Source organism: Scomber japonicus, chromosome 11, assembly GCF_027409825.1.
Source record: "Scomber japonicus isolate fScoJap1 chromosome 11, fScoJap1.pri, whole genome shotgun sequence".
NCBI lineage: Eukaryota > Metazoa > Chordata > Actinopteri > Scombriformes > Scombridae > Scomber > Scomber japonicus.
The window spans coordinates 20,287,669-20,560,621 of NC_070588.1; the positions used below are offsets into that span (position 1 = coordinate 20,287,669).

General features: G+C 39.2%; 12 protein-coding genes across 20 annotated transcripts; 5 read left to right on the top strand and 7 right to left on the bottom strand.

Moving 5' to 3' along the window:
• Nucleotides 1-12,688: 12,688 nt before the first annotated feature.
• On the bottom strand, nucleotides 12,689-54,326 carry col4a1 (collagen, type IV, alpha 1). The gene is made up of 52 exons (XM_053329067.1): nucleotides 54,117-54,326; nucleotides 35,315-35,368; nucleotides 32,207-32,296; nucleotides 32,012-32,056; nucleotides 31,822-31,866; nucleotides 31,603-31,665; nucleotides 31,444-31,497; nucleotides 31,093-31,119; nucleotides 30,909-30,983; nucleotides 30,740-30,802; nucleotides 30,498-30,533; nucleotides 30,357-30,395; nucleotides 30,032-30,127; nucleotides 29,861-29,896; nucleotides 29,684-29,743; nucleotides 29,433-29,468; nucleotides 29,277-29,321; nucleotides 29,137-29,169; nucleotides 27,447-27,507; nucleotides 27,299-27,334; nucleotides 27,075-27,221; nucleotides 26,852-26,935; nucleotides 26,630-26,713; nucleotides 26,286-26,356; nucleotides 25,945-26,136; nucleotides 25,633-25,801; nucleotides 25,403-25,495; nucleotides 25,145-25,249; nucleotides 24,904-25,001; nucleotides 24,189-24,339; nucleotides 23,970-24,083; nucleotides 23,476-23,643; nucleotides 22,763-22,852; nucleotides 22,471-22,623; nucleotides 22,201-22,299; nucleotides 21,899-21,988; nucleotides 21,491-21,630; nucleotides 20,690-20,816; nucleotides 20,477-20,557; nucleotides 19,901-19,999; nucleotides 19,377-19,427; nucleotides 19,098-19,283; nucleotides 18,812-18,945; nucleotides 18,520-18,592; nucleotides 18,095-18,166; nucleotides 17,812-17,940; nucleotides 17,611-17,709; nucleotides 17,309-17,521; nucleotides 16,094-16,271; nucleotides 15,886-16,000; nucleotides 14,511-14,683; nucleotides 12,689-14,366 (listed from the first exon to the last, which is right to left on the bottom strand). The coding sequence occupies exons 1-52, from the start codon at nucleotides 54,186-54,188 to the stop codon at nucleotides 14,285-14,287; spliced, it is 4,926 nt and encodes a 1,641-aa protein (XP_053185042.1). The 5' UTR covers nucleotides 54,189-54,326; the 3' UTR covers nucleotides 12,689-14,284.
• A 649-nt stretch (nucleotides 54,327-54,975) lies between these two features.
• Nucleotides 54,976-111,433, top strand: col4a2 (collagen, type IV, alpha 2). Its single transcript, XM_053328264.1, has 45 exons — nucleotides 54,976-55,013; nucleotides 55,097-55,148; nucleotides 72,985-73,065; nucleotides 93,095-93,229; nucleotides 93,323-93,367; nucleotides 93,441-93,557; nucleotides 93,654-93,722; nucleotides 93,848-93,883; nucleotides 94,089-94,142; nucleotides 94,250-94,285; nucleotides 94,701-94,772; nucleotides 94,870-94,914; nucleotides 95,040-95,087; nucleotides 95,180-95,215; nucleotides 95,311-95,355; nucleotides 96,236-96,299; nucleotides 96,689-96,802; nucleotides 97,145-97,294; nucleotides 97,407-97,478; nucleotides 99,377-99,528; nucleotides 99,620-99,692; nucleotides 99,833-99,939; nucleotides 101,136-101,316; nucleotides 101,731-101,775; nucleotides 102,047-102,121; nucleotides 102,213-102,311; nucleotides 102,433-102,654; nucleotides 102,770-102,931; nucleotides 103,054-103,224; nucleotides 103,323-103,466; nucleotides 103,589-103,714; nucleotides 103,807-103,988; nucleotides 104,186-104,249; nucleotides 104,359-104,433; nucleotides 104,543-104,650; nucleotides 104,795-104,902; nucleotides 104,990-105,061; nucleotides 105,326-105,451; nucleotides 105,549-105,665; nucleotides 106,352-106,513; nucleotides 107,260-107,358; nucleotides 107,452-107,715; nucleotides 108,430-108,621; nucleotides 109,530-109,816; nucleotides 110,095-111,433. The coding sequence occupies exons 1-45, from the start codon at nucleotides 54,976-54,978 to the stop codon at nucleotides 110,347-110,349; spliced, it is 4,977 nt and encodes a 1,658-aa protein (XP_053184239.1). The 3' UTR covers nucleotides 110,350-111,433.
• Nucleotides 111,434-111,504: 71 nt separating this feature from the next.
• Nucleotides 111,505-117,278, bottom strand: rab20 (RAB20, member RAS oncogene family). Its single transcript, XM_053329062.1, has 2 exons — nucleotides 116,718-117,278; nucleotides 111,505-112,772 (listed from the first exon to the last, which is right to left on the bottom strand). The coding sequence occupies exons 1-2, from the start codon at nucleotides 116,905-116,907 to the stop codon at nucleotides 112,171-112,173; spliced, it is 792 nt and encodes a 263-aa protein (XP_053185037.1). The 5' UTR covers nucleotides 116,908-117,278; the 3' UTR covers nucleotides 111,505-112,170.
• Nucleotides 117,279-117,315: 37 nt separating this feature from the next.
• Nucleotides 117,316-126,679, top strand: naxd (NAD(P)HX dehydratase). Of its 4 annotated transcripts, none has more exons than XM_053329037.1 (11): nucleotides 117,414-117,434; nucleotides 119,687-119,867; nucleotides 121,971-122,121; nucleotides 122,229-122,274; nucleotides 122,366-122,454; nucleotides 124,071-124,179; nucleotides 124,702-124,752; nucleotides 124,866-124,970; nucleotides 125,084-125,204; nucleotides 125,704-125,827; nucleotides 126,109-126,679. In XM_053329037.1, exons 2-11 carry the CDS (start codon nucleotides 119,813-119,815, stop codon nucleotides 126,257-126,259), a joined length of 1,002 nt encoding a protein of 333 aa, XP_053185012.1. In that variant the 5' UTR covers nucleotides 117,414-117,434; nucleotides 119,687-119,812; the 3' UTR covers nucleotides 126,260-126,679. The 4 variants fall into 4 exon arrangements, with proteins under 4 accessions (XP_053185013.1, XP_053185012.1, XP_053185011.1 ...); XM_053329035.1 differs by lacking the exons at nucleotides 117,414-117,434; nucleotides 119,687-119,867 and adding exons at nucleotides 120,175-121,123; nucleotides 121,248-121,694; XM_053329038.1 differs by lacking the exon at nucleotides 119,687-119,867 and having other exon boundaries at nucleotides 117,316-117,434.
• Nucleotides 126,680-128,235: 1,556 nt separating this feature from the next.
• On the top strand, nucleotides 128,236-132,956 carry ing1 (inhibitor of growth family, member 1). Its single transcript, XM_053329061.1, has 4 exons — nucleotides 128,236-128,375; nucleotides 129,429-129,608; nucleotides 130,537-130,685; nucleotides 131,774-132,956. The coding sequence occupies exons 2-4, from the start codon at nucleotides 129,470-129,472 to the stop codon at nucleotides 132,413-132,415; spliced, it is 930 nt and encodes a 309-aa protein (XP_053185036.1). The 5' UTR covers nucleotides 128,236-128,375; nucleotides 129,429-129,469; the 3' UTR covers nucleotides 132,416-132,956.
• Nucleotides 132,957-133,727: 771 nt separating this feature from the next.
• On the bottom strand, nucleotides 133,728-137,622 carry ube2al (ubiquitin conjugating enzyme E2 A, like). Its single transcript, XM_053328335.1, has 6 exons — nucleotides 137,452-137,622; nucleotides 135,618-135,698; nucleotides 135,484-135,509; nucleotides 134,972-135,061; nucleotides 134,807-134,895; nucleotides 133,728-134,234 (listed from the first exon to the last, which is right to left on the bottom strand). Exons 1-6 carry the CDS (start codon nucleotides 137,493-137,495, stop codon nucleotides 134,106-134,108), a joined length of 459 nt encoding a protein of 152 aa, XP_053184310.1. The 5' UTR covers nucleotides 137,496-137,622; the 3' UTR covers nucleotides 133,728-134,105.
• Nucleotides 137,623-138,470: 848 nt separating this feature from the next.
• ankrd10b (ankyrin repeat domain 10b) lies at nucleotides 138,471-155,400 on the bottom strand. Of its 2 annotated transcripts, XM_053328606.1 has the most exons (6): nucleotides 155,165-155,400; nucleotides 153,858-154,010; nucleotides 152,743-152,834; nucleotides 142,518-142,783; nucleotides 141,452-141,556; nucleotides 138,471-139,001 (listed from the first exon to the last, which is right to left on the bottom strand). In XM_053328606.1, the coding sequence occupies exons 1-6, from the start codon at nucleotides 155,360-155,362 to the stop codon at nucleotides 138,775-138,777; spliced, it is 1,041 nt and encodes a 346-aa protein (XP_053184581.1). In that variant the 5' UTR covers nucleotides 155,363-155,400; the 3' UTR covers nucleotides 138,471-138,774. The 2 variants fall into 2 exon arrangements, with proteins under 2 accessions (XP_053184581.1, XP_053184582.1); XM_053328607.1 differs by lacking the exon at nucleotides 138,471-139,001 and having other exon boundaries at nucleotides 139,626-141,556.
• A 33,557-nt stretch (nucleotides 155,401-188,957) lies between these two features.
• On the top strand, nucleotides 188,958-199,521 carry sik1 (salt-inducible kinase 1). Its single transcript, XM_053328772.1, has 14 exons — nucleotides 188,958-189,180; nucleotides 189,614-189,803; nucleotides 189,938-190,054; nucleotides 193,010-193,073; nucleotides 193,195-193,356; nucleotides 193,833-193,957; nucleotides 194,066-194,189; nucleotides 194,299-194,519; nucleotides 194,986-195,135; nucleotides 195,232-195,342; nucleotides 195,501-195,726; nucleotides 195,820-196,074; nucleotides 196,200-196,389; nucleotides 196,485-199,521. The coding sequence occupies exons 2-14, from the start codon at nucleotides 189,651-189,653 to the stop codon at nucleotides 196,999-197,001; spliced, it is 2,415 nt and encodes an 804-aa protein (XP_053184747.1). The 5' UTR covers nucleotides 188,958-189,180; nucleotides 189,614-189,650; the 3' UTR covers nucleotides 197,002-199,521.
• Nucleotides 199,522-225,753: 26,232 nt separating this feature from the next.
• cbsb (cystathionine beta-synthase b) lies at nucleotides 225,754-233,780 on the bottom strand. The gene is made up of 14 exons (XM_053328265.1): nucleotides 233,425-233,780; nucleotides 232,522-232,628; nucleotides 229,863-229,997; nucleotides 229,665-229,744; nucleotides 229,368-229,572; nucleotides 229,190-229,281; nucleotides 228,866-228,988; nucleotides 228,665-228,749; nucleotides 228,435-228,540; nucleotides 227,824-227,901; nucleotides 227,602-227,736; nucleotides 226,907-227,015; nucleotides 226,704-226,788; nucleotides 225,754-225,896 (listed from the first exon to the last, which is right to left on the bottom strand). Exons 1-14 carry the CDS (start codon nucleotides 233,778-233,780, stop codon nucleotides 225,754-225,756), a joined length of 1,839 nt encoding a protein of 612 aa, XP_053184240.1.
• A 3,467-nt stretch (nucleotides 233,781-237,247) lies between these two features.
• u2af1 (U2 small nuclear RNA auxiliary factor 1) lies at nucleotides 237,248-243,764 on the bottom strand. Its single transcript, XM_053328510.1, has 8 exons — nucleotides 243,707-243,764; nucleotides 242,202-242,289; nucleotides 240,933-240,999; nucleotides 240,556-240,605; nucleotides 239,963-240,061; nucleotides 239,706-239,839; nucleotides 237,720-237,812; nucleotides 237,248-237,570 (listed from the first exon to the last, which is right to left on the bottom strand). Exons 1-8 carry the CDS (start codon nucleotides 243,748-243,750, stop codon nucleotides 237,447-237,449), a joined length of 699 nt encoding a protein of 232 aa, XP_053184485.1. The 5' UTR covers nucleotides 243,751-243,764; the 3' UTR covers nucleotides 237,248-237,446.
• A 2,754-nt stretch (nucleotides 243,765-246,518) lies between these two features.
• On the top strand, nucleotides 246,519-252,396 carry gabpa (GA binding protein transcription factor subunit alpha). Its single transcript, XM_053329229.1, has 10 exons — nucleotides 246,519-246,909; nucleotides 249,062-249,161; nucleotides 249,253-249,397; nucleotides 249,572-249,656; nucleotides 249,782-250,006; nucleotides 250,122-250,316; nucleotides 250,513-250,569; nucleotides 250,697-250,819; nucleotides 251,235-251,427; nucleotides 251,534-252,396. Exons 2-10 carry the CDS (start codon nucleotides 249,085-249,087, stop codon nucleotides 251,754-251,756), a joined length of 1,323 nt encoding a protein of 440 aa, XP_053185204.1. The 5' UTR covers nucleotides 246,519-246,909; nucleotides 249,062-249,084; the 3' UTR covers nucleotides 251,757-252,396.
• Nucleotides 252,397-253,994: 1,598 nt separating this feature from the next.
• LOC128368417 (amyloid-beta A4 protein-like) lies at nucleotides 253,995-265,670 on the bottom strand. 5 transcript variants are annotated; one of them, XM_053329220.1, is made up of 18 exons: nucleotides 265,551-265,670; nucleotides 262,784-262,951; nucleotides 262,528-262,657; nucleotides 262,311-262,423; nucleotides 261,638-261,828; nucleotides 261,317-261,552; nucleotides 260,948-261,115; nucleotides 258,847-258,980; nucleotides 258,559-258,633; nucleotides 257,976-258,125; nucleotides 257,549-257,680; nucleotides 257,291-257,390; nucleotides 257,064-257,131; nucleotides 255,993-256,131; nucleotides 255,721-255,774; nucleotides 254,936-255,027; nucleotides 254,679-254,825; nucleotides 253,995-254,555 (listed from the first exon to the last, which is right to left on the bottom strand). In XM_053329220.1, the coding sequence occupies exons 1-18, from the start codon at nucleotides 265,608-265,610 to the stop codon at nucleotides 254,454-254,456; spliced, it is 2,259 nt and encodes a 752-aa protein (XP_053185195.1). In that variant the 5' UTR covers nucleotides 265,611-265,670; the 3' UTR covers nucleotides 253,995-254,453. The 5 variants fall into 5 exon arrangements, with proteins under 5 accessions (XP_053185195.1, XP_053185194.1, XP_053185193.1 ...); XM_053329219.1 differs by having other exon boundaries at nucleotides 257,549-257,677; nucleotides 257,976-258,134; XM_053329218.1 differs by having other exon boundaries at nucleotides 257,976-258,134.
• Nucleotides 265,671-272,953: the final 7,283 nt, after the last annotated feature.

The following is a 272,953-nucleotide window of genomic DNA, read 5'->3' on the forward strand; positions in this document are numbered from 1 at the left end:
AGAAGGATGGTAAGCACTCTTGTGTTCATCTGACAGAAACACCACATCAGCAGCTTGTCACATTTTACACAACTTGGGGAAAGGTGCAGTTGAATTACTCACACACACTATTTCTAATCCATCATTGCAATTTAAATGTAAATTCAAATGTGATCAAAATGTATTATTTAGCTATATTACTTCTCTTTCAGTTTAATCTGCAGTACCAGTCAAAAGTTTGGACACACCCTCCCATTCCTTAGAACAAGAACATGTGTCCAAACTTTTGACTGGTACTGTATGATTTACTGTATCTTATTCGTCAGTACTGAGTGCTTCATTCTGAATTAAGGTAGAAGGCTGTTCCCTGGTGGTTTTTATTTTAAATGAATCCTTCATGTTTTGTAATGGTTTTAAATTATTATTAGTCAAGGTACATAAACTTGAAAGAACATAAATAATTTATTGAATTCCCTGTACATACACACACAACACCACCATAATCTCATTTATTTGAGGTGTAACATGCTACGAGCAGAGGAATGATATCTAATAAATTGGACGTTGATCAGGGTTGTAATAAAAGTCCATATGGAGACAGTGGAATATACATAAGCATGCACACAGTCACATACACACATATACGTATCCATGCATGCTCACGGGCTCTGCTAATGAAAGAATCAGTCATAATATCCCAGACATACTCATATAAATACATTCATTCAACACTCTAGAGAGTGGGTTCAAGCAAATCATTTGAAAAACGAGAACATTTGGTTTTATGTATTATCAGGAATATTTATATGAGCCCACCTTGTCTAGGTTGTGTGCAATTAAAGTGGAAGTGATAGGTAATATATATGATCACTAGCTGGTCTGGTTTTGCACACACATGTAATGGCTGTACCATCACATGAATATGTAATGAAGTCTACACTGAAATTAGGAAGATGGAGTTTTATATCGTTCTAACCTCTCCTTCTTCATCTTTCTCACTTTCAGTCACCCTCCCCCATCATCTGCTCCCCCCTCCCTGCGTCCATTGCAAGGCCTGCAGCTCTTAAATATTTAACAATTCAGAATGATCTGTGTCCATCCTCCTCTTTTACAGGGACATACTTTTGCTTTGACTCTCCACACTGAGAATCAAGCTGTTCTTGTATGTTACCTTCAAATAGAATCTGTAAGATCCATTCTTTTAACATGTTTAATATGGCAGCAGGTGGAGATAACAGGAAATCACATGTGTATTATACTATGGTATTGTGACAGGGTAAAATACTCTGTCTGCTTGCACATATATCAGTCAGAGGCTGACTGTGTGGGTTGGAGTGGTGGAGTAGTTTGGCAACCACAGGGGTGGGAGGATGTGAGGAGGTGTAGTAACTGCCAGAGAATACAGGAAACGTTCTCCTCAGGCACTGGACCCATCCAGTGGGACAGACTATGATTGCCTGTATCCTGTATCAACAATATGGGTACAAAGCATCTTCACACACTGAGCCATCATCAGCCGTAGCAAAAACAGTTTGGATAGAAATCTGTTCATCTTTCATTCCATAAAATCTGCAAATAAGGCCAGAATTAAAAAGGCAAAATTAGATAAATGCAATTATTTCTAGTAAATCAGAAATTTGCTTTGCTTTACTTTAGTTCAAGGCACCAAAATCTGAATGGTTCTAGCTACAGACACTGCAACATTGACATTAAAGTAGGAGTCTGGTGATATTCAAAATGTTCCCAATCCCAATGAAAAGACCAAAACAACTGTACCGAGACACCCGTGTATTCCCAGTCCAAATAAAACAATATGTACCATACAATTTTAAAACATATTATACATCCAGCAGTCCAGCCAATAGAAAGAGGCCGTAGAGAAGCATTAAGATCTTGATCATTTACTCAATAATGACTCCCTGGTTTAATTTAAAGGACTATAATTAATTGAGACAAAGCCTAATCGTACATACATTAAGGCAAATTCTAGGTTTCTAATGATTTTACTGGTGAATTAAGAGACAAACGCACTGAATAATGAAACCTCGTCTGAAGGTTTGGCTCATGGGGGCAGGGAGCCTGTGGGTCATAGCATTGAGGTTTTCCCCCTGTAGCTACTGCAATACTGAAAATGTCTGTCGCCATCGTGTGGGACGTCATTTACATACATTTACATACCAACATTTCACTCATTCCATTGTCTCTTCTGTGGGGTTCGGAGATGATAAGAGTAAAGACAGGTTAATGAATATTTCATAGGTGCAAACGATATGTTACTGTGCATGTATAGGCATATGGTTGTTTACATTCATATATATATGTGTGTGATGGAATGTATATTTACACATACAGTTTATAGTGCATGCATGTGAACAATATTAAAGTGAGTTCAATCTGCATTAATTCAACATAACATATATTGCATTAAATTCTAACTGAGAACAATCCAAACCTGTGGATATGGTAATAGGTGTGTGTGAAAGGCTGGAACCTCCAAAAGCATGGTATAGAGAAGAGAAATGTTCCCGATGCATGGTTACCCTTGTGTACAGAATAAATTATATATTGAAAGAATATACATGTGGAGGGTCGTTATATATACATTTGCATTCTAAGGCCTTTGGGATCTGAGAAATGGTGGTGTTGCAGGTTGAGGCCTCATGAGATGGGCCTTGACAGTGATAGTGTGTGGGAGGAGCTATGATATGCAAGAAATTGGGTGGTTGACGATCAGAGCTTTCATGTGTGACGGTACTGAAATAGAAGGCTTTACCTTCACCTTCTACAGTTTCACTCGTCTTTATCAGAAGCAATACCTTTTCTTTAGTTACACACTGTCAACTTTTAATAAATACAGACTAGACACAGCATGGGCCTGTCAGCATCAATTCATATCATTTGGAAACTTTCACTCACTGAAGGCTCACAGCTCATCGTCAGGCATTCCCTGCACAGGGTTAGCCCTATGTTCCCCCTGCCCTGTGTTCCCCTATTTCAAAGAAATGTTCCTCCCATTAAAATTAAGCCCTATGTTCCCACAGCCCTATGTTCCCCCATTTCAAAGAAATTTTCCTCCCATCAAAATTAGGCCTGTTTCCTCAGGCGTGCATTCCCACAGCACAGGTATGGCAATTCTCTAATGCACATCATGTGTTGTTTTTCATCTATGAAAATGCTTGAAAGTCAGGCAAAATTCTTTATTTTATTATTGAACTGGGGGAACACAGGGCTGTGGGGACTTAGACACACTCCCACATGCATCAGTAATAATAATACTGAGTGTTGCTTCATAAAATAATGTGATCCTTTAATTAAGGTTAAAGGGTCATACATCACAAGGAGGAGATTATGAAGATGTGCCAGACCTCTTAATTATTCCACAATGGACAATGCAGAAAATAAAATGAAACTGGTGACAGGTACTGTGCCCAGCAACAGAAACAGAGATGAGTAGAGACAGACTGATGGACAGAAATGAGCAAACATCGACCAGGAGGAGGAGACAGAAAATCTTTAGCACATCATGAGTCATTAGATAAATGTTTGTAACTTGTTGCTCAAAACAGCCTTCAAAATATTACCAGATCATGCGAGAATCAATCTTGACAGGCTTCAAGTTATGTGCTTGTTTACGTTCGGACCCATCAGTTTCACAAATCCAGCATCCTTGAAAGGTAAAACAGTGATGGACAGATGGTTCATCACGTGCCAAGTATTTTTTTAAAGCGCATGCACTTTTCCAAACAGTTTCCATGGACAACTTCTCAGATGGTTCTGTAAAAAAAAAACATCTGGCGCATTAGGTTTTATGCTTCCTGAACTCATTACATACTCCCAAGTGGCAACTACCACAGTTTTATGATAAAGTCAATGTGCCACCAAAGGCCACTAGATTCTGTCTCCCATTGAAAGAGCATCAGCTTCATTTTTACTAGTCATTATGGTCTTTTCTGCTAAATTCTGGCCCTCTTATTAAGGGCGTGGGAGGTCATTTTGGAAATTATTGCTCCATTACTATCAAGACTTAATATGAAGACTTATGGTAACTTTGATGTCTGCTGTGTGGATGCTGATTGCCAGCTGTGTTAGATAGTTTGCTGACTGTTCTCTGGCTCCAGGACTAGTACTGAGTCAGACCATTGGCCACCACTGAATTTGGCAGGTGTACACCGGTCAGTGTTTCCAGTAAGCTAACGTTCACTCTGAGGTAGAGACGCATGTTTCTGGAATGTGAAAGACAACGTCCCACATTTCTTATTTGGAATTTCTGCATTAAAACACCTCATATGTCCCGCCCTTATGGTTAGTACTTATGCTCACATCTTGTAAAGGTGACACATACTTTTGAAAGTATAACCAATAAAGCATAAAACCTATTTGCTGTATGAGGTACTTTTATAGTAAGCCTCCAAACAGTGTTATGTTATTTTTAGTCATCATACTGTTTTATAATAGTTGAGCTAACAAGCTCTACCCTCCATTACAAGAAGTATCCTTCTCTTTATTGCTGTATCTCATTCATTAATTCATTAAGGATGCTAACTTATTTTGAAGCAGCTTTTTAGTGAATTTCAGTTTTTTTAAAAAGTGGTGTGTTTATTATGCATGTTGAAAAATGAAGGGGGAAAAAGTCACCATAACCCGTAACTTGCTGCAGGAGTACAAACTGTGTCTTTCTTAGGAGCTGGGGTGTGTATGAGTGTGTGCATGTGTGAGAGTAAATGATAAGAGTGACTGGGTCAGCCAACGAATCAAATACTGGCAAACCATGTTGTTACCACTATGTTAGCTTACATAACTGTTTGTGTGCTGATAGAGGAGTCAGTGGTGGAGACTGTAAATATGGAAGTTTCCAGAGCGCAGTGAAAGGTCAAAGGCGTCCCTTATCTCCCATGAGGGGATCACGGCCTCTTTATAGCTTTCCCCTCATTGCCCATGACGATGGAAAAGACTCATGACACACAGATATAAAAGGTCAGAGACATTTACAGTATGCACACACAAACAGAAGGTAGCCAAGAAACGCAAAGTCTTTAGAGCTCTGTTACATCCTTCACACACGCTGTCGCCATCGGCCTCGTGTATGTGATTGCGTGTTTAATCTGGAGCCTCCCGAGACATTGAAGGACAGCCATGCTCCATAATACTGTTGAGCCAGCATGTGTCGCCATGGTGTAAGCACATTTTCTGATGTGCACAGACCACTGTTGAAAAACAGCTAACTCCCATGAGCCCCCCCACCCCCCACCCCGCCAACAACAACTGTGTGACAGCGTGTCTACGAACGTGTGTGAGCATGTACGTTTGTTTTTGTTGATGCAGGTGTTACTCTGGCCTTCACAAAGGCTAATGGAAGGACCCATTAACACCACAACAAGCCTAATAGTACTGTAAATACTTGGTCTGCTGGTGTGATGATAGCTTTGTTCAATAATTCAGCAGCTGCTAAGGAAATCAACAATTCAGCCTTCTAAAAGAGTAAACAACATTGCAGACAATGTCATCAGATATCCAGGAGCACTACTCATGTACAGTATACGTATGCATAGCTCCACTCAGAAGTTTAGTGCAACCTGTGATGCAGTGTACAATGTATATAAGTGACCCAAAAATGTTGTGATTTAACCCACATCTATTGTTGTTGTTTTTTTTTCTTTTTTTAAAGTCCTCACCGTCCACTTAGTTGTTGAGGATGCCTCGCTTTAGTAGATGTAGCTGGTTAGCCTCAGCATTCATCGCCCTTTCATCTACTGTAATTGGACTTCTTTTAGAGGGAGCACAATTGTTAATGGTACTTACGGCTGGTGATGACTTCACTCAGCATGTAAATGAAGCCGCCAAGTCAGTGAGAGGTTTCCCCCATACGGCTCGTAATATTAACTGAGGTAATTTAGCATAAAATATGGTAAAAGGTTATTTACTAAGGATGATATGCTGATATAAATTTGTCTGTTGTGTAAATTAGAATGTAAGTTATGGTGTAGTCTTTTAAACACAGCCAATTTATATTGCGCAGTGAGCCAAGACCTCTCCCCCCCTTTCAACCCTTTACACAAGTAAGTGACATGGTGATAAATGGCAGTGTCATGCATAATCAATTGTGCATTTCTTCTCAAGATATAGTTTAATAATCATTAGTTGGTAATTTGCATTATGATGTGACAAAACCATAAAAGGTGAGGAAAGTGTTGCCATCAGTTGGGTTCATCATGACAGAAATACTGTTCAGTCATGGATGAGATGTTCCAGTCCTCTGTGTTCACATTATCATGCAGATCATCTACAACTAATCGTGTTCTTTATTGACATGTCTAGCTAATTACAAGAAGTTAGTGTTCAACTGAAAATGTAATTTTAACTATGAGTCTTCACACCCTTCACTGCTAATGTTCACACAACACCCACAATCGTCTTCACACACTCAGAAAGAACAGTACCTAATCAATATTCCTCATTGGTGTGAAGATTGAGCTGCACAGTATGTACCTTTTTTCCTCTCTGGTTTACACTGGAAACATTAGGTGCATTTAAAAGAGAAAGATACATTAATCCAGACTGTGGTGCCTCTGAAAGACCCTTGTCAAAGAACTGATACTCCATACAGTTGAATGAGCTCATGAAACACCAGACAGCCACAAAAAAAATCCTACTATGTTTCCTCCACATATGATTCAGCTGTTTGATTTCTGCACGTGTAATTACAGCAGGCAAGATGTCAAAGCCCAGGTTGCAACTCCGGCTGTGAGATGTTATATGACAGTGTATTTCACAATCTTTTCATCCTCTTCCATCTGGCCTTCTTCAGGCGGTTTCTATGGTTCCTATTTTGTCTGACTTCCACACACCCATCCTTGGTTTCCAGTACCAGACAAAGACGGCTCCCGAATGCCAACCATCTGATGGTACTACTGGTCCAGAAGGGCCAGACAGACCCCCCCTGTGCTGACTGCCAGTCATTTTACCACCAAAGATGTCCTAAATGCTCCATGCTTTCCTGCTGCAGCTCATATTTTGAGATATATATATATATATCACTGAACTCCAGTAGCTCACTTAAGAAACATTATGACTATTCAATCAAGTGCAGTTCTTTGCTGTGATATTCTCTTTTTATTATTTCTTTATGTTAGAAATAAGTCATTTTTAGTGGGATCTTCTCCCTGTTGAGGTCTCATCAACAGATGACAAGTTGTGACAAAAAGAGAAGCCATGTAGGACAATGTATTTACTGATTGTTGGGGGGTTAATTGCCATTTCATATATAAAAACAATGCTGTTCGTAGATAGATTGATTACTTAATTAATCCCTGGAAAAATCACAAAAAATATGATTTACCTATAGATGAAACAGAGGGTAGCGAGAGTAACATGAAATGTTAGAGAAAGAAAAAGAAAAAGAGTGATAGAATTGAGATGAATAAAGAGAAAAGACAGATTGAGAGTTATACTGGAAAGCCTCCCACAAACTCACTCCTACTCTTCCTCTCATGCCCACGCACTCTCTGTTACTGTGACGTCCACTCTTCCTTTTTACTCCTCCGCTCTTCTGTGGAGGCGTTCTGCTCTCGTCTCATTCATACACTGCCACGCTATTTCCATATTTCTGAGTGGACACTGTGTATTGAGTTGAAATTTCAGCGGAGGAAGAAGAGGTGGCGGAGGAGTAGGAGGAAGCCCCATGTTTGGCTTCATCCGAGCACATCAGATTTCCGATCATGCTGAGATCGTGATCAGATCTCACATGAGAGCCAAACTCCACAGATGGAATTATGTCATCTGCTCACATAAGAAATTAAAGCAAAATCATGATACAGTCATATTCTCTAATTCTCTAGTCTTAGTTTAATTGTATTATTGTAACTTAACATTTCACTTTTTAGCATTAGTGCTGTGATAGACCTCTAACATACAAACAAGAACTAAGTCCCCCTCATAAGTCCCAAGTATGCAAACACCAGCCTATGTAGACACCTTACCCATTAATATGATGGAGCTATGCCAACCCAGAGTGCCCAACAGCCTCCACATCCGAATAATCATGCTGACAAACAAATGCTGTGCAGCACCACTCTGCTGATCTCACAACACTGTGTGATCCGGTACATCTGTCAATACTGGCCTTTTCATGGCAAGCTTATTTGTATAGCACATTTCAACAACAAGGCAATTCAAAGTGCTTTACATAAAACATAAAATGCATCAAGACAGGATATAAAAGCAACACATGACATGGGAATATATATATATAGTTAAATACAATTAAAAGTGTTACATTGGAAATGAAATTAAGCTAAAATAGAATAAAACAGGTAAAAAAGGTGAAAAAAGTTACAGTGAGAGTGACATCACACAGTTCCTAGTCTGATCAGGCATCGACCAAAGACAGATATAAAACCCAGAATAGTGAACTCTAAAACCAAGGCCGTGATTTTCAATTTCAAGTTCGGGGAGGACGTATTCAGGGAACTGCTATTACAATTTTAGCCTTCAACAGAGAGAGCAGTGTGTTCCTAATGGTATTTTATTTATGTGTTTAATACACTGCGTGTTCTACATGTAACCTCTTGGTATTTAATGTGACATCCTGAGCTGGACATTTGAATGGAAGGAAAGGCTATTTGGGCACTGGTGATTGATTTATATGATTAAATTCACAGTACAACAATACTAATGTGTGTTTCAAAAAAGCAAACCACTGTATTTTAATTTGAAAAAAACAATGCAAGGTCACAACAAAGACTAATCTAAGTTAGGGTTATGACTTCTTTTTTTTAAGTCAGTATCTGAGGAAACATAGGGCATGTCTACACCATCAAATATGGTGCGAAACATCAATGAACAGGGGCTCCTGGTGGATGACCATGAAGCTGCTCTGATGGCACTATTGGTGGTGTGACAGGCAGCAATCCCCAGCAGGTAACCCTTTACCTGTATTCTATCTAAAACTATACAGTAAGTTTGGGCACACTTTTTCAATCAAGTGAATGGGGAGCTGTGTCCAAACCTATGACTAGAACTGTATGTATAGTTTAAATGTTTAATAACAGAGTGATTGTGGTCAGGGTGAGGAGCTGCTGTGGACACTAATTAGCATAAATGGCTGCACCTGCGCCTGATGAGGACTGGGGGGACAGACTAGGAAGTGTTGAAAGGGAGAGAGTTAAGCATGGGCACTCCTGTCTGGGAAGCAGAGCTTGGTGCTGCAGTCTAGCAGTACACACATTGCTGGGGGCGGGTGCTGTATGTATATTGGTCAGGGCCGGTGAAGATTGCTGGATTGTAGAAGGATGAGGTCCTTCAGTGGGGCTAAGGCTAGATTAGCTAATGCAGGGAATTAGGAGTGTGACAGCCGCTTCTCAATATGGATAAGAGGCTCTCTTCTTGTATGTGGAGGAATACCGGTGCTGGTTTGGACAAGGGCCAGACCAGCCCTAGGGAGGGTCCCATGCCCCAGGAAAGTCACGTATTTGAAATGACTATTTTGTTTGTATTAGTGCTGATTATAGTACCTTGTTTGTTTATCAATTTCAATGTAGTAAGTTTAGCTACAGTGTTTGTGGCTTGTTTAAGGAAGTGGTTCTGCATTGCATTGCAAGTGTGTCAAATGGAAACTTTTTTTTACAATGCATACTATCAACTGGTCTGAGCACTTGATTTACTATAGACTAAGATATTTTAAATATGCTTACCTTCATGAATTGAACTCAGAATTCAACAGAATTGAACAAAACTGCCAGGTTCTCCAACGTCCAGCCACTTTGAGAGAGGGAGTGAAATTGACCTGTAATTCAAAATATGAATTGTTTATATGCTTTGCATGATGAAATAACGAAAGAGATAGGGCAATGATGGTAATGACAATACAGAAGCTGTGTAACTTACCACTTGAAGTGCTCTTGTTAGCTTGCTAGCTAATCTGGTCTGACCATGCCTCCAGGAATCTGAGTGTGTGATGAGTTTGTTGCCCTTGTTATCATAGACCAACTTGCACCATTATCATTCTTACTGGTAATAGATTTCTGTAACATCACATAATTCCCAGCATATGTCTGCCTGCCTAGAGGTGTTATCAGTAGGTAAAAGTAAACAGCTGTGGGTATGCGGGACCCTTAACGAAGTCCAAACATAACCAAGAATTTTGAAACTGATTTTGGAGTCCAATGGTTGCGTTTCATAAGATTGTTGCTGGGTTCCAGGCAATCTAAGGTCATTTACAGCACCTGCAATGAAAAAATACACATAAAAATACCCAATTAAACAAAACTAAAATCCGCTAAACTAAATATTTCCCTTTCTTACGGTTGTGTGTGCATATATCTATGGCTGTTTGGCCTGTATCCCCTCTGTTCGGTTTTTGTATTGCTGGCTATGTTACAAGCTAATCTTCATTTGGCAGGACTCAGGTCAAGGGCATGTGGTGGAGGTTGTGGCCTCCATGCTTGATCCACTTAAGAGAAAGGTCGGGGTCATACTAACCTCCTGATGCATTCCTGCACTGTATCATAAACACATTCTGAAAAACACCATATATTAAGTTACATTATTAGCTTGACATAAATCAGTGTACTCAGAATAGTCATCACAAACAGTAAGGGTATGTATTAAATTTATAATGAATTTGCTGTCAATCAATCAGCTTTATTTCCCCCTAAGCAACATCATGGATTGCAATAATGTTTTACCAATGTAAAACCTTGTGCTTCGAGGGTAATCGTTGCTCTTAAGTCGGGATTCAAGTTAGCCGTGTTAGCAAACAACCAAGAGGATTAAGACGCTTAAAGAGGTTACAGTTTTGAGCTCTAAAGCCTCTGAGCAAGGCTGAGTGCTGACCCTTACGATGTAGCAGTGATGTTGCTGGTTTGCTGGTGAATTCCAGTGATCTACTAATTGTTTTAAATCAACAGGTTTTGTCAGCCAGGATGTAAAATTCAGTGTTTCCTGTGACTTCTCTTAAAATGAGAAAGAGCACCTGGGGGAAAAAGACAAAATATGCTTCTTTTTGCTGTACAAACTCTTTCCAATGCAGTTATGGCTGCTTGAGGAAAACAAACAACAAGAAGAAACCCAACCACACTACTTTTAACTTTGATTTTGGATGGTTCATCCACAGCAGGGTGATGCTGAGTGGAGATGGTTCCTCCTTTCCTGACTCTCATCATTTTCCAACTTCTACACAGTTCATCCTGTCCTCAGGTGATTATATGGCAATGATAAACATGACAAAATTCACCAGAATAGTTTGGTCACTTTTGGTATCATGCCAGATATATTGAGCCAACTTTTCAGTGATGATCCATTGTGAGCATTGTTACTGATAATTTTTTATGTTATTAAATACTACAGTTTAAATGGCATTTATTTTAGTTTTCAGTGTAAGAATTAAATGTGACCTGCTTTTCCACCATTCAAATACATTTGCGTGGATGAATACACCATCTGTAGTAAATGTATTATGTCATGCAAATACATTGTATTAATATGAAGTTATAGATGAAAATGTATTGCTATCTATACTGTTTGACAGAAGCATTTTCCTCTTAAATATTAGAAAGCTAACAGAAAACAAGTGCTCATAAGACAGAACATACTGGAACTATAACTATAGTGTCCCACCAGACATTCACACTTCTGACTCTATTATTTATTGTACTAATGCACTTTGTAGTCACATTCATATTTATTCTTTATCTTTGCACTAAATGTTACTTGATTTATATTGTTTGATGTACTGTTGTTATGTTATATGTGCCTTGTAAGGTGTCCTTGAGTGCTTTGAAAGGTGCCTTTTAAATAAAATGAATTATTATTATTATTATTATTATTATTATTATTATAGTGTTACTATCTAATTTAAACTTGTAAGCAAACAAACTCTAAATCTCAGGTATTAATCTCAGTATATATTTAGCATATCTTTAATTTGCAATTTCCAATATAGATTGGGCTTTTAAAATAAAAATTCGGTACAACATATGTCACAGGTCACACTTTATAAAACCTGCTTGCCTGAAAATGTAGACACCTCAGCCATGTAGCAAATTATCTTGATTGTGGTCATTAGTCGATCATGCTTAGTTGTACCTGTCATTTGACCATTTGGCCTTAAGTGTGGCATGACCCTTCACTCTGACTCCCACCTTGCACTCACCAGGCAGTCAGAGGCCAAAGCCTTGTTAGACTTGTTTATGAAGATAGCGAGGGGTCAAGGCCTCTGTGTTTGTCCGTCTGGTGACAAGAGAGGAAACAAGGGATAGGATTCCGGTAATAGATGAAAGACGAGAGCTGAGATAAAAGGAGGGGTTATCTGGTTCTCTGCGGAGCGTATTGATCTGTGTGTGTTTTCATGGGGTGAACGGGTTTGTTGGCCACCATCCCAGCAGAAGTGCTGAGGTAGTGGCTGCATCGTACTGTGGAAGAGTTGGTGCAGAGGATGCACTTAAATAAGGGATCCAGATAGATTTGAGGTCAGCTTCTGATGGAATAATTGCCAATGGCAGTAAAAACAAAAAACCCTATGTTAACTTGTGAATCACCCTGCTGGAGAGCTTTTACAACATGAATCATCAGCAATTCATGTTCAAATTGTCCTGATGCTGCCCTCTTGTGGCCTATATCGAGTACAATATAAATCTTCATATCACATTTACAGAAACAGATAAAAGGAAAAATAACACTTATGATAAATTAATAGTAATATCACTATCAAATCACTTTATTGCAGAAATTATACAGTATGGGATCTGGAAAATGTGAAATGTCTGCTCTGTTTGTTAATCAGTTAACATTATCCAAACTCTACTCAAGTTTGTGTGAATACTGCTACTTGATGTACTTCATGGGGCACTTTATCAAGATCAAGCACAACATACTAACAGCAGCAAAAAAACAAAAACAACAACAAACAAACAAGTTACAGTCGGTGTCAAGTAATTGCTATAACTTTAACAGCAGAAAACTGTTCATCTTTTAATAACTGAACAAATGGCACAGGAACTATATTTGGGGTTTCCTGTATTGACACAACTGAAGTTCACTAAATACTGTGTATTGAGGAATAAAAGTAACAAAGACCTATTGTTCAGACCTCTTAAAGCCTCTCAATTTGCATAGACTCTTATAAAAACAGCCTTCCTCATCTGCTTGTGTATGACTTAGGATGTACAACAATAGCATGATGAAACTACAAAAATCCACTAATGGGAACAATCAAGTACATGAGCAGAAGAGCAAGAACATGTTATGTGTAAGTATATATACATGTGCATTTCTTTGGGATCAAAGATTAGAAAGATTTGGTTCACGTCACGTGATCCTTTAACACACGGTTGTTACACACAATGCTCTGTCTGAATAAGCGTATAGAAAAGGTAATTTTTTTTTTGGTCTGTTTCTTTTTGTGCATCTGTCTGGGATTATGTTCACAACAGGGTTGCGCAGCATTATATATGCTACCATCACACACACACACACACACCCACACACATACACACGTACACACCACGTCCAAACAGCTCAAATCCATTCATTTATGTACATTCACACAAACACACACCTGCCAATAATGTTTCAGTGCTGTTTTGCATGTTAATAAGAAGCTGATTGTCAGAAGTTGAAACACTGTTTGTAGATTTATGGAATCTCAGATACGCTCAAGTCCAACATATTCTCATAACTCTTATAAATAAAAATGGACTTAACACACAATGTCAATAATAACCTGAGGAGAGTATGTTGAACTATGTTAGAGAGGAATGCATTATATTTACAACAGTGTGGTTGTTATTTTTCGGTGTTGGCGATGTTATAGTGATTTAAAGTGTGTGTAACCAGTGGTAACTCCCATCCTTTACATAAGTATGTCTAAACAAGTTTAAAAGTGAAAATCTATAATACTAATATGTAGCTATATCTTTGAATGATGTGAAACTGGTAGGGAAGGGAAATTAAAAAAAAGAATAAGGCAGATAGGTAAGATTCAATAGCACCTGTCTTACACAAACAACCCTTTCAAAATGAACACTAGTTTACCAGTTAGGGGGCTGTACTCAGTGCAGTGGTAAACTGGGTGCCATTCCTTGGAGACATGTTGTGATCATGTGAGTTAAGTGTTCTGCATGGAGCAAAAGGCTGCTTGGTCTCTGTGTTGTGGTTTGTAAAGTTCTATCTCCGGCTTGTTCTGCAACCCACGCTTCTGTCCCTCTCTTCTCACACAAACAGGGAATTAGCACCATCCTTTGAAAACAGGAAGTAAAGCCAAGTCGCGGACATCAGCGCAGGTCAGGAAGGAGGACTCAGAGGTTGGGGTTTAAGTCCTCTTCATGCACACCTGACAACGGCTTATGTGTGTTCGGAGATTTCCTGCTTTTAGTGTTGTGGGGACAGGTTTCCTGGAGATACGTAGAGAAGAAAAACATCAGAGGTCTATTCTGTATTGCCAAGATTATTACATAGATGTGGTGAGAAAAAAACAATCAACAAAAATAGGGAGAATCAAGAAATACAACATCTGAGTTTGAGTATGTCTATCTTACGTAAACATCTCGCTGTCTTCAATTGTTGCGAGCCAGAAGCTGTAAGAGTTGGCGTAGTAGTTGCAGGTTCCACGACCGTGACACTCGATGAATGGAGCGCTGCGGAACTCCTCCAGGCAGGATCCAGGAGAGGCCAGAGCCTGCCCTGAGCCCTCAGCACCGGCACTGGTGTGCTACACAAACACACACACGTACATATCCAAATGAAGTCTAAAATATGCATGTGCAAAAAAGGTTACTATATAAGGGTTTTCTTTAATAGACACTATAAATCTATAGATGTATGTATATGTGAGCGTTTACATGTGTATTATCACAGTGGGTTAAAAGGTGCATGAAGGTCTTCATGTATGTATGTACTGTAGATAGGTTTGTTTATACATCAAAACTTGTAGATGCTTGAAAGATATATGTCAGTATATTATACAATGGTGGAAGAAGTATTCAGATGCTACTTAAGTAAAAGTACAAATATAGTGATGTAAAAATACTTAAGAGTAAAAGTGCAGCAAAGTGTACTTAAAGAATTAAAGTAAAAGTACTTGTTTCATCCCTCTGACTTATAAATTATATATATCATAATTCAATTATGAATACTGAAGCATCAATGTATAGCAGCATTTAACTAGAGGTGGAGCTAGTTTGCACTAGTTTATTTATAGCCTGGCTATATAATCATAGCCTGGCTCAGCAGCCAGTCTGTTAAATTTGACTCTATAATCAAATCTGAGAGTGCCAAGATTATTGGCCAACCTGTGGCACACTCCTTTCAAGTAGTTCACAATTAGAGCATGCTTAGACTTGCTAACAGTATCTCTTCTGACTTCTTTTTAAACAGAGAGTACCAAATTCTGCACTCAATTAATAGAGATAATAGATGATAATAATTAAATCAATAATTTAAAAATAATTTAAATGCGACAGGCTGAATAATTATTTTATACATCAGTCTATCCTATAACTAAACCAAAGTCAGTGTGCTGCTAACTGAGATCTTAATCCAGAGGCTATGATGTGAAATGTATGATTGTCATGACTGTTTGATAGTGTTTTGTACATCTATGAAAAGGATCGTGTGTAGTTGCATTGTTATTATATTTTATATGTTTTTGATGGCTGGTCAGGATGTGAGCTCAACTGAAACATTAAGCCTTGAACCTTGATAATGTCTATGGAAATAAAACCTTAGGAATTCTACTAGATCTTCTTCTGGACAAAAAAAAGTCTAAATGCAAGAAAAGTCTCCCAATATTTCAGTGGATCACCACAACATGGGGGCCAGCTGATTCCTGTCTGGTGTAATGAAGATCAAAATATATTCTCTACAGAGCAGACTCTGTTAACTTGCATTGAGACCCGACCCTGCTTGTCTTACCATGACAAATGAGTAGCCAATCCACAGAGAGTCCCAGCCGTGAGGACATGGTGGGATCATGATGGTCTGACTGTGAACTGCAATCACCATGGCTGGGGCCTCACACACAGCACATCTGTATGCACATACATATGTGAAGGATACAGTATGTGAGTGTCATAAACATCTGCAACAGAACAGCATGTATTGTATCGAAATTCTGTCATACCTGCTGATGAAGGGTTTGATGCTTTCACCAGTGATTGGTGCCATGGTCATGGGCATAGGCTCAGGGGAGGTGAGCCAGTAGGAGTAATCATTACGGGAGGCAAAGTTGCACACGTTGTTGATGTTACAGAACAGGAAGGGCATGGGGCTGAACTTCCTCAGACAACTCCCTGCCGTACCTACAACACAGAGCCATAAGACTTGTCATTTATTAGGGATGTCCCGATCCGATATTGATATCGGAAATCAGTCCGATATCAGCCAAAAAAGTGAATATCGGATTTTATCGGACTGAATCTAAAAACTCCGATATAAACGCTCCGATATAAGCTGTCCATTTACCGCTCCAGCACTTCTATAATAATAGGTGACTCTGGTTTGATCACACTCCAACACAGTAGGTAGCGGTAATGCCCCTTAATTAACGTTGGTGCCGGCCGCGGAAGAAGAGCGTCTCTGATCCAGCATGCACAGCCCACGTGATCACAACAACGACAACGTGTGTGCCTGCAGCAAGGTGTAGTGATGTCGGCTGTGTGGAAGTATTTTACTGTAAACTCGGACAAAGACGTTGCAGCTAAATGCAACATTTGTCAGGCGCAAGTGTCCCGTGGAGGGACAGAACCGGGAAGGTTCAATACAACCAACCTCATCGCACATTTGAAAAAACACCACAAAAAAGAACATGAGGATTTTCGCGTGAGCAGCAAGGCGAAGCAACAAGCCTCTGGCTCGCTTCAGTTGTGTTGGTAACCAGTGGTTATTTTGCACTTTAAATATAACATTTTGTTTTTATTGGATTTGTTGAGGTAATACTCTTTTATTTATGTTGAAGGTTAAAATTTATGTAACCAATTGGTTAATAATAAATGGGTCAGTTTTTCCTATACCTACTGTTGCTGACTATTGTTTTCTGTTATATCACTACAACATCAGTAACAGTAACAGTAACATCACTTTATCAAGCCTTTTCTAACATTCCACACAACAAAATAAGGAATAAATATATGTATGATTCGTGCCTATATCGTATCGTATTGATATCGGTATCGGCCAATACTCAAGGCTACAATATCGGTATCGTATCGGAAGTGAAAAAGTCATATCGGGACATCCCTATCATTTATCCTGCAAATCTTCACCTTTTCACACTCCTTCTCTTTTTCTCAGTCGCATTTCTTTCTTTCAGTCTTTCTTCAAATTATGTGTTTCTTACCAAGATCCTGTCCGTGAGAGCGTTCGTTGCCTTGAACATAGAGCAGGGAGTAGCCATCATATATGCGTGAGGTCCCATCAGGACAAGGTGGAATATCCACTGATTGGCTGTGACGGGTGACCAGGAAACCGTGCTCCATGGAGGAGGGGCCAGGCTGTCCCACTTGACCTGGAACACCATCAGGTCCAGGGGGGCCAGGGTGTCCTCTGGGGCCTAGAGGCATGGAGTTATTAATCATTCATGAAAGAAACAGTACAAGTGGGGACATATCTTACTCATGTCTGTTCTTTTGAAGCTCTCACCTTGTGGCCCAGGCAGGCCCTGTTCTCCTTTAGCTCCAGACTGACCGTGATGTCCAGGGAAGCCATCTTCACCTTTTGGCCCTTGAAGACCTGTCAAACCTGAAAACAATAAATGAAATAAATGATGTAACAGTTATCAAAATGGATATGTGGAGGAGGAAACTGTTTAATGATGGGGCACATTTTAAAGCAAAACATCACCTTGCAGTCCCTTCTGTCCAGGGAATCCAGATGGGCCCTGTGGTCCTGGTAAGCCTTGAGAGCCTGGGAACCCAATGTCTCCTTTGATGAAGGTGTGGGGGCCAGGGGGACCAGGGGGGCCATCAACACCTGAAATAAAGAGCAGAGTTTGTGAACATTAAGTGATAAGATTATCAGACAGCGTAAGCACTGACTGAATTATATACATATATAATATATTGATATCATGTTATATACTGTATGTAATGATTCTAGTATGGGAAATAATTGATCTCCTTTTTACCCTTTTCTCCTGGGAATCCTCTGTCTCCAAGTTCTCCTTTGAATCCTGAGTCTCCAGCATTACCCTTTATACCTAAAGATAGTATTCACAATAAGCTTTTTTGCCAGTAAAACAGTGTTTTCTCTCACATTTGCATAAACACATGCTGTCTGTCACACATTGTAAATAACTGGTTTAATAGCGCTTTCATCCAAAGTGCTTTGCAATGTTTCTGCTGCTCACTAAATCATTCACACACTGAAGGCAGCAAGCTACTACACAGGGTGCTGGTGCATCTATCAGGAGCAATTTGGGTTTCAGTATCTTGTTCTAGGACACTTAGACATGTGGACTGAAGGAGTCGGGGAACAAATCACATGAATGCACGCACACACTCACAGACACACTATATATTATACAGTTATTTCACACTGTATGTACTTTACCTGGGAAGCCAGGAACACCCTGCAGTCCCCTCTCTCCCTTCTGTCCATCAATACCTGGAAGGCCAGCTTGTCCCTGTAACACACATGCACAAATTAAAGGGCTAAACAAGCTTGAACTTAAAGCCCATTAACTAGTGATTCTCTAAAAATTTGCTCATGCTCAATTTACAGTTAGAAGAACAAGAAGAGTAAGAATTTCTTCTTTGGTGGTGTTTCTCTTTCATGCACATTAATGTATGACCTGTATAGTAAACTGTGAAAGTTAGTCATTGAAAACAGCTCTGTGACATACAGGAAATCCAGGAGTTCCAGGGTCACCCTTATGTCCTGTCTCTCCCTGGAAACCAGCGAGACCCTGATCTCCTTTGTCTCCCTTTAAGCCATCTCTGCCTGGCACACCAGAGGGTCCAGGTGCTCCTGTGGATCCTATATGATAAAGACAAGATGAAGATGATTTTTTGACTGTTGCATAAAAATGTATGCAGTATTTCTATTGAAAACACTTTTCATTTAAGAGAACTTCTCCATCTGTGGCAACAAGTCCTTGTACATGTCACGATATCATGTATGTGGCATACCTGCTTCTCCAGGTTGTCCTGTTTCTCCCCGTTCTCCTTTAGGGCCCTCTAGAGAGGCACCGGGGAACCCCCTGTCTCCTGTCTCACCCTGGACTCCCGGAAGTCCTTGATGTCCCTTGTCGCCTTTGATACCAGGGATACCTGGTTGACCTGGAGTACCAGGGAAACCGGGGCTACCTTTGTCACCTGGAGAGTGAAAGACAAGTCCACATGATGAAACTCTGTTTGTCACCAGGTATTAAGGGATTATATAAATCAGCGATGGGAGGTAGGTCACACCTTTGTCACCGAACACTCCAGGTGACCCAGGGAAACCTCGGCCAGGTAAACCTGCAGAGAAGGACAATTAAGAGGTACATTATAATCATAAAACATTTCTATAGTTGTGGAGTGGCAAGGTTTACTACAGGAATTTGACCAGCAAAATAATAATGCAGTATTAAAAAAATAATATTATCATCTTAAAATATGTCTGATACTGTTTACTGTGACATCCACATTGAACTGATTCCATTAAATTGAGTTTGTCATCCCTTCCTCTGAATTTGTTCACAATATCAAATATTTTCAAATAAATCATTTAAATGGTTTCAGGGGTTGAATTATCGTTACACTGTTATCTGAACTCTTGATTGACACTAAGCTTGCACCTTGCAGTATTTACCTTCTAAAAAGTAACACCTGAATATACATAAAAGTATTAAAATGTCTTCTTGTGCTGGAGTTGCCCTGTAGGAAATATCAGGCTGAGAGGCTCATTATACTGTAACAGCACATCAACAGATGTCAATTTTAGCACTAACCTGGGTCTCCTCTCTCTCCAGAGGATCCAGGGATGCCATCCACTCCAGGCTCTCCCTTCTCTCCAGTAGGACCTGGAGGTCCCTGCAAGCCACCTTCACCTGGGAGAGAAGACGTTTACACAGTTGGTATGCATTACAGTATGAACACTTTCACTTATTTCATTGTCGTGCAGCATGACTAAATAGGCATTTGTATGGGACAGGTGTCATTTCAGTTATGAGTCTTTATGTATCTGTCTGGGATAAGTACATGATTTGCTGAGCTGTCATTGATTTGGAGTTTTTCTCCTAATTTATCCACAGAAATGGCAGTGCCAATCAGCTGTATGCTATGATGCTTTATTTTATACTCACCATAGCTAAATTAAAAAGGTTACCAAAGTTTGCGAGAGATAGCAAGGTGCATAACTGCCATAAATGCCACTGATTAGTTTGGATTTTTTACAGACTAAACTGTTATATCAAACCTTCCCACAGGATTATAGCTAATAATTGGTGTATCAAAACTGAAATGTTGTACAGCAATTCATTGTGGAGATTGGTCTGACTAATGTATCAAAGTAGCCTGTTACTTACCAGCCTGACCATCTTGACCAGGTTCTCCTGGAGACCCAGGCAGCCCTGGGGTACCCTTCTCACCTGGTATACCTGGCTGACCTGTACAAAACACATGCACACACACCACAGTAAGAACACACATGGAATAACAACACCTATAATACCCATATATACCTAGTGCTCAGTGTTGTCGGAATAGGATGAATGTGATAACACAGATAGGAATCTGACCTTGATAGCCAATGATTCCTTGTTCTCCCTTAGTTCCTTGTCCTCCTGGCTTGCCAGGCATACCCATATGACCTTTCTGACCCTTATCTCCTGGTGTTCCTGGGAATCCTGGCTGGCCTGTCTGACCCTATGAGAGCAGAGGAATGGAGAGATGATAAGTACAAACAGGCATACATGGGTAGAATAGGTTGAAGGAAGCACAAAGGGAGTATGTCTCTGGTAACCTGCTGGTCATACATTTATAGATACTTCTTTCATTATGCGACAAATGTGACAACAACACTGAATAGACAATGATCAAGCAGTGACTTTCATAGCCGGAAATGGCATCCATCTCCCTTGTATCAAAGGCAGCAATTTATTTTCTTTAAATCTTAACATTTTCCATACAGTCTACCAATATTTTTTAGATATTTATAGTAGCTATCTGTGGTTTCAAACTCACAGTTACTTTTTTTATTTGTTTGTTTATTTAACAATACAAATTATTAAAGATACAAACCTACAGCATTATGCAGGTCAATTGAACTTTCTTACTGCAAACCCCTTGGAAATCATATTTCATTATCATATTTGACTTCTTTCCAAATGTTATCATGTACCATTTTTTATAAAAGAGTTTTTTCAAAGCAGTTTTATTTTTTGTGGTGATAATTTAACCAGGTGTTTCTTGGCCATCTATGCCTTGCAAGTGCTCCAGCTGCCAATTTTTAATGCACAGAAGATGACTTATAGAAGTCATTCCCTACAGTACATTCACTAAACTAGTGTTTATAACAGTTGTTATTGCTAGTGGATTACCTTTTCGCCTTGATGTCCCGGGAGACCGATACCTGCCTCACCAGGTAATCCTGTGTCTCCTTTCTCTCCATCCGTGCCTCTGAAGCCAGGATGTCCTGGTGTACCAAAATCACCTTTACTACCCTTTGGACCAACCGGACCTGCACAAACACACAGATAATCAAACATTATACATATATTTGTCGAGAGTTGAATTAAATACAGTGTTTACACAAATACACAAATTACATGTCTGTAAACTTTAGTTATTCCCTCACGTTTTTTCTTAAAGATTTATTTTGGGGGTTTTCGCCTTTATTTATATAGTAATTGGCAGAGAGGCCGACAAGAAACAGGGAGAGAGAGGGGGAATGACCTGCAGAATAGGTCCTTGGCCAGATTTGAATAGATTTGGACACTGCAACTCACCTGGTATTCCCATCTCTCCTACACTTCCCTTCTGTCCAGGTTGTCCAATACTGCCAGTCCTTCCAGGAAAACCGGGATCTCCTTTCTCACCTGAGTCACATCAATGAGAAATAACAATTAGAGTAATAATATTTATTTTCCCCCCATTTTCATTAGGCACAAGGCAAGTGCGTAGAATTACCAAAGAAGGAGTTATGTTAAATGAGTAAACTGAAATTGTAACCACATTAAGTCTACATGGTTTAACTATTCCTATAAAAAAATATTTAACATATTTTAGATCAGTCAGGCAGGCAGGTCACCTGGTTGTCCAGGTGAACCAGGCTCTCCGTCTTTGCCGGGCATTCCAGGATCTCCAGGTTGGCCTCGGTAGCCCTTTTCTCCAGTGACCCCAGGATCGCCTGATAGACAAGTGAAATTGAAAAAGAGAACACATATGGGCACTGAGGAATTTCATAAACTATAAGTCAATATGTAAAATCATCAATGGCCCTATTTGTAGTTCATCTCTATGTGATTATGATGGTAATCAAGTGCTTCTTTGAGTCAAAGACCAGCCTATTATTTCATACCATGATCTCCGATGTCTCCCTTTTCCCCCTTCATATGCTCCATGTCAACTTCAGTCATGTTCCCAGGAGGTCCCTGAAGACCGGTGTCACCCCTTTCTCCTTTAGATCCAGTCTCTCCAATAAACCCTCTTGATCCAGGAAGACCAGGGTCACCTGAGAAAGATGGTGAAAAAGGGAAATTGTAATTTCTGCTAATAAATAGGTTTTGTTTGCACTGTAAGACCAGTAACAGACAGGCTGAAGAAAAGTACCCTAACTTTTTTAATTATTTTAAGTATTTGGTCTTCCTCACCTCTAAGACCAGGAGATCCAGGTGTACCAGGGGGTCCGGGAAATCCTGGTACTCCAGGTGTCCCCATGACACCCATCTCACCTTTAGGACCTGGCAAACAAACACAAAAACTCATGATGAGCTTCTTTTCTTGACAAAGAGATTAAAAAGCTGGAAGAGTGAATTGCAGCGAAAGTGATATGTGTTTTGAAAAGAAAAAGAACAAACTGAAATACAGTCAATTTTCAAATAGTACCTCAACTGCAGGAAGGATGGAGTCATTTTTAAAAACAGGTTTATGTTTGATGATTAATTCAGGATAATGTATATTTCCACCAAATTATGATATCATGTCATAGTCACCACTCTGCTGCTGCGAGTGTCTCTTTTTAACAGACATACTATTCTTATTCACTTCCAAACATGTCTGTTTTGCAGTTCTCCCGTTTGGCGTTAAACTGTCAATGAAACTAAACACTCCTTCACAGGTATTTCACAATAAAAGCCTTCCAGCAGCTCAAAGGGTAAAATCCAACCCCCTGAAAAACTTTTTATGTGGAACATGTATAGGAAGTGTTGAGTTTCAGTGATAATAACTTAAAGGCAAAGCAGGTTTTATTTATTAAATGTACATCATAAATTCAAACAACTCCCACACAATCCCACATTTATTAAAGAAGTTGTTAGATTAAATGTTTTTCCTTGCAAATGTTGTTGTGATTTTGCAGTCTCACCTTGGTTTCCAATCAGTCCATCCCTGCCAGGTAAGCCTGGTGGCCCTGGCAGTCCTTTAGAACCTGGAGTTCCCGGGAACCCAGGGCCTCCCTTCTCTCCCTGAGGCCCTGGCATGTCCAGACCAGGAGGACCCGGGTAGCCCTTTTCTCCCTTTACACCATCCCTACCTGTACAACATACACAAATACAAATATGTTGTGTTTGATAGTCAAGGTGAAGGAAATTAAGAATATGCACAGACTAGGTCTTTTTTAACAGCAGACATTTTAACTTGTCAATGTCGGAACACCACAGCTGTCACTAATAGCATTAACAATACCCCAGTAGGTCATGACAGTGTGACAGTAAGCCAGTACAACAATACCAAGACCCTGAACTGAAGCATCTAACTGGAATTCTACTATGTATTTTAGGTATTATTCACACCTTTGACATATCAAAATGTCTTCTATACAAAAAAGGATCTATATTAGGATGCTGAGGTTGTGCTAACCGTATGGTCCCGGCTCTCCAGGTTGTCCTTGTGGTCCAGGAGAGCCAGGTGAACCTTTTCCTGGAGCACCTGGTGATCCAACCACTCCTGGAAGTCCTGGGGGTCCAATTTCACCTGAGGCCAAAGAAAAACAATCTTGTGCTTGGTACAAGCAGGTCTTTTAACTCATCGACTAAATTGAAGCAGGCTTCACACCAGACTTGTTATAACCTGCAGTACCTTTGATTCCCTGAGGTCCTGGTTTTCCTGTCAGGCCTTCCTGTCCAGGAACACCAGGTAGTCCAATGTTACCCTTCTCTCCCTGGAAGCCAGTAATTCCTTGGCGTCCCTGTTCACCTTTTGGGCCTGGCAGTCCTCGTCCTGGCTCACCCTGTAAGGGATAGATATGATTTACACGCCAACTCTGGCAGTAGTAATTTTACATGCCATTCAGATCCCACATTTATCATAAATATGTGATAGATGATATTGCAGTTGCTTTGTTGGATGTGAATTTTATTGTCTAAGAGAGCTGTTGAACTAATACACTTATTTGGTCCAATTTCCAAATGCATACTTGAATGTTGCCTCCCTTGTTCAGTCACATACATTTATAGATACTTCTTTCATTATGCGACAAATGTGACAACAACACTGAATAGACAATGATCAAGCAGTGACTTTCATAGCCGGAAATGGCATCCATCTCCCTTGTATCAAAGGCAGCAATTTATTTTCTTTAAATCTTAACATTTTCCATACAGTCTACCAATATTTTTTAGATATTTATAGTAGCTATCTGTGGTTTCAAACTCACAGTTACTTTTTTTTATTTGTTTGTTTATTTAACAATACAAATAGTAATTCAAGCAGTCACAGCATATGTATTATATATATGTATTATACAAGTAATTCATTATTATTAATGTGTATACACATGTAGAAGAATACATACTTTCTGTCCAGGTGAACCAGGTTTTCCAGTAAGGCCATCCTGTCCTGGTCTTCCTGGCTCTCCTGGAAATCCCTGAGTTCCTGGAATCCCACTGACTCCTGGAAACATGGCCCAAACATTTTCTCTGAGTTCTGTTTTGTTCTGGTCCTTTACATGTTTCTTTAAGAATCTTTATGTATCCACTAAATGTCTCTGATGTATCCATGAACAGAAGGAATGTGGTCAATTTTGAGTAATTTACCTTTGGGACCAGTTGGGCCTGGCAATCCAATTCCAGGGGGCCCGGTGTCACCTTTTTGTCCAGGGTAACCTGACACCCCGGGGTCTCCTGGATTGCCTCTGTCACCTGCAGCCACCAACATGCAAGTAAGCAAGACTACTTTTCAACAACCTTCACATATACATAATTAATAACATATAATCACCTCCTACATTGACTTTTTTTACAGTGGACTATGAATCAAAACAGACTACCACAGCTGAAGACGCTGTTTCCCACCTTGATGTCCAGGTCTGCCAGGTTCTCCTCGTGGTCCAGGTATACCCTGAGGTCCAGGTGTGCTCACAGTATGACCTGGCTCACCTTTTGCACCTGGTGGATGTAAAGTATAGGTTCTGAATGAATGAATGTACAGTGTGTAGCTGTTCTGTCAAGATAAAGGTCGATATGACTTCACTCATACTGTATGAGTCCCTTTTTTATAGTATTTGTGTAGATCTCAGACGTACCAGGTACTCCAGGTGTTCCAGGATTGCCTTGTCTCCCCGGATTGCCCTTCTCTCCGGGATCTCCCGGTTGTCCGAAGCCTGGCAAACCAGGGGGACCCCTCTCTCCATGGGTTCCAGTAAGACCAGGGTCCCCCTGTGGTCCACGCTCACCCTTGATGCCTTCTTTGGCCTGAAAGCAAGATAAGAATAATGAGGTGTCCAGTCTATTTAGTATTCTTTAAAGATTGATATTAAATTCAAAAGACTTAAAAAATATATTGCAATCCTAACTGCCATGCCACACAAACAATATGGACACACACACACACTTACAGGTTCTCCTTTAAGGCCAGGTATACCAGGATTGCCATCTCTCCCTGGTTGTCCATCCAGCCCCCGCTTCCCAGGTGAACCAGGAACACCAGGCAGACCTTTGTCCCCCTTCAGACCAGGAGCTATGAAAATGTCCCCTGGCTCACCAACAGCACCAGGGACTCCTATTAGCCCTTGACTGCCTTCAGTACCCTGTGCAAAGGGTAGGAAAGATGGTTCACATAGGTGAAGATAATGTCAATGACATATTCTTTCATTTGTCTCCTGCTCCATTTCCCTCAATCAAATGGGGAATTTATCCCAAATCTTGTTGTAATAGCCTCAGACATTATTCTACTTACAGGTCTTCCAGGATTTCCAGCTGGTCCAGATTGACCCTTTTCTCCTTTGCCACCAACTGCTCCAGGAGGTCCTGCCAGGGGGAAATGGGAATTGTACTCCTTCAATACTCATCACAGCAGGTATCAATACACGCAGGAAAAATAGGTGGAATAAGACAACAGCAGTGGTTACGTTTGGACGATAACTGTGAACACCTGAAACCAAAGTATTTAGAAAGCCCAAAAAATATTTGAATGCTCACATATTGAGAAGGTGAGCAGGTGGGTCTCTAGCAAAAAATACTTTTAGCTCACAGTCCTATGGTTTTGACTATTTTCACTTGACTGTAACTGAATTCACTTACCCCTCTCTCCTTTAGCGCCCTGGGGGCCAGGTAATCCGGTGGGGCCGGAACCTTCACACTGAAAACAGGTATCTCCTTGGTCACCTGATAAGGAGGTACAAAAACCCATTTAAAAATGTCCTGATTATGTAATACAGCAGCAATGAACATAAAACATAGAAACATAGAATTTTAATTAATCAATCACTCATAGTCATCAGCGTTAATTGTTGATAGTCTTACCTTTCTGTCCCAGTTCCCCTTGTAACCCAGGTGGTCCAGGTGGTCCAGGAGCTCCTTTCTCAATGTTACATTCATTGGGGTCAACTGTGTGGCCGTGTCACAGCACATACACACACACACATTAGGTTATTCAAGCATCTCTAGGTACGCACTCCTTGACTCCATGACCTATGACTCCATGATTTCATTGAATGGAATGATTGTATTTCAAGGTGAGGCATACCTGGCAGTCCTGGTGGTCCAGGGGCTCCAGTGAGCCCGGGTTGTCCTGGAGGTCCAGCTAGAGACTCTCCTTCTACACCCCTGTCTCCTTTCTCACCTATGTCTCCCTTCTGACCCCTCTCTCCACGAGGCCCTTCAATGAATTGGCCTGAAGCATAAGAAAGCCAACGTTAGTGTGTTATTTAGGTTAGCACCTTAATGTTGTGTTGTGTCAAAAAAATTTACCTGGAGGACCTGCCTCTCCCTGTGGACCAGGAAAACCTGTAGGTTAAGAACAAACCAAAAATTAAACAAAAACATGGCTATCACTGGATCGATGGAATTTATTAGTGAGCTTAAGAGCGTTTTTGAACGCATTATAGTATCCTTTTACCTTTTTCTCCTTGTAAACCTGGGAAACCTCTAGGGCCAGGGGGACCAGGGGCACCACTACCCTATAATTACATAAAGTACCACATTTACAAAGATGAAAAATACATTACCATTTAAAAAAATGTATGTTTAGGTGTATTAATTACACAGTTTGGTCACTATGTCAAATTAGCTTTACAGCCTGCCATTTTTCCTGAGGGCTTGCATTATCCCCTTAGCCACATGTATGTGTTTTGAAAGAGACAGGGGATAATCACATTTTGATTTATAGTTGGTGTAACCGAAAATCATCCCCCTAAGGCTTTCCTGAAGGCCAGAGCTATCTTGCTTGTAGTGTAGCTCATAACACATGCTGAAGTTATCTGCACTGTGTCTTAATTCAAGACTTCCTTGTCATGTTGTTTGTTTGGTATTCTTCCTGTTACATCTTAAAAATTATTGTTGGTTCATAAAGACTGTTTTGTGTACACATCAAGAAATTATTATCATTATTATTATTATCATTATTGTTAAATACTGCAATGCTTGTTCACTCCCTCCTGCACAGACCCTGCATTTACTTTATGGTTTGATAAAGGGGCTATAGCAATCTACAGTTTATACATAGAAATGTTCTATGTTCTTTTGTTTGCTTGTTTCAATTTATTTATTTATTTATTTTTTTTATTTTTTATTTTGTTTTCTCAATTTGCTCATGACCATTGTCTTCTTTATCTATACATTAACTTGTGACTATATGGGTGGGTGGATGGTATTATATAAATGTTTCTGATGATAATGCACTTTTGTATTCAGGAGATGGTTGGGTGAAATGAAGTCATACATATATCTTGTACACTTCTCTCAATTTATGTGGAAATACTTTGAAAACAAATAAAACATATTTACAAAAAAAGAAAGGAAGTAGTGCAATGCTAGATGCCACTAAATCCTACACGCACCTCACCCTTAATATGTTGTTAGCATCATGCTAAGCAAGAATTACTGTCCTGTGAGTTAGCCCACAGTGCATTTATTAAAGCTCTAAAAAGCAAATATATTTGGACACAGACGTATTTTTCTCTCATTTGTACATGAATATAACAATAACAACACACATGACTGTTTGTAGTTTTGTTTGTTTGAGAACAAGAAAGAAAGAGATACAAGCTGCCAATAGTTATTTCTACACACTCCCCTGAGCAGATTTTGAGTGATTTCTGTGATTGCTTTGACTAATACATTTATCATTTTTGTTAATAAACTATATTAGAAACAAAGTTTTATTCATAGCAGAGTATTGCTATGACATGTCTTAAAACATGTCTGGGAGGGATCATTAAAAATCCATGCAACTGATCTACTCTATTTTCTTTCAAATCTATTTCCCTACATGGTGAATTAAATAAAAACCTAAAATCCCTTAACTGTACATTAATTAAATTCACTAATATTTTACCTGAAAACTTCAGGTACAATATCAGGCTTCACTGAAGTGGTGTCATCTGATGTAACTTTTGTCAGGCTTGACTTGATTATATAACTGTAAAATCAGTGGAGTGCCCCTTTAACATGATCTCACGTTTTAACTAAATGAAATGTGGCGACATCTGCTGGTGTTTTTTTTTAATTCATCCTGTTTGTTGCTGATGGGAAGGAAAGGGAGATGGGTGGGAGAGAAAGAAAAACAGAGAAAGAGAGAGATTACTTACGTAGCCTGGTGGTCCTCTTTCTCCTTTTTCACCCTGAAACAAGACACAGAATTTAGTCTGTGTTATAATAACGCCTCCAAGAAAATGTAATCTGATATAATGGTATGTGCCAAATAAATTTTAAAAAGTGTATTATTTACCTGAGTACCGATGTATCCGGGATTGCCAGGAAAGCCTTTTTCTCCCTGTGTGAGAGTATTTTATTGCATTTTATTGTACTTTAAACATGTTTTAATGTAAAAGCAAACAACAGTTGGATAAGAGAGAAGGTAAATGATACATTAATTTATGGTTACCTTGGGTCCAGTCTCTCCCTCCTTTCCAGCTTTGCCCTTTAATTACAGACAAAAAGATCTCACTTTAATCATCACATAAATTGATTGTTAAGAGTCTTAAGCATATATAAACTTTAGTTACATGACAAAAAGTTTGTTTCCCATGTTAAATTTAATCTTCTGAGGCATTGGCTACTGACAACAACTAATGCTTAATACCTAAATTCTTCATGTATTATACCATCTCATAGACAGGCAATTTGGCCACTTACTATTTGTCCAGGTGGGCCTGGATCACCTTTGACACCATTGTGATAAGGGATGCAAAAGCCCTGAAAATGAACATGTGATATTCATATTTCAAAAGGTATAATGTTGAAGATAACATACAGCCTGTATGCACTGTAATGTAAAATATACACAACAATATTTGAAAGCAGAATACAAACTTTGTCTCCTTTCTCTCCTGGATATCCTGTGTCTCCCTTTAGAAATAAAAAATACAAACATGTTCAGAGAGAGAGAAATAACACACAATCTAAGTCATCTTGTGTTTGACAGTATCTATACATCACAATTCTCAAAATCTCTGTTCAGATTTTTGAAAACTAAGTGAGTACCTTTGGTCCAGGTATATAATTTGTGATAGGTGTTCCATCATGTGACTGAGCTGGAGGTCCAGGAGGGCCAGGTGGGCCACGAAATCCTTGGTCACCCTGCAGGGACACAACAATGATTGCAACAAACTGAAAATCTCTAGTCCCTTAAACTAAATAATCTCTTCAAAAGCCAAGTGGACTATCTGTGAAATGCATGCTGAAACACATATCATGAGAAAGATACTTTCCCATTTTTACCATGCTACCACCATGCTGTAGCAGAAATGTGTCTTTTCTAAAAAATAAAATAACATACAAAAAATGCATGAAGTACAAAACCTCTCACCTTATCTCCTTTCCCACCCACAAAGGCCAGCTTGTCACCCTGCGGGGAAGTAAAATAAAAAGTTTCTATGACATCTCAGCTGGGTGATCAAGTCCAAAGACGGACTTTAACTATAAAATCTTTATGCATGACTTGTTTTACCTTGTCTCCAGGAGGGCCTGGTTGACCAGGATCACCCTGCCAAACACAATATTGAATTAGTCAACCAAAATGATAATACCAATACTGTATCCAACTGATGAACAGCATCTGCCAGGTTATAAAGTCAAGTATCTATATTGTAATGTGTAATGTGTGCCCTTTCTGGTGTGGATTCCTTGTCTTATAAAGTGTATCACTAACACTGTAGGCTGAAACAGTCCATCTCTGTAGGAGTAACTCACTTTGGGTCCTTGATAGCCACGAGGTCCTGGGGGGCCGGTAGGTCCAGGATATCCATTTGATCCCTATGAGTGAAGGATGTGAAGTGTGTGGAAAGAACTTGGAATTATATGAAAACTCAGAATACATGACATGTGCTTTCATGCAAACACACACACACACAAAACATACAGGAAGTCCAGGTGTCCCCGGGAACCCTCTTTCTCCTTTCAAGGGAACAATCCCAATCACACCACCAGCTTCACCCTGCAGGATACAAACAACAAAAATAAGATCTCACTGGTAGATGCCTTATATGTGTCTTGTTTTACAAACATTTACATAGAATATATTAAAGCTTAAGCATAAAGCTGACCTTCAATCCAGGATGTCCTGGTATGCCCTGAGAAGAGAGGACAGTAGAAACAGATTTGTACATGTAACATATTCTAGCAGATATATATTTACATTTTCAAGATAGTGCTCTGTTAACATACTGCTGTGTCATTTGGAAATATTGCATTTCAATTGTTATAACTGTAATGTTTTAACTTCAGTTTTGTCCAGTTGGACAAATCCCAAAAACACTTGGCGGTCAGTTTAATAACAAGACAGCCTTTATTGTAATTTTTATGTTTTCAACAATGTTTTTACAGGACAACACTAATAACTAAAACATGTGGTGCTCAGTGAGGTGTAGGTTGTTGTGCAGGTTGCGGTTGCTCACAGGTGGTCCTTGAAGACCAGGAAAACCAGAAGTGCCATCCCTGCCTCTGTCTCCCTGAAACATACACGACACATTCAGAAGGCAAAACAGTTTGCAGGTTATAAAACAACAGAAAATATCAAGTGTGAAGGTGGTTTATCAGTTTTAGAAATTGCTTACTTTAGTTCCATTGCATCCTGGGATACCTGGCGCACCAGGTGGACCATCATTTCCATTGATGCCCTATGAGAGGAACAATTAGAGACAATTTGCAGTTACATAGTGACAAAGTGTCCCCCAGCTTCCTAACCATTCTGCCCTGTTTTAACCATTAAGTTTAACCAGTTAAACTCTCTATCATTTACTGGATTCCTGCAGGATGGGATCAAAGGAACTTACTGGTAGTCCTGGGTTTCCTGGAAAACCTGGCAGACCAGGAGGACCCTGCAAGATCACAAACACATCAATATTACTATGTCATGACAATACAACAATTAAGCAATAATTTGTGGGATTTGTGTAAGTCTGTCTTATCATTCCACACTGCTTATATCAGACCTTGTCATAATTTTGATGGTTAGCAACTTACCCGCACTCCTTTTATTCCAGGAGCCCCAGATTCACCAAAATCTCCCTAAAAAGAAATAAATGGCATGTATTCATTACATTTGGGACGGAGATTTGTTCACAATATCACATGTGTGGACTGGAGAACAAACACTAGGTAATCTTAAAAGTTATTGAAGGTTATTTATTTAAATGGTATGTGTGAAGTTGTACTGACCTTACTTCCCATTGCCCCTGGAGGCCCCTCAGGTCCCTGCATCCCTGGGAATCCCATATTGCCTTGAAGACCCGGAAATCCACGCTCACCCTGTGAAGCACAGGGGATCAGATTAATCATACAAGGACAAAAGAGTAGGGATAACTTTAACCATAAATGCTCAAAACAGGTAATTTTATGGTTTAATTAAACACATGAGGTTGACATCAAAAGTAAATTTCACAAGAAACAGAATAAGTACTGAATGACATTTTGACAGAGTTTCGCTGTATGTTATTGTGTACCTAACATTCAAACGGTCTTTGATGGATTTTGGATAAATGTTCAGAGAATGGGGCATCCTGCTGGTCTATGGTAGTGATTCCCAACCTAAGGGTCGAGAAACCTCAAAGACTTACCTAAGAAATGTGTTAACTTATAAATGTTACATTTTTTCCTTGTGAAATACAAAATAATGTTTTCCCTTGTCAAAACAGGTGATCACAAATGTATTTCCTATTAAAATAATAGGTTTGCTGCATTTTTGCTCAAAATAATCAGACTGAATTACCATTTTGTTTGACATCCTTCATTCATTGATTGTGATAATAATAATAATAATAATAATAATAATAATAATAATAATAATAATAATAATAATAATAATGATACATTTTATTTATAAAGCACTTTACATTTCCAAAGCAAAACTCAAACTGATAAGCAAAACTCAAATCTTATGTTTGAATCATTGAACAAATCTGAGATGCAATTAAGAGATCATGAACCAAGCTATTGTGATTCATGGTGCAGGGTCATATAAATGTAATGTTGTATTTATGCAATGTTTTTGCAAACAATAAAAAAACAGATATTGGTCCAAACAAAGTCTTTCTGGTACCAATCACAGTGACCAAAAAAACAAATTCAGATATATTGTTTTAAACTGTCTGCCACTAGATGGCAGCATTGATTCGTGAGGGAGAGTCAGGCCATAATCATCTTCACAACCCTGTGGGGATCATCCATGGATGAGACACTAATGTGTGAAATTAGGCAGTGAATAACTAAGTGCCATATTGAAATGATTATTTTTAGATTGATTTCTTGTGCCTGAACGCAAGATCAAATCAGTCACATCAGTCAGGGGAAACATTGTTGAACCATGGGAACCATCATCGGGTTCCCATGGCAACTCTTGTTGTGGAAGGCCAGGAAGTGATATCACTGGAAATAAAGCTCAAAGGAGATTTTGTGAGGGTGGTTTGGAGCCTTTCAGCACTATTCAAAACACATAAGTGCTTAGAAACCACAGTGGATTGGCACGGCTCCACTGAACACAGTCAGTACATCTGTTGTTGTCGGCAGAGCTGAATGTTTGGCTACTGTGGCTGTAAGAATGAACCATAAAAGGCCAGACTGCTGCTCTAAGAGGACAGATAACACTCTGGAGACGTGTGATGTAGCTGAGCCAATAATACACACATACACACAAGCAGCAGGAGCTGAAATGAAAAATAAATCCACATAGTTGCTTTAAAGCAGTGGTCCAAAACATTTTTTGCTTGTGACAAAATATAACAAAACAATGTTGACTTACTGATTGCATATACATTTTTAAAACATTTTTGTCTTTATTTTAATCTTCAAGTAAAGAGATACAATTTATTACAGTTAACAAGTCAACAAGAGAAAAGTCTGAAAAATGTAACATGATTTTGTGTGGCAGAAATATTTTAGTTCTGGTTCCTGTCTTCATCAATCAATCAATCAATCAATCAATCAATCAACCAATGACATTTATTTGGCATATAATCATATACGGTTAAATCACAAGGAAACAGTCTCTGCCTTGCCCTTCTCACCACTGTCTTAATATGCAGCACCTAGGTCAGACCCTCAGTGATGTGGACACCAGGGTACATGAAGCTGTCCACCCTCTCCACCGAGGACCTGTTGATATTAACAGGGGCGTAGTTCCCTCCCTGCTTCTTCCCAGAATCCAATATCAGCTCCTTAGTCTTGGTGACATTCAAGAGCAGGTTGTTGTCCTGACACCAGGACAGTGGTAGTAGGCCTTAAAGTAGGCCTTTTCATTGTTTTCTGTGATCAGGCCCACCACAGCTGTGTTGTCAGCAAACTTGATTATGTTGGAGTCAAAAGTGGCTACAAAGTCATGTGTATACAGGGGGTACAGCATAGATCTTCTGTAAGGTTTATCTTAAATCCTCTTGTGGGGGTTCTGACCACCATGTTGGGAACTGTTGTTTATCACTTCTTTTTTTGGCTGAGGGATCATACAATTAAACGTAGTGCAAGACTATGTATGTTAATTCTGCAGTAACAGAATATATGTGCTTGTTTCTGACTGAAAGAAGGAGGACACCCCACACATATAATCGTTATGTTTAACAGTTTTGTGATATTCAATTTCATGTATTATTGTCAACACATCACATTTTAAAAAACCAAAACCAACAGTTTCAAAGCTCAACTGTCTGTGTCACTTAACCCCAAGCCCATTAACTGGATTAAAGGTGAATCTGTTGGAAACTATTTTCATCTGCAAATTTTGTTTTAAGGTGGTTTGTTGACATCTAGAAACATATCCCCAGACATGTCCTTTAATGTTAACATCTTAACATTGCTACATTGCTATAGGCAGTTAATAGCAGCTTTTCATGTTTCAGGTCAGTGATTAACTCTTATGCTAAAGTGCTGAAAGCTCAAAGGCTCAGAGCCAGTTCATGGCTGGTGTCCGTGCTGCTTGCACATCTGTATCTGAGAGCTTTACTCAGTCTGATGTGAATAAAGCCCTCAGCCCAGCTGTGTGTCCGGACATGCTCTAATTCAAACTGATCTTTGTTCCCTTCTTGGTCTCTGCTCCATGACTGAGCCCCATCCACAGCATTTCTACCCAGGCCCAACTCCAGTCTATCCCACTGAGCTGACTCCATTAGTCTGAACATAGGAAGCATTGTCACAGCTACTACAGCTTGCTATTAATTTACAAATCCTGCACTTTGCAACAACAGCAAATTTACCAAAAGGTCTCATATCAAATGAATACAAAAACATATGAGGATTGAACATTAGTGAAACTGGCAAATGTTAAAACAGAAGTCCCACCTTTGCTCCTTTCACGCCACTGCAGTCGCATTTTCCACATGATGCTCCACAACCCTGAGGAAGAAGAGAAACATAAAAATAAATGATCCATCAATTAAATTGTAGGCTTTGTGTTTGACAAAAAAGAGAGAAAAAAAACATTGTAAACACGAAGTTTAAGACCAGCAGTACCTCCACTGACCTACAAAGTGTTTGCCAGCAGACACCTGCAGGGTCTTCTTTTTAATGACTCTCAGCAGGTGTCTGTTATACAGCTCTATCTCCTCTATCATGTCATTGAAGTGAATGAAGTCCATAACGTATGTTGCACAATCTCTTCATTCTTTTATAGCACACAAGTGTCCTGCTCCTGTGAGACGGACTATAGGTTCTCCACTAGCACGTTAAATCACCACAGTGGACAGCCAGACAGATTCCTACAATGTTTTCATGCAAGCCTGCTGATTTATTCCACAGATGAGCATTTATAAATCAGAAAAAGAGGTCACTACTGTTCTGCACTCTGTAGTATCTTAAACCTACATTGACTTTTTTGTCAATTGGGTACAATAGAAATATTCTGTAGACACATTATTATCACCTTTCAAAGTGATGTGGTGAAATGTATTCGCAAACATCTAACAACTTTTTGGTGCTGGGCAGGTAGTGTACAATGGATTTATTAGAGTATTTGAAAAAAAAGGAACTGCCAAGTTGATTGTTATTTATCTGAGCATCAACATTGCATTTTTATATAGTAATATAAAAATATAGATTATATAAGCTTAAAGTTTACTGATGATGCTTCTAATAAGGTAACCAATGTTTTAATTCCCATAATCAAATTACTTTTAAGCTACATCAAGCGACAGTTGATGAACTTTGTAGAATTGCATGCAGGCAGCAGGATATTAATGCAGCTGGCCTCAGCCCTCTCAATGCCCCCACCCCACCTCCGCCCTGCTTCCTCTCCTCTAGGATCTCTAGAGGCCAGAGCCTGGGAACTGGCCTACACTGCCTTGCTCTCTTCCATCGCTCTTCTTCTCCTTTTCCCTCAGTCATCCAGCTGTTGCTTGACTCACGTGCAAGGCGTCCAGCCAAAAGCCTGTCAGGGCTTTGGACATGCTCTGCAGGCTTGTGTAGAGAGTACACAGCTATAACCACAAGAATTTCTCTCTCTCTGTCTCTTGTTCTCACACACATGAGAAATAAATGGCTCCATTACCATCCACCGTGATCCATTCCCAACTTTCTAACTATGACATCTCATACATATGTCATTGTCAATTATAGATTTTCTTTAACTCAGTTTCCTGTCCAAGTCTTGCTTCAATTCCCTGTCTTCCATCTTACATGCCATCCTCTCAAACATACCTGATAACTGAATCAATATGTGGCTCTGAAGTTTTAGGAAACCATGGGAACCAGACTTCACTCACTTAAGCCCCAACTGCCCACACCCTGTCTCAATGCACTTGTTCTCCTATATGCACATGTGTGGCCTGCTACATCATGTCATTTCCCATTCCTGCACTCTCAAGCACCTCTAATTCACACCATCACAACTCTCCACCTCCTTAACTGTTTTTATTATTAATTTCTTAATTTCTGTCATGCCACAGGAAAACTTCAGGAACACCTGCTTCACATCAGATTAGTGTCATAAGACAAACAGAGGAAAAGGAATAATGACTGAGAAAATTAAGCACATGTGTGCTTCATTCTAAAAGAAAACTGCAGGCACACAGCAATAAGACTGGTGCCGGATGTCACAAAGGGAGTTAAGGTACATTAATGCAGTGAGGGAACCACTGAAGTAAACCACAGCTGGTCATGGTTGTGTTGCTTAATATTCCCTCATTCACCTGCAGCTCTCCGTCTGTCTCAGATTTGTCCTTTGTCTGCACTTGTCTTCTGTCCTCTTTAAGACAAAACTTAGCTGAGCAGACATTCCTGCACGCTGGAGAGCATGACAAGGGAACTCAAAGCGATGAGGACGTTGTGTGTTCTTGTGTGTGTGATGAAAAGCACCACCCTGTGATGTCTAATGCTGGATCTCCAAACAGAGCACAGTAATCTGCAGGTAGATCAAAGCAGAGTTTACTGTCTTTGATTTCTCCATTTTTTTTTTCTTTCTGCGTCCATTATGCATTGCCATAAACCCAAACACCAGATGGGAGCGATGGCACAAAGAACCAACTGACATCTGCACAAAAAGAGCATCTTGCTAATGACTCTTTCAGTCATATATAGTCTGATTACATATCTAGGTCTTGGTAAAGGGGATCTTAAGAGGACCTTATCAGACAAATCCTTGGGTATGGGATGATGAGGGATGTGAGTGTTTACCTATACCACAAGAAGGGCAACTAACTCTAACATAAATATATTTTTTATATGATGGAGGTGAAAGGTGGATGAAAACCTTACCAGTTCACATGTGGGCCAAAGCTGGAATATATAGACAGTGGTGCAATTTATTCAAGTACTGTGTGTAAGTATAGCTTTCGAGATACTTGTACTTTTCTCGGGTAAGAGAAAAAGTTAAAAACACTTGTTTCTCAGAGTCCTGAGTGATATCTTTAAATAGAATGTGTTGTCTGACCAACAGACCAAAACCTAAAGATATTTAGTTTATCACATATGAGAACAAAATAGATGAATTCTCACATCTAAGAGCCAGACACAACACCATTTTTGGCAATCTGAAAAGATTGCTGGGGAAATGACTCAAACTATTAGCAATAATCAGAATAGTTTCTGGTTAATTTCATGTATTTAAATATTGTATCATTGCTATTTTTACTAAGTTTTACCAGTTTTCAATCCAAATCTGCATACAGACTACCAGCACAGTACAGAGTGTGCACATGTTGAATATTGCTGGAGCCACAGACTGTGAGAAAATCAGGAGATGAAGATGACGTTAGTCTTCCCAAACAGTGTGATCTTCCACAGAGCAAACAGACTAAGCAGAAGCATGAGGCTCTTCAGTGTTGAGTGTCTACTGTGAATATACAGTGGCTGGTGAGTCACTGAGCACTTGTGGCTCTGTATCAGATCCAGTAAACCTGCCCCAGACAGACTCACGTGTCTCAGGACAAGTGTTTATGTCATTCCTAAGTCTGGACGGCAGGCCAGGATGTCTCTGAACTGTGAAAAATCAATATGACGTATTGATGATGTACTGTGGCTGAATGTTTACGTTCACGGGGCACTGCGCAAAACAGTGCCTTATCATAATTGCGTGTATATGACAATGTGTTTGTGATTGTTTAGTGAGGCTGGAGCTGGCTGAGAAACACAGGCCTCAAAGTTTGCTTTGACAGAATCTGAGATAGATTCACGAAATGCCAACAGAAAGGGGAGGAAGGGGTGGGCATAATGCTAAAGAGATTTGTAACATGGTACGCAGATACACATGTATGCAGAGTACAGGCCTTCATAATGTAGGAACATCAGAGATGCTGGCGGTTACATCAGTTCAAGACTTTTCCCGAAAGGCGTAATGTTTCAACAGCACTTGCTCGATATGTCTGACATAGTCAGATAGCGAATTCCAGTACAGAGATGAGCCCAGGAGAGAGGAAATGATGAGTAATGTTTACTTTTGAGATCACAGGCCTTGGCTAGCGAGAGATGCTGGTCTAAAAAGCTCAACATTAACATAAACACTCAATGCAAAGCGCTGTTGAGTGTAGGAACTGTTGCATAAGTAGATCCCGCTCAGGAGAGATACACCATGATGGCAAACACAGCCTGTTACCTGGTATTGTATATCTGAAATTCATTTTCACAGATTTCACCTAGTGAAAAGGAAAAAAAACAATACCCCGATTGACAAAACAATTTCACAACAGTCCATTTAGTAGCTGTTCTGTAAGTTTCAGTGGTATCAAATTATCTTCCTACGCAGACATAGTTTTCCCAGTTGTCATGGAAATGAGAGTGTTCAAATTTCTGTTTTATCTGAGCACTTTAAATACTTCTCGTACATGTTGGCATAAAAGTTGAGTTGAGATTGGAAGTCCGTACTTGAAGTTGGAAACAGGGGACAACTAAACAATCTTACCACAAGGTCCATTCGGTAACTGTTTCAATCAAACTTCATTCTTGACGTCATCTTACAGTAAAGGCATCTTAACTATTTTTTGTCAAACAATAGATGGAAATGGAAAGTAATTTACAGTATTTGCACAATTATGAGCTTTAGTCACAGCAACTGAATTTTCCCAAATCTACATAGAAGGTTGCTTTCTTTTCAGCCCTCAGGGTACAGTCATTCTGTTTGTCCTTCAGCTTTATGTGCCTCTATGACTCATTTCCTCTGTCTTTCTCACCAAAGTGGGGACTCAATTCCTCATGCTGACCTCCAAACATGGGTGATATACTTAAAAATGCATCCTAAAATGTCAAAAACTTTCATTTTGTGTGACACAATTACAATAATTTATTTATCTCAGCCTGCTGCATACATAATGAACATAATGAAGTGTTATGAATAGCTTAGATGCAGAACTGATTTCTCCCACATAGGGGCAGAAATGTTCCCACCGCTGGAGTTCTCCACATTGAACAGATGAATTTTAACTATGTCTGTCCTTTCAAGTTAAGAGGAACTGAACAATCACATAAACATCTGGTCAATGTCATCAACAGACCTTTCTTTGAAAGATACCACATTCCCAGCATATTCCTGCCATAACCCCCCACTTCTGCTAAAGTATCGCAGAAAAACCCTTGAGGATCCTGGAAGGGATGATCCATTGAAAAGCTGAAGTGTGGGACGACAGATGTGTAATTTCATATCCTTTCTTCTTCTTTACATGTACAGGTAATGTGTCTAAACAGTACACACACACACACACGCGCACACACACACACACACACACACACACACAGAACTGCTACTTTGGGATATCACTGTATGGATTTAAAATTATATGTATACACGCAAATTAAAACAGGATATAGCCAGTACCCAATTTACTCAAATGACCTATAGATATTCAGTTACATGTTCAGGAAACAAACAAGCTATCTTTCCTTTGATCTAATCTGATGCCATTTTCTGTTGCGGCTGACAACATTAACCAAAGTCATGCACAAAACTCGTAGTTGCTCTTATCTGGAAACAAGTGCTGGAGAAGTCTGTTGTTTCTGTAAGTGTTTTCAGAAAACAAAACACACTTTTTCCTAGCTCTGTGGTGTGAAAATCTAGGTAGTCACAGAAAATGGTTTGACTGGAGGAATCCCTCTTTGTTTATCTCCTCGGCTGATAGGGAGCAGAGAGGAGGCTTCCTTCCGTATTGATAGGGATTTTACTGAAGGGGGACTTGATAACTTTACCCATTCAGTTTCATTATTACTTTGCTTTCCAGACTTTTGTCAAGCTTGCACTCCTTCTCACACATCTATGCACCTATGTCCTTAGTGTAACTACCCATTGAGGGTATTTAACGCTTATGTGATGTAAAGAATGGGATGTCTTGCATGTCTATGTGCACATTGAAAGAGTGACTGATCCTTCCTCCTCTCTATACTAGCTGAGAGGAAACCCAGTCCCACTGTAACTTCAATAAAAGAAATATGAAATCCACAGTCTTCGATGCAAAGATTAATTGCAAAGTTTAGCTGAATATAAGTCACGAGTCTGTTAGCCAAATTTTAAGTATTTTTTATAGTCTTTTTAGTGAACAGTGGTCAATATTGTTTTAATGTACATATGGACATATTCTGAAGTGTCCATTGATACTCTGCCTCAGTTAGTTTTCATTCCTACCTGCTTCTTAATCAAAGTCAGTAGTGATTGTAGCGATCCAGAGTCTGGTATGAACTCCAAGACAGTAACAGTGTTGTTGATTAAAGATGATTACTCCAAGATAATATGTAACCTGTCTGTAACCCACAGCCTGGTGTGACAAAACAAGCTAAAGCTAAAGGGCACTTCAGTAGCTTTCAGCTGCTTGGATTTCTCATGTGGATCTGTTACAGCTCCTCTCTTCTCCACACACCCAAAACCAAAAGTTTTAGTCACAATCCCCCAGACTCAATTGTTTTGCTTCAGTGTAAACTGCTCTAAACTTTCTCATGGCCTCTCAACTATGTGTAAACCAGCTTCAGGAGATGTGAACGAGTCATAATATATTTCACTACATTTCCTTTGTTTTGGGCAATTTGCTGTTTAGGTTGATTTCAAATTGACTGATCTAATTGCTTGTAATAACAACAGAGGATATTTTCTCTTTTGTGGACTAAAATCACAAGTAGAGTTATGAAGCACATTTTTTCTTTCAGTGTGTTAAAATGAGGCGTGTAAGTTCCTGTGTCCCTTTACAGTCAATCTCAATTCCAACACAGTAAGTACTGTCAGTAACACATGTTTCAAGGCCGTTTATACAGTACCTTCATTATGAGCTATCAAGCAGGATACTACGGTGGCCGAGACCCGCCATAGCTGCAAATAAAAGTAACGCTGCAACGCTACATGTACTTTTTAATGTGTTATTTGGTCAGGCGATGTAGCCCCAGGTTTGAAGTTGAACTGGAGAATGCCGGTGTATTGTTAGCTTCGGCTAACACGGGGAGACCACTAACGAGAGTGGAAACAACTGACGGCTACATAGTTCCGGCAGCTTATTACTGTCGTTGTTGTTGTTGCTTGTACGTGTAGGTCAGGAAAAGACGTAAAAGGGACCGTATATGGTTTGTTATTTGTGTTATTACGTTACGTGTTGGACTAAATACATGGACATATTGAGGAAAGTATTTCGATGTTATGGAAACGGATTTCATATTTCACAAGAATGGATACTTGGCGAGCTGTACAGAAAGTCCTGAGTCATAAGATGATCGTTGTGGATAAAGGGAAGACTTTGAAGGTATGTAGAGATTATAGCTGTGAGCAACCAATATAATTCGTGAGTGGTCTTGAATGAATCAGGGCAACCTATGCTTTCTAACAATGTACGGCATGAATAAATATGTTTAAGGGTTGGTGTTTAAAAGATTCAGAAGGACTTGTGGCTACCTCCCAACCTACGACCCGTCCCGTAGGCGGAACAGCGTGTTTTAAGTGTCTGCAGTTCCGATCCTCATCCCCATGTTGGCTGAAACAGACAAGTCACCCTCAAACACTACCATTTTCACTTACTTTCTAGTTCGTTTTCCAATTCGTAGTCCTGTTGTTGTTGTTTCTTCTTCCGGTGTTTCGGCAAAAACAGTCCCCGGTAATCCACTTCCGTTGTGTCTTTTTTATATTTGCATCGTTTTTTTTATTATATGCTGCGGTGTTTTTTTTGTTTGCTGCGGTGTTTCTTTTATTTGCAGCGGCGTTTGTTTTTATTTGCAGCGTTTTTTTTGTTTGCTGCGGTGTTTCTTTTATTTGCAGCGGCGTTTGTTTTTATTTGCAGCGTTTTTTTTGTTTGCTGCGGTGTGTCTTTTTATTTGCAGCGTTTCTTTTATATGCAGCAGTGTTTCTTTTTATTTGCAGCAGCGTTTGTTTTTGTTTGCAGCGTTACTTTTATTTGCAGCTATGGCGGGTCTCGGCCACCGTAGGGATCCTACTCTGTTACAGACAATTTACTACAGTGCCATAGAATTGGTCTAAAATGCTTAACTCATGTAAGTCACTCCATAAAGATGTGCTTGTGGCCTTAAGTCACAGATCATGGCTTACATATGGAAACAATCAGGATAACTTTACTCCATAAATGTCAGAAGGATCTCACTTGGCAGCAAGGCTCATTAAGCAGCACTAAATGAGACAATAAAACACCACACTAAAAGACAGGGCGTACAGGGCTTTGTAAGCAGAGACACCTACACTAATGCTACTTATTAGCTGATTCTGAAGTCATGAAAACTGTAGGAATTAAGTGTCTCTGTGCTATTGACTCATTCTGGCCTCTCTGTGGTTGTGGGTATTGATTTGTTTTGTCTTTGTTGCCAATAAGAGCACAGGTGCTACTGGCTGCAACTATACTGTCCTACAACAGTCTTCAGCTATACACACTGAATTAGGAGAGAGTTCATTTCAAAACAGAAAAAGCCAAACAAAATAATAAAAACTGGTGGAGGAGGATGCATTTTTTCAGACAGACTGTGCTGGGTTGAACTGGGCCGTTCTGACATTCCTGGCCTTCTCTGGTACTGAGAGGCTGGGATGAGAGAATAGAAAGTGGAGGAGGGGAATTTTCTGTCTGACTGCCATACTTGGTCGAAAAGGCTCCTGGTGCAACTTGCTCTGTAAACAGTATGAGTGTATTTCTGTGTGAGGGTGAGCTGCGTGCGCACTGGCTGGAATGGTACTACGTGAAACAGCACTTTTTAATGCCAAGGGTTGATGTTGAGTTGAGCCAAACCATTTTTCATGTTAACTGCTCCTGTGAACTAGAACCTTTGAACATATTTCATGAAACCTCTTGTCTGCAGTATGAAAGCACAATTTCCCACTTGATTAATTTATTGGAGAAATTCAAACCCTATATTAGGCAACTGAAGTGGCTTTTTTATTGTAGCAAGTTAGTAAGATTAGGAATACCTCATTTACATGCACTGAACATTACTGAAGCAGCGTGCTAGCTTAACTTAGCACAAAGTCTGAAAACAGATAGAAAGAGCTATAGTTTGGCTCTGTTAAAAAAGAAAATCAACTATAGAACATCTCAAGCTGACTAATTAACACACTGCAGCTCATTTATTAAATACAGCAGGGTGGGGTGGTGCAAAGCCAGAATAGCTGTTTCCAGTGTTTGTGCTAACCTAACAAGCTGCATGCAGTAGATTCATTTTGTTAGCATGAAAGTATCAATCTTCTCATCTAACTCTATAGCAAATAAGTGTTTCCCAAAATGCCCATTAACAAATGCCCACTTGACAGCTCCAAATGCCTAAAGATAGAATTACAAATTAAATGTCAGATACACACAGTAGTAACGCAGAAATCAAAGGCCACGCTGAGTGTCCTATCGAGAGACATACATTCTGCAATAAAACAGGGCTATGTTTTCTGTTTCCTTTATTTAAGGAGTCCTGTAGCTCTTGTTCACTGAGACCAACTTGATGTAAAACATGTCCTGTTCTGGCTGCAGGCAGCACCTGTATACATCTACACACTGAAATAATTCAGGGCTTCTCTAACCAAAAGCAGATGCATCTGCAGAGAACTGATCTCTCTCTCTCTCTCTCTCTCTCTCTCTCTCTCTCTCTCACTCACACTCACACTCACACTCACACTCACACACACACATACACACACACATATCCAAAATAATAAATACCAGACTTGGTGCTAATCCCAGAAATCATAAAACTTGTGCAAACTTCATGGGATTAGATTTTAACATCACACTTACATAAATCTAGCCTAAATTTGTAAAGAAAAAAAAGCATTAAATGACTGAACGCACTCACACACAAAAGTTAATGAACATTCAGTTCATGCATGACCAAGCATGACCAAGTTAATGTTGCCTGTCATTAAGTTGCGGCTAGAGGACACGAGAACTGGGGTCTGAAAGTTACAAAAACTGTATCTCTACCAAAAACACATCGAGTATATCACCCATTTATCACAGTCAAGCATGTCTACACTTAACTTCAGCATCTCAACGAACACAGAGAGCTATAACATGAGCAGATGTCAAGAATAATGCTGCAATGAAGTCAATCATGTCCAGCTGTGGATCACACTGCAAAAACAGCTAATCTGCCGGGACTGCAGACACTGTTGAACATGTCAGTGGATGTACGATGTGAAGCAGGAATATTGTACAGTCCTCTTCAGCAGAGCACCACCAGACATGTCAACAGTCCACTGAGGAATTCTCACATGCAAAATTAACTCTGCAAATGGGAAAATTGTTTTAGAGAATTTCTCAGGCCTTGACAGCCCTGTAGTTGGCTGATCTTCAAGAGCTAGTGGGATAATTGCAGCTGCTGATTGCTCACTGTTCATGCTGAGAAAACGACTGAAAAGGGACAAAAAAAAAAAGATAATATGGGTGGCAAAGAGGCTGAATAACTACATCAGTCCAATAATACAACATCATTAGACATCATTACAGTGATTTAGTTGACATGACCAGCACCAAAAACAATAAGTCATCTTTCACTCAACTGCATTTAAGCCAGATCCATGCCACATTAATGCTTCTAACACATCCAATACAATATTACTGCCATAGATTACAGAGGTCTCTGACCTCTCCTAATCAGTTAGCCCATCTGCATCCCATCTTGACCAGTCACATGACCCCCAAAAGACTCATCCTGTTGACCCCTAACCTCTGATGAGGCCATTAGAGGAGATTTAGAGGTTCAAACAGAGCTTTCAATATACGGTTTATCTTGATAACTAGGCTCTTCTTCAGTGTGTGTGAAAGTAACCACATGTGGATGAAATGTTACTTTTTAACAAATTAAGCAAGACTCCTTACTCTTGACTCAAGACTACTTATCTCTTGGCCTTAGAGGGGACTTTCCGTCATTAAATACACGCACACACACATCCACGCACACACACACACACACACACACACATAAATACACTAGTGATCCACACAAGAACAGCTGATGGCACTCTTATCCTGTGTTGAGGATATAAGATGCAGTTAAGTCCTAAAATGCTGGAGATGCGGTGTCTAACTTTTGTACCGAAATCTGGCATGCTATCAGTGAAATGTATACTGCTGCACTTGTTTTTTTCTGCCATTGGGCTTCTTCCTTTCTCTCCAGTGCTCTTTTCACATGCCCACACACTGTTCTCATTCCTCAACAATCCCACAGGAACAGGACCAAGTACTGACACACACAAACATCAAATCATAAGCTCTCTACCTCTGAACTTCTTTCTTGTTTGCTTTCTCTGCTGCATCAGTTTGAGATGCCTGTTCTGCAGAAAAAAAAATATGAGGTCTAGTTTTTGCACTATTTCTCTGCTAATAAATCTGGTAGTGATAAAGATGAGCGATGTTCAGGGGGAGGTGGAAGGAGCAAGAACAGGTAGACAAAACAGCAACAACTTTGACTTTTGTTTTCTCTGAAAAAGAGCCAGTTCAGTTCATATGAGCTGCTGCTGAGCTCTGCCTGTGAATGTGCAGCACTGTGCCACAGGATATAGGGTTTAGGAAGCCATTCTTTCTCTAAGGAGGAAGGCCTCTTCCTTGCCTTTTATGCTCACAAAGACAAGAAGGGGTTGGGTCAGCCTCGCTTCTCTCAAGAGTGCTCTGGTATCTGGGAATAGCGTCAGCACGTGAGGACAAGGCATGACCTCTGTGACTTATGACCAACTAAATACCTCCAACCTGGAATATTCTCACGTAAGCTCCTTGACAACAAAAAAACAACAAATGATAAAGCAGAGAAATAATTAATTTAATTGCATTAGTTTTAAAGTTTAAAAACCGAAAATCTAAAAATAGTGTCTCTTTTACAAAACACATACACACACGTTATATGGAAGCATCTGGGATGTGAGTTAGTAATTTATATAAAGATGTTTCACCATCACTGTTATACAAACACAGTCAATCCACCACGGAGTATACATGGACAGGAAGTGTGTGCACACAAGTTCTATTTCAAATCCTTTTTAACCAAGCTCCTTCCAGCTGTGCATTCTGCACATATTTAGATGTTTTTCATTTCAAAATAGTAAATCCCCCTTTTAATTACCCTCATCCTCAGAAACACAGAAACTTTTATAAGATACATAATTGAGGCAACACGAAATGATTAAGGATTACTGTGAGAAAGAGGAAATTCCAAGGACCAGTGAATGAAAGCCTTCATCTCTGTCCTTTGCTTCCAACTCTGCAACAAACTTATAGATAATGGAGCCTTTTAGTCCCATTATCATACCATACTCTTCAGATGATAGCTATCTAATAGACAGAAGTACTCTCTATTGTTCTCTTGTTTCTATATCAGGCCTTATCTCCCACATCACCATTACATCAGTGCCGTTTCAACATATGGGGAGACTGTAACTTACAGATTATACCGCCCTGAAGTCTGAGCTTTGCTTGCAGAGAGATGCCGAACCCTGACAACAGATCTGCTCATGTATCAGCTAAAAATGTCTTAATCTGCTTCTAGACTCAGCTATGCATTGAAAGATTAGGATATCTCCTCTTTTTCCTGATGTGAACCCACGTCATGACCGGCTGAGCTTATTTCCTACTCAAAGTTATCTGATAAGCCTTTCTGGGACAATTTAGTAGAATAGCAGCTACATAAATGAACAGTTCTCATTGTCCGGCAAGTCGACAGGGTGCAACTGCCAGCAGCAACTTAAAAGAGCAACACAGGAGGAGATGAATAAAGCATCTGTTCTTCCAGGAAAGACGGTCAAGGCTCCAGGTGTGGATACACGAGTACCCTTGGTTCCTGTGAATTACAGTCAGCTCCGACTCACGTTCTGCTATTTCTATCAATCTCACTCAGTACAGTTTGTGCCTTAAAAGTCTAGTACTATGTAGTGCAACTCAGATAAGATGAGGGGAGTGTGCAGGAATATGTGAGTTACACAGTAAGAGAGGCAGTGTACAGACAGTTATAAATCAGATTATATCACATCAGATATCACTGCAATGTTAAGGTGACAGAAATAGAAATGCCTCCATTCATTTAATGCTCAGACTTATTGAAGGGCGCCACACACCGCATCTGGAGAGAGCTTTAATCAGTTCACTTTTAAAGGTTCAAATATGAAGCATGTGCCTTTTTTGATTGTAATATCATGGGGTCATGTGTCTTCACTGTCTACATTCAGTGTCCTTTTATTCATCCAAACCCTATATGCCAGAATCTCCCCACCAAAAACATAAACTGATCATTTCTTCCACCCCTTTCATTGCTTTCTCATCTGTACTGTCACAAATAAATTGATGAATGTGTGTGACAAAGGAAACTAATCTAATTAATTTGATTCAATCTGCGTAATGAGGCAAAATAATTAACAAAACACTGCTGATGCTAATAAAAAGTGACAGCGAGCCATTCCACCTACACAGATGGTTGTATCAAATTTTCACAATTTCCTATGACTTAATTGTTATGCTACATGGCGTGCAAAAGTTGTTGGAAACACCTTCAACTTCAATTCCAAAAGTTGTTTACATTTCTAAAAATGATGCACTGGGGTGTAACTTGCCATAGAGGAAATGAGAAGATCCACCTGACAGTAATATTCAACAACAACATCCATGAACAATTGTGTTTGTCATGGATGTGGTTTGCCAAAACCTAATTTGTTATATACAGTGATATTTTTATCACAAGCACCCTGTCTGATTAGTTGATATGATGTTAGTTCAGGAACACTCAGTGCTGCAATGAAGTATGAAAGATTAGCAATTAATTTGACCCAGCTCTGATTGGATCTTTATTTGATGTGGATCGGTTTTTACAAGAACAAACTTCCAATACCCTGTTAATACCCTGAGTTGTGCCTTGGGACACAAAAATAAGACAGACAAATATGAGAAAAAAGTCAAGGTTTTTATTGTAAAGGTTACTTGTTCTGCAAGGGAGGCAGGTTAAAGACTTCAAAAAGCAAAACTTATGCTCTTTTCCAATCGTTTCTAAATAAGAGATGCAGCTAAATCTGTCATGCAGCGTCAGAGGGAGGACAGACAAACTCTGTGATGTTTATCTAAGGCGATCCATCACTGCATATTTATTTATACTGACGGAACAGGAGAGACACTTTTGTGGAAAAAATAGAAAGTGCATGACCAATGTGCATTTTGATTGTAGCCATGGGGATGTTCTGTGTTTCCACACATGTACACACACAAGTACTGCAGGAGAAAGAAACAGTTTAAACTTCCAAAAGGAGCAACATTTCCAGGGAAACCACAAGAAAGAACTTTTTCAATGTATGAATTTTACATAGAATGAATAATCAGTGAGAAGTCTATACTTTAGGGTAAGTTCTGTTGCATTCAAGAACAACACTGTTGTCAGATAAGCCATCATGGAAATTAATTGAATAGCTGCTTGCATTATGAAGGCTTTAACATTCTCCTGTTGAGGGTGCTGAGTTGGGGGCTGAGTGCTCCACTTAAAGACAATGTAACCTCCACATTTCCAGTTCACTTTCCTTTTGTCACATTTGTGTTAAACACAGGAAAAAATGTCATAAAAAGCTTCTGAGGAGAATAACCCCCCCCCCCCCCCCCCCCCAATCTATATAATGTCACATTAATTCAAAAGCTTCCCTGCTTCATTACAGGGCATCAAAACGAAGCATTTAACGCCTCCCAGTGGCATCATCAAATCTAGTCAGGCAGGCAGACACACCAATTTGGATGCCACACAGTAAACTACACCAAGCAGAGACAATAGCCACAGACACTGGAATAACAAAGACAAAAAAGCTAGATGGGCGAAGTGGAACTTTCTCTTCCTAGCAAAAAAGTTTGTTGCTGCCATAATGCATGGAGATCTGCCACCAAACAGAAACACCACAAAACGTAATCAGAAAACTGTTGGCATGATCTAGAGCATCTGAGTGTCTGAGGCTCTGAAAGACACGCAGGGGTTGAAGGAGCAGATCGAAGAGCTAGAGGACTTGGATGACCAGAACGCTAGTATCATCTCCCCAGCCAAGGAGATAACTATTGCCTGTGGCAGTAGGCAAAGGTGGAGCGAAAAAAATAATACTATGAAAATCACAAAATGCTTGCAATTTCAAAGGTTGAAATCGAACACTCATTTTAAACAATCTTCAGGTCAGAATCTAAATCATTACACCCCTGTTCGAGACATTGCCCAGCCACACAAGGCATCATTTGTGGACAATGCAAACCAGTACCTCATCCAGATTGTCTTAGGCTCATGCACACAAGTCCATATACAGGCACACCCAATCCCAGAATTGCACAAACACAAAGAGAAACCACACACCTAAATGTTGTCTATGTTGTGTAGAAAGGTTGCAATAAAGAAAAACCCAACTAAACACTATGTTTCAGTCTTGCACCTGTCTATAAGCTGAGACAGAAGTTTCCCAGGCCAGAAACTGACACAGTGAACAGCTGAAGACAGAAACAGCCAAAACTTCACTCTTCACTACATACAGCAAAACAGAAAGTCATAAATCTAATGATCCCATGATCACTGTCTTCATTATCCTCCGTCAGTTGGTCAATTTGGCAGCCACGGGTAGAAGTTCAGGTCAAGGACCAGCGAGTGAGACTAAAAGATTTGCTATGGGGTATCACCATTGGCTCCAACTCACATTCCTCCTCTTCTGGGGGTTCATAACCTCATCACCTCCTCTCCTCCTCTAGCAGCCCTTCCACTCTGTCACTACATCATTCTCCACCTCTATGTCAGACAAACGTATCTATTACACCATCTCCATCCAAACCACAAATGACATTTATGACTCACCAATTTCACAGTTAAAGGACTAAATTGCACATTGGCCATAACAATACACCTCTGGGAAGTAACTGATCTCGAGGATAACAGTGAAGCTGATGTTGAGACAATTAATGAGCAGAAATTATTGGCGTGGGAGAAAAGACGTGTTTTATGTGGGAAAAGTGAAAAGCAGCTGTGACGAGTGAAATGCTTGGACTCAACGGAAATTTGAACAAGGCTTTAACCACTATTCAACCCACTCCTCACTTGGCGAAGAACGGGAACACACACAGAGAAATTTACACATACACACACATAGTAGCAGAAAGTGGGGCATACCTGCCACACTACTTGAGTATCAAGGTCAGAGAAGACTTATCTTTGCCACCCATGAACGCCTGTCAAAATACTGACACACAAACACAATCGCTACTCTTCCAAATGTAGGCATTTTTACAACACTGGGAACAGGGGTCAAGCAGGTTGTGCCTTCCCAGGGTACATTGCTTGGTTGGTGGCCAGGGGCAGTGACAGAGTCAGCTGTTGTCTCTGTGGGGGGTGCAGGTCTACAGGATCAGTTCCAGACCAAACAACAAGCACCCTTGTGAGCATTTTAGGTTAACAGATTCAAGATTCTTTGCTTTCAACAAACAATACACACATTCCTAAGGCTGCATGAGGATTAACATTTGTCAGCGCTGCTTCCCTCCAGTTAATTTGGAGTTGTGTTCATTCTCCTGTGATTCACCCTGTCCTGGAATATCACAACTGAGCAGGGAGTGGGAACCTGGCAGTTCAGAGGAGTTTGTCTTTCCCACTAGCTACCGCCTTTCCCAATGCTTCCATCACACATCCCACACACAAACTGTTACTCCAGAAATCTGCTAATCTGCCCATCCTCCTCCTCCTCCTTCTCTTTCTCCTCTAGGAATTACAAATGACTCATTCTGACCAGATTAAATGACCGCCAAGGGAGAAAAACTCTATTCTGTTAATACTATATAAACAAAGAGAAATTCACTCAGGAGAAAAAATGGGAGCAAAGGTCTACATAGATCTCAATATTAGCTTGTTGCTTCATCCTTCAATAGAGAATGAGGGATAAAGGGAAGATGATCTCACATTATTTATTCGTTATTGCCTTTATAAAGTCACCATGATCCAATCTAGCCTCAGCATTATGGCACTTGTATGTGCCTGCACACATTAGCATTTCAGTGTGAGTTGTTTATACTGTGTATTCACTCCTGGCCTCCGTTTAGCCCCGCTGATTGTGAAGGAGGCCAAACAGGAGGCTCTGATACCCAAAGTCACGTCCTGTGTTTGTGGACACAAAGGGATAAACTCACTGATGTGGACATCAGCCAATACACTTATTTCTTTCACCAGATTCAAATTTATGCCAGTGTGTGAACATAAAATTCTCATTAAAAACATGTGACTACATCTCAGGCATGTATCTGTGTCATTGTTCTGGATATAACTGATGAGGAAACCCCCTTTTCTGTTCACCGTACTGCAGTCTGGACACATGAAAGCCCCTCACAGGATTGCAAACTTCCTGTTACAGACCTCCCACATGTGTGGATGGGGAAATATGCAACTCCCGCCAATAAATCTAGAATGTTGTATTATTCCAGTTTCATTGGTGTCATCTGATCAGTGACAAGATGTTCAGCCAGACATACACCTCCTCTTGTGTCCTCTCCTGTCCTCTTGTTCTGTCCAGATCTACCTTATGTTTGTGCTCTTAAATCTAAGCAGACAATGCATAAAAGATAAAACAGCCCACCAACATCCCCTCACCTTGATTTATCCTACTTCTGTGTGAGAGATGTTTCTGCAGGAAACTTTACCCACGCTTTAAAATAAAGCACCAAATGTGATCATGTGACTTTAGTTATGTGTATTTGAACTAATTGTGTATCTCTGTTTGCCATTAAAGTAAATAATGGATAATCTACTTGAATGTGGAAGCTGGATCTGGAAAAATATATAAATATTACCTTCTTCTTTTGGGATACCACCTTGTCAAGCTGTTCCTCAGGTTGGCTCTATTTAAAATTTGGGATTCCGCTTTCTGTCAGACATTAAGGTCTAGTGACCAAAAGTTTGGCTTTATTAGTAAATATTTGCATTAGACCTGGGTTACCATTTCCATTATAGCTGTTCCCAAACAAATCTGACTAAATGAGTGACTTAAATTGTCATTTTGAGTGACAGATTCCCTTTGATGAAGCTTTTTTGAAATACAGAATATTTTGCATTTGTAATTTTATCATTGCAATGGTTGATTTTCACTGTCACGGTTGATAAGGTCTATTTTGGGTATTCCACTTTGCTAAGCAGCAACAGTTATAAGCAGTTTTCAAACCTACACCCACAAACAAAGACTATGTGACAAGCTTGAAAGCCCCTGAAAACACAGTTAAGCACATAGAGTTTTGTCACATTATTTCAAAAGTTAATGAACTTTCATATTTATTTTTCTAACGAAGTCTAACATCCTTTTGTAAATGTATAGAAAACGCGTCATTACTTTTATCCACATGAATGTCAAGGGCAGTTCTAACTTTAATTTGCTACCTGATTATGCCTGATAACATCTCATATTAATTTACTTGAAATGGGAATGTGCAATGTTGCATCTTCTATCCTTAAATCATCTACAGCATGCTGACATAGAAACAGGGACACACTAATGACTGCAAAACACAGAGCAGCTGTATTTCTTTCTGGCTCTGTGGGATCAGACAGCTGCCTATACAGTGCAGAAGATGTATCTTTATTCTATTAAGAAACATGCCTGAAAAATGTAGAAATGGTTATCTATACCATGCATACCATGCATTGCACATCTTTCTTATTCATTACCCCGCTATAACTCTCTCTCTCTCTCTCTCTCTCTCTCTCTCTCTCGCTCGTTCTCTCTCTCTCTCACACGCACGCACGCACGTCTGCCCCACCCTCTCCTCCTCTCCCTCTGCTCCTCTCCAGCAGAAGTGGAGGAGGCAGACTTGGGGTAAACTCAACTGAAAGAGTGCAGAGCAGCAGAGTCCGACCAGAAGTAAAATCAGTGAATCCTAATCCAAATAAAATTACCACAGACTAAATACAAACATCTGGGGGAAATAAAATGCGTGTCAGTTACTCTGAAGCAAATTCAATTTTAAGAAATGACTGTGGTAAGCTACTGACAGGGATTAACACACTAAATTAACCATGTGAGCACACTGAATTCATCAAAGAGAGGGCAGAATTGCTTGCAAGCAGATGGTACATGAATGCATGTACACATATATGAATTACATAAAGAAAATACTACTCGGCCACACTGATTGGAAGTTGCACACATTAACTGAATGAGACAGAGTTTATGTGATATTTTTGCACAAATATACCTGTAATCTCCCCAAAATGATATACTGTATATATATTGTCCACTTACCTCAGCTTTAGTCAGGTCAACGCTTAGTGAGAGAGCCGCCAGCAGTAACAGAGTACCTGTCGGTAGCAGCATCGTGGCGGCGCGCAGTGCAAACTGTGTGCGCAACGGTGCCGAGTGCCAGCAAAAAAACACCTGTTGACCACTTCTTGTCCTTTTTCGTCAGGTAATTCACGGTTTAGCTGCAGAGCACCGGCAGCACGTTTAGCTGCATCTTTGTCCGAGACGTTATGAGGTTCTGATCAATGCAAGTTGGTCTTGTTTCTTCTGCACCACACCCCCTCCCAAAACGACCACCCTCGCCCATGCAAACGGTTACAACCCAGCTCATACAAACACTTTGACTTTTCTCGGTAAGGAGAGGGACTACTCGGCACACTTTGGTGTTTTTGTGAGAATATTTGAGAAGGTTTTGGTGTTACAGATACCTGTTGTTAAACTTTTCATCTCGGGAACTCGCGCACCCCCCCGCCCCGTGGTACCTGTTTCCTTGTTTCCTTCATCCTGCCACTGTATGCAAGCAAGGTGACTGTAAGTAATGCACTTTATTAAATTGATAACAAGTTAATGACTTATATTGGTGAAAAATCTAACTTTGTAGTTGTTTTCTGAAAGTGGTCTCACGAGGACCAGCTGCAGGACAGCACCCTCTTTCTTTACAGCAAAAACAGTGAAAATAGGAATTTCGTGAATTGATTGAGACATCGGTGAGGCAGGTCAGCGATACAAACTCTTGAGTAGCCTGTGATATTCACTTTGGGGGTCTTGGTTTGGTTCAGGTCGGCCAGTCATGCACTAGAAGTGTCTCCACAAGTGAAACAGCGGCGTGGGACTAGAGTTTACGGTCTGCATGAGTGGGACCATGCAAGGACAACACAGCAGAGGAGTAAAGAATGTGAGGTGAGCAGAACAAGAGCGCAATTCACTGCAAAGCTTTAATAATGTGTTTGCTGGTTATTAACTGTTATTCTCATGAATTGCAGGCTGGTGCTTCTGTGCCTCTTCATTGCCATCCTCGCCTCAGGAGCGCACGCAGTAAGTTCTCTGTCCTACTTGTTTTTTTCTGTTTTTTGTTTTTGATTTGTTTTTTGCTTGTCAGTTTTCACTTGCAAAGTGCAGCCTCACAACTAAAAGTTATGAGAAGGAGCCTGCTAAAGTCTCCAGGCTCGGTTTGTCAAACAGACCTCAGTGTGCCAACAGTGGGAATGTCTGGCTCAGGGAGTTCCTCCTATAGGAGGGTTTTGGCTTTGCATGCTTGTAAATAGCAGCTAAACTGAAAACAGTTTGTCTAAATGGTTCATGTTGCAAGTTTAGTGGTTTAAATTAAGACACTCACTGCTTTTGCAAAGTCGATAAACAAAAACGTAATTTAGGGTGTAATTTTGGGCTATATCATGTTTCACTTGTCCATTGACCTGGCAGGGATTGAGGGTGGGGTTATAACCTCTGCAGGAATGATGACATGTTGTTGTACTTTATGGGTGCACACAGAATATTACAACTTTCCTTAATGAGATGTGAGCCATTACATTCCTACACCTAGTGACTTAAGTTATACCCACAAACATGTGTGGGTATAACTTAAGTCACTTTCAGGAACACACAACAGATTTAATACCAGTTGACTGGGGAGGGCTTATGGTTTTGGGGTCAAACATTTACCAGTTGGTAAAATGCTACTTTATGGGTCAGTAGTTAAGGTTAGGGTAAGGCAAGTGGTAGTTATGCATAGGGTCAGGTTGAGTCTCCAGGAAATGAAGCCAAGTAAATGTAAATATACCAAAAGTGACTTAAGTAAACCTATATGTATGTGTCAGTCATTCTGGATATCAGCCAGATCCTGATTTTTAAAGCACCAAAGACAATTTATTCTGAGAAAAAACAACACTTTCAAATCTGCTCTGTCCAATCTGTGTCATCACTTAATGATGATGGCATTAAAATAAATGCAGATTAGACTTGACCTGTCAGCAGACATGTGCCTTATTTATGATTTGGAGATTAAGAAAATTCTCCTTATGCAATACTTACACACTCTTATGTACATGAGTCCATGAGTTATTGGTTACTGTAATCTTTCTGTCTGTACTGGTCCTGAAGTGATTGCTTCCTACCACGACTCCAGTGTAAGAAATGGGGATCAAAATCTGTGTGAAATCGTATTCAAAAGATAGATAAGGAGAGATAAAACTTTGAAAAACACTGGTGTGGTAATTTATGTAAACTGCACAAGTTATTGCTTTGTTGTAAAGAATTCATGTGGGTTTTTATATGAATGACTGATTAAATAAATAACTAATAAGATCCTGCAAGCAGGGCTGCAGTATTGTTGTGTCCCTATATTCTCCCATGATTTATGGGCTACTGACATTCACGACAAGGAAAGCATCCCTGAAGCAGTTTCATGTCCTGTCAAAATGTCCCTGAGCATGATGCTGACCCTCTTTCTACACCTTTATTTTGAGTCCGTCTAGAGAAATGGATGCAGAGGAGCAGGAGCAGGAGTTTTTCAGAGCTGCTCCAGTTACAGTGAATTAGAGAAAGTATGATGGTGTTAACCCAATGATAGTCAGGAGGAATCTGAATGAGTCTATTTTTAAGATAACTACAGACATAATACACAAGTGGAGCAGCTCCACGTGTTTGCTGACATTACAGTCTACTGTTTCCATTTTGGAAAATTAATTTTTATTCACATAAATTATTAGTTTTTCTCACACACCTACATGCATAAACACCTTTACTTCCATTTGACCTTAATTTTACAGGTTATCATAGAAGTTAATGTTGAAGAGAGAATGCAGTTGTTTTATTGAAATGATCATGATGTTTAACTGGGCTGAAAAATAATGTATGAAATGGTGAGTAATAGTTTAATGACACATTATTCTTACCCACCCACTAAGCCCACCTTCCGTGGTGCTGTGTGTTTTGTGAGCGTGAGCGTGTGGCACATGAGTGTGTTTTGCTTTTCTGTGTGTTGAAGCTTGTTCAGATTTCAGATGTTCATTGGTTCTGTAAGGTATTTAATATCATACTCAGAGCTCTCAGATGAAGGGTTATTTTCACAGATTTTTATAAAAAGGCTCCGTTGTCTCTTGCTTTTATCAGATTTGGTAGGGGCTCAATTAAAAGCGTGTGACACAGCTCAGGTCCTCTGTGTATTGTGCAGCTTTTCTCCAAGGCCACAGTACTGAAACACAAGAGGCTAATTTTAGTTTGGCAACATCCATGTGCCCTTTGCAGGCAAGTTAACTGTCAAATGAAGAAACAGCTCACATTGATTATAACCTAAGTAGAAACAAAACAGTGTCAGTTTCAGGGGGAAACACAAAACCAGCATCTGACTTTTTGGGAAAATATATCTGTTTGTGCTCAATAGAGATGTTGTTGAAAGGTTATTCAAGAGTCAGTTTCAGTAGTTATGAGCTGTAGGTAATGAGGCCATTAAACGTTGTTTTAGCAACAAAAAGGATGAAGAAAACAGTTCTCATGTTTCCCATTAGAAACATCATTTCTCTAACTCTGTGCATTAGAAAACATGTTTCTGTTTTATATCAAACCCAAATCTGCCCCACAGGACCATTTCAGTTCTTTGAACCAGACCCCCATCTCTGTGTTGTACTGTTTCCCACCATCTGCCTCCACGTGACGATAAACATTTGGAATTCCCCTGGCTAGCAAAAATTAAGTGTCAAGATGCGTTGCATGTAAGATTTTTACGATGTTCACATTCCCCCTACATTGCGAACGAACAGGAAAACATGGTGTGTAATGTGACTCACTGTTTAATAAACAGTGAGTTGCAAGAGCCTCTGAAAGTAGGAGTCAAAACATGACAAATTATCACCTTTATAAACTTTATTTACTTCTCTAGCAGACACAGAGAAACTTTAGTATATCCTGTATTTGGAGTTGTGTTTCACCTGACAAATTACAGGTCCAATAATGACTCTCCTTTTATCCCATTTTTGGCCCCCACCAGCTTCTGAGGAAAATATCAGGGGGTTTTTTGTCTTGTTTTTTGCTGGGCTGGTATCAGTTGCCTTCTGTGGCTGGAAATGAGGTTGATGAGAGCACTAGCCATGAACCAACAATGAAGTTGTAAAACAAAACAAATTAGCTCAAAAACATTAAAAAGCCAAGGAGAGCTGAGAGGAACTGCAGATTTCATTAACTAATTATCACAACAAGTGACCCCTTTCACATTACACATAGCTATTTTTGGGCCCTGTTCATATAAAAAGAGTCTATATCCACACTAGCTGGCCCGTGACTTTGTGAAAATGGAACCCCTGGGCTCCAGAGAGCAAAAACAGGATTGTTTGCATGGCTGCTTGTGCGACCCCCTCCACAAATTCTCACAAACCCTGCACACAAATACCGTTTATCAGTGTCCGTTGGAGGAAGGAAGGCTCTTGAGGCAGTAATGTTAACAGGATGCTTCGTATAGGACCCTTTGAGATGCTTTGATTCTCATGTGTTTGAGAATATATTTCAAGATGTGTTCGAACACGATGGAATGAGGGGATGATGCTGGCAGCGGATGTGTGAGTTGTGGGAATTGGGTATGTGACCAGAGAAGAGAAGTTTTTTGGCTACAGATTCCTACAGTACCTGGAAACCCATCTGCAACATCTGCTTTAGCAATTATTTCTTTTTAGCTAAGTGGATGATTGTTACAAATGTTGTTTCTGCATGTGCCTTTTTGGCATCAGTGTTCCACTGTGACCATGCAAACTAAACCAGACTGAGTATGTTTTGAATATCCATAAGAGAATAAGAAAAAGACGCAAATGAAGAAAACATTAGTTACACCGCCGTGCCGTTTACTTGGGAAGCACTTGGTTTAGCGTAACCCTGCTTCTGAATGTGAATGAGCAATGTGTGTCGGGGTCAGCCAATGGAGACCAGACACGTCTGACCTCCCAAATGTGATTGTTTTATAGGGGAGGAAGGCGTGTGTCCAGGGCGAGGGGAAGATGTCTGCCTGTGATAAGAAGAAAAATGGCTAGTACATCCCCTGCCAAAAACTGGCTGTGATATAGAGAGTGCCGGGTTGTAACAATTAGGGGAAGAGCCCATTGTGCTGTACTGCAGGAAGCCATAGCCTCGGATGAAGCCCATGTGTGGGGCTTCCCTGTCACCGGTGTGTGCAAGCATGAACGTGTGTGTTGTGCACTGAAAGACAGATTTAAGAGAGGCAGCATGCAGTTTCCATTGAGGTGTTACCCTCACTTCAGAGACCGACCCCTCTGACCTTTCTGCATTTGTAATGCAACATTTTTTAAGATGGATGGCCATGAGTGCGTCTGCTCACATGTTAGTGGGTGTACAGTATGCGTGTCTTTTGTTTGCTTAAGAATTGTTTCCTCAGCAAAAGCATTCTTTTGTAAAACGTGACTTTGTGGTGATTATTTTATTAGTCCCTGCAGTTCAGCATTGTGACTGTGAGGAAAGGCCTGGTGAGCTTGGCTTTTTGCCCCCATTGGTGTCCAGGTTGCCTCATTAAACAAGCATTAGTGAACAATTATGAATACAGCTGTAGAGTATTGTAGAGAATGATAACAAGGTCAGTAAAGTCAATCCTACGTGAGATTAGTTTGTGAAATACCTGATGATATGTGAGCCAATTAACACTCTCACCTAGTTTTCATTCTCACACGTGCATAGAGTGTGTGGTGTGTTTATCTGTGGGCTTAGTGAGGTCCAATTTTATGGGAAACATCCTGAGTCCAGAACTGTGTGAGGAGAAAATAGATTACCCAGAGAAGCTCTCTAAACAGGAAAAGGAAGCGGGGTGGAGTTAAATGTGTCAGAGTTTCTTTACAGCCCTACTGGACCCCACATAGTTTGGCAACTCCAGAGAGTGTTTACTGACATGGATATCTACATTTTAAATTCAGCCCTGTTCACACTGTACATGCAGGAACATGAGAAAGAGAACGTAAACCACTTAATAACATTTAGTTAAACAAGATCAACTTGAAAATTATTTCAAGTATTATTTCAAGCTCCTTGAAGTATTTCAAAGAGCTTAATGACGTCTCAAAATCAAAAACACTCATGTATCAATATGCCACAAAATGAGGGACAGTAAATGACCTAGATTCTCACACACACACACACACACACACACACACACACACACATACACGCACACACACTCACTTACAGATACACCTCTGTATCTGTTTTGAGGCTCATTCTGGATACGTTTGAGGTTATTAACCCATATTCTAGCAGCTCCATACACACAGTCTATTGGATAAATGCATAGATTGCTTGCAAAGTATATACAGTCTATATTTGATCTCAAAGACATCTTGGTTGCCTGCTGATGAGTGTTTGACACCACCTGGGTGCTGGGTCCGTATGGGTTGTTCCCATTTCTGAGTGTATATCCATGTGTACCTGTGCGGTCCTTCATGAGACTTAAAAGCACTGAAGTGATCCTCTTCAAATGAAATTAAATCAATGCCAAATGCCAAATTATGATGTGAAAATCTGTACAGATAAAGAAAAAAACTTCCATGTGCAATGGAACAGGGAGATAGGAATACCAGTGATTTAACTCCATGGATAATCACAGTTCATGCTTCATTTTCATTCTCAGTCATGTGTGACAGAGTGCAGTCAAACATCACACACGTACCAGTATCCTGGTACAATATGTGTGTGTGGACACACACACACACTCTCTGACTGTCTTTTTCACAGAAATAGTACTTATAGGTGGTTTACGTCTATTTCAGAAAGTGTTATCTATACTATGTACTTCTGTCTTGGAGCTAGACATACATGCTAAATGATTTTATTGATGTCACCCATTCCTATACGTACCTACTGTATATACTTCTATCTAGGAAGTACTTCCCTTTAGTCATTAGTCATTTATGTATGCAGTCTTGTTTGATATTAGGTTTTTTGCAGGAAAAAAGATTATTTTCACCTCTCTGTAATCTCCCCATAACAATAAGTCAGTGGTTAGTGTAAATGTCATTTACTGCAGTAAAATCCAGCAGTTTAAACAGACTTTTATTGGACTTGGAATGAAGTTCAGAAGTAAATTAATTGTGGACATTTTCTCTGGAATATTCCTGTATACTGTATGTATATATATATATATATATATATACATATACATATATATATATATATATATATATATATATATATATATATATATATGTATATATGTATATATATATATATATCCGCCTGTGTCCTTTGCCCTTCTCCATCGCACAGTGATTAATGGACGGACACAGGGGTCTCATCAGGCTATGCTGAAAGAATTCCAAACCCTCTGTCCTCCCAGTCCTCCCAGGCTTCAGTCTCTCACTACAGATCCGTCCCTCACTTCCTTTTATAGCCTCATTCTGCCCCTGGTCTCTATCTCCCCTGTCTTCTGTCCCCTTGCTCTCTCTCTATTCATCTCTGAAAGGGACACTTGGCAGACGGTCTGTCCTCCCTCTCTCTCACTCTTTTTCTCTCAGTCTGTGTCCATCAGCTTTCAGCTCCCTCACCATTTATCCTTCCTCCCCCTCATGTCCTCCTCTTACACGTGCGCCTCTAGTCGTCTGTCTCTCCTCAGTAGAGGTACCTTTTCTCAATGAGCTCAGATGGAAAGATTGTTTCAGCTGTGTTTAGACAAAGAACATACATATTCCTTTCTCACAATTTGCTATGAGCTTTCTAGACTCTGTACAGGTTGGTTCAACAGGTGCCCACATAACGATTTCATTTCTGGCACTGTTTGTTTGAATTTGATTTCAGGAAGTTTCTGTGATACACTGATATGTAGACTGGAACTAGTCATATCCTGCAGGTGGTGTGAAGGCCCCTCCAAACTGTCCCGATGATGATATCTCATCAAGAGACCATTCACTGATCTCACTGCCGTGCCTTGTACAGTTCCTCCTCTAGACGAGAAGCATACACCATTCGTTTCCATTCCAGCTGTGGTCTAATTGATTAGACTGAATTATTTCGTGTCATGGGAAGAATGTTAACAAAGTTAAATACGGACTTTGTGATAACATGACCATGTCCAATTTCTCTCTCTCTCTTTCTCCCTCTCTCTCTCTCTCTTTCTCTCTCATCCTGTCTGCTGCTCTGTCTCTTCTCCTTTTTTGCTCTCCAACTCTGCCATGAAGAACAAAATAACTGGGTTCACATCAGTATCATGACTGACTGCCCATCTCTTACCTCAACCTACATAATCATTTGAGGTCAAACCTGAATTTTAACCTCAACTTTAACCCTCATCTGTGCTCATTTTCAAAGAAATTCCTAATATTAAGATGCCTTACTACTCATAAATAGAAATAAAATATTGACATTTGTATTCTCAGGCCTCTCATAGTGTTACTGAACAGATCCTCCCATCTGGATGTCATTGATCATCTGATTAGTGGGGGGGTGAGCAGCAGGACTATCAACATAACACAGTCTGACATGCAGGTCGGCCTGTGCGCACCAAGGTCCAGAACAGAAACAGGTCTAATCCCACCTCTATTTAGTTCATGGCCCTAGCAGGAAGTACTGATTAGAAGTGTGGGCCACTGGGAAATGGAGTTGAGTCTCTGTGTGACCTGAGGCCAGTTAAGGAGAGGGAAGGTCCAGCTGTGACAGGTCCAGGGCAGAAATCAGAGCTGTGTTTACACTGGAGCCTTGCCAGAGGAGCACAGAGGAGTTTCTGCTTGACCCTACTTCTTTCAGGTCCCTCTGCTCTAGTTCACGGTCTCCTTCAAAGTCATGTCCTGTTCTTTGCAGTGTGACCCTGTCCCTACAGTTCCCTTTCACTACTCCCCCAACATTATTTTAATTCTGCAACAAAATCATAAAATGCATTTAAAGAGCAGACGTCTGTAGGAGAGATCAATAAAGTAACTTAAAGTTTCACGTGCTGTTACTGATGGACTGTATATCAAATAAGGTCTGTTGGGTTCAACAGTTTTGGGGCAACAGCTGAAAATTCACATCTGGTGTGATCTTTTTCTTTGCAAATCCATTTCACAATATTTCGACTTGCTCAATGTAAGATTGACATTTCTGTCCTTCAGCCAGTCACTCTCATGTTGAGCCCTGAAGATTTTATAAGACAGGAAGATCTTTTTTGTGTTTAGTTTCCCATACTGCACTAATGTTCTACAAATGCATGTCAGAAAAAAGAGAAGATGATCACTGAACAAGCACCAAAAAATATGACAGCTGGTTTGAGAAAACTGTTTATTTCCATTGGGAAGAAGTCAAATTATTTAATATGTTTAAAAAAAAAGATTTTGGGACTCAAAAATAGTTGCACACTCAGTAACTTGGTGAGATTGTTTGTTTGTTTTTTGAGAGCCTCATCAAATACACCACTGACTGAGCTCTCATTTATCTTGCTGTCAAATAGGAAACCATAAGAGCAGTTGGGTTAATCAGTCTGATACATACAATATCAGTCAGACTCAGGAGTTCCTCAGTGGATGATTTTTGTCATTCTTTGTCAGCTCAGTAACTTTATCATCACATACACTTTGACTGTTTCCGTTTGATCATCCGTTTTTACAAAAGTGTTTGTCTGGGGGGTTTTATGGAGACTACAGTGCAGGACTCAAAATCTCCAACAGGACATTGGTGGGAGTGTGAAAGGAAATAGGATTGCTGTAAAGAAGCAATAGTGCAGACAAGTTGTTCTGTTTATCAAGCAAAAAGAATCAGAGAGCTTCATTATGGTCGGCCCGAGAATTATCCTTATCACCATAATGGAGGCCTTTGGGACATCTAGTGTTATATCAAGACATGCCTCAGTAAATAAAACACTCCGCCAACACAAACATGGTCATGTTTGATGTTTTGGTTTTTCCGGCTTCTATATGTTTGCCTTTCTGTTTTGTTTGAGTATGTTTGTTTAACAGTTGAAATCTGATTATATGATTCAATTCTCAGTCAGACTATTGCCGGAAGGCAAATCTGCACATGAAATATAAACTCGTTCTTGGTCTGACATGCTGCCCTACTTTTTAAGTCATTTTGGTTTAATTATTTTCTAAAAGTTGAAATTATAGTGGTCTGCCAGCCTAAGTACCAGCCAAGTGAATTGATTGCTGAAAAAGTATCAGTCCTGATGTATATCATGAGGGAAACATTTCCTACAGCCCACATGAGACACACAGCAGACAGCAACAATGAGCAGCATGATTTGGTCTCCAGCTCTGCTTTTCAACTCTTTGCAGTTTGTGTGTATGCTCACACACACACAGACATTTGTGGTTTTATGTTTATATCTTCCCACTCACATTCATGGGGGGCGGGGAGGGGGGCATTTAGACATGATTCTTTATTCTTTTTATCCAGAAAAACAAGAATGTCTTCCCCCATATTCCTGAGTCCTGCCTGACTCATTCAAGAATCAGACAAGCCTTCAACTACAGCATCAGAACAGTCCTTGGTGTCATTAGCCCAAAGTCAAGTGTCTTAAATACTTTATGGGTTTGGTCCTGTTTATTTGTATGTAAGGGCAAAGACCTGATGACATAAAATAACAAATGTGACATTTCTGTTTGGCAGCCTTAAAGACAGATTGGATAAAAGCAAGGACAAAGGTGTTGTTTTTTTTAAAACATGATGAGCACTCAAACCTGCCTAGTTTAGTCCCTGTTGAATTGGACTCATATCATTTTCCCTCTTTAGGCAATTTGTTTGGGAAGGTCTGAACACAGCCATCACTGTCAGGTTGCATACCAAAACAACCATTCAGGGACCCTTTAGAGGAGGTGGTCTCAGTCTGGTCTCAAATGAACTGTGGTGTGAATCATTTTTGGGAACGTGATCCAACTACAAGGCCTCCTCTGCAAGTTTGAGCTAATTGGCTCCTATGTCCAGGTGTGCTTCAATCAACAGCTACTAGCAGCTAGCTGGAAAGAGAATCGAGATTTGACTTGTACTAACAACACAGTACATTGCATGTGGCCAGAGGCCCTTCTTCCTGCACTTACCTTCTCCTTCCTGCCTCAGACACAACTGACCAATAAGCACAGAAAACGTTCTCACTTGGACTTATTTTTTTTCGGTGTGAAAATAAACTGAACCAAAGAAAATGCAGCAAGTTTACCAACTCATCCATTGATTCAGATCACAGCAAATTATCTAGATGTGTTTGCTTTAACTTCCCACTTTTTTATGGTGAGTCTAACAAAGAGATGGTTCTCAGCTGGCAAAGGGAGTATCGCACAATTGCAGCACAGATTCACTCCCACCCTGACATTGAGATATAGTGCAGATATGTATCAAGGCAAATCACGCAGCATGTATCCATCATAGATATGTCTCACACAAACAAAAACATTCTCAGAGCTTCTCGTTGAAAGTGGCCAGGTGTTTCAAATTCAATGATTTTTTTCTTTTTGGCATCTATATCATTAGTGTGAAGAAGGGCAGCTTTTGCCTTGGCAAACCAGTGATAAATGGTCTGACATGTGTGTGTGTACATAAATGTACACACGGTGAAAATACTCACAAAATATGGCTTTGAACTAAAGTTGTGTAACTTTGACTATGTTTACCAATGACATTCAACATTAGAACAGTAGGTATTATAAATGACAGATAATCCCAAATCACAAAAAGCATGATATGTCCCCCTTAATGTGTAAAATGGGTTTAAAACATTGTCATTTTTTTTCAAGGGGAGTCCATTTGCTTCCACATTAAGTTTTATTTATTTTTTTATTAAATAGGAGGGTTTTTTGTTCTGTTTTGTTTGTCCAAACACCTACCTCCTCATAGCATCATGTTAGCTTTCTATCCCTAATCCTTGTTCTAGGAGTGTGTTAATGTTAGATCAGTCAACATAGAAGCTCTGTGAGGGTTCTGTGGGGCTTCACTACCTGACCATAAGTTATGGAAGGGTATTGGTCAACCACCAAATAGTATAGTGGTCCAAATAGTGACATTCCTCTAGAAGAAGATCAAAGAGGAAAAGCTGAAGGTCAGATCCGTCACTGAGGATGGGCAACAACCCCTGACAAACAGCTCACAGATCAACCACCTACGGTCACAGGTTTTCTTGTAGTGGGATTTAGTTTCTGTTGACTTCCTGTAGCCTTGAGATTCTTCATTTTGATTATCACAGCAGCCGTATTTTACATCTTTCTGCTCAGTTTCCTTTATGTTGTCCTCCTCATTGGATGAGTTAAGGAAGGGTACCAACCCTGTCACCACCAATCGCAGATCAAACACTCATGCTGACCTGCGATACTCTGTGATCTCTGTTAATTTGATCCCACAAGCAGAGTGAGGGGGTCTCACACAAACACTGTTTATGCTTGGCTGTGTCGTTTCATGTGTGAAAACTGAGAAACCATCTCACAGAGGCAGTTTGTCATTTCCAGCACCTGAGGTTCAGAGCGATTGCCGTTACAGGATCTGTCCATGACATTGAGGTTGATTTGTGAATGCTTGGATGTTTAAACAACAGCAACAGAGACATGGTATCTTTAAAACAAAGAGAGCTTAACATTTTTTACTAGTGAAACGAGATCTGAACAGAAACTTAAGTTTTAAAGAGGATGTGGTTATTGTCTTTGAATCATGTGTCAAATTTCTGCTTTGGCCTGTGCACTGTTGATTCTCATTGGGGGGCATAAGACAGTTTCAGTTCTGTCTCAAAATCTGGCATTATTCCTCTACATCTGTATTTATAATTTCCTCTCAGTATGTTTTGTCTGCTGTTTTGCTCTTGTCATCATCCTGCCCTCACGCCTGAGATACAGTGCTGATTTTGGCTGTTAAACATTGTGAGGAATTGTCAGGAAGTGGATATGTCGGTGGTAAACCACCCTTATAAAATCATTATGAGTCACACTGACTACAAACAATCCACAACCATTAACCTCCATTGTGTCTGACTATATTGTGTGCTGGTGGTATAGTAAGAAAGAGTGAGCACTAGAGCTATAAAAATGAATCAATTCACAGGCAATCAACAGTTTTGTGGGCCAACATTCGCATGTTCAAGTTTATCAAACGTTAGAATTTACTGATAATAAATATTAATAAATTAATTAATTTAATTTGGGCTTTGGACTGTTCATCAATAAAACATGCAGTTTCAGAATATCCCTGGGAACTTATGATGCATTTCAGTATTTCTTTACATTTCATTGACGAAAAAATACATCAATTCCACAAATAGAGAAAAAAATGGAAAACTATTTCAACTGTTAAATTCATGAAAACTTGGTTTAGCTTGTATAAGGAATATGGAAACCAGTTGTCTATCTTTGCTATACACTACAGTCTGCGGTCACAAACTAGTATTGGCTTTACAACAAAAACAATAGCTATATACAGTATCTATCTAACGCAGTCACAGTCAGCAGACTAAAGATTGCAAAGTGGCATTGGCTATTTCAAGTGCCCAAGGTAAGGAAGTCCCATTCATTTTCTCCATAGACAATGCAAGGTGACACACATTGAGAGCACTTCCATGGTTCAAATTAACATGAAAGTCTTCTAGTCAAGGTCAAGTCATCAACAACTGTGTGAGAAAATCTCTTGTTCTTTTATAAAAAGTCAGAGGAATCCTTTGTACAAAAAAAAGGGGCGAGGGGGCGTCATGGTGCATATCACACTAGCTCGAAATTACGCCGAACCATCGCTTTAAGTTAATGCTGTTGAGAAAACTGAATATAAATTTGGGGCTGAATTTGTAACTATGATGCAGGGCTTTGTTCACAAGTGCAACAAAGAAGCATTTAAAGTTTTCAACACTCTCGACTTTTGATGCCTGGCCTCTTCTCCATAGCAATAGTGGGAGAGGCTCATGGGTATTGCAGTGCTTAAACCCATCCACCTTGTCAAAGTGAAACATGTGTTTTCCCCCTTTCGCAACTCTATTCTAAATTAGCAGGTTTCCTAGCAACCATACTTTTAACCACACTGTAACACAGCTGCCCTATTTTTGCTTTCTTCTGCTGCTATGCTAGTATGATTTTGTGAAAAAATTAAATTAATGACCAGAGCTCACAACATCTCTGTATTCACAAAGCCACATGAACTCTAGTGAAGAGGGAAAGCAATAGAAAAGAAAGACAGTGAGAAAGAGTGCTGTTGACCCAGCTGGATTTATTTAATTTACTATACAGAATATAAGTATATATTTAATATTTTGGACATTTGTAGTGAGCCATAAACAACAGGGAGGCAACAATAACAGCATTCCTCATTAAGGAAAACATTAATCTGACCACTATGGCCTGAAGATCTTAGGACCCAAACTCTAGTTCTTCTGCACACAAACATCTTCGCACTTGTTCAATTCAAAGAAGCATTGTCAAAGAGTGGTGGATGAAAAAACTAAAATATAACATGTGTCTCCCATATAGATTAGATGCCCCCACATGCACAAAAGGCCACTCACATATCAGTGACAGATATGTATCACACAAATATGGCCTCATTGGCTCTATTGTTACAAACTGCTCCAAGATATATTTACTCATTTTATCTCTTAATTATTGTTAACATTCCACAGCTCTGTTTATAGTAATAGCCTGATACACTCACTCCAGACACATGCAACTGAAAATGGAGGTTTTGAGAGTGTTTTGGCTCTTAGATGTTAGCTAAAAAAGGAACACAGCATGTGGTAGTTGGACTGGCTAGGGCTATTCTGTTTTATCTGCTCTGGAACATTTTATGTCTTCTTTGGCGATGGCAATTTTATTTATATAGCGCATTTAATGACAGTTAAGGATTAGGGCTCAATATGATTTACATTGAAAAACAAAACATAAAATATAGGTGTATATGAGAACAACAACATGAGCAATATGAATGGCACACACATGGCATGAGGCACACACCTAACATACATTAAACAATGAAACATACCACGCAGCAATTAAAAGCCCCAAAAACATCAACACAACACAAAACATTAACACACACCCCAAAATCCTACCACACAGCTGCAACCAACTGTGAAAAAAACAAGTACTGTCAATTAGGTACACACACACACACACATACTGACTTCTGAGTTGGAAATTTGTCCCCCAAAGTAGCCTATGACAGACATACACACACAGTAATTAACTTTAAGCCTGGGAAAATAAGAGCATTTACAGTTTGCTTCTGAATGTCGACACAGTTGTGATGGACCACAGGCCCTCAGGCAGCTTGTTCCAGAGAGCAGGTAGCACAGTAACTGAAGACAAAAAATGTACTGAGGTGCATTTATATTTGACTATTTTAGTGCTTTATATAATGAGCTTTATAGAAATGGATTTTAAATGTGATTCGGTATTGTACAGGAGTCAATGAAGTGATTTCAGTACCGCAGAAATATGTTCAAATTTTAATGTACGTGTAAGGACACTAGCTGCATTTTGAATGAGCTGGAGCCGTCTTACTGACTGTTTGGGAAATCCTGCAAATAGAGTTTCTCAGAGTCAGTTTGAGATATGAATGCTCTTAGTTTGTCTTTGGCTTTGTTGTATGTGTGTGGGCTAAGCAGTGTACACAAATGCACAAAAGAGGAGTGAATGGGTTTCTGGAAAGCGTGTTTACGTCTATGCACGTGATTGCAATTTTGAAGTTGAGCAGAGGACTACAGTGGATGCTCTAGACCACTAAAGACAATTCACAAGACATAAAAGATTATCAACACTGTGGAGACGTACTGTAAATGAGGAACCACAGCTCAGCAGTTTTACAGTCTTTGTTTCATGTCATGTACACTGTTGTCAGACATCTCTCATAACAAAGGCATGTGTTTTCATTCATACTCTTTAAACCTATTTGGAGAAAATATCAATGTTTCTTCATTTAAAGAGATGGCAGAATGACATCGTATGTATGTATGTATATGGTGAAAATATGCATCTCCAGCCTGTTTGCATGTCTCTTTGGGCCACAGATGAAATATTGAGTCTGGTATGGCATTCAGTTTTCCAATGTTGAGACTGGGGGCTGATCCCTTTTCACTACAGCTTTAGGTGTCAGATTTATGGTAGACAGACCTAACGTTGTGATGTTAGGTGGTCTAGATTCATCTGTCTCTTTCGTAGCATGGTGTAGTATGTTGGCAACTGTGGGGTCCTGTTCTTGATCTTGTCTAGCACACTGTAAAAAAGAACCTCTCTTACCTGTTTTCTTTTGTCTGATCATATATCCTGATGTTGCTTTAACATCTGTAGCTCAGTTCTCTTGGACCTGGACCAGATACATACAGTCTGCTTTGTCTTCACATCCCAAGTTTTCTTGAAAGCAGACTTGACCAACCCCAAAACTCATAGACATTCACTTTACTACCATAGAAGACTAAACAAACCAAGATGAACGGATTATCCAAATACTTGCTGATAACTTTTCTGTTGATTGACTATAATCAATTAATCAAGTTATCGTTGCAGCTAAAAATCTATAGTATTAATGCTCATAATCAGTAATTTCTTCAAAAACACATAAGATTCAGTGCTGTCAATCAACAAAATTTGCTTTTCCTATGTGGCGTAGCTCTGTCTGACTCCAATCTTACAGCTCTTGGTTTGTGAAATAAGTGAATGCAAAATTGACTGGAACTAAAAGATTATAATAATGTGTTGTTTTTTCCTTGTTCTGGACCAAATTGACCACATTACAAGTGTGAATTCCTCCTAAGAAAGACAGAAAATTCAAAATGATTGCAGTATTAGGCATTCTTATAAAAACATTCTCATAAAAATGTGAACTTTTCCAGTACCTTTTTTTCTTGATTTTCTCGTGGATTATTGTTGTACCAGCTTTGTTGCATTGATGCACTAATACACATCCAATGTGTTTCCCATGTGTACCGTACCACACTATGGAAAAGATGATTTTGACAAAGAGTGGGTTGTTGTGATGGTGGGTGGAGAAAACAGGATACTGTAGCACAATCCTTTGTCCTCTGCTGAAGCAGCCATCGGCTATTTTGAGCCCGTAAACTGTAAAGTTGGATTGATCGTGCATTGCTCCATGATGCGTGATTTCTTTTATGGGAGTTATTCCTTTGTGTGTCTGTAAGGAGATGACGTAGTCTATTGTCTGAGCTTTTGACTTCCACCTCAATGTGGAGAAAGGTCATGACGTGACTATGTTACATCCTTATTGGGATGACATGACCTTTTGTTTTAGTCTCCACTCTGGAAACTAAAAGACGTCTTCACCCTGCAGAGAATGCTTTGTTCGTGTACGCTCTCTTTCACATAATGATAAGAATAATTAATGATATAAGTAAAGAATGTTGTTTGTGTACAAGTAGTGAGCTATAATCCAAGGGAGTCTACCACCAAAGCGTATAGTCAAAATTAAGCTCATTACATGTTTCAACTAGGCTCTATCAAGCAGAGGTTTCAAAGGAATCCCTCCGTTCCACTGAGAGTTAACAAAGAAATGCAGCCTTGTGCATTCCATAAAGGAGGGGAAGAGGGTCTTTTTGTTGTGGAGATAAGGGATCATTAAAGGACGATGTCTCTATAGTAAAAGAAGGTCTTTGTGTGTCTGAGGAGGGTCTCAATGTGGTCTTTGTTAAGTTGGTGCTCTGGGATCTGCTTTCAAACTGAGGAGGGGGAATTATTCGGACTATTTATCAGCCACTTTGTCACCACTGTGGGCATAAAGTGGCAGCTTAGATTTTTTTAACAAGGGAGAGAGGAGAGTATTGACGCATTTGCTGCCTAAGCAGGCTATGGTATGGCTGTGTAGGTGGAGGACGCAGACAGGCACAGGACACAGGCATCATAGGATGAAACAGCTTCATGGAGCCACTGTGCATGTCTATAGTCAACATTTCACTTATTCATGCTAACTGAACTTACAGCGAAGGGCCTTTTTGCAAAACACAACATCTCTGTTGCGTGTCTCATGGCTAATCAGTCTCAGGCACCATGTGGAAATTTCAGTGGCACATTTTAAACTATCAAAAAGCTTTGTTTCCACTCATGCATTTCAATGGAAACAGCAATGAAGGGTCTAAGAAGTCAGTTATTAACCAGCAGATCTATTAAAAGAAACGCGTGGATCAGGGACACGTTTAAGGTGTGCTTTCTGGCTCTCAACATTTTGTGTTGTGCCTGCAGTTTAGTCAAGGCTTCAAATTATTTCCTTCTGCTTCTGATGAGTAAAAAATGTGGTCATGGCACAGGATTCAAATGAACTAGGTTCCACTTCGATTTTGCATGTGATTTTCATTTACAAGACTCCGTTCTGTCTTAACTAATGTCTCCAGCATTCTCAGCTAGCTAATGGTCTTGACACCTCTGACCTGTAGGTTGGGAAACCCTGTTTGTACGACTGCTTTCTTTGATCATGTCATGATCACAGTGACCCAACAGGCCGTGTTTGTGTTTGTGTCATATGTAGTACAGACTGGGCTGTGATGGTGGGTGGTTTTCTTGGTATGCAGACATTCAAAGACAAATTGTCCTGGTCAGTGGCCGGACCCAGTCTCTCCAATGAATGGGATCTTCATGCACACATGGCTATCCATTATGTCTGGATGTTCGTCATGAGTCATTCAAGCCACATCCAAATAATCCTTTATGCACACCAGACAAACATAGACAACACTGCAACAATCTTCCACACTCAGCCATAAACAACAAGTGTATTCTCAAACCACAGAATACACAAACACAGCCGGTCACACCTACAGTACACAAAGTTACCCCACACTGTGTTCCATTTAATGCATAAAGATGGAGACTGGAAACTCCACATGGACATGTATTACTGCTGTGTTTATGCTAACGAAGTGGACAGCAAAGTGTTTGTTTCCTGTATATTTTACATCTATAACCTGACTTCTGATGACCCATTCCTAATCTCCATGTTGTCTGTTGTTTCTGTTTTACAGGGTGGAAAGAAACACAGCGGACCATGTGGAGGAAGAGACTGCAGTGGAGGCTGTAAATGTTTCCCAGAGAAGGGTGCCAGAGTAAGTCCCATACTGTAACTACTGTTCTGTTATAAATACCCCTCTCTCTTTCTCGCCTTCTTTCTAAGCAGCTCTATCTGTTGTCTTTCATTCTGAAATGCCAAATAAGGCCATGATCGGATTGGATGCTTTCTAAATGACCCTGCAAATGTAATTTCAATAACTTGGTTGCTGAGAGTGCATATCCCTACTCCAAACTATCTCACGGTTTAGGCTTTTACATACCTCAATCTTTCTCACAATGTGGTAGTAGTATCTACTGTAGAAAACATCATTTGCAGAGCCTGGAGGGACCCTAATAACATCTTATAGATCCTAAATTCTCTCTCCTCAATCTTATTCTTTAAAGGACAAGGCTGGTGTTATTCTGTTTTTCTCCCCAACCACTAATGAAAGGATAAGTCTGTGAGACTTAGTGTCATTTAGTGGAACAGACCTGGCACTAATGGAATATGATATTCATAAGTATATTTTAATGAGTGTATAATCACCTGAAAATAAAAATTGTTGTTTTTGTTACCCTAGAATTAATCCTTTATGTCTACAAAGGGAGCGGGTCCTCTTCCACGGAGCCCGCCGTGTTGCACCACCATGTTTCTACAGTAGCCCAGAATGGACAAACTAAACACTGGTTCTAGGGAAAGCTTTTCATGTGTTTTGCTGCCACTGTAGGTTCTCCTACACGCTAGGAAAGGGAGGCAGAGGGGAGGGGTATTAAATGGGTTGCAATATATAGCCTCACCACTAGATTCTACTAAACCTTCCTTTAAAAGCCAAACCAAACCGGATATCAGCAGAAAAGTCAATATCGAGCATCCCTTCTAAGAACGATACATTTGTCATAGTCAGAAAGTATTGAGAAATGGTCTGGGTCTTTTATGGGATTTGTGAACAATGAGAAAAAATACAGAATAACGCCAGTCTTATCTTATAAACACAAGCCGTTCCTCCATTCTGGTATTATTTAGACCATGTGTTACCAGCATCATATCCGATCATGGCATCTTGTGGGAAATTAAAGTATCACAACAATGCATTTTAAAGGTGTTAGATGATCTGAATGTATGAGCCTGACATGAGCATTCAGCCATAGGACACTGTGCTGCTGAAACCCATTAGTGTGAAATACTTATCACATTTTCACAACAGTTTAAGTGATGAAATTCACACAAATTAACCACTGTCAAAGAAGAGGTCAGCATTAGAAGTGTCTGGAGTGTGGGAGACCCATTACAGAGAGAAATGAAAGATAAAAAGAAGAGCGAATTACCCGATGCTGGGTTGTGAAATCAGAGACAGACATAGACTAAACATATTTAGATAACAAGCTCAGAGTGAGTGAGTGGGGTTCTGCATGACTAAAGCCTGCTTTTTGCCCCAGACGCGTGTTGTTCAGATTATCAGATAGTTTTCTGATTGTTGGACAGACAGTTTTGTAACCTTTACAATCATACAACCAAACTCCACTTTGTTGAGTAGAAAAAAGTTTTATTTGTACTGTGAATCCTTTATTTTCAAGGATGAATCATTTTGAATGGGGACACAGAGAAGTGTTTTTTGAGTGGTCTCTTGGTTTACTCAGGCTTGAAGAGGAGCTGACATAAACACCTAAGCCTACCTGCTGCACCGAAGAAGTACAGAAAATCAATTGCTAACCATGCTAACTACTTAGTTGCTTCTCTTTGTCTCTGCTAGTTGGTGCTCATGTCACTGACAGAGCTTATTTCGAGTCTGTGCTCAGTGAACTGCGCTCCTTATACCTGTTAGAATGTCCACTTTATTTTTATTACATATATTTTTTCCAGTAATGAAAAGTCATCTCATTCCCTGTCCTTTCTGATTTAGTAAATGCATAAAATTCATCATTAGTTTATTCATCATTTCTGCTGTGAAAAAAATCACCATGACAACCTTTTACGAAGCAGCTGCACCGAAAATAAGGCATATACAGCATCGTATATCCATATCTTAAAGTTTTGCTTCCTTTTGTACATTTTAAAGACAATCTTTCTAAAGTGGTCCAACTACCTAGTTTCCTCTCTTATCTTTTAAGAGTGCTCATAGAAACTATAAATGTCTCAGGTCAGTTCTGTGATGTGTTGAACTCCAGGACTGAAATGGACTCCTGTAAGATTCCCTGCCAATCAATAAAATAGCTCCGTAGGGAGGCATTTTTAAAACAGAGTTGAGGACAGGATTGGTCCAGCAACTGTACTTTGACATGCACTGAGAATTTACCAGCTTTACAGTAGGTCTGACCTATGACCTACGTGCTCGCTGTGGATACAGGAAACCCCATAAGTATGCGGAGAGAGACAGAGGGAGGAAGTTCCACATTCCACATCTGAAGTATCCAAAAGTCTGATGAAAGGGTCAGCAGACCACCTTTCTCTTCCTCTCCCTCTCTCACTCTTTTTCGTGTCTGCGATATAAAAGAAAGTACTTTAATCATTCAGTGAAGAAGCGACAATGAGTTTTTCTGGTAACAAGTCTTTTATCCTTTATGCATCTAGTCTGCTGAAGCTGAAACATTTCTCGCACACACTGACTTTCACTATGAAACTTTTGTTGCTGTACAATAAGATTCTACTTTCCAAGTAGCCAGGCATAATACATTTTCCTTTGTTTTTTCCTGTCAGTTGTTGTCTCTGACTCATTGCATGCGTATTTAAGCTGTACATTTTCCAAGGCCTAAGTGTCTTGTACATAATTTGCTTCTCCCTCCATGCATGACACTACTGATGGACTTGTTTTTGAATACAATGGAAACCAAGATGGTTTCTCACAGATGTGTTCACCCCTCTGTCTCTTTAGCTTTACGTCTGTCTTTTTTCCTTCCAAATGTTTCCCTCGAGGAGACTCAACGGATCTTGCGCAGCTGTCTGGATTGGCTGGGACTTGACACAGCTGCAGTGATTAGGTGATGATAGTTGATGGCTACATGGTGGCTGTAGACAAATCAACATGATGCCATGGCTGCCCTGTGTGGTAGCAGGATTCTGTTACTGTAGCAGAATCATCATCACTGTGTCCAAGCTTTTTTACCGTTAATATTTCTTCTCATGCCCTACACTCCAACGTTTGGACTATCAGCTTCAAAAATGAGATCACCCTGGCAATATCACTGTAACCTATTAGTCATCAAGTCCGAGATAGATGAGCTTGGAGCAGAAATATTAAAGTAATGATGAGTAATGTTTTTCAAGGAAATGTTAGTATTTTTTTTACATTGTAATACAGTCTTTCATTACATTTTTTTTCTATTCTATATATTCATTCTATACAGTAGTTTCGTCTTTATCGTCCCACACATGAGGGATTTACAGAAAGTGATGCATGCATGTAATCCAATGTAATTTTGCCTTATTATTATCAGCCTCACTTTTACTTTACTTTTCACTGTCCAACAGCTGTATCAGAGCTGTATTAAGTTATTGCCAATGCAAACTGAATATTTACTATTGGTGCTAGTTCATATTAAACGCATTCAAATGGGTATTATAACTTTAAGGAACAAAGTGATTTTTTTTTATATTCAACATAAAAATATATTAGATGAGTAGTGCGGGAAGAAAAAGGAACTGGATTATGTTTCAGTGGACAGAGGGTCATGTGAGGTTCTTCATAAATTCATGCTAGACAAATCCGGAGAGAGATGAGAGACAGACAGCCAGAGCGTGAGAGGCTGAAAGAATGAAATAGATTGTTTGGTGGGGACTAAATATGTTACTTTCATGGATTTTTTGCATTGAGAGGAGAGCATAGATTCAACAAGCCAACTCTCCAGCATTACCACCCACTCACCCAGTAGAGTGCACACTGAAGGCGTGGAGAAAAATATCAAGCTGCCCTCAGCACTCTTCCAAAAGTCGTTGTTGTTCTTTCAGTTAAGTGAATTGCACTTCTGAGATTGGTTATAAAAAGGAACCTAAAAAGGAGTAACGAGAACATTAATTAGGTGTACAATGCATCTGAAATAGTTCACAAGACTGTACTTTATCATAGCTGAGCAAAATGAACACAGTTGTAATCACACAGCAGAGTTGGCACCTCTACAGAGAAACTAAAGTGTAGCCAAATAAAGAAATTGAGAATCCCAGGAGCTGTTTAGCGAGGCGGTGTTGGGAAACAAAACAGCCTGCTGTCTCGGAAGCATGAAAAACCAGGACAGCATTAGAAACTGAACACAAGGCACCCTGCGTTCTGACCAGAAAACATGTTAAGCAGATCAATGCTGTCTTTTGTGCTAGGAGTCTTTCCATTTCAGTTCTCAGAAATAAGGAGTGGCGCCGGGTTTTACACAAAAAAGACAGTAGCATCCAAGCATAGAAGCTATGGTGAGGAGAGAATGATGTGTGTGTGTGTGTGTGTCTGTGTGTGTGATAGAAAAATGTGAGATTTGGGCACCATTATAGACATCATGCAGACGGAGAAATGCTGTCCTCTCCACCATGGGAAAGGCTGCCACAGCTGATGTAGAACAGGAAATGACACATTTCTCAGGAAGCTAAGCACAATGACAGTCCACTGATCTTTTTTTAATATAGACGGTCTCTGTTTTTCTGGGAACAGTATCGTCCATGTGTTTGGTCAACTATGTGTTTTTTGCCTGTGACTATAAATGGCAGAGATTTCCTTGTTCCATGAAAACAAGTCCATACCTACAGTACATTCCAAATTCAGCGCCCACGAATGTCATGCACTTAACTTAGGGGGTGTGGATCAGGAGGTAGAGCAGTCGTTCTCCAATTGGAAGAACGACTGCTCAACCTCCCAGCTCCTCCAGCCAGTTCAATTCCCAGCTCCTCCAGCCCACATGACACTTAGCCCCAAATTGAATGAGAATAAATGGTTAACTTCCTTCTGATGTGCAGGTTGGCACCCTGCGTGGTAGCCCCTGCCATCAGTGTGTGAATGAGATGTACAGTAATGTAAAGCGCTTTGAGTGATCATAAAGACTAGAAAGGCACTATATAAGTACAGTCCATTTACCAACATCTGCTCAGGGACAGGGTAACAGCACACAGAGGAATGTTGTAGGTTAAAAAGGATCAAAAACCTTTCACAATATTTCTGTTTTCAGGTTTTGACTTTTTTTAAACTGTTTTAAAGCAAATCATACAACGCACATTCATTCATGGCATTCATGGCAAAGCAAGATTATTTTTCTTAGTCAACTCAAAGACGCACTTTTTCCAACAGTAGCAATATGAATTAGAAGCAGACACTTTGGCCTTATCTACAGTAACCCTCAGAAAACTCTTGAACTCTTCTGATTAGGGCTTCATATAGTAGCCTACCAGTGTCAGTGATGTTTAACTCTGATCTAATGTGATTGATCTTTTTTGATTGAAACATTTTGTCTGGCAGTAGAGGAGGAGAGATAACTGAGTGAGTGTATTTATTGTGACTGACAGCATACCTTTTTTAGATTGGGGTCCTGTTTCAGCCTCACCTATCAATATAAGACATGATGTGTACAGGCAGTTTTGTTTCAGCTGCACCTCATTCCAAACCTGCAATCAGGAGCCTCATCCATTCCTGTAGTCCGTCTCATCTGACCCTGACCTCGACAGGGCCTGTCAGGGAAGAACTATCAACTGTGGAGCAATGATGAAAAACTGGTGCACGTGATAGTGTGAGTGGAAGGGAGGGGAGGTCAGTACAAACCTGTTGCTATCACTAAAACTCTTGGGCAGGAGGATTATCTTTTCCTAAGATTGTTGGAAAGAGGAATTCAGTAGGGATCGCAGGCTGGCTTTTGTCCTGTGTGAAAATTAAAGCTGTAGGGCAGTAAGAAATGTCTGGGGAGATGCTAAGACAAACAGACTGTAACCAGCTGTTTCTGTGTGTTAATATAGCATGATGTCCCAGTTAAAAGATGGAAAGAAATAGTCTTGCTAGCTTTTGCTACGGGTGAAGGATTTGAAAGATACCTCAGCCACTGTGTGAAGCTGTAAAAATAATGGCGAAACATAGAAGTCATGCTAGAAGAAACACTAAGTCTTAACTACCTTGTTAAATCTCCACACATCACAAATTCCTCATGTGGGTTGTGTGGTTTCACCCCCTCTCCTAGACTCTGAAATATCTGTAAATGGAACTAACAGATCAACGGGAAAAGTATAATATGCACAAATAACTGAAATATGTTTGATCAAAGTCACAAAGTATACTTTCATCTACAACGAATACCTGAATGCAACAGTAATAATATTAACAATATATAAGATTTAAGAGGTCTGATCAGTAAAATTACAAATAACCAGAAACTGAATTTAAAAGGACAATTGATATTTGAGGGTCATTACATTTTTGTGTTCGACTAATGCTATTCAAATGTTATTTTGTGAGTTCTCACATCGATATTTAAACCTGAATGTTTTTTTTCTTTCGTGGGCCACCTAGGGGAAGCACAAGATAAACATAACATGACCAGATTATTGTCATATAAAGTTGTTCTAGTGAAGTGGGCTACATATCTAGTACATACAGCGCAACATCTGCATTGATTTGGAGTCATGTTTTGGGCCAACAGGCAAATATTCAGCCCCCTTTTAACTTTTGGTCTACAAGGTTCTTGGGCTGCCATTTAGGACTGGGCAGAGAGTGTGTTTTAGGTTTTTTTTAGTGCTCTTTTGCTTAAAACAACAAAATAAAGCTGATGAGAGCAGTGAGAGTGAACAAAACCAGTATAGTTAAAGCCATAAAACCAAATCATGAGCAGAAAGATACTAAAATACTTTGTAGAGCTGAGGGGAACTGCATGTTTATTCAGTGCATCACCACCAGCAATATTGATTGAAAAAGCAGAATATGTGTGTAGGTATGTGTGAGTTCCCTATCTTGATACCCTACAGAAAGGCAAGCCTCACTGTCACAGACAACAAATAAGAATGTTGAGACATACAGTGCAGCTCTCAGACACAAGCAGGCTCCCTATGACTTGGAAAATTGATATCACAAGATCACATCATATTTCTTCCATGACGTCTTCTGTCTCTACAATCAAAAGAAATTATTTTCCCTATCTCTTTTGGTCTTTTTTCAAGCACTGTCAAAGTCAAGTTTGACCCACTGTGCTGTACCCAGCTATGGTTCAGCTTTAAGAGCCTATAAAAGTGGTTCGCTCTCAAAGTTTAAGATGATGGGTGCTGTTTTGGAACAAAGGGACTATTGTTTGTGTGGACAAAGGAGCATCTCTTTTTAAAAGACATAAATGCCAACATTCACAAAAATAGGCACACGGATACAGTTATTGCTGAAGCTGAATATTGACCTTTTGCTAATGCCCTCCCAGCAGAAGAGCATGACCAATGATAGCCTAGCAACATGGGAGTTTAGAGGGTTGTGTCTTTTTATTTAGTTTTTCAAAACCAAAAACAACAGCAAAACTGCAAGGAATGATTTAAACAGTATATTTATCTACTCTAATCTAAGATGCAAATGACAAATGACTGGCAAACTAGCTCACTGTAGTAACTCACCCATTGTGGCCAAGAAGTATTTAATTTGTGGTGTTGATGTGTAGGCTACATTAGCATGTCCACTGTGAAGTATTTCCCCACTGTGTGAAAGCTGGACATGGATGCTCCTACAACTCAGTTCTGCTCTTCATTGTTTTTGGTAAAAATGTAAATTCAAACAATCTCAGCCAAATCCGTTATCCAAGATAGTGCCATGTTTGTCAATCGCATTAGTTCCCATCTTAGATTTTTTTTTTCATATTGACGGAAAAAAAAAACATTAAAATAAAAAACATACTTTTTAAAAATACAAACAATAAAGCTTAAATCTTTAATCCTTGAAACCTGCTTTGTGTTTCCCAGTATCTAAGCAAGTTAGCCAATACAATATAAACTAGTGAGAAAGCGGGGGGGGGGGGGGGGGGGGGGTTTGCCTTTTTAAAAATTCTGGGAAGGCAACTTGAGATGTTTTGAAACCATAGAGTTTAAGTTTGCTCAATCAGCAAGAAACAGCTGATAAAATCTGCCAGTGACTTTCAAAATCAACAGTTGCTGGTAAAAAAAAAAAGAAAAGCTATGTGAGAACATAAAGTTTGTAGCTACAGTAACTAAGGGGACAGGGCTTAACAAACAGTCAAATGATTGGGCAAATATGACTACATTTTGTATTCATATCTTAGAACGAACATTTGATGCTTTTATAATCATCATGCCAGAAGGACGAAAGATTAGTTAGACCTCGCCACTGACAGTACAGTCATTCAGTAGTCCACTATTGTGTGTATTTAGGCAGCAGATACTGGTCTTGATGTTATCATCAGCCAGAACACATGGTGTGAATGTAACCGAGGACAAATGAGGTGGATCAAGATTAGTAAAATAAGATATTCTGGTTTGCATTGTGGCTGAGAGATTGTTACCTCAGTGGACTCTGAACATAAGCAAGCTTCACCCCTAATCACTGAGAAATATGGCAATAAGCTCCTTTTATGTCCTGTAACAAACCTCTCCCTGTTTCTCTAATTGTTTCCTCTTTATTCTCTCATGTACACCTCCTGTTACCAGTTTAGTCCATCTCACTGAAAAGCACACACAAACAAACCCACTCAATCATATGTGTCCAGTTTGTAATAGATAGATATTCTGTTATAATAATAATCATAACAGGAATGTTGGGTAAATGAGGTGTTAACGCTCTTCATCCTCTGGGATGAATGTGTTTAATTTGCCGAAAGCAGTTAGGAAACGTTATGGTTGGCGAAGAGGGACCTTGGGGCTGTTGGAAAAATTTGATCAGGGTTGTGGGTCACCACAGCAACACCATGTGTTCCCCATCAGGCCTTGTTGTGAAACCTACATCAGGGGCCGGTTGCAGAGGAAATAATTAGATCTAAGTTTACTAATATTTATTTCCAGTATTTCCAGCATTTCTGAGAAAGACATGTTTTGGTGCAGGCTTTTTTTCTCAGGAGCAGGGATTGAGTCTCCATGTGCAACATGTACTGATCGCTCTGTAATTTTGGAAAATGTATGCAATATGTGACTAAAGTGATTGGTTTTGCAGTTTATCTTCCTCATGGCAAAAGGTCAGAGTCAAACATTGCCCCCACTCTAAATCATCTACATCTTTCAGAAATTAGGAAGATCACCTCAGTGCAATTTTACATCTGCAACTATGTGAAGTCTCAGTTGGTAATCCTATCCATCCACAGACCTATGTATCCAGGAATGTGTATTGCAGCTGGAGTGGCAGTGGGTGTTGAATCCCCATGTGGGAAAATCCAAAACTTTTCCAAGATGGCAAAATTGGACTGTGGATTGGGCCAGATGGATGGGTTGGAAGTTGCCAAAAGAGACCTTGAGGATTACATGGGTATCCCTGATGCTAATGTGACTGGCTGAGGTCCATATCAATCAGAGCCAAATCCACAGCTGGGTATTCCACTGTAAATCTAGTTTTTCCAGTCTTGGGTCTTCTTCTGTATTGTTGTATTTCTCACCCATTTGTAATGCAATATGTAAAAGCACCACATGAAGCTTTTTAGGAAAATTCAAAATAGCCAAAAGCCTAATATGACATTTTCAAATTAATTGTCCACAATAGTCAAGAAACACAAGGATATTCAATTTACAACTATGTGAAATAGAGAAAGGCAGCAAACCTTTACATTTGAGAGGCTGGAATCATCATTTGTTTGGTATGTTTGTTTAATAAATGAAGGCATTGAAACTATCATTACCATGTTTACCCATACTCTACCAGTGATCATGTTGTTTTAGTGCAAGATGTACCAACAGAAAAAAATGAGACAAAGAATTTAATTTTCTAAGACTTCCCATAGCTCCTGTGGTCTGTTAAACTGTAACACATCATATATAATTCAATATACATTCTTTTGTGCCCTTGGGTGCGATACACGACGTCAGAGTACATTTGTTGAGGAAATAGTTTTCCATGGTGGACTTTTATAAACAGACACGCTGTGCACTGTATGGGAGCTGTAATAGCATTATAATCACAGTGATAAATGTAACAGTGGGATTATAGAGGCAACACACCCATAATGGATCTCATTACACACAGACTCACACTCAGACTTATGCAGACACATAATACAGGCAGGTGGTTGATCTCGGAGGTGAGGGCAACACCTCATTTGAGTCTGTGCGCCACATCAAACTTTTTCTCACATTCACACACACACACACACATATACACACAAGCTGCAGCTGTGTCCTGTTTAGACACACATGTGCTTGGACCACAGACTTGAGACGTTTCATTCCTCTAACGTGAGGCAATGGCACAGGTGTCAGGCCCCAGAGACCTCTGGGATAGCTGGAGGTCCAAGCTGTTCTGCTCTCAGCCTGGGATCCCCCTCTTTTGCGTTGATCTGCAACACACACCCTTAACAAAGCAGCACGCATGCACACTCTCTCTCTGATACACACACACACACACACACACACACACACACACACAGTCAGCTTCAGTCCAACCTGTGGTCATTAGTAGTCCTCTCTGGTCTGGATGCTGTCAGATCTTTGGCACATAAGTGTGCACGTGTTTTGTGAAATTGACACGTGTGCATGCAAAAATGAGCTCAGTCTAAACACATTAATTCAAATGTAAACTGGACAAACCACTCTGTGTTGAGTGGTTGAAGAACAGGGCAACAGAAGAGGATAAATTAAGCGAGTCCCAATAAATGTATGTTGTTTGTCTGAATGTCATTTGTTTAAATCTCTCTCTATCAATCTGTTTGTGTATGAGAAACTTCATGTAGATGAGTGAGAGGAACTTCTGGCTTAGGTTTGTCTCCACAGTAACTAAGCATTTTATATGTGTCATGGAACACTGTTCATCAGATGCTGTTTTCAGGTTGCTGTTCCACCTGCAGCCTGTTCAGCATGGCCTTGTTTTTTTTTTATTGTATAATTTTATATCTGCTCTGATCCAACATGGTCATTTAGTATTTTCAGAGGTATGACTATTTTTTCCAGCAGCGGGGATTCGGAACACTGACCTCCCTGACTGCAGCCAGGAGATCTAAACACACTCTCATAGATATCTAAACATCATCTACAGCTGTTTATTTACTCTGCCTGAGTCCTCCCTGGGGCACGCAGTTGAGGGCCCTCCTCGTCCTCCTAATCAAGCCCCTCAAGCCTTCCCTTAACCTCTAATTCCTGAGTCCTGTTTCCCCCTGGGCATCATGTAGAAGGGATGCGTATCTTTAGGAAATGAGTCCAAGAGAAATGTGTCCAAGAAAAACATGTATGTTAGCTGGGTCGCAGAATGGTGGGACTGACTCCACTGTAGTGTCTGAACCCACATTTGTGGGAGTCAGAGAGAAAGGGCAGACGCTTAGTGTGCTCGAATCTGCCTTCATGGCCTATTCCGTTGTTTCCTTTCCTAGTTTCTTCTTTACCTCTCTTACTTGATACATATTTCTGATACAAATTCCTTGTCATATTCTCGGTTTCATGCACCTTCCCCATCATCACATGCTGTTAATACTCCTCAGCTCTCAGCAGGCATGTCACAGAGACACTCACCATGAGTTCACCAGTTTACATGAGTATGAGTGTTATGTGAATGTAAGTGCACTCATTGCCATCTGTAGTTGTTTCTGTGGAAGAAGGTAGCTGTGAGTGCCCAGGCCCACACCAATGACATCAGACACTGATCACACTGCATAGCTGCAGTCATTCTGTTTAGACTCTGGTGTTATTTCTGAGGAAATACAGTATACACAACCACTGGAAGGGCAAGTCATGGCATTAACTCTGTTTTCAACAAAGTCAATTTAGAGAAGTATAAATATCCAGTATCCATGCAAAGGAGGTGTTGAATCTCAGTTTATGTGTGAGTAGAAGTTTGGAAGATAGTGAATATATGCAGGCATCTGTGTCTGCATGTCCTCAGGACAGATGCTATTTCTTGTTAAGACCAGTCATGGACTAGATGTTTCTCTCCCAAAGCAAATATCTTCCACATGCTACAGCTTCAACACAACAAAACATCAAATAGAAGCCAGATCATGCTAATATAAGCTGGTACATTTCAATGAATATTAGGTTCACTTTTTTCCCCAAGTCAGTTTTTCTTGCTTTAATTATTCCTAGTCTTCAAACTGGCAATAAGATCCCTTCCTAATGTGCTTCGATTGTAAGTGACGCAGGATAAAATCTACACTCCCAAACATTTAGTGGTGTTAGTCAAATCAAAGCTTTAAAGTTGCAGCTCTTTAGTAATGAATTCACTCATCTGTCCAGAAGAAAGTGAAAATATCATATTAATATTTTAGTATTTTAACCCCATACCCTACATGTGATCATGTAGTTTTATTGTGTACATTTTTTAACAGAGAAACATAATTTGGGTCAAAATAACAGATCCTGAAGAAAAAATACAAAAAAGTACGAGTGTGATATGCAGTATCAGTCAAAAGTTTGAACAGAACTTTTGACTGGTATTGTAAAACATGGTAATTTCATACTAAAAAGACAGTAACTTTTCAGATTGCTGTGAATAATCATAATCTGGACTGTGGATGTTGTCCCTCATCTCTTCCATTAAAAGCACAGTTGGAAGGATTTTCCTCAGGACGAACAGGATGAATGATTACAGCAGGTATAAATAGTCATATCGGCCCCTGGATATTGTTTTAAGAGCTTACCTCTAAGACATGATAAATGTTTAGATTTTCCTGCCATTTATCAGAATTGCTTATCTCTGTTGACCCTTTTTTACCTACCAGTAGCTCTGCCCATTTCTTGTCTAAAATGACAAAATGTCCTGAATGTAGTTCTCATTTTTTCCGAGCAGACAGATGAATCAACAGGGGGAACTTCCGGCCAGTTGTTTATTGATTTATTTTATTCCACTCTGAGGTCAGAGGTTTGTGCAATGGGCTGTGTGTTCCCATCCCACTCTTAGTGGGTCATTCCCAAACCGTCTGCCTCAGGGGACAGTCTGGGCCCAGATGAAATTTATGGTGTCAGACGGGGGAACTTTTAATATCTCTGATTTAAGAATGAGAAATGCAAACACACCCACACACACGTGTGCGCGCGCACACACACACACACACACACACACACAAACACACACACAGGGGTTGGTTGCTCTATATTGTACAGTGTGAACAGGAATTTTCTCAGAGTTTTTCCGATATGGATCAGATGTCATGAAGGCACTAGCAGGGTTAAGTGCTGCAGTGAAGAGGACATGTAAATATGTCAGATAGAAATCCAACCACATTTACAAAAGTAAAAAATGTACACACTTTGAGACATTTGTTTGAGCATGACTATGGGAAAAAACGGAAATTAAAAAACAAGTCAAATATCCTGTATAATCCTAGATTTACAAAGTCTTAAATAGCAACTAAACCCAGGCTGGAAACCTGTGTTTCACTTATGGGTGTGGTCAGAAACAAAAGTTTAAGCTGCCATTAAGGAGCTCTTTGTATAGAGGGGGTTCACCCAAATTTAGAGAGAAACACATATTTTCTATAACTATAATGCTATCTGTCCGTGCCTGTAACTTTCCATTATATATAAATACATACATATGTGTGTGTGTGTGTGTGTGTGTGTGTGTGTGTGTGTGTGTGTGTGTGTGTGTGTGTGTGTGTGTGTGTGTGTGTGTGAATATATGAGTACATACACACATATATTATACATATATATTATATATTTGTGTGTGTGTATATGTATTTTTCTTCTTTTTTCTTTTTTTAATCCACTGGTCTCACAAGTTATTCTCCTCAAAATAGATACTCATTCAGAGAAACATGCACATTGAGATTTAGCTGTTGAACCCTATTAATTTTAGCCACTAACACAGCTGATGAAATTTCATTTACCTACATTGTGCTGCAGAAATCTCAGAAGGATTCAGGGCCTCTTCATCCTCCTAACCAAATATATCTCAAAAACTAGCAAATAGTGAAAAGATGAGGTGGTTAGTTTCTATTTGGTTGTTACTGTAGAGAGGACTGGTCTGTTTTTGGCTGACAGTTAGGGATAATGTGTGAAATTACCCTTCATTCACATCAGTGAAAGAGACAGAGAAACGTGAACCGCACCAGCAATCCTCGGCTAACACCTGATTTTCTGGTTCACAGGAATCCACACAGCCATGGTTGGTTCAGAGGTTTGGTTCAAATCACTTAACTGAGGGAGGCTGTTCAAAATCCTCCTCACACATTCCTACAGCTGTAAAACATGGAGCTGGGACATCTTGCTGTCAGCAAAATATATGATAAATGAATGAAGGGGTTAATCCCAGACTAAAATATTGCTATGGTAGATGCCTTTCTTAGACTCAGATCTTTCTTAGAAGAGCTAAGAAAGATCTGAGATTTGAGATCTTGTGTTCATCTGACACCACATCTTTCTTTCTGCCTTGTTGCAGAAAGAAAGATATTTTTTACCCTATCAGCATCCCATCCTCACACACCTCAGCCTCAGTCTTTGTGTGTGTGTGTGTGTGTGTGTGTGTGTGTGTGTGTGTGTGTGTGTGTGTGTGTGTGTGTGTGTGTGTGTGTGTGTGTGTGTGTGTGTGTGTGTGTGTAGTTGGTAGTATCTCCTCAAATGAGTTGAGAAGTGATCAGATAAAGCAGACACCAGTTGCTAGACTAGTGTGGGAAGGGCTGGTGTTTTATCGCTCTTTTACAATTGTTCTTTTTTGTCTGCTTCTTAACAATCTTTATTTCTTGCAGGTATTAAGTGTCACTCTTTGTTTTATTGCCATATATTTTTACTTTCTTTTATCCTGTTATTTAAACTCTCCTCCTCTTGTCAATCAGTTCCTCTCTTTTTAGCCAACTGCAACTGACTTTACCCCCTAGTGTCCTTATTTGGCTGGGACTTAAATGCATTTTATAAAAGGGAGTGACTACCATAATTTGAACCATGAAATACATTTGCACAAGCTGTTCAAAAATTGTATCTGTGTAACTCATTCTCATCATTGTAAAAAGAAAAAAGAAGTTTTCTTTTTTTTAAAAAAACATGCCTTCCTAATCACAACACCTCACACAGACTCACAGATCTGGAGCCTTCTACTGTATTATTTTAAACAATTAGTCATTGCTTTTAGTTCATAAACTTAGGTGAAATCACACACTTCCTTCCAAGAAGGAGGGGCTGAAAGACCTTATAGTATTAACTTAGTGTTGATATTTAATCTCTGCTACTTTTAACTACTCTGTACCTGCATGTCTGTTGTTTTACCTTTTACAAAATGACGGTCATGGAATACAAACTGAATTTTACTGCCTTGATGGCTGCAAGCAAAAGTTAAGCTTCTCTAGATAATTAGTCACTTGTGAGCTACTGTTTGCCTCATCCCCTCTCTGACCTCAGTAGATTTGAGTGCTGATTGATGGCTGGTCGTATCCCATTATTGAACTCACGAGACAAGGCTAAAGGTATGACGTGACCCATTTGTGACAGAAAAAAGAAAGGAGCACAGACTGCTACAGTTACAGAAAAAGCCGTAGGGCAACACATGTTTCCTGAGCTTCATAATCTATTAAAGTCATGACCAGCCTTCAAAGACAGAAACCCAGACTTAAACGGACACTTTTGTGTTTGTCCTTTTATAAATCTAAGATGTCTTTTTTAAGAGCACCTAGAATTTGACTACATAATGCTGCAGCAGGATGTTTTCTCTTTCTTATCTGCTATTTGTCATTCTGCATTTCTTCTTTCTATCCACCCGCTGCTGCATCACCACTCAAACTTTTTTAAAAATCTTTCAGTTGTTTAGTGATGAGAAGACAATTGTAATATGTCTTTTACTCAAGCTTTTTGGTCATCTTTTGAACTGTGGCTGGTTTTGGCTTGCATGTGGACTAACATGCGAGCCCCCAGCAGAGACCGGAAACTAAGTGAAAACAGGCATACAAAGGAAGGTACAAAAAAAAAGGAATGTGAGAGTGCTCAAGAGTTGGGGAGAGGAAGGGAGGAAATGTTGGGTGGAAGTAGTGTGAGCAGATAAGAATAGGAGTGTTAAAGTATGGAGGAAGTAAAGCTGTGGAGGAGCGGTGAATAGACAGTGTGGAGGACTGGAGAGACACTAAGCTCAAGAGAGGATGGAACAACACAGTAAGCTGTATGGAACATGTCTGGTTGATTTGATTCACTGCAGACATTCTCAAGCGTTCCAAATGGCCTCACTAAAACCAGCATTAAGCTTGCCTTCATTACTTTCTTCAGGCTGCATTGTGCTACTCCCCAGTCTCTGGTCAAGAGTTCTTAACTTTTGTGTGTCATTTTATTTGCAGGGTAATAAATCGTACAAATAAGGATAAGGGTGAACTTTTAAGGTCTGTCTCTCCTGGAAGGCCTTCATGGAGTTGCACTCAGTTGTGCACATTCAAATTAACAGACATTTTGTGTGAAGAATGAAAAAATAAAGCTTGATACTCACATCTGCACACCTGGCTTATTGCTGTGTGAAGTAGACCTGTGGGGGAAAGCTACAAAAATTGTGAGACACACACTTGGCTCTGTTAGATGATATGAGTACTTAGAAGAACTTTGAAGCGTACAAAGGTAGAGCAGACTTGCACCTTTTGGTGTACTAAAGCTTACCAGTGAGAGTACCTTATCAGGGTACAGTACAGGGGTATAGGTGTAGATTAAGGTACCATTTATTTCAGGTCAGTTTTTATATCCCCACCATTTGTTCCCTTGAGATGTACAATTATATACTTCAAAAAACATGTCACATTAAGTGATATTTCAAATATCAGTGATCTACCTTGATTTTCCCCTTCATTGAGGAGTGGGCAGAACTTTACCCCTCACTAACTTCCTACCCATAACACAATGTAGGCTACTTGCTGGTCCCTCACATTGTGGTGCCTTAACTGACTGTAGTTCCTTGTACCTAAGGTCATAAGGAGCAACTTTGTACTTTAATGTACATTTCTGAGGCCCTTAACTGCCGGTGAAAAAAGTTTTCACACTGTAGCCTACATTTATTTTTGAGTGTTTACGTTACGTCCAGCATCATAGCAGTTCACACAAATATGCACTTAGAAGCATCTCCCTGGTTATCACCTATGAAAGGAGACTGGCATTTATCAGCCCTGTGTTTACGGCATGTAGAAAGATATAGAACAGTGCACATAGTGTACCATGCAAGTGCTCTAGACAAGGATCTGTTATGCACTTAAGCGCACACATACATACACACACACGCACAGTCTATTTGAGACATAAGCCACTTTTGAATTACGACACACCATTCCAGCTCACCCCACTCCTCCCTTCTGTCACTGTATATTTTGCTTCTCCCTCTGTGTGAATTATAGCAAAATTATCACTTTGACAGAGCCATTTGTCTTCAGTGAATTAGTCAGCTTTATTATTCTGCTTTTTATGAGGATGATGATTTACAACTGTAAACTGTCTATGAGAGAAGTTCACCTTACTTCATGCCAGAGGGACTTTTTTTCACAATAACAATAGGGAACATGGGATTTAATGACAAAGAAAACAGGCTTCTTTCTACATATAAACTTTCATTCTCATGATGAACATTCTCATCTTCAATTACATCTATTATATTGTCAAAATTATGCAGATTTTGACTATGTTTTAGTATTCATTTATCCAAGAAATATATGTAGGAGAAATGAATCCTTCTGACATTAACTTCTCCTCTAGCTCCACCATGAGGTCAACATTTGTGGCTCAGAGTGAAATATCTTTACAAATACTGGATGAATTCTTGAAACCAAATGAAATAAAACATTTAATTGGGTCAGATATTCATGTTCTCTGACTTTTCCCCTGTGCCATCATCAAGTCAAATATGTAAATTTGTCTAATCAATTCTTCATTTTATTTATTTTAGCATGCTGATTTCTTCCTTTTATGGGGTGAATGCCTAATTAACGCAATCAAGCTGATTCCATGTAAAGAATCACGGCACACTGCCCAGTATTTGTGAGTTGTCAGTTGTCTGCTCTGTAGGCAATAGCTGAAGTGTTGAGACTGAAGACAAAACACACATCTCTTCTTTCAAAAATCCCCCCATAGACAAAGCTCTTGACTTCTACACACTCACACTTACACACAGGCTGCATTTACAAGTGCACAAACATCTCGCCATCAGTTATACGAGTTCATCCGTGGCCTTATCTCACACGATCTCCAGCTGATATGTCTGTAGTCTTGTTTGAATTGTTGTCTGACATTGTTTAGGCTCCCTGCAGTTTTATTAATTCCTTTGAGACCCTTGGTTCATCAACATCATATGGCCAGCCCCAGAGTATTTCTGACTAGGGAAAGCGTCACTGTGTTTATTGGCTCTCACAAAAACACTGTCATGCCCCTGAAACCTCAGAGGTCATCAGTTATTGAACCCCTGACCTCCCAGACCATACAAACTGACCCAGTTCTCATGGTATTGCCGACCTCACGTGTTTCTCAACCCTTTGCAAAGTGATTTCCTCATATGAATATGTTTCCATCCCACCAGTCCTTCTCTTCTCTTTCCAGTCCCTCTCAGACATGTGAATGCACTATTAATCACTTTTCTTGTTTGTGATTATTATTTTAAAAACAAAGTTGTCACAGAGGTATATTTTGGAAACCAGACACGTAACGTCTGCTAACTGCCAGACTCACATTTTCCTTCCTTCTTATCAGCCTGCCTGTCTTCTCTCTTTCACCACACTGGCTATCATAATCAAATTGTAATATTTAGCTTACAGATTAGGGAGCCGGCTGCAGTTTCAAATAGTCAGCCATCAAAATCCTTTTTAAACAGCCTTTTACTTTGACTTTGCAGCTATCTGTATGGTCTGTCTGTTATCTGCTCAGTGCTCTAGCTGGCAGGTCTTGAAATAACATTATATGCATGTGTGTGTTCAGGGGGTTCTTAGAGGGTCTCTCAGTTGCGTGTGAGATAAAGAGGTTTTACTGCTTATTACATGCTTTAAACCGTTTCCAGGCAGATTTTTCTAATACAAGAATATATTAAGCAACAAGCGTGCAAGGTTTATGGGGATTGGCAGAAATATTTGCAGAAATGGAGTAAGTTTAAATTAGTTTAAAATCCCATGAAAATTAAAATTATTGTGTTTTTGTTACTTTAGAATGAGCCTTTTATATGTATTTGGAAGTAGGTCATCTTCCTCAGAGGCAACGTTTGTACAGTAACCCAGAACAGACAAACCAAACACTGACTCTAGAGAGGACCTTTCACATTTTTCACAAGTTTTGCAACCACCCACCATTCTTTTTCATGCTGGGGGGGGGGGGGGGCATGGAGGAATGAAGGAGGGGTATTGAGTTGGTTGCAATCTACAACCTCACCACTGGATGTCACTAAAGATGATACACTTCATCTTAAAGTAACTTTCTTTTGAGCATAACTCATTGTTTCTGCATGGTTTCTCCTTAAACAAAAAAGAAGTAGAGGAATGTAAATGTAAATGCATGATGTTTTTTTTGTTGACGTGCTTCTTTGGCTTTCTAAGTCTAGCAGTTATGTTTTATTTTATTTACTTGTTCCTTTTTGACAGTGGACTTTGACAGTGGGTGTCGAGAGCTTGGCCTGATGGAGGAGAGGATTCACTAGTAATATAGGAGTGAATGACTCCCCCTTGTGATGAAAAGAGAAAACATATGAACACATTTCAAAGCAAAATGGAGTAAATATAGTTAAGAGAGTCAAATAGTCAGTCATTACATAAAGTCTAACATTATTTTTATTGTCTTGTCATGCATTGTGATGTGTTGTTGTGATACTTTGATTATTGTACCCATACCCTCCTATTTTCAAATCTCTCCTATAATTTTTCTATTCTCAACAGGTGAGTTAAATTTTTCTAGTGCATTACCTATCCTGTTACCCCCGATATCAATAATGTTAGCCTTTGGAACTCATAAAAATTTCATAAAAGTAACTGTGATACAGAGAAATGTATTATTCTTTGAAATGTGCTTCTTCTACCTTGTCTTCATCTTCTTCTATATGCTTGAATGGGCATTTATTAACTGTCTTTTTCTTTCTACTTTCACAATCTCAGGGTCACCCTGGGCCTCTTGGTCCTCAGGGATCCCAGGGCCCTCAAGGGAGACGAGGTGATCAAGGCATCCAAGGACACAAGGGCCAGAAGGGTGACCGTGGCAATAGTGGCATCATAGGTCTAAAAGGAAATGTGGTAAAGTATCCCTGTTTTTTAGTGTATAGTTGCTAAAAAATCCTCACAGTGACAGTTCTTTGTGTTTAATGTGGAATTATTGTTGCTCCACAGGGAATGACAGGCGTACCTGGGTTTTCTGGAAATGATGGCATTCCTGTAAGTCAGTAATAAGTAAGTAATGTTGATTCAATCTCTGCTTGCAGTGTATTCTGACTGTTTTGCTCTGCAGGGTCACCCAGGACAAGCTGGGTCCAGGGGGAGGCCAGGTGCAGATGGTTGTAATGGGACTCAGGGAGAGTCTGGGTTACCAGGACAAATTGGTTACAATGGCTCACCTGGTTTTCCTGTAAGTACAACTCTAAACCTGCCTTGATAGTGATTTGTCAAATGCAGAGTTTGATTTCCTGTTAGTGACTTCCTGTGTTTGTGTTTCCTCTCTCAGGGACAAGATGGCAGGAAGGGAGAGAAGGGAGACACCCTGGAGATGAGCGTGTTCATGGAGCGATTCAGGGTGAGACCTGGGGAGCAATAGTTCACATCAAATATGGTGTAGAGTTAAATTTAAAACTTAATATTGCTGCAGCAAAGTCATGTTGGTCTCATTAAATTAATTCATCTTTGAATATCTTTCCACAGGGAGATCCAGGCACACCAGGGGTCAATGGAATATTTGTAAGACATATTATTTAAATATTTGATACAGTATACTGATCATATTTATCAGATTGTGGTTATTACATGTAATATTCGTGATTATTATCATTATTTTGATGATGAAATACTAACTTCTCCATTTCCTTATACCAACAACTTATCTTAACCTTACTTTCCCTCAATTGCAATGTTTTTCTGTACTATCTTTCTTTGATTTTAACAGGGGCCTCAAGGAGACCGAGGATGGGAGGGTAACAGAGGCTTCATAGGACCAAAAGTAAGTGTGTATATTTGTGCATTTGTTCAGGTTTTATTTGAAATTCTTGAAGCCCAGTCATTATGATGCACAGTGCTTATTAGGATCCCATTTGTGTCCTCTTCTAGGGTCCCCCAGGGCCTCCAGGTCCCAAAGGACAAAAGGTAACTTAACAGCAATATAGTTGATGCAATATATAATTTAATTGTGGTGTGTGACTGTGTAAATACTATATAAGATGTTATCTTACACTGTGCTCAGCATGTGACCCATGGCAAATGGGAGTTTGAATTTATGAATGCAGCTTATAGTCTTGTGTTTTTCTGGACAGGGCACTATGACCCATTTGCTTAAGGGACTCAGAGGAGACAGAGTGAGTGACCTTGTTTATCAAATGCATCACTAATAGATATTAGTCAAGTCTGTTTTCTGTTTTTGTATGAAAAATCCAGATTTTATTTAAGTCACAAATCATATCCTTCATTTCCATTTGAGGTCTATATGTGTACTTTCCCACGCCATGATTTGTTTTTCTCTGGACTGGCTGACTTTTGTTGCACTTCCTACTTTTCACCACAGGGGGAAATCGGACCACCAGGGCCTCCAGGAAACTCTACTCATTCTCTCATTCTGGTCCCCTACGGACCCCCGGTCTGTACCTCAACAAAAATGTATTCATTAAACCTACTGTAATGAGATTAGTGTCAACATTACTGACATGTGTACCCCTCTACTTTCATTATTTTAGGGACCACAAGGAATGAAGGGTCTGAAAGGAGAATTAGGAGATCCGGTATGTGGTCACTCATGGTTGATCATACACATTTCCTCACATGTGTAAGCTCACATTAACACACATACACCACAAAATGCTATTTCGTCTGTTGATCTTTCTCCTTTTTTGTTGATTTATCTCAGGCTGACAACAAAGGAGAAAAAGGTGTTATGGGATTCCCTGGACCACGAGTGAGCACATGCACATTTCTACATATTTAGCTAAACTCTGTCCTCTATCGCTGATAAGTTAATTTTATGTACTGTATTGGATGCTCTTCTAGGGACCCTCTGGTGCAAATGGGAGGCATGGACCAAGGGTATGTTTGTGTGAAAGATGTCAGATTCTGCAACATCACTGTATTACCTAATGAAGTGTTATTTTAAAACGTAATCATCAAAAACTCTCTTTCAGGGGGATTCTGGTGAACAAGGTTCAATAGGTAGAGATGGTCCTAAGGTGAGAAAACAGCTGAGTGTGACCAATAATCATGAGTTATGTATGCAAACTTTTCCTAATTGACTGACATAAAATATGTTCACTCAAATCCACACTAAGCATGCCATAGATAATCACAAGTATACATATAAATCAAACAACAAAAAGTCACTTCATTGAGTTTCATCTCATTATGATTAAACAAACACTATAAATTCACTGTATTTATGTGTTGAAATTTTAGTGTAATGCTTTTTTCACCAGCTGAAAGGACAATGAAAAATAAAGTAGATCCCCAAATTTTCAAAAATGCCAAATGTGTGAAGCTGAATTTCGGGGAAATGTGTGTAAAATTATGCAGGACATACGGAATATTTCCATTTGATGTAAAGGTTGCAATATTTCACTCAGCATCATATAACGTCAATTGAGTGTTGGAACATGCAGTTACAGAATATATGTGTGATTCTGTTAAACTGTAAGGAAGAAGTTGTATTTGTTTTTGGTTATTTTTAAAGAATTTGAAGAAATTTAAGTGAATGAAGAGGTTAGGAGTTAAAAGTAAAAAGGCATTACAAACCAGTTCAAACCAATAAGACTTCATTTTAAATTCGACTGGAGATTCCACAGTTTCCAAAAAATACCATCATGTGTGGAATGTTGAATGTTCAATAAATGTGTACAAAATGAGCCACGGGACATCTGTAATATTTCCATTTGAAGCAATAAAAACCTCTCTGTGTACACACCATACAGCTTTAACAGGGTTTCATATAGTCAGTAATTCTGAGGACATGTTTCAGTTAACATGATTACTTTCCTCAGAAACTGGTCAGTGTAAGTAAGAAGTGAACCTGCAGCCACCAAATACTGTATTGCTGACATCTAATTTGTGTTTCAGGGAGTCAGAGGTGATGCAGGAGAGCTGATTACATCAGGATCCCTTTGGCCTGGGTCTCCAGATGGTGAGTTGATTAAAAGCAGGGAAACAGTCCAAAAATCAGAAACAAAACTAAAATGGTTTAATTCTAAGATGAAACCACTTTGCTTGAGAAATGGTAACATGTACAAAGTAGTAATCACTTGAAATGAAACTCCGCAGAGAAAAGTCTAATTACTCAAGTTCAACTTTAAAATCATAACATTCTGTTGTTATCTATTTCTATTAAGCAGTCAGAACAGTCAGAACTAACTTAAAAGCCTATACTTTATTACACTGGTACATGAGGATGAATTAAAGCAGTTGCAGAAAATATCTATAATGTCCAAGCAATAGCTGTCTGGAACAATATGAATTTACGTGTCGAACAGATGTTAATAATTGTGTCTTCTATCGGTGCTTTGTCTCAATAAGCTGGTCTTCCTGGCCTCCCTGGTGAGCTGGGTCCACAAGGAGAAAGGGGCCCAATAGGAGACCAAGGCTCCCCTGGACCCCCAGGACGTCCCGCCTCTCACACACAGCAACAAGGTCTGTAAACCGAAGCAAAAAAGTCAGTCACACATTTAAAAGGAGTGTAGGAGAAAGTGTTTTGAGTAAAGGCGGTGGATCAGAAAAGAGTAACAACCAAGTGCCACCAAGAGCTGGAGGGATTACAGACAGAGTGGGAGAGACACTGGTTTCTTTATACACAAACCATCAATAAGTGTTTACATGACCCGTGGCTTTACAAAGATAAATGTAAATTGCAATAGATCTACAGTAAAACATACAAGACAAAAATACAACATCTTTTCAAACCCTTCACATCTCTTTTTCCAAAATGACGTTTTAGCTAAATGCCAAACATTTTAATTTATTTTTGTGTGTCAGTATTTGATTTCATAGGGCCATTTGGTTTCAAGGGAGACGCGGGGGAGAAAGGCCAACAAGGGGAACCAGGACTCCCTGCTGTCACTGCAGGACCCCCAGGCATCGATGGGCGCCCAGGGTTCAGGGGCCCCCCAGGTCCCAAAGGAACATGTGAGTGAGAGAGTTGCTTTGACAATTTTAAACTAATGTTTTAATATTTTATCTACCTTTTTTTTCTTAAATGTCTCTTTTACATGTTGTATTTCAATCTGTGTGTCAATAGGGGAAGAGTTCTTCAAGGGGGCTCCAGGTGGGAGAGGAAGACCAGGCAATGCAGGCTTCAAAGGAATGAAAGGTATGTGTTTTTGCTAAAGAATAGTATATTATTTCTTAAATATATATTATTTTTTTATATATTATTTTTCTTAAAAAACATATGTCTTCTGGAGTATTTTCTCGTCACGTGTACTTGCACTTACCCCTTTCACACCAAAGCAGTTCCAGTGCTGGTGCTGGGCTGGTGCTGGTGTGAACCAGCTGAGAACCAGTTTGCTTTCCCACTGCTCAAGGTTCTTGCGGGGCCACGTAATGACGTACCAAGCCCTCATTAATGGAGCACAGATAACATGATTCACCATGACAACAGGAGAAACAAAGGGCTCAGTCCTCCTACTTCTCTCCAAAGGAGTTAGAAATATTAATAAATACATGCAGATGATGAGTATATATATATAAGAAAAAAGCAATACAGTAGCAGTAGCAAAAGAACATGAGCTGATGTGGCAGAAAATTACTGACAGTCAACAGTGAGTATTAATGAAAAAAAAGATAAATATTTTGTCTCGAGTGGTCGACTTATTCAACATTTCTGTGTATGTGTGTGTGCGTGGCACATTTAATATTCATGCAGACCGCAACAGGTACAAAACATAGGCCTACTTGGCAGCAACTGAATATGAAATATAAAAATATAACTCAAACAAGTAAGTATTCATTACAAGCTATTGTGGTGTTTAGCCTGCCCTAACTCATAAACAGCATTTAAATGCTACATTCAACATGTGATATATATTTCAGTAGTTCGTGGAATCTTCTAAGAAAAAAAGAAGCCATCCCAACACTGCCAGTATTTAATATTGTCTATTTGAAAGCAACACCTATGCCTTTATACATACAACACTACAAAAGTGTAAACGTTTCAGTGCAAGAGTCAAATTTAGTTTTATTTAAAAATATTTATGTTTGGGCACTTTCACCTTAATTTAACAGTAGCTAGTATAGAGAGAAAAAAGGTCCTCACTGGTATCGAACTAGCGATACTGTCACTATGAAGCATGCGCAGTAACCACTTGAATCAATCACCTTCAAATACTGCATCTGTGACAGCCCGACAGACGGTTCTGAACTGAGAGCATGTTCATGTGGTGTTGTACAGACGATACAAGGGCTGAGAATATTGTTCAGATAAATTATCGATTGTACAGAAAAATGGAAACACTCAAACAGAAAATCATCAGAGAATGATAAAACATTCCAGCAGGGTTCCATCACCCTCTGACGGAGATTTGTGCTTCGTATCAGTATTAACTGACTCTTTAAGAAAAGGACACACCATGTCTGACACCTCCTTCAGTCTGCGGGCTTCAACTAAAAAGGAGGAGAAACTCAGGGTTACTGTAGTTGAAGAAAACTTGCCAGCGAGCAGGTTAGGTTCACGGAGTATGTTGCCAGGGTAACATACTGAACTGGCTTTGTGAAACCGAAAAAACAGAATTTTCTTCATCTCAGGGTTAACTAACTCACCAACTTTAGTTTTCACTAAACCTGCTTTCTGAAACAGGCCCCAGGTTATGTTCACAGAGTCAGCTGCCATGGTGACTGACTCAGAGCTTCAGTTACCTCTCTTTCTGGAACGGATAACACTGAGTTTCCCTCATCTCAGGGTTAACTTACTCTGAGTTTTCCATATAACCCGCTTTCTGGAATACCCCCCTTATCTATTCACCACGCGGTCTTGTTTGTTGTGGTTGGTCTCAATAACCCCGCCCCCTGCCCATAACATAAGCGGTTCTTTCTTCTAGTACAGCAAAGAACTGGTGCTGCTCTGGAACCAGTTTTTCTGGCCCGGAGCCAGTTCTTTGTGTGAACAGGAAAACAGGTTCCAAATTAAGCACTGGCCCCGAACTAGCACTGGAACTGCTTTGGTGTGAAAGGGGTATATGTGGCTAATCTGTGGCTGGTGTGTGCATTTAGGTGATCATGGGGAATGTGCGTGCACTGTCGTGAACTCTCTACCTGGGCCACCTGGCCCTGCCGGTGAAAGTGGTGACGCTGGGATGACTGGAGAGTTTGGTCAAGAGGGTGATTCAGGAGATCCAGGTCCCCAAGGAACGGACGGGTTCCCTGTAAGAAAAATAAAGTTGCATAACATCTATATTCATTTTTTCCACTCTTTTCATTTTAAGCCCTTCTTAAACTTTTTCTAATGTCTTGCAGGGATTTCCTGGGCTCAGAGGTGTGCCAGGTCCAAAAGGCCAGAAAGGTGCCTTAAGTGTGGCCACACAGAAAGGTGCAGTGTACCTGTTAACTTATCTCGTTTCAGATCAGTACCAGGACTACAGGTGGGCCAGGAAACAAACACTAACTTCTGCTGTGTGTGTGCATGCTGTATGTATGTGTGTGGTTGTGTGGCACTTGTGATCTCCACAGGATATTCTGGAGACCAAGGGGTTCCTGGGCATGATGGTGAGTTCGGAGCACCGGGTGCCCCAGGCCTAGATGGCCAGTCCGGTTTCCCTGGCAACCGAGGTCTTCCAGTGAGTCCACCAATCCTCTCGATAAAAGCAGTTTGATGTTGTAAATTACCTGTCATGTTTGTGTTCATTTCAGTGACTAAGTAATTGAAATCAACAAAATTAGTGTTTAAATGTCTTTTCATTTTCCTGCAAAAATAAATTCTAATCCATGAAAACGTTTTTGTGCATTAGAGTTTCATCATAATATGATATTCTCTTCTATACTTTTCACACCTCTTATGACAATGACAAGTTCTACAGTTGGTTGAGTTTTTTGGTGTTTTTGCTTTGCGTTTTTGTTGTTGTTGTTTAAATATATTTATTGGTTTTACAGAAGTCCTGAAAGGCAAGCAAGATTTTTTTTTCTGGAGATCCAATTTCTAACTCTGATCAAAATTGTTCTCTCTCCTGTGATTATGACTCAGGAACAGGTGAGAAAAGGGTTTCTAAGTTCCTTAATTTTTTTCACCTGTGGAACAAGTAAAAAACAACTTTAAAAAAGTTTTGCCAGGATCTTTTTTTCCCCTCTTTTTTCATTTGTGAAAATAGATAAAAAAGGTGTGCGTCAGTTTTTTTTTTTAGGGGTTTGTTGTTGTAATACCCATTTGTGTCACAAGAGGGCACACGGGTACCACTACAACATGTTCTAAATAGGCCTGAAAGCATTAATGTTTTCTTTTTGGTAAGTTTTCATTTCTTTGTTAGCAAGTTTTTTTTACCTTCGTGTCATGTCTTTCTCTTGTCTAGAAATCAGTGCTAATCTGCCAATCTGACATTAGCCGTTAGCCTGCTAGCTATGGCACAATAAATTGTGCTAACACACAATATAATTAATTATATGTGCATTATGCTTAGAATGCATTGACAAATTAAAACTCACCAGGCGGAAACCATTAATGATTCCAGTCCTATTTAGAACTGCAATGCTTTTTACAGCAACAAACACAACATTTCACGTGCTAAAACTTTTTTTCACCTGTTCTCGAATCATAAACACAGGAGAGAAAATAATTTAGGACAGACTTTGTAATGGGATCTCTGGAGAAAAAAACATCTCACTTGCCTCCTGTAGATTTTCTTTCTTTTTTTTTATACAAATAAAAACAAAAAAGTAAAGAGTAAAAACAAAACAGAAAAAATGAACAGAAACATATATGATATATACAAATATGTAACAAGTGCTACAGTATAATGATTGTGCTGGTTCGTATCAACAGGGAGATCCTAGGGGAGAACATGGAGACAAAGGTTACCCAGGTCTGCCTGGTCGACCTGGTGCAGCTGGTCTGAGAGGAGAACCGGGTCCAGTCATTGGAGGTGTCAAAGGCCAGCCTGGTTTACCCGGTGATGATGGCCTTGCAGGCTATCATGGAATCCCAGGAAGACCTGGCAGCCAAGGTTAGATGAAGCCAACTGTGGCCTTCCCCACTTCTATCTCATCAATCTCAATATGGTGTTGCTTATTTCCCCTTCAACGCTTAATTTCTTTGCAGGAATTGTATCTATTTTCACTCTACTAAGTGTTTCATTTTACCTTACCTCTCATATTATACGCTCTTTTTGTAATTTATTGCAGAGCAGCAACATGGGAATGAACAAATAATGGCCTGTGATTAAAAAAGAAGAAAGCATGACAAACATATCTTGCCATTTTATTACTGTTCTTCCTTCGCCTCCTGTTTCTCCTTGTTGCAGGGGCTGCATCCCTCAAACCAGCTACAGCCGAGTTTGTTTGAGATAATGCTTGTGCTTTTGTATAACTCTTGTTCCGAATGCTTCTCTCTTTCATTCTCTCTCATTTGCAATTGAAAGGCGGCTGTAGTGGGACAGGAGATGGAGGACAGGTGGATGTAACAGGTAGCTGGTATAATAATGTTTTCACCTTATAGCTCCCTTTATAACAACTCTGTTGTGCTTTGCACTGGATTATTTAATTTGTGAGCATGATGATTTTTAATTGTTTGAGACTCGAGTGCTATTGAAATACCAGTTAAAGATAATGACATGTTCTGAAGAACAATCCACGCTGGGCAACAGATAAAATCACGACAATAGTAATTTCTACACAGTCAGTTCTACATACAACCATAATGCTTTCCTAATGGTTTTTCTGTCATTTTGTTCTCAGGTCCTTGCATTGCTATTCCAGGACCTCCTGGGCTGCCTGGACTTCCAGGACCAATTGGATCATCTGGTATCCAAGGTAATATATCAGGAAATAAGTACTGAATGTTGCCTGTCAGAAATTTCTTTGAGTGTTTTTGATGCCCTGTGTGTATTTCATGAACCAACAGGCCTTACAGGCCAAAAAGGACTGCAGGGTCCATCTGGAACACCAGGAGGGAAAGGAGAAACAGGACATCAAGGTCGTGGTGGCCATCCTGGACCACCAGGCAAGAAGTGACAAGAAAACACACATGATCATTCCCAAAACACCTATTGGGCAATAGAATCAATCACACCTAAATATTGTCTTTAGTTTCTTTCATTAACCACTGTGATTCTCCAATACAGGTTTTTCTGGCCCCCGTGGAACCTTTGGGGTTCCTGGCAGCAAAGGTTCAGTGGGAAACCCTGGTTTGCCTGGTATGCCTGGTCGGAACGGGGCAGAGGGTGATAAAGGTGTTCATGGAGAAATCTTTGGGGCATCACATGGACCCCCTGGTGACCCAGGACCGCCTGGACTTCAGGGGGATAAAGGAGAGATTGGAGTTCCAGGAGAGGCAGGCTATCAGGGTGAGCCATGTTTCCATACTAACATTAGTTATTTATCACTTTGTGTTTGCCTTGTTGTCTTAAATAAAGGATCCGTGAATTTGAATTAAATGTTCTTATTCCTCCTTTCCTTCAGGAATGATTGGCATGCCTGGTATGATCGGTTTCAAGGGTGAGTCCGGCCCTTTCGGTCTGCAGGGGGAGCAAGGGAGGCCTGGGCCGGCAGGGAAGTATGGCTTCCCTGGTGATCCTGGCACAGCAGGTCCACCTGGGCCACTTGGCGCCACAGGACAACCAGGTTAGACGAGCAAATACACTGATACACTGTCTGTGGGAGTACCTACACAAGCACACTTGTTTCCTGTGAGAAGTGTCCTTATTCATGCTTCTTCCTTCTTGAATGTCATTCCTGCTCATCAGGTTTCACTGGAGTAAGGGGATCTGATGGGGACCCAGGCGCACCAGGTCCAATAGGACTAAAAGGGGTCCCAGGGCTATATGGAAATGATGGTATTGTTGGCGAGGATGGGTCACCAGGTGACCCAGGACAGATTGGTCACCTTGGACACACAGGACTTACAGGAATTAAAGGTTTGTTTTGACTTCACTTTTATAATATACTGCCAACAAAATGTTGAGTATAATGAAACATATGTAATTGCTTCTGGTGGTCCCACTGTCTTTTTCAGGAACCACAGGGTCTCCCGGCATGTCAGGTTTTGAGGGGATCAGGGGTAATTCAGGGCTGAAGGGCTTCAGTGGCGTAAAAGGAGAAACTGGATTATCAGGAGAAAATGGCCTTACAGGAGTGAAAGGTCAAATTGGAGAGAAAGGTGATTCTTCTATAAAAAAAAAAATTCTGGGATCCCAGCAGTTCATTTGTCTGCTGTATTATGTTGAGACTGTCACATAAACCTTTTAACTTTTTTTACTTTTCCTCATAACTGTCTGCCAGGTGAGCGTGGATTAATGGGACCACCTGGGGAGAAGCCTCATATCCCTCTCTATATGCTTGTTGACATGAAGGGACTCAAGGGAGAACGTGGAAATTTTGGAAACCAAGGTTTCACTGGGCCAAGAGGTGTGCACCTGCAGTCTGATATTAGCCATCACTCTTTCCTTCTCACATCCTCCGTCCTCTAACTTCCTCATATCCCCTACTTTTTTCCACAGGTGCTAAGGGTTTACCAGGTGTACCAGGCCTTGAGGGAACTCATGGTCTTCCTGGAGACCCAAGCAATGAGAAAGGTTACCATGGGGATCCAGGTGCACAGGGCCTGCCAGGGATAAAAGGAATGCCTGGCCTAACTGGAAATCGAGGAATCATTGGCTTTGAAGGAATGGATGGTAATAAGGTGAGTTGAGCCATACTGGGAAAATTCAGTGATCTTCTATGCTAATTATCATGCCTTAAGTTTAGATTAATCCACATACTCTGCCATCATTTGTAAAATTATACTACTGTTCTTGTGTAACTACATGTACTTATTTCTATTGGAACATCATATACAGAAGAGATGAAATATGTTTAATATTTTTGTTAACTTTTTAGGGAATAAAAGGAAGTCCTGGTGCCTATGGTGCAACAGGAGATAAAGGAAGGAAGGGAGTCAAAGGTACAGCCTCAAACTTAAACTTCAGCCATATGTGGATCTAGAGGATAACTATAAAAGGATTGATATTGAAAATACTTTAAGTGTTAGTGAATTTGGCATATTATTACAGGTGACAAAGGTGTCCGAATAGACCTACCAGGATCTCCTGGACCGAGAGGAGAGCTTGGTTTGTCAGGAGAGCCAGGTACAAACTGTAACTCATACCATTTTGTTTCTTCTTCTCTGGTGTTGATCTGCGCCAAATTAGAGGTTCAAGCTTGGCTGATATGAAATGTTTGATTTTCCCTTTATAGGTGAGAAAGGATTATTTGGACATATTGGGGATAGGGGCCCCTCTGGTTTTGATGGTATTGAAGGGAAAAGGGGAGAGCCAGGTGATCCAGGCACATCAGGATACACAGGTAAAAGACTCTCATTCACTTTGATATTATAAACTTTCCAAATAAAGGATGTCACATTGTTTTACATGTCAGTGTATATGTTGTAGCAGAAATACATTGTATTTGCTCTAACTCTTGTACACAATCGTGTATATTTTTTTGCAGGTTCAGACGGGCAGAGAGGAACTCCTGGAAACCAAGGTCAAAAGGGTTTTCCTGGAACACCTGGAAAAGAGGGGCACCCAGGTTTTCCTGGATTCCGAGGAAGCAAAGGTAACTGAATCATCGTTCTCGTCAGATTACATAAATACAAATGTTATCCATCATATTCATCCATCTTTTACATGCAAATGTGTGCAGGTTTCCCTGGCCTGAAGGGTCTTTATGGATTACATGGACTAAAGGGACAAAAGGGTATCTCTGGAACTCCAGGTATTTTACCATATTTTAAGTGTTCACAAAAACAAAACAAAAAAATGGTTTCTCTGTACACCTATTACTATTAGAATATACCAAAAGTTTAGCATGTAGTGGACAAAGGTTTGGTGTGCCATCAAATTCAGTTGGAGTTAACTTTACAGACATTGCTTGCAATTACAGATTTCAGATATAGACAGATACTTATTGAAATCATGGCCTGGTATATCTGTCAGGTAAAAACCATAGGAGTTTAACGTCTTGTTGTATTTTCACCAGGTGCGGATACTGTTGGACCAGCTGGGCAGCCAGGAGCCAAAGGAGATAAGGGAGAAAGTGGTGATCCCAATAACCAGCAGGGTGTTCCAGGCACATTGGGTTTAAAGGGCTTCCAGGGACCTCAAGGTTAGCCACTGTTCTTCTGAATAAGGTCCCCACCATCTAAGAAACCCAATAGGCTAAAAGAATAAGATTAAGACCACCTATTGTTTTATTTGTTCAGGTAATCAGGGTCAACCTGGACCAGCTGGATTCCGTGGCCCTCAAGGACAAGATGGGACCCAAGACAAACCAGGACACGCTGGAGACATTGGATATACAGGACCTAAAGGATACCAAGGTGAGAGTGTGTTTTAAAAAAAACAGAAACTAATGTCAAAAGTGCTATATTCCTTTGTCTCTGTCGGTTATATTGTTGTTCCGGTAAAATAAGAAGTTTACCTGTTGGAGCTGTGCTGGTCGTCTATAGCTATTCATCAAACATCTCACTGTGGCTGTTTCTGCTTGAACTGTTCCTCCCTGCATTATTTTCTAACTAATCCAACCAATCCTGTTAACAAAGTTCTGTTTATTCAGTAAGGAACATGTTTCATTTCCTGTAAATTCCTCACAATAAAAGTCTCCTGCTTTTAATATGAAGCAGTAAAGCAGAAAATGTTGGATTTTCATTTGAGGTTACTTAACATGACTGATACAGCTGCCCCTCAGCAGGCTTCCACAAAGCAGGCCAATCAGAACAAAGTGGGCTCATTGTGTAAACAGACAAGAGCTAAATATGTTTGTTAAGAGACAGAGACTGAACAGAGGGGCTGTATAAATGGCCAGTGTAGGATAAATGAGGATTTTCCGAACTATGCATGCAATCATACTCTAGTGGGGTCAAAAAATTAAAATATAGAGCTGGAAATGAACATAATAGGACCTCTTGAAAGAAATTACCGAACTGTTGTTTGTTGTTGGTGAGTTGTTCACCTTACCTACCCAGATGCATTTATTAAATCTGTCCCTAAATTGTTTGTGTCCCAGGTTTCCCCGGACCCAGAGGTTTTCCTGGTAAAGATGGCCCCTTCGGAGAAAAGGGTATACCAGGTTTAAATGGGTTTCCGGGGCTCCCTGGTAAGAAAGGATTTGCAGGAGACCCAGGTGAATTTGGATACAGAGGACCTAATGGTGTCTCAGGGAAGAAAGGTATGTATTAAATATTAAGATTTCACCAGAAAAAGCCTGTACCAATGGTGTGGTCAAATTACCACTGTATGCCAAATACCATTACTGTAATAGTGGGTCTTAAGGTAAATTAAACTCCCGATGTTATGTCAGACCATTGATGTCAAACAGGATGGTCAACTATTTGAACAATACAAAATATGATGTTTTACTGTATAATTGGAACAAATAATACAAAAATATATTGTGATATAGTCTCTTGAGATACAATATCTGGCATCAGTATCCTAACAGCATTCTCTTATGGGACTCTATGTCACTTATTACTTATGGCCTTTTAACTCCGGAACTGTACTACTTTCAGTTTAATCTTTTGCCATTTTAAGTGTTGCGATAACTTGATTACAACAAAACTTATTAGGAACTTGCTTTGGTGAACTCAAAGTGCAGGACAAACAGGCCACGTTTACAATTCAAGAGTCAAATAACCTATAGCATATTAGAAAACATACAATGCCACAAGATATTGCAAAGAAAACCATTAGCTAAAAACAAAATGATCATTACATTGTGAGTTTATCTTTGTTTCCCTCTTCTACTGATTGTTTTCTACTGTAAAGCACTACAAATGTTTTTGGCATTCAACTTATTATGATTTCTTGACCTGTAAAATCTTATAAATGTGTCTGTCTTTAAGCCCATACAGCTTGATAATATGATCAACAACTACCATCTGTGCACAGTCTTAATGTACTTTTGTCTTACAGGAGTGAAAGGAGAGCAAGGACTAATGGGAATTCCTGGTATTATTGGTTTTAATGGAGAAAGGGGACCAGTCGGTCCAAAAGGAAACACTGGACCCCCCGGTAAATTATAAACTTGTAGTGTACTGAGAGCTCATTAGCGATTATGTATAGTATATGTGCTCCATCTATGGTCATGATCCATGTGTGCTGCAGGCTCCCGTGGGTTTCCAGGCAACCAGGGTCCTCCTTCACTACCCATCAAAATTCCAGGAGAGAGGGGTCCCGTGGGACCACAGGGTATCCAAGGACCAAGGGGGGTCAAAGGAGAAGCAGGGCCAACGGGACCCCCTGGGGACTCAGGCTTCATGGGACCCATTGGGCAGAAGGGCATGCCTGGGATTAGTGGCAGACCAGGAATACCTGGTTTCCGTGGAGAGGTTGGATTTAAGGGCCACCCTGGTCTGCAAGGCATGGAAGGTGCGTCTGACACTGTGGGGCAGTAAAGGATTAGGATTAAAGGATTTTAAAGTAGGTGGAGATTCAGGCGGGAAACCAGTCACCACAAGAGTTTTTATTGTTATTGTATGTGAAAGTTGGTTAAGCGCAGAGAACTGAAAATGATTAGCGGGGACCTGAGGACTGGAGAGTTTTGGATTGATTGATTGATAGAGATTTATTTTCGAACATGTGTAAAAAAAAATATATATATATAACAATTTGTACATACAAAAGAAAGAAAGAAAAAAAAAAAGAATCATATGAAGTGCTGATATATAACCAAACACTGCACATTGTTCGAAAAAGGAATGGGAAGAAGTGCAATACTTTTTTAGTTTCCCACCCCTTTTTAACTACTCTTCATTTTGTAACCACACAGATATCCCAACTACAATACAATACACCCACACAAACACACACTGCACACACACCTCCCAAACATCTACACAAATACATACTCACAAAAACAAACATACACCACATACATATCCCCGTAAATACAAATACAGACATACAGCTGGAGTTCCTCCAAGGTCTTTTTGTATTATTATTAATTATCTTAGCCGCTGTTACCAGGGTTTAAATACAGTTCTGAAAGCTTTTTGCCACATGCATGTACTGCTGTTTGTACAGTATGTGTGGATGTGTAATATAAATTAAACTAAAACACTCTTCTGAATTATTCTTCAATAGGTCACCGTGGAAAACCTGGTGTCACTGGGTTGCCTGGTATGCCTGGCCGCAGCGTCAGTGTGGGTTACTTGTTGGTTAAACACAGCCAATCAGAACAGACACCCATGTGCCCTGTTGGTATGTCTAAACTGTGGGATGGATACAGTATGCTGTACCTCGAGGGCCAGGAAAAGGCCCACAACCAGGATCTTGGTAAGTCAAGATGAATGCTTAAATTGTTTGTTACAGGGATTGGAAAATAATCAGTTAAGTATATGCCAGTGTGTTATTGTTATACAGCCTTAACAGGATGCCATCAGGAAAACATTCTCAGATTGAATGTCTCTGACATTGTGACCCAAGACGATGCAAAATTTCATTTGGGGGCATTCAGTTTCAGGACAATGTTGATTGATTGGCTTTAGAAAAGGACAGACTTGTTTTGCATGGAACGAACTGTCTTATGGTCATTTCTTGTGTACTGTGTGAATGCTGACAGTGTCTTCAATTGTGATAGACTTGTTTCTGCTGCTTGTTCTCAATCTAATTTAATTGTGCATGTCAGCACTAGCCTGTTTGTATCATTGACTTTTAATCAATTAAATCAGATTTGTCTGTAAATGAATCAAAGCTACATAAGGGGCAGAAAGAACAAGAACAACACAGTTTAATCTGAAGATTATGTTATAAATATTCCCAAAATACAAATACAGTTTACCTTTTACTCAAAATAATCAGACAAAACTTATTTAGTGCTGCTTTTAATGCAGTTGGTGAAATACAATTACACAGACTGATTTTCCAACAGCATCCTATTTCCAAAGCAGGAACTACTTTGTTGTGCTACAGGCAAGTTGAACAGATGTTCAGAAAAACATAGCTCACCTTTGACCATCTTTTAAAGAAAAATAAAAAACTGTTACCTTAAATGATTGTGTTTAAATATGTTTTAACATAATCCACCTTTCCATAATCCATACCTATGTTCTCATCTTCTAAAATTACTCTTGTATGCATTGTGTAAAATCATTTTGATTTGACTTAGTCTATGAAATGTACTATATTAATAAATATGCCTTGCCTTTTAAAAAAAGTTTTATCTGGTTGTTTGTCCCTTTTAGGTTTGGCAGGATCCTGCCTCCCACGGTTTAACACCATGCCCTTCCTCTACTGCAATCCTGGAGACATTTGTTACTATGCCAGCAGAAATGATAAGTCATACTGGTTGTCAACAACGGCTCCTCTTCCTATGATGCCTGTAGTAGAGGGAGACATCAAGCCATATATCAGCCGCTGCTCAGTATGTGAGGCGCCATCAGTTGCCATAGCAGTCCATAGCCAGGACATCACTATCCCACAGTGTCCTGTAGGTTGGCGCAGCCTGTGGATCGGCTACTCTTTCCTCATGGTGAGTTCAGATAGAAAATGTTTGTCTAACAAGATCAAAATGAAACTTGATAAATGCCCATGCCTCTTAACTCCCTAACACACAGTTTCTGTACTAAAACTGTGGTCTTGATTATTTCTTATTACACAAAGCTCCTCCAGAGCCACATATTCAAAATTCAAAATTACTTTATTTATGTTTTTAATTGTGGAGCTCTATGGCATGGAAGAAAAATACATAAAAACAGGAAAAAAAATGTTTGACTTCTAACCTGCCTCACTTTACCTTTGTCCCCATAGCATACTGCAGCAGGAAATGAAGGTGGGGGTCAGTCCTTGTCATCGCCTGGCTCCTGCCTGGAGGATTTCCGAACAACACCATTCATAGAGTGTAATGGGGCCAAAGGCACATGCCACTACTTTGCTAACAAGAACAGCTTCTGGTTAACCTCCGTAGATCAGTCATTCCATACTGATCCTACAGCAGAGACGCTCAAAGCAGGCCAGCTCCTGTCACGCATCAGCCGTTGCCAGGTCTGCATGAAGAACTTGTGAAAGACACTACAGTAACACTGACAAAAAGAAAGTTGTTCCATTGACAGTGGTCTAGTGTCATCTCTCTAATCATGTGCTAAACCAATCAGCAAAGGGGATCTGAAATACTGACATAGATCAATGTGAATGGGAAGCTTTTTTCCCCAAGCCACAGAGCTCAGACATGCAATGACTGTTTGCCGCCTTGAGTTTCGAGTGAAAAGAGCCCCACTGTAGATAAGACAGAAGCCCCATAATGAAGTCAGCAGGATTATGGGAAAACTAGTATTTTGTATGTTAAATGTGGATTGGTGCTTACTGTTAACTTATTACCTCAGCTACTATGACAGTTTAGAGACCGTACACTACAGCTGAACCAAAGATGCGCATGTGTATGCACTGCTTCAGTTTATTTACACATTGTCATTTATTAGGATGTACAGACCACCGTAAAGCCACTAACACTGCGTCTCAAGGAGGTAAAAGAATATGTCATTAGAGGTCTTGAACTATTGTTGGTTGATACTGTTTAAAGTACTATCCTGTTTTTATTCCATTGCTCTTACAGAACCTCTTTTTTTATAAAATGACATGTCTTTTCAAGTTGTTAATCTGTTTATGCATTTATCAATAACGGCAAATTTCTCTCTTCAGTTTTTTTTTTCAATTCTTCATACACCATATGTTCACACGATGCACTGATTCTTTGTATTTATATCCGCTGAATGAACTTGACCCCCTTCCCTTAAGAGTTTTAAATATATAAATATATATATATATCTTATCGAATAATGCCCACGTCACACTCATTTTCCTAAGTTACTAATGATTGAACCGCCACAATTTGCCAACCAGACAGATTGTAAACAGCTTGGATCAAAGGTCTGGCTGCAGCAAATCCTCCCTCCGGTCAGTGATCCTGGGTTAGATTAGAATATTTCATACAATTGAGAAAGTAGGCCAAAAGTAAACGCACTAGTTTGGAAATAAACAAACTGATTTTAAATTATACTGACATCATTTGTTTTCAATGTTATGTAATTACTATCATTTCCATAACGCGATCATGTCATTGAATTGTAAAGATTAAATGTTGTTTGTAATACTTCCTGTGTCATTTTATTCTCACAATCTTATCTTAATGTGACAGACCGCACCGACTGCAAAATAAAAATCTTTATTATGACAGCGTGTTTAAAAATTCAACAGGGGTGTTCACTATTTACACTCATTGAAAAGTCACAAATGTGCTGACAGAATATAAAAAGTATTAATGCTAATAATAGAGCATCAAAGTAGACAAAAATAAATGTGATTCAAGAACAATTTTACTATAATAAACACAGTGCAGTGTGCCACTCGAGTAACAATTAGTGCTGTAAAAATTAGTGATGTTCCAAAACATTAACAAATAGCAGTGTTTGACTTCTGATGTGTATTATTTGCCTACTGACTCATCTTTGGGATACTAGTGCAGTTTAGGTCATTGGAGTGGAAGCTTTCAAAGCATAGAGTGATAACAACACTTATTTCCCTTCCTTAGATTGAAACACTTAAAATGTCACGGGACACTACTATGCTTTTCAGTTTGATCATCCGTACATTGAAATACTTAAAATGTCACTGGACACTATGCTTTTCAGTTCGACCTTCACAGCATCAAGAACGTGTTTGTGTTAATTGCATGTGTGCGTTACTGGGAGGTCATTAATGCTATCCAGTCTCAGTCAAGGCAAAAAAGGTAGTACCATCACAGTATGTCATTTGGTGTTCAGAGCAACATGTTGATTGTCCTTTGTTAAAATAAGTCTCTGGTGGTGGCAGCTTCTCCACCCTCACATCCTAGCAGCAGGCAGATCTAGAACGCTTGCCGGTGGCCCCCCTGCACTCCTCCAGGTCTACTGTAGGAGACTCCTGGTTCTCATTTCTCTTCCTCAGGATAGAAGGCAGCACCAGATCAAACAGTGTCTCAAACAGAGTATTCACATTATACCCTGTCTTTGCACTTGTTTCAAAGCACATCTTCTCTGCGGGCAGGCTGTTCTTTTCATCCAGGCCTTTGTAGCGCAGTAATCTGCCATAAAAAGCTACTGCGTCCTCGTGAGTAACCTGTTGGTGAAGCATCAAGCCAGAGAGGGATGCAGGGGAGGCTGGGGGCGTGGGGCAAGCAGAAGGCACCTGTGGCTCTGTCTGGTCCTCCTCACAATCAGTCCGGTCCTCCGACACCACATCCGTCTCCTGAGGCAGCTGAGCTTTAGGGTCCGTGAGATCGGCCTTGTTGCCCACTACGGCGTAAATGCAGTCAAGGTTAGCGGTATCAGTCAGAGACAGGAAGCGCTCCTCCAGCTCAGCTAGGCTCTGCCAGTTGGTGACATCGTAAGTCAAGATGACAGCGGCTGCCCCTCGACAGTACATGGAGCCCAATCCATGGAACTGTTCGCGGCCTGTGGAGACAAGAAGGAGGTCAAGTGAGGCTCATTACCACACAGACTTAAAAACATCCACACTGTATGAGCAGCAGGGCAGAAGGATACAGAACAGAGAGAAAATGTGGCCGACAGTCAGCAGTTTGAAAACAGAAACAACCTTTGTTGCTGAAATATGCAAGATTCTTGAAAGGGCACATTGTGTAGTGTGTGAATATTTTTCCATTGAGGGCATCTCTTGGTCAATACTCAGTAGCTAGTTTATTAGGTACTGTACATCTAGCTAATGCGGTGTAATGCAATAAATCCTACTGTTTTAGATAGGTTTTACCTATTTTAGGTGTTGATTCACATTCACAGTTATTTTTGGAAAATTTTGTCCACCCATGTATGAATCATTGAGGATAGACTAAATATTAGAAGCTCCTCTTAATACAGCACAACCAACGATAGCCTCCAAAATTACCCTCAAGATAAATCAACACCTGTAAAAAGTGAACGAGGAATGTTTTTGGGGATTTTTTTTATGTAGTCTGTAAAATTTTTGGGAAAAAACATCTTCATTTCATCCGAGCATCAGTCCAAAACCAAAAAATGTACCTCCATATATATTATATGTTAAGTGCCTTGAATGACTTTTGTTGTAATTTGGCACTATATAAATAAAGATTGATTAATATGACAAAGAAATACAGCAAATCATCACATTTCAAAAGCAGGAACTAGTGAATGTTATGCGTATTGGCTTGAAATATGATGATGATGACAGACATGATAATCAGAAGTTGCCAATGCTGTCCATTCATTTTCTGTTGATCAACTAATTCATTATTGGCACATTTTTTCAGCTCTAATTGTAGCTAAGAATAAAATAATGATATAGATAGGAATGTATTGAGGATCTGAGTTGGAGGGTTTTTCTTTTTTTTTTTACACAGTAGAAGTTTAAGTGTGAGAAACAAGAAGCCTTCACTTACTCAGCCCTCATTCTGCTTATGGAAAGTACTACATCACGCAAGCTTGGAAATGACAAGTTAAATCACGGGGAGTCAAGTCTTCCTGTCATAGCTATGTCATATGACTAGTAAGAGGAACAGGGTAAGGGTAAGTTTAAATGTCTGCGTGGGGCTTTGAAACCAAACTGTCCAAACTGTAAAAGTGTGACATCAGTTGAAAAAATAAGCAGCAGACAGCCTGGTTTCACTGCGGTGAGCCAAACATCTGACAGATTTTAGAAGAACATTTCTAAACGGCCTCTCTTGGTCGCCTTCAAAATGACTCAGCGCTGACCCAGCGTTTCTCTACCACAGTGACTAAATCAAATGGACACAACGGCCTCCTGTCAAAGGTCATAGAAAAACGGAAAACACACAGGAAATGGCTTAGTGGTGACATGGCCGGCCTTTCCTTATCTCTGTGGCTCACCGACTCCACTGTGAATTGTGTATTTGCTGAAGAGGGTGTTCTGTAATTGATGTTTACCTCATACTGGAATGTGTTACCGTTATCAGCTTATTCATCAGCATTAACCCGACATAATACCTCACAGTGAACTTTTAGGCTCTTAAACAGCTTTGGGGTTAGTTAGAGACCAAAGAAGCAGAAGTTTGTACATGTATTGTATAATGACAAAAACCCCACTACTTCTTCTCTAACTATATTTTCTATTTCACTTTGACTGCTGAGGTGCAAATGATTGTTGCGACATGCAAATGAGAATTCAAATCCTTCAATTCAATTCAAATGATTTAAGATCTAACACGGTACAACTAAATACACATACTAGATGATTATGAATACACTGTTCTTCATCACTGACTACTTCACTCTCACTATCTATATTCTGCATTTTCAATCCATTCAACAAATAAAAAGTCCTAAGTCTCAATTTCTATAATGAAGGTGTTACCAGGTACAAAGCAGACAGACTGCTCTCCATGTAATTGCGACACTTTCATATACTGCTGACATGATTGGTGAATCATCAGTTTAGTTGGTCAGTAGTAAAATGGCAATATTTAGTTGCCAATTATTAAATTAATTTACAACTCTTTTGATAATTTATTAATATATATTTCCAAATTCTCTTTTTCCAGCTTCTCAGATGTGAAGAAGTTTTGGTTTATTTAGTCTTCTATGATCGTGTAAACTAAATATCTTTGGGTTATGGGCTGTTGGTAGGGACAAAACAAGACATGTGATGACATCATATGGACCAAACAACTAATTGATTCATTTAGAAAAAAATGGACAGATAAATCTATGATAAAAAAAATAATTGTTGGTTGCAGTCTTAGTCAACAGAACTAATCCAACTATAATCATTTAACTAACACACAGGTTCTCCCTCTGTCCAACATCATTATGTCAGTGCATTTGGTTTCTATACATCACTAGTCAATGGTAATTTGAGAGGCACATTCATCATTGTTTTTCATTCAACTTCAGATTAAACAATTGAAGTGGCTGAAAAAGTGTCTTGTGTTATTGCATTTGAAGATCAAATGACCCTCTCTGCTTAGTGATAAATATGATGTCATTTAGGCTACAGCACATAAACACAAGCTTATCAACTCATATGTATTTTTGGATTAACTATGTTATTTTAGAGGCTCTCCACTCAGAGACGAGTACTTGTTGCAATCATGATTTCTTTCCCACACATCAAGCACCGATTGTCATTTCTTATACCTCTTGTGTCAGACAGCTATTAACAGATTAAGAAAATAAGCTAATTGCTGTGTGTGTGCGTGTGTGTGTGTGTGTGTGTGTGTGTGTGTGTGTGTGTGTGTGTGTACTGCAGAACAACAATGGCAATTAGGTCAGATTAGTCAAATATTGAGCAATACAGCACAGGGTGTAGCACTGATTTTTTTCAGATGTGTGTTATTCAGCAAGCAGGACATATAAAGTAAAGTGCTGTATTATTATTTGCAGCATTATATATATTCTAATAAAACTATATTATGTCCATTGCTTGGTCCAGACCTTTAAATCCATCCACTCTACCAAGTCCAGTTGACTCATTAAGGGTAAAGAGTCTGATATTAGGCAATTCTATTCAGTTCATGAACAATAAGTGCAGAACTTTCAAATATTTGTTGAGCAATCAGGTGCCTGCATGGTGGGTGGTTTCCTGTCCTCATATGAACAAATCCATGACTAAATGACTCACACGGCTTCCAATCACGTCTCATCATGACCAAGTAGAATAAACTAATATTTTTATTATTTTTTCTATTATTTTTTATGTTTATAAATCAATACATTATTTTCTAATTAAGACTTTAATGCTTAACTCCGGATAATGTAAAAAGTAAATTGCAAATTTGAGTGACCAAAGTGACCAAAACTGAATGAGACAGTTCAGCCAGAAACTAAAAACTCAGTTATTGATTTTATACTGACATGAAGGCCAGAATGATAAATGAACTGTTCATTTTAGTAGACATATTATAGTTTTTAGTTTTTGGGTTTCATTTTTTAATCTTGTATTATGTATAAAATCATGTTTACAATCACAATTTAACTGTTAACCCTCCTTAGTGTTGAAGTGTTCTTTCAAGATTATTTTAAAAGGTACAATACTGTAGTAAGTGATTTTTAAAGGGAAATACAACTAAATTTCATATTTCATTTCAGATATTTTTTGGACTATCAGTTTATTTTTATCCTCTTTTCACCTGAGAAACTTTAAGTAACACTCTGCCTCAGCACTATATACTTCATCAGTGTTATGTGTGAGAATAACAGAATAGCATGAGGCATGTTTGCTGAGTGTCAGTGCTGCCAGCAGTACCCATAACACATGCAGCCTGCAGACTGAGCAGTCACATGCCAGTGATTGCCTCAGGTGGTGGAATCACGCGTTATCAGGTAAACACTGTTAGTAAAGTCACAGGAAGGAGACTTGATAAGGTTTTAAAATACATAGTAGAAGAAGTCTGTTGAAGGAGGTATTACCAGCAGTGTCCCATATTGAGATATTGTAAGGTCCCCACTGCTTGAGGAAAAACGCCCCTCCGACGGTGCTGATCGTGTCTTTGAACTTCTTCTCCGTGTACCTGTGGAGCAGCGACGTCTTCCCTACGTTCATGTCTCCCAGGAGAACTACCTTGACGTCGGGCTTCTTCATCTTCGACGGCTCGGGCATGATGCTGGTTCGTTTCCCACCAACGAGGGAGCTTTTTTTTTCTCTTTCTTTAATCCTTGAAAAAGAGACGCGGTCTAGCTGGTAAAACTCATTTTAGTCTACTGGTGAATTCCTGTTAAATGGGTCATTTTATGAACCAAAGTTGATCTGTGTCACAGCGGCCATATGCAGTGTTAGCTCACTCTCAAGTCTGATCTCAACTTCAAAAAGTAACTGAGGTGAAGCAGGAAGTAGGTGAGGAGCTAAAGAGCATTGACCAACCTCTTTACCCTGAGTTTAGCCTCTCAGGTTCATCCGCTGCCATTGCGCCGCCCCCGCTGGCATGTTGTTTTTCCTAGGATATCAAAGTCACGATACGACCTACTCTACTTCCGATTGGCTTATCCTTGTATTCTTACCCTTTTGACCAATCCCACTCCTCTTACCATAAACATGTCAAACCAAAGCTACGAGAACCAGCCAATCAGAGGCAGAGGAGGGCGGGCCATGACTTCGCCTTCCTAGATATGAGCACAAGATATGAGCATGTAAGTTATATTTCCATTTAATTTTAAAACAATTAAATGGACAAAAATGTTAAATTTTTAATCCAACTGTTTTTGATTTTTAGAAATTTCCTATTTCACATGAAATTAAATGGACTAATAATAGCTCATTCTAATTAAGCTTTATTACAATTATCTAGTCGAGCTGAAAAATAGAAGTAAACAATATTTGAAACATATAAAATGATTTACAAATGTTACTTAATTATTAGTCTGTACCCCTTGTTTGTTCGTTCGTTCATTCCTCCTATATATTATTTTATTGAATGTAAATATTATTATACATGTTATTAATATTAATATTAATATAGCCTTTTCTGACAATCCAAATATTTTGCTGCAATTTCACTTGCATATCCTACATCTGTATTTGTATTTTGTCTGCCAAGTTGTTGTTGTTGTTTTTTTTGTTAGTGTGTTTTTTCCACCCACGAGGCTAAACTCAGGGCAAAAGCATACTACACTAATGTGTACATGTTGTTGTTTTTTTCATTTTGGACTGTCCCTATCCGCTTGACTAAGTAGATGACAGATTCTTGTTGCTTTCCTTTGTCGAAAAAAACTTGCTAATGAACAAATGAGAAGTTTTAAAAAAGAGGGCTCCTCAAACTGTGGAAATCTTTAAAGCTAGCTAATTGTGCTTTTCCACTCGATACAGGTAATTATAAAACTAAAACAGAATTAAAACAGAATTCAGGCAATACAGTTTTAGTCTATGGTTTGTGAATGATTCAAATACTTGTTATTCTTTACAGTTGCGATCTGTGTGCAGCTTTGTAGGTTTTAAATCGCCCCTTTAGACATTTAAACCAGTTCCAGTTGGACCAACTCATGTGCTGTCTTCAGGTACTGTCGTAAATGTGGTACTCCTGTTTAAAAGGAGACAACAAATACATAAGCAATACATTTTATAAGTAGGCTAATTTGGCAATTATTTACATCATATGTATCATTATATTTATAATTGTATGAAGTAAGATTATACAATTACACATATAACGGATGTTATTAAAAGTAAGCTAGTATTTTTGTTCACATATTTAGTGTCATTTTTGGTTGTCTTGAAATGGCCAATGAAGTTCTTATTACAAGTTAGTGAATATGATTTAAGCCTGGCACATATCACTGTATCTGCAAGGCCTGACATTTGCATGCAGAGATATTCACATAGGAGTCTGGAAACATTTAACATAAGAATATGATAAGCTTTGTTCACTCAGATAACTGCCATAAGCAGAATAATGTCAGAACAGCAGAATATTCTGCTTACTAACAGAATTGAATGAATGATTGCATTGATGATATGATTAACTTATTCTCATACCTTCATTTCCAGGGGACAGTGTCACATTTGTCAAACTAATATAGGCCTACATAAGAAATAAATCTTTGAAATACATTGAAAAACCAAAAACCAAAGAAAATATATATGCTTACATTATTATTATAGTGCATGTATAATTATTAGTGGGACACTGATGGGGGACATCAGTGCTTTGATGTTGCAACCATGGTTGTATTAGATTACAACCCAATATATAGCAATCATAAGAAGAAGTGCAGCTTTAAGTTACTTTCACTCAGCAGCTGTGACAGATTTCAATTAAATTCAATGCAACTTTATTGGTATTACATTGCCTAGTCGAATGTGAAATAATACAACTAAAAAAATAATAAAACGGGTACAAAGGCTACATAAGTAAAGATCTCGTGGCATAAAGAAATGTGTAATATGTCATACCTGTTCAATCCAATACAACAGTTTATACATTTTCCGTTTTTGCTGACATTGTCAGAAAGGTGATAAGTGGTGGTGGCATACTGGGATGAATTATATTGACTGATTTCTTAATATTTTTTCCCCCCTCATGTATGTTAATGGTGTGAACAACATATTGAGAACACCATTTAATATAATGCACCCTAATACACCACCATCACCCACCATGACCTCAATAATAAACATAAAGTAGAATTATCCCCTTTCTAAAAGTGTCAATAAAAACTGAAAATGTATAAACTTCATAAATGTAGAATGTAAAGCAGAGCTGTTGTATTGGATGGAATTAGATTGCACAGATACATGTAATACAGAGGCCAATGAGTGTGTAAAATGATAACTTGAAAAACATAGATATTACATTAGAAATATAAATAGCTACAAATAAGAGTTATATAAACACTAACATTTAAAAATGTATTTAAAGATGTCCCCTCTGTATCTCTTTATATAGAGATCAACACAGGGAATGAACGCACCGCTGATTGATAGTCTCTACGGTGGTTGTGGGATGTCCGAGTGACACCTAAAGGCAGCACGAGCTGTTCTCTTCCTGAATCGCTATCTGACAGAGCGCCTCATGATCCGGATCACTTGTACACAGCTCACAGCGCTGAAACGCGGCCCCAGTTTAGGTAAGAAGGACTGATCACAACACTGCTGGAAAAACTTCATGTATCGGTGGCGACATGTCATGACATGAGTGACAACAACATGCCGCAACAGATACAGACGCTATCAGTTTGCTTTATCACAGTTGCGCTGTCCATTGTGGCCACGCTGGTCTGTGTGAACGAGAAAGGTAAAGTGACAGCTGCGTTATAATATTTGTTTTTATTACAAGCGCCCTGCTAGCTACAGCTAAGCTAATATCTAGTCGTGTAGTGGGAGCATTTGCACAGGTTTAAAGTACCGTTTTGTGTGTTTATATGTGGGTCTTTAGGACCCCGCAGACTCCTAGCATGGGCGGTGGAACAGGCGGAGAAAGGTGAAGTTACCCTCAAAGGACTGATCAGAGGTCAGTTTCAAATCCCCGATAAGTGTAAAGGTTGGGAAAAGAGCTGGGGATGGCTGATCTCCGGTCAGTTTATGTCGAACTGCTAAGCTACGCATTTTACCAACGACGTAAAGGATAAACATAGTCGGGGCCAGGATACAAAGAGTTGATCTGCATAAGCTATTGTAATGGTTCCTACGTTTAACTCTGTACTCATTGGCCCCAAAGTCCGAAACAGCCACTGGACGTTGTTTGGGATAGCGGCGCGGCTAGAAGCAAAGATCCACACCAGACGTCCGTCATAATCCGCAGTGTCAACATCTCCCTTCAACTCCCTGTCGTGGCGGTTACTGTGCAAGGACGCCTCGCCTGGATCAGACATGCAAGCAAACACAACGCGGGGCTTCTTGTGGTCGGACGTGGAGACGAGGACCTTGTTGAACATCTGGGGGGAGCAGGACATCCAGGTAGCGCTGGATGGAAACTTCCGAAACAGCTTCGTGTACCGCGACGTGTCCCGGAGACTGGGGGCGATGGGCTTTGAACGGACGCCGGAACAATGCAGGGTGCGGATCAAAAGCCTCAAGAGACAGTACTTGTTAGCGAAGGAGGGCAATCTGCGGAACAACGGACAGTATCACAAGATCTGTAAGTTTTACGACACCATGGAGAGGATTTTGAGCAACCGGCCCGCTCTTGACCCTCTGGAGTTAATGGACGGCGGCGCCGGAGGAGAGGAGGCCGTGGATGGCATGGAGGAGGATGGAGAGGATGGTCAAGACGCATACTCTGAGAGCACAGGGGAGTGTACTTTCCCTGCAGAGACTGAAGTGAAGTTGGAGTACCCAACTGTTCCCATCCCTATCCCGGTTAAAGTGACAGTGGGCAATAACAGTAAGTGCTCAATCCTAGTCCACATGCATTCATTCTTGTGTGTTGGATTTATATGGACCACGATTACTTGATTGTATTTGGTCAAAGATTCATTGCATAATATCTTAACCCCTGTCCACTTCAGGTACTCCAGTAAGACCACATAACAGCAGCCAGTCAGCCAGTAACTTGACAACCACGAGACCCAAGCGGCCCAGGAAGCGGCGCGCCAACTTCCCCATGGAGAAGCTGATGGAGCAGTTCCTGGAGCAGAGCGCCCAGGCGGAGGACAGCTTCTACCGGATGGAGGAGCAGCGATTGCAGGCGGAAGACCGTCGTAGAGAGGCCGAACACGCCAGGGAGCTGCACATGCTTCAGATGCTCGGTCAGATGTTCTCCAGCATCTCCTCCACCAGACCCAGCTCTGCAACCACCCCCACTACAACTGCTCCCCCCACCCGCGCTTCTGTGTTTTCCAGTGCCTCTCCATCATGCACACGTGGCCAGCCCGGTCATCTGAAGCGGCCTTCACCTCAGACAAACTGTTTCACCCAACAGAGTCAGCTATTGAACCCAGATCCCCAGGCATTAGGTATTAGTTTCGGTGTCATGCGAAGCCACGAGGTGGAATGTGTGAAGAGAAAATGGAAAATAGAGATGTATCAGAGCTTAGTGATCAAGCTGTCACTCAATTACTTGCATGTTACTGCGGATATCTCTGTTTTAGTTGTGTATTTGTTGTTTTGTTCCCAAATGTTTGTTTTCTTTGTGTGTATGTGTAAAAAGAGAAAAAAAGGAGAGATTAGAACCTGACTGAGGCCAAACAAGCACTCCACACTTTAATACTTCACTTTGTTTATTTCCTCAGTCTTTGAACGCTACAACAGCTTGGGGTCCACATCACACAGAGGCATGGAAGATGAACTCCTCTCACTGGTAAAGAGCACAGTCCCTCCACTGACATCTAAAAAGCATAAGGGACAAGATGGACGCATCGGGATCATTGGAGGATGCCAAGAGTACGTTTAGCAAAAAAACAGCTGCTGTTTTGGTTTCATTCCTTAATTTGATCTCTCCTGTGATTTGTCTCTAGCTCTAATTCTTTTTCATCTTTCACCCTTTAAAGCTATACTGGAGCTCCATACTTTGCTGCCATCTCTGCACTGAAAGCGGTAAGTTCTGACAGAATGATCATGTTCCTGCTATCTCTTTTGCTTTGGTTTCAGTGTTGATAGAGTGTGTTTTTTCTGTTCTTGTCTCCAGGGGGCTGATTTGTCTCATGTCTTCTGCACCAAAGATGCTGCAACTGTAATCAAATCTTACAGCCCTGAGCTCATAGTTCATCCTGTTCTGTAAGTACAGGTACAGTCTGCTTGCAACAATAATTAGCTGAATATGTTTCTGCTGTTTCATCACTGACAATAAGCAAATGTGTATTCTTATGTACTAACAAATATTATTTAGGACATTTAAACTTCTATATAACCACATATTTATGGTGATGTATTATTGATTCCTGCTTCACACATTCAGAATTCATTATGAGAGTTTAAACCTTCACAGTGCATCATGAAGTGTGATAACAACAGTCATAAGGCATTATAATTAGGATCACAGCACTGTTTAAGGTCAGAAATGACAATAGTATATAACTGGTCTACTCATGGTGCTTTATGCAGCCATAATGCATGGAGAGGGAGATTATGGCTTACCATGAAGCCTTTAAAACAGACATTTGTTATTATGAGATATGTGTTTATTGGTTTGTTTAAGTAAAATTCAATTAATTGTTCTGCTACTCATGGTTTTTAGATTTCTTACAATACAATACAAACATTCAAGATGTTAAATTGGCTGCATTGTGTTTGGTAGAGTGAAAAGGAGAGGTAAACAGAAAACTTCCACTTTGAATTTCTGTCAGACCTTCATCCCCTTCAGACATTTATCAAGACATATAAAAATACTCTGCTTTGATTCATTTGTATCTGATATGGGTTTTCCACAAAAAGTTAATTACATAATCAAAAATTCTTGAAGTTCTTAAAAAAAATCCACCCACTGCTTCTACCTCATAAAAAAATTGTCTCTATGAATATGCAAATCATTTTCATTGTAAAAGTGTAACTGCTGGGCAGTAGATGTCACTGAAAGGTTCATTCTCAGTGTTTGTGCACAGGAGGCCAGTCTCCATATCAGACTTGTGTAAATTGCTTACTGGACCAGCATTGACTCCTAACTAGTTGTCCTAAATCATTCTTGTATGTCAGCCACTTAAACTCAGGTGTATTCAATCACATAGAAACTCTCCTCTTTCAGTAGCTGAATGTTAAAATAGTATCCCAGTGTCACTCTGCAAAGCGAAGGCCAAACCTTCAAGTGCAGTAACAATGAGCAAAACACATTTTTAATTGCAGAGACTTTAACGTTTTGAATAAGGGTGTCAGAAACAACACAAATCCTGCACTGAAAAGAAATATGATTTTGATTTTCATTCATCTTAAATGTCTTGAGAAAGTGACTATATAGTTATAACCGCCTATGACTGTTGTGAAGGGCCATCATAATGCATTATAAATACTCACAGTCATAGAAACACACACAAAAAAGTATATTCTAGAAGTAGTAGAGTGTAAATGCCAACAATAAGTCCGACAAGCCCTACTGGAAAATATTTACCATTTTTGCAAATATCCAATAATATACAAGGTATGAACTTGATGACATAGCATGCAGAGATACACAGGCATATATTTTTAAACCACTTGTCTATGTGTGTACACCGTTGCCATGGCAGCATTGAAAGGACTTTTTGTCTATGAAAACAAGTATTATATATGTATAAGGCATGAAGAAGAGTTTTAAGAATATAACTAGGATTAGACTTATAATAATATGTGCATTTGAACACATCTAACTTGGTGTTTGTATGTGTGTGTGTGTGTGTGTGTGTGTGTGTGCATGTTTTAAGGGACAGTCCTAATGCAGTGGAAGAGATAGAAAAATGGCTCCCAAGACTGCACGGCCTTGTGGTGGGACCAGGTCTAGGGAGAGAAGACTTCTTATTAAAAACAGCCAAGGCACGTGGAATACATTCACACTCCCTTGCACCCAAAACTGCCTCTTAGTTCAGCTGCTTATGCATAACCACCACATAGAAATAAATATATATAACAGTTATTAGATAGAAACACAAGGTAATTCCACATGTTGGTGGCTCCCTATGACTAGTAATAAATTTAACTTGAATTCCCAGAAAAGATGAGTAAATGTGCCAGAAAAATGGAGGCAGATCTCATACTGGTGATTCTGACTTTCTCTGAAAGAAGCACACGCACACTGATGCTTGGGTGACACTCTTGAGCCTTTATTGATCAGTCCCTTTGTGTGTAGACAAATAAAAAACATGACACAAGCATATATTTCGGGTTGGAAGTGTAGCCCGCTTTTTATTAGACTGATGTAATGAGTTTACCTGTACATTAAGATTTTGTTGAGTGCAACTCTAAGAGAACATTACAGTGTACTTGTTGGACCAACAATCTGTGAATAGCACTGTATTTAACATGATGTCTGGATAACACATTTTCTCTCTCTTACAGGACGTGATAGAGAAGTCTAAAGCAAGAGATATTCCTATAGTCATTGATGCAGTGAGTACTTGTCTTGATAAAATCAAGTTTCAGCTGTTGAACAGATGGGGTTTTATTAGTAAGGCCATGCAGAATCACAGAGTGTGTGTGTGTGGTTTGTTTGTTTTCATCAGGATGGATTATGGCTTGTTACACAGCAACCATCTGTTATCCAAGGGTACCAAAAGGGCATCCTTACACCTAACTTCATGGAGTTCACCCGACTGTATGAGGCACTGGTGAGTCTCTCACTGCTGTTCAGCTTACTGCCCAATTGATGCAGAGCATGTTGCATATACTTCTGTGTGTGTGTGTGTTAATGCATGTTATTGGTTTCATCCTGCTGTCTCAGCATCACGAGCAAATGGACAACAGTGATCACCAACGCAGCGTCATGCAGCTCAGTGTAGCTATGGGCAACCTCACTGTGGTGCTAAAAGGAGAACAGGATCTTATTACAGATGGCAGTAAAGGTCTGTATAAAGCCTACATTGAATAAACCAAGTACAGGGTGTCCATAAAGTCTCTTTACAATTTAACACATTTATTACAGAAGCAAATCTGTGGAAATTAATTATCACAAAACGAGGAGTAGATATTGAAGTTTTTTTTGCCTCATTTAATACACCTCTTTATGGGCCATGTTCCCTGTTTCATAGCCTCATCAATGCTGGCAATGGCATCAGTGGTCTTTTGCTTCAGGTCGTTGATGTCCCGTATCTTTGTTCCACACACAAATGCAATGTGATTAAAAACTTTGAAAACCACTGAGTACATAGAACAAATCTGATTAACATGTCTCATCAATTGCTTTTGTAAAGAGACTTTGTGGACACCCTGTATAACTCATTCTTTCTCAGTTTGTCATTTTCCTTTTCCATTGGTGTAAATCCCTACTCAAATATTTATCAAGGTACCTCTGAGATAGTTGTGACTGTGCACAGGTATCATGTCGTGTCTTCTTGTTTTCAGTGGTCTCGTGCAGTATTGAGGGCAGTGGGAGAAGATGTGGTGGACAGGGTGACCTTCTGTCTGGATCTTTGGGAGTGCTAGCACACTGGGCTCATGCTGCTTCAGCAGCTGGACTAATAAGAAGGTGGAGACATTATTGGCTGTTTGTGCATTGTGTTTTAATCAGAGTTTATTGCACTTTGTAAACGACAACATTTTTAGTTTTAGATTGAAATATACATCACCTACAAAATGCACAACACTTTACATTATATGAACTTTTTCAAAACATAATGTCAGTGTAAGGATTGATTTTTATCTGGTTTGCATTCACTTAAGCATGTTATAAAAGTCAACTTGCAGATAAATCTGTCTTTATTATATATGTTATTTTATGTTTCCCTATACATCACTTGTGTCCTCCAGTATGAATCCATCAATGGTCGCAGGATACGGGGCCTGTGCTCTCACCAGACAGTGCAACAATCAAGCCTTCCAGCAGCACGGCAGGTCCACTACCACCTCAGACATGATCCAGGAGATTGGCTCAGCCTTCAAGAAGCTCTTTGAAAGCTGAAAACTGCCAAATGAAATCAGACATTGTGTTTATGAACTTATACATAGTCAGTTTTGCATTCTTACAAAAAAACAAAAGACAAAAAAGATAAAAACACTGAGGAAGACAGATGAACTTTTCTTATTTGCCAGCTTCTGGGTGGGCTAGTGGCAAATGCTCTCATCAAGTTTGATTTGAATATAGGTAATAGAGGTGTGGACTAATCTGATGCAAAAAAACACACTCATATATATTGTTTGAAGTATATAATAAAACCTATGTTAAAAAAAAACACAACAGACAGTCCTCTGTGTCTTCAGTAGTGTTATGGGTGCAAACATGAGGTTTCTAAATTATTCCCAGCCCACCAAAGAGACTGAGATTGTAAGATACATTGAGTCAAAGTGTTGTTTGAATCTTTGAAATAAATAATACATCTGATTTTGTCTGAATGACCTTTTCGTAAAGCATTCTACCTGACATGGAAGCAGTGATGTGTTGCAGCAGGGTGGCAATATTAACCTGCATTATGTGAACACATCACGGGTCAATTCTGTTTGCCAAGATCATCTTTATTGGCCAAGTCTGTTGACACATACAAGGAATATTAGTGCTTCTCAGTGTATACACAGAATAACAACTCAACAATCTATATATACACAAAGAATATCTATAAACAAGTCAAACTGTTTCTGTGAACTGGATACAAATAGTGCAAGGAAATGAGCAGCGCTGAACTCAATACAATGTTGGGGAGTAACTAGTTACATGTCACAGTGTTATGTAATTTTATTACAAAATAAATGGAACTAATCTGTTAATGAGAAAAATGTGTATTAAATTACAGTTGATGATAAAGGGGGTTACATCTGAAGTCAGACCTTTTAAGATTCAGCTCAGGAGGAGGGTTTTTCCCTTATTTTTCAAATATTGAATATGTTACTGAATACATATATTTCTGTTTTTAATTATTTGGAATCATTGTCATTTTGTAAATAAATCAAGGTGTGAACCTTATTTGGAACACACATGGACTTAAATGGTGTCACAATTAAGTTCATGCCAGACTTTTGACTTTTTTCATAAAATACCTTTATGTTATATTCAAAAAATCATTGAAATTCATTTTCAATTCAGAGGTAAATCTTGCTTTATAAGAAATGATCTCCCTTATATATCATGTCAGTATCCATGACAATCAAAAACTTAGATTTTGGTGGCTTAATAGGTACACTTACCCTAACAGTTGAAAACAAATTAGAGTAGCCTAATCAAAAAGTAATCAAATGTAATAATTTACATTACTTTCTAAGTAATTGAAATAGTTACATTACTTATTACATTTTAAATAGAGTAACTAGTCATCTGCAACCTACATTTCCAAGGTAACCAACCCTGTGTAAATAGAATTAGTCCCCGGTGTTAGTTGAGTATCAAAGCTTAGCAATACATAGTTGATATTCACAAAAAAGTACAAAACATAACCCGTAATAGTGTTAATAAAGGACCGTCCTCACTGAGAATGATAAGTATTCTACAACCGTCAGGACAACGATGTGAGCCAGCGATGTGAGGTACGCGCTGCGCGCTCCAGCTGTGTGTGCTGTCATTAATGAGATGTTACTGCTGTATGTGAAAAAACAGGAGATTTCAGAGGCGGGTGCTGATTCAGTGTTGATCAGAAGTCTTTATTTCAGACATGTTATAATATAAACCAAACTGACCCACAGCAGGAGAAGGATTTTGATCGTTTTATTTTTATATTTTTATTGTTCATCAAATCGCTCTGAAAGTGATATCAACGATATCGTTTACCTCTACCGTTATAGCTATAGTTGTGGTGTGAAGTCCCCCATCCACATGAATTAGAACAATTTTTCAAACTATAAATGTATGGTTATATTTATAGTTATCCTTCTCGGTGTGAACGGACCTTGTTCATCATTTAACTGTTAGTGGTTGCTATAGCGCTTCATACTACTGCCCATGCGCAAAGCAGCAGTCGTTTATTCGGGTGCTTTAGCTATCAGCTAGCATTAGCTGCTGCTACTACGTACCGACTCCCCACACATGATCTGGCGATAGCAACAGGATCATATACATACTACGTACTGAAAAACGACTGATATCAACACAGGTAAGTCATTCTAACAACTGGTTAGCTACCAACAAGACCCGTATGCTGTAGAGTTTGTTTTGCGGTGATAAACATGACGTTTCGTACTGTATTGCCATAGCTGCGTTAAAGGCTAGCATGAGCTAATGTAGCTAACTGTTACAGTCCTTTTAAAGTGTCAAAATGAGTGCGAACAATGTTCCTAATGATTCAGGTTGTTTCTGTGTTTGTGTAAGGTTAGTTATGTTTGGGATTAAAGTGTTCTGTGTGTAGTGAACCAAAAATTGAAGGGGAAAGAAGTGGCTCCTCAATGTTTCCCTTTCGCGTCAATCTTGATGTTTGTCCAGTCATTTAGTCGTTTGATAAAACTTAACTTTTCAGCAAAAGATTACAACCAGCTGGCGTTACAAGTTAAACTAAAGTCTAATGTTATTGTTATTTTAGCCAACCTAAAACTTGGATAGTGAGAGTTAACTCGGGGTTAGCTGGAGCTTAGTTTTACGCGCTAATCAGGACTAGCAAGATGTTGGAGCTCAACTGCTTTTTTATAGAAATAGTACTCCATTTCAGCGCTGCATGCGTTAGCGATGGATTTGACGTAAGTGTGTTAGTGTATCACTTTGCTACACATCGACTCGGTGATCTAAAACTAACTAACCAACCAGCTAACGCTAGCCATCACACAGCTTTGCGCTATCTTTCTTGATGCTGGACACACAGATGTTGGGCTCAGTAATAACACAAAGTACTCCATCTGCAGTCAGCTGGCTCCTGTTTACATCAGCTATGATCTGAGCTATTTCTCTCCGGTGCCAAACCACCTCGTTATGTTGGCAGCTTTATAGTACACGTACCAGTTTTCAGAATGGCTGACTGCTGGTCGGCTACCCCCTCCCCCTCATCACGTTTTTGACCATCACAGTGAAGATTTCCGGACTGATTTCAAGCAACCCGCACAAAACAATCCCGACAGAAACATGAGATGATATCCTCAGTAACAGAAATCAGAGACGTCCGATGTAGTGTGGCTTTCTAGCAACAATAGACGCTTTAACAGTGATTTGTTGTTAACAGGTGCAGGTGTCGGATTGTCCTGTGATAAAGACGGATCCGCAATGTTGAACCCGACCAATGGCGACCCAGGCCACGTTGTCGTCAATTATGTTGAGGAGTATTTGGACCTGGTGGAGTCCCTGCCTTTTGATTTGCAGAGGAGTGTGTCTCTCATGAAGGAAATTGATGCCAAGTATCAAGGTAAAGACTCTAGACACGATGTTTCAGGCACACCACAGTCTTTCATATATTACTACTTCAGTCAAATATATAAGTTGCAGCAAAAACATTGTGTCATTAACATACTGAATGACAACTTCATTTTACTTTCTACTTTATTTATTAGTTAACAGTATTATGATGAGAAACTGACATGTAGCTGTTATATCTTAAAAAGTTACTTGGTTAGAGAGTGTTTTTTTTGTTTAGTTTTTTAAGTAATCAATAGGCAAGGTAGCAGTATGTTTGTCTTCCTGTGTGGTTGTGCATCACAAGTGCACAGCCACACATATCTGCTTAACATACAGTTAAGCAGATATGAATACTACATCTTTATATCCATGAATATTTAATCAGCAGCAGCTTTTAAACTCCAAAAGCAGCACTCTTGCAGCTACTAAGTACTGAAGCAGGTGCTTAACAACTCAACACAAATTATATAGTACTGTGTAGACATGCAGCTGCTATGTGCTGTTACAGAGAATAATGTATGAACCCACTGCTAGGCTCTAGTATGACAGCTACCACTTTGGTCTTTAACAGTCACACCCCCTGTAATAACTACAAACCACAAGACTGTCTAGATCAATATACAGAGTGCACCTTTAATGAGACTAAAGATACTTTTATCTGCAGCTGCATGTTGGCTGCATGTTTGTTGTCTTTACACCTCAGAAATGTAACTTTAAATGAATTTAAAATGACATCTGAAATCAGAAATCAATTAGTTCAGTAGCATTGCAGTTGACATACTGTGATGTCGTCCTACATCTTCCTACATTTGTTCACTCTTCCAAAGCTTCAGAAAATGTACTCACAATATAGAAGCTTAAAGTGTATATTTATTCATCCGTGTGTGCCTTTTTGAGAATATTTTTGATGATTATCTTTCTTCTTTCTTCTTTGCCAGATGTTCTGAAGGAGCTCGACGATGCTTATGAGCGGTATCGCAAGGAGTCCGACTCACTTCAGAGGCGCAAGCTTCAGTTATCCATTCAGAGGGCACTGATCCGCAGTCAGGAGCTTGGAGATGAGAAGATTCAGATTGCTGGTCAAATGGTAAGTGCAGATCATCCTGCAGCTGCTCCGGTGATGCTGCTCAGTGGCTAACTAACAGGTCTGTGTATATGTAGCCGTTGTTGTATAGAGCAGCGATTTCATGGAACATGTTTTCATACCAAATCTGAACTAGATCATTTTTTTTGAAAATAGTTTATATAGCCATCCTAAAATACCTTTTTTGTACAGGGATATATCAGACTTTCCATTTGAATATCCCTGAAAACATTACCAGTAAAAAAACATATTTGAACATTTGCAGGACTCCAGCAGTTAACACTGAAACAGCTTATTACAGTACACACGAGAGGGTTAACAGGCACATAACCGTATTTAACCTTTGACATACATTTTGTATGTCAAAGTCTAGTGGTTGTTATGGCACCCCCTGAGTGCCTTCTGTTGGCTGCCTACCTGAGTGCCACTGCTTGGATGGGGAAAATCATACCTTTGCCATATGACTACTACATAGTTATTACTACTAACTAGTTACTAACCCCTAACCCTAAAGAAGAGAGAGAGCAGTTATATTAGGATGGAATTAATAACTGTAGTGATATGTCAATCCCATGAGTTTTAGCATCATTTGATACCATTTTTATGTATGGTCCTTGTGGTTGTTGAGATATTCAACATTTATTATTGGCATGTCGTGTTGAGCAGGAAACCTAAAAAAATTGGCCTGAAATTGCTTGTAAAAGTCACAAAAATATTTTTTCAGCTGGACAACCACCCTAATATCTTACCTATGGGTGTCATCTAACTAAAAAATAGGGTGACAGCTTGTACCAAAACATGTCCGCAAAAGTCTTAACGGAAGCCCTTTTCATAATTGGCCCCCTGACTATAGTGAAATATTGCAACATTCAACTGGATAACAAATAGTAATCTAGTAATGCTTCAACCTTTTCTTTTCAATCTGTTAAACTGAGTAATGGAAGCCCTACACCCACACTAAAACAGCTTTAGTCTAAATCATAGTTTTTTAAAAAGTTTCACCCTCAGATGGGCAAAGTTTACAAGTATTTAGTCATCCACATATACTCAGACAGAGCTTTATAATAAAATATGAACATTTTTTGTTTCAGGTGGAGTTGGTCGAGAATCGAACGCGTCAAATCGATTGGCACTCTGAACTCCTCCTTTCCTCACAAGAACTCCCAGAGAGCCATGTTCCCATAGCAACATCTATGGCAAACAATTCAGCATCCATGATGTCGTCGTCGTCGTCATCATCAGCTGCCATAACTCCAGGCAAAACTGGCCACCACGACAAGAAGCGCGATGAGGTCACGCCAGGCTCAGGCGGCGGAGACAAAGCCGGGGGGAAACGCTCAAGACGACAGAAAAATGGGGAAAGCAGGGAAAGTTACGGGGGCATGGATACATCTGAGGATGTTGGAGTAGGGGCTTCTCGGGAAAAGAGGGCCAAAACATCTTCTAAGAAGAAGAAAAGGTCCAAAGGAAAATCTGAGAGAGAAGTGTCACCTCCAGACCTGCCCATTGATCCAGATGAGCCAACGTACTGTCTGTGCGAGCAGGTGTCCTACGGCGAGATGATTGGCTGTGATAACGACGAATGTCCCATCGAGTGGTTTCATTTCTCCTGTGTCGGCCTTCATCATAAGCCCAAGGGCAAGTGGTTTTGCCCCAAGTGTCGGGGTGAGAATGAGAAGACCATGGACAAGGCCTTGGAGAGGGCTAAGAAGGAGAGAGCATACAACAGGTAGCTCGCTCTGCCTGGCCAAATGAACACTAATGCTTCAAATTTGTATTTCGTGTCTTGTCCTCGTTTCCATTTACTGTTAAGGCTGTTCAAAAAGAGTGACGAGTCGGTCAGAGTGATCTTGTAAATAGTTATTTTTGTAACTGCTACATAGCTGACAAGATTTCTTCCTCCTGGTCAGAATAATTTGTAAAGAATGTACATGTTCGACCTGCATGTGTGTAAGCAGCTGTCCTGCACTTACATCCCCTTTTTGTTTGTCATGCACACATCACTCACTCAGATACATGCCCAGTTAACTAATAAAACATTTCTAAACAAATAAGAATATTATGGTTTTAATGACCTCTTACAAGCTTCTGCTTTTGAAATTACTTTCACCTCCACTCTCTGAATAACACACTGTAGTGAGCAGTAGATTAAAGTTTGGGACACTGACAGGTGTGGTGTCATTGCAGTTTTTGCATCTATAAGATGTATTGTGAATGCAGGAATGTTTGAGGGCACTAAAAGGTGCAGAAATTTCACTCAAATTTTTAGTAAAGTTAGAATTCATTATAAATGAGCCATATAGAAGTCTTTCTAAGGGTGAAAACAATGAGAGCTGCATATTGAACTTGAAGACTTTCAAAGTATACAACCTCATTAGTTACAATTCAGCCCTTTTTAAATGTTATTGACATTTAAAGTATCTGCAGAACTGGACAGCATGCAGTTAACTGTCTTATTTTCCCCTCAAGACTATTTTGACATGATCAGTTAGCTTTGGCCAACTGGTCATGTAACACCATGTTGCTATAGCAAAGATCTATCTCCAATGTTGTGTTTTCTTGTGGATAGCTGCTCATATTTGTATACAAAACCACTTTACATGATGGTAGTGCCATAATTTTGGGTCTTTGGACATAAAAAAGCAGCATATGTATATAACTTCTATCAAAGCAAGAAAAGTATGTTTAGGTCAAATATTACATTTGCAGTTACAATAAAGAAATTCCCAAAAAAGACTGATTTAGCCTTTTTTTTTTATTTACAAGTGCTGAAAAAATGACATGGGGGACAACCAGTGCAAAATCTGTACATATATTCAGTTGCAGGTTTCTTATATACATGAGTAATGAATGGGAACATGAATGCACTCTTTCTGTCATGCATGTAACAGAGTTCACAGCACAGCAAAGACATGGTATAAAGATCTCTGATTTAGTTGTAGTCCATGATGCTCAGACTGCTCATTCTCCCAGGGAAAAGTAGGACAATCACACTGGAGCTCAGACAAACTGCCTTGTGAAAACAAACTGACAACAGATCAGGGGCACAACAGAAAAGGACCTATGACTTCATTGATAAACCCTCCAGGACATGAAACATAATTAGTCATGGGGCGTTATCACAGAAAGTTAGAGCACACCAAAGATTTGGGGTAATGGCCCACAAGTCCATACTGACAAAACATAAAGGCAAGATTCAGCACAAATCCCCTGATGGGCTGGAAAAAGGGGGTAGAATATAAAAAATAAATCCCTCTTGACGGGCAAGAAAAAAAAACATTCTATGAAGGGAAGTTGAAGGTAAAGTGCATAAAAGCTTAAAATCAAAAAAGGTGGGTGGGGGGCAAAAATTAAGAGGCTCTCCACTAAAACTTTGCAGCACACAGCTTAACAATGGAGAGAGCAGCTATCAGGATTGCCAGGTCAACTATCTCTCCAGCTTTGTTCTACAATGGCAGACACACGCTTCTCGTACTCCCGCTTGTTCTCCTGGTAGAGCTGAGCCGCCTGACTGTTGGCTGGACTGTTGGGATTTGGTTCATCAAGCAAGGACTGAGGAGGAAAAGAAGAGAAATACTCAAGTTAAGGTTGTTTTAGTGGAAAATAACCAACCTGCATCAATCTATTAAATCTATTCAGTCACATGCCTTCAAAATGCTCAAACTATATCAAGTGAATCCATTTTTACCTAAATTAATTACCAGTACACATTTTGTCATCAAATGACTCACTTTGTCAACATAGCTTCAAAAATGAGGCAGCAAATACTTTGATTTAAAAAAATGAATACAATCCACAGCATAATTTACTGTCAAATGTCCAATTCTACAAGTTTTTTACACCCCAAAATTTGTATATACTGCAAATCTTTCCCTGAGCATACTTTACTTTTGCAAATGTGTCTTTTTAACCTTACTCACTAAGAGCAGTGATTGTGTACAGTTTTATATTGTGTGTTGTACTGTGGAGGGTCTCTAACATAAAAAATGTCAATATAATATATAGTTTGCTTTTTAAAGTTTCATATTGTGAACTCAATAAAGTGTGTTTGTGTTACACTTTACAGAACAGTAAAATAAAGGCGTACCCACACTTTTAAAAATCTAGTCAATGACATTTCCTACCTGGATGGATGTAAGAATAGATGACACATCATAAGTGGGACTCCAACGATTCTGTAGGATGTCCAAACATATACTGCCATCTGCATAGACTGTGGATAAAAACATGATTACACTCCAACCACAAATAACTCTGTAATGTGCCAGAGATTGAGACACTATTCCTACCATTTGGATGAAACATCTTTGACACAAATCGTACTGTGGGGGGTTTGTTGGGGTATTCTTCTGTGAACTCTACAATGAGTTTAAAAGTACCTGTGACAAAGACAAGACACAAAGACTTTTATTTATATGCCATGACATCAGACTGTTTATGATGAGGCATGTTTCAACGACTCCCCCTAAACTGGACAAAACACACTGTGTATTACACTTTTTTTTTCCAACTAATGAAAAGAAAAGAGAAAAAAATCAGTTCTGCTTTATACAGTTTAGTAGTTTTTGAGAAATATTTACAAGAATATTTACTTGACTTGCAACAGTTACTTGGTAACATCATATATAACAATATGTTTCATATTATTTAAGTTTATTGGGGATTTTTTTTATTTGATTTTTTATGAATTAATAAATACCCAACAGAAAAATGAATGATGAATGAGTAGTAATGAAACAGGCATGTGTGTGAAGATATTAATAATAAAGGGCTAGAGTCACGAACAAGGTGAAATACTCACCGTCCTCAAAAGGAGTTCCTTCAGGGCTGTGATACAGGGGGGGGGGAAAGGGTATTTAGTTATTGATTTCACACTTCAACTCACAAAAATGTGTTTTATCCATGAACATTATTGGCTGCACATCAAAGTCTTACCCAAAAATGACTGCATTCCACACCATGATGTTGTTTTCAGACGGGGCACCACTGACACCAGCAGGGGGATCCTCTTGTAGCCTTCAAAACCAAATAACAGACGGAATAATGGAAACTCTACAACGCACATGTTAAGACAGGAAACTAGACTTCTTCTGCCAATGCTGACTCAAATAATCCAGTTTCCTCTTCCAACAATTAGCCACAGCCAAAATTAATATTTCAAAAACTCACTAAAGTGGCTGGTGGTATGTATTGAGGATGAGAGTATATAGACTTACTTGCCAAACTAAAATTATTATTAGTAGTATTTTACACAAAATGAAATCACTCTGCTTTAAAAATTAAATATGTCACAATAAAGCCACTGTCTCTGTAAATCAAATCAAGTCAGTGCCATGAATGTCAGTATTGACATTGTAATTTACTATTATCTGCTATGTAACATCTTAAAAGTTATATCAGATTAGATGTACAGTACACTGTCATTACTGAGTAGTTGGTACCATAGGTAGCCTCAACATGTGGCAGCTTAAAGTCATAACTAACTTTACATTGAGTAGTAGTATAGGTTTGACATTTATAGAAGCTGCTATGTAATGTTTGTAATATTTGACTTGTACCTAAAGTTAACATGAACCCATATTAAGCATCTAATAGGTAATAAAGTCAGAGAAACTAAGCCTCTCAGCGTGGTAGTTGGTTGCACAATACCTCTCCTCTTTCATAGTGACCCCCGCTGACTAAATAGGAACACCGCTGTTACAAGGTCAAGACTAAAATGTTAATCTCGTACACCGTCTGCAACAAGCAGGACACACATCCAGTCAATTCTCAGACTGTCTGTCTCACAATCCCAGCTGGTCTTGTCAGGAGGTTTTAATGGTTTACACTGAGAAACACATATCATTACTTCAAAACTCAGCTCCAGGTTACTTTCAATTCCCACACTGACCTAAATCAGACGTCTATCTATGAAGATCTGTCTAACAGCCAGTATATGCAAGCCAGAAGATAATAACTAGGTGCAATTAAGATATCAGATATCTAAAATCTCCTGACTATTAACAGCGGGCTGAGAACATGTATGAGGACCCTGAAGTAACCAGGCTCATTTAAATGAATATTACAATTGATTAAAAATAAAATAAAATAAATGTAACCATCCTCTTTGGACAAAGTGTTCTGTTAAAACATATCAGGACAGTTTAATGCGGAGTAAAGTACGAGCCCAGTACCTGGGCTACACTGAGGATCCTGACATTAATTCATGCTGTTTTCATCTGAGATTACAGGACAACACACTGTGATGTCACATCTCGTTGACTGTACCTTTGATTACCAATTTACTACACCTACCAAAGTTGATTTACTGACCACATATATTTAGGATAGCTATGTTGGTTAACACCGTACAGTATCTTATTGTTATGGAAACTATAAACTTAATTAACTTATTTTGTTTGGACAAAGGATAAAATTACCACCTGGTCACTTTTCGTGGATATTTAAGTGGCAGCTCGTAAACTGGAAGTCGTAAAGAGTTAAAGTAAACCAGTCGGCTAACCTGCTAACAGGTATCGGTTAGCACTGTTAGCCTCTTAACTACAGGTGAGTAACGCCATTTCACCAACATATTTCAGGTTTGTAAAAAAAAAAAAAAAATTAAACACAAGAGGAACTACACAACATTTAAATTAATGTCAGATTTCACTGTGGAAATTGGAGAAAATATAGCTCTATGATGATAAATTGCTGGTTAGCTATAGGAAGCTACTGTTAGCTGTTTTTGACAAATCATAGCGAACGTTATCGGCGTCGACCATTAACTCACCGTTTAAAATCTCTCATAAGTCTCCTTCTAGCCGGGGTTGACATGGCTCAACTTGTGAAACGCGAATTGACAACACTGATATTTTAACAGGACTTTGTTTTCTATCAAAACGTCGGTGTATTTAATGGTTATTGGATACCATCCCAGAGTTAACCCGTTCACAGCCGCCTTTTGCCGTCGCTCTCTGATAATCTGGCCTCCCCTAGCGAGCCCAGTGAGGTTTAAAGGACGATACCACATCATGAAGAGAGGGGGGTGGTATGAATGCTAAATTACACACATTTGTCTGGTTTTGGAATATTTGTACAGGTTTACGTCGCCGTGTCGTTACGTTACGTTACATTGGTTGCTTTCGCACATATATTCATGATGTACACTTGCAAAATACGCAGTTCTATTGTCAGTTTATTTAACTGCTTTTGTTTTATAAACCCCCCCTTTCCATTTCCAGTGGCGGAGGCGCCGTCTGTCAAGGAGGCGTGGTTGCGATGACGCGATGTTTGTGCAGCGCAACGACGACGGTGATGACGATAACGATGATGAAGGTTGGGCCTTTCAACCGGCCTGTCAACTTGTTAATTTTACTGGGAACATTGATCCAACTTCTGAAGGTTTCGCTCATCGTTTGATTTTTTCAGGACATGAATTTATAACGGTTTTTTGAATTTATCCGACTTAAAAACAATTTAAAAAATGTGCACACTTGATGTCCTGCAGGTTTCATGAAACTCAGAGTGCTACTACAGTAATAATAAACTAGAGACCTCAACACAAAGAAAGTAATTAAGATGAAAAATACTTGCTGAATATAAAGTTTTTTTTTAGAACCGGGGAAAGTTTAACATGTATTGTCCAGTGTATCCTAATATTTACTATCCTGCCAACAAATCTGAAACAGATAAATTACTGACTGAAATGGCATCTTTGCCAGGTTATCTGAAAAATAAAATGAAACATAATCAAAGGCTGATATTTGCAAAAGATCATTAATGAGTAACATGTGGTTCTGCTTTTTTTTTTTATTAACATCAAGAAGATGGATCAGTCCACTTCAACTGAGACAGACAAAATCTTAGTATTGGCAGTGGTTCAATACAGATGTATACTTTCTTAATCTTTTATAAGCTAAACAAAGTCTTTAACAACACAAACAAAAAACTTCTTAATCAACAATGTCGGCAACAAGTATCAGATCCATTCTCAACAATGGACTTACCCTTTACAACAAAAAACACTTGTAATGAATAACTGGACCGCTCAATGGCTTTAAGGCAAATGAATGCTTATGTAGGCTTACAGCCTGTTAACTGGGTCCTTTGTAGTTTAGGATCCATGGTAAAGGAGCATGGTGCTGAAGAAGGCATGGTCATACAACTGTTCTGCTTTCACAGACTTCTGGTGCTCCACCTGGCTGCCTGCAGTGTTATCAGGTGAGTCACCGTAGATATGTGGATCATGGAGGGTTTCAGCTGCTGGGTCACATCCAAATGGAAGTTGTGGTTGATTGTGACCATTTGAGAAAAAATCCCCACAGTGTGTTTCACCCGGCGCTGGAAATAAGACAAATCGTTAAAGGGCATATGAATAAATAATTTGTGACCATATATCTGCTTCTTTAAAAGAGAGGCAGGCAGAGAGCAGAGAACACCGGTGGATTGATTTTGTTTTGCACAACTATTAAAAGGGGGTCATCATGAGCGGCCAGCTAGAAATAAAGTTTAGAAGACATTTTATAATCAAATTTCAACACACTAGACAAATTTGTGTCTAACTCTTTGGGTTTCCCAGAAAAAGTTGATCAATACATTTCAAAGTACACTTTAGTGCCTTATGCAATTCAACAAGCTGTGACCCCAGATCTTGTTTAAAGTAGGTCACATCCTGATCTGTGGTTGCTTTGACTAACAGTTAGTGCTGAATGACACAGTGGCCTACTTCTGTTCCTGCAGAGGTATTTAAGCTGTCATGTCTAGAAAAGGCTGAAGTTGACGAGATGTGCTGGTATGCAATAAGTCAAAACTCTACATATCTAGCAGAGGTGATTTAAACAAGAGAAACTTAGTCTAGTGAAATTATTTTCATGTTTATAAACCTTCCTTTGCAATAATCTGAACACGATTGCCATGAAAACAGACATGAAAATACATCAAGAAAACAGACACAGTCCACCACAATCACATTTACAAAATTTAACATTTAATGATTTTATATAATCAAGTACAAAGCTAAGCCTGCTCAGTACTAAGCACTCAGCGCTCCATCTTGGATTACTGTACACTCAATCTTTCTGGCATGTAAAACAAAAACAGACACCACCTGCAACATGAACTACTACTACTACAAAAAAAGAAAGAATTTCCCTCACCAATGTCAGTAAATGCTGAAATATTATAATTAGGTTATAGTTGAACTATTAAGAGCAGCTCAGAAAATAAGGCTTTTTGCAGTATAGAAACCCATGCAAAATTGCTTGAGCTTATTTACAACTACGGATTGTAAAATGGCCCGTTATCAATCTCAAAATCAGAAAGGTTGTTATTATATAACATGTAGATGTGCAAGCCCTGCTAATTACTTAAAAAACATGTAGTCCTTTGCCAACACACACACACACAGTAAACTTACTTGAGAATCTGTAAAGCACACAACCACAATGAATGCAAAGGAAATAACTGAGGATTAACCAAATGCCTTGCACCACTATGTCTTACATGACATCTACAATCTACAGAAAAGCTGCACAGTGAATTATTTATACTTTAAAAGCTACATTCAAGTTGGGATTTGCTTTGGCATAAGGTCATTCTTAAATATAAAACTGCAGCAGCTAATGCGCAGTCGCAGTTTAACATTAGGAGACATTTCCTCAGTGTATAACACAAGAGTGCTGAGGCACCATCGCTCGTTGTTTTAAAAATTAATGTCCTCATCAATCGAGCTTTGTTCAAAATGTAGAATACCTGAGGAATTTGTCATTGATTCAGCTGGGGAAAACACTCCTAAAGAGAGCAGCCAATTAACCTTTTACACATTTTATTTTCATTACATTTCACATGTATACTAATGCTGCTCTTTTTGCCAGTTAACTTAATAAACTGTAAAGAAACATTGCACTTTTCCTAACCTGATTAGTATGAGCATACAACCACTTTATCCATTCCAACACAAAGTGAATAAGTCAAATCTGTAAATAATTCAAAGAAATGTGACTGAAATGCACGTACATTTGAATGTAACATCTTCAGATGATAAATTAAGTGTCTCCTTTTTTATTCCCTTATTGTGCAACAATGCACAATAATTAAGACTTATTTGTAACATGACAAACGTTTGTTTTGTTTTTTTCTCCATAAAGCCAGTATGACCTCTGTTTGCACTGGTGAGCTAACCAAGGGAATGCCAATCATTTTATGTTTTCTAAAACTTTTCTGTAAAATTGTGCAAAACAAAAATCAACCTTTTATGATAAAGCTAAAAAATAAGGATTACACAACAATTATCTGTGTAACTGGACGGATGCATTAAATATACTTGTATGACAGAGAAATCCTTCTACTTTTATGCATCCGAGTGTGATCAGGTACATGGAAAAGTAGAAAATACAGCTTACACACACACACACCGCTATACATCTTTCAAATGTTGCTTACCACCAAATCAGAGCAAATGTATGCCTTTATGCATTTAATATGCAAAAAAACATAGCTGGATACCAAAGAGATATACTACACAAATTAGAATATCAGAGTATACCACTACACTCACACAAACACACACTCTCACACACGCACACACACACATACACAAGCCCTCTACAGATAGGCATAAGAGTTGGTGCAGCGACAGGGGGTCTGCATTGATGCCACAGTGATGACCTCCAGCTCTTTAGTTGTGGGGCTCGACCTGTTCAGTCCACCCTGGTCCTCATACTGATCCATGGGCCCTGGTCCCTGTGGTGGTGCAAACCCATTCAGCCCAAATGCAAAGGGTCCTGGCCCACCTGAGGTTACAGTCGCTGCCAACTCCATGGTCATGCTTTCCATCTGGGCCTCTCCAGCACCACCCAGTGGCCCATTCCCATTCAGCAATTCTGGCATGCCCATACCTGAGTCGAGAGACGCATTGACAAATAAAGCAAAGCAATGTTTATATTGTAAAAAGTAACATTTTCTGTGAAGTAAACTAGTCTAAAAGGACTGACAGAAAAACTGTGCAGGCAAGTTAAAACTCTTACTGTTACAGCATCCTTTTTTTTATAAAATTTCTGCCCTGAAAAAGTAAGCTATGCTTGATTTTTTATGAAAAGCTTTTTTTCCAGCCTCCTCACACAGACTAAAAACATGCAAGCTAGCTTAATTGAATTTCCTTTAGGTGTGAATGTGAGTGTAAATAGTTATGTCTGTGTGCGTCAGCCCTGTGATTGACTGTTGATCTGTCCAGGGTGAACCCCACCGCTCACTCTATGTCAGCTGAGGTTGCAGCCCTCTAGAAGATAAACTGATGAAATAGGACAGGAATAGGAGGATAGAAAATAGATGGATGGATCATATTTGTTTCCACTGGCTTAAATTAAAATCTCGTACGTGTTGAAAAGATATTTTTAGGTGTTAAAAAATATTAAAATTCTCTCTCTCTCTCTCTCCTGTCAGTTATAAATGTCAGACTCATGATGTTAAGTTGCAGCCATCCCTCAGCTCCATCTTCCTCTAACACAGCACTACAGTACTGCTACATTCAATTCATTGTTGGTTTTATATGCAAGTGAGTCAGTTCCAGTTGATGCCTGATCCTAAAATAAATTGTCTGAAGTAAAGTTGTATAAGTACAGACTGGACTTTACAATATGTACATTACAATCCAGCCGAGGCTTTTTAGTTGAAGTCATACATACACAGAGTCCACATGATGCAGTACTGTCTGCACATGCTGTCAACAACAATGACAGTATGTGCAGCAGTTTTACCTAATGTCAAATGTTCAAGCTTGAGAGATAATAGTGTCCCTTAAGAAACATTAAAATCCAAAAGCAATGAGAAAAAAAGAAGAAGATTCATTTAGTTTCTTACCGTTAGGTCTAGCCTTCTTCACTGGGTTTGCTTCCATGCCATCAAATGACCTCTTTCGGTTGGGCACGCAATTTAAGAAGCTGCGGCCCTGGATAGTGGGGTGAGCGTGGCCCCCTTTTTGGGTCATGCCATTCAAAAACACTCCATTATGGGACTGGGCCATGTTTTGTTGGAAGTTCTGGGCATTGGAGAGAATCTCAGCACACTCCTGGAATCCCTGGGCGTGGGCCAGGTCAGCAGCAGTCAGCCCACTGGCATTCCTCATACTGCACAACGGGAAGAGGGAGTGTCAGAAAGCACTCGCTGCATATTTGATTTACACAAATAAAAAAACAAAATAAGACAGGCCCAAGCTCGCGCACGCACACACAGGCACGCACATACACACACTCATTTAGCAAATATTCTCACACACACACACAAACACGCACACACACACACGGACAGACACGCACAAAAGATGTATAGAAATAGTCTGTGCTGCTCTATCCTCTCACATCCTCTTCGTCATCCTCATGAGAGATGACGACTGATCCCTTTTGGATCATTTGCATCTTCCCAAGAACTTAAAACTTGAAACTGTTTCCAAATAATTATGGAAACATGTCTGCTGCAAAAGGGACATGATTAAGACAACTGAAGGTATGCACCGATGTATTTTAATGAGTACCTGAAATGATCTGACAGACTGAACCAGATGATGATGTTATATGACCCACTGAACCCAAAAGGAGATGTACTTAGTAAAGCTCTTGGAGATCCGTCTTGCAGGAAAGTGTGACATCAAGAAGGATTTAGCAAAATGTGGCTGCCGTCATCTCAAATCTCCACTGGCGACGATGCTCAAGGATTTCTAAAGCGTTGCATCAAGGTAACGTTGATCTTCCATATATATGGGTCAATAAGAGCACTTTGAGTGTGTATGGATGTATGATACATAAACAGGGGTTGTGTGTAAGGTGGAAGGACTAAATTGAAAAAAAAAAAAAAAGCTGTATTCCTAAAAACTAAAAAAGATAACTGAGCCTTGGAAAGATTGTAGAATCCCTCGGAGACAAGTTCAAGATTTGCAGGAGGATCATTCAAAAGGAAGTTGAGATGAGGTCTTCAGGGGAAACTCCATACCAATGAACGAATGGTTAGAAAGGAGAATGAAACAAGGACAAACTGAAAACTTCAAGCGTCAGAATTGTAGTCAAGTTCTCTCTTGAAAGGGTGGAGTTCTCCAGACATAATCTTTATCTTGTTTCAAAGAAGGAAGACCAAGAAAATGACCCTAAAAAAGGCACCTATACAACTAGTCCCATGTTTAATTGGAGTGTGTGCTTTACGTACAGTTGTGTTAATCATACCCCACTGCAGCAGGAATATGGTGAATTTCTCAGGGCAACAATGAAAGAGCAAACAGTGACACTGTGACTGGGTCTCAAGTTTCCCTTTACTTTACATTATTGTATGGAAGCAACTTCACTCGACAGTAACATTTTAAAAATAATAACTCGTCTCATCAGCACAATATAGCATGTGAATTAAACTCTCTCAGCTGTATGTTGTTGCTAAAATAATTCACAGATATTTAAATGAATTATCTTTCTGCTGCTGTATAATTAATATGCAGGAACAAAATGTCCGAAAGTCAACATTTGACAAAGACATAGGAAATATTGTACTAAGCAACAGATGCCTTTCAGCGTAATGATGAGAACTTCTGTCTTCTCCATTAGCCAATTACTAAACAGTACTGCACTTGTTCTGCGTGGAAATGTCATCATGCTGCTAAATGAGTTCTCTGAGCAAACAGTGAAGTCTTTGTCAAAGAATCGGGACTTCTGGCTAAAACCCAAGCCCATACTCATTATTAGAAATGTGACAAAAGATTGTATCAATGTATTAAAGCACTAGATAATACATTCTATCTGTACATGGGAGATGCTTTAAGTACCACATGATTAAAGAGATTTATTATATTCTGTCTTATTTAACTTTTCACTATTGAGTTGCTGAAACCAAGCGACATTGACTTCCACACAATAAGACACGATTTCACGTACACTGTGACTGTTTGCTCCTTCATTTTCTTTAGGAATTTGTCCTTTTTTCTCTGCATTCAATCAAAACAGTTGTGCAATAAAACATTTCAAGAACTAGTGCACATGAAAAACATTTTATAAAGAATTTAAGATTGAAAAACAAAAAAATAAAAGAATCACACAATAACTTGTTGCACATTACCCGTCCCCTTCAAATTAACGCTTCCAAAGGATTATTCTAAGAAATGGCATTATAAGTGAAAACCATTTTGTGTTGAGGTAGATGGATAGGTCTCACTCTAAGGAATTGAAATCTATTTAAATGACATTTTCCTGCTTTTTTTAAACCTCCCAATTCAACAATTTAGTATTCTAAAAACCAGAATTTTCTCTTTTTTGTAACAGGAATAGTTCCCCAAAATGTTAGACTCCATAGGCACTAATAAATGATAACATTTGGACATATTCATATTAAAGAACTAACTAATAATTTTTCCTTCAATAATAATAATCTGATACTAGTATTATGTCCCTTTTCCCCTTATTAAATGCTACCCAAAGTACTTTGACTTGTCTAGTGATTAAGTCTGCAGCCTGTGGAGCCACATATGTGCTGACCTCAGACCAAATCCCAACAAAAACCTCCATTTCTTAATACTCAAGAAATTCAACATGGGTGACTTTAAAGTCGACCCAAATTTCAGGGGAGTAAAGTTCTCAAATTTACAGACAAATTAGGTGTCATAGAAACTCCCACTCAGATTATTGCTTACCCATGCTTTGTTCTTTCCATGGATTCAGGGTAGTTTTGAAATCAAATAAGGAGGGTTTTAAGTATTGTAGCGTAACGAAAACAGATATTTGGGATTGTTTTATGTATAAAAAGATCAGCTAAACAATTTGAAACAGGACACAAAATGTCAAATGTTTGAGTTATTTCAAACAGACTGGTACACTAAGCCTGTACTCAGATCAGATGCAAATTCAGGAGTAAATTAACTTTGTTCCAGATTAACTCACTGATCAAATATTTCTTTAGTAAATCCAAGACTCTCTCCATGAGCTTCATTCTACTCTGAAGTCTAACACTGTTTCTTAACCTTCATCCAACTTAAATTATTAGATGACTCCCTCGTAACTAAAAAAGGTAGAAATCTACAGTATCCTAAAAGCAGTATTCCTTTAGTGAGACCTGACATCTACATTATACATTGACCCAACAAAATGGATAGCTGAGTAAAATGATTAACCCTGGTTTGGTACGTGAATTTGAAAAAGGAAGCGTTAATTCTTTGTAAATGCCTGGTATGCTTTGCTTTTCCGTCCTAAGCACATATGTATCTTCTCTAACTATCGTCTAACCTTCCAGAGGCAGCCTATTATCATGCTAATGGTTGACATGGGACTCACGTGATTAAACCTGTCCATATAAAGGGCTCCTATGGTTAGTTCACAAAATAAAAAACAAAAATCATAAAATAAAAACAAAAACTAGATACAAGAACAATCATGGATAATAAGCAAAGCATGCAGGTCTAAAAACTTTAGTTTTGATTCATTAAAACCTAGCATTAAAACCAATCACCGCAAGAAATACCTCAACAGTTTGCCAGTGTGTAGATAGGAAGCGATAGTGAGAACACTCAATGCCACAACAGTGCGGCTATCCCAGGGAACGGGGCAGACTCAGCAGTGTCTATTCTCCCCCTTTCTAGGATTACTTGAAAAAACCAAGTCATTTCCAATTCAATGGCTGCAAAACATTAAGACGTATGGTTCTGTTTTTGTTAACAGTATAGAAAACTTCTTTTTTTTGTAACTTATTGTCACTTTCATAAAGAAAAAAGTGACAAAGATTAGATGTCAAAACAGACTATGATATTGTATAGGGTTAATACTGTGACATACAAAATCAAACATTTCTTTGTATGAGGTAAAATACTGGGTACAGTGAAATGAACAGTGAATAACCATTGCAACAGGATGATTGTTAGCATTATACAGTTAATAGTTCAGTACATGGTGCTATGCAAATCTAACCCATCTCACTCAGCTGCTCTAAGCCTCGGACTCTGCGCTACTCTCATCAACGGCAGCCTAGAAGCGCCTGCCTTCTGCTAGCTTGCTAATGGACCAGCTAACACTTTTGAGGCTCATGACAAATAAGGAAAACTATGATAAAAAGCAATTGATTAAAATTAGATGTGGGGGGAGTTAGATAAAGGAAAATTAAAAATAATTTAATATTTTTAATATTTAAATCTGTTTTAACCCAACTAGATTACATTAGAGATGGACACTATGATTTTATATATTATGATACTTCATGAGATGTTTATTAAAAGTAGGCAAGATACAGTTCAGATCATGTTTGTGTCATGTATTAAGATGGATTTTAAATGTTTTGAAGAGTTTGAACTAGGAAACGTTCCTTATATTTAAGTATGTACAGTTTGATCCTGTAACACATACCTTGATTAGAAATGAGAACCTTGGGAATTGATTTGAATATGAAAATGTTGTATTAGGATTATACAGATTATACCGTTTTTGAGAGTAAAGGTCGGAGTACGGTTGAAACGAAGTAGTTCATACAATTGTGTCAGAAGAAGCTAAAAGTGTTTCCAGCTATTGCAAACTGTCCCATTAAAAAGGTGGGGAAAAGGAAAGCCTGAATGTCTGATTGAAATTGATGGACGCAGCCCCGTCCTCCCCTCAGTTCTGATGTCAGAGAGGTATAGGGTGAGGGGGTTTCACACGATGTTGGACCATCCATCCGACAAGCACTTCCTCTGAAGCATGCTGATGCCTTAAAAGAGTGGGTCAGACCACAAGACTGTTCCAGTCATATCAAGTAAAGAGTGTTTAGAAAGCTCATCTCACTATGTAATTAGACAAAAATAAACATCACACAAAGATGTGAATGCTTCCATCTTCTATCGTTCAGAGACATAGTTCAGTACAAGACTCTACATAAAAGCAGATATAAGAAGAAAGCTAAAGAAATCCTGTGAAATGCTTCTGCGACAATTGACAGACCCAGTCAACCATCAGGTGCTGTTGAGCCATTATCGGTGGTCTGTTGACAGAAGTGATCTGTAGTTTTTGTGGTGTGTCTGTAAACACCACCAGCTGTTATCAGCAGCCGTAAGCACAATTGAGCATGCTGAATCATTGGTGGACTCAGATGGTGAGTGAGAGCTCTCCGACTTGCTGTTTCTCCTAATGAATCCAAGATGTATCCGTTCAGTGCGGTTTTCTCCATTACTGTTCACCTCCACCTCTTCTTCTTTTCTTCCACAAGCAAAAGGATGATGAGGCGAGTGCAAGGAAAAGCAGGAAATGAAAAACACTTCAGTCCCTGCGGCAAAGTGTTCTCAAAGGATATTTCGAGCATGTAATGAGGCAATTTGTCAATTCTAACTACTGGCTGTTGGTTATTTCTTCTCATGTGGGCACACGTCGTCTTGCCATCAGCGTGAGTCTTTGAGGTGTGTCCAAGAGTAATCTATAAGAAGAAAATCTCAGATGGCAGGTCATGCAGTAAATCCAGCGTCTATGAAGTCGTAAGTATGATGGTAGACTGATAAACGGCCAAGCCGATATATCAGTCATTATATCTTATCATTATCTGCCTTAAATATCCCAAGTCCATCAAGCCACTGGGGTATCGGTTTTAAAAGTGATATATTCTAAGGTATTGATTCTAATTTGCAATAATGATCACTAATGTTGATGTAACTGTCTCATACTGTATTTGGCTCTGCAAGTGTACTCCAGTTAATACACTGGAAGGAAGCCATCAATGCTGGCCAAAACACACTCCAGTGAAAGTGTGTTTGTGCCTCTGTAACTGAGTTAGATACTATTAGTTAACTCAGTTACTACAGTGCAGTGAGTGAGTTTCACTGTGGACGGCAGTGCAGACCAATGTCTTAGATGTGCAACAGCTGGAAGATTAAAGCTGACCTGAAAGAAACCACCACAAAGGTCCAGGTCCAGCTAAATGACAATAGTATTGAAGGACAAATTGAAAGCAAGCGAGTGGCTGTTCAATGTTTTGTGAAGAAGGGAACTCATGGAAATCTAATGCAGGTTTGAACCTGGAATCAAGAAAAGACTCATCCTAGAATGACGGAGAAGGAAAAAATCTATAAATGCAAAATATTCATGTAGCTGAATAGAATGTTTTAATAATTATCAAAGATGAAGGACAACATGTCCAATATAACACCCAATCAACAGAGACAGGGGCTTGCATTTCTTATGACATTTACTTAGTTCTCCACTGAACTAAATGAGAACATCCTGTGAGGGTTTAAAGTTTTCTATACATATCTGGTCAATTTTAATGTGCTGTGGTAGTGAAATTAAATTTATGATTTGTCTGGAGCAGTTAAAAATCATAGCGTTATACTTGAACCTGAATTTATGTTCATGATGATTTGAGTAAAGCAATTTGTAAATTGATACTAATTTAATCACATTTTTTAAACAAAAGCATATAAGCAAAATTATGTACTTGTAATTTTCATGAAATTATGTTCCATAGATGTTTTTTAATAATCCAAAAATTAGATTGATTCACTGGATATTTTTAGGGCTGCCCCCTAACAGTTGACCAACTGTTGAATGAGAAGAGTTTTCATTGCTTGGTTGGTTACAGGAAATAACTTTAAAAATTAAAATACTAAACTCCATTTGGGATCTGCATACAATTAGATAAAAACTGAGTAAATGGCCAAATTGTGTATAAAATGCTAGAGTGTTCTGAACTTGAGATGAGTGTCAACACACAACTGGACCAACCAATTAAGTTACCAACCAATGGCACTATCCTGCCAGGAAACTGCCTAAAATGAGAGATGGGAGGATTTAACAGAACTGACTGGCTGATGGGATTGAAAAGATAACTCCGTCTCCTTGTTGGTTGCAGTCATTGTTGGTAACAGGTGTCTTGCTTCATGTGTGCCTTGTAAAAGAATCTTAAAAGGGCTCATTATTGCAGTTTTGTATTTGTCTGTAATGTAGCACAGTGTTAATAATGCTACTCATAACATTCAGCCCTGAAACTCTAATTTGACTCCATTTTCTGATGCACCAAAAACTATATTATTTCAACAATTAAATTCATATCATAAACGTGTGACAACTTGTCCACTAATGGCTTGAACTTAGTCCAACTAGTTTCAACCCGAACTATTAGTCGACTAAGAAAATCTCCGTTCAGGCGAGCAGCCCTAAATATATTCATTTAGAATAAAATTCAAAACAATAAATAGGATTGTCTTAACATATCTAAATGTATCAGATCTATTTGATGCATTATGTGTGTAGTTGATTTATAGACTCATAAACATGCTTTGGGGCATATTTATTTATTAATATTATGAATAAATTCTTTCTCTTTTTACATCAACATTTTATTTATTTTATCAATAAGAACTAGTGAAAAAAATATTTTTGGTAACAGACACCAACTTAATAGTGAAATTAGTTAGAAAGTTATTTTGTCATGAGCCTCATTCCCACCTCGTGTGCCTTAGTTTCCCTCCCAGTTGTGCTCCATTACCTTTCTGGGTCATGACTGAAAAAGAAATAACTTAATAATAAACTAGACTAAACACAATATCTGTGATCTGCAGGGGGAAAAAAATCACATATCATTTTCATCACTTAATCATATTACTCATCAGCTGATAACCAAATGCACATAACATGACCTTAATAAGAAATGAAGCGTTGTTTAAACATGTCTGCACAAAAGGCATTGAATTTCATTTCCAGAAACAGCCAAAAACAACCAGGGGTTTCATATGCCACAGAAAACTAAAGGTTCAAATCACCATCTAACTATTAAAAATCAATATGGCTCATCTTTCAGAATCAAACTATAACAGTGCATAAAAGATACAGATTTTTTGTATTATTATATTTTTGTCACTAGTGGATATGAAGTCTAAAAATAAATTAACTATTATACATTTGCTTTTCTACAATCCTTAACATGGTAATGCTAGTGTTACTTGTAGAAACCAGGAGACACTGGAGGTCCAGTCAGAAATGCTTATTAAAGTCAAGTGAATAAATCTAATGGTTTCAATACAAATGATTTTTCTCCTCAGTCTAACAAGTGACTAAGAAAAAAGAACTTGCAGCCAATATTTTTAGTACGGTATGTCCGACTTTAACTTTGGTCAATGACATCATTTGGCAAGCGAACATTTGCTAGATCAAATCATGGCAGGATGGATAAATATAGAAGCTACCGTACGTATCTATAAACTCCCTGGTTGTTTGGAGTCTCTGGACATCAATGGTATCAGAACAATAAGGCATGCAGCTTGTTGCAAGTATGAAATATAAAATGTATGTAAATATATGTAGTAGTTAAGATAAGATGAGAAAAGTAGTGAATCCATCTCAGTATTTCTGCACTGTAACACTTACGTTACTTTGGCCAAATTAAACATCAAAGTGATTTTTGAAACTATGTTTATAAGTTGATTCTGGCAGCAGATAAATGAAGTGCTGAGATCTTTGAGTTGACCTACTTACATGACCTTTGAGAAAACTAATAACTATGTTTTTATCTCCCTCCAGTTCTTGGATCTACATTTAAGAAACAGGAAAGATCTGTCTGTCTCTCATGTCTTTCATGCTTCTGGAGCGCCAACAGAAACAGAAAGTACAAAAAGCACAAAGGCATCTGCCAACTATGAAGGTGTGGCTGACAATCTCAACTGACACAGATTATTTATTCACTTCCTAAAATATCACCAGGAAACAGTGTGGCCTTGGCCGGTTAAATTTGTAACATAATATTTATTACCCTGCAATAAATTATTTTTTTATCTTTTTTACCATTCTTTGCGTTCTAACATTTTATTTTATTTTTTTAAAAGGTAGTAATGAGAGCAGTCAAAATAGTCTACTCAAAACTAGGAGAACTGATCTTAGAGGTTGCAATCAAGTATGTATGATGTATGCATTTTCATTCTATGCAACAGAGCTGCATCCTTTTTATACTTGCTTCAGAAAAAAAAAGGCAATGTGCATTTAGTCATCCAGTCAAACTGTGTATATAAGACACTAACCAAAACAAATGTTAAAGAAAACCACACTCTAGATTTAACAAAGATCATGCAATATGGCTTTCTAGGCTAAGAACAGTTTATCAACCTTTACATTAAGTTGTCCTGGTGTCTGTGTAATAATGGTGCTGGATTTACCAAGCTGCTATTCAACATCAAAGGAATTGTGTTGAGTTAATCATCTACTTTTATTAACATGTAGCTGGACTGGCTCACATAAATACAAGCGTTATCTGAATGTAGAAGACAGATAGTCATAAAAATCAGTCTCTATGGACCCACAATGTTTTATCTAATATTATTACACACACAGGACAACTTAATGAAAATTGTTGCAATGACAAACAACAATTTCAAGGATTAACAAAATGTGTCACATTTTCAAAGGAGCGCCACCAAATCTATTAATATTCAACTTGTTATATAAAACTGTACTGGGAGCCTGTTGTAGAGCTTTAAGAATCAGCTTCATATTTTATATTGTAAGAATACTTTAGCAGTCTGCAGCATGGTGGCTAAAAATCGGCTCTTTCATTAATACCTTCTTGTCATTTAATAACTGCATCTCCACCATTACTTAAGAGATGCTAGAAGGTGAAAATGTAAAATAAAATACAATTCTCAGCTATATATAATAACAACACAACAGCAGACCAAACGTGCTATTTTATTTATTGTCTGGATCTTTAAAAGACTAATTCTCCTCTTAGTCTGTTCTATTAAAACTCTTTTTACCAATACAACCAGCACTGATTACAGAGGTGGTGAGTATACAGCCTAAAGTGATTATGTGTGAATTAACCAGCAAATAGAGCAGCTTATTAATGGCTGGGTATGTGTAGGACAGCCATACTATCAAAATATATAATGTTATAACTTCCATACAACTTCTTACAGTTGCATGTTCAAACCTTGATTTCATCTGCAGATCTTCAGACTTATTTATCTGGATCTTTGTGAAAACAGCATATAAATCTCATGTTTAAATTTCGTCACTGCTCTGATTTGAGTTTGGTGGCGATCCCTCGTAAAGGTGTAACTGAGATGTTGGATAGAACAGAAGAAGAGAAATGAGGACACAGGAGTGATCACAGGACTTACTCAGCTTTTGCTCCCTGAATCAAGAGAGCGTTGATGCACTCCAGACTGCCCGCACGAGCAGCTTTGTGGATGGGCGTCTCGCCCACATAGTCCTGTGAGATGACAAAAGACTGCAGTTACACACAGAAAAACACGACTGCACAGTGCACAGAAGCAGCTGTATGAACCTCAACAGTCAGCAGTTTCAGATACCAAATGTGAATAATGTTTTGATCAAATACTCCCTCCCTATCTACTCCATTTTTGTATTTCCATTGTTAGCCAACAGACTACAGGAATGAGAATAGGGCGTAACTCTGTAGGGCCTGAACTTTTCACCCAGACTTCAACCCGCCTGCACACATTTACAGTAACACACGAGTGAGAATACAGATGAAAGTGAGACAAAAATAAGAAGAAACATAAACCACAAAGGCTGCTTCAAACCACCTGAGCTTCTCTACTATACAACAACATGGTCGGATAATAATGAATCCAAGTTCATAAATCTAAAATTTGTCATTGTCATTGAGTGCTACTTATTAGAAATAAAGTGTTTCATGATGACGACAGCATGTTATGTCATCGTGACCTACTAATCTGAATTCTCTAAGCAGTGCAGCCGAGCATAAAATACAGCCTCGGTGTCTGTATCTGTTCATGAAAACACATGAAAGGGAGAATCATCTGAGGAGTAAAACACAACAGTCTAACAGCAACTTCACCCTCAGAAAATGTGATAAGATATACATCATCTGAATGTAGGTCAAGTATGTGGCGGTGGTACATTACAAGGATCGTGACCTCAAATTAGAATGATCCTCCTTGATGGGATCAGACTGAGCTCAACCTCTCACCCTGCTCTGCTCTTTTTACTCTTGTCTGTACATTAAAGTTGTGATTTGTTTTTATGTAAAAGTGGTTTTTTTTTAATTCTCTTACACTGTCCCTTTGTCAGTGTGTGAGTGTGAAAGATCGATGTTTACATGAGGTTCTGCATGAAACATCAACAAGGCAAATTCCTTTAAAACATACTTTTCAAGTTGGGGTAATTTCCAAAGTACTAAACTGAAGTGTTTCATTCTCTGGTGTACAGTGTGTGTATGCATGTGCTGAGTGTGCATCTGATATCACACCTGTCTGTTAATATCTGCACCAGTTTGGAGCAGCCACAACAAGCACTCAGGGTGGCCTCCAAATGCAGCAATGTGAGTGGGCGTCTGTGCAAACCTGGAGGTCACAGTGTTCACACCACAGCCCACCTGAACCAGACGCATCACACACTCCAACTGCGGAGAGACAAGGGCATGGCGAGATTAAGGCATGTGCAGTGATTCATTCATTCATTGCTCTCGTAAACAACACTGGGCAGGTATGAACACGTGTAGAGCAGCAGCACTTATCATTCTATAGTCCATTATATCACAATCTTAGATACATTTTTTCTGATTTTCAGTCTGAGCTTCATATTTAACTACATTATGTTTTATAGCTGTAATGTTTACAGAGCTGGATTGTTTTCATATTTGGTTAGTACTGATAGACATGCATTAAGTCTTTAGCTCTCATTATGTTATTGCTCTTGTTTGTTCTATACAGTGAGCCTGTGCAGGTTGAGCACATGACACTTTGAAATAAATTACAATTTACAGTAGCAGGTTACAGGCCAACATGCAACACTGCTGTGGTGACTGACTCAGTCTGACTCTTAATAGCTCTTACTTTAGGCATGCATCCAATTACTGTGCAAACTGTAGGCCTGCCCTTCCTAAAGTGTAGTTAAGAAGAACAAATCTTAGCCGTGTGTGTGTTTATAAGAAGGTGAATATACAGTCGTTTAGGCTAAAAGTTGACTTTAAAGCTGCATTAATTGCAACCATACGCTTTCAATGTATAAATTAGACTTTTCCATTCAAGTGAATGAGAAAATGGTGTCTTTGTATCCTGAGGAAGTATACAAAAAAATTATAAGTAGGTATTTTTGAGGTCAGATATCACTACATTTAATAAGTTTATATACACGTTAATGAATTAATAATGTTTAATTTAACGTTAGCTGCCGTTTCAACGTTTCAAAAATGTCTGTCTTTCCGTCGGCGGGCCATTAATGTTGTTATTGTTGTTCCCGCTCAACGACAAGTATTTACAAACAAAACCTCCCTTTCCAGTAACATGTAACCCACCTCAAATATGTTTAATGTTCACAAGTAAGAATGAGGGGAAATTATCGAATGAACTGTATGAACTGAACGATAATGGTCCATTGTCCGCCATGGCTGCTTTTTTAATTCCCATCAGCTCTCTAACGCTACCAAACATCAGGAAATGGCCGAGACGAGCTTCATGGCGAAGAGCGTCATTCCTCTTAGTTTTCAGCAAAAAAAAAAAAAAAGAATTCATAAAGAAAATCCTGGTCCATCACACATTCAGTTTAGAGACCTACCTTTCCGAAATGAGCGGCCCAATGTACGGGCGTCCATCCGTAGAAGGTGTCCTCCACAGTCAGGTCAGCCGGGTTGGAGGTGCACTGAAGGAGGGAGCACAAGGCACCGACGTCGCCATCCCTGCAAGCCCGGTGCAGTGGGAAGCGGGAGTTCAGCACCTCCTCACTGGAGAACCCAGACTCGAGTCCCACAGACATAGTAGCAGGATGTATATTTTTTAAAAAGCTCAATATCTAAACTAACTACTGTAGAGCAGGCAGCACATTGACGATCTATTGTCTGTGAGGACACACGCCGCTCTGACTGTGATGTCTTTCTGCCTGACAACACTCACGCGCAGGAGTGAAACTTGAGAAACGCCGAGAGAGCCACAAACTGCGGACTGGATCTCTCGGGTCGGTCTGGATCAGGTAACCCGACACCTGAGGAACTAGCTTGTCCCGCTAAATTTGAAGCACTTCTGTGTTCATAAATAATGTTGTGACAAACATTATGCAATCAGGTTTTACTTTATTATTGTAAATATATGTTATAATTGCACTTTAAGGTAATTTTATTTAGTTTTTAATTTTATTGTTGTATACAGTTTATTTTTCTCATATCACTCTCATTTTGAGCTACCGTAGCAATTAATTTTCCCCACTGTAGGATCAATAAAGTTTTATCTTACGCACAGGTTAGATTTAAGCACAAAATGACTTGATTAGTGTTAGGTTTGGGGTAAAATCAGGGGCGGATTTAGGGGTTGACAAGATCCAGGGCTAAGACCAGAGCCCTTCCCTTAGATCTGCATACTTTAATTATACTGTATCTATGACTAGCCTACTGCTAGTTTTTAAATCTAAAAACAATGCACATATAAATGAATAAATAAACAATAAGGAATGAGATTAAGAAAACAAAAACATGTACATTCATTTTTAATCACATTTCACTCGGTAACTCTGCCGCAGCTGAAATTTCTTCAGAAGTTTCACTCTTGAGGGGCTTTTGACAAAACACTTGGGGCTGCTGCAGCCTCCAAAGCAACCCCCTTGCTCCACCCCTGGTTAAAATGATTTAGTGTGGGTTAAAGTTAGGCTACTTCTTCCTTAAAGTTAGCCACCTTTTACAAATCTAAAGTTACCATCTAGACCTAATATACTCATATAATTATAGCCACACATACTAGGCTATGTACTACCTAATGTTTATTTCTACACCCCTATACGAGAAAAGAGAGAAGTCCGCACACCACAGGAGCTCCCTTGCAGGTAGAATTTAATAAAGCATGACGTTTCGAGCCATACTGACTCTTCTTCAGATGCTAATGTAGTGACGAGGCTCAGAGACGCCATCTTTCAAAGGTCCCATGGCCCAGTCATGTGACTGAACACACCTGTGGTACATTTGTCTTAATTAATTCATCAATAGAAAAAAGAAAAACCTTTCTAGAGGGAGTAATAGCAAACATGCATCGAACAATATAAATATATACACATATATGTTCCTTAAAAAACAGGACTCAAGCATCATATTACATAAAAATTCTATCAGAGGCGCCTCTTAAACCCCCACCACCACCACCGCCATTTTCAGTTTCTGTGAACATTGTCAGAAAGGTGATAATTCTAATTATCATTGCGTTCCTAACATTTTGTCCACTCCATTATTATACATGAGGGGGTAAAATATTAGGAACACTAGTCAATGCACTTCAGTACGCTACCATCACTTAGTATGATCTAAGGAGGAGCTGTTGCGTTGGATTGAATTAGATTGCACAGGTGTACCTAATGAAGTGTACAGTGACTATTACCTCATGTAATGCAAGTTTGTTGTATAAATGAGAGAATGGTTCAATCACAGGAATGCATCTGTTTAACTATCATTAAGTGTTATATACAAAAAGCAAGCTTGATGAAAACCCCATTCAATTTTAATGCTTATTTTAATCAATTTCAGTTGTATTACAAATCCATGAAGTGTGATTTTATAATCTGCAACATTACTGCTGAACTGTGTAAAATTGTAAAAAAAAAATGAATAGACCTTGAATGTACCAACGTTTAATTAAATTGTTAATTTATATTTTTATTTTAGTTATTATATTATTTGTGTTATATTATTTATAATTAATGTTTTGATTAATTTGTTCTTTAATTTTATTCATTCTTTTTTTAATGATAGTTTTATTTTATGTTTGATCTTTGTTTTATCTTATTACTTAGACGCATACCCAGGATTTTTCAATACCAGGGTTGACTAGCCTTGTTGTAAGTTTTGTTCAATAAGGCATAAATAGATAAATAAAATCATCCACTTGTCTGTGATATTAATGTCTCACAGTGTCTCAAACCAAGAAGTAAATAAAAGCAAAATAAATCAGGTATCAATCATCTATCCTCTACAATAGTGATGGCTCATAACCACCTTGACTGTTTCTCATAATAATCAGATCAGGTTTTAATTACAAGAAAAATAGATCCTGGTTTGGTAATTAAGGAATAGTTTTCTCATAAGTACAAAAAGCAATCAAATAAATAGATAGGAAAATATGATAACAAAAGTCATAATTGAATTGGTAAATGCAACATGCTATAATAACTTTCTGCCTCCAGGGGGCAGAAGAACATCAAAAACAAGCTGGTAGACAAGACACTGACGTCACCATATACAGAGCTGGATCACCAGAGTCCTACACTGAGTTTACTGCTTGTGTTCACAGGAAGCAAAGTTTTCTGCATTCTTTAAGCCATACAAAGGTCAACGAATGTGCCTCTATTTATTTATTTACTTGTCTTTCTTCAGTTCTCTCTTATTTTTTTATTTCATTTTATTTTTTACAAATATTATAATGATTATATGTTTCTGGTACTGCCCCTTTAATGTTTATTGATTATTGTATGTCCCTAAATGGAATTGTTGGGTTAGGGTTGTTTGTTTTTTGAGATTGTTTTATTGTATTTGTGAAATACTTTGTTCTTGTTTTTTTTGTACATTATTATACCAATAAAGGTGGGGAAAAAAGGCAAACACTCCAGATGTCCAGGGGCCTTCTAAGGTTCTAGGGTTCATTGTGTTAACTTGCTCCAGCTTATTTAATTGAAATGTTGTTTGGGAATTTGCATCACTGAAACATCACATCAGCTGACATAAAAATGGTATTTTGAAGGATTGGTTGAAATGTTTCAAGTCGGTCTTAAAACAGAACTGATGCCCTTATGCACTGTACATTGGAAGCACTGATGGTGGCTGCAAAGAGATCCCTTGTTCAACAGATAAAATATGAGAGGGCACAATCCTGATTCTGTACTGTACAAAAGTTAATTTCAAAAATCTGCTAAAGCTAATATGAAAAATATGAAGTAGATGGCAGTAGCCCATATCATATATTTACTATTATTTTGTTTGTTTGGATTTTACAGTTTTTTTGAGTGGACTTTGAGCAGGCTGAAAAATATTCAAATTATGTTAAAAAAAAATACAAATTACAAAAATGTAAAAATCTTTCTCTCCTGTCTCTAGTGATATTTTTCTAATCCTGCCTGCTGTAAAAAAAACTTTTTTACTTTTTTACTTTTTTACTTTTTACTCTTCTGTGTCTGCTATTTTATTCTTAATTAAGTCTTAAAGCGCTGGTTTAAAAAGAAAAATTCAAACGTAGGACTGATAAAATTAAAATTGTGAAATTAGTATCTAGAATTTCAATATCTCAGAATTTTGAGCTGATATCATCTGGAGCCCATAATCCATTGTGAGTGAAAGGTAGATTAATAAAACTCAAAAAGAATATTAATGATTGGCTGATGTCTCACAGTGGAAATACATAAAATAGGCCACTGAAATGTTGACTTATAAAGCAAACAATGTGTTATGTCTTTTCTTTACCACCAGATGGGAGTATACAACAAGAAGTGAACACAAGTGTGACCAGAGATGATATAACACATGTGGTAATCGAAGAATATTTGCTTTTCTTTCTGTCTCTTTTCATTTATATGTTTTCTTTACATGAGGTTTTCTTTTTATATGAAACGTCATAACACTATACATACAGTTAGTTATCTATAACAAACCATTTTATCAGCCATGACTGTTTTTGTGGTGAAGTATTATTTCTGTACACTGGAGGGAGAGTTTGACTACAGTTAGTCATGCTGTAGTATGGATGTTCCTCTTAAACATGAGCCATAAGAAGCCAATCATGGTTCACTACCAATCCATATCATTTTGCGTCAGACCAGGAGCAGTCTTAGATAGTTTACCCGGTTTCATTTAGCATCAGTGTGCTGAATTCCTATACTACATAATTAAAGAAAACAGACAGAAAACAAATGAGGTTTAGCAGAAGTAATATCTTCTCATACATGCAGAGATAGTTTCACTCTTCTTAATAAAAACCTAGAAAGCTCTTGTAGTCCTATTTTGTAACTCTAGAGCTCCACTCATCCATCTATTTCGTTCATACCGTGAAGGGTCACACACTGTGGGATCTCTGGATCTCTGTTTTCTGTTGAGAGAAAAGCTTTGGAATGAAAAGCATGTTAATGAACCTCTGTGAGATGCGTCATCCTGATATCCACCCCACTGCCCAACTTTGTAGTGTGCTCTGGGAGGCACTTATTAACCCTATTTTCACCTCGGTCACCTTGATCACCTCTCTTCAACAAGGTCAGTATTTATGGATTTGGGAACTGATTCAAGACAAGCAGAAATGTTTTGAGGAGCATCCAAAAAATGCACCACTCCTTTTTGTACTGTACTTTCCGTAGCATTGTGTGCGTTACACACACGCTTGAAGGAACATTTGAAGAGCATTGTGTTTTCCTCTTCACCGCAGATACACTGTCCACTAACATTGTGTTAAAAAATCGCAGTATAAGCTATTTTTATTGAATAGTATTTTTACCATACTAACATGCTTAAGTCCATCTTCAGCAAAAGATACCGAGACGCAAATGTTTATTGCAAATAACGATATTGGGATCCCTCCAATATACAGATATGTGACAATGGAAAAACGGGTATATGTTTGAATGCTACAGTGAGGGTATCCGGTGGCTCTGTTTTGCTGTGGGGGGCAATTTGCTGGTATGGTTTGGGTCCACTTGTCCCCTTAGAGGGAAGAGTCACTGCAACATTGTTCTGACTGATCACCTTAATCCTATGATGAAACATTTATATCCTGATGGGAATGGTGTCCTCCAGGATGATAATGCCTTCATCCAGAGGGCACGAGAGGTCACTGAATGGTTTGATGAGGATGAAAATAAAGTCGTATGCCATGGGCTTCACAGTCACCAGATCTCAACCCAATTGAACACTTATGGGAGATTTTGGAACATGCTCTCCACCACCATCATCAAAACACCAAACAAGGGAATATCTTTGGGAAGAATAGTGTTCATCCCTCCAGTAGAGTTCAGAGACTATATAATCAATAACAAGATGCATTGAAGCTGTTCTGGTGGCACATGTGGCTGAACACCTTGATTTTTTTTTTCTTTTATTTGTCACTTGTCTATATGTAGAGAATTGATGTAGAATTAAATCATGTTTAAAATCTTCCTGTGACATCTGTTAGAAAAGATTGAACTTCACCACAGTCTGCCTCTGTTGACCTGACTGAATAAAACTCAGTGTTGGCAATGAGTTATTGAGTGCGGTTTTAGGTTGAATTGCTTTTTCTTTTTTTCTTTTTTTAATTGAATCCTTTGTTAATTTAATGTTTCAATTGCTGTGCTTATGTACATAGAGCACTAGTAACCAACAGTTTCACATCACAACTTTTCTTTATTTGAGTCTGTGATGTGGCAAAGGCACAGCAGCCTGTCATGGACAGCATCAAGGAAGGACCTTAATGCAAATATGTTGAGTTTTCATATGTTCCAGTTCCTTAAATCTATTCATTCATTTTGCATTTTGCTACAAAAACATTGATGTTTTTATGTTTGGTGTATATTTTGCATGTATTTCATTTATTTCTCCCATTGATAGACCTCTCTGGAGTGGACCAGTGCATCCTGGCATAGTTTCCAGCCGTGTGCAACATTGTACAGACTAGTTTAGTGAATAGATTGTTGTTATGTGTATAATATTTCATTACATAATAAAACCTAACCAAATCTATGTTGTGTACTGTTGCAACTGTCAGCTGGCTGCTTTTTTGCAAATAGCCCTTTTGTTTATGTGCCCCTGTATGTAGGCCTATGCTGTCAGCATCATCTGTTTTGCTCGGGGCACTTAAAAACAATGTTGAAAAAACTCAATATGAGCTTTAATGTATAAAGCTACCACAAATAGCTGAAGCTGTCACCACTGAAGTAAGAAAAAGAAATCCATTGTTTTCATTACTTGTAAAACAAATGTGTGTGAAACATAATAACTAAAAGTCATGTGTCTCATATGTGTTTTATTAGAGGAAAGTAAAATTAGTTAAATCTATATGAGCCCCAAATAAAAATGGTGTGAATGTAATCTCCTTTCATGTTTAAAGAACCTCATTGTCAAGAAGGAATCCCTCAGGGCTATACAGTAAGGAGAAGACTGTGTCTATTGTGCATTGACTCATTGCACTCATCATATAACATTTCTAATTTCAGACAGAAATAGTTAAAAATGAATAAACTTTGATCAGTGTTCTTTATTTATTTGTCTCTTCATTTATAATCCCAAAGGACAACAGATTTGGGGCATAAAATACAACATGCGCAGTAATGTTTCCTGACTGTGCATTTTGTGCTGACAGTGTCTCTTTATTATTAAAACAGTGTGATCCCAGCCACACCAAACAGGCAATTTTATCAGTTAGTTTTTTTGGCAGCATGAACCAAATACCACAGAAGCACGTTTGAGTCCCTGAGTACAGATCAAATTCAAACACTTTCTACATTTTTTTTTAACTTTAGCTCATCATGGCTGCTTGAGAGTTGTGACTCTCTGAGGTGGTGTAAGGTCAGTACAATAAAAAATAAAAGAGTTGTTGTAATATAGATGAAAGACTTTATAGCTGAATCACTGAAGCTTTTTTCTGTTTTGTGGGTGAATCATATTCAGTTCTGTTAGGCCTCAAGTCATGCTAATAAGCTATCGTGCTGTCTCTTAATGCGTCACTGTGATGTGAATTTGTGGACCTGCTGCCAGCTCTTGTCTTGATCCCGGTCGCTGACCTTGACTACATATCTACGCAGGAATGTCTGCTGATAGCTTATCAGCCTGAATCGATATCCCACCTGACTACTGTCTGTTTGCTCAGATCAGACAGACTGAGACACTTCAGTCCACTTTGTCCTGCCTCTACATCAATACTGACCCCCCCTGCTGAGGTGAGGGAAGTTCTGCCTTTGCACTGACAAGACCAGATTAGACTGTTTGACAAATTAAATGACTGAGTGTGTGGGTGTCTTTTTGCCAGATGAGTTCCTGAGAATAGTCCATTTGTCATGCATACAGAAATGGTCTTCCCGGTTCTCTCTTTACACATTTCTTCACCAGTGTTACAGGAGTAGCCTACAAAGGATCGTTTGCTGACGTCTGACAGTACGCTTCTGAGTCAACTCCACACAGAAAGAAGAGGAATGACGCAAAGGTGTTAGGTATCACTTTAGTAAACAGCAGGAAGACCGGTGGGATATGGATGCTGGGCTTGCATTGAAATGAGAGAGCTCACTTGGCTGAAGCATCTGCACACACACACACACACACACACACACACACACACACACACACACACACACACACACACACACACACACACACACACAAACACACACACACACACACACTTATACACCTCTTTCTCAATCTCAAAGTAATGTATTCTTAATGTACCTCACCATCTGTTGTGTGTTTATGCATTTGTCACCATGCTGTCATTGTATAATCAAAGTTAGTCTGTACCCTGTAACATGTTTAATTACCTTAAGGACCTGTTTTTGAAAACTGTAGGATTAGCTGTAATAAAAAAACACTCTTTAGAATAATACAGGTCTTGTTATAGGATGATACCCTTGTGAATTACATGGAGGTATTAAGTGTAAAATTTATGCTGACTGCTATTCTAGTAGAATTCTAGTAGAAAAATTACACTTGAAAATTACTATTTTACAAAAACAGTAAGAACGATAAGTTACTTTATTAATCCCAATGAAACCATGTGTGTTTGATCATTTTCAAGACAGAATATGACCTTAATTTAAGATAATAATAATAATAATGATAATAATGAATTTTAGATGTCAAGTCAATTTTATTTATATAGCACCAAATTACAAAAAGTTATATCAAATTTTTCACATAGAGCAAGTCTAGACCACACTCTTTAATTTACAGGGATCCAAAATTCCTGCATGAGCAAGCACTTGGCCACAGTGGCGAAGAAAAAACTCCCCTTTAAAAGAAAGAAACCTCAAGCAGAGGCGATCTCTTGGTGGGTGGCCATCTGCCTTGGGTTGAGGAGAGGGGGCGCAACAACAATAATAAGAATAACAACTCTAATAATAATAGAAATATGACTAATAATAAGTAATAATAAGCAATTAGAGATGATAAAGCACATGTGAGAAGCATGTGAGACGATAAAGCACAAGAGAAGCCAAGTTATTAATATGTATTAATGGTACATGACTGCAAACAGATGAATCATGGGTCCCCTGGCAATCTAGACCTATAGCAGCATGACTAGGGGCTGGTCCAAGGCAAGCCTGTATTCTGGTGGGGTAATGTGTATTATGAGCTCCTTAAGAAATGATGTTGCCTGACCTATAAGGGCTTTGTAGGTGAAGAGAAAGATTTTAAATTGTATATTGGATTTTATAGGGAGCCAGTGACCAAAATGGGAGAAATTGGATCTCTTTTCCTGGTTTTGTCAGTACACATGCAGCTGTATTCTGGACCAGCGGAGTCTTTAGAGAAGCAATTGCAATAATCCAGCCTGGAAGTATGAAATATATGGACTAGTTTTTCTGCATCATTTTGAGACAAGATGGGCCTGAATTTTTCAATGTTATGTAGGTGAAAAAATGCAGCCCTTGAAATTTGTTTTATGTGGGAATTGAAGGACATATCCTGATCTAAGTCAACTTCTAGATTCCTTACAATGGCACTGGAGGCCAGATTGATGCTATCCAGAGTAGCTATATCATCACATCATATGTTTAGGGCCAAGTACAATAACTTCAGTTTTGTGTAAATTCAGAAAATTGCAGGTCATCTTCATGTCCTTAAGATATACTTAGAGTTTAGTTAGCTGTTTCATCTGGCTTCAATAATAAATATAATTGGATATCATCTGCATAACAATGTAGATTTATAGAGTTTTCCTAATAATAGTACATAAAGGAAGCATATATACGGTGAATAGTATTCTAGCACTGAAACTTGAGGAACACAGCATCTAACTTTTATGTGCATGGAGGATTTAACATTAACATTTACAAACTGAAATCGATCTGATAAATAAGACTTAAACCAGCTTAATGCAGTTCCTTTAATACCAATTAAGTGTCCCTGTCTCTGTAATAGGATATGATGGTCAATGGTGTCAAATGCATCACTAAGATCTAATAAGACAAGTACAGAGAGAAGTCCATTGTCTGATGCAGTTAGGAGGTCACTTGTAACCTTCACCAGTGCTGTCTCTGTGCTATGATGGGCTCTAAAACCAGACTGAAAATCCTCAAATAAACCATTGTTATGTAGAAAGTCATATAACTGATTGGCAACTGCTTCCTGAGGGAACTTAGAGAGAAAGGGAAGGTTAGATATTGGTTTATAATTGACTAAAATGCTTGAATCAAGAGTAGGCCTTTTAAGAAAAGGTTTTATTACAGCTACTTTAAAGGACTCTGGTACATAGCCTGTTACTAAAGACAGATTGATCATATCTAGTAACTAAGTGAACAAAGAGTGAAACTTCCTTAAGCAGCCTAGTTGGGATGAGGTCTAAGAAACAGGTTGATGGTTTAGATAAAGAAATCAATTGAAGTTAATTCAGGGTTGTTCAATTGGAGAAAAACAGTCTTCAGCTATTTTTAAAATTCCTGTGTATGGGGGTAAATCTGTATTTGTCTGTGGCAGGAGGTGATGAATTTTGTCCCCAATAGCTGGAATTTTATCATTAAATCATTAAAGAAGCTCATAAAGTTTCAAGACTATGTTGGCAGACTAGGTGAGATTCTTCCAGTTTGACAGACTACCCTATCCTTTCAAGTCTTTGGGATGTTTGCTTTAATTTGCAGATTTGGGAGTTATACCATAGAACTAACCTTTTTTCTTTTATCATCTACATTTTTTTATCTAGAGACAACATGTAATCCAGTAATAGGAATTCAGAAGATATTACATAATGGTCTGATAAAAGAGGATTCTGTGGAAAGAGTATTAAATGTTAAATTTCAATGCCATATGTCAGAACAAGGTCACGCCATGGAATGAGTGGGTTTATTTACACTCTGAGAGAAGCCATTTATCTCTGGTCTGAGATGAATGCAGTGCTAGGGAAATCATTATCAAATTCCAATTCAATGAATATTAAAAATGACCTACTATCAATACTATGGACCAAACTTGATCAAACTCAGAATTCAGATAAATATTCAGAGTGTGGGCCAGGAGGACAGTACACTACTACAAACAAAATTAGCTGTAGTTTTCCAGTTATGTCTGAAAGACTAAGAACAAGGCTTGCAAAGTTAAGTTATGATTTAGTTTAGGTCTAGGGTTGATTTTTAGGCTTGAGTTGAAAATGGCTGTAAATGGTTCCTCAGCTGCACAATTGCATGAATACACAAAATGTACAAAAAACCTTATATACACAATTACCCATTTTTTGATGGGTGCGATTTCTAGACCTAATTAATCATGAAAGTGACAGAATTAATGGCCATTTTTCACAACCTTTTAGTATTAATGGAAAGTGCATCAACGTTGCCCCTTAAGTGGTCGCTTTCCGTGATTAGTGTCAAACCTGTTCAACAAATAATAATAATAATATTAATGGTTTAAAAGAAACAATGAGAAACATATAAAATCTTTGCATGTGGACAATGTTTTATTGTATTCTTCTAATGGAATTTCAGTGGGAAAAATAATAGATATTTCCCCACTACACATAAGGGCCTGCTGGGGAAAACCATTTGCATATTTTAAGGCCATGACCCAAGCTGATTAACTTTGACTTTTCACAGATAATATCTTATTTTAAGGGGATTACAGATATTTATGGAATACCCTTTTGTCAAGGAAACCACATGCTACTGATATAATTCACATATCTTCCACAAGAGATAAGCTTAAAAGAGTTGTATGAAATGGATACAGACAAAAACATTTACAAAGACAACATGGCTATGTACAAACATGATAAGTAATAAGTGACCCATTCACTTAAAACATTTCTTAGGCCACGGTAAATTGATTTGTGCAAAACAAAAATGAATTATGGAAAATTAAACAATTGGTTGTGTTCTCTGTAAAAATCACTTATTTATTACTTATCATGTTTGTGCATAGCCATGTGGCCACAATTTAAGCTGTCCTATTATAAATAATGACAACCCCCACCAATAGATCCTACTAGTCATTCCTCTGTGTTAACCATGTGTTTTTTTTTAGAAATGCACTTCTTAGTTGTTCTCTCTAAAGTAGAAAAAAGTAATGTGTTTAACGTGTGCTGCAACAAGCTCTTGCATATCCCAAACATTTCCCTTTTCCTGTCTTTCTTTATCTGGGTCAAAGGTAAAAATCCTTCCCCTAAGACTACAGTTTCCTGTTGGTATAAATCTTTTCCCAGACTCAGGCCAACCATTGACATTCATGCCAGCATTATAAACTCCTGTCATGCCATGTGTGGATGGGACGTTGAGTTAAATCACACTATATGATCCACACATTACCTACACCAGTGCTGTCAGAGTAAGTTTGAACCATTTCAGCAGCCACTATATCTGTGTTTCAGTTTGGTGGACTGTTTCCTCTTGGGGTGAGAGGTCACCCAAACCAGTTCTCTGTAATGTGAGAAGACCTTTTTGCAACAAATCATGCCATTTCTAAACTGGTTAGACATTATTATTAAAACTAACACTAACAGTAGACCAACTATTAACATGTCTGTCTCAAATGTGCACATTTTAGTGATATATTACCGTGAATTTTACATTTTTGCAACATAATCTGTAATTGATGAGTTTTTATCCTAAAATGGAGAAAGAAAATGAGTGTTGTTCTGATTGGAATGAGAGGGTTTTTATACTATTTGTAAATTTGGAGGATGAAGAGTAGGGGCAGCATGAGGCAATGGACAAAATAGCTCTGGAAAAAAGAAAGCCATGAGGCCAGCAGTGATGTAACACAGATGATGGTCTGGCCTTGTATGTAGGGCTGGACATGACTGGCTGACAGATTTACAGCATGAAGATTTTTCTGGTTCACTCCTCATCCAAAGCTATTAAACCTTACTAGAAAAAAACATTCTTCAGTTTCAGTGCTTTATAGTGTTGACTACGTGTACCAAAACAGTATGTGAATTGTTACAGACTTGACTGGTGTACAGAATACAGATACTGTAAGGTTTTGTTCCTTCTGTGATTTTTTGTTTGTTTGTTTTTACCCATTTGGATTTGGGGCTGTTGGGTAATACTTGTAGAGTTCACTCAAAACTTCCTTATGGTATTCATGCCAGTATGAAATGTGGATTGCAAACTGTCAGTCAAGGACTTTGAACACTAAACTTAATGCAAAAATCTCTCAAAACATGCCAAAAGTGAAGAGGGCACCAGTACAGACCTGCCAGAGCATCACCAGAGAAGTATCTGCAACAGGTGGGGCACTGAATAAGAATATCCTCCAAGTACATGACTCTCGCTGGTGTCGCTCACTAAATTTAAATTTCATATCTTGGTGAAGAGATAGCAGTTTTTTAAATTAACACTGGTCTGTGTATGTTCAGTCTGGTCTGTGCCAAAAATATTATTATATATTATAATATATGTATGGTCTTTAGATTAAACTGCAGTACTGCAGTGTTTTTTCTTTATCAACCTCAGCCTCAACATATCATGTGTTTAAATCACTTTTCTTTTAAAATTACATTTTATTTAATTTACATTGGAGAAATCCTTACTTAGTTGTCTTTATAGCTGTGAAATAAGCATAGTTAAAGACTGCTGATTCAGTGCTGTTTGCAATAGTCAATTATACGACTCCATAAAATATAATGGAGTCTTGTAACTTCCGAGAAGAAAGTACACATAAATAGCAAATTATTTTAGAGTTAAACATATACCTTATCTCAATGTTAGCAGAGCATTAGAGGGACTCTTCTTCTGTCTGACAGTTATTATACTCCCATCCCCCTACTCACCCACGCTGAGATACAGTGGATTGAGGTACATGTATTGAACCATTTGTGGTTGTGTGTGATGCATTGTGTCACTGCAGAGAGGAAGTGTGCTATATCACTGCACACACACATACACACACACACACACACACACACACACACACACACACACACACACACACACACACACACACACACACATTGTTGTACCATCTGTTGTTCAAAGTATTCATCATGCCTTAGTGCTGTGTTGTCTCCTGTTTGCCTGCATATGGGGCTTTCTCAGTGCATTGTTCTTGAGCTGCATTGTTAATTACTGTGCACGACACAAGTCTTTGTCCACAACAGACTGTTGAGCACTTTGGGACTACAGCATATGTTCATGAGATTATAATGCATCAGACAGTGCACCTGTTTACTGTCAATCTAAAAAAAAACAAAGACTGCTGAGAGATACCTGTAAGACGAGGTCATTAGTCATTTACGCACACGGTGAGGCACCATCCACTGGGAGATACAAGGCGCTCATCAGGCATAGCAGTGATGCAGATTTTCTGGGCACATTGGATAAGGAGGGGCTGGGTACAGCTTTGGAGGTGACATCAGTTGCTTCTGACGCCAGCAAAGCACCAGCGCAGAGAGATTATGATTAACAACTAACAGCCCCCTCTGCCCCCCCCCCTTTCTTTTTTTATCTAAAGTCTGTGTGTGTTGTTTTCTCTTTCAGCTTTAATTTGAGTTATTTTGTTTCAATTGAAGGTCAGAGACAATACTGCATACGTGTGTGTATACCATATGTATACCATATCAGAACTACAGTTTATGATAGACATTTAAATACACATTTGAGAGAGATTTAAATACTACTTTTTCAAAATATCATCTCATCCTATTAAATTTATGTTGAGCATGACAATGTGTTGAAGTTGGAAGAAAATATTGATGAAAATGCTGTAAAACAACAGTTAAGACTGAAATTATGCTCAATAAAATAGTCCCTTATCAATCAGCTTCAAGTTGTGTCGAAGTTATGTTTTTATACAGGCTATTGTTTTTATACATTACTGAGAGGTATCTACATCTGTCTTACCTACGACTTAATGTGAACTGATGTTTCAAATGACACTCATATTACACAAGTGATGTTTGACCTCAGATGACAGAAGAGATGAACAACCACAAATGTCAGAGAGCGTCAGCAAACAGAAATGACAGGTGCAGCGAAAGTTAGCACAGCAAAGGGCCAAATGACAAGCAGCCAAACAACACACAACTTCAACAAACAAACAGAACTCCACCATTTCCCCATACGGCCCCTCAAGCTAAATCTTTCACCGTGTAAATATCACTTATGTTGTTTCTATTAACGGCTGCTGTGAATTTTGAGTGTCGTCAAGGCAACTCACTTCCTTTAGGCCTATACCATTACATGCTCAGTGTGGACCAGGGACAATAGAGACTTTTGTGAAATATGGAAGTGACCACAATGAGTCCAGCAATGAATGTGGGTTAATGAACTGATCCTCCCAAAATGTATTGTCCTTGTAGCCACAGTCTGACGTAACTTATTCCTATGAGCTATGGGAGATGGCTACAAAAGACTGCAAAGTGGGTGTTACATGATTGGTGAAGACAGCCAAAGGCATCAGAAGGTTAGCTTTTGGTAGCCTTGCTAGCTTGGTTAGTTGTACTGTAAAAGAACATTTACAGTGGAAAAGTTTAGTTTATCATATTTTGAAAACCACATTTAAGAATCCCTTCAGCATTAAAATTGCTACTTAACAATGTCAGCACATCTGTTAACAGAATTTTCCCTTAAAAAGTCAAATTTGCGGGTCAGTAAAACCATCCCTGATCAGAATGTCTTGTAAATCAACAACCACAAACGGTCAGGGTGTGTATCCAATATGATATTATAGCTAACAGTTCACACATGCTAGCATCCCTATGTGCCATACCTCCACTTCCACATTGTCCAGAAAAATGGACATTTAAGACTAATTTCACAGCTTTGTGCTAAATGCTAATGTCAGCATGCCAACAATGACAATGCTAACATGCAGGTATAATATTTACCATATTCAGCATATTAGTCTAGAAACAGTTACATTTGCTGATTAGCACTAAATGCAAAGCACTGCTGAGAGTGATGGGGATGTGATTATTTTTAGGGAGTATTTGGTCATCTGGACCAAAGGGCAAATTTGAACCACATGGTGACACAAGAGGAGGTGACTACTAAAATCATTCTGGACCAAAGAAGTGGACTAACTTAGTGACCTCCAATATTTGAGTTGCTAAAATCTACAATGTCCAGCTGTTTGAGGAAATTATTGAGTTTTTAAAGTATACATTTGTGATGTGTTTTAATAATATTGCCATTGCAATAAAAGAGCTTGGAGAATGCCACATGGTGGGAGAGTCAGAAAGTATTAACAGACAGACTAATGCATTGTTGCTTTTGGTCTTTTCATGAGATTTGTTTATAATAAGTCAAATCGCTTGCCGTTAAAATGTTCCCATGTCAATTTGCAGCTAATGTGCTCTAACCTTTGTGTGACTTTACTGTGTCCTATGAAATCCATGTTATGCTAAAAGGCAAAACTTGCTCATTTACAGAGCTATAACTGTGCATAAGTGGTTATGCTGTAACAGGCTACAGAAATGCTGCATCCAGAGAGTTTGACCTAGTTAGTAAACAGCTTTTGCTTTGCCTTTTGAGGACACACAAACACACACACACACACACACACACACACACACACACACACACACACACACACACACACATCAATGACTGACAACCAACACAATGTACTGTGTCTCTCCTCACATTATTCTAGATAGACATCAGAGAGTAGACGGGCAGGCAGTTGTAAGGAGTGAAATATGACGCACAACTGATTACTTTCTTTATTTGTTTTACCCTGAATGGTTCCAGTGAAGTCAGCTGTACTCCCTTTTTATATTTTTCTTCTCAAATTCACAGCCCTTATCAAGCTCCCACAGAATCAAGAGTGGGAAGTTAAAACTCCAAACAGTAGACGTCACTCCACACGCTCCCTAATTAAAACAATAAACACCATTTATGAGTCTGCCGCCCAGTGATTTCACACCCTCACGCACACTTGTGTTTCCTGCTATACACATGCAGGCTAAAGCCACCATAATCCAGTCTTAAACATGACATGACACCTGTTATAATCGCTCAGTCGTGTGCACTAAATGCCAAGGAGGATTATAGCAGATGTCATGTCATGGATTATAGAAGCTTTATGTATGTACGTCTATGGATGTTTCCCTGTCACCTCAGTGGAAATGCCATGGGAAACCACTTTAATCTCATTTGTGTGTCTGTGTGTTGCATGTGCACATTGTGGAGCATATCAGTGTGTCCGCAAAAGCAAACATACAGCTCCTTACAGTGTTTTTCTTTCCCAGTTGGCTGACTCTCATAGTATTGCAGGGGGGAGGGAAGAACCACAGCTGCTGTCTGACGTAAATGCAGCACAAACGCTCTGTTTGTGCGGTCACAGCCCCTCTGACAGCTCTAACCAGTTAATGGGTTACCTCACACTCCCTTCCTCTCCCCTCAAACACACTTCTGCAGAGCTGCTATGGCTTGTGATGGGTGTTACAGACAAGCCCAAGTGCTTACTGAGAACCCATTGACCATCAGAGTTTAAAACAGTAGCTCACTGTCATCTGTTTCAAATGATGCCAATTAAGTCTACTGAGTGCATGAACCTGAGATTTACTGTGCATGCAAAATGAATATGCATGATGCTGAGCCAAGAAACAGCAGGCAGGCCCATTAAAGGAACTCCACTGATAATTCAAATTAAGTTTAGTTGACTCATCATGAGGAGCACTACGCAGCTTGTGAAAGAAGTTGAATTATATTGTTTTTTATTTGGAGGAGCTTTGTAAAGTCAGAAAGAATAATCCTGAATGATTATGTTGGGTTGGACTTTCCAACAACTTGTAGCCACACAAATGTCATGGCTCTATACAACAATGTCAGTTGGTCAGATGTTCTCTTTGGTGCAGGCAGAAATATCTCCTCAATTATTGGATGGATTTTGGTCCAAACGCTCAGTGTCCCCAGAAAGTGATCCTGATCACATTTGTGATCAATTAACTTTTTATCTCGTCCCACCTTTAAGTCAAAGTTAAAATTTGTCCAACACTTTGGTTTATTACCAAATACATGAACTGCCAATCATTAGCACTGTCATTGTGAGTATGATAGCATACTGATATTCTGACTTTGAAAAATGTGGGCATTTTACATGCAGGGACTGTCTAACAACACATGCAGAATTGCATTATGGGAAGTGTAAGATCCAGCATTTTTGCTTGAACTGAATCAGCCTCTGCTGATTTAATTTTGACAAATTAGTGGAAGATAGTAATACTGCTACTGTGCCCCTTTAAGTCAATAGTAGGGCATATGCGAGGATTTATGGGGTATAATATGAATAAATATTAAGCAACTCGAAGGAAAGACACAAGGCTTAAACAGATTTGCATATTGGTTCAATCCCATTTGCACTTTTGCTGTTTTCATTAAAAGAACCACTCGAAATGTTGATCATCCTTGCTCTCACATCAGTTTCTTTTCTATGTACTGTATCTAGCTAGCTAGCAAAAATAATCAATATTAATGGAAACAAAATTATTAAGAGATTCGAAATTTGCTCTCTAGAAAGCAAATTATATAATTACCTCTGATTTACCTGAGGTGTTGACGTATTACACCACACCCTTTGTCTCTACCAGCTTTGACAACAAACGTGCGCCCTTGCATTGAGGTCAGTGTTTATGCCACTTTATGATGCAGTCAAGCATAAATGCAAACCACGGGCCAGCTGACTCATTCCACTGGACGCCCAACACATCCTGCAGCACAGAGCTACATTATCTGTGCCCATGAACACTGTGAATCCTGTTTAGGAGTGCTCTGTTCTGCAGAAAATTGTAATTTGTAGAGGTTTTCTTTCTTTCTCAGTATAAAACACGACCCACAGGGGGAGAGCTACGATAGATTGGTACAGAAAGGATTCGGTCACCTCAATTGAACAGAGAAAAAGCTGTAATGAGCCATTGCAAGGTTACACATTGTTTTACCAGAGGAGTGCGTGACAGAGGCTGTGGATGCATGTCTGTCCTTCTGTTTACACACATGTCCTGAGCATATTTGTGCTTGTATCCATTTATCTGATGGGGCTACACATTTGCATTGTACCTGCGCTTTTTTCCGCTTCTCTATTAAATGACAGATTGAACTCTAAGAGAAAATTGACGTGCATGCACAAAGATGCACCGCTGGCAGTGCAGATTTGATTAGTGTGCAATGATCTCGATGGAAGGCTCACTTAGGCTAAGGGGATTGTAAACGTGCCCCTGAGACTTTGACGTAGGCTGCTGACATCATTGCCTATACCTCCTTTTGACCAAGCAGTCTGCTCACTACTCACTGCCATGGAGGAGGAGGAGGGAGAGAAAGGGAGGGAAAACTGTGGCAGTGAGTCTTATATCAGTGAAAGAGGAGGCTTTTGTGTGATGGAAGGAAGATTCAATTAATTTTATAATAGCAGTAGAATATTAAAAAAAAAATGTTGCCTAACTAAAATGTCATAAGGACATATTATTCATAGGAAGAACTTTTTCCTGGGGGGTAATTTTAAAAAATGACTGGTGGTATGTGGCATGTCGCCCACCTGACTCCTGCCGCCAGGATATCTAAAGGAAATAATTCCACTACCTTCTTTTTCATATCTTTATAACATAATTAGGGCTACTGAAATGTCACCATCCACCTTATGCTAATTATATACAGAGAGTATGACACTGAAATAATGGTACTGTATTTGACTCATAGTGTGGGAGGCATGGATTTATAAGAGAAGAAGAAGGAAACTTTCCTAGAGAGCTAAGTATTAAAAGTCTGACATCATACATGATATGGCTGGAGTTTGCCAAAAGAGAGAGAAAGCAAAATCTTAAATGAGAAATATGCATTTTATTATTAATAGTTTTGTGATCGGGAGCACCAAAGACACAATTGATGTAGAGCCTAGTAGCTCTCTTATCACTGCTACTAAAATGGCATGAAGTCAGGCTGTGGATTGTGCACTTTAAGCTGGATGAGCAGATGCTGCTGGGCAGTGTGGCAGGTGACTGCTCTGGCTGCTTCACTCTCTGGTGTATTTATTTTCCTGCCCTAAGTGGCTGACATTTATTGGCTGCCGAGAAGGTAGTAGAAGGAGATAAACTGAGGAAGAAAAAAGGGGGTGTGGGAGGGTGAGAGGAGATGGAAACAAGAAGGGTCTTTGTGCTGTAGTTAATCTAAAATGAATCATTAAATTGAGTAGTGGGTGGTCCAATGTTGGATGAAGAGAGCAGGTCAAGTTGGCTGAGGAACAGAAGAGGAGCTGTGTCAAACTATCTTCTGCCTGTCTTTATCTCACAAAAGCCCTAGCAACAAAATCAAACACAATGCAAAACATTGCAGCTCACAAGCATGCAACAGGGTTCTGCTGTTTTTGAAGGGCTGAGGCTTCCTGTCATTCGGTGTGGCTGACGATAGAAAGCTGCACTAGTGATTGTGCAAAAAAGATGAAATACAGTATTTCTATGAGAGGATGGTTGAAAAATGTTTTTTGGCAGTGCTCTCGCTGCAGCAAATTAAACACTCTGCTGTTAAATTGAAAAGAAAGAAAGTACTAAGTGGACACATTCAACACAAACACACATACACCACTGCTGGTGTTTTTAGTACACTGTGTTCCTTCCAGTTTGTTCTCTGTCTTGTGTGCAGTTTAAGACTGTAGATCAGGGGAATCTCACTGTGCACAGCAAAATTAAATTAAAAAAATTGTATCAGAAGCTGAATCATCTCAGTCATGCAGCTCTTCAGGAAGCCGGAACATATTTTCTGGATTTATTGTACTGGCACATCAGAGTCACTGGCATCTGAGGACGAGAAACAAACAATATGTACCGCACTTAGTGTGTGGTGTGTGTGTATTTGCGTATCCTTCTGCTGTGACTGCATAAGTGCTTTTGTGTAAAGATTAGCAAGGAGCTGACGTTGCATGGGGTCCATGATGATGAGCAATACCATATAATATTATATCATATTGTGTTGAGGTCATTTATTCAAGACCATCAAATTGTAAGTGAAAGTTTAAATATTTGATATCTGCAATACAATCCAAAGACAAATAAGTCTGTCATTTAATTGCGTCAACCTTATCTCCATGACTATTATGAGCAGGCACTTTTATTTTAAACCTGTAAGCTATTAATAGGACTAGAAGTGATGTTAGAGGAACTTGCACTTTGAAGACCAGACCACATTGCAACTCATCCTACAAATCATAAGAACTGATCTCTTGACCCCCGCTCTTGCTTTCCTTTTTTAGTCTTGGTGTAGAAACACACACACACACACACACACACACACACACACACACACACACACACACACACACACACACACACACACACACACACACACTCTCTCCTCCCTTCACCCACCCCTCCTCCTCCTCACATGGCTGGAGCAGAACACACAGATGTCCTGAATGTCGTTTCTGCCTCGCAGACACCCTCCTTCACCCAGCTTAAATCTCTTAATCCATGCTTAGCTGTTCTTTTCTCTGACAGACTTCTCTCAAACTCTCCACTTGCAAATCAAAAACACATTACGTTTCACTCAATCTGTTGCCAATCTGGTGACAGCTGCACAGGGAGATGGCAGAGGTCAGGTGGAAGAAATTAAGCAAAGAAAATGTGGAAATGAGTAGATTGAGTTAAGGCGCAACAAGTTTGGGGTAAACAAAGGAAAGATAAGTCAGCCAGCACGGGGTGGTTGAACCACTAAGTTTGCTCTGTACATATGCTTTATATACTCTATATGCTCTCTCTACACTTCCTTCTTTTTTCTCCTCTGGTGAGTTAAGGACTGTTATCCGGCTTTAGGGGCCAGCTGAGAGACCATATGGACATTGATCAGCAGGATCAGGAGCACGAGATGCAACACCTGGAGGGATACTACTTTCAACTTTCTTTCCATCTAATCTGAACGCTTGCAATGTCACTTTCAGATCACTCATGTTATTCATCTCCAAAGAAAATAAAGCTATAGCATGTGGTATATATATTTTTTTTGCATAGATGCAGGTGTTTTCTATCCTTTCATTCACAGTTTCATTCCCCTTCTACATATAGTGCAAGCTGGTGGAGTTTTGATGGGTTTATTTGTTTATTTGATTTTAATCAAGTCTGGCCTTCCCACAGATTTTCCACTGTCCTATATATCAAAACCTGTCATCATGAGCAGCTAAATTCTACAAATCCCCTGTTAGTTCAGATTGTGTGTTTGCGTCTATGTGTGTGACACACTTACACACGGACACAGACACAGTCACAGACACACACACACACACACACACACATGTCAGCAGGGCTGTAGTGTAGCATGAAAACACACTTTTTGAAAAAAGCATTTACATGTACTTTACACCTGTCAAAATTGGCTGCTCACAGTTCCTTCTGCACATTTTAGGATTGTTGTCTGCTATGACATTATATCTTCATATCAGCACCACTGTATCCTGTTCACACAAAGCACAAACTGGGACAAACTATCAGCAAACACACCCATTATTGCAAGGAGGGCGTAAAGTCAAACAAACCCTTCTACTTTGGCAGAGCAGAATTAAGAGACAGACTTGGGACATTAGACCATTTTTTAGATAAGCTAGCTAGCTATAACTGCTTAAAGGGAACATATTACACACATTTTCAGGTCAGGTATATTTATTTTCTGAGGTTCTACTGAAATATCTTTTCATGATTTACAGTTCAAAAAAACGTATTTATCTTGTACTCATCCTTGTGCAGCCCCTCAGTTCAGCCTCTGTCTGAAACAGGCCGTTTTCGCTGTGTCTTTAAGGCCCCCTTCCAGATGAGCCAACTCTGTTCTGATTGGCCAGCTCTCAGAAGCTTCCCTTCTGCAGACTTCCACTGGATCTGGGGGCTACGTCAGCAAACTTTACGAGAAGAATTTCACTTCTTTTTCTTCCTTTACTCTTACTCTTTACTCAAAATATTATCTCCTCAAATATATAACATGTATTTCATTCCAAAATAGCAACAACCATAGCAACAAATGACATGAAACAGATGGCTGTGGATGGGCATGCACGACAAGCAGATGTCAGCTAATCGACAAGGGAGAAAAACAAATGTTGCAAATGAATCATTCAGGGCAGAGTGACGGCCTGGCTTTTGACCTACAGGGGGCATTTCTCCATATGTTAGCCTTGAACTTTGACCATGTTTAGTATACATATATCCGACATCGTAACAGTATATAAATAACAGAAAATCACAAGTTCAAGGTTCAAGGTCAATTTGAATGTAAACTCTGTTGTTTATAAAGTACATAAAGTTTGAAAATATGAAAATATTGCTTCATACATCATTAGATTTCAGAAGGGACATTTTACATTTGCATAAAGAAAGAGGGCATAAGGAGACGAGACTTAAGACAAAATCTGGGAAAAAATTTTACCAAAAAAAATATTGTGATAAGGAATGTTTGCAATTAAAATGGTCAGGTACTTTGTTTTATGATAATTTTTCATTTGTCGCTCAGGCTGTCCACTTCATAACAATACATTTTTTTATTGAGTTACAACAAAAAATGATTTACTATGAAGATCATAGACATTATATTAGATTATAGATTTTTTTTTTAGATACAGACTATTGTTATCTGTTTCAATCCAATACAGCCTTAACAGCTCATAACAGAGTGGCTGAGGCAAGGTAATGTTTACCCACCTTTTAGTTATTTATTTATTTATCTATTATCATAATACAGCTCAGCACATCACTGCCTGCACTGCATTTAAAAGCTCCTCAGGACACCAGAACACATTTTCTGTATTCATTGTACTGGAACATCAGAAGCACTGGCATATGAGAGAGGAGAAACAAAACAATATGTACTGCATTTAGTGTGTGTGTGTGTGTGTGTGTGTGTGTGTGTGTGTGTGTGTGTGTGTGTATGTGTGTGTGTGTGTGTGTGTGTGGATAGATAAAAGTGACCCAGACTTTAACATTCATTCACTCTCCCAGTTTTTGGAGCGGTCGAATAAGAGCATTACATCACTAAATCACTACGAGAGGTGCATCATCCTGCTCCACTCTGGTGCTGGCCTCTTTCTAATCTTCCTCCTCGCTGCTCTCTCTGTTTGTGCCCTCTCTTCTCCATGCCACAATCATTTCACTATCTATTGCTCTCTTTTGCTGCCTGTCTGTATTATTTTCAATTGTATCCACTCATTTACTTCTACTTATAATTGTGCTTGATATACTTTTCATTTCATTCCCCTCCTCAAGCTTACAATTACCTTTTTTGGGTACCCCACATCCCCTTCCCCTGCCACCCTCAGCCCTGGATAATAGGCTGATCCGTGGTATGACGCACATGGCTCTGTCTCCAGAGGGGCTTTTGCACACACAAGCATTCATAAAGACTCTGTGTAGCCTGGTGTGCAGATACAGGCGGTGGCCAGGTATTTACATCTTGAGATAACTGACACCACAGGATTACTGTATCGCCAGCTCTGCTGATTGTACAATGCAGCACATTCTTTAGCAGAAAAGGCTTTTGTTACTGTATGAATAATGTTCATAAAAACAGATACTGTGTTCCCTTCAGGTATCAGGGGTACTGGATGGTGTTGCATATCAAGATAATTTTACTTTTTCCCTTGTCTTGAATTCACAGGTATGTTTACTTTTGAGCATATGAGCCAAAACAATCCACAATTTTTTAAAGTAGCTATAATCAGTATTTTTTATCATAACAATGTAGTGAATGTCAATATGTAAAGAGAGAGGTTTGACCTATAGAGAATTGTCACCCAACTCTGCAGCTCCTCTCTGCTTTAAGGAGCTAAATAGTCAGTTTCGGCTCACTGTTAAGCTGTCTGACTGCAACTTTACTGTTTTGGTTCACTCTCACAGCTCTCGCTGTGCTGTTTTTGGCCGCAGCAGGCAGCTGTTTTTAAAGAAAAAGCCTTAAAAGCCTACGGTGCAATACCTGCTCAGCACAATTAACAACTAGCTGGTGAACACAGTAGAGCATTGAGCAGCTAAAGGACGCAATATTTCCCTCAGGAGTTGATACAGACCAAAACAGAGCGAAAAGAGAGTGAACATTGGACTTACATTTACACAACTCCAAATTAATGATAATGTTGCTCAATAACTGCTGGATGTGTAAATAAGCAGTGGTTTGCTAACAAGCTAGCTGAATCAACCTAAAAGATGAATATCAGTTAATACATGCAGGTTGAAGCTTTATGTCACTTTTATATTAAATTGTTAGGAATGTAATTACAAGTAGTCAAGTGACCATCATGTCCTAGCTGTAATCAGAGATATTGAGATCTTCCACTGAAAGGACAGAAATGTCAACATCTGGTTGGCACTATGACTGCAAAACCACAATGTTAAAAAAAACAAAATAAAATAGTGAAACAGCGAAACAAAACAAAATAGAAATGAAAGCAAACCGTAGTTTAACAATAAAAAACATTCAATGTTCGAAAAGGGTGTAGGATGAAGTAAGGATCTTTCCTAGTACTACCCCTGCAAATGTTGTTAATTTACCATTTACCATCTGTATCTGGTTTCACTCACTGACTGTCCTCCCAAGAAAAACAACAGCATCAGTTGTCGCCTAAAATGTGTTCACGTTCAAGTGACCTTGAGTTTAAAGCCCTCTAGAGGCAGTAGGAATTGTGACTCTTGTCTGTTCAGAGCAAATAAATAAGTTGTGTGACATTATGATAGAGCCACAATGTCCACAGAGGGAGGAGTTTGTGGTGGATGGATGGATGGGTCAACACTGGAGATCATTGTTCGTTTCCTGTTTCCTTCCAGTCAATATTGGTGACCTCAATAGTCTCCTAACTCTTACAGTAATCATCTCTTATCTATTGCAACCATCTCTTATTATAACCTTAACAAAGTTGTACATTTAACCACAACCACAAGGTTTTGTTAAACTTAAACATCATTTTTGTGCCTAAACCAAATCTTAACCGTGGCATTGTCACATCATCAGAATCAGAAATTTGCAACAGTTTTGGAAGACACAGACAAATGATGTTTAATTTAGAGGACTTGTTTCTGATTTAAACCATTAATATTGTATGCCTACAAAGTTAGCAGTGGAGGTAACCATGTGGGAATAATGTGTGAAGTGTGCATAACAGGACGATTTTCTGTTCTTCCCATTCTGCCAGTATTGTGTGAATGCAGCTTAAACCTTCAATTCATGTGACCTGAGTGTCATCACTAATCATAGTAACAAAATGTTCTTCAAAGTGACCTGGCAGCCAGCAGATGTTGGCTTTCATCACAAATGGATTCCTGTCCATCTCATAGTGATGGAAACTAGGACACTAGACAGCTAAACGAATGCTACAGTAGCTGCAGCACGACTGTGCACTTCAGTGACTCTGGGTTTCAATACAGTATGATTGAATGAAGGGACGATTTGTGTTTGCTGCTAGCTTCTTTTATGCAATGTTATTAAAAATGCAGACTCAAACGTGAAAATTCAATTCTGCAACACCCTTAGGCAAACAGTGCACCACATAGAATTTGCATCCACTTTGGGAATGACAAGACTTAAAGACCTGTCTCAACCTGCTGTTCATTGAGAAGTGTTCAGTAACATAATGCAAATGCAAACAGTCAGCACTGTAAGTATATATCATGCTTTGTTAACAACTGTAGCCAATTAGCAGATAATTTTGATTTAATTGTTTTTTTGAGTGCATCTTAAAGAAAATCACTAAAATATTCCTTTAAGTGCTATCCATTTGCAGGTTGAGCCCCTGTATAAGTGGAAAATCTGTGAGAATCATTCATATCAATCATACATTTTCCACTAAACTGCTGCTGTAGAAAAGCATTCAGATGATGAGTTGGTTACCATAATCCATTTCCCTCGTAATAAATCTAGTATTTCCAGTCAAAATGTTCTAATTTTCCACCTTAGGCTAAATGATATCAATACAGAATCATCTTAAATGTATGACTTATTGTCTGAAAAACACAATTTATTGGTGGAATTCAAACCAAAAACTGGGACTAAACGTGTGTGCATGTGTGAGTAAGCAATCTGTAAGGCTCTCATCACTGAAACTGTTTGTTTGAAGAGGGTTGGAGCTGGACGTCCTGGATGATATCTTGACGCACAAGCTCACGAGGACAGACGCTGCCTGCCAAAGTCAACAAGCATACACAGACCCACGTTAATTACCACAGAAGAATGGTACCCCTGTCCTCCCCAAGACACAATGACACCAAATGATCACACAAAAGAGCTTTTCACAGACTGTTGCAAAAACAAGGAGCAAAATAAATGGATAAATGGACTGAGGTCAATGAGCATTAACCCTGCAGGTAGTCTTTCAATGGTGTGTGAGGTTGTATACTAAGAAATATGTCTTAAATATGAGTCTTTAAAGATATCATAAAGAGTTTAATTCACACATGTAAACACACATATCCTTTCAAAACAAGAAGTAGGGCATCTTTGCCTTACAGCAGACCTGAACTACACTGCTTTTCTTCCTCGTCTGTGGGCATCTGTGTTTATGTTATGTTTACCTACTTTTATATGGAGGATATATGCTCAGAAGTGTCTCTGCTGGCATTTTGAAAGCCAGTTACAGAACAAGCTGTATCAGATTTGATATGAATGCAGGAGGCAGTTATTGACATCCAGTGGAAGGAGCAGAGGGAGAGTGACCTGGGAGACCTGGGTGTAGGAGAAACTGTGAATAATCAGGGCAGCAACATTCAGGAGTCACCTCATCATAATTATTCGTACATGTATATCATATATACTAATTTCTTTTTTAACCTATGTTCAGACATTTACATAAGAAAGATGGATGTGGTATGTTAACCAGGACATTTTGTCAATAAATTATATGTTGACATGAGAAATGCATACATTTGCACACACTGACTACTGTATCTGATGATAGATGTATTGTTTATGTATGTTGGTGTATACATTTAAATGGGATGCATCTGCTTTTTGTGATTTTCTGTCATTTATAGCATTATAATATTGGATGTCTTTGTGAAACATGGTTAAAGTTCCAAAACTTGAGGTGAACATATGTAAAAATGCTTGCTGATAGACAAAAGTCCAGGTTTCAGTCTGTAAAGGTACCTCTACTTCCTTCTCGTGATGACATCAGATTGTTTATGCATGACCATCCATTTCATAGTCTTTGTTGCTAAGGTTATTCTGTGGGTTTGTTCTCATTGTCCACCTATATATTTTGGCTTGAACATGTACAGACCTATATGATATGTTTCTGATATGAGTAAAGAAAAAGAAAAAGAAGCAAAGTCCTACAACTATAGTTTGTTACGTAGCCTCCAGAGGCGCCAGAAGTATACTTAGGGGCAGCTTCTGGGGGCTAACCAATCAGAATACAGTTGGCTCCTCAGGAGGGCGCCCTTTGGAAACAGGAGCTAATGAGTGTGAATTGATTCATTCTTGTCCTTTTACTTAAATCAATCAATCAATTAAATTGATTTGTCACATGTAATCATGTGAGGCACAATCACAGTGAAATGGCATCCTCGTGGCATGAGAGTAGAATCTCATCCTGAGCCTGTCAGTGTTGGCCTGGTGTATCTGCAACCTTCTTCCCGACCACAGCAGGGAGAAAAGGCTGTTACCTAGATAGTTGGGGTGCTTAATCATTCTCCAAGACTTATTCTTGCAACGTCTCCTGTAAATATTATTTAGACAGAGTAGAGCAAGACCTATTATATGTTCAGACGAATGAACCATTTGCATGGTCCTCTTTGGTGCTGTTTCTAGTGCAGGAGGTGAGACTCATCATTTCGTCAGGTGTTAACAGTCTTTGCCTTGACCTTCTTATACCTCTGGGTTACTATGCAGCACCCAGGTCAGGCCCTCAGTGATGTGGATACCAGGGTACATGAAGCTGTCCACCCTCTCCACCAAGGACCTTTTAATATTGAGGTGTAGTTCCTTCCCTGCTTCTTGTCAAAGTCCACTATCAGCTCCCTAGTCTTACTGACAGGAGCAGGTTATTGTCCTGTTGTTATCTGCGACCAGGTCAACCACACCTGTGTTATCAGCAAACTTGATGATTGTGTTGGATTTGAAAGTGGCTAAACAGTCATGTGTGTACAGGGAGTACAACAGGGGACTCAAAACAGCCCTGGGGTGTTTCAGTGTTAAGGATGAGGGTATAAGAGGTGTATGCGCTTACCTTCACCACCCAGGGTCTGCCTACCAGAAAGTCAAGGATTCACGTGCACAGTGAGGTGTTTAATCCCTGGTGCTTGAGTATTATAACAAGCCTGAACTGTAGTCATTAAACAGTGACCTCAAATAGCTCCCTTTCTAGTCCAGCTGAGATAGGATCGTGTGGAGGATGTGTGCTATGTTGTACAGTTTGGAGGGTACACAAACTATAATGGGTCAGTAGCACATAGTTTGAGGACCAGTCCACATACCATCTGGTCCTGCTGCTTTTTTGGTGTTCACGTACTTGAAAGCCCTCTTCATGTTCAAAAAGGGTGACAGGTATGAAAGGGGCACCCACCCATCCTTTAACCTCTGCTTCAGCTGTTTTTGCTTGCTGGCTGCCAATGGCCTTCCTGTCTCCTTTACTCTTTCTCCTCTTTTTTTCCTTTCTCTTCTTACTTTCTTGTATCTTCTTTTTGTCATCCTCTCTTTATTGTTATTTTTCATTATTTTGTTTCAAATCCCATCAGTACATTACCTTTTACTGTCTGTACAAACTGATGATGTCACAACTACACATAACATAGTAATTACATAATAACCTGGACTAATAAAATATATATTTTCAAAAACATAACTAACTTTATATGTGTAATATTATGCATGTATTATGGCTGAAGCCTCACTGTGCCCCTCCTCATGACCTAGGACATAATCCATCACCAGCTTCCCACCCACCAGCAGTGCCAATGTTGATATTTTATGATTATGTTTATGGGTGTGTTTGTCCTTGCTGCAGCACACACACACAGTTGTTTTTCAGTTCAAGGAAATTCCACAAAGTTACAATGTAACAACACAAAGGATATCAGTTTAGTAATTACATTATCCACAGTTATATAATGTAACTGTGTTATGCCGTTATTAAATCAGTTCCAGGTCAGTCAGACAAAGTCAGGTCCAACAGATGTTTTAGAGAACATCCAGTTCAGCATCACACTTGGATTTCTGATGTGTGACAGAGGTCAATGCAATCAGTAATGAGAGGTTTTTGAGAGGACAGCTAACATGGAAAGTTTGTATGAAATGTAGGTCATATATAAATGACTGCAAAATAAATGAAATAAGTAAAAGGTATTATGTACAATCATGGCTGGGTGTATGGATTGTCTGTGCTTCTAACAATGTGGGATTTGTTTTTTTCCCACAATGTCAGGTTTAATCTTGTTTTGCAGATTCACATTTCACCATCAAATGATCTTGTGATCCAGACCCTGACGTCCAGATGGATCTCAATTGATATGTATTGTTTGCAAAGAGCAGCCAAAGGACATTTGAAATGAATTAGACCTGATAGGTAGACATAGTTGCATGACACCAGATTAACAATAGTGAATGTTTAAACTCTACTTGGAATGAATCACTTCTTTTGGCCTCTCTGAAGCTTGCATTCTCACCATTATTGACAATTTCAACAATGTCGACAGTAATTAGTGTCAGTACAAATGAATAGATGAACCTAAATGCCTCCACTTGCTTACTAGCACAAACCACAACTCCATGGGTGAAAACCATGACTCATTACACCCTGTCATACACCCCCTTTTTACTGTCAGTCCACAGAGCAAAGTCTTATTCCTCAAAATTTAAATAAGAGCTAAAGTAGTCTGAAATACCCCTTGAGTTGACCTTTGTATGCTCACATTTGATAAAAGGGTACCCGGAAGCAGACCAAAAACACTCCTGGCTGACTCATCTGTGGTAGTACAGTGCATGTGCAGTGCAATGTGCTTGATAAGTGACCTGTTTTTAGTAAACACTGCTAACTCCTGCAGACACACAATGACAGTTCAGCCATTAATATTTGCATTTCTCTACAGATAGCACATGACTGATACTAGAACTACATTTTTTTCCCTGCACAAGCTCCTTTTCAGCATTAAGTCTGAATGTTGTCAGCAGTTCATTTTGATGAACACAACACATATAGAAAATTGCACACGCTTCCACAGATAAAAGAATTACTTGTTCACGGTGAGTCAGTCCGACAAACAATATGTATTATGAAAAGACAGGCAGCAAGTGAGAGTGAGCCGGTGCTCATGACATTTCCAGGAATGAGAAGTTGTGCAGGTGAGAGTGACTCGTGTTGAATTTGGTTTGGCACACATTCAACTTATTCAGCTCTCCTGAACACAAGATAGCTTTGGGAAAATATGTTGTGGTTTAGAATTACAAACTAATATCACTACTTGACCCCACACCTGGTTCTGTACTACCAAACTTGTAAGGATTACACTTGCAGTGAAGTGAGCAGCATTTAACAGCTAATTGATCACATGATTAATCAAATTTACTCTTTGAACTTTTTAAGTAAAGTAGCAACATGTGACACTTAACAATTCACCAGCAACTGTTTAATATATTCTTAGAACACAAATACATGAATAGAGAGGACATAATAGGAAATTGGTAATGATGAGAAAAAGAGAACCAGACTGAAGTAGGAAGGAGTTCATTATAAACAAACAATAAGGGGAATTTAGTATCACAATGGCATGTGCAGACAATAACGATATGCTGCATATCTGCAAAGAAAATCAATGCTGCAAAGAAAATCAATGCCAAACTGCATTCTTTGTTGTTGAAACCCTTGAGGAATGAGATAAGATTACGTGGCTAAACATCCTATCGAATGTGCCCGTCTCTAAATTATACACACAGTATCACTTCAGATAACATACTATTCATCATGACCAATGATTATTTTGCACAGTCATTTCAAATAATGTCTTAGAGGGTGTGTACTCGCCTCTGTTTCTGTACTGCAGTCTTTTAAGATCTGATCAATAAGGCAAGACGTGTGTTAAATTTAAGAGCATTTTTTGGATCATATGAAATTTGAATTTAGATAGCTTTTACTCTTAAGTTTGCAAGTTGGGGGTTCTTACACTTAAGTTAAAAAAAAAATGACTTCATGGTTTGACAAATATGGGTCCAGGACACTCTTAGATTAGTAAGGCTGTGCTCTCTTATCACACTCAGACAATCTGACTCAGGTAAATACAGTTTATATAACTAGATCTGCTTTGCCCACTCAGGAAATGAAACAACCCTATCATGCGAGTGAGGCACATATTCAAATGACACCAGGTAGATACATTTGGTTAAGAAAACATTCAGATGAGAAGGAGAGTGGGCTGTGTGGTTTTATTGTAAGTGCACTTCAAAATATAGCGTGACCTTTCGGTTGAGGCTTTTTGCATGCAGTTTGCATTCCTTTAACATTTCAGACTGTGCAAGGGAAGAATCTGTATCAGTACTGAGGTTGATGTTTGGTATTTACACTCAGCCACACTCACTTTTATTCTGGGTATACTATAAGACATTTTGTCCATCATTCTCAGCATGTTATAAATGTCTTTATAGTTCTCTTCCACTCTGTTTTATTCAGCTTCTCCTTGCAGGCCAGACATCTTTGTGTAACTCTGCCACTGCAGTCTATGTTCTCAGCATGACTGCTTGATAATTAGTAGCAGATTACTTTGCCCTTCCACACACCGATGCAATTAAATTAATCTTGTTTTTTAGCTGGATTACCACCAAACCCAGCAGCAGACTCACACACAAACATAAACCCCTCCTACCTCCACTCCAACACTAGTGAATATCACCTGTGTTCTCTGATATTGTACTTATAACCTGGACTGTGTTTTCCCCCTCATCTTGATTGGCAGAATGGCACTACCACAGGAAAATCCCCAATAAGCTTTAAGCTGCTGCTCAGACTGGGAGAAGGAGAGGTACAGGAAGTCACGCACAACACCTCCACTATTACTGAAACCCAGTAGACTATATAAGAGAACCATGTTCCCATAATAATCAAAAGTTTGAATGCACAAATCACAAGGACAGAGCGTGACAGGTGTTCAGATGTCAACATAGCTTTGCTTTTCACTCAAATAATCACTAGGAATACTTTATGAAAATAGCCTCTGTAAAGTGAGGATTAATGTGAGTGTGCACATGTGCATGTTATCCCCTTGTCTCCTAGTTCTCCTTCAACTGTTTACCTTGTTCTTTGGAAACACTCACTCCTCTTTCTCTCATCTTTCTTGTCTTTTCTTTTCTGCCTCAAACTGCTGTGCTCCATCTGTGCTGAGGTGCTGCCAGTCTCTTTCTTTTCTCTCCCATCTGCATTGTGCAGAGAGGGGAGAGATTATCTTGGTCTTCTGTGCTTTGCCTGCAATATGAAATGGGCCAGATAGTTGCAATGAATAAACTTTACACTTATAATAGATAGATAGATAGATAGATAGATAGATGGATAGATAGAGTGCTAGATTTGCTAACTTTAGATATCATAAGTTACTGATGAACTAGTCATACCAGATAAGGCTGTAGTGTATCTTGAGCATAATGAAATAAACGTGTTTTATTGCTTCTGATTTTAACTTTTCATTTGCTAGAGGAATGTGTTATTTTGTCTTTCAAACAAATGTCACATAATAAAACATTATAATATGCTATAACGTTTTTAAAGGAAACAGTGTAGGCTATAAGGTAGAAAACCTAGTAGAATAATACAATAACAGAACCAATTGAGCCAGAATACAATAAAACAGAATCTAAAACTAAACAGAAGTAGTGCCTAGCCTGTATAAAATATAAACATACACACAAGAATAGAATAGAATATTTACTTTAATAAATGAACAACAGAAACGAACTGGCGATCACTAGTTGCTTTCTGCTTATGCTTTGCGCGCGCAGCCGGGCTGTGGAGTGTGTGAGGCAGCCCGCGAGCAACAGCCCGGCAAAAGGGAAACATCACGTGGTGACACATCTCTATGACTGACGTCACCGTCTCCATCTCCAAGCAACCCCTCCATCAGCACTCACGTCACCGGGCGCCCGAGCCGCGCTGTTGCCCGGCAACCCGTGCCTTGCGCTCGGGTCCGGCCTTGCCTTGCACCCAGCTCGGAGCTCTGACGCGGGTGTGACGTTAGTAAGGTGGGTATCAATTTGTTATGGTGGCGGAGGGAGGAGGAGGGGGAAGGGGTGGTGGAGGAGGAGGAGTTCCCCCTGTGAGCACCGAAACCCTCTGCTCTGCATTCCGGCGGAGCGCACAGGCACACACCGGCCGCAGCTCAGTCCCGGGCCGTGAGATACTTGTTGTGGAAAAAGTCAAAGTAAAGATTGGATAAAAAAAGTTTCTCCGTGCTCGTTTTCTACAATTTTTCCCTTTATTGTTGTGTTATCGATACGTCGCTCCGGTTGTGGAATGGTTCATGTTTCCTCTGAGAGCTGTCTGAACTGTGAGAGAAGGAGGTTTATGTCCGCTTTTTAAGGTAAGATCGGACTCTTCTCTCTGCTTTGGACTTACTTTTAAACATTTCTCTTAACGATAAAATGTGTTATTTTTCTTAAATAACCCAACCTACCTGACGACTTATTGTTTACCTTTATGCTTCACCGGTTTCAAAAAGTAGGCTACATTTTTGTAATTGAAGAAGGACTTTTGTAATTGAAGAAGGACCTTTGTAATTGAATTGTGGCTTATTAAGAAAGCGCGAATTATCCGGTTAAAGCTTTATTTACAACTGGAAGGTCCATATGAGTTTTAATTATTTTCTTTATGACAATATTACAGTGGATAAAATTGTGATCGCACTCTACACACAGCTTTATTTACTTATACTATATTTATACATTATATAGTATAGTATATCACATACTGTAAAATAAAAAACGAGATATACAGATGTGTCTTTGCCTTTGCAGGTGCCAGCCTTAAACTATCCCCTCTGAAACCCCAGACATGGTGATCATGTCAGAGAACAGTCGGGTGGCTCAGACCAGTCCTGCCCAGGGGAGGCCACTGCAGGTCGGCTTCTACGAGATAATCCGCACCCTGGGGAAAGGAAATTTCGCAGTGGTGAAACTGGCCAAGCATAAAGTCACTAAAACACAGGTCAGCAGCTCTTCTCTTGTGTATTAATGAGTATGTCTGAGAATGTGTTTGCAGTTTTTTGGGTATGCAAAAAAAAAAAATATCTTTGATCTGATTTTTTTTTTTTTTTTTTGTATGTGTGTGTGATTTTGCAGGTGGCCATAAAGATTATTGACAAGACTAGACTGAACCCCTCCAATCTGGAGAAAATCTACAGAGAGGTGCAGATTATGAAGCTGCTAAATCACCCCCATATCATCAAACTCTACCAGGTGTGTATTATGTTCATCTCTCTGCAGCTGTTTCCGTTTGCCATGCATTTAATATGTGTGTGATGCTGTGTGCAATTTAACCTGCACCAAATGCTCACTGAAAACTGTGCAGTTTGGTCTGTGAGGCATCCATGTGCAGGGAGCTAGCTGGAGTACATGCAAGAATCTGGGACTAAAAATGCTATGTTGTAGAATAAGGGGATGCATTTTGTGATGCAGATCATTCATTGTCATTATTGTGGGTACGTGGATGTAGCGGCTCCAATATGTTTGGCACAAATAAGGGGCATTTGTTATCTAAGTGGTTTGTTCCATCTGTGGGTGAGCTGCTGACTCTAAGAGCACATTGAATCATAAGTACAGCACAACAGCATTAGTGGAATCCCTTCTGACCTCCCTCTGTATGTATGTGTGTGTGTGTGTGTGTGTGTGTGTGTGTGTGTGTGTGTGTGTGTGTGTGTGTGTGTTGGGGAGAGAGGGAGAGAGGGAGAGAGGGAGACAGAGTTAGACATTGAGAATAATCATGGGTACCAGTCAGTGCTGGGAACAATGGATTTCTAAGATGTTTCAGTTATATAATGGCAGAGCTGATTGTAGAGACACGGGAAGCAGAAAGTGCTGCTTTGCAACCTAACCTCTGCAACCTTTTTATGCCTCGATTTTGTCTTTTGCTTTTTATATTTTGTATTATATGATATATGCATTTTTACATTTATTTATTTGCTGTTTTTCTGTAATGGAGACTCCCAGTCAGAGTATTTGTGTAAACAGAGTGGGAATAAACATTGTGAGTCTTGAAAAAGCGTGCACAGGTCTGACCCTTAAGCCTAATTAGCAAAGCCAAGTGCAATGTGTCTGCGTGTCACGTGAAGGCTTCCCCACAAAGGACTGCTTTACTGCTAATCAAATTGAAGACTTAGTCGAAAGAATCCGCTTTTTTCCACTCAGCTGGCCTTGCGAGTGCCATGGCACAAGTCTGGCAGCAAACACACACCCACGCAAACAAATGCACAATGCCCTTCTCTTTTTTTGCTCTGGACTTTTTTGCCCTTTGTCAGCCCTGCACTGTTTTGCTGTGTTTGAGGATTATCTCAGGTCTGGTTTTAAGCAGCTGAGCTGCACTTGCTGTGAAATCATGGTTCAACTGCGTTGGTGTGTTTCTCATCATCAGTATCAACATTCCATGGGCGATACTGACAGAATACAATGTCAGGATCATTTAGAGTTTTAAATTAGTCAATTAAACAGTTACTTGATTGACAGAATATTAATTGGCAACTATTTTAGTAATTGATTAATAATTTATATAAATTTTAAGACAAATCTAAAATATCTCAAAGATCCAGCTTCTCAGTTGTGAATAATTGCTGCTTTTCTTTGATTCATATGAAAGTATATATTTTGGATTATCGGTGAGGCAAAATAAGCATTTTAAATTGTGATGGATATTCTTCACTATTTTCTAACATGCTAACATAATTAAAGTTATATTATTACAGTGTTATGATAACCAAACATAAGTACAGTGCAGCTCTAGTACACACAGACTATTTCACATCATGCATTCTTCAATAATCACTATTTCCAATCAGGAAAGCCTTGTAAGAAGTAACAGCTGCATAATTTAGTTATAGTGCAGAAAATTATATGGTTAGGGGTGAGTGACATTGACAAAATTTATGAAATTAAATAAATGTAAAAGTGGAATAAACATTTTTTGCCTTTAAGTAGCCCTTGGGTTTACTGATGTGACGCTAGTCAGATGGTTGGTGCTTGTTGATGCAATCATTGCTTCCTCTCCTTGTAAAAAGAAGGGCAATGGCATGAGACCATTGTGATCCGAGGGTTGCATCCTCTCAGTGTTTTTTTGGGGAGTGCTTTGAGACCCCTGGCCTGATTATCAGCTGCTGTTTCTATTCTCTCACTGTTCTCATGAGAGCAACATTTTCCTCTCTTGTCAGAGGTCATTAAAGTCACTGTTTTGTTTCACCCTCCCTTTCTCTTTGTCTCAGCCTCTGTCTTTGACCTTGTATCAATCACACGTTTCCCACTTCTTCTTCCTTCTGGGGGGTGGGGGTGGGGGTTGGTTTGAGGGCCCTTGACATGCCAGTACTTCAGTGCCATGACGTCAGCTGCACCTCAAGGTGATAGAGCCCCAGAGAGCTGCCCTATCTCACAGATAAAGACTGCTCCCACTTGCAGGCATCTGTGTATTGAGTCATTGTGTGCGTGGTTTTCTGAAGCGACCGGTGGCTGAAAAGAATTAAGCAGCATCCACAATTTAGTGACATTTAACTTAAAGTTGGCCAGCAGCACAGCTCTGACAGGGCATTGTCATCTGATGAAAATTGCTTTGTTGTGCAACCTTTTAGCTGAACTGCTCTGTCGCTGAGGGCTCTCCTGAGACATGGAAGCTTTCTATGAGCAACAGGAAAGGATTGGGAATTGCGTCTTTCCGGCCTGCAGCGTCTGCTGGGGTGTTGAGTGATTGGACGTATGGTGTTGTTGATACACTAGAAGGGGCACATGTAAACAGCCTGTGTGAATCTGTCCATCTGTTTCCTAGAAATAAATAGATAGGGTTAGCATGAAATTCAACACTGGTATCCATTGCCAGCTAGCGCGAGCTTCAGGGAAAACATTTCTGAGTATAAATGACAGGCATTCATGCATTTCCCTTTTTATGGATAAAAGGATTTTAAACTCTATAAATTCATGGAAGTAGCTGCAATAGGTCATATCAGGCTGTTGGTATTTGCAAGTGTGTATATGTGGAACAAGCATATGCAGAAGTATTAGAAAGGGATTTTTGTGGTTAGAAAATGTCCCATGCCTAGAAATGCCTGGAACAAGCTGCATTGAAGCTTGGAATAAGTTTTCCTCTAAAAATGTATGTTTTGTAAATCACCAGCTGCCTCTGAGCTAATTTTTTGTTGTTGTTTTTCTTTCTTGTAGGTCATGGAGACCAAAGACATGCTGTACATCGTGACAGAGTATGCAAAGAACGGAGAGATGTTTGGTGAGTTCAGCTTTTAAATGTAGTTTATTGTACAAAAAATATGAATGTACCTACATACTCTGACAGAGTATCACAACATTTCTCTCTAATCTAAACTAAAAAAAATCCTTTCTCCCTATAGACCACCTGACCACAAATGGCCGTATGAGTGAAGATGAGGCACGAAAAAAGTTTTGGCAGATTCTTACAGCAGTGGACTACTGCCATCGACACCACATCGTACATCGTGACCTAAAAACAGAGAACCTTTTGCTGGATGCCAACATGAACATAAAACTAGCTGGTAAGTCTACCGTTTACCGTAACTGTTTACCAGTTTGCTAGCGGGGCGCTGTTGAGCGATGTGAAACAGGATGTTAATTTATTTATATTACAGGTCGGTGCAGTTTATTATTCAGATCAGTTTCACCTGAAGAAAGTGTTTGAGGCTTTGGGACTCTCAAACTCTTCTAATGAACCAACAGTTGTACTGTCTCTGTGCTAATTAAGCATGAATAATTCACCCATTTTACCAAGACTAATAAGCACACACACAGACACTCAAGCATAAAGAAATATAATTTCCTAAGAGCAGAGCAGAGAGACATGATCTGGTCTATGAATATCTCTAAACATCATGATGTCAAATTACATAACGCCTTGCAGTTAAAGACACAGAAAGGCAACACATCTGCGTCCCACTGCCCTGAGCTACTTTTGCTGGAATGCAGAGAAAACAAACACATTTTATAACAAAGTATCTCTGTCTGTGTCTTGTAGACTTTGGATTTGGAAATTTCTACAATGCAGGGGAGCCTCTGTCGACATGGTGTGGCAGCCCGCCTTACGCTGCCCCTGAAGTGTTTGAAGGGAAAGAGTATGAAGGGCCCCAGCTAGACATTTGGGTAAGCTCATACATGGAGAATATACTGTTGACAGTCTTTATTCACAAAGTAAGCATTACCATTGTAAAAATATGACATATTATTCATGTAAAGCTCTTTTCTTTGCAGAGCCTTGGTGTGGTGCTTTATGTTCTTGTCTGTGGCTCCCTTCCATTCGATGGGCCCAGCCTTCCTGCTCTGAGACAAAGAGTCACAGAGGGACGCTTCAGAATCCCCTTTTTCATGTCCCAAGGTATCTATTATCCTGATAAACACAGTTACTGCTAACTAACATTTTTGTTTAAATCCCAAATCGCTCACAAACCAACATAAGAGACTAACTCCTTGTCTCCTTTATCCAGACTGTGAAAACCTGATCCGCAAGATGCTGGTGGTGGATCCTGCCAAGAGGATCAGTGTGGCCCAGATCAAGCAGCACCGCTGGATGCTGGCAGACCCAACAGCTGCCCACCAGACCCTCAGCCATTCCCTGACAGAGTACAACTCCAACCTGGGGGACTACAGTGAGCCTGTGCTAGGCATCATGAACACTCTGGGCATTGACCGCCAGAGGACCATTGAGGTGAGTGACCCAGAAAAAAAAAGGCGTCAGCTGTTAGGAGTAGAGGTTAATCATGGTTAAAATACAGCTACAGTTACAGGAGACTTGTGTCTTGAAGTGGAGCAGTGAGTAGGTGGTGTTATAAGACCGTTAGTCATGTCTGGCAGTAATTAAGAGGTTTGCTATCTGCCCTGCCTCCAGCCAAACCCACCATGGATCACATGCCTCAATTTCTACTGCTTACTTTGTAGGCAGAATTTTGCTTCTGCTTTTAAAAGAAAAAAAAATCTGTCGTCTCCAAAGAAATTATACTTCACAGGGGCGGCTAGACGGAATGTGTAGTTAAACGTGGCTTTCATTCAAAGAAATATAGACAAAGAGATAGAGAATGCAGTAAATAAAGGACGTGGTGGATGTAAGCTGGCATTAGGAGCCCCAGGAATTCAACAAACAACTAATCTACTGGCTTTTTATCATATTTCAACAGTCTCTGCAGAGCAGCAGCTACAATCACTTTTCTGCTATCTACTATCTACTGCTGGAAAGAGTGAAAGAACATCGTACCCAGCAGCTGAACCGCCAGTGTGGAACCTGGAGCCAGAGATCTAGGAGTTCCTCCGACTCCAGCGGCCCAGAGGTGAGTGCTCCTGCTTACACATGTACCTCATCCTGATCTGATCTGCATTCCCTACTTGAAGACTAAACATGTGGTGTGTTTTCTGCTTCCTTATAGGTGATCATGGAGTCCACTGACAGCTTCAGAACTGCAGCTTATTCAATTCCAGCTAAAAACCCTCCTCCAGTGTACCCAGAGATGGAGTGTGATCAAGGTGGATTGTTCCAGGTAAACACATTTTTATAAAATCTGACAATATTCAGCAGCTTAGGGGTTATGGAACTTCACCCTCCACCCTGATGCTTGTCTAATAATAGAACAGAAGTAAACACTGTATGTGTCTTCTGTCAATCAGTGGCTAATGACCTAACTCCTTTTCTGTCCAGCGGGTGGTGTTTCCAGTGGAGGCGAGTCTGAACAGACTGCTTTGGAACCGCTCGATTTCACCCAACAGCCTGCTGGAAACCAGCATCAGCGAGGAGGTTCGACCCAGGGACCTGGAGGAGGAGGAGGCAACACAAACTCTCAGCCCCCTACTCTCTTCCACCACCACCTCCCGCAGACACACTTTGGCAGAGGTGTCTGCCCGTTTCCACCAGTGCAACCCTCCATGTGAGTATGCCACGCGTATGTCAAGGGTCACATACTAATCCACAGTCTTGTCACCTATACAGAGTCTAATATCGTCTGTATTCTGTTTCGTAGGTATTGTGGTCAGTCCCTCAGATGGTGCCTCCTCTGACAGCTGTCTGAAGTCCTCATCCAGTCCAGCCCCCACTCTACAGGCTGCTATGGGTGACATGTCAACACTTGTGGCCTCTGGGGCAGATGGTGGAGCCCTGTTGCCTACTGGAGCACCTCTTGCCCTCTCCTCCCACATCCTGCCCCAAGCACAGGGCAGCCTTCCTGCTGCTAGCTTCCAGGAGGGTCGCAGAGCATCTGACACTTCCCTTACACAAGGTAATAGAGCAGGGACCTGAGATCAAGTTTCATTTATCCAGCAACATTACATTTTCTCATGTCTACTGTGTCACATTATGAGATCAAAGGAGTATTGTGTAACACATTCCAACGTATTTCCACAGGCCTCAAAGCTTTCCGCCAGCAGCTGAGGAAAAACACACGCACTAAAGGGCTTCTGGGATTAAACAAGATCAAGGGTCTGGCGAGGCAGGTTGTCCCTCCACCCTCCTGTAACCGTGGCAGCCGTGGGTCACTGGGTCCAGCCCTCTCTGAGCACCGCAGCATGCTGGAGGAGGTGTTACACCAACAGCGGTGAGACAGACTTTTACTTGAAAGCACTTTGTCACTAAATCCCATAAATGATGTCACATAGATGCAGAGTCTGATCTTGTGACTTCGTTTTCCAGGATGCTACAGATCCAGCACCAGCCCCAACCTCAGGTCCAAGCTGCTCAGACAGGACCTCCCCAGAATCCCTTGCTCTTTCTGTCCCAGCAGCAGTCACCTTCTCCTCCACCTGCTTCAGTATTTGCTCCCTCCTCCTTGTTTGACACGCCCACCCCCTCCGTCCTAAAGAGCAAGCCTCAGCACCCTCTTCCTCCTCAACAAGCTTCAGTGGGTCTACAGCACGGCCCCTGGCAACAACCCCTCAAGACCTCCTCATCCTGTTACTCCTCTTCTCTGTCCCCCGTGGCCTCCGCTGCTTACCTTCTCGAGGCTCGTCTGCACATCAGCCAGCAACCTCACCCTCATCTCCACACCAGCCTCCAACAGCAGCCGCAGACAGTGACACAAGGCGCCTTCCCCATCATGTCCAAACCAGTGATGTGGACCATGGGCTCAGCCTCCAACACAGATCCTGACATGCTGGAGTTGGGTCTGGCTGGACAGCAGCAGCTGAGCAGCTGTGTGATGGTGAAATAAAACCAAAAAAATTAACCATCAAGACCAATGATTGTTCTCGCTGTTGGAAAAGTAAAATGACTTGATTCTTAGCTGAGAAGACTACAGAGCAGAAGTGTTGAGAACGAACAAAAAGCAGATGCAAGTGACAAATAATTTAACGACATGGGGTACACATGTGCTTTTGATATCATATAAGCTAAAGACTAAGCAATAACCAAACTCTGCACAAGGCGTTTAACTTGTATCAAACAGCCAGAGAAGCAATAATAGACTGAAAAACTCTCATCTAGCTCCCTGATGGCATGTGTTCCTATGGGAAGATGTGGACTCACTTGAATGAAATGAGAGCTGACGTTAGCCGATACAATTATGTCTCACGTGTTTTGATGCTGACTAAGTTATCATTTAGATTTTTTTTTCAATTGTTTGAGAACAGGAAAGACACCATCTTCCTCATTCTTTTTTTAGTCACTTTTTGATTTCCTGTTCTTGATGTTATTCACTTGACTGGAGAGAAGACCAAAATCCTTTCTTTTTTTCTTCATTTTTCCCACTTTGTTCGCCTTTCTCAAGAGACATTACTCTGTAGCAGTGCAATGAACATGCGATATAGTGCCCTAAGCTTAGAAACGTTCACTGAAGCTGTTGTTTTCAAACTGTGATTTTAATTTTTTTTTTTTTTTTGCTGTGCAAGATTATAGATACGCAAATGCTGCTTTCAATCTTTACAAAAGATGCGATGTCCTCACAGCCAAAATTGAAGGAATACAGTGTCTAGCTGATTGAGTAAAGCACAACAGGTACATCAGTCAGCTTGGTAGCACCTTATGTATGTGGATACATCAATCCACATTCCCTTCGTTTGATAAGTACCTTCTTTTTAGATGCTTAAACTACCTCCTCAGGCAACATTTCAAGAATTTGGAAATTTCAGCAAAACCTGTAAAAAAAATACCACAAAAAACACATGTTCAGTCCCAGAATATTAACGTTTTCGTATGGACAGTGCAAAGACTGTGGGGACAGTGCAATATTTGTCAAGGAAATACAGAGGAAAGATGAGGCTGAGAATCAACATAGGAATGTCAAAATGTACATTCATAATTGTCCTGAGGCTTTTTTGTCATCACCTTTGATTTGTCTGTTTGACCTTGCTGTGCTAGCTAGCTGACTAGAAAAGGTACTAGTTATGTAACATAATAACATGGTACTGTAGAAATTAAGAAGAAAGACTGAAGGCATTTCAATAGGCTGTTACTTCACACAGCAAGCTTGTAGTCCTCTAACTGAAAGAATATGAGTTTTACCAAAGAGCGAACCGCACAAGAGAAGGGTGATCTATCACAGATACACTACTGAACTTTCATTTAAATGCAGCCTCAAAATGTAGCATGGTGGTTAGCTTAAATTTTCACATGATCTCCTTAGCTTTCGCTGTGAAAAAACTCCCGCTGCCACCAAATCCTAATGCTACACGTGTTGTAATATCTCTAGCTGTTACTGTCAGGACCATGGTGGTATTCATTTTTGTACTTTTCTAGAAAATAAGAAAAATGAAAAAAAAAAAAAAAAAAAAATTAAGAACATAGCAATACCATGTTGTGCTGGAAGTTGAACTTTCTTCAGTTGTCCATAAGTGAGTAGAAATAGGTAGAAATTACCTGCAACAAGCTGATTCATTTATGCAGTCACTTCAGGCAATGAGTTAGAAATCTGCGAGAAAATGTGTAATATTGTAAACGTAATTAGTTGTGTCATATCTGTGAAACATCCAGTGGTTATGAAAGTGTTTTTCCAAGCCCAGTTCTACGTTGGAAACATGCAGTGTTGATATTTCTGGTTGATTGCACTCACTACCAACACTTGTGCCTTTATCTGAACAAACCTGCGATCAGAGGTCTGCACCTCTGAGCTCTACACTGAAGAAAGAAAGATGAATGGACATTCACTCAGAAGCCCCTTTTGATATCTTCTTTGACCTTCAAACTTGCTGTGTAAACAAAAGCAAAAATTGCACTTTATTCAAATTTCTTATTACTGAAATTGTTTTGTTTCTCATGTTCAAAATAATTTCACAGAACTATTGAAACACTAAGGCTCTTGATGCAATCTGTTATACCCTTTTTGATAACTTTGGATAATAAGAAGTATTTCATGTTTTTCTGATTTGTTACATGACTGTGTGAGCATGTGCATGTTTTTGTGTGTGTCTTTGTGTCTGTTTGTCTGTGTGGGCGCATGTGTGAGCGTGTGTGTATGGGAACAGAAAAAGGTTAAGAGCAAGAATGTTAGTTTGAGAAAGATTGTTTATTTATGTGACTATTTATTTGAATAAAGTTCACTTCCTAAACTGTCTGTGGTCTGGGTTTAACTGAACTCTCTGAAAAATTGCATAGCCACCTTCCCACATGGCCAATAAACACTTACTTCTTACATACTTTTATATTTACGTTATATACGTTTATATTTGAATCTTTGTCTTTTACATATTTTTTTCTAATTCTTATTCTCCCTATTCTTATTTTCACTATTATCCTTCATTGCACACTAGTGCAGCCGTAAGAGAACATAAACCTGCATTGTACTGCACGTTGAATGAGCATGTGACGAATAAAACCTTTGAACATTTCAATCTAATGAATTCAGCCAACAGTGATATTATCGCTTAAATGGACATTAATATTTGTCAGAAAAACAGACAAGAGTTACATTAGACTAGTTATTTTATTATGTGATGACCTCAGGTCAGATTTATTTGACGGAAATAAAAACTGGAAAGTCTTAATATAGATTATCACAAAGTACTAATAGACAGTGTTTTGCTGGACAAAAAATGTCATAATGCCTCATCCTCTTCTGGCAAAGCACACTTATGATGCACCTGGCACCTAATGATAATGCTGTGATGCAGAGTGATGATGTAGCCCTGATGACCCTCCTGGTACCCACTTATTCATGAAACTGAGTGGACAGTTGTCTGACATCTGACAGGAAAAGCCATGTAGAATTATGGTGACACAACAGCAAAATAAAGAGCCAGACCATCAAAGATCCAAGTGAACTCTGCTGTACTCCTGTCCTCTCCTCTCCTCTCATTGCTTGCTCAATCTCTCAAGGCATGACAGTAAGAAAGTGGTCAGACTGCAATTTAAATTTCTGCAGGATGAACGGAGCACTGCCTGTTCCAGACTTGATTTGCTGCTGCTACATGTGCAGATTTACACTTTGAGGGGCAGCTTCAGTGCCTCACACACACATTGTAAGCATTTACACGTGTGACATATGGCTTGACATTTGCCATATGACCCTCAGGGAGTTGCTATTGAGCCCCTCAGTGTGAAAGGAACACTGCATTTGAGGTCTAGCCACCACAAACAAATCAGTCATTGGCTGCGGCCTGTCCTGTTGCGGACTTGACTTTATATTAAGTAACAAGCATTGTGTAACCTGCTGTCAACAACACAGTATAGTCATTTGATTTAGAACTATACTTGTATGTGGTGCAACAACAAATACAGTCAAATATTCTCAAGGTATCGAGCATTCAGTCATAAATGTGTTCATGACACAAAAATTTAAGCCGATGGGTCCAGCGGTATTATACATTACAATATTGAGTAGTGTATAACAACTATTTTATAAAAATTACTTTATCCTAAAATATGTAGTATGACTTCTGTCCTTTGCTAAAGTTAAAACTCCAGCAGCAGCTTATGAACAGGATTTTGCAGTTTCAATGACTTTTTGAGAAAGCAGTGATCAAGCCAAATTGTTTGTTGTATACTTGTTTGTGTATACAAAAGAGAAGAAATAAAAAACAATTTCTAACAAAGATGGAAAATTAAATCAGATTATAATAACTCTATTATAATGTATCTCTTTGCTCCCTTGGAACAATGATTACTTGTGTTATATTGTGATGAACCTGCAATAGAACCGAATTGAGGACAAATGCACATAATTGTGTAGAAAGACGCAGTTTTTGGGATGTCTAAGACTAGGTGTCATCTATATTACAATCAAAATCAATATTGAGCTTATGCATGATGATAGCAACATATGATGTTAAAGAAGAGAGGGTCGGAATGCGAACCTTGTGGCACACCGCAAAATCTTTTACTCTCAGAAGGAACTCTGGCCAGAGTTAAAAAAACAATCACAGTTTTGGCGCTTTTCCACTACACAGTTCTAGCACTACTCAGCTCGACTCGACTCAACTCGGTTCCAGGAACGACCTTTTCCATTGCAAAGAAGTACCTACTCAACGTGGGCGAGGTCGTCATAGCACGGCTCCGCGAAACTGGTGTGACTTCATTTTATACGCGACACAAACACATAAACAATGGAAGACATGGAGACGATGGTGTACTTGCTGCTGTATGTGGCTTTTGTCGCTATTGTACTATTGATCTACTGTTTGTTGTATGCTCACACTGTTAGGATGATTCTTCCCACTGCACTTTTACTAGGGTTTAAGTCCTGCTGAATTGTCCTTGGACCAGTCAGTGTTTGTCTGTGTGTGAGTATTTGGTATCATCTCAGCGACAGATATATAGAGATGATTCTGTTTATAACTCGGTTCGTTGTAAACTGAGCTTGAGGATTGGGATAGTTCTATCTGGGTCACACAGTGCACAACAACACAGGACTCACTGAGTCCAGTACGGGTCATCTCTGAAGAGCACTAGTGGATAAGTACATCAGATCACGTTGGGCAGAAAAAATGGCACCTGTGAGTGTTGCACCAATGCATCATATATTATAAATTGATTGTATGTTTTGTTTAGCAAACCTTGAATCTGCACTTTGATTCTATATCTTATATTGAATGAACTGACCAAAGCCTATTGTGTTTCGCAGCCCAAAGTGAATTGGAGTCATTTCATAAAACAGTTGGACACTGTCATCTTTCAACAAATGTCACCAAACAGGAGCTGATAGTGCATTTGTTGGGGACTATTTTTAACAGCGGATTAATACTCAAGTATTAATGTCAGCAGGACAGTGTATGTGGAAAGAACTCATAATAAACTACAGTCCATATTCCTGGTAATCATGAGGCTCACTGATGTGTTTTTAACCGGCATAGAGGAAGAAGGTTATCAGGCTTTGGCAACACAGAGAATCAGTTTGCTACTGTTTTTTTTTGGTCTTTTCATTGATATTTTGACAGTAAGAAAAATATAGCAGCCTTATCTGCTAGCTCTATAACTCTGCTTTCACCTCTTGAAACATTCCCAGCCAGGGCTCGGACTTGCAAGGTATTTTGGGATTTGGCCAGGAATATTAAGCACTTGGATGGACCTTTCCTATCTCACCTTCTGCTCTCTCACAAACGCGCATACACACACACACACACACACACACACAAAGGAAGTGAATCAGACTCCCAAGTTTCCACGCACAGACAGCTGGTCATAAAACATTCAGAGTGTTTTGAATAAGTCAGTTATTAAAGAGAAAGTGCTTTCAGCGAAGAGGTTTCCCCAGAATTTCTTCATGTGGACGAAAGCAGAATGATGGCTCACTGAAAAGTGTAGCTGTGGAAATGTAAAAAATAACCACCGTGATCAGCTATAGATGAGAGAGGAACTTTATGTGTGCTGACAAAAGGGAAATTCAGGCTCATGAGGTCAGTGATATATCAGTCACAAGAACTGTTCCATAAGAAACAACTAAATGCCACAGTTCTGGTGCACAAAGGGCCTACTGGACTGAATGTTATATAAAAACACACACACATATTCTTAAGAAGCCACTGAAAGGGGCTGTTGGATTCCTCTCCTTACTGTGAGATTAGCACTCTCCTAATTGTGTGTACGTGAGTGAGAAACGGTAGAAATGCGTCACTGCCAATAATCGAGCTCTCTGGCAGGACGAGTGAATACCAGAGGATTTGTGGGGCTCATGGAGGTCCGGAGCAAAGTAAATAAACAACTTTCGGAAGTACACGACAGGGCTCTGCAAAACAAAGTTTAATGCTCCATAAATCAGTTCACACATTCATCAGGGAACAGCAACAGAAACCGGAAATGTTTCATCTTAAAATAATACTTCAGTAGAAATGGTGTTTGTTTTTATAAGATAAAAACAGAGTAGTTAGCATCAGTAGCGACAGACATGTAGGTAAACAAACAAAGAGAACAACCCACTATTATTCACTGCACAGAAAATCTATAATCTATAATCTATCTATAAAAGATGTTAGAAAGTAATCTGGAAATGTAGTGTAGCCTTATTGCTTTAGATGACTTTTCCCAGCTCCTGTATCCAACTTATTCAATTAAGAGGCACATTTAGGGGTTCCTTGTCAAATCAAAAAGTCTTGAAATATCACTGACTTGTTCATTCACAGGTAAGTATCCCACTTGAACTGACTTTTTCCTTAACTAAACTAATCTTCCGAGAATACAGGGATGTTAGTTGGTTTTTAAAGTAAAGCCATCTGAAACAAATGCATGATTCTGTCTTTACTTCCTCCAGCCACTGGAGGAAGTAAAGACAGAAATAAACTCCTTTTGCTTTCGTTAGCAGCATGGACATCACATGGCATGATGTAATAATTGACCTTATTAGTCAGTTATTGTGTGTTGTAAACCCCATGAGTCATGGAACTGGCCCTTATGTTTCACTTCATTTGCTTTCGATTGACATTTTCTGGTAATGAAGATGAACCTGAAAGTATTTCTTACGGACATAAAATTAAAGCTGCAGAAGCAAATAATTCTTTATAAACAATTCATCACATGTCCATGTCTAGTGTGGCAGATGTCGCCTGTAGTTATGAACCCAGAGAATTATCACCAGACTCTGCAGTTCAGCTCTATGGAGCGTTTTAGCATCTTTCAGCTCTGTGTTTTGGTTTTACGACTCTCAACTTTTCTGTTAGGGTTAGGGTTAGTATCCAATCCAGCCACAGCAGGCAGCTGAACATTGCGGAGCAGATTTGCTCTCAGGAGTTGGTGGAAACCAAAACAGAGCTAAATGGAGAAAGAATAATGGACAAACATTCATCAGACGGCCAGAAATATATGGGATTATATTTGTGTTATAATAATTGAGAAAAATCTCATATATAAAACAATATATTTTTTAAATGTAATTCAAACAAACAAACAAAAAAAGATATCTTACAATATACCTACAGGACTGCTACATTTGATTAAAATATTCTCCACTTTTCTTTCACTGATCACTGGGATTTCTCATGTGTAGTCACTTCTTTCAGTTTCAGTTGTGACACAAAGCTCTCACATGTGTGGGTGTCACCAGGCTGCATCCCCATTGGCCAACTACTTTTGGAGTACTTTTGTTTCTTGCAACTGGAAATCCTAACAAATACGTAGAAGGAAAGAGTCTTCTTAAGTTTTCTTAGGTTATTATTGGCCATTGTAAATAACCCTATCTTTAGATACTGAAGAGAGCTGAATTAGAAAAATGAAGCAGTGAAACTGAACCAAAGTGACCACAAAAGAACACAAAAAGAGAATCACAAAAAAATCTCATGGGAGACTTTATTCAAATATTATGACACCAATTTAACCCATAGAACAAGCCTGGAAATTAATGCTGGATATGTCATTATGACAACTTCATAAGGTGACAATATATTAATGTTGCATTTAAAACTTGTTGCACCTAAAATCAAAATTGATGTCTATATAATACATATTTTCTCTTGCAAGGCTAGATTACCACCCAAAGCCCCACATTCATTGTGCATTAGTTGGTTTACAGAAATCTAATAATTTCACTACGTTAAGGCAGGTCCTGCATTATTACCTCTGTCAAAATTAACATTAACTAAACCCCACAAGTAATTCCCTGCTTGTGATGACGCGGGCTCACAGTTCAATTCTGCCCAGCTGGTAAATCCCTGTATAAATCCCTGTATTAATGACATTGTGCTGAAGTAGTTACTATATGTTAAGTGTGTGCAGTAGTGCCTCTTGATATGGTCTCTCAGTCTCAGTCGAACAAGAAGAGGTTACTTAATGTCCTTTACAACACATTTATACGTTTTATAAAATGAGTGTTTAGTGTTATCATCTTCCTAATCACAACGAGGAACCAAAACACCACAGCAAATTACCTTCCCTTCAGAGTTGCATGCACTTTCACGTAGCATATCATGTACCCTGCATGGTGGGTTAATTCAGGGCTGCCATTGTTCTTTCACGGCAGCGACACCACCCAGCACTTTGATTTGAATGACCATACATCAGCACATGACTACTGTGGCACTACAGTGGAGGGAGATTAAAGGGAAGCACATAACACAAATATACACACTTAGTCACACACACACATACACACACTGTCAGCTGTGAGAGCTATGACGCACTTTGGGCTCTGTTAATATTGTACAGCAGGCTTTGGCGTCTGTGTGAGCATTCCATTACATTCCATTACACTCTCATACTGAGTTCACTCAGCAGCTGTGTGCTCAATTAGTCTCTCTGTGTCACAAACTCAGATTCTGTAACGCTCTTCTTTTTTCACTGTCATCTCACTTTTCAAGTTGCTGGGAAATTTTATTGTACCCCCCCCCCCCCCCATGTTCTCAACAAACAATAAGGCCAAGCCCAACAAAGCACTGCCCATGTAGCCTCAAGCTATCTGTGCTATCAACTATACAGTATATTGTCCAAAATGAAACAGATTCAAAAACTGGGTCAGCAATAGGCTGCTATTCTTTGTGAATGGGAACTGGCACTGGCCTGCTGGGTTACAGATACATTTCAGGGGAAAGTACAAAGCAGCTCAGATGGCATTTTGATTACTTCCAGCACAGATACAGGATCAAACAATGCCAGTCAGCTTAGTCTTGCCAGCTCAAGCATCATTGTTGTATTAAAAGAGTTTCAACACATACCAGAAGGCAAAAACAGTGAGTAAACAGAGCAATTATATTCTCAGGAAATAGACTGCAACAGGAATGTAACTACCATATTTCCTCAAATAAAAGATGGTCATCAATTAAAAGCCAGGTCTCCGATAAAGGCAGACCCCAAAAAGGCCAGGGTAAAAACAAGTGTGAATAACTCCTGGTGCCTGTTATATAATGTGCATGCAAGTTAAGCATAAATAGTAGTTACTTTGATATAACTCCAGTTCTAAGAGTATATAAGTAGCCCACTAGCCAGCACAGCCATCACAGACAGGGAAAGGGCAAAGCGGAGACACAATATTGTTTAAATAGGGGGATAATGGTGGATACTTTAATAATGAGAGAATTTGTTTGTCAATGGTTAACCTCAGCAGTGAAGAAAGTTCCCCCGGAGCTCAGGTTGTCTTACGCTGAAAATGTTTATTGAAGCTTAGCCAAGGAGAATCACAGTATTATCAATACACCGGTCTGTTACATAATGCTACCACGATTCTGAGGAAACTGTCCTCCATGGATAATCTTTAAGCCTTCACAAATAGTACCATAAATGGTCATACTCAATGCATCAACAGTAATGGAATTAGCCTATTGGTTTGTTATTCTACAAACAAGGACACACAGTTACTCATCTATGGGTTTAGGGAGTCAGACTATCATATCCTCTGACCTTGGTCGCCACAGCAATGCTGCAGCACTGTTATCAAAGTGACTTCTGCTTTCCCCAAAACACCACAGACAGTTGCCTTCACCATCTCGAGGAGAGAAACAGTATGACCTCTGCCAAGAAGATAATGCAGCCCTTACTGTGACCTCAAGGCCCATGCTTGACCCTAACAATAATGATGGCAGCAACACTACATGAGCATGGGTAACACAGGTACCAGGTAACTTGGCTAAGCCGGCTAGCATACGTCCACGAGTAACAGGTCATTGGTGGAACTCAGGCACTAGAACAATGTCGGATAATAGATAATAGTTATGAATGTCGAAAATAGTGAGGGGAGAGGAGGTTTCTGACTGTACGACAAGCAGTTCTTGCAGAGTTTACTGGCTGCTTGGGCACAGTGATGCTTTAAGCTAACTGGATAAGTGAAGTTTGAACTGCTGGTGGTGCTCGAGGTCAGGGGATCAGCAAAGTCAGTGGGGTTCATGCTTTGGGAATGTATGTTATATTTTATAGCATACAGCTATAATCCGCTATATATCCCAACAGCATCCAATTGCTGTTGGGATATTTCGGACCAACTGACTGACATCACTATCCTTAAAGCCATGAGACTAGTATGGCTAAAAACAATAAAAACATAACATATAGCCACAGCACTGCAGCCTGGTTCCAGACCTCCAAATCGTCGCACACATATCAGATTTTTCCAGCAGTTCAAAAAGTTCTAATTGTAGCCACTGATGCTGTTTCCACCGGTTAGAGAAACCAATGCTCAATCAAAGTGTTCCTTTAAATCCTTTAAAGAGACTCTTACCTTTCTTGCATTTCACACAGCACTTTGAAAAAATCTGAATAGCAACAACCCCTCCTCCCTCCTATGTCCCACCCCCGCACTCCCTTCCCCTCCGCCTCCGCGAACGAGCACAACAATAGTTTTCTGATATAGTTTTCTTTTTCCCCATGGGAGCGACTGGAGGTTGAAGCCATGATCCGCTTTTGTCGGTCATTGTCAGTCGCTACTGTCTGTTTACAGCTATCTCCGTAGATCATGGATGTATTATAATGCCATGGGGGTGCGCATGATTACGTAATGCGGAAGGGGAAAACAGGCAGGTTGCTCGGCCAATCATATCATTCGGACCGAATGATATGATTGGTCAGAGTTTTCACAGAATATTGTGAGAATGGAATAATGAGTTTCTATGTCTGGTGGTACCTTATTAATAGCTTTTTAACCTAAACAAAAAAAAATGTGTAAAAATGTAACAAAGGTAAGGGTAGCTTTAAATCCATGTTCTCAAATACAAATTGCCTTATGATTCAGAGATTTTTCTGACTTTCTCTGTTGTTCAGTGAAGTCCTTATGTAATCTCTCACTTCGACATTTCATCTCTTTCTGTAGGATCTTTGTACAATATGTGTGAGAGAAATGATGGAGTATAAGGGGAACAATCACCAGAGAGAGAGTCAGAGAGTCTCATTGCACCACATGGTCGGGCCATGACACGGGAGTGTCAGAAGTTGTGCCTGTGTGGAAACTTGCAGGGCTTGAAGTCAGAAGGGGGATGCGTCACGGAGCCTGACTCCTGGGCCTCTCGCTCCAGTTACACTTGGCTTGTGACACAAGAGATAATGCTAGCCTACTACTTTGTTGCTACGCAACCACATGTTGCAGGTGGGTATCATGGATATCACCAACACTTGTTCCCTCCTGCACCACAAAGACAGGCCAGAGTACACGAGTTCACAAATTTCCACTAGCTTCAGCTGTACTTTGTGTTTAGTGCTAAACATGCTAAACTGAAATTGTGAATGTTATACCTGCTTAACATCACAGTGTCAATAAGAAACTGAAGAAAGCAATTAGCTGAACGTTGATCCTCGTGTTAAAGGGGATGCATCAGAGTAATGAGTGTGGTAACATTGTCTTTGTGGGCATTATAGTGTAGCCAACCCATATAAAGGGCAGAAGATGGTATATGGGTACTGGAAACCTTTAAAGAGATGTTGCAAAAAAGCAGGTCGGCAGTCTGGAGAACGCTTAATATCGGGGAAGAGCAAGCCAGACTTTCCTTAATCTGGCACCTGCCTCATCCTGACATCATTCATTTCAGCTGCTGCTGTTCTAGCCCACAGCTGACCCTCTCCTCTGTGCTCTGGGTGAGACAGCGCTGATGAAATGTTGAGTGGACTCTGATTTAAGATTTGAATTTGCATATATCTTTTCAAATTGAAAGATGCTTATTAAATAGTAATGGCTCACTACAAACTCAAGTACAGATAGCACTCCTGGAATGATTGCTTAAGATCATGTGGATGTATAATTGACATTTGATATGTGAAGTGAAATTCAGTGTGTGAAAGAAATCATTAAACATTCTGGCCTCCCCTTTCTCCAAAATGTTCATACGCAAAGTTTACGTACAGGGGAGCATTCATTCTCCCGTCAGGTTTGTTTTTATAGATCACAACTTTTTCAGGTCCCAATTTGTGCATAATCAATGGTTTTAAATGATACCCCTGGTCACTCTGCACAGCTGTCTGCACACTCCTGATGTTTTAATGCCTTGATTTCTTCTTGCGCTTCAGTGTTTATGTAGACAATACATCCCACTGCTGCCACCAAATGGAGTGCTGTCACCCCATATAAAGGGCAGAAGATGTTTGGAAGTTTATTAACTAAAATTATTAATGAAACAGAGGCAAAAATTATGACGAAACTATCGACAAGTTTGATTGACAGCTGTTCTCAAAACTCAAACGAGCAGAATGTAGCTGCTGGTTTTGGCTGGTTCCATGGCAACTCCTGGGTTTACTTAGTTCTCGCCTGCGGGTTCAGTCAAGTTGAGGGGACGATGTGTCCCACAAGCCGTTGCAAATGACGTCACAAGCAAGATGGCAGCCCCAGAAAGCACAATATTTTCACTCCACTTTTCCATAGCAGCAGAATGTAGAGACACGTCGTTCATCTTTATACTGTGTACAGTCTATGGTCAGAACAGCTGCCTCACACTTTCTTCTCAGTGACGGACTCCTTTTGGCTCTGTGTGGAAGTAATTTGTGTTTATCTCTGTCACCTGTCTGTTTGTCCGTCTGTCACCCCCCCAGGCTGCAGCGCACACATTAAGTCATCAGCCTTCACTGACGTAAACTAATCCAGCTGCACAATACAGTTCACAGACTGCAAAAATGTTTACAAGTCTGCCTTTCATTTCACAGAAGTGCTGGTTATACAAGATTGCTGAGAGCATGTGTGTGTGTGTGAGAGAGACAGAGAGAAAGTGTGTGTGTGAGAGAGAGAGAGAGAGAGAGAGAGAGAGAGAGAGTGCGAGAGAGAGAGAGAGCGCGAGAGAGAGGGAGCTTTCTCTAAGTGGGTCATGTGTGTTTGTACAATGGGATGGCGGGCAGGGAAATGGGTCGAATATGGGGCAAGTGTTGGCATTACTAGAGCTGATTGTTAGAGACAAGAAGGAAGCAATATTTTGTTCAAACCCAGCAGTCATGAGGCTCGGTTGAAGTGGTCGAGATGATTAATAGTCTTGTCTATGAGATTTGCGCCTCCTGCTCCTTTTTTTTCCCTTTCCAAATTGTCTACCGCTACTACCGCACGTCCAGTGTCACGTACTCAGATCCTTTCTGGCTGTTTGTCTGTCACTCCATAAATCCTCTGCTTGGCTGTGTCTCTGTTCATTTACCAGACTCAACCCACATTTTCAAGCTTCTCAGTTATATCAGCTATTTCCCGTCTCTGTTGCACAAAGTTATTGCATGACCTCGAGTCAAATGACAGGAACAAGCACTCTGTTCAAAGGAAGTGAGCGCACATCCTGTTAACGTCATGGTCTTGTGATTATTGTGCCATTTCACTGAGGGGAAAAAGTCACAATTAGTTTGGTACTTCACTGGACACAAACACCTGTTAAAAAAAACTGTCTCTGCCTAACAAAAGAGACAAGGAAGTTGGAAGATTAGTCAGGAAGCTTATTCACTGTTTCCACTGAGGTATTCTCTCCGTCCCCATCTGTCTGTAAAAGTGCCTACAATAATGAAGCAAGGCTGGCAGCAGCTCTCAAGGGGCTTTGAGCGGGAAAACCCTTTCACTTACAGCCTGGAGGCATTGACGTAAGAGATGAAAAAAACTGATGGGAGGACGGGGGCTCCCAAAATGGAAAAACCTCCTGAGTCAATGTGCATTTTTCCCATCATCTGGCACAAACACAAGTACAGACATACAAAGGCATGCACACATACTTTAAAAATACATTGACGCTTACACACACAGGTAAGTAATAATTCCTCAGAGAGTATTTGTGTTATGAGATTTTAGATTTGCTGCATTAAATCAAACACGTCACACAATATGACACCTAGCTGCTAGAAACCTGATAGAAACTTGTGTTTAATAGCAGTTGTGTTAGAGAGATCTCACTCACACACTGTGCAGTGCTCATAGACGTCTGTGTCGGAGATCATTTAACACCTGTGTGAAAACAGAGACCATTACAGTTACATAAGCTTGTGGTTTACAAGGAGCAGAGACACTGAAATAAAGAGGGCACAGATTCAGGTGACTGACGAGCGTAAAGAGCCACTGGAGCCATTAACTGCTGCCAATATCCACTGACACATTTTTGAGATTTTCTGTCCGTTTTCTGCTCAAAATCAGAGCCACTTAATGGAGGTTTTGTTACCATCCACTACAGGTACAGTATGGCAATAGCTAACAGACTTAGCTCTTTCTGAACGCTAACAAATGTAATTGAAATGATGAGTTAGCTGTTGTCTGGTTGCTAGTTGATTACTAGATTATCTACATGTATTTGGCAGACACTTCTCCAAAGTGACTTAAATTTTTTCCCATATATAAACACAAACTTGGGAGCAATTAAGGGTTGAGTCCGTAGGACACTTTTGCACATGAAAGGCACGGCTGCTTGTAGAAGCTATAGTTAATGAGGGACTTTCTCTATTATTGAAGCCAAAGCAGCCCCTAACATTAGTTGTACGACTGTTTAAACCTGCAGTAATTGATGGCCACTTACAAGCAGTGCAAATACAATACTGACATATTTTACTTTGAAAAGTTGACACAGGGATTGTCAGCTAGTAGGTGTTCATTTATACATCCAGCAGACAGAGGGAGTTTATGGCCACTTTGCAAAGTGAAACTGGAGCATCCAGGTTTTTGTAACAGAGCCAAAAATGCAGCTTTGGAAAATTACCGTTCTCTACATTTGTTTACTAGATGTTTTGAAATTATTTAATATTACATTAATATCTTTTTTACACAAGCCCATCAAACACCATCATGGGTTAAATGTCACAGTCCAATAGATCCAGGGGTTGCTGTTAGTTTGGACATGTCTATAATAACATGAGGACAGCAGAGATTACAACTGGAGAGCTGACAATGACATCAAAACAGTGTCATTATGAATATGCACTAAGCCAAGTTACTATGATGTGAGTACCTGCACTGCTGTGCTGATACATTTTAACTAAAAAATTACATTTTCGGGTGAGTTGTAGCTTTTTGTTTGTTAAAATAATTGTTGTTAACTAAAGTCAGATACTGATATTGGCCTATCACAGATATATCGGTATCCGCATATATGCTGTCCAATATGCATCAATATATTTTAATGTATGTTTGATCCTTTTTCTTGATTCAAGTTTTATACGTACATGTATTTGGTTTTTGTGTTTTATTATGTAAAATAATTTATAATGATTAAATTCCCAGTGAAGTTTACTTACTTTAGTTTCAGTGCACTAATATCATTTTATAAAATAAAGTTTATTTTTAAAGTGTAAAATATCACAGCCTCCTTTGTCACAAGAGTTTGATAGCTCTTTAGCCACAAAACGCTCCATGTGTTCAACAGTTATTAATTAACTTTGCCTGTCTGTTGGTTGGTGCTGTGCAGGTATTGTGTATAATGAGTTCATGAGAGCTATTTGGCTGAAAATAGCTGACTGATTAGACATTAAGGCCAGTCAGATGATCTTTTTCTTTTTATATGGGTTCATCACTATAACTGATACCTTTCACATAACGTGTAATCATTTGATACAATATTAATAAAATCATTTGATTAGAGCAACTTTAAAGCATACACTTCAGTAGCAGCTGATCTTAGGATCACACAGTTCCCCATTCAACAATTTGCCAAATAATTGACTCAATGACTTACTGGATTGTGCAGAATTTTGAATTTTAAAGGTGGAAAAGGTTGATTACACAGACTAAAATGCCCTTGCAGATCATGCAATGAGCCATTCACAAGGGCTCAGAGTTAATCTGTTAATGGATGTCTGATTTAAAAACATTTTTATACCAAAGCACCTTGACCCTCGGATGAAGTGCTGAAATGTGTCACCAGTTAGGCTGGCGTATTGAAGTATTGAAAAGCTACAGCGAGTACTGCTCTGAATTCGGGGGTTTCATAACAGAAAAGCCGGACTGTCCCTTGAGAGACACCTACACTCAGCCCGGAGAGCAGCGTCTGTCTGGACGAGCTGACACGGCAGCACAGTCTGACTCACAGCAGCTCTACAATCCATCTAATGCACCACCTCTGCCTTTCACTGCACATCAGCATCAAACCCTTCTCAGAGGCACGGCTGGGTGTGTACGTGTGTCTACGCGTGGGTCTGTATGCCAGTGATCTTTTGCACTGGTGGTTCTCTGCCACACTAATCTTCGTCTTTACATTCTCTGTGCACTTCCCACACTGTTAGATTAGAGCAAGCTGCTGTAAGTATATCCTCCAATCATTTTCACATTTTCAGATTCTCGTCTGTCTGGTAGTTTCTGGGTGTGTTTAACCACCAACAACATGACAGTACAGGCCTGTGTGTGCTTGGCTGCTTTCTTGACTCACACAGTTACTGTTAATACTGTTGTTATTGTTCTCCAATAGGGTCAAAGCAGGTTATGGATGAACTGAAAATGAAATTAAGATTACATTTTGCCACAAAAAACAGGAGAAAATTTCACATTTGGTCAAAACTATATTTATGAGAAATGCCCTTTTATGTATTTTTCTGCTGTGACAGCGCCCCCTACATTGGTGTTCCTCACGGAATATTATGACTGGAATGGTTTGGGGGGTTTTTTGGTAGAGGCTCCACCCACCAAACCATGACCTTCAAGAAGAGATCATGAGGGGAAATTCTGTCTGTTCAGCTATGATACAGTAACTGAAGGATTCTTGAATGTAGATTTTAAGATCTGATAAATTAAGGCAGGAAAAAGACTGCAGTGGAAGCAACGTGTGTAGAAGCAAACCTTGAAGCTAGAAAACAAGCAATTTGAGTTAATAGGTAGCTTTGAGTCTGGTATCCACTCATTCACCCATGAATGAGTCTCATACTGCTGGCACTCAAATTCACTATTTCTTTCACAAATATGCCAAAAAAACGCTTTTGTCCTTTTTTGGACAATGGAAAAATATGCAGAATAGCTGCGGTAGCATTGTATTTACTTAAAATAAAATGTATTTCCCATAAATGTTTCCATTGTGGCTTTATGTGCCATGCTACTTTGGCTCTATGCAGCTCTGTTATAGAGATTCTGGGGATTCACAAAAAGATGTACATCACACACAACGAATATTGGGGCCAAGCTGCTGAGACTCTTGCAGCTTTCCCAACAAACATGAGCAGTGAAGAAGTCAGCCTCTTAGATGTAAATAAACTAGCATGCGTGGGTGAATATGCAGGGTAGTTCAGTCAAGTTATCCTAAATATAGATCTCTATGCAGTTAGCCATAATGACTGCTACACATCTTTCCCAACATTTCCTAATAAGCCAAAACAAGAATAAATGCTTAGTCCAACCCACTGACATCATCAGTGTATAAATACAGGAAGTAGTTGGGCGGTTCTTCCTTTTGTTTGGTAAGCACATGGTGGGTATGGTAAGTAACAAAGAAAAACAATGCATAACTTATTTAACTCAGAACACAAAAATAACCTTAATGTCTGCGTTCTACTTTAACCAAAAGTTTGCTGAATGTAAATTGTAACCAAATATAATGCAAAACAAACAAACCCTGGATAGTACACATCTGCATATGATTACTGGTAAACTAATGGTTTAAAGAAGCAAGCATACTCAAATCAATAAGTGAATTGGTGTTGGTGAAATAAAGGTGACAAATGAGACAGTCTTCAACAGGCACAAACCAAGGGACACCGAGACGTAAAATTTGGCTGACATCTGGAGGTAAGGGAGCGGTCCGACGTGAGTATTCAGTGTTCAGTCTCTCCGAAGGGACACTTAGAAACTGGGAAATAATAAACATTTTTTGGCAACAAACAACTGTATCCCCCCTACCCCTCCCAATAAAGTGCAGAGGTTAGTTTCAAACCGCTGTGCTCCCCCTGAGGGGCCTGTCTGTGACGCAAGAGAGAAATCAGAGCAAGCAGCTGCTTTGCCCTCCATTCGTTTGACTTATTTTCTCTTATTCAGTTATTCAATCACATACTCTCTTTGCACGCCTGTCTATCAATCTGTATTCATTCCAGCTATCAGCGTCTGCCACAAAGATCTATTTTCTTCAGTAACTGCACAGAATGATAAAAGCTAAAAAGGACACAAAGCAGAGCATAGATAAGAGACAGTGGGGGCAGGGGTCTCTATCGTTTCAAGAGACGTCACGCATATGATTTATACGTTTTGACGGAGGAATAACTCAAAATGAGAAAATTAAAAACAGGACATGTTCTTTTTACTCTCCGCTGACTCCCGCTCCCACCTCACAGCCTCATAAAAACCCTGTGATTCCCCACAATGTTCTCCATTGTGCTATGTTCCTGTTAGCTAAAGAAGCATTTCCGATTAGGGATCAAACCCTGGATCCCCTGCAGTCCTTTCCTGAAAGTAATGTTGTTTTGGGGTAAGTAATCAGAGTGGGGCTCACAGTTGCTCTGAGATAGGTCTGACCTTCACCAGGTGCATTTACGCAGAAAAATTACTCACTGTGTTTAAAAAGACAACACTCAAGTGAAAACACATTAACAGCTGTTCGGTAATGTAATGCTCACCTTTTAAATAAGCTTTGTAACAGAGGTATGAGGGCATCAGGTGTGAATGTGTTTCACTTTCACTCTCAGCTGAAATGACTTAAATATGTTTATTCTGAGGCACATACTGATCACACCTGAGCCCGGCGACAGGAGAGAGACAAATGATTTTAAATTAGTGCAAAATAAGAGGAGTATGCTACATTACCTGCTCTGTTTATATTATAATTACTTATTTCTAATTACAAACTGATTTTTTTAAAATGGATGCTTCAGAACGGTGATGATATATCAGTTTCCTAACAAAGGGAAATAATTTTTTTCAAACATAGCAGAGGTTGTTCTTAGCTTTAGCACAGACATTCTATCCTGAGTAAGAGAGACGATGTCCAAACAATAGAAGATGAAGCACACTGAGTCTCGTAAACAGTCGGCTTTAAAATGTGTTGGACACACAACCATTTCCAGATAATGGAGCTATGATGTTCTCCAAAAATGAATTTCAGTCATTCCTGACATAAATGTATTATTATAATTTATTAACCCTAACCCATCCACTGTAAGGCTGTAAAGACTTTTTAACTGCAACACTTGAGCGTACGGCTTTGCTCGTCTGACTGCAGAAGTTAAGTACTATAAGTGCAGAGCTGTGTGGTGGTGAGCACATGTGACATACTGACAGGTTTCCACTCAACAACACTAGCTCTTGAGCTGCAAATTTCAAAAATTCCAATAAGATAGAATTGAGTAATTTCACATCACAGGAGGCCCAGCCATCACCATAATCCATCTCAAAGCTCATATTTCTTGTTTTCCAGAATACCAATACTTTAATGAAGTAGTTAGTCCTATAATATTTAAGGTATTTATGAAGGAATAATCAGTTTATGTTTTTATAAATATTGTTTACTATCCATGACAACTGACAACTAAGTCCATCTGCAGATGAAGGCAATAAAAGAAATCTTGTACGTGGTTTTGGCTTAAAGGCCCACTATACAGTTTACCACACCAAATATAAGACAAACAAACTTAACGACTAGCTAGTGAAAATTTTTAACAAATTAACAAAACAGACTGAAATTAATGCAAATTTAATTTTAATTTTATTTATGAATAATGCACTGACTGGTGAGCAAAATTTCATTGTATTGGTGTCCCTATTTAAGATTTATAAGCAGTATACAAACATTTAATACATGATTTATAACACACCATACTGGGTTCACACATTTTAAATTATGATTCTCCTATGAAGATGTACTTTATATTATTATTTACTATGTTATCATTCATTATATACCAGCTTCTGCTTATGGGTGTCTACAGGAGGTGTTGATAAATACATGAGTAAACAGTTATAGTGTGTTATAAGCCATGTGCTTATGAAGGGGACTTAAAGTGTTAACATATTGGTTAGTGCTTAGATTTCACAATAAGATATTCAAATCATTGTGACTTTTATTTGCTTTTACATGTAGACTACATATTAGTGTGTGTGTGTGTGTGTGTGTGTGTGTGTGTGTGTCTCCATTAACCAGCATGGTTGTTTGAGAGACTGACAAATGAACAGCACATCTCCAGCGACAGCAGGAAACACGTCAACAGCTCCATGTGGAGCTTTTTTCTTTTTTAGATTTTCATCTCTCAGACTTTGTTTACTCTGTGCAGAGCTTTGAAGTCCTTGTTTAATTTTGCTCAAAGCATTTAAATCTTTTTTCTACAGCAAAGCAAACCAGTAAAGCATACATAGTTCATTGTTCAGTACGCAGGCTATACAGACACTGTACCATACACATCTGTGCTATTTTCATCCCTATTGATTGATCCCAAAGCAGAAGGCTATGGCCTTGATAAAAGCTCACAGCTTAAAGCATTTGCAGCACTGACGCAAGTGTAACTTTTGAAGCGAGGGGCCATGATTGCAGGTGCCATGACCCAGTGACTCCACTCCAGTGAGTTAGACAATGGTGGCCGGGAGGTGTGACGGGCGATACCAACAGGGCTGTTACTGACACTGGCACTGTCATCAAGAAACAAGAGGCCTGAATCCAACTGGGTGACATAACCAAAGGCTACAGCTACAGCACAGTGACGTAGCTGTGCACTGGCTCAGAAACTGATAGGGTTAAATTTGTGCTACATGTCATCCACACCACAGACTGGTGTGTGTGTGTTCGTCAGGCGAGCACTGACAGGCTCTTCTATTACGTCTTTGCCGTGGCTCTCTGCATCTCTCATCTGATTTTAAACACACCAAACAGAAACTAGGACATACTGTTCTCTTCTACTAACATTACCTTTTAATGATTTAAGACTTTTTGTCATAAAAGTATTTGAACCATCATGTTATGTCAAATTTAGGGAAGAAAGCTCACATCCTGTTTAAAGAATTATATGTAGACTTGTACATGTAAGCAGCTCAGTATGCTGTTGTCACATGATTCATGCTAGCAGCTCTGTGAAGCCGGAACAGTGGTGCTTTAAGCTACGTGCTAACACACCTTAGCTTAGCCTGTTAGCAGCATGATAGCACAAACTACAGCTGAGAATGATGGGAGCATGATTAGGTTTGCAGATAATTAGTCATAAGCCTCGAGGAAAGGTTATGGGATGCTAAAGTTTCCACAATTCTTCAAGAGGGCGATGTGATGTAATCAATTTCATGTCAATCTATCCAATATTTGGTCGAGACATTTTCCAAACTGTGGCTTAATATGTTCTGGTACTGTGTGTACATTCATGGAGGTATGTGTGCATATGACTATCTTCAAATGTTTTATATCTTTATTGGAAAGTGATTACCTATAAAAACAGGTTATAATTCTGTATGTGTGCATGTGAAGTAAAATTAAGTCATTTTTATTTAGCCCAATATCACAAATCAGTTTTTTTTCTCTGGGTGCTTCATAATCTGTACAGTAGTATATCATTCTCCTTAACCTGGATGGAAAAAACCTTTAACAGGGAAAAATGGAAGAACAACAGGGTGGGATCGCTCTGCCGTGACGGACATGCAATAGACCAAAAAAGCAAAATTACAGTACGTAAAAACCGGATTTTCCATGTTTGGGTCTCCAGTGTGTGTGGTACATACGTAAATTGTGACAAATTTTCCAACCCCCTTCATTGTTTTAAGTTGTTTTTTCTCTCTTTTATGTCTTTAGTTACTACTTACAGTACAAATCTTTAAAGATTTTTGTGTGTGTGTGTGCTTGTTTCTTTCTCTTCCTTATCTTTCATTCACAAAAAAAGTATTTTTGGTAACAATCACATAGCAGTTGTTTACATTCTGGGAAATGTCAAACACACAGTCTATGGTTCAAACAGGGTTTTGTGTTCTCACATGTAGCCTCAGATTGAACACTGTTTGAACAGTGGCTACGTGTGCTTGTAAAGTGGTCACTGAGCATAAGGGTCAGGCTCAGTGGTTTCCCATACTGTGAGGGCTGATGATGACCAAATCTGGGAGAGGGAGGAGTGAGAAAGGCCAGGATGGAAAATACAGAAGAAGAGATAAAAAGCGCTGCTGACATGCTGGGGGAAAACTGGATGCGGTGTTTTCCACATAGTAGAGGCTGGCGTAAAGGTCAAGGACTGATTTGGTCATTTACTAAAAGAACTGCTACGTATGATCTCCCTGTTCAGAAAAGACCAAGATATTTTTACGTACTCGTTGTATTCTTGCTCTGTAAATGTTTCTCTGTTATATTTTTCTTTTATGCACAAACCTGACTGTGATACAAACCTGACTGATAGGCTGTGTGTAATGATGTTTGTTATTATCTAAGTAAATAAAGCTGTAGCAGTGGTTCATTAGTGTCTAGTTAGCCTATTACACCCATCTTATTAATTGAATGAATTGAGTGTTGTTGGTATATTTATTTTATTTTTGTCCTGCTGACCTAATGATTATTTTCATTTAATGAGGATGTTCTAGCACATATCAATGTGATTAATTGATCAGGATCTCACTGGTCATTATCTTCACATGAGTATTTATCTGAGGAAGACGTGTGCTCGGTCCAACTATTTCTAATAAAAACTTAAAATTGCTGGGGGGGGGTTGGGGGGGGGGGGGGGGGATTTCAGCACAATTCCCTCTGGGGTTTTGTTCATGTGAACTTCCAAATAAACCATTAACTCTGTGACTAATGAGCCATTGTTCAGATTGTCCAGACGTGATGTTGAAACAACCTTTAAAGGCATTTCAAACACACATATTCATTTCTCAGAGCTTCAATATATGTGTGTGTGACATTTAGTACAGTCAAATGGGGCAGGAGTGAAACTGGGATTTGTAAGGGTGTCCTGCCTTCACATTTCTTATTTTCTTATACTCACAAAGCTCACTAATTAACATGTATATGGATTGTTCCTTGTTAAAAACTACAAATCACAAAGGGATTTTCAGTGAGTCACTGATGTCTCAACTGGTTACTGACAGCAAATAATCATGGAAAACAACATGATAGGTTGCAACATCATTAATTAGAGTTTTCGAGATGCTGGTAGATGGATTTGAACAGAAACAGGCTATAGTAGCTGTTTTCAGTCTTTGTGCTGTATGTTAAACTTTCCAACTGGGTGTAGCTTCCAAATATGAGAGTGGTAGTCATACAGCTCTCAGCAAGAAAGCCAATACCGTAGGTGTATTTTCAAAAAGTATTAAGCTATTCCTTTATAATGTATCAAGAGACATCCTTTAGCAATAATGTATGTTTTCAAAGAGTCCCTTAATACATGTCGCTCACAGACTAATGAATGTTGTGGATAGTTCTGTTATGATAGATACCAGATTTACATGAATCACAGTAATAAACCAGTGGTTTCCAATGTTCCTCCTGGCCCAGAAATACAGCATGTTTGTTTCCATTGTCCAATCTTGTTCATCATTTTGTGACCCTTTGGTTTTATCTCATGATGCTCTGTAGTAAACACGGGTTCTTTGGTAAATAAATTAGGTGTTTGTTAACAAAACAGGCTTTGTCTCAGGAGGTCAGTTAATGAGCCATGGCCCCTCTGAAATTAAATTATCTGGTCTTAAAGGTCTGTTTTGGTGACATAAAATTCACCCACCTTGATTTGTGTATTCAAGGCCTGAGTCTGAGGTAAAGAATTGACCTCTAATTGTGTAATTATTTTCAATAGGCAAAGGAAGCATTGAAAGCCTTAGAGAAAACTGGACGTGCGTCATTCTCAATTTCCCAATGCACCCACTGTTTTTAATCACCAGTCAGCCACACAGTGGCAGCGATGTGTGGTGTACCAAATGATTGCATTCGCCGAAAAATGGTTTCATTTTCTGATTGCGTCATGAAGCAGCCAGATCTGAACAGCTGTCCGTCTAAACTAAATGAGCCTGATCACACACCAAATGAGAAAAAATGTATATATATTTTCAGGACAAAGAAACACCTTAAAGTATATAAAAGGCACGGAAAACTTACCAGCCCACTCCAGATTTTAGTGATACAAAACCATGAAAAACACCAACGTTCATTCACTGTTGAGTCACCAAGAGCAACAGACGTGTGTGTCTTGAAGGGTCCAGGGTGGGTTCAAATCAGTGCAACCCAGCTTTTCTGAATCATTCACTGAAGACCATTCATGAGCTGGGACTTAAACAAACATGTTCAAATTGTACTTAACTTATATGACACTGAAACCTGAAAGAGCATATTAATATACAGTAGATATATTTGTACATATACACTGTTTTAAAGAGGGATTGATTCAACTTTGTGCTTATTTTGGAGGCTATAGTTTGTGGTGGTGTTGAATTGTGTTACATTACATTGTTTCTAATGTTTAGTTTCATCACACTGATATAAATGTGACGGGCAAAATGTGACCAAAATGACTTAAACTTGAATCAGTATGGCTCTCAAGCTGTTCAACATTATTCCCTTCAAGATGGTTGGATTAGTTGCAGGGCTGTTGTTGTAATAGACTACATGTGTTTGAGCCAGATGTAGTGGCACATTTAAGAATCTGTACATATGTTACTTAAGAATATGAAAACATAAGTGTGAGCAGTCCCCACCAAGAAGTCACCTGACCACTTCCCAGACAGACAAATCAAACACTCCTACTGGCAAAGGACCACCCGGCTATAAGCTGCCTTCCTCCCTTTGTTCTCTCTTTTTGATTCCAGCTGTGTGTTGTGTTGTGTGTATCATGTATGTGAGATGTATTCATTGTTTCATTTAATTCAATTATCTTGCATAATTTATGTGCTTCTCTTTGGTTCACATGACAATATTTTTAGTTCTTTCTGTACAGAGTTTAAACCTCACACATCAGGAACTTTAAATATCTTTTGAGTCTGCCTTCAAGTCTGCCTCACCTGTCTATGAGTCTCTCAGTCACTTCAGCCCACACACCAGTTTTATTTAAAAAAATGTTATCAGGAAACATTAATACTCAGATTTAGTTTTTGTTGAACGTTAGTCTATGTATTAAAGAACATGTTAATACATTTGAGAGATGTTTGTTTTTAATCTTTTGATTTATATTTGGATCATAAATTGTGCCCTTTAAACCCTGTTGAGCACACGAGTCCTGTTGACCAGAAACTGTCTTGGTTTCGTAGAACTGACCCCACCCCCGGGGTCAGCAAGGTACATCTCAAAGGTTGCAAGATGATTAACAAGATAAGTAACTTGGAAAACATTCTGTTCATTTTTCCCAACTTTTCTTTACATTGATTTAATTAATGATAGGTTTACGTCTTCAGGACCCTAAAACTATTCAAATTAAACAATCTGAAATGGCAACATTTAATTACATTAAAAATGCTGGGTTATTCCCGGAGGTGGAAAGTAAGTTTAAGATTTAGTTTGCAATGCTTTTCAAACTACAAATGGAAATACCAAACAATCAGTTCATTTCTTTTAAGATTAATAGTCATTGATTGATGTATGTTGTTCATTCACTTCTTTATAATCTCTTCCAAGTGAACGCATCACTGTTCAAATCTACATCAGTGCATACATGTGTAAGTGAACGCATCACTTTGTACATTTCAGTATCATTTCTGTTTGGTTGATAGCTCAGCAGTCATGTGTTTGCAACAGACTTTTATCAGTGGTGAGCTCCACTGGTAACCATATATATATGTAAACATACTTAGAGGCTGATCAGTGTGAGTGAGGAGCACATTGAGGATCAGGTGACTGGGATATGAGTTGGAACTGGCAGGCATGAATTATGGCAGGACAAAATATAGAAATGATATGATGAAGCTGTTGTTGTGACATCCAGAGGAGTATTTAGTCCTTTGACTGATCTCAAAGCTTTATGTCAACATTTCTCCATGTCTAATAACTGGGGTATTTATTCTGTTTTGTGTGTCTAATTTTAGGTTCTACAGAATTTCTGACAGGGGGTCTTGACAGTGAATCGACCTTAGTGCTAAATTACTTTTTCTTAAACCTCCATTAACTGTTTTGTTTGTTGACTTTACATTAACATAAAGTAACCTTAGTTAGTCTATAGTAATCACACATCCAGCAAACACACTGTAACATTCATTTGGAGTCATGTCCCTGTCTATCTAATTAATGTACAGTAAGTCTAATATTCACATTCCTTTTAGCTCTGGTTTGGTCTCCAGAAGAAAATATCTGTCTCATTAGCAGCTAAATGCTTCATTATCTTAGTGCCTAACTAAACAACAATGAGCTATAGTACAAGTAGACATGTTGGTTCAGCTGCTTTAAATTCAAGGTCTGAGGAGTTTCCCCACCAGTGGTTACTGACTCAAGAGGCTACATGATCACATTCAAAAGTACCTAAGAGACTGTTTCTTAGAATCTACATTTGAACACGATCCTGTGCTGATGACTGATGTATGACTGGTAGTTTCATCCTGCTGATGATGACAGACCAGATGACTTCATACCAGCACAACGAGTCACCTGCTGATATATTGGTTGTGCTATAACTAGTTTGCCCTTTTTGACCAGCCCTGTTTAATAATGGAGTTGATGGTTACAGTTTCCAGATCAGCACACTGAGTGTCACCTCAGTGAAGTCAATATTCAGTGATACCGGAGCTGTAAGGTCATCTGAGACCATTTCCCTTTTCCTTATTAGGGATGATGGTTCGATGAAAAGACCAATAACTTAGAAAGAGTCTCAATTTCTTTGTGAGGGAGCAAAAATATTTTCTGATGTTTAGGAAGAGAAATATATTAATTTTATAAAGACTCCATAAATAAAGAGAGAAAAAAATATGGATCGAAATTTAAATGTGGTCCACATCAATCAAATAATGACAGTAAGCCATAATAACATGTAATACATTTCAGTGGAGTTTCATCACAGGGACATGCTGTGAAGAATGAACAATACATGATGTACTAACTGAACACAGCACAGCCCTTTAAATTCTACTGAACTAAATATCCTCATGACAAAATGAATATATTGTACAAGATGTAAAGGAGGAGAGGTGTGCTCTTTGTGAACACAATGTGACATCCACACTGCATGTGTCTCTGCAGTGTGTGTTAATACTGCCTCCCTCTGGTCTGTTGACATAGTGACCACAGGCCAGATGAGGATCAGGTGATTTCTTAAAAATTAAACACAGGGATATTTGTTTTTAACATTCAACTATCTTCTCATCCTGCATTAAATGATACAGTCTGGCCCAAGATTATGATATTTTAGCAAGACAAAGAAAAGGTGGAATTCCTACACAGTGTTTATTAGAAATACAACCTTTTATATATGGACCTTCATCAAAGTTAATGGTCATGGTTACATATTTGAGCCACTAGATGGCGGCATTCATCCACCTGCATGTATTGACCCACCAAAAAGCTACAGCCTGCTAAAATGAGGCAGTATGTATGCCCCCTCACCTGATATTTTGGTCAGGGGCTCTGCTGCAAACTTTGCAGGTAATCCATAAAAAGATTAGAACGGCAGCTCTCTAAAATATCTAGTGAAAACATGAACAAACCAAAAGATGTAAATCACAATGCTTTATATCATTAATAGACTTTTAAGTTCATTCTATTTACCTAATTTCTAATATTTTTTAGGCAAATGACCTAAAAACCATCCTTTCTTCAGCATGAAAATTCACTGTTAACCTTGGACAGAAATATATCAAATTTTCCCAGTACTTTCAACTGCATCTCGTGGTCTCCCTCTGCAGATCCACATTTGGAAGTTGTTGCTGCTATCACTTTACATAAGTATGGAAAATTGGTTTTGTGATATATGTGCAGGACACCACATGAACCCATATACAAATACCAAAACCAGTCAAAGTCATTGATCAAGAGTCCGCACACGACCAATGTTGCCATTCACCTCTGACACCAAATTCCACCTGGAAAAAGCTAGTAAGTGGACCTTATGTTAAGATATATTTTTTCAGTCAGATTCTATTTTTGCTATAATGTAGACATTAGAGCCACAAGGTGCACAGAATGTAAAACCATAACATCTAACCTAACTTAACTCACATTATTAATGATTAATGCCATTAAAATCATTATAATTAAATTAGATTCAGTAGGTATAGATCAAGACTGTACAGATTAAGGATGAGACAGGCTCTTATCTTTGTTTTACTTATTGTCAACAAATTCAATGAAGGGACCAAAACTAACAATCTGTTAGTCCATCTAATATCTAACAGCTGGGCACTGTAGTTTTTTGCAAATGTTACTCGAACAAGGAGTGAATAATGCATTTAAGGACTACTTTCAGCTGTAGACTAATACATATTTAATGGTCTAGTGAATTTTTACAGTTTTTTTGTCTGTGATCAACAAAAAAAACCTATATTGTCCATGTTCATGATAACGAAGGAGGTGCAACAGTGTGGCTCATTAATGTGTTTAATAGTTTTTGGACAACAATGGAGCTGCATGTCACAGGCTTTGTACACACAGACCTCAATTCATTGTTGGTTTGGACTTTGTTGACAATGAGAAAAATATAGAATATCACCAGACTTGTCCTTTTAGTTTGATTTCAGAGTGGTATATATAGTGCATATTGCTTACGTGGAAACAAAGTCAATGAATCACCTCTACCAATGCTGACACCATATGTGTCCCCAAAAACACTGAAAACAAACACGATTGAGACTAAACTGTAGGTGCTTATGTGCTGCCTCTACAGGCCATACCACGTCTACGTCTTCAACAGGAAATGGTCACAGAGATGCGTCGTCCATCAGCGAGCATTCAGATGATGATTGCTCCTCCCTATCACGTACGGTGATGAAGTTGAGAAGGTCGACTGCTGTCACAACAGCAAACAACATCTGGCTCTGGCATGCTGACCCATCAGCCTTATCTATAGAGAGACAGCAGACATTACAGACTAGCAAACTGTTGGTATACAGGAAACTAAACTGCAAGGAGAAGAGCAGCATAAACACTGACTACAGGACATTTTTCTCACAAGTTTGTTTGCTTAAAAACATAAGCAACTCAATGTTGAACTTTTCACTTTTAAAAGTTCAACAACAAGATAAAGGACGCGAGAGAGAGAGAGAGAGAGAGAGAGAGAGAGAGAGAGAGAGAGAGAGAGAGAGAGAGAGAGAGAGAGAGAGAGAGAGAGAGAGAGATGATGATGGGGTTCCTGCTCAAATAAAAGCACTTCTCTCACAAACAAATGAGTGACCATAACAAAATGAAATATTTATGTGTGAACTTTCGAGCAGGGAGTTAGTTGTAAATATTCCAAAATTCTTCATTTGGGATGTAATAAAACAATTTTATCAAGTTGAAACCAAGAAAAACAATCCGAATGAGCCCCACAGCTGCTCTGTTCCAGCCAGTGAACATGAAAACAAAATCTTTTTCACAATTGCTTTAAAGTTAAATACATTTTTGAGCTTTTTGTACTGTAACTACACAGTCAGAGATGATTTCCTTCAATGTATCATTTTTAGCAGCATAAAAATGCAGCTATAAATGCAATGATTTGTGTCCCTTACAACCTAAAATTCTCTCCATTGTCTTCTATGAGAAACATGATTCTTTCTGGCATTGTTCACTAAATATTAGCCAGTCACCTCTTTATTATCTGATATCAACTGGGGGCAAAAATGCCACAGACAATTGTATAAATAATACTACAAAAAACGAGGTATCTTACACTGGGTATGATCATATACCACCAGGGCAAAGTCGTCTGTTTTGAGGATATGGGACAGCTTCTCCAGATTGTCTGTCAGGTGCACCTGAGAGTCAAGTGTAAGATTAGTGCATAAATATGTTAATTTCATATCTATATCATGTCCAGTATGCATGTCTGCCATCCATGTGACTGAACACCCATGTTTGTACACACTGACTGACCTGTTTGAAATGCTTGCAGAGCACATTGCTGACAGCATCTGAGGGTTTGACCTTCCCAGACAACACAGAGGACAGAATGGACCCCAGAGTCACCACGCCCTGAATCCCACTGTGCAAACACACACACACACACACACACACACACACACACACACACACACACACACACACACACACACACACACACACACACACAGGCAAAAAAACACCCAATTGCCTGCTGAGTCTCTAGTGGGTGTAACAACAAAGCTGTTCAACGACCAAAAAAGTAACTAAATAAAATAATACATGACACATACCTAAATGAATCATAATCAGATAACAAAATAATTTGTTATCCCTGGGGCACGTTGACAAATAGGAACAACATTTAACAAGTCAATTTGATACTCTCCCCTAACTGATGAGTAACTTCTGAGGATTTGAACTAAAAATCTAAGTACGCTTTGTTTTGTGTACTTGCAAATGTGTTTCATGAAAACCTCTTTTTCAAAAGTCTTTTTCTTTTTCTTTCCTGCTTTGGATACAAGTAGATCATGTTTGCACTGTACACACATTAACTCAGATATGTCCATTATTGAAGAATAAATATGAATATTCCAAAGTTCGGATTCAGATGCAGTTCACAGTTATTCATATCCAAAAACTGTATTGATTTACATTCTTAAAGTACAAACATTTTTAAAGACATATACCCTGACTCATCGACAACTGGGGCCTGGTCAAATGCTTTCTCCTTCAGGATCTTAATGGTTTCCTGGCAGGACACTGATGGTAAGACAGTGAGGGGGACAGACAGATGTAGACACCGGACAGTCAAGTTGAACCACCTTATGAAGAGAGTGAGACAAATGTGTTATTTAACATCTGGGGTTTGGATTAGCTGCCTGATTATGTAAAATAGCTGACCTTCTTACCCGGGTTTGAAGTCGACGGGAGGCTCCGGGCTGAAGAAGCCCTTCTCACACATCCACTGGTCACTCAGGAACTTTGACCTGGAGAACCAGCAATGAGTATGATCAGATAAAGTGGATTAGAGGTCTGAAACAGTCAGGTGTGACAAAGTCAGACTGGTTTCAGACACATTTCTGATGAGGCTTGAACCAGCGATTCCTCAGGTTCATGTTATTCATGGATTTGAGCATTGCGTTCTCATGCCGGGCTAAAGTGGTGCATCTGTTGATTTGTCAAGTGGTTGCTTTCTGGTTTTGTTCTGATTATTTTAGAGTTTGCTTTATCAATTTGGAGGAGCTTTTAAGACTTTGTGTATGTTGTGTCCTGGTGGCCAAGAGATTTAAGATGCATCCCCGCTTTGATGAGGATGTTTGGTGCTCTGCTCATTTCCTGTCCTCTTCACTGAATTTAAACAAAAGAAAGGGTTTTTTCTGTCATAAGAAACATCAGCATTGCATCTAATTAATATTTAATCTCACTTAATCATGGTGGATAATCAGTTTATAGCAGTAAACAACCCTGTGTGCAGACTAGACTCTTAAGTGTATCCATCATCGTGACCTCTGTCTCTTACATGTAGTTGCGGACGGAGTCAGCCAGGATGACCACACAGCGTTGGCCCTCCTCAAGCTGCTGAGCCATCTTTACTGCTGCTGCCATAGCTGAGCCGGAGCTGCCGCCTCCAGGAAAACAAGCAAATAGTGAAATAGGGTGCTCAAAATGTCCACATGACATGACAGTGCAGTAAAATACACAATACTTGGGAAATGTATCCTATCAATGGTATCCATGACATGAACTTACCACACAAAAGACCCTCGTCTCTGATGAGTTTGCGTGACATGGTAAACGTCTCTTTGTCAGTTGATTTATACCACATGTCAACAAGCTGCATGGATTTGTAAGAGAGAAGTAAACAGAGGAATAACTTGCCACATACTTTGAGCTCAACACAAAAACTCAAAACAAACCAACACTTGCATGCACAAATCTATGCATGCTCACAGATCTGTCCAGCACTGTGGGGACAAAGTCATATCCGATGCCTTCCACTTCAAACAAAATCTTTTTTTCATTTTCGTCTTCTGATCCAACCAGAACAGAGCCCTCAGGATCAACAGCAACTATCTAAAACAAACAAGACAACCGTATTAAGCTCTATTGCATTGTTAAGCACTGCAGCATCAGGATTACAAAGAAAGTAATAGTGTTTGTACAAGCAGGAAATAACATATGAGGTCCACTGGTTTAATCCTCTCCCAGAGCATAAAATAAGGCCATAAAATCCACTCAAAGAGGTTCTTAATGGCAATAGAGTGTGTTTCTTGCCTTAATATTGGGGCACTTCTCCTTCAACTTCCGAGCAACACCAGTGAGTGTACCACCTGTACCAGCTCCAGCCACCAACATGTCCAGTTTACCTGAAAGAAAAAGGCACCTTATCCTTTCTGATGTGCAGAATGTGACATTTGTTATCAGCTCACAGCATTATCTTAAAGAATCAAACCATCACACTGCTCCAATATCTCCTCAGCTGTAGTACAATAGTGAGCCAGAGGGTTGCTGGCATTCCGATACTGGTCGAGGATGTGCGAGTTGCTGATTTCATTCTTTAGATGCCATGCTGCACCCACATGGGATTCTGGTGAGTCAAAGGCTGCAGAAGAAGGTGTACGCACTGTTTCTGCCCCAAGAGCTCTCAAAACATTCACCTAGAACATGCAGTAACATCAGATATATACATTTGTCAAATGCACCATATAGAGTTGATATAAGGGTTGTGATCTTTAAAAGAGCTGCTTACCTTCTCCAAGCTCATCTTCTCAGACATGGTAATAATGCAGCGGTAACCTTTCACTGCAGCAGTCAGAGCGAGGCCAATACCTTCAGGCAGCCAGAAGAGGAGGATGTATTCAACTGGTCATACTTTGCTTCTACAACTTTTTTGACATGACTGTTTTCTTCACATCTTGCATGTTTGCCTTCTGTACTATAACGGTACCTGTGTTGCCAGAGGTGGGCTCAATGATGGTGTCTCCTGGTTTGAGGATCCCGACTCTCTCAGCATCTTCCACCATCCGCAGGGCAATCCTGTCTTTCACGCTGCCTCCTGCATTGAAGAACTCACACTTGGCCACTAGACAGGTTCACACATAAGAAAATATTGAGTCACTGAACATGTTGCAATTCGAGTCAGAGTCTCAAAAGATCACATGACAGATGTCAAATTAAGTAATTATTATTAATTATTTTGAATTATTGAGAACTGAAGCACCATTGCGAAATGAAAACCCATTACGGTAACATTGTGTGAAAATGTTGCTTCCGTCCGTTTTAACTCGACCCTATTACTCAATATTAACATGAAATTATATTAACATTAAATTAACATGTTAATTAAATAATTCATTTCATAATCAGGCTATACAATTAACGGAGCAAAGTATTTTTTACCATGTATTGTTTTATTGCTGTTAAAATGTCAGTCGACAGAAAGACGTAAAACACTTTGGAACACAATGAAAAGACATTTAGTACCTCTCAGTAACCAGTAGCAACAAGGAACAAGATAATAACAGATAATCAATCATAAAGAAGGTGTTTCACAACAAGTTAGATGTGTGTTTTCACTTGTCAAGATTTGTGTGTTGATTCATTAACATCCTCCTCCACTCCAAAATCTGTTTTGCTTATTGTAAACAATTTACAGGACTATGATGGGGTGACTTTTGAAATGCTACAGTAAATATTGACACATTTGAGGATTTCTGGATCTTTTTAACAGTAATTGAACATTTTGCTGGGAAAACCACACCCATCACAACCACAAATAAAAACCACATCAAAGCATTTTTATTGAAAGCAGACTAGTCTTTAATATTTTTATTGGTAGACACCACCTTTTTGTACATACTCTGCACTCTACATGGGATGGCAGTACTGCACACTTAGAAAGTAAACCTCAAATATAGGCCTTTTTAACAAGAGACATTTTGAGGTAAAATTAATTATGTCTGAATTCATGTTGGCTCACTGGCACAATTCATTTTGATTATTAGTAACACTTTGTGCTTTTCCAACAATGACAAGTCAAAATGTGGCCTTTACACTGTCCACACTGGGCTACACTTTGCAGCACCAGCCAACCATACCAGTACAAAGCAGATTATGGAGGATAACATTTTGGACATCATGTTTGTGGAGCGTGGGGTTGTCCAAAGGTCCTCTCAACCACACCTGCCAACTACTCCTCATATGGGACAGCTACACTTACATCTGCAGTGAACTACAGTGTAATCCTTGTCACGTGAAAACCATGTAAGCACCGAAACAAGATCCTTAGTCTAATTAAGCCATGAGAACAAATCAGAGCTTCACTTCCATCAGTTCACGGGAGTGTAAAAGACATTTCTTAGGGGGCTTAAACTGATGGCTCTGGCAGGTTTCATCCTCAGTGAACCCAAAAACCTCAGTGTGCTGCCAATACAAAACTGTAGAAGTGTAATGTACTGAAATAAAATAAATACTTTCCATACTTTTCAAACTCAAGGACTAAATTCCCAATTCTCCAAATGATTTCTAGATCCTGAATAATTCACCAAGTGTCACTCTATAGTCATTACTCTATCTCTCTCTATTCAATGTTAATTGGCTGTGCTTTACTCTGTTGGCCAAATGAACAACAGGTCTTTCATTTTCACCTCCACATCCATGGGAGCCCAGTACCTTAGACAAAACCCCAACAGTCACACACTGAGGAAAATAAGGCCACCAGCTACATGATACCTGAATGTCCCCTTCTTAATAGGTAAGCAGGGAGCCAATAGTGACACAGTTGAATCAAAGGTTCTTAATAAAAGCAGTGACGGCTCTTCTGCTTGCATGTATCAACTTAATGATTGTCTGCATGCCTTATTCCTTGAAAGAAGTCTTTCTTAGCCTTGTCTTTCTTAGATAGTATGCCAGGTAAGACTACCAATCAAATCAAGGCAGCACTTCTCCTCTCACTGCTGTAAACGTATCACCTCTCCTGCTGTTCCAGGAAGGAGAACAATAATGCTGTTGTTCAGAGTGCCCCCTCCCTTTATGAGACAGAAGAACAACAGCAACATATTAATGTCCTGTTCTGTTCATCTTCTCTGGCTATATGCAGGCAAATTTAGATGACTGAGGCAAACAGTCTTGTCTCTGCACAACTTGTCATCGTTATTAAAGGTAACATGAATACAAGGATGGATCAAATAAAAATTCATTGACAGTGTTTTAAAAATTAAGCTGATTTGTAAAATGATTTGGATCAATTAGAAGCAAACACATTTCCTCCTGTAACTGATCAATAAGTACATCAACTTTTTTGTGCATTTGTTTGGTACTTTGGTACTTGCAAGTTTTCACTGTTATTCACTGGAAGCACTTTAATGTACAATGTTGTTTAATCACTACAATATTGCACTTGCCTTGATTGGTCATTATTATACTACATATAGAAAGTGATCTACAGATGTCAGTCCAATGACATGTAGATCATTTTTATGTTGAAATAATTTTGTGCAAAGAGTTGGATGTGCAAATATTTGTATTGATCTGTTATTGATTCACAAGTACATGTGGGTATGGGTGTCATATGTCAGCTTTGCAGTGACTGTGAAGTTTTTACTCACAAATCTCACACTTGAGTCCAAACTCCTTAGGGATTTTGTTCAAACGAACCAGAGGTGTGTCCCCAATTTTCCCGAGGATGTTGGGAAGGATTTTGGGGGTCTTGATGCTGTGATGGATAGAACAGAAAAAACTCATGAAGAAGTTGCCACCTATGGTGTGTAAATGCAGCTTTGGTCACACGGTCACCTTTACCTGATCACAGTTTTAAAAGAACCTATCCTTTAATAACGGCTGGAATTTTTCATAAATTTTGATTTGTCATTGCAGGAAAAACTTGGGTATAATAAGTAACATCATTGGTGGGTGTATTTCATCTTGGTGAGTCAGCTCCATGGTACTGGATTGTGGATGCTGGTTCATTGAGACACTGAAAGGAACAAGTTATAGCTGTGTATACAAGTCAAAATATCACCTGCTGTGACATAGGAATGGCTTGTTCTCACACTTAAATACATGGCAGACATACAAGACATGTTAACATCCCAAATACACTTATCATGGGCAATAAAACACTGTTTTATGAGGGGGTGTTTTAAGCAGAGTGACTGCAATGGGATGTATTCCCTTTTTAACTTTTACATAGCTGATTTTAGATCATTTTAGATTTTAGATTTGATATCTAAACCCACCCCATACATGCAGTATAAAGAAGATGTAGCACTTCAGTTAAAAATGCGTGATGAAATATTTGTAATATTTTTTAGATAAAGTGGCCTCACAGGATGATATGTAGTCCTTTTTCACAGCAGGCAGTTTGATAGTAGGAAAAGTACAGTTGTTACTGATAAAGTTTGAGGGTTTTTTTCATATGCTTTTCATACTCTGCTCCTGCTTGCATTGTTAATTAATCCCCACAATGACAACTGATTTATTTTCCGAGCTTTCATTAATATAAGTCTTACTGTTCTGGGTGGCTATGAGGTGACTCTGAAATAGGTGTTCCCAGTCTCCAAGTACATCTGCTGGGCAAATCAGGGCGGATCCAATTCCTCTCATCAGCAGTCACTTCTCTGTTCTCCAACTCACTCTCACTGTTTTCCCCACTCTCACAGGGTAATTCATCATGACCTTCGAGAAAGTCCTGTTCTCTATTTACAGGCAACTTGTTACCACAGGTCACAGTCATGGCATCTCCATCCACATGGGACTCACTGGAGGACTTTTGTTCCATTGTGATATCTGCATTTATCAGGGTAGCTGCATGAGGGCAAAGAGAGGGAACACATTCCAAAACTGTATTATCAGAAACAGAAGGCATGGCTCACCTGAAGGGAGATGGAACAAATGTTACAATCTCACATACACATAAACAAACCCTTCAGATTATAATGGATAAATAGTAATCTGCTTGAATCTGGCTAATTATACACATTTAAGTGTTTTTGGTGAATGTCCTTTCAACAGTTTTCAGGAAAATGCAGGTGCTGGTTGAATGTTTTGTGGCTCGTTCAACTAGCTAGGGTGGCAAAATGTGTGTTCTTGTTTGTAAGAGGGATACTTTAAAAGGAAAGCTAATGTGGGTTGTTGTTCAAAGTCTGTGGCTCTTGTGTTGTGTAGCAGGATGCTATCAGGCTCAGTGTGATCGTCTGCTCTGAACAGGACAATGATTAACAGTTATTGCATTGGTGTAATTAAACAATTACCTATTTATATATCCAACAGACAAGAAGTAAGCATTAGCATTCATTTGCAGACATGTTTCTGTAAACCATGGTATTTTCCTTTAGTATCTGTTTTGGTTTACAATGATTCCTGTAAAAAAAATATGTATGGTTCATACAGGATGAGCCTTATAAGGACTAAAATGATCCCTTGACTTTTCATGTATCACTGCCGTTATGATGACATTTGGGGTTTTGAGTGAAATGTCTCAACAACTATTGGATGGATTGCCATAAAATTTGGTACACACATTCACATTCATTTTTTTAGCTAGCACCATCATTGGGTAAAAACTTTCAATAGGTCCAATAATTTGGTTTATGACCAAAAACCTACAAAACAAGTGCCATTCTCACCAGTCTGTAGTTTGTGTTCAGTGTTAACTTGCAAATTAGCTAAATGTTAAAAGGTTCACGTAAATTGTTGATAAACATCAACACATTAACATTGTCATTATGACCATATTAGCTATCTGATGAGTGCCAAAGAGCCAGGGCTTTAAGATATGACTTTTACTATACAAACATACTGCACCTCTGTTTGATGAGTTAAGTAATAAAGAAACACCAAAACTAAACAAACAATATATTTGGTTGGGATTAACACACAGTTTTGTTGGATTACAGCATTACAAGCAGAAACCTTGACAACCAAACAGCATGCTTGACTGTATAACAGATGTATGAGATGGATGTGTCCTCCAAAAGATACCCATCCTCATAAATGCCTGGCACAATCAGATGTGCTCTTTAAGCATGTGACTTCAGCATGTAGCAACTGTCCTGCTTTGAGGGACTCTACCCTGTGGACATGTTTTAAAGAAACTTGAAAAGTTGTCCAGGAGTGAATGCGTGGTTTATTATCCAATTTTAAAATGTACCTGAAATGTTGCTATGCTCAGACGTGTTGCCTAAAAACTTTAAGCTCTGAATTAATAATGTTTAGTTCATTTTACAAATATAACAATGTGTAATACGCTTCAGTCTACACCTTTTCAGTCAATCCCCAACATCTTTTAATTTAACTTCTTGTTACTTCTTTCTTTCTTTCTACGTGTATTCATTTTGGACAGCTGTTGTTATAAGGACCAAAATAAATACTGGTGAGTTAATAATTCCCCGTACGACTACTACTACCACTGAAAGAGCCGTGCACTCACCTGTATGTCAGCCAAAGTCAAGACAACAGCAGCTGCTAAATTCAAGGACAGGCTGAGTCCTCTATCAGCAGAAAGACAGGACCAGCCCACATCCCCAAACCCTTCTGCTGTAATAGACGTGAGGCAGCTTCTGCTTCTCTCTCCAATCAGCATACACTGAATTACACAACCACTTAACAGTTAAGTCACTGGTGTGGAAAAAACATTTCTACTCCTTTACTGATGTAAAAAATAGCAATAACACAGTGCATAAACCATCTTTCACAAGTAAAAGTCCTGTATTCACAATTGAATTAAACACAGTGTCAGCAGCAGGCTTTTTTTATGTAGGAGGTGGAGCTAATGTAGTAGCTAATGTAGGAGCTATTTCCTTGTTGCAATCTAGGCACTTTATTACATCATATTTTCTTTATTGCTAGTTCCTTGTATTATTGTGGGACAAATGGACGACACCTCAGACAGGAAGCAGTGAGCCCAAGAGGCAGCAGGATGAATGATGTCTTTGTTTGCCTGAGTAGACAAAAAGATAAACCTCAAGAAAAAAGGATGTTTTTCTGTACAGACTTCTTTTGCTTGTTTATTGTTCATTACTAAGCTGCATCAATGTGTCAAAGTTTTTTGTTGACTTCCAGTAAGGACTATTGAGGCCATCACCTGGACATGGGAGGAACATCGCTCCACTCTAAATCGGCCATGCACAGGAGCTCCTCGCAAGACTTCTCACCTGGGCGTCAGAAGGATAGTTAGAAGAGTAGCTCAAGAACTGAGGATAATTCAGGAAGAGCTCCAGAAGGACTTGGAGGCAGCAGGTACAACTGACACAGAGAAAACAATAAGCAATGCACTCCACCACCATAGCCTCTAGACATGCTCACCCAGCAAGACTCCATCACTAAGGAAAAGGTATGTTGAAGCTCATTTAACCCTCACACATGTTCATATTCAGAACATCCAGAGTATCCCCTCATAATTAGTAACTGCCAAATGTCTGCACAACAAATCATTCATGAATATGTCATTATCAGTCACAGATAAACAGCAAAACTAATCCTTAATGAAGCTTTCAGAAAGATGAGTTTATTATTCTGTTTTTACACTTTGTGTTTATGGAGAAAAAAAATAATGGTATTAAATGTGAAGAATGTAACAGTATTTTAATTTTTTTTTTATAAATAAGAGTCAAATCACTGCATTAGGAGGGGTCACCAAATGTCGAGCTAAAATTAAAAAGTATTCAGGGTGTTTTTATAGCTCTCTGATGAAAAAGATGGGTCAAATAAATTTGACCCTGAACAGTGCGTAAGGGTTAAACCAACATTTGGACAAGCCTATGAAATACTGGGAAAATGTAGTCTAGTCAGACAAGACCAAAGTTGAACTTTTTGGCTATCATACTACACACCATGTAGCATATTGAAGCGGTCATCACAAACAAAATTAATACTCCACAAAGTATTAAATAAATTTCAGTTAGCGTGTTCAATACTTTTCTGTTTCATTCCACTTGATTACACAAAACTTTATTTATGGACTTTAATGTTTTGATTTCTTTAAGCGTGGATTTCTTGAGTTAATACCAAAGTCCAGTGAAACTTTCATGTGAATACCCTCATTGCAAATATATTTACTCAATATATTTCCATATAGTCACTCAATACTTATTTCCCCCACTGTATTTGCTGTTTTAATTAAATATGAGTTTGAAGACCAGTAATGTCAACCATTGTTATTTGTATCAGGTGATGTTAGCAGACTATTCATTTGAAAAAGCAACCCGTGCACTCAAATGAGTTGGAATGTTTGGTGTAAAAGTCAGTGTGTACATTTACACAAAGATGTTCTGGCATCCTAACTTAGAGATTCAGGTAATGAGAAGTGAGATTCATAAACCATTTGTGTTAAGTAAAAATTTTAAATTTAATGAGGTGAAAGTCATTTCAGAAATCAACAAAATACATCAATTCATCAATGCTGTCACAGCTTCAAAATCAGGTACCTGTCAATTCGTCCTAGAGTAGATCGGGGAAGGTACAAACTTAAAAAAAGAGTGAGGATGGTTACGGGGAAACAGGAATGGAAGGACAAGTAGTCATGGCTTGTGGTTCAGAATCGTCCTGAACGCTCTCTGTCTCTGGAGCGACGTCTCTCGTGATCACGGCCACCTCCTCGACCTCTGTCCCTTGAACGTGATCGTCTCTCTCTCGATCGTGACCGAGACCTATGACGGCTGTTGAAATGAAGAAAGGTGATTATAATTTGTTAAAAATCAATACTTCCAAATCCCGACTGAGGCTGCTCTGCTTTTATAAATTGCAAACACAAATATGCGGATAGGTTTACCCTAAGTGAGCGTAAAGGTAATGATTATATTAGTACCTCTTCCTCCGGCGGCCATAGAGCTCTCTCCTCAGTTCACGCGAGATGGGCTTCAGATGCATGAAGTTACAGAAGCCACCACGAGTACATTCCCTATGGAGAGAGAGAGACACTTAGATTAGAGCAGATAAGAAAAGGACATGGCAGAAGTGTGAAGACTGTCAACTGCAGACGCATGTTACACCAGATGAGCTTTGCTGATGAGTCATTTAAAACCAAAGACATGCTACATACTTACAGGGATTAGCTGAGAAGAAGGTTAATTGTTCTCCAGCTGAACAAGATTATATTTCACCCACTAACCATTGCTGCTCTTTTCTAAATGAAATGGAAGAGCTTGCAGGCAATAATATGGTGTATATAACCACAGTGGGGGTCTGAGGTATAAATGTTCAGAAATCATTTGTTTTATTTTACCTCATGGGCTTCAGAAAAAAGTTAACATTATAAAAAAATCAAACAGTCCGTCAGACCGTTGAGACTTCTGTTTACCAGTGATTTTATCTTTTATTATTCTAAATATGAACATTTTAATTTCTACTCATCCCTTTTTGACCAGAAAAAAAAAGAAGCTTGTATTTCAATTTAATCGTTTGTATTCTAAAATGAAAATCAAGTAACCACTAGTTTTTTGCGTGGATTAAATTATACCCTAACCCAAAACCAGTGTAATATTGCTGCTGTGTAATTTTAAATAGCACACTGGTGTTTCAGATTCAGAGGTTTGAGATGGAGCTGCAGAGTTGAGTGGAGGTGTGTGGGAAAGTTTATTTGTGCTGTTGAACGTTACCGTTGTGAAACAATCAGAAAATAACATTTTAATGATCTGATTCACCGGCTTTCTTACTGTCACCGTTCCCTCGACTCATTCACCCTCTACCTCGCTCGACAACAGCTAACAAAACAGCATCCTGTAACCACTACCTCTGTAGCTGCTTACTGACAGAGCAAAGCGGTGGAGAACTTCACTCAGTAATTTAGATGCATTAATGGTCTGCTTACTTCCAATACCATTATAACAATTTAGTGATATTTGGAAATTGACTTGAGGGCTGCACACGTCTGCTGTGTGTTTGTTGTGATAATAATGTAGGGTATCACATTATATATTTTTATTATATCTTTGTAATTCTCATCGGATCTGCATTAATCTCATTTACGGCCTTTTGCCAGTCCAATTGGCGGAAATCCGTCGTACAGAGAACTTTAATCTCTATACTTATATAGAGACTCTTAACAAAAGCTTTAGGTTGGAACCTATAAAAACACTGAACATATGACAAGGGGCATTCACAAGAATTGATTTATTTTTAAGAACATCTATTTCAAAATAGTTAGAAAACACTCCCCTTTCATCAGGAATTAATGTTGATAAAAGGCAACACTGTGAGGCCCTATTTATTGATCTGTTGAAAGCTTTTGATACTGTGAATCTGTCCCCTCAGTGCTGCTGAAATTGTCAGCATCTGTATACGAATATCCAGGTTTGAACAAATGATGACTGCCTTTCTATCAAGCTTCAAAACTTGAAGCCAAGACTTTGAATTCACTTTACACGGTCTTTAAAAGGCAAACATTGAATAGGTCATAAATGTATTTCTAAAAAAAAAAAAAAAGGTGTAAAAAGCATTTAAACCATTTAGATTTGAAATTTGTGGAGCTAGGCTTCACAAACTGTTTCAAGATTTCTGTGTTCAGGATTTAGTGGGCAGGTCTGAAAATCACACAGACTTCAAAGAAAAAAAACTACTTATTTCTAAAATAAAAGCATTTTTCTGTTCTGGACACTGAATGTTATCTTCTGTATGTTTCTCTAATATTTTGACCCTGGCCAAAGACGTAGTTCATATTATCATTTGTCATGAAAAATATAGTATTACATTCAAAACAAACAAACAAAAAAAGAAGTATGTTGACTGGTGGTCTCAGTCTTTTGGACTCCACTGTATTCGGTATATAAACTCTGTTCTGTAACTTAACACTCACCCCATTTCATACTGGCGACAGCAGGCTTCTCTGAAGTCTGTGACAGGAGACAGTTCAGCATGGATGGGCTGCCCATTAAACCACCGATTATTCAGGTCTATCACGGCCTTCTCAGCGTCCTCTTCATAACGGAACTACAAAGGGCCACCAAGAGACGGACAGTATTTGAGGAGGAAAATTACAGGCTCTGCATATACGAGCTAAAAGACAGGGCATTTCAGTAGCAGCAACATGTGCTTTTCAGGCCAGACACCCACCTTCACATACACATTTCCCACTAGGTGGTCCCCAAGGTTGTCACACACGTTCATTTCCTCCACCTCTCCGTACTTTTCTTCCATCTCTGTGAAGACCTCCTGAGAGGACAGCAGAGAAACATGTGACATCATGAGTACAATGCAAAATGGATCTTTTTTTTTTTTTTTTTTTTTTAACAAACCAACAACTTCAACTTTCAATTGGGTTTTGAGTATAAACATATAAATAATGCAGTTTTCTCAGATGCGATTGTTTAAACAAAGAATACTTGGCGATACGGTGGACATGCAAAGTTAACTCAATGGCAATATTAGCCAAGTGATGATAGAAATTTTTGCTACATGCGTTTTAGTGTAAAATGGATCCTGCAATAATAAAAGCCAGGTCATATGGTTTACACACCATTCATTCAATGCTTTATGTAAGAATTCCCTGATATTATAAAATAGAATTCATCAATCTTTACATATTGTAAAAAGTTTAAGCTGATCTTGACGGAGTACTGTAAAAGTAAAGAAAATGTACCAGTTGCAAGATGGTGTAGTTATGATTTGAAAACTGCACTACATGAGACAACCATGGCATGAATTACCTCAAAAAACTCGTCATAGTGCTCTTGCATCTCCATGTCACTGATGGCACCTGTAGGTTATAACAGAGAATAACGATAAGAAAACAAAACAACTAAACATGCTTCAGGAAAGATATATTTCATAAATTCTGCAACAAATTCTGGTCTGTTACACAAACTGATAGAAACTTAAATCCTGGACTTTAATACTGTTTTCATGATAAAACAACAAATAGTTTTTGATTTAGTAAACTATCTGCAGGTTAATACACACCTCTACCAGAGTGATCATAAATGACTTGTGCAGTTTTACATTGTTCTTAGAGCAGGGATGAGAAAACATGAATGTATAATCTTAGAGAAAGTTAGATTTCGGTGGGCCAGAGATTAACACTTACATGTCAGACCGTCGGCAGACTGGGCACTGTTTTGAGGGTTGCGGTAAATGTTCAGGAGGGCAATTGTCTGAAACACAAGATGTACATTATCAAGATGAATTTGTTTTAATTAGGTCTGCGTATCAACATCAGGACTTTTTTGATATTATTAAAAAATATATTAAAAAACTATTAAATAAAAGCAAAATCAATTCAGTCACACTGAAAAGTGTTAAATAGCAATCATTAAAATAATAACTTCAACTGTGAAGTACACAATTTCAGATTTCAATGGAACCACAGACCAAAGAGCCTGTCCTGACAGATCTATAAATGACTGTTTGACTATCAATAAACAAGTATTGCCTGGGAGCAACCTTCCACTGTGTTTTTAACACAATTATTTCATCACTGTCAGCACCTTTTAGATGTTTGAATATGTGCATCTGTGTGTGACTGTAACTTTCCCAAACAGACACACCCACTGCAGGCATGGTTGGCCAGGTGTGTGGAGGTGAGAATGAAGTCAAGGTTTGAACTTCTCTTTTCTTCCACATTTTGGTATAAAGGGTTGTAACAAATTAATCATACCTGGAATTGGGTTAGGGGTTTACTTAGTTTTGAAATAAGCAACATAGACAGTGTGTATTCTGAAATATTAATTTCTGTATTTAGCCACAAAAAAAAGCATATTTCACCCTCTTAATGTGGTCAATCACTTGCCACTTAAAAGTTCTGACATTCACAGCTCAGTAAAAGTGATGGTAGTTAAGGCCAAGGAGAGCCTTAAAGACCTTCTGCTTGTGTTTTTTAAAAATAATTTAATATTTTGTGAGTTTTATCATTATGTGAAATTCTGAATTTTATATTCCTATAATTAAAATTATAAATAGTATAATCTATAACCCAAAGCACACAAACCTAATCTTTAATTAGGAAATTCACAAACAAATAGTGTTACCAGAATAAATGAATAAAGTTTTATTAAAGATGAATGATATAGATTCCATTGAGATGGAATATCTGACCTTCACACCTGTCCTGTTGTCTGCCTGGTCTTAGTAGGATTTAAATATCTAACTAGGGTGTGTGGATCACAGCAAAACCTGCAACTAGGTGCAAGTCAAATCAATTTTACTCATATAGCCCGAACACTAACTGCATCATCATTTCTATTATACATTACAAAAATATTGTTTTCTCTACTGTTTAGACACTGACACTGAATAACTATCATCATCTAAAAATTAAATGTCAGGATATTTTAAAGGACCAAAAAAAGGATCTTACCTGGCTGAATGTCGGCTTATTGTGTAATCTGGAGCAGCGGTCTCCATGTCGGCAGGCACCAATTTTGAAATAAAAAGAGCAGTTCACTCTGGGGAAAAAGAGGCAATAATGAAAATTAGATGCAGCAAACATGATAGCATACAAATTCTCTGCACCAATAGGTCAAATAACACTGTTTTCATGTGACTTGAAAATCCACCAAATTTGAGGTCAATTCTTTCTCCAATTATTTCAACATAAACACCAAGTTTCTTAACAAAAGTTATGACTAAAACAAACTGCACAAAACATTATTTCCACTGTGAACTTGACAGCAGTGCGTTATGTGAGCATGGAGGCTTGCCATGCCAGGGTCTGAACTTGGTTGTCTAACAATTATTTATATTTTGATGTGCACATCTAGATAAATGTGCTGCCTGAAAGTACACATTATTATTTCACAATCATTTCAATCTGTGTTATATAAGGCTAAAATAAATCATACCAGCCCCATCTATGCATGACCATCATCTTGTCAGATGATCTTAAGATCTTAAGGATGAAAATATGATCTGACTTGCATGAGATAGTGTAATTTTCCCTCCTATTGTCTTCATTTACACTAAACCACTTAATCCAAACCCTATTTAATGGTAAAATATACATAATGGGGTCCAGTACCAGATGCCCGGTCAGGTTCATTATGTTGTTTTGTTATTCTTTGATGACTTTGTACCTAAAGATTTTCATGTTTTTGTTTTAATTTTAGAACATTTTGTTTAGAAAAAGTTATTTCATGGCTCATAACTTGAGTCTTGTATAATATCCAATGTCAGAAAACCCCCAGCAGCACCCAGCCATAGCAGAGTGCCCATTACTACATGCCAATTATTTGATTTTGTAAAGAGTTGGTGAGGCTAGCCAGAGCAAAGATATTTGATGAGATGGCCACTTCTATGGGAAACACTCAGATAAATGAATGAATCGAGCATCTGTTCTCACTCTTTACCTTTAACTTTAAGATAATTATTGTGAAATCACACGGTAAAGGGATTAGGTTTAAGATATTGAGGGTTTGGGGACCAGTTTGCTTGGGTTAATAAGGCAGTGAGGAGCTAATTTTGAGCGCATAACGCTACATGTACTTGTTTAAGAAAAACAGGGTGTAAAAAAAGTCTCTCTCCTGCTACAAGGTAAAAGGGATAGCAAGAATATCAGCTTAACTCTAGTTTAACCAGTAAGGTCGTTGTATTTTAATTCAGGAAAAGTAACTTGGCCGTGCTTTACGCGCACTCCGGCACTGCTCAGCACCCTGATGTTAACAGCAAGCTAACGTGAGGTTAGCAGCAGCGGCGCGGTATTGTACTGTTAGCTTGCTAGCATTAGCCGCCACAGCCATTGTATCACCTACAGGCTGCAAACAACACATATTTACATACGCAGCGGCGCTAGTCAGCGAGGGCTTTTGGGGAAAGTGGTTAACAAATACTGCTTAACAATAAATTGAGGCAATATAAGGTACTTACTTATCTTTTTCTGTCCCAAAAATGGACGCCAGGTACTCCGCCATCTTGGCCGGTCTGTTCAAACAGCAACAGCGATGACAAACTTCCGTCCTGAACCCTTCACAATAAAAGCCTACCCTCCCCTTGCACACAACCTGCAAATATATATACAAACATAAGTAATTAACTAATTAGTCAAAGTTATTTAATACTGCATTAAAAATACTCCTTTATAGGTAAAAGTCTTTAATTCAAAGTTAAAGATCCCCTCCAGACATGTTTTAGGACATCTAAAAACCTTCTTTTTAAAGGTTTAGAAATCAGGGACAATGCACATTAATAAAACATTTTAACAAAATGTAAACATGCCAGAATTAGCCAAAAGGCTATTTTACATCTGCTGTCCCTGGACTGATGTTAAATAGTCACCCTGTCCTGCCAGCACCTGGCCTGGCTGCAGCCGCCATCTTTCAATTTCAGTTTCTGACATGTTTCTCCACAAAAAATGTTCAGTTCCCCTGTTAAAAATCCTTAAAATTGCATCTTCTCCTTCTATCTCAATAAAAAATATCAGAATCTATGAATATGCAAATGTGTTTAATTTCAAAAGTCAAGCTGCTGGATACAAAATGTCTCCCACCTCACTGTAAAGTCCATTCTCAGTGTATGTGCACTGGAGGTGTCAGGTTTCCACATCACACTTATGTAAATTATATACTGGCTTCAAACTAGTTGTGATGCTACAAATCATGCTCATAGGTATGCCCCTTAAACTTAGAGATGGACATAGAATCTGTCATCCTTCAGCAGATGAATGTGAATAGACGCTTCTGGTGTCAAACTATGTACATACATCATCCTGCCAACTCTTGTACAGGATATTTGGTTAATACACAAATAATATGTCAGAATAAACTCAGTGCTCTGCACTGTCCTCATGCTGTTAATTAAATTGTAATTAACTGTTATTCAAGATGGAAAACTGAAGGATAAAAGCGAGCCGTTATTGTATAATGGACTGCACTAGAATGAATGCACCACATTGATATGAAATCACTGCACATCATTAACAACTGCAGGGCAGTGCTTTGTAGTGTTTTGTAGATTATGTCTTAAATATAGACACATTGTGATTGTGACTGTTCTTTTACACTGTAAACCAGTTTTGCTCTGGGATAATAAAACAGTTAATGTATTTAATTCATTTCAGGCTGATCTGATGAATGGGAACATTTTTTAATTTTGGATGTCCACTGTACAAGTCACCTTAAAACTGGCCACTATTATTACCCTCAAGATATTAAAAACAAATTAAGTTATGTATGCAGTTAAAGTGTATAAGTATTTTTTTTATTTAATTAGTGGGTTTTTGTATTTTTGAAGGCAAGACATGTTCGACAATATCGGCCATTTCCAGGCTCGACTGTGATTTTCGAAACAAGAGTTGATATCATACAGTACATAATTAATGATAGATAGATTGGTAAGTATTTATGAAGACATTGGCTGTATAGGTTATGGTTAGGAGTGGCATTAAAACAAGCTGCTTCTGGATTGTTTACATTATCTTATATTGTTAATTTACTTTTGTTACACTGTAAAGACCACTGAGTGATTTCATGTGAATGCAGATTTCTAAGAGCCGACTGTATCCTGTGTAGTTTGAGGAGCATTGAAAGTTAATGCACATTGACACTTTTCAATTGAAGCATGGATTATACAAATGGTTTCATGAGATCCAAATAGTCTTCCACAATATTCTGAATTTTATATGGTGATATCATTTCATCATGTCATCTTAAAATAAAAAGACTAACCCTTGTCATCCCCATGGAGTAATATTTTGACAGAAAAGACAGAGAGCAGATGGATCTTATCCAGATAAATTTATTATTTCACAACTCGATGGCAAAAATGTAACAACAGAAACAGCAGACCATTTACAAAACAACACTTATCACATTTATGTCCATTTGGTTTGTCCTTTGGATAATATTTCCCAGCAGGTTAACAGAAAAGTAACAGTATGAACCTATGTACGATTCACATAGTTTCATATGTATCACTAAGATGAGGGACAAGGAACACGGACATAAGATTGATTGCTTTGTACTTGTGTTTTTGAGTTTGGTGACCGAAATAAACTAAACTAAACACTTAAGCAGTTTCCACTTGTCATAAAAAAGCACATTAATACAACCGTCACATTGTTTTACCAAAGACATTAAAACACTAAATACTACATATGTCAAAACAAAACATGCTCTTATAGATTAAAAACCAGGTAAATGAGCAATTGGCAAAGGCCCCTGAGGGGTCCCCAACATGACCATGTTGTCTGTATGGCAAATGACTGAAACTCTCACCATGGCCCCATGGTGAGACCTGTATTTTTACCCATAATTGAGGTTTTGTCAAGGGAGCCTATGTCAACATCTATCTTTAATACTGTTAATACCTTATGGTTACGCTGTGTACATTCCTTAACAAAGCCACACTGAACTAGACCCCCACCATAAATCCTGCATCCATTACACATCTTTATCAAAAGTATTTGATAACCATATTTAAATGATCATTACAAAAATGTGTGCTTATGTGTATATTCTGTAAAAATATCAGCTGATATATCTATGTTGGAATTTTTTTTAATATCTCATTGGCATCAACCCCAAAAATCCAGTACCAGCCCTACCACCAATATTCATGCCCAATAATTGCTTTTAAACATATCCTACACATGGACTTCGGATTTCTAAATATCTTGGAACAAACAATAGGAAAATTCTACTCACTAATGAGGATAGACTAGAGCATGTTACTTGGTGGAGAGAAAAACATGGCAATATTTTTCATGTAATCAACCAAGAAATAATGAATATGTAATCAGTTGAGTTTACCGCTTATGGGAAACCACGCAGGCCTCCTTTATTATCACACCAAAGTTTAAACCGGTGAGCACACCTTACTACCGAGCACATGTCCATAAACAAATAATACAACAAGACTGTAGTACACGACAAAAATAAGGACAAGTCGACCAAGTCATGTGTATTTCAGTAGAAGTTTTAGAGTAAGTTCAGTGCTGCCGGTTAGTCTCCGCCCCTCCTGAGTGTACTTCACCAAAAACTTGCATGAATCGACTCGACTGTGTGAGAATTTTGGCTGCATATCTCCCACAGTTGAACATTTACCAAGATCTTTTAAGGACTGGCTTTTAAGAGGTATGAATAATTCAAAGAAGGATGCGTTTGTAATGGAGGAAAAAATGTATTCATCTGGATGGGAGATGTATTTGTCGTGCTTTGGGACTCTTCCCGCTATTTTGTCGCCTACTAGCTTAGCTTAGCGTAGCTTAGCTGTTGTTGACGACTCCTTGTTAGCATTAGTGGGAGGAGGCCACCTATATTTACAAACACACAAAGCTCGCTTTAACTAATGCCAGGCTATAACTAGTGTCTACGGGTTAGTTATCAGCCCCTGGTGTGATCTAGAAATCAGAAACCGGACCAACTCGTGTACCAGTTGAGTTTTAGCGTTGTTGCTAACTGTGTAGCTGCTCGCTGCTTCACCGTCTGGCTACAAACACACAGTACGTATACATCCAGAGTCGATTAATACCGCTTTTTAGTCCTTGCTTCTCCTTTTAGTTGTAGTCTGGTTAACCGAGAGTGTTGTTTCGGAGTATTGGTGCTGTCGGAGCTGCTCTGTGGTCTTATTTTTCCTCTAAAAGCTCGTGTCGTGTTACTATCGCGGCTGCTCTCGGAAGTCTTAACAACGCAGTAAACCTTAGCCAGGATTTCCGGCTCCTTTCCATTTGCCCTATGCTGTTTTGTTTCCGTTTATTCTATTTCCGTTTTTAAAAGTTTCCTACACGCAGAGTTAAAGTGCGATTTAACGTGAAAAATGTTAAAGTTATGAAGCGCGACGCTTATTTAGGATAAATTTAATGGTTGTTTAGCTCGACGGTGCCCTCGGTTGTGTAACGGGCTGCCTCGCCCCGGACCTGCAACTATTCACCAGCTTCAGTGCAGCGACACGTGTAGTCCGAGGCTTAAATCTTAGTTTTGTGTGCTTTCCTTGTTGTGTAGTCATGTTTGGTCACTGTTTTTGTTGACTAATGGCCTAGCATTTGGCCTCTAGACGCCAAAGCCTCGCCTTCGAGTGGGCTAATGTTAGCAGCTGGAGCAGTCAGTGAACTGTCCCAGACGGCCAATGAGGAGTCGAGGCTGAGAGGCCTTTATCACTGCTCTCTCACATTCACAACATGCACACTTTACATACTGTCATATACCTCAAGCTATTATTATATGTTCTCTGTGTTATAATTGAGTCATCAGTTAGTAAAACTACTTGGGCTTCTAATTGTATATAAATAAATCATCACTGCAGCAACTTTTCTTTGTAAGATAAACATTATGTGTGTGTTATTTGATAGTGAGAAGATAGTTAAAATCTTCTGTTTTTAATCTTTATGGCATTAAAGAACAGTTGAGCTGTGCCTGTTAAGTCAATTAAAGAATTAGTGGATACAATTACTTCAAAACTATTTTGATGATCAGTTACTAATTTAAATAAGTGTTCAAGCAAATAAATGCAGTAAAATGATGGTTCCAGGTTTTTAAATGTGGGGGTGGGCTCACACGCCTCCTTAGTTCACTTGCTTAGTTTTGCTGACTTCCTGGATGCCTATGAGATCATGATTTGATCCCATAGACAATCAACACCCAAGATAGCCTGATACTGTTGTTTGACATACCTCAGTCTACACTAAATACATAATAAAGGTCTGTCTTAAGGAGTTTGAAAAACAGTAAAATTCCCCAAAATCCACTGTAGGTTAGCTACAATTTAGCTAACATATTATTATTGTTATCTGTTTTGTAATCATTTATTTTTATTCATTACTTTGGTGATAAAATGTCTGAAAATCACAACTCAACTCAAAGCCCAATGTAGTAGCTTCAGGTCAGGTGCTGTCAAATGATCAACAAGGCAAGGCAAATTTATTTGTATGGCGCATTTCAACGATAAGGCAATTTAAAGTGCTTAAAACCTCAGAAATACTGATTTTACAATGATATAAAACATAGAAAATAGTCAAATCCTCACATTTGAGGGCCTGAAATAAGAGTATTTGACGTTTTTGATTCATAAATTATTAATTATTATATATATTTAATTGTTGTCCCTTTTCTGTCAATTGACACATCAAGCCGTTAGATCATGGAACATCATACAATATTTTTGAATAACATTTACTGTGTATTTGTTCCTTTCTGATGTTTTTGGTCCTTCTTAAGTGTTTTTGATAAGATACGTTCAAATTAGTCACAATAAAGACTGTTTAACATCTCTGTCATTGCTTTCCTGCAGCTTGGCTCTCTGTTGAAAAGAGAATGTCTAAAAGTGAACCAGAAGAGATGATAGAGATCGAGATCGATGAACGGGAGAAACAGGGGTGCCTTGAAGAAGGGTGAGGAAATATATGTATTTTAATCACATACCGTTGCACTTGCAGGAACTACACATCTACAGTTCTTTCCTCTTTTTCTTTTCATCTGTAGCGTTGAGGAGCACACCATCACCGCATCAGATTTGATCCAGCAAGACATCGACATCAACGAGCCAATCGGCAATCTGAAGAAGCTTTTGGAGCCCCGTATCCAGATGTCACTGGATGCATATGAGATCTGTTTGCAGGATATTCAGGTAACATAAATTAATAGAGCATTTTAACATCTCTTTATCATTTAATGTAGAGAGAAAAAAACAGTACTCAGGTGTGCAATGTGAGTCTAATAGTCAGGAGATCAGTCATACCTTGAACTACAACATATATTGACTTCTCTGTCTCTGATTCCTCTGTTATGTTCTTCATTTCAGTTGCACCCTGATCACAGCCTCTTCGATCAGGGAGTAAAGACAGATGGCACAGTGCAGCTCAGCATGCAGATTATAACCAAACCAGGTACCGATCTAACCAGAAACCATAACAAAATCCACATGAATGACTGCCAGCATGCGTCAAAGGTCACTTATTTGCACATACACACATTGAGCTTACTCACTAATTGTGTGTTTGCTTTTGTCCAGGTGAGGAGAAGTTGAACATTTTGGAAATTGTGAAGCCGGTGGAGACGGTAGAGGTGGTGATCGATCCAGATGCAGCCGGGGAGGAGGCAACTCTGGTGGAGGAGGGACAACTCATCGCTGTGGATAGATCTGCCCTGTCTGATGAGACCTCGGAGCAGGTTACACGCTGGGCCGCAGCACTTGAAGGCTACCGCAAAGAGCAGGTCCGCCTCGGCATACCATACGGTAAGAGACGCATAATTAAAGTACCTTGCTGTGGGGAAAAACAGTCCTTAATATGGAGACAAATATATATACTGTAGTAGTTCTTAGTATATGAGGTTTCTTTTTCTCTCCTCAGACCCCATTCTCTGGACCGCTGACCAGGTGATCCACTGGGCTGTGTGGGTAATGAAGGAATTTAACATTGATGAGATGGAAATTGGCAGCATTCACATCCCAGGGCGAGACCTCTGCTCTTTCAGCCAGGACGAGTTCCTTCAGAAAGTGCCTAATGGAGAAATACTCTGGAGTCACCTGGAGCTTCTACGTAAATGTAAGTCAGAGGGAGCTGTTTGAGATTTGAGAGTGTTGGTGTCCAGTATACACAATGTTAATGGTTGGCAGTGTGTTTTTAGAGGTAAACAGATGTACAATGAGGAACAAAGTTGGATCATCCTTGTATTATGGAGAGTCATGTTTTGATTCTATGCAGAATTTATCTTTATCCCCTTTTTTTGTATTTATTTCAGATGTGTTGGCAAGCCAGGACCAGTCTGGAGGGGACGCCACTGTCACCATTGATCAACGTAAGTGCAACAAAAGGTCCTGAAACCTGCAGATACTCAGCTATGAACTAGATCTGACCCGTCACAAGTTACTCAGGTTGTTAAACACAGTGACATATCAATCTAACTTTCCTGTGTCTGTCTCCAGCTGTGCAGATAATCCCGGCTCAGGTCAGCACACCCACTGCCATAAAGGTATTGAAGCAGAATCGCGGCCCCAGAACGCCCCGTATTTCCGGAGAGGAGCGCAGCTCACCTGGCAACCGCACAGGTAGTGAACAGGGACTGTTTTGTTTGTAGTTTTTATAAAGCAGCTTAAGCGCTTCAGTAAATGCTCTGTCCATTGAGAGACCTCTGTCTTGCTCTGACTATTTGGTAGTAAAGTTGCTTTGCTTAGCAGATGTCCAGGTGCATACAGATGTGAAAATATGCAGAGCAGGTTTTTCAGTCTTTTTTGTTGTTTTTTATTTGTGCCAAAAGTTCAATTATAAGGAATTGCTTCTTTTGTTTGTCTTGTGTAATAGTAAACTAAGTGTATTTGGGTTATGGCAATCTTTGACTTTAGGAAATGCCTTTTAGACAGTTTTCAGTTGTTTCTGATATTTCATTGACTAAACAATGAATTATATAATTTAATAAATGATAATACTGTAAGAAAACTGAATCTTGTGTTTCTCTGACTCTAGGCAACAACGGTCAGATCCAGTTATGGCAGTTCCTGCTAGAGCTGCTGACAGACAAAGATGCAAGAGACTGCATCTCCTGGGTGGGCGAGGAGGGAGAGTTCAAACTCAACCAGCCTGAGCTTGTGGCACAAAAATGGGGCCAACGCAAGAACAAGCCAACAATGAACTATGAGAAACTCAGCAGAGCTCTCAGGTTTGTTTCCTCTGTTTGTTTTTATTGTGATGGAGGTTTCACTGAAATTTTAAAACATGGCAATAAACCTTTGCAGCTAGATTCTGACTGTATTTTCGTTTTTTAGGTATTACTACGACGGAGACATGATCAGCAAAGTGCAGGGCAAGCGGTTTGTCTACAAATTTGTGTGCGACCTGAGGACTCTGATTGGCTACAGTGCTGCTGAGCTCAACAACCTGGTGACTGAATGTGAACAGAAGAAACTGGCTCGCATGCAGATGCACGGCATCGCTCAGCCCATCACTACAGTGACCCTGGCCACCACTACACTTGACAAGGACAGTTGAAGGAGGCTGCATCCCAGCGCTCTTCAATTTACTCTCCACCAATGATTGGAAATCAAACCAACGTTCTTCTGTTTGACTCAACTTTGTTCATTAGGCACAGAAATGCGAAGCTGATCCGCGATCACTGTGGATTAACTTTGGCGTCTTTACAGTTTCAAGTTTCGAGTTAGACTGAGGCAGGTAAAGTTTTTTTTTTTTTTTAGCTTTTCTTTAACTCTAACCGAGAGCAGAAGCGTGCTCAGGACGAGGGGGTGAATGTGTGTGTGCTGAGAAATGCTGTTTTGTGTGAGTGTGTGAATGCTTGAACGTGCTTGAAAGCTTGAACGTGTTGACTGAAAACCCAGATTGGAGCTTTGTGTAATATTTTCCTCGTCTGTAGTTAAGAATTGTTTCCACTGTATATACCGGTACTTCATGTTTTTGATAGCCACAAGGGCAACTGTATTTTCATATTTTCCATTTATAGAGGACCTGTTTTGTATTTTATTTAGTGTTTGTTCCCTAAATTGTTGGACCCTTTTTGTCCACTAGGGGGAATAAAGTGGCAAGCATTTTTCTTAAAGTCTCTCATTCAATCCATTTGCCTTTGAGATCTAAGTATGTATTTAAAAAGTGAAAATGACAGACAGAAATCTATATGTACATTCAAAATTTTATTCATGGTATAGTGAGTGTAGAAAGCTCCTTACTCTAAGCAAATGGTTTATTTAACTACACAGATGAAGGTCACTGAATCAATGAGTGGGGGGGGGGGCATCATATTTTAGCACTAGCCTCCAGAGACACCCAGAGTGAGTGTCAGTACAAATGTCAAACATTCATCTGATTAAGAGCTTCTAGTGTGTACATGTGGATATGGTGTAGAGAGGTGATATGTGTTGTATTTCTATGGTATAAATGCATGTCACATTCATGTTCACTGCCTTAATAACTTAATTTAGGGTTAGGGATGTGTGTCTCTGCTGATGTAATGGTAACTCTTCACCTCTTCATGAGGACTATTCAGAGATTGAACAGGTAAAGCAGGGAGGGAGATATCAGTCACTGAAGCGCTGTACATGTATACACAGGAAATGTAGAAAAATAGAATGTGTTTGTGAGATTTGGTGAAGGAATGTGTACCAGCGATGCGTGAGAGGAGATGGACCATCTGGAAAACTGTTCTGATCTGTGTAGGCCCATCAAGTCCCGTCGATTTATCAAATAGTCACACACAGAGTCCCAAAGTGCTGCACTGAAAAATATTGCTGACACAGCCAGATAAAAAGAGGATAAACATGAGAGATGGGGGTTAGGAAAAACTGACAAATGCATAAACACTAGCAAGAAAAGGCTTGATAATGAAACCGGGCCACTGGAGAATTGGAGCTCCATCTGAATATTTACAATCAAGAGAAACAGTGGAATGATAAATCTGGAATGATAGTTTCTGACCCAAGCAACATCTCCTCCATCCATCTCATCTCTGAAGTCATATCCTCCTATTAAAAACCCCAATGTGTAATGACAGTGGAATTGGCATCAAGGACTTAACAGCAATAATATTTGGTGATAATAATCAGACTTCCAAAATGACAGAGTGCATAAAACGCAAACAGTAACACAATCATCTTCCTTTCGGATACTATTACACTTCATATATTACACATAGAGTATTTTGCCCATGCAGCTAACACAACAGTGAAGCATGGAGATGAGCATAAAGCAAAGATTCAGTTAAAGCAAGTCTGTGACGACAAAGCAGACCAGATTCTGAATACTCTTTTCTTCTTCATATCACAAGGTCACAAAGAAGACAATAGAAATGTACAATCCTGCTGAAATATCTAGTAAGAGGACCGCTCCTGTGGACCTCAACATACAGTATACTGTATCTGTCTTCAATATTGCCATGCACTACATATACTTACAGCGAATCTCTGTCTTAATATATTACACATAAAAAAAAATCAGAAAACAACATTCAATATTTTTAACATTTACATATTTTGATTCTGTATATTTTTTGTGCATTTTTTTCTCCTTTTTAAAAAACAAACCTGAAACACTTGGGCTTTATTCTTGTAGAGAAGGTGCTCTGAGAGCCCCTCCTCCTCTGGTTTACAGCTCTAAGAGCTGGTATGTCATCAAATACAGCACAGCTGTCATCTGAGAGCAGGGGAGCGGGCTTGTGTGGGGCAGCTTGAGGAAAATGGAATTGGAGTGGTGAGGGAGTGACTGGGAATTTAACTGCTGGGTTTTTACATGTTTCTGGTCTCAGCTGTGAGCGCAGTACTGCAATGACTCCATATAAATAGTCAACAGGATGTTGGATTTTCCAATACAAACACTGTAAAGTTTTCATTTGTGATTTGGCTGAAATGTGCAGGTGAAACAGGGTACCCTTGTCTGACAAATTGCAGGTAAATTTATGCTCAAGTGTTGCTTTGTACAATCAAGGGACAGGAATTAAGAAGTGTGTTCCATCAGTTTCCTCTAGCCCAAACCCTTGAGGCATAAACTGGTTTCTTTTTCTAACTTTCGAGCAAGATAAAGATCAGCCTGCACAGCACTCCCTATACCTGTCCCTCCCCCTTAACAGGGTGAGAAACTAGAGGTAGTGAGAGGGCTAAGGGCAAGGGACCAGAATGGAACAGACTCTATCAGTGAGAGTGAGGGGTTGTGATAAGCCTGAAGAAAATGTTGTTGAGCAGTTCTTTAGTTCTGCATCTGCTCGAAGAATTTGTAGGTAGGGTTCTCATAACCGTTCTGCTGCATCTTAGCCAGATGACGCTCCTCTGGGGTCACCGCTGCATCCACCTAGCAACATGAAGGGAAGGGTGGTCAGTGAAACGAAAACACAGTGGATCTTTTGTACAGAAATAAAAACATGATCTTTGTTGTGTATTTCACATAAAGCCACCCATTTATTAAGTTCTTTACCTCAATTACGCCATGATGAATAGAAGTATATTGTTTCTTCCTCAACATCACCAAGGTGATGACAATGACGGTGGCTATGACAACCCCTCCAACCATAAGCCCAATAATGGCACCTTTATTGGACCCCACATCCTCGGCGAAAAAAACCTGCCATTAAAAAAAGGGACTATTGATGTGTGCAAAGCCAGGACCACTGCAGGAGTAAAAATAAATGCCATGATGAAAAGTATAGTGTTGGAATCAGCTGGATTTCATACCAGTTTCTGATGGTGAACTTCGTAACCAGCACTTTGCCTCTCTTCAGTGTCCATCCGCACTTCTGGCATCTCTTCTGGCTTCAGGGCAGACACTGAAACCAAGGACCGTAAAGTGCTTCATAAAAACACACATTCAATGGTGAAATACAAAATTCTTGTTCTGACATATTCTAGATTTTAAATATGATTTGCTATTAACTGAAATTACATGTATGCACAATGAGAGAAAGGTGGAATTAGTAAGGTGGGTGCTATTAGCAAAATTCATACCTTATCTTTACATTAATTTGACCATATTTACTCAGCATTCAAAATCAAGCTAAACTGATATTTTGTCCAATCTTTTTTCAGTTTTATTTGTGCAAAATCATTTCAATTTCTAATATGCTCTTCAGAAACTAAAGACCACTAATCACTAATCACTAATTTGACCACTAATAGCATGACCAAGCAATGTTTTTACAAGCGGGTCCCTGTTTTGTCTGTAGACAGTGAAGAAAAACTGCTACCAAGTGAACACAGATGTTGCAAAATGAAAGAAAATTATTTTGTTTAATGTCAAAGATACACAAAGTGTGTCTGCTGAGTGTCTCTGTTTTTGCAACAAAACTCAAAAGAGCTCAAGATCTCAAGATCTAAGAGCTATGACAACTTGCGGTGCATCTGTAACCTGTCTTTCTTGTATGAGGATAATGTTACGCATCATCAAAGGTGTTCTGAGATCATTTCTCAGTCTTTTTAAGACTACTGGCTTGTGGCCATACTGGATCAAACATTACACATACCAGGTCGTGTGGGAAGCCCTCGATCTGGAACAGGGCGAGCATCAACAGGTTCAACTGCAACAAAAGATGGAACATTAAATGCAAACTGATATATTGCCTCCCCATATATTACCTCACTGACACACTTCCTGGAAAAAAATGTTACTCTACACTACACACTACAGTATTTTGATTTTCTGAACCAATTTCTTAATGAGGGATTATACTCAGAATAATTGAAGATTAACTAAGTCTCTGTGTACACTCATGAACAGTGAGTGTGTGTATGTTACCGTGATTCTCTGTGTTAGGCTGATTGAAGCTCTCAGGATGGATGAAGCCGAGTCCGTCAAGGCCAGGCTCCATGGGAGCAGAGCTGTAGGCCTGATCAGGCATCAGAGCGTCATTACCGTAACTCACCCTGCCGTCCACCTGGAAACACATAGGAGCATTCATGTCTGTAAGTTTCTCTCTGTGCACAGCAGCTTTGTCTTGTACCGTTCTGAGTAGCAGAGATGAATCTATACATATACACTGCCTGGTCAAAAAAAAAGTTGCCACCAAAAAAAAGGTCACACACTCCACACAATATTACACATAATTAACATAATATATACACAATATTTCGTTGGACCGCCTTTAGCTTTGATTATGGCACACATTCACTGTGGCATTGTTTCGATAAGCTTCTGCAATGTCACAAGATTTATTTCCATCCAGTGTTGCATTAATTTATTCACCAAGATCTTGTATTGATGATGGGAGAGTTGGACTACTGTGCAAAGCCTTCTCCAGCACATCCCAGAGATTCTCAATGGGGTTAAGGTCTGGACTCTGTCATGTGTGAAAATGATGTCTCATGCTCCCTGAACCACTCTTTCACAATTTGAGCCTGATGAATCATGTCATTGTCATCTTGGAATATGCCCCCACAGGCTTGTACAGTAGGCACTAGGCATGATGGGTGCATCACTTCATCTGCCTCTCTTCTTACTCTGATGCACCCATCAATCTGGAACAGGATCAATCTGGACTCATCAGACCACATGACCTTCTTCCATTGCTCCAGAGTTTTCTTAAGGCTACACAGCTGTTCAGTCCCAATCCCTTGAGTTCCCTTCGCATTTTGGGCGTGGAAATACTCTTACTTTCACTATTAAACATATTGCAAGATGACAATGCCAGGATTAATCAGACTTAAATTGTGAAAGAGTGGTTCAGAACACACAAGGTGGAAAATTAAAGTGTGTGACCTTTTTTTTTTTGGTGGCGATTTTTTTTTTTGGCCAGGCAGTGTATATATGAGAGCACGCTTTACACAGGACGGACTACATGCATATTTGAGTGGTTGCAACTGGACTCACCCGCCCATCGCTCTGCAGGGAGGAGACTTGCTGAGACAGTTCGGCCTGAACTCTTTGCACTATGACCGCTATGGAAGAAAAAGGGAGAAAGTGAACTGAGAGAAAGAACATCAGCATGGGGTGATGGGGGGAAGAAGTGTTGGAACTGAGACGGATAAACAAAATGCATGCCAAGTCTTCTCACTTTCCCTGACTGATGAAGCAGATGTGAAAAAAGCAACACTTACCGACTTGGTTGTGGATCTCATGAGCCACACTGGGCACTTTGTAGAGCAGACCCAATGACTGATTCATCCTCTCATCAATCACACGTAGGTGCGTCAGAACCTAAAAGTCAGTTAGGAAGGTGTTAAAGTAAATCTCAAAGAATACACCATTAAATTTTAGACTTAGAATTCACCAATACAAACATTTCAAATCCTTTCATCACATTAAAGGTTTAGTGCAGATAAAGGCTTTGGCATTGTGTGTGTGAGGCAGCATACCTGAGGTCGGATCTGCGCGGCCTTCTTGGGGTCAACTGTGCGGACGTGCTCATAATGTTTCAGCGTGTGCTGCCGGTCCTTCTGTTCTGCACGGATGTACCTCTTCAGCAGGCTCAACACCTGACGAGTCTGCTGGTGCCAGTGTTGTATGTCGTTAGTGGGAATATTAAACTCAGGGCTGCATTATTAATATGAATGTATGATGTGCTTTTATTCTATATGTTTTATACATAGGATAGATTTATATATTATACTCCATTGTATTTTCTGCCAGTTACAACGGCACAATAGTTTACACAAGTACGATTTAATTAATGTCTTTCACGTTGTACTGTGTACTTCATACCAATAACATCATGTCAGTGGAATGAAGTTTTGTCTGTGTGTGTGTGTGTGTGTGTGTGTGTGTGTGTGTGTGTGTGTGTACCCGTGGAGGGTTAGCCTGCAGGGCACTGAGGTAATTTTCCAGAGCCAAGCGCCTGCGGCTGTTGAGCAGAGCTTCCACCCGGGCCATGTGTGTCTCCACCAGCTGCTGCCTCTCTCCTGCTGCCTCCTGCTCCAGAGCCTCCACCTTCTCCTGGAAGTGCTGCATGTCAAACACATTTTAAATACACACCAATAAGTTTTAATGGTAAGAACATGTAATGCAACTGCAAGTTGACAAAACTCCTGTTAAATGTGCCAATATTGGGACAACAACCTATGTAACTATACACCTCATTAAAAATACTACAGTTTTAGTTTCCCAGTTCAGTAAAGGTCCATCAACAATTACTTTATCACTGAAATAATTCTATTTTGACTCTGATATATTTCATTGATAAGTTTTTAAGCTTGACAATTAAGATATTTACTGAAATCTCTGACAGTGACATTTTGGTCAAGATAGTAATACTCAGATATTTTAATAACAAACACCTTCTAAGATAGAGCAAGTTCTAGTGTGTGTCTTAGCCTTTAAAAAGCAAGCACTGTATAAATAAAATGTCTTATCATGATTATTGTCATACCTGGATGACAGCTTTCTTGTCAGCACGAGGAAGGTTCTTGGCCTGTCTCTCAGCCTCCTCCCACTCCCTCATCACCTGGACATAAAGAGTCAAGTCACTTCAAGACTATACATACATACATACAGGTTTGTTGCATCAGATCCTACATCTTCAAAAGTGCCAGGAGTTACATCAGGAGTTAAAGAGAACCACAAAGCACACAGAGATGTTCAGGATGTAAATGTTGACCACAATACACACACACACACACACACACATACACACACATACACACACACACATACACACCTGGGACATCTTTTCACGGTGTTTCGCCTCCAGGCTTTCCTTTGCCTTCTGGAAGTCAGTGTGCTCATTGTCATCCCCAGGAGATTCAAGGTACCGATCCACTGCATCTGGAGGACTGGGAGCCATGGTGGGCACTGGAGGACAGCAAATATAGTAATCAGAAATAGTTCAGGGAAAGGCAGAATAGAAAATATTTGAAGCAGAGTAACTCAAGAGGATGGTAGGAACACAGGCGAAGAGGATGCAATGAAAAAACTAAATGCAGGAAAACACACTGATCCTTGTGAGTCTGGAACAAACAATGCATTCAACAGAGGCAACATTACACAGGATTCAGTACAAGGCACATGGTGAACAGTTGAAATCTTAAAAGATAGTGAGAACACATTTAAACAACTGTGTTAATAAACACATATAACAAGTTCATACAGGTACAGACACATATAAAAGACAAACAGGTTATCAGGAGGCACAGTGTGATTTATTTCCCAGTACAGGGGTTGGCATTTCTGCCCTGAGATAAGATTTTTAAAATGCTGAGTCAGAATGAGGGCTGACGCTGCACCACTTAAGAGTGTATTGCTTCACATGATGGAAACAGCAAATGGCTGCAACCCTCAGCTGGTTAGGATACCTTTACTGCCAGGTCAGACTAGTACAGAGCTTACTACAGTGCAAGGCATGCAAACACACATGTGCAGAAGCACTCCTGACATTCAAGGTTCATTATTTACACTGCCTCGTCCACATGCTGTAAGAAGTATGTGTCAGTGTTAGAAAATGATGAAATGAGGAAATGAATGAACAGGGACACTCACTTTGCTTACTTTTTTTTTGTTTTTCCATTTCCCTTTTATTACAAAGTTCAAACGTCATTAACCAAACTAGAGACTGTGTTAATGTAAAATGGTGACTGAAAGGATAAAGCTGGTAATATTTTATCATTTTCTTATTAAAATATCACTTGCACACTTTATAAGCAGAAAATATAAGTAGAATTGAAACATTTACCCTATTAAATGTTGTAGCTTCGAGTGAAGTGTGCAAGTGTTACTTTTCTCATTGTCGCTGCTGACTAATAGCCTTGTTGTGCGTATAATCTCCTTCAACTCATATTTTTCTTATTGTCCACAAATCAAATCAAATGACCAAAATCAACAATTAACAATTGTCTGTGTAGTCAAAGCCTGATATACCTTATTCCTCTGAGCTCCATAAAGTTACTTCATTTCAATTAACATGTAGTTTATCAGTCCCACATACATTCATTATCTAAAAACTAACTGGGGCTGGCTGTGGATAGGAAGATGGAGCGGGTCATCCACTAATCAGAAAAATGGCTGTTCGAGCCCCAGTTCCTCCAGTCCACATGTTGAAGTGTCCATGGGCAAGATATTGAACCCCCAACTGCTCCTGATGGCTGCACCATCACCCTTGTTGCCATCAGTGTGTGAGTGTGTGTGAATGGATGGATGTGGCTTGTAGTGTAAAAAGCGCTTTGAGTGTTTGGAAGACTGGAAAGACTAATTATAAGTGCAGTCCACTTAACTTGACAGCCAAATGTATATTAAACTGTCGCTGAAAATAGTCCCCAACCCCCAAAAGTGCCCGATTTACTCCTGTTTGAGTAACATTTGCTAAAAAAACAACAGTGCCCTGTTGTTTTAGGAAACAACTTTTCAAACAACGTAACTACAGTGGGCTAGAGAAGTCTGAAAACATTTAGAGACTGACTCACACATGGTTGGTTTTGGACTTTTCAGGGGATTTGTAGACAATTAAAAAATATACACACCTAATCTTTATCACAAAAAAGACCATTCCTTTGCTTTTGGGTAAAAGGCACACAAACAAAAATATGTTATTCCATGGAAATGGATTCACGCCCTTCATCTTTCTTGTTTTCTTTCTCTTCTGATCAAAAATATGTTCTTATCTTGCTGACAAAATAATTGTTGTCAATGCTCAAAATGGTTAAAAGGCATCGGACAGGAAAAGAGATAGAGATAGTGTGTGAGTGAGACAGAAAAACAGTCTGCAGCAGCCTGAGGACAGGAATCAGGCACTTCAGGCTTTAGACGGCTCTGGTCCTGGGACTTACACGAGCTGCTGCAGACAGCTAGGCAGTACTCCTCCGAGTCAAAGTTATTCCTGTTGCCCCCACAGCCCCCAAACAAGAAGGGAGTACAGCTGCCCTTTTCAGGCACGAAGTACCAGCGCTCCAGCATGTCATGACACGGGCCTGACTCAGCACGTGCCCAACAAACCGCTGAATTGTGTACACACAGGCAGCAACACAAAATGAAAATTAAATATCAAGTGGAAATAAAAGCAAAATGTGAGCTTCTGAACATTATGAATAAAATAAAAGTATCACTTGTTATGTAATCAACAAAACAACACCTGATCATAAACAAAGAAATGAAAACAACAAAACACATGAATGAGGTCCTCTCTCTTCATTTCTCACCTCGAACGACTTCCTCAACTGACTCTGTGGTGGTGGTGGTGGTAGTTGTCATAGCGATGTTAGCAGTGCGCTCATCACTGTCCCGTTCGTTGATCACGTCATCCTCCTCGTCTTCCTCATCCTCCTCGTCATTTTCACCATCTCCGTTCTCATCCCTTTCATAAGTCCCTGCCTCTTCGTCTTCGTCTTCATCATCCTCGGTGGTGGCTGGCTCTGTATCGGCCTCACGCAACATGCTGTGGAGAGAGCAGTTGGTTCAGTCTTTGTATCATCAAGTATGTGTGTGTTTCTGTGGTGATTAATGTCATTGACTTATGATACCTGTTATCAGTGTATTCAGTCTCAACTCCGCCCCACCAGACGTCTGACTCCTCTCCTTCTAGCTCCACGCTATCCGACTCTTGTTCCGCCTCCGTCGGACAGCAGACAAATTCCACCCCGCGGAAACGGTCAATACCGCATGGCAACAGCATCCCATAGTCATGGAGATTCATGGAGCGATCTCCGCAGGACTAATTTTAATAAAAGCCATTAATCATAATAATTTCCTGCAGTGCTTCTTTGTCTCACATGTAAACAGTATTGCAATGAAAGCACACAACATTCAATCATTTTAAGCCTTCTGGGAGCTGATTGTGGTAAACCTCTGTAACTGGAAATAAGGAGCATGGCCTCATAATGTAGCTCTAACGTGCAGATTATTTATTATAATAGTCTTTTTTTCTTAAAACAGACAATTGTCTTTGTGGGTGACTGCACATTAATGAACAATGAAAAAAGAATGAGTATAAAAGGAGGCAAATTAGAACAAAGTGGCAGTAGATATGAGATGGACGGGGGTGAAATTACAGAGTGCTGACTCATTCAGCAAGAGCTTAAAGAGGACCAGATGGAGAAGGCAGAAAATGAGTGAAAAGAAAAGGCAACAAGCACACGTTATGATGATGGGAGGAAAACATACGATATGAGGCTCATACAGTGAAACAATGCTCACCTCTTTGGCTACAGTGTGCCAGTGCAGGTGGCTCTCACACTGGTCCATACGCTCCTGGTGCAGGAACTTGCACTTGTCAGGAACGAGCAGGGCATCACTCACAAACTCCCCAACTGCAACACAAAGCTTTGGCTGTTTACAGATACAGTATTTATCTATTTACATGTACATTGTTACACACGTACACGGCACGCCCAGTATCATTAAAAGTGCTTACCCAGGCAGCGATATGGCACCACAATGTGTGTGTGACTGCGGCATAGCTTGCGGCCTTTCTTGCACCAGTTCTGGATGCTGACAGGCTGATTGGCCTCCACAACATTTGTAATCTGCAACTCTGGATACACCTGGAGAAAAGAGGGAGAGATTGTTATATTCTTTGTTGGGTTTTTTTACTACATTACTTGCCTTTTTGTCTTTCCTTCTGTCACTTTAAAGACAGTTTCTCTGCCTCCGCAGCTCTATTTAAATACCTCTTGGCAGTATTGCAGGATGCCCTCCTTGGTGCCTATGCAACTCTTGGTGCCAGAGGGGTCAGACTCCCATTTGCCACTCTGCACGTTGATGTGCATATTAAGCTTCCCACAGACCATGGCCACCTGGGGCTCAGTAAGCAAACCCACAGAGTCATCAGCAGGAACCTGGACAAACAAGGAGAAAGAGAGGATCTCGATGAGGATTTTTTTTTTTTTTGTTTTTTTTGTTTTCTTTTACCAAACTAGCTACAGTATTAATATGCTAATAATTTGTGAGGCTATATGCCTCCGTGAATTACTCCATATCACTGCACATTTACATTATTATATACATAAATAAATACTGGTTTAAGCATAATCCAGGCAAGATATTCTATTCATCCTTTTAAGCCCTCTGACCAGAAAGCAGAGCATTACAGTCACAGGGCAGCACATGTGTCTTTTGTTAGTCTGATTTTAAAGCCAAGTTAAGTTTTATTCCATTCTTATATTAGAGAAAGTGCAGTACAGTAAAAGTGAGACAATAAAAAGGAAAGAAAGTCTAAGGTTATTAAATCCAGCTGTGAACCAATATGAGGTGCGAACAACCTTTTCTTTCAAATGACTTACTTTTTTCCTTCCTTTGTGTTTGGAGGAATAATTAGAGGAAGTCCCAATGTTCTGTGTTCTTTATTGTTATGGCAGATGTCATACTGTGATAAATAAAGCATTCCAATCTATAACTGACAAATGCAGACTTGATGCTGTGGTTGCATGTGAAGTTCTGCATATCATTAGACTGCTGTGAGTCAGAACGCATCCATCATTATTGTGCTATTCAGTTTCGTTATTTGGGTGCTTCACATCATATGGCACATCCATCTTGCTTGTTCTGTCTGAACCTAAACAGTAAACAAACAGACAAACTGCTGCAGTAAGCATTGGGTGTTGCCCAGTTGAACACAAGGAGTCTTGTGGGAATATAATTTCACAGGCCACAGAATATAAAACAAAATGTTCCAGTAACATTCCTTTTAGAAAAATGAGAAAGGGATTTACTGGCTACTGTTGTGCCAGTAAACCATTCCTGTGTTGATTAGACCCCAGTTACACTGACTTTACCTGTTCAACTTGGTCTTGGATCAAAGACCAAACTCAAGACACTCCTCATGATTAGAAGAGAAAGAGAAAGTGGGAGCAGGCCATGCCAGTAAAAAATGCCACAGGATCTGTGTGATTCTTTCTAGTATGACTCAACCTGCATGTGGTAAAACATACAGAAGAGGGGAACTGCAGAGGTCCAAAACAATGACCGGATTTATCTGGATAAATTACAAGTCAGGAGAGTTATGATGTAAGAGTTCTAAGTTATTATCTATGAACTCTAAGCACAATGAGTTATCAAAAAACAAACACCATGTGTTATAAACTGGCGCTTTATAACATGAAAATACAGCAATAGGAGATAAAATTACAGTGAAGAGATACAATTACAATGTACTCTTAAATGAAACCCAAACAGTACAGTATCACATACTATCATATGTTTATGTGTATGGCAATATAAGCTGAGAGAAGCTCTTGAAAGTTACATCAAATGATATGCCCTGTATAACCCCTCTCTAGAGACATTTTCCACTGCAGCACGCAGGGGGTCTGGCTGGTAAAGCTACAGTGGGTGTGTTATTATATTGAGACTGCTTTGTAGTAACACTTTCCATAAATTAATTAAGTCGCTGAATCCAGAAAGGCAAAGAGAAAACGGCAGTGTGCGTATAATGAGTTGCATATGGCAAAACAGGCCTTTAAATAAAATCTTACTTTCAGCTGGCCTTGAGCCGTGTGTTTTTCTCTGGTCCAGCGCAACAGCAGCAAACTGCAGGCGCCATCTTGCTTGTGTCAAACTAAAAAGACTGCATCTTTTTTTATCATTCTCATCAACAATATCATCACCCTGTATAATAACGCTTTAAAAGGACAAACGTGTTTAAATTCCTGTTAACGGTATAAAGGGACATACGGTGGCTGTAACTATTTAAAAGGACATATTGTGGCTGTAATGCTTTAATAGGACATACTTAGGCTGTAACATATTGGTTTAAAGGGTTAGGGTTAGGGCTTACTGTGGCTGAAACGGTTTAAACAGACACACCATGTAGTCTACAGCGGTTGCCATGCCAATCCGTTTGCTACATTTTCTGGAAAAAGCTAACTAATGTTAGCTCTCTAAACACTTCTCACTGCACTAGTTAGTTGACTTTACACAGCCATCTATCAAGTAATAGGATAGAAACACAGAACCTAACTACTGTAATAGTTATAAGGTGGAGTTAAAAACAACTCAGACAAAAACAAGTCCAACATGGCAGAACCAGGTTGTCAATCACTGACATCTAACGGTAGGCCTTGGTAGCATTGCTAACAACATTGGTTTGCTAATTGTGCGCAGTAAATCTGTACACACCGCACACCTGCCACATCGGTGGACTTCTATGACAAATATGTGCAAAACTATCAGGGAAATTTTAATTTAACATTGTCACTGGCCTAATCGAATTGTGGGCCTCGGTAAACCCATTAATAGATACTAGTAGGCATCGCTGTTACCGTTACACCGTTACACTCGTTATAGCCTGGAGTGGAGTTTATTTTTTAACCAATATTCTAACACGTCATTATTCAGCTGTGACCGTGGTGATGTGTCCGCGGTCAGTAAGGCCCTCGGACCAGAGCCGACAGTCGCGGCTCAGCGCCACTCTCGGAGATTTTTCTCTGTTGTACTCACCTCGGATGAGAGCGTCAAGGTCGCCACCAGTAACAGCAGAAACGCCGTGTGTTCTCCCATGCCGTCCTCCCGGTATCCAGTACTCCCGTTTTTTTCACGATTTTTCAGTTAGAAAAAAAATCCTGCTGGGAGTTATATATTTCGCGGCAAATGAAGCCTCCCAATATCGGTTGTATCCCTCCCTGTCTGACTGTTAGCTCCTGACGGTGACGGAGTGAAGCTGGAACGGAGGGATGTGTGGATGGGGGCGGGGGGGGGGGGGGAGCGGAGAACGGGAGGGGACGTCTGTGTGCACGCACACATTTAATAACACTTTGCGTTTCCATAGACGAAATAACCTGTTCTTATCTAATTCTGCATATGGCACAGCCACGGAACAGGACAAATGTTGTTGTTGTAGTTGTTGTTATTATTATTTATAATGTAGTTCCAACTGCACTGCATGTATTTGTTTTGATGTGACACCGTGGATAGCCTAATATAACAAGCTTTGAAAATTCATCACATTTTGGTTTCCAACCTTTTTGGCCTTTGACGTCCTTCCAATCTTCTTACCTGGTTTCATTTCAATAATTGTTTTAAATGATGCCATATTCACAAAAAAATCCAAGATTAGAGAAAACGTCCAAAAACGTCCAAAAACTAACTTCATATAAAGACGTTCACACTCCATCTCCAGCAGCTCAACAGTATGCTTCCATTATTAATATTAATAATTCAGTAATTATAAAACCTACCGGTCAGAGGGATCAACCCATTAGGATACTTTTACTGCAATAAGTAAAGGAGGCAACATTTTGCTGCTAATTGCCTACTGTCACTTAAGTAAGATTTTCCATGAATGACTTTTACGTGTAATTAACTATTTTTACCTTACTGTATTGGTATTTTTACTTAAATGTTTTGAATTCTAGTTGTGCGTATGCAACCATACCCATTGCGTAGCTGCACGGAAAGTCCCAATACAGTGATAAGACTCAGGAAAAAGTGAAGTGTTATATCTTCCTATATTAATGACGCGGTAATACCGGATATGCTAGAGATAGGCGGCTCTGTTAAACCTTGGGTCAATTTCGCACTTCCTCTTAAAGACAGTCTGATTGAAAACGCGCATGGACTGTTTCGTCCATGGTCTACGTAGTCTACTTAAACAGCGGCACGAATTCAACGAGTACAAATCAGGATAATAAATCTTTTCAGAACTTATTTTTTGCCTGGAGAGACCGCGGATCCATAAGAGAACAACATGAGGACTTTCTTGGGCATTTTAATGGTGTTTATTGTCTCTGGTAAGTCCACACATCCATCACGTTACTCTATAGTAATGTAGAGTTTGAACATTTCAGTAGGCTATGTAGGACGTACTTAAGACCTTGTGTTGCAATATTTGAGAAGTTGTCACCTACTGTGACTGTTCCCGTGATAGATTTCATATTCATGTAGCTATGATTGAACAATTGTTGTAGACTTAAAGCAAACGTCCCTTTTGATTTATGACTGGTGTGGTTAATGGTTTACAAAATATGAGGAAAAGGTTACCTGATCCCTAATTAATGGAACCATGCATTACACAAACTGTGTTTTCTTATTTAAATTATTGTTATAGGTGTAGGCTATATTCAGTGATAAATTAAGTGACCTTTCTAAGAATTTTTCAGATTTAACTGAGAGTATAGAGAACCCCTTGTGATAACTGTGAATATTCAAACAGTCATCATGAGAAATGAGGGGAAATGAGAAATGGAAACAGCTTCTGAAAACAAGTGTGACATTTAGACACTTCCTTATTTTACCATTTGAGGTTTTTTAACACTGTGATGCAATGAACATTCACACAGCATAATTCATTCACGCAAGAGTGGAAGTCAAATTGAAGGGATTTATTTAAATTAACATTACCCAGGTACAGCTTACAAAAGCCATATGGCTCTGATCCCCATTCAAAACATAAGATTATACTATATTGTCTGTAGTCTTCCTGGAAACTGTATTTTTAGCATCTGTCCATTTTATTTGCTAAGGTGTTTACCAAAACTGAAACATTGCTTTCATGTAATACTTATGAGTATGTTTCATGCAGTATTTTGCAACATTATATAGTTTAGTTTAATAAAAAAAATAAAAAAATGCTCCCACACCCATTCTAATGGAAAATGTGAGGAAAGATAAGAATACAACATGGCCAAACAAAACAAATCAGAGGGTGAACAAAGAGGACAAGTTAAGAGCGGCAGATAAATCTGCTATTATGTCATCTTGCGTATTAAAAGCATTGTAGACCAGTGTCCCACTAAACCTGAAAAACAAATGGAAAAAAAAGGATTCTTGTTGGGTTTAAGAGTCCATAACTTTAAAATGATATTCAGTACCCTTTAACATGTTACATTAGTATGTTAAGAAGGGTTGTACCATTTCATGTGGCCCACTCTTGCTGAACTTCTCTCAAAGTATTAATCCACAGTAACCATTTCTCTGTAGACAGTTACAGAAGTTGCCCTGTTAAAAGACATTCAGTTTACTATGAGTCCAAAGGTGATGTTTCGGCACCGCAATCCAACAAACCATATCATATGATATAAGCATTGTTTTGTTGTTTTGACTTACTGGAGGAGTATGGTGACAGGTTATGATTAAAAATGTATTTGAGCCATTCGTTGTTGTTGTGTGAAAGTGTACTGATGTGTCATTCACTTTGTGGTTTTCATTTTTAAGAATGATTGTTAATGTTGCCCGCCTTGTGTCTGTGTTTTAATATGTTAGCCCTCTTGTTGCGCAATAACGAGAAATCATCAAAATAAAGCCAATAAACGTCTTTACTGAGTATTTGTGTTTTGCAATACCTCGTGCAAATCCAAATGACACGTGTACGTTCAGGTTCAAGTCATTTTTTCAATCCTGATCACTATTTTACAATTCTTTGTGTGAAAACGTACTACAAACATTTATATAATAGTGCGTTGTAATGAACTGTCAGAGCTCCTTATAATACGGTTGGGGCTTTAGTGAAAAAAGAAAAAGTTGTTTGTCGATTGTTTTTGCTCAATTACATGAAAACAAATGAATTGTCTCATTTGAAACAAACTTTGTTTTTTGCTGGATTTGCTGAAGAACACATTTACATATCATTGCTTGAGCAGAAGAACATAAAAGTGAGAGTCCAGTTTCTGATTAGCCTTATGCAGGAAATTATGTATTCATGTAAGATATTAATTGCCTTTACTTGAAAATGTAAATATCTGGCACTTTGGGTACTTTGCCAGTCACTATACACACAAGAAGAAAGACGTAACATGACTGGAGAGTTTTGTGATCATTCAACATGTCCAACACAAACAAGCAACATTCCTTTTAAAGTAAACGCTGTGCAGATGTTATTGTGTGAGTGGTAGACTAGTAAAACAGAAAATGAAAGACACTGTGGTCTCTCTCTCTCTCCCTCTCACTCTCTCTCTGTGTCTGTGTGTGGGTGGGTCGTTGTCCAGAGAGTGGGCTGAGTGGGCATATTCAAAGGTCTTGACCTGAGCAATCTGAAAACTGGACTGATCCTTGTTACTGTTTCTAGGTAATGAAGACATTCCTATCAATGGTGTCAAGGGTGACAGTGTCCTCCTGCCATGTTCCTGTCCCAGCAGGAATTCGGATAAGGAGTTTAAGTGGCAGATCGAAAACAAGACATGGGTTTTCAAACAGAGCTCTTCAGACAACGTACCCCAATTCAACGATAAGTACAAAAACAGGACAAAAATCTTTCTAGAAGAGAACAGTAACAACTGCTCTCTTCTACTAATCAACATCACAATGGATGACCAGGGAAAATACAGATGCACCTTTTCCAAAGAAGAACAAAAAGAAATTATCTTTGTAAATCTAACCATTTCAAGTGAGTAATTTGTTACAGTTGGATCAGTCATTTGTTCCAGTTAAGAATAGAGTCTTCAAGTCTCTTCTTGCCAGGAAGATACAGTGTTGATCATGATGATGTGTTGCTTACCAATATTTTTACTGATCTTAATCCATCTCATCTTTTTAACTTAACATTTCTTTACCAGGAGAATCTATGCAGAGTTGCCTGGTTTGTGTATTTTCTGCAAAATGTGGTATGAAAGAGTGAAAGAGCAGCCCTGACATTTAAGCTGTATTCTGCATTTCTTAATGTCCAAGGTTTTTTCACATTAAAGGGGCATAAACTTTTGTTTTGATTTGGCGCTATATAATATTTTTTGTAATTTTTTTTTTTTTTTTTTGTAGAAAAGCCGCTGCCGATCACTGACAGAGGTGAGCTCTGATATCAATTTGTCATTTGTCAATTTTAAATATACATTTTGGCTGGGAGTTATATACGGCCCATTTCATCTCTGAGTTTACAACAGGCTGAATACGACACATACATTAAAACTCCTAAAAAAGTGATGTATTGTTTAGTATGAACAAAACAAATGATCAAACCCTAACCCTAACAAATAATTTAGTCATTTACAGTTTCATTTTTGTTGCAATTTTCTTCTTCTTCCACAGGGTCTCCCAGCTCCCAATCGGCATGTTTCATGATGCACTTCAAAACTATTCCAGTTTTGGTGACACTTGGATTTTTCCTGATGTAAGAGATCTTTATCTAAGGTCTGTATGCCTTATCTTAACTGAGTATTACTCATTAATCCAAAGTTGCACAATACTTACAGCTTTCTAATTCTGTCTGTTTTATGATTGGCATCACAGGGAAATGTTTACCCCCATGACTTTCCTAATCGAGGATAAGAGGAATGGAGACTGTCAACCTCTTGAGCAATATATAAGAGAAACCAGTGTAAGCATGAAAGCACTTTCCTCTCCTCTCCTGCCCAACAAGAGACTTTATTTCAGGCAGGTTACATCCTGTGCTCGTGCTACTCGTGGAATGTCAATGAAATGGATATATTTTGTTTCTTGTTATTTTGAAATTGGACATGTAAGATCAATTTATGATGTTAATGTGAGCAGTTAGCACTTCGGCACAAAAATCACACAAAGCATACTAAATTTCATAATCACACAAAAAAATTGATGAATTGAAATGTGAACTATTGTAGATTCTATATCAGGGAATAGTGACGCTGAAGATCAGTCAGAATAACTGCAATATATTGAAAAGTAATGTACATTGTTCGCTTATTAAATGTGAAACATGAAATGCAGGAATTTTTCAGACTACATAATGGGTTTGTCAAAAGGCAGCTATATACTGCTTTGCACAGGTGTATAATGACTGTACCTGTTGCTCTGTAACTGCATTTGTGTTATACTGGTAAATATACAGTACATCAATGTTTAATACAGTACTGAGGAATATGTGAAAATGTTGCTAAACTTTGGAAACTGGAAAACACACTGTTGATCCAGATGCCCAATTCAGCACTGGCCAGATATTATTCTGGGGTTTAGACGGCTGGAGTAAACTGAAGCAAGATAGAAAAAAAGGGAAATGGAATTTTAATAAAAATTGAACTGTTGAAATGAAACTACCTTTGAAATTTCTTTCAGTAGAACTGGACAACTGCTTGCCCACATACTCCATTTTATCCTTTATATGTTTTGTACTATTTTTTCTTGTTTTTGTGAATAAATACTTATGTGTTTTTGTATCCTGTCATTGTTGTTACTATGACTATGATCACTAGGCTTCCGGAGTTATTTTTGTGGGAAATTTACCTCTGCATCTGAAAAGGCCAAACCGCAACTGACATAATGCCAGTTCTGCCACTGAGGAAACTGTTAATGTCTATTCTTACACTCATCATATACTCACCACAGCTGTACAATTATGAGTCTGTTATGGGCCAAAGAGAGCAGGAAGAGAGCAGGAGAAGAAACAATGATCAGAGGAGAGAGATTGAATTGTGGTTCAGTAGATTTGTAAACCTATGTCATTGCTTTTAAATCATGCACTTGATCTTTTATATTATGTTGACTTTACCAATTTGAAATCAAATAATAGTAAATGGTACAGCTAAGTACTTATATATACACTCAAGAGCCACTTCATTACATACATCTATGCAATCTAATCCAATATCAGCTCTGCTATAAATTCTACATTTATGAAGTTTATACATTTTCAGTTTTTGTTAGCATTGTCAGGAAGGCAATTATTCTACTTTATGTTTATTACTGAGGTCATAGTTGGTGCATTATAGTGACTAGTGTTCTTTATATTTTGTGGAGTGGACAAAATATTAAGAACACCATTCAATATTATGCACCCTAATACACTGCCATCACCCACTATGACCGAAGTATTAATTAGTACAAATTAACACCTTCCTGACAATGTCAACAAAAACAGAAAATGTCTATACTTAATAAATGTAGAATTTATAGCAGAGTTTTCATATTGGATTGAATTAGATTGCACAGATGTACCTAATTAAGAGGCTGGTGACTTCTTTGTCCATGACCATCTGAACACAACAGTGACTTTTACAAACTGGCTTACATTTAGGATAGCCTGTTTAATGTTAGCTGAGCTGACATCACAACAAGACAAAGTTACAAATAAATTCTACACTACTAACCAGTTAAACATACTTGTTATTCCCTAACTGTTATTATTATTATTATAATAATATAATATTATTTTGTCTGCAAAACAGGAAAAAATACTGGCACACACCTTGGTAAATTGATACCTCTATTGTTGAGTAGATTTTGTAACGCACATGTTGGGACTAGTCAATAAAGCTTAGTCACATAACAGACTTTTTATCTAGATGGAAGAAATCTGGATACATTCAGCACTGCATATACAGAACATGAGGGAGAGACATTACACAATACATTTTATCTTATTTTTTATATTTGTTTATGTAGACATAAACATTCATATGTTGTGTTATAAAGTTGTTTGTGTTGTCCAATTATTGTTATTGGCCACCACCACTTCCAACTACTTCCCTCTGGCTGGCAATACAGGACAATTCAGTCACACACTACAAGACTGAAAAACAGCTTCTTCCCCCAAACTGTTTAACTAATGAACACGGCCTGATCTTCTCATCCCACTCACACACACTCAACACTCACTGATTGTGGCCTACTGTTACAACAAGAATTGTTACTGTTGCTATGTTTTATGTCTTTTTATATTTTGTTGCTCTTATAGATTGTTAATGTTTTATTTATGTCTTAAGTTGTAATTGTCTTAAATGTTGTTATGGCTCATGGAGTGCTATCTAAATGTCATTATATTGTTGTCTGACCCTCAATATAATGACAATAAAGCTACTAAACTAAGCTATCTTTAAGATACATTTATGATCCAAAATTAAGAGAAGTAATAAGGTTTAATAGGGGAAAACAGGTTACAGACTGTAATGCTGTATAAATAAACCGCATTCATTTAATACATAAGTGATCATATATTCTATAGG

Bases quoted from the DNA above. Each gene is read 5' to 3' on its own strand.
- gabpa (XM_053329229.1), top strand. From the start codon at position 249,085: ATGTCTAAAAGTGAACCAGAAGAGATGATAGAGATCGAGATCGATGAA. The intron at 249,162-249,252 runs GTGAGGAAATAT...TTTCATCTGTAG, and splicing joins CAGGGGTGCCTTGAAGAAGG to CGTTGAGGAGCACACCATCA. The intron at 250,820-251,234 runs GTAGTGAACAGG...CTCTGACTCTAG, and splicing joins CTCACCTGGCAACCGCACAG to GCAACAACGGTCAGATCCAG.
- rab20 (XM_053329062.1), bottom strand. From the start codon at position 116,907: ATGCCCGAGCCGTCGAAGATGAAGAAGCCCGACGTCAAGGTAGTTCTC. The intron at 112,773-116,717 runs GTAATACCTCCT...TTGTCTCCACAG, and splicing joins CTCAATATGGGACACTGCTG to GCCGCGAACAGTTCCATGGA.
- col4a1 (XM_053329067.1), bottom strand. From the start codon at position 54,188: ATGCTGCTACCGACAGGTACTCTGTTACTGCTGGCGGCTCTCTCACTA. The intron at 26,936-27,074 runs GTATGCCTCACC...ACGGCCACACAG, and splicing joins TGGACCACCAGGACTGCCAG to TTGACCCCAATGAATGTAAC. The intron at 16,001-16,093 runs GTATGACAGAAT...ATGTGCATACAG, and splicing joins ATCAAACCCTTCATCAGCAG to ATGTGCTGTGTGTGAGGCCC.
- cbsb (XM_053328265.1), bottom strand. From the start codon at position 233,780: ATGCCTTCTGTTTCTGATAATACAGTTTTGGAATGTGTTCCCTCTCTT. The intron at 227,902-228,434 runs GTAAGAGACAGA...CTGGTTCTCCAG, and splicing joins GACTCCGTCCGCAACTACAT to GTCAAAGTTCCTGAGTGACC. The intron at 227,737-227,823 runs GTAAGAAGGTCA...TCTCTTCATAAG, and splicing joins CCCGTCGACTTCAAACCCGG to GTGGTTCAACTTGACTGTCC.
- ankrd10b (XM_053328606.1), bottom strand. From the start codon at position 155,362: ATGTCTGTGGGACTCGAGTCTGGGTTCTCCAGTGAGGAGGTGCTGAAC. The intron at 154,011-155,164 runs GTAGGTCTCTAA...GTCTCTCCGCAG, and splicing joins GGGCCGCTCATTTCGGAAAG to TTGGAGTGTGTGATGCGTCT. The intron at 152,835-153,857 runs GTGTGATATCAG...GTCATCTCACAG, and splicing joins GTGCAGATATTAACAGACAG to GACTATGTGGGCGAGACGCC.
- col4a2 (XM_053328264.1), top strand. From the start codon at position 54,976: ATGCAAGGACAACACAGCAGAGGAGTAAAGAATGTGAG. The intron at 105,062-105,325 runs GTATTTTACCAT...TATTTTCACCAG, and splicing joins GGGTATCTCTGGAACTCCAG to GTGCGGATACTGTTGGACCA. The intron at 109,817-110,094 runs GTGAGTTCAGAT...TTGTCCCCATAG, and splicing joins TCGGCTACTCTTTCCTCATG to CATACTGCAGCAGGAAATGA.
- ing1 (XM_053329061.1), top strand. From the start codon at position 129,470: ATGTTGAACCCGACCAATGGCGACCCAGGCCACGTTGTCGTCAATTAT. The intron at 129,609-130,536 runs GTAAAGACTCTA...CTTCTTTGCCAG, and splicing joins AATTGATGCCAAGTATCAAG to ATGTTCTGAAGGAGCTCGAC. The intron at 130,686-131,773 runs GTAAGTGCAGAT...TTTTTGTTTCAG, and splicing joins TTCAGATTGCTGGTCAAATG to GTGGAGTTGGTCGAGAATCG.
- naxd (XM_053329035.1), top strand. From the start codon at position 120,610: ATGCAAGCAAACACAACGCGGGGCTTCTTGTGGTCGGACGTGGAGACG. The intron at 124,180-124,701 runs GCACGTGGAATA...TCTCTCTTACAG, and splicing joins TCTTATTAAAAACAGCCAAG to GACGTGATAGAGAAGTCTAA. The intron at 124,971-125,083 runs GTGAGTCTCTCA...CTGCTGTCTCAG, and splicing joins CCCGACTGTATGAGGCACTG to CATCACGAGCAAATGGACAA.
- u2af1 (XM_053328510.1), bottom strand. From the start codon at position 243,750: ATGGCGGAGTACCTGGCGTCCATTTTTGGGACAGAAAAAGATAA. The intron at 241,000-242,201 runs GTAAGATCCTTT...CTTGTGTTTCAG, and splicing joins ATAAGCCGACATTCAGCCAG to ACAATTGCCCTCCTGAACAT. The intron at 240,606-240,932 runs GTAAGTGTTAAT...TATAACCTACAG, and splicing joins GTCTGCCGACGGTCTGACAT to GTGCCATCAGTGACATGGAG.
- LOC128368417 (XM_053329218.1), bottom strand. From the start codon at position 265,610: ATGGGAGAACACACGGCGTTTCTGCTGTTACTGGTGGCGACCTTGACG. The intron at 258,981-260,947 runs GTAAGTCCCAGG...GCTGTCCTCCAG, and splicing joins AGCTGTCTGCAGCAGCTCGT to TGCCCACCATGGCTCCCAGT. The intron at 258,135-258,558 runs GTATGACAATAA...TTTGACATGCAG, and splicing joins ACAAGAAAGCTGTCATCCAG to CACTTCCAGGAGAAGGTGGA.
- sik1 (XM_053328772.1), top strand. From the start codon at position 189,651: ATGGTGATCATGTCAGAGAACAGTCGGGTGGCTCAGACCAGTCCTGCC. The intron at 189,804-189,937 runs GTCAGCAGCTCT...GTGATTTTGCAG, and splicing joins ATAAAGTCACTAAAACACAG to GTGGCCATAAAGATTATTGA. The intron at 193,074-193,194 runs GTGAGTTCAGCT...TTCTCCCTATAG, and splicing joins AAAGAACGGAGAGATGTTTG to ACCACCTGACCACAAATGGC.
- ube2al (XM_053328335.1), bottom strand. From the start codon at position 137,495: ATGTCAACCCCGGCTAGAAGGAGACTTATGAGAGATTTTAAACG. The intron at 135,699-137,451 runs GTGAGTTAATGG...TTGGTTTTGAAG, and splicing joins CTTATGAGAGATTTTAAACG to GCTACAAGAGGATCCCCCTG. The intron at 134,235-134,806 runs GTAGGAAATGTC...TTTCCTCCTCAG, and splicing joins CTATTCTTACATCCATCCAG to TCCTTGCTTGATGAACCAAA.